This window comes from Gopherus flavomarginatus, chromosome 14 (genome assembly GCF_025201925.1).
Source record: "Gopherus flavomarginatus isolate rGopFla2 chromosome 14, rGopFla2.mat.asm, whole genome shotgun sequence".
Taxonomy (NCBI): Eukaryota; Metazoa; Chordata; order Testudines; family Testudinidae; genus Gopherus; species Gopherus flavomarginatus.
This window is the reverse complement of record NC_066630.1, coordinates 3,438,789-3,692,500: the sequence shown is the minus strand read 5'-3', so window position 1 is coordinate 3,692,500 and position 253,712 is coordinate 3,438,789. Positions and strand designations below refer to the sequence as shown.

The window sequence follows — 253,712 nt, the reverse complement described above, 5'->3', positions numbered from 1 at the left end:
CCTCTGAGGCCGGTCCACGCCAGAGTCGCTTGCGACTCCAGAGAGAGGCCTAACCTCTCTTCTCTCTGCCTTGAGGCAGACCTCCTCTGCCCCTCCATGCGCTTCCCACAGCGAGCCCGCCCAGGCAGGGTCCTGGGGAAGCCAGAGGGTCCTGCACCCCCACTTCGCAGTCAGACGTGACTCTCAGCCAGCCAGTAGAACAGAGGTTTATTAGATGACAGGAACACGGTCTAAAACAGAGCTTGTAGATACAGCGAACCGGACCCCTCAGCTGGGGCCATTTTGGGGGGCAGTGAACCAGACACCCACGTCTGCCCTCATTCCACGTTCCCAGCCAGCCCCAAACTGACTCACCCTCCAGCTCCTCCTCCTCTGGGCTTTGTCTCTTTCCTGGGCCAGGAGGTCACCTTAGTCCTTTGTTCTCCAACACCTTTAGCATCTCCTTGCAGTGGGGAAGGGCCCAGGCCATTAGTTGCCAGGAGACAGAGTGTCGGCCACCTATGCACACCAGCCCTCCACTCTGCAACAATTACACCCCCTTATTCCACCACCTAGAGACTTAAGAACTGCATAGGGGAAACTGAGGCACCCCCATAGTATTCAGAGGAAACATTAAGAACAGTCCCACGCATATTTTTTGACTGGTCTGAGTACAGCCGGTAAGGTTAGCCTCTCTCCATCGTGTCCAGTCTGGGAGCGGTGTGCTTCCAGGCTTGTCAGCAGTGGTGTACACAACAGACAGGAAATCCCTTGGATAGCAGTTTCCATAAGAAGAGCACCACAGTCTCCACCAGAATTCATTGGTTACACAGCAGATCCTCTGGCGGAAGTTTCTCCGAGCTAGGAAAGGCAGGCTCCCAGGTCCCATCCCTGGGCTCACAGTCAATCTATGCTCTTGCAAAAGCACAGAATCCTGGCCAGCTGGGTGGTACAACCAGGCATCCTGCCTCCTCCACCTAGGGCGAGGCTGTGGCAGCACTCGGTCTGGTAACATAGGAGCAGAGCAGGAGCCCTGCACCAGCAGCACAGCCCCAGGGCTGGATCTTGGCCACATACACATGGGCCAGCTGCACGACTGGCATGAGCCAGTGCCGCCCTTGGCAGTCAATGGAGTTGTGCCCAGTGATGCCAGTGATCGAGTTAGCCCATTGGGGGAGCCACGTGGGCAGGGAGGGCCCAGGGGCATGGCTCAGTGTAACTGATGGGTAAGCGGCTCCGACTGGGCTGAAGCAGGAAGCAGAAGGCCAGGAAGGGGAAGCCTGCCCTGCCCGCTGAGGAGAGATCACTGGGCTGGGCAGAAGCAGGAAGCGTGAGTGTGAGTGTGAAGGGCACACATTGATCCCAGAGCTCGGCATGGCCTGATGCACTAATCGCAGTGCACCGCGCGGGACGGGTGGCACCGTGCTCTGCCCAGCCTCCCACGTTGGCCGTTCCCAGCAACGTTGGCCGGACAAACACCCAGCCTTGCTGGCTGCCCCATGGTCCAGCCAGGCACCCTACCGTGGCTGCACCTTGCCAGGAGCCCAAGGCGATGGGGCGTTTGCATTACATAGCAGAAACTGGAGCCAGCCTCATCCTTCATGTGACAGAGACTCCAGCTTCTAAGGTGCCACTCCCTCCAGCATCCTCCAGAGCCTGGCTGGGCAGCCAGTGCATAGTGACTTCTCCAGTTCCCCGAGCTCCCTGCCCACTCCCCGTGGCCCCGGGGGACCCACTGCACCATCCCTGGGGATAGAGGGACAAGTACCAGCCAGAAGCCCCGGCCCTGAGCACTGCAGCGCCATGGAAGCCCCTGGGGGACAGCTACGCAGGAGTCTTGGCTAAAGGAGAGAACAAGTGGGAGCAGGAAGAGACAATTCCCGTTGCCTTCTCGGGGTCCCAGCAGCTGCACACTCCCCAACCCACTGCGATGCCGGCACCCGGGGCAGACACAGCCCTGGATGGGCAGGCGAACGGACACCCACCTTCTGCTCAGCCAGTGTCCACATTAATGAGAGGCAGCACTAATGGGAGGACCATGAACAAGAGCAGCACACCTCAGGTGGGTTCTCAGCAGCAGGGGATGGTGTGGAGAGACCTTGGGGAACGAGCCCACTGATCTCCAGCATACCCAGGACAGGGGCTGCAGACAGGGGCTCTATGGCTCCAGGACTCCAGCTCTGGGCTCCAGCCCCTGGGATTCTAGGCTTAGCAGCCTATGGCAACAGCACTTTGCCCTTCTATGGCTCTCGCCATGCAGGGATCTCAAAGCACTCGCCAGCACCAATGAACTTGGCCTCGCCACCCCTTGCGAAGCAGGGGGCTTGTTGTAAATGGGGCCCGGAGGCCCAAAGATGGGTTAAGTGACTGAGCTAAGGTCTCGCAGAGACCACGGGCTTGGCTGTGCTTAACGGCTACAGGGGCATGGCTGCACAGCTGCACGCTTCAGTGGGGGCACTACCGATGCCGATGAGCAAGTGTAGCGAGGTCAATGGGCGAAATCGTCTGTCAACCCAGAGCTGCTCACAATGACTTAACTGCTCTGCTCTGGGTGGGGAGGGGGTGATTGTTCACAGCCCTGAGAGACATCGGTAAACCGACCTAATTGTCTAGTGTAGACCAGGCCTGAGTAGGAAAAAGAACCCAGGAGTCCTGAATTCCAGCGGCAGCTACTAGATCATATTTAAAACTTGGACCAGCTGAGCTCTGTTGGGCAAAGGGTGAACAAACCACACCCTTGCCTGATGTAGCTATGCCGACATAACTCTGGTGTCTACACAGCTATGCTGACAGAAGCTTCTGCTGGCCTAGCTACTGTCATCTGGGGAGCTGGTGTTCCTACACCGGCAGATCAACGTGTTCTGTAGGTTGTGCCAGGTCTGCACCACGGATGTGATGAACTAGGAATGTTCTTAATGTTTTCTCTGAATACTGTGTTTGTGCCTCAGTGTCCCCATGGCAGTTCTTAAGTATCTGGCAGAGCAAAGGGCCAGTGCACCTAAATGCCTGACACTCTGTCTCTTAGCAACTGATGGCCTGGGCCCCTCCTCGCAAAGGTGCCAGCTGAAGGTGTTGGAGACAAAGAGATCAGGTGACCTCCTGGCCGGGAAAGGAACTGAGCAGAGGAGGAGGGGCTGGGGGGGTTGTTAGTCTGGAGCTGGCTGGGGTCGAGGAGTGAAGTGCAGACGTGGGGGTCTGGCTCACTGACCCCCAGAATGGACCCGGCTGAGGGGTCCAGTTCGCTGTATCTACAAGCTCTGTTTTAGACCCTGTTCCTGTCATCAAATAAACCTCTGTTTTACTGGCTGGCTGAGAGTCACATCTGACTGCAAAGTGGGGGTGCAGGACCCTGTGGCTTCCCCAGGACCCCACTGAGGCGAGCTCGCTGTGGGAAGCGCACGGAGGGACAGAGGATGCTGATGCTCCAAGGAGAGACCCAGGAGGTGAAGACGTGTGAGCTTCTTGCCCTGAACAAGTCTGCTCCAAGGGAGAGGAGGCTCCCCAAAGTCCTGACTGGCTTGGTGGGGAGCAGTTCCAGAGCATCGCCCGGGGACTCCATGATAACTGGTGGCAGAGGCAGGATGTATTGCACCCTGTGAATGGCACGTCTTGCAGTAAGTGACTGGGGAGCAGTAAAACAAAGGAGGGATAATGAGGACCAGGCGTGCTGAAGGCTCAGAGAGGGATGGTTTCAGGGGGCAGTTAACCTCTGGGAGTGTGTGACCAGCGAGAAGGACTGTTGGAGTAACAGGGTCCCCCTGAGGACGGCAGCGAGCAGTCTCAGGGGCGGAGGAGCTTGCCGCTCGACCCTGGGAGAGAGAAGGATTTTTGCAGTAGCAGGGTTCCCCTGGGGATTGCAGGAGCAGTCCCAGGGGTGGAGGAGTCTACAGCTCGACCCTGGCAAAGAGGTGGTGATCACGAGAAGGGCTGGCACACCAGGGGTTCTTCCTGGAAACCATGGGGGAGCCAAGAGCACACAGGCCTGTGAGTCCAGAGCCACTTGGGAACGGTGAAGTGATGGCCTATCACCATCCCCTTAAGAAGGACATTGTGATCCTGTGCACAAAGAGCGGGTTACGCATGGGGACATTCACCAAGGCACAGTTAATCGTGCAGTTGGAGGAGGAGAACCGCTCTGAGGAGCAGATTCCTGACCCAGATGGGGCTACAAGAGGATCTGAGAGCAGCTGGAGCATCAGCCAGGCATCCCTGAGAGTCTGGTCCCCAACCAAATGAGGGTCTTCACGATTGGGTTCCCCATCAGGAGATTGGAGACGGATGGGATGGGAGCAGAGCCCGAGAGAGCGAGAGAACCGTGAGACAGAGCAAGAGGCTGAGGAAAAGCTGCAGGAGAAGCAGCAGCAGCATGGACTGGTGATGGTGGAGTGGAGAGGCATCGGGGGCTGCCCAGGGGTCAGTGGGGAAACATGGCTGCGAGGGCAAGACCCTGGGACAGAGAGAACTGTGGTGGTGCAGCCGCAGATGCTGAGGGACTATGGGACCTGGGTGAAGGTCCCTGGGGTGAAGCCCCTCGCCCTGCCTATGGCCCGGATCCCTGTGCAGATCCAGGAGGGGTCAGACTGGCTGGTCATTGGGGTTCTCCAGGATATCGGCTGGGAGGCCCTGTTGGGTGGTGACTGTCTCCCCTTGGGACAGGATCCAGGCCCTGCTCCTGTAACGGCCGAGGGTTTGAATTCAAATCCAGGGAACCAATTGGCTAGGATGGAAATGGTCAGTGAAAATGCAAATGACCTGGTTGGCAGTGGGGAGGGGCTGCTGGGCTCAGGATACCTGCCTACCTGTAACCAGCCCCCTGGGGCTGAGGGGGAGGGAGAGATGCTCCCCGCCCCCCTGCACACCGGAAAGGGGGCTCACGCTGGTTCTGATGCTGTGACCAGAGCAAAGAGCTCGCTGCCTGGCCCCACTGGGACAGCAAGGGCAGTGCTGAGCATGGGGGGAGCTGAGATCCCATCTGAGTGGGGGGACACCCGGGCAGGGCAGGTCAGCTGCCAACCAGGTTTGCCTGGCCCGAACATGCTGCTGGGAAGTGATTACACAGCAGGGAGGGAGCTACCAAGGACAGGGCTCAGAGGGGCTGTGACCCCAGGCCCAGCCAGCGAGAGGGAGCAGGTCCCACTCCCTGCCCCAGCAGCTGAATCCCAGACCGAGCTGCAGAGGGATCCCTCCTTGGAGAAGCTGAGGGATCTTGCTGGCCACAGCACTGCAAACCCCCTTGGGGAAGGCTGCAGGGACAGAGTCCTGCAGGAGGAGGGATTCCTGTACCGGGAATGGGCTCCCCAAGGGGAAGTAGAACTGGGGGGAATCGGGAGGCAGCTGGTGGTGCCCCAGGAATCCACAGGGTTCTTCCCGTTCGAGCTGCTGGATGGGAGGAGAGTGAGGGGACCCCTGGACCCGGAAAGGAAGGCTTGGGAGGAGAAGGGGGAAGACATCCTGGGGGATCTCTTCCCTGAGGTGGGAGCCAATCTCCCCATCAGGTGTTCCCCGTTCAGAGTCACTGAGAAAGCAGTCCAGAACCTGGAGAGAGAGGTCAAGGACATGCTGGCTTTAGATGTGATCCAGCCGTTTTACAGCCCATGGGCCTCACCCGTGGGGCTGATCCCCAAGCGAGACAGGATGATCTGGTTTTATGGGGGCTATCAAAAGCTTAAAGCCATCACAGTGTCCGATGCCGACCCCATGCCTAGGTCTGGGGAGATTCTAGACAAGCAGAGGGTGATGGAGAACGTGGCCCTGGCAGACACTGATAACATGTGCATCTTTAGCCAGACCTGGGAGGAACAGGTGTCCCAGGTGAAGAGGGGGCTGGGCTGCCTCAGGGAGGTGGGACTGACGGTAAAAGCTGGAAAGTGTAAGGGGGGACAGCAGAGGTGTTGTATCTGGGCCACAAGGTGAGGAGCGGCTGCCCAAGCCCAGAGCTGGCCAAGGCCAAGATGGGGGCTCTTAACCAAGGGAGCCCAAATTGCAGACCAGGGTGCTGGGAGAAGACTCCGTCCCAGTTTGAACCCCAAGGGTATTGGGGTAGCAAAAGGGTTCAAGCCATGTAAACCTTCCCACATGCGGCCTGCAGGTGCCGTCAAGCACACCCGACCTAAGGGAGGGCGTGAGACTGGACTGTCCTGGTGTAACTCACACCGAGGAATGGGAGAGATGCTGGGGCATCCATGGGAACCTTGGTGGGTTCAAACTTCCCCAGGTCACTGGCTGAAGTGACCTCGCTCAGTTCGGTCTCAAAGGGGGGAGAGATGTGACGAACTGGGAATGTTCTTAATGTTTTCTCTGAATACTGTGTTGGTGCCTCAGTGTCCCCCTAGGCAGTTCTTAAGTATCTAGGTGGTGGAATAAGGGTGTGTGATTGCTGCAGAGCAAAGGGCCAGTGCACCTAAATGCCTGGCACTCTGTCTCCTAGCAACTGATGGCCTGGGCCCCTTCTCTGCAAAGGTGCCAGCTGAAGGTGTTGGAGACAAAGGGATCAGGTGACCTCGTGTCCCGGGAAAGGAGCTGAGCAGAGAGGAGGGGCTGGGGGGATTGTTAGTCTGGAGCTGGCTGGGGTCGAGGAGTGAAGTGCAGACGTGGGGGTCTGGCTCACTGCCCCCCAGAATAGACCCGGCCGAGGGGTCCGGTTCGTTGTATCTACAAGCTCTGTTTTAGACCCTGTTCCTGTCATCGAATAAACCTCTGTGTTAATGGCTGGCTGAGTCACGTCTGACTGCAAAGTGGGGGTGCAGGACCCTGTGGCTCCCCCAGGACCCCGCTGGGGCAGGCTCGCTGTGGGAAGTGCATGGAGGGGCAGAGGATGCTGAATGCTCCAAGGAGAGACCCAGGAGGTGAAGACGTGTGAGCTTCTTGTCCTGAACAAGTCTGCTCCAAGGGAGAGGAGGCTCCCCAAAGTCCTGACTGGCTTTGTGGGGAGCAGTTCCAGAGCATCGCCCGGTGACTCTGTGACAGCCAGGTCTGCACCGCGGGGCTGCGCCAGCCGAGCTGTCATGTCAGCGTAGCCTTAGTGAATCCTGGCCTTCTATGCAGCCAGAACTGAGCTGCAGCAGTGTCTCTCTCACACCCCCTCTGCCAGGTATACAGCCCGTGCTGCTGGCAGAGTGAGGTGCCGCCAGAGTCTTTGTGGCGTTTGATGTAGGGTCCTTGCCAGCTGGAGGCAGCAGTGGGGAAAACCCTGAGCACAGCTAGGACAGCCCAGGAGCCCAACTCCAAGCCCTGGTCTATGGTGTCTTGCTCTGGGAGCCCTAGGCTGCAGTTCTCCCATGAGTGCCTCTCACAGGGCTTGGTGCCTGGCTCCATTAGCCCTAATGATCTTTCCCAAGTCACCGGTTCTGCAGGGGGTTAACAGGAATCTCACGGCTAATTAGAGCTAGCGTTGTGCCGGTGTCTCCCAGTTAGCAGGGAGTGGAGCTGTAAGCAAGTGGGAGGGGCTGCCGGATGGACAGCCCTGGCTCGCCTTTCTGGGTGTGTTTCCCAAGCTGGTTATTAAGGAGGAGTCCACGTGCCACTGCACACGCCCTGCTCTGGCCCGCGGGATTAGGCAGCTCCTGCTGGCTGGACCCGGAGAGGGGGACAGCAGCCTTCGTCCTGCCTCCTGGGATCCTAGGGGTTGAAGGTTATGAGCCGGATCCACTCCTGGTGTCAGGTATAATAAATGGTGCCATTGTCATCACCAGCCGGCCAGCTCCCTCCAGCCGTGCCCCACTCAGCCTCCTGCTGTAGGTACTGCTGGGGACTAGACAAGAGAGCCATCAAGGCAAGCGGGGGTTGCTGCCCAGCGACATGCTCAGCTCCAGCCAGCAAGGAGCAGCCACTCGCCATTCTGAGTCACCCACGGGGCTGACACCCCTCCGCGCCCCCCAGCAGTGTGCAGAAGGAAACCAGAGCTGCAGGGATGAGGAATACCCAGGGGATCAGCCGTTGGCATAACAGCTTTCCAGGGATTCTCCCCAGGCAGGCCCAGCTGTCGAGCGTCCGTGTGAGCCGGAGGAAGACAAAGCACCTGCTAGCGGCTCCAGGATGCAGCAAGATGCTGTCTAAATCCTCAGATTAGTCATTGCTACAGTCACATTTCTCACCCCCTTCCCACCCCACGCAGTGCCCCCGGGCGGACACGGATCTGCACGTGGTGCCCCCGGGCAGACACGGATCTGCACACGATGCCCCTGGGCAGACATGGAGCTGCACCTGCTGCCCCTGGGCAGACACGGATCTGCACATGGTGCCCCTGGGCAGACACGGATCTGCACGCGATGCCTCTGGGCAGACACAGATCTGCACGTGGTGCCTCTGGGCAGACACGGATCTGCACGCGATGCCTCTGGGCAGACACGGATCTGCACGTGGTGCCCCTGGGCAGACACGGATCTGCACGCGATGCCTCTGGGCAGACACGGATCTGCATGCGGTGCCACACGGATCTGCACGTGGTGCCCCCAGGCAGACACGGATCTGCACACGATGCCCCTGGGCAGACATGGAGCTGCACCTTCTGCCCCCAGGCAGACACGGATCTGCACGTGGTGCCCCCGGGCAGACACGGATCTGCATGCGGTGCCCCTGGGCAGACACGGTTCTGCACGCAATGCCTCTGGGCAGACACGGATCTGCATGCGGTGCCCCTGGGCATACATGGATCTGCACGCGATGCCCCTGGGCAGACATGGAGCTGCAGCCGGTGGCCCCGAGCAGACACGGATCTGCACGCAGTGCCCCTCTACATAGGAATACTCCAAGCTGGGGACCCTGCTGGCGCTGAGATGCCCAGCCCCTCACTTTGGGAGCTAGTACCCAGCTGCTTCTGCCCTGGCCTCTTTCAGTCCAGAGCCTGGCTGGCCGGGAAGTGCATCTCGTCTCCCTGGAAGTGGTTCAGGGAGCTGGGCTGCCCATGGCTCTTGAGTCTGTGACGGCTACGGCAGAGTTGCCTCTGTTTCCCTCCTCGGCTTGTGCTCAATCTGCCTCCCTGCGTGGCACCGCCAGGGAACGAGCCCCCAGGCCGCAGCTGAGGGACAGAGGGGCAGCTGGAACCCACCTAGGATAATTACTGGCAGAAGTGAGGGGCTGATGGTGTAGGGGGGCAGTGGCTGTGCAAGCTTCTCCTCCCCCCCAGCTCTGCCAGTATCCCTGAGACCTGCCCCCCAGCCCCTCCTGCTAGCCTGGCCTTGGACTCCCCAACCACCATCTCTGCTGATGCTCCTCAACCCCGACCTGCAGCTCCCCTGCTAGGCCGGCCCTGCGCTCCCATGTGCTGATGCCCTCGGTCTGCCCTGGGCTGCTGGGAGTCAGAGATTGCCGGGCGGGCGGGCAAGGTGTCTGTGTGACGGAGCAGGGAGCAAGGAGGATTTGACCTGGGAATGTTGCAGGGGGGTTACATTGGGGATGAGAAGGAAGCTACCTGATCTGTGATCTGTAACCTGAGCCAGGAGTGGGATGGGGAGAAGTGACACCTTCTGCCCCAGAGACTGAACAAAGGAGAGGAGGAGCAGAGGGGAAGGGGGAGAAACACGCTGGAGGAATTTTTAGTTTCAGGTTGGGCTGGGGGGTGCAACGCAGGGATCTCCAAGCTGGGGTCTAAGCTCCCTGAACCCCCCAGAAAGACTTGATTGAGGGGCTCTGCTTGGACTGTGTTCCTGTCGTCTAATAAACCTTCTGTTTTACTGGCTGGCTGAGAGTCACAGTGAATCTCAGGAAGAGGGGTGCAGGGCCCTGACTCCCCCACAATCCATGACAGTCTGGCACAGGCAGCGCCTTAGACACAGCTCCTGGCCTCAGAGTCACTGCAGAGACCAGGCCCAGCCAGCCAGCTGCAGCCCTCAGGCCCCAGCCTGGGGAGGGCCCAGAGACAGGGCCCAGCTCCACAGCCCGGGTAGCTGAGGGCCCCTAATTTACCCCCCAAACAGCTGCAGCCCAGGCACTGGCAGGGCGAGCTGCCCATGCCCACACTGCCCTGGAGACGCTAGGCCGGGACAGGGCAGTCCGGGCTCTGGGGCTGAGCTGACAGCTATCGCCCCATGGCACAGAGCTCATGGGGAGCAGGGGCTGCCAGGGGCCGGGTTCCAGCATGGCCAGCCGTGCACTCATACCTGCAGTACCAGCGGCCCCTGGGGGCGGCTCTCAGGCTGTCGCCAGCTCATGCCAAGATCTGATCAGGGGCAAGTGGAAAATCAATGCTAAATGGATCCAGCTCAGGCCACGGAGCAGCTTCCTGCTAATAACCTTCACGCCGTCACCAGGGGAGCGCATGGCACCAGCCCAGACTGCGGCGCTCCCAGCATGGAGCACCAAAAGCTCCAGGTGCAGAGGGGAGCGTGTGGAGCAGCAGTGAGTGAGGGGCTCCAGCAGGGACAAACTGGGGAGCTAGTCTGGGGGGCCAGCCCTGTGCCTGCAGGGCCGAGCGATTCCATCCCCAGTGCTGGGATCCCTGGGGGAGGGCAATGGGGCTGCCTGCTAAAACTGGCCCCCCGTGTCGGTGCATGGTTGGTAGAGCAGCTGCCCCAGCCAGGGCATCACCCTCCAACCGTCCCATGGAGGCAGAAAGCTGTGGGGAGCGCGAGCCAAGTCAGGGTTCTCTGTGCAGCAGCCTGCGAGGGCCAGCAGCCGTGCCAGACAGCTGGGTTTGCAGAGACTGAGCGTCGCTAATCACAGCATCGTGCCGAGAGTCGTTAGAGCCGTGCAGGCGAGAGTGAAGCAGGAACAACTCTCCCGCCCGCTCGCTGGGGCTCAGCCTCCTTCCCCGCACCAGCCTCCTCTCCCCCAGCGAGCACACCTCCCAATGGACCTTCTGCTGCCCCTTCCTCTCTGGCCACCCCGATGCCACCCGATGCCTCCACCCTCCAGTGGCCCTCTGCTGCCTCCTCCACAGCCAGCCAGCCAGTCCCGTCAGACTGTCACGGCTACTGTGCACCAGCCGCGGCAGAGCCCTGGGCCCCCAGGGACGTCCCCTCCGGGATTCCCCAGCCAGCCCCTCTGCAGCCTGTTCGCCAGAGCACGAGCAGCCCTGCCTGACATGAGCCCAGTGCGACACTCCCAGTCTGGCCCATATCGCTGCCACTATTGGCAGTCTGGCCCCTTTGTTCAGGGTCCCAAGCCGTCCCTTGGCTTCCTCGTCCCACATGGCCCAAACTAGGGCCCTGCCCCAGAGACCATGCCCCCCTCCCCCCAATCCATCCCCACTGTCCCTGCCCTGGCCTTAACATGCCCGTCCTTCCCCCTCCTGGGCCCTTTTTACGCTGGCCCCTCTGCGTGGACCCTGCCAAATGGGGGTAGTGTCACCCGGCCCCGCCGCCTGTCCCAGGGTGGGCGTCAGCTCACAGGGCCTGGGAGCGGCTGTGATCTGGGCACTGAGGCCCCAGGGAAGACGTGCTCACCAGCAGGCCAACCCCTCCCGTGGCCCTGGTGCTTGGCCAGTCCCAATGGGCTCACAGGGAGAGGGGCTAGCCAGCCCCAGCGCTGCACAGGCTGGGCTGAAGGAGGCAGCACTGGCCTTTGGAAGAGGCCTGTGTGGCTTGGCAGTGCCAGGTCAGCAAGAGCCTGGTAAGGAGAGCTACGTCTGCTACACCTCGTTCTGTCCCTGGGAGCTGTGCCTGGCCTCGAACGCACAATGCATGAGCCCACAGCCAGTGGCCTCCAGCTAGGGCTGAAGCATAAGAGCGGCCACACTGGGTCAGCCCAAAGGTCCATCCAGCCCAGTGTCCTGTCTGCCGACAGTGGCCAGTGCCAGGTGCCCCAGAGAGAATGAACAGACCAGGGAATCACTGAGTGATCCAGCCCGTCGCCCATTCCCAGCTGCTGGCAAACAGAGGCTCGGGATACCTCTGTTTGCAGTACAGTGCAGGGCCCTAGGCAGCACTAGTCTTTTCTGAGGCTACCCTGCCTGCCCCCACACGCCCTGCATGCAGCTGGCAGGTCTGACCCCTCACCAGCAATAGTGCCAGCAGGCATGCCAGCCACGGGGGGAGGAGGTGGGACTGGGTGAGCTGCTGTGGGGAGACACGAGGCAGAGCCACAGGCTAGGGAGGTGCAGCTGTACCATCTTGGGGCCCGGCTGCCACTTCCCAGCCGGAGGGCGGTGCAGAGAGATGGCCTTGCCTGCCACTTGGGCCAGCTCCCTGGGCGCAGCCCAAGCACTTTGCAGGCTGCAGCCTCAGTAAATAACCAGGATGTTTAATTCACTTTCCAGGTTAATTTTTCACTTCGCCTGCATTTAACAGCCATCTTTTTTTAATGGGCTGGTTTCTTGTGACTGCAGAGCGACTGGAGGGAAACGAGGGCATGTGTGTCAGGATGGACATGGGAGTGGGTGGCTGCCGGGGGGACAGGCCTGTGACAGTACAAAGCATGTCTGTGTTCACACCGGCCTCAGATGCTCATATGCACGTGTGTGTATGTTCCAAGTGTGCCAGTAGCTGGGTTGAGCCATAGGCTGCACATATTTGCACACACACTCCCGGTAATGTTGGGTCCCTGACCTACCCCTCTGCGCACAGCTTTCCCTGGACTGTGCATGCAGCAGCTGTGCCTTGCACCCCCAGACAGCCCGGGAGCAGGGCCTGACCGTTCTCTTGTATTGAGCGAGCAGCCAGCAGGCCCCCGAGAGCTTTACAAACTGGAATCCAAGCAGCTTGCCTCCTCCCATCCTGGGCTCGAATGCAGCCCCCATGGGGTAGAGACCCTGAGCTGGCACCGTGACAAGACCCACATTCAGCGGACACTGCCAGTGAGCGGAGGGTGGCGGAGTGACCTGGGGGCAGCACTAACACAGCTGCAGGAAGTGCCACAGGTCCTCTGGGTACTGCCTGGGCTGGCATCTCTGGCAGCACAGTCCTTCTGGGTCTGCCTTCAGCGGGGACTCAGACTGCAGTGCTCCTCTGGGATCTTGCCTCTAAGGAGCAGCCCCGCTCGCCCGCTGAGCTTGGGTCAGAGCCCTGGGGGAAGGTAAGTGTTTGCCCTGGGCCTGTAGCCCCCCATGTAGCCCCTGTGTATTTCAGAACCAGCCAGGAGAGCGAAGGCCCAGCTGGGAGCTGGCTGAGCGGAGGCAGGGCAATGCCCCCCCCCCACTCCCTCGCCGCTGAGCAGGATGTCAGTGCGCTCAGCAATCAGTGCACCAGCGGGAGGCAGGGGGCGGTAAATGCTCTGTCTGAGCCTCGCTGAGACTCATGCAATATTTGGTTGAACAAATGTGCCGGCGTTTAGGATGCCCTGCCGGAGGGCAAACGCCGCAGGGAAGCCAGGAATAAAAGATGACGGAAAGCACCCAGCAGAGCCACAAAACTGTCTATGAAATATCCATGCCAGGGCCGAGCCAGCTCCTGGGAACAGAGCCAGCACCCACGGGCTCAGAGCTCCCCAGTGGGCAGCACTTGTGCCTGCGCTGAGCCGGCCCTGCACGGGGCCCCCACCCCGCCGCCCCATCTCCACGGCCAGCACACACACCACCAGAGAGTGTCCCAAGCAGGAAGAGGTGCACCCAGGCCACCGCTAAGCTCCTGGAGGGAAGGAGGCAATCAGGGCTGCTCTAGAGGGGGTGCAACCGAGACCCCAGGAGATAAGGAACCTATCCCAATGTGGCAGGAAGGCACTGAGCTCCCTGGCAGCCCAAGCGACAGGGCCTCTCACCCAGGGCCCCTGCAGGGCAGAGCACTGGCCACTAGGCACCCAGGGCCCACCGCCCTGAAAGCTGGCAGGGTGCAGCTCCCATCACCCACCTCCTCACCCAGCAGTGTGACACTCACTGCCCCAGGGGCCCCTAGCTGGACACTCAGCTGCGGGGGAGTGCAGCTGTTCTCAGCCTGGGAAGCCTTATGAGATGTTCAGCAATTTCCTCCAAGCTGGGAGTCTCTTCTCCCTTCCAGTCACTCCGCTCAACCCTTGCAAGCCCCTGGGGTCAGGCACGAGTGCGGGGGGTGATTCAGCAGGACAGGGGCATGGGCCAGCAGGGTCGAGAGAGTGGCAGGCACTGCATGGGCTCTCACGTTCACACCATGCTCAGGGTGCCCAGGGCTCCACACTCAGACCATCTTCCAAGCAGCTCTGCCATCCCCAGCGGCTGGGGGCTGGGAGGTCTGGCAGAGTGGAAGCAGGCGCCCCGGTGCCTGGCAGGGTAGGAGGACGGTGCCAAGCGCTGGCTGCTGGCTAGCGTGGGAGGGAAGCGCAGGCTCAGGCCAGCCCACTCACTGGTGCCCCGCGGGGCAGGCTGCGTTCGCTGCACAGCTGACTGGCAGGCCCGTAATTAAGGAGCTCACCAGAAAGCGATTGCAGCAAGTAATCAGCCCCACGTCTGGGGGCTGAGCCGTTCCGAACAAACAGGAATGATTTCTGTCAAATTGCTGCAATTGCAGGGTTTGCAAAACGAAATGAAAAGGCAGGAAGTGTCTGGCCACGATCTGGAGGGGGAGGGCCAGATGTGTGCAGTTGGGTGGGTGTTAGCATCTGGCCTGTCCCCAGTGGCAGACTCCCTCACCCCCTGCAAACCACAGGCTGCAGGCAGGAGGGAGCACAAGGGAAGGAACCCGGGCCAGGTCACCGGTTCTGGGCCCAGCTCTGGCCCTTACTCCCTGGGCTGGAAGCAGTGCGGTAAGCAGCTCCCAGCCCTCCACTGGGACTCAGCCCCATCCCCCTCCATGGGGAACCAACCCCACCTCCCACTGAAGAACCAGCACCATCCCCCAAGGGGGAGCCATCTCAGCCCTGCCCCCAATGGGGCTCCAGCCCAGCACACACCCAGTGGGAGGCAGTGAATGTCACAGACAGATGGGGCCAGCCAGGGGCACCCTACTGCACTGGGAACTGCTTGGCTTCCCTTGTATCCTGTGCCTCCCCATGCCATTTCCCTCTGGTTCCCCCCTGAAATCCCAGCCCCCTGCAGGGCAGCAGGTACTTCCCAGGGACCCCAGAACTTGGGGGTCACTGTGGTTCTCGCTGGGGTGTGATTGGATCACCGCCCCATTTAACAGCTGGTGCTCCACCTGCCAGGAGGGTTCCCCAGACAGAGACAGGGCAGTTTCCAGCCTTGCCCTCAGCCACAGGAACAGAGGCGAGGGCAGGGCAGAAAGCAGCACAGCGATGAGGTGGGGGAGAGAGCGCAAGAAACATGGATTGCAAGGGCTGCAGCCAAGGAATGAAGGAGGGGCAGGAAGCCAGGCTAGCAGAAAGGGTCAGGGAGACAGTGGAGAGCAGATGGGCCCCAGCCCTGGGCCACACAGGGCCGGAAGAGCCGACGTTAATGCAGGTGGGTCTGCGACATTTGGAAGCCGATGGCTTGGCAGCATCGAGCCTGGGAGAGAATTACGTGCCACCAGCTTCAGGCAGGGAGTGGCTGGACTGGCCCGGGCCTCATGGGCAAGATGGGAATCACACTCAGGAGCAGGTGTGAGGATGAGGGCCACTGGAGCGTTATGCTGCCGGCCTGGCACCCCACTGACGGGGAGCAGTCAGGAGTCCCTGCCAGCCCCAGGAGAGGCCCTGAGCTTTCTAGGTATTCCCAGCTGCTGGAGGTGGGAATGGCAGGTCCACATGGCAGGGCTCTCCTGGGTAGGCCTTCCTGCAGGGCACAGGGCTCAGGCTGCTCCCATGTGCCCAGCTTGGCCATGCCTGTCCTGCCGGACTCCATCGCTCTCCACTCACCAGCCAGCTCGAAAGCCGGCCCTGTTGTTCGGCTGCCACCTGCTGCTTCCAAGCAGCAACATCACGCTGCTACGACCCCCCCATCCACTCGTGTGAGCTTCAGGGCTGCATTCTTTTAGCTGGGGGAGCAGGGGGCTGTCCTCTAGGTCCCCTCATTTGCCCACGCTGGCCTCCTGCTCCATTCTCAGCCCCCAGAGGGTACCTGCTTTTGTCTGCATTCGGGACACACATAGGAAAGTCCTTTTCCCTTCTGCGTGTACACATGGACTCACTTTGAAGCAACTGAGCAAACAGCTCCCAGTTTAAATGGGAGGAGGTTGGAGGCAGGCTATTTCAAGGGACGGGTATTTAGCGCTGGATCTCATACCCCAGTTGATCTGGGAAATGCTCCAGTGACAGAGCCCCTCTTTCTTCGGAGTAGGGGGGGCCCCGTGAGCTGTGCTGGAGAAGGCCTCATTTCCTGGGTGTGGGGTGGATCTCAAATATCAGACACTAACCCTGCACCTGTTCTATTGTGCAGCTTTTTTGCACACGCCTCCTGAGCATCCACATGGTCCATTTTGAAGTAAACCCAGGCTATCACCATTCAGGCAGGGAGGAACCCTGACCATTAAAAAGCAATTGATTCAACCTTTTACCAAATCTGGATTTATTAATTTTCATGTATAAACTGCTGGGGCTAGACCTCCCAGTTAAGGGAAGATCTTGTACATAACAGAGGTGAAGATAAAACTCTCAGGTGCAAATACACGCAAGCATGTGCTTTGGTGGGCTGAGAAGGGAAACACTAATGAACAATTTCCAGCTTTGATACAGCTGAGTGGTCTGGTGCTGAAAGCAGCGTATTAAGGATGTATCCCTGGCTTTGCAGGATCTCCATGAGAACTCTTCACCCTGGTGCTTATTAATCATCAATAACTCTCAGCAAGGCAGAGTTTCAAAAGATACACGTGGTCAACCTTGAAATGTGACTGGTGGATTTCACCTCAAGGGCAGCATTCAGATGCTAGACCAGCTAACTCTCTTGTGGTGGAACCTGCTCCAAGTTCTCATTCAGCGTAGTGCTCTGACTGTGCACATACGGGAGTGTGAGGAGGGACTGCCTCTAATTATTAGACATTGTGAGAGACGTCTCATCAAACAGCAATGAGAAAACACCATGCCTGACCCCAAACAAAAGGCAAAAGACACAGTGACAGCATCACATGATGGAGCTACCTGCCCCGGGATCAGTAATGGACATGGGACCAAACCCCAACACAATCTATAGCTCTGTCCTGGGTGGATCGTGCCTCTCTGCCAGAGACATGAGGGGACCAACTCTTTTTACATTTTGGCAACGCTTTCCCTGCTTGTTGTGCCAATAAAGTCTCATTCAGTTGAGCTGAGCTTGCAGTTCCAGAGTCACAGCCCTCCCTTGGTTTCTCCATCTGTCTCGTGCCTCGTCACCAGAAATGCTTTGCTTCCACGGGTGCTCCACAGTTGAGTGGGGCCAGCATCGCAGCCTCACCTCCTCTCAAGGAAGTTTTTAAGTGGAGGCAGAGTCCCCTGAGGTCAGCCCAACAGTAGCAAAGGGACATTCTGGACCCTCTTCCATACAGTTCTTACTTGTGGTTGCGTTAAAGGGCAATGATGTTAAGAAAAGTGTCCATGTAAAAGCCGCCTCTTCTTGCTCACTGGTTAACTCCCTGCATGCCTGCTCATCTGCCAACTCCACTGACTATGGACTCTATTGCCAGTGACAGGCCTAAGTTAGAAGGAACCCAGATTCATTTGGGGATCCCGTGGCAAGTTTGCTCTGTAACGTGAGCAGATCTGTCCTGGCTGCTATTAAGGCAGTCTCAGCATGGAATTCTTTAATGTCATTTTTACAGTTACTTTCCAGCTGATAACCACAGCATAAGGATCTAGCTGCACAACTAATAAGGATTATTCCTACAATTTAAGTCTCCTGTGACCCAATTTGCCCCCAAGGAGGATTCAACATCAGAAACGGAGATATTTGCAAACTAGAACTAGAGAGCCCATTTTGTAGGTGCTAACTTGACTCATTATAGACAACTTAACATTTGACTGCTGCCGTGTAAACCAAAAGGCGAGCAAATTAGATAGCAGGATAAAAGGGACCAGCTGTGCTGATGCATGTTCAAAAACCAGACAAATCATCCAGCTAGACTTTAAAAGAAACATTTCTCCCATTAGATCAGAGGCCCAGTTCAGACAGACCCAGAAAACTTCAAGCACACATCACACAGGGGACTCTAGCTCTACAGAACAAGGACAGATGGCTTTTTTTTCATCCTGAGGTGAGTGGAAATCCACACTTGCTATGGAGATTTTTGGAGCTGGCCTGAAAGAAATCTTTGGGGCACTTCAACAGGGTATTGGGAGCAGCAGGGACTCCCTCAGAGACACAGCCCGCATCCTTTCTGGTATAATCACCATCAACAAACCAGGCAGAGTGAGTGACAAGGGCTGAGGACCGGCCTCATTACCCTGAATTCCTTTGCTGAAGAAACCATGACAAACTTTTACCTCAAATCAGAACAGAGAAGGTCCTCCAGGGGAGTTTCTTCTTGTTATTGAGCAGAGGAGTGAGCCCTCCTGGAAGCTGGTGGTGGGGACAGGAGGAGCTTTTTACTACAGGCCACGTACATTCCTATTTAAGTACCCACCTGCTGAACTGCATTGGGTCCTGAGCACCTTTCTCCCCCACTGCAATTGCACCTCCCAAGTGCCAGCCCCGTGAACCAAGAAATTTTCTCAGTTGAGACTTGCCTACAGCCATTTTTTCCATTGCAGGTGTTTGAAGGAGCTTAAACAATAGGACTCTTTGCAGAGACATAGCTAAGGAAGTGGATGTGGAATTGGAAGCTGATGATATCCGAACAGCAAGGCTCTCAGGCTGTGTTCAAGTGTGCTTCAATAGGAAAGACCTTTGATTCAAAGACATCTCTTATGTTATAGGGAACGAGCTTTAAAAAGACTTTAATGAAAGCACCGTTTCAAAATAATGAGTCTAATCTCTCTGCCTAGAGAAGCCAGAGAGAAAAGCAAACAGCCAGGGAATTGTAGCCTATCGTAATCACTGCATGGATCACACTCCACAAATCCCTGATAAATTGGGGCTGTCAGACATGTTCCTTTTAATAGGCAATTTCTGCCCCCACACTACTTACTCAGTTAATATTGCACAAGGAATGACAATGCTCACTAAGAATACATGCTTCTCAGACAGTTGTACAGATGATCTGGTTCCAAAGCTCCACTGTCCCAGGTTCTCCTGCACCCCAAACAAAGGAGTTGAGATAAGAAGACTGCATGGGACATGTTTGGCCACATACTCGGCCCCATCTCTAGCATCTCTAGTTGCCGTCAACGACAACTTCTCAGACTCATTTCTAGAGAGCACTTCCATTTCTTCTGTTCTTGTTTACTCCACGGCTACCCTCACCCATCCATGATAGAGCTCTCCATAGGTCCTAGTGGGACCCTGCTGGCTGGTAATTCACAGGACGACCCAAATGCTCCTTCCAGTAGCAGGATTGAAGAGGGACACAACATGCAGCTCACTATTCAGTTGCTTTTGGAACACCTCAGATGGAAAGGCTGACAATGCTCCAAACCCACACTGCTGCTAACAGGGAATACCCCCTCTGCCCCATCGTATCAACCACCCCTTCCCATGATGGGCAACCTCCAGGCAAAGAAATCAACCAGGCCATGATGTCTGAATTTGGTAATGGGGGGGAGGGGACACTCCCCAGGATGAACTAAACATTTAAGGCTTTAATATAATACATTGCCCTTCCCTAGCACCTCTAATATGGGAATCTGAAAGAGCTTCACAGACACTGGCTGAGCTCCACATCTTCCCAGTGGGGTGGATTACTCTCCCTTTGTAGCTGGGGAATCAGAAGCAAGAAAGATTAAGTGACCTACCCTCATCACACGAGAAGTCTGCAACAATGCAGGGAACCAAATCCAAGTCTCTTGACAGCAGGTTTCCTGCCTTACGCACAAGATCTTCCTTCCTCCTATACATGTCCTTACACCTGTCCCTGTGCCCGCTATCCTCTGGCCAGGACAATTCATATTCAGAACTTCTGACCACTCAGCAGCCCTGTTTGGCTAACCAGGCTCAATGTTTGCCACTTGCGGCATGACACCTCTGCAGCACTAGCAGCCTGGCAGTCATCTTTAGGAACCCTAGCCTTGCTCTCAATATCATTTAATGCATCTTCAATTCTGCAGTCACAACACTGGGAATGAAACCTGCCCAGTGTTGTGCTCTCTTGGCTGCATCTGGTCGAGTTTAATTTCCACTGAATCCTAAATGCAAATTCACACAGAGGTGAAAATTGACAGACTCCTTGTGCCAACATAACTAACCACTTTCGGCATCCAAACATTAACCATGCAGGGACTCTTTCCAAGCTTTGTTTGTTACAAAACATGACTGGCATTTTATGGGCACTGGCACATCTGTCTGGAAAATCAGAACACATCTAGTCAGGCAAAGGTTAGAAAACAAACTGATATAGGAGCAAGCTGACAACACACTTCAGCTTGACTTAAAAAAGTAGTTCTCTTCCACCCAGTGCCAAGGACCCTCAGGGCAAAAATCCATGCCCTCTCTCAGTGCAGTCACCCAGGTTGTGTCACATACCCGGGAGATACAGCCCAAGTGGCAGTACTTCCTGTGAGCAGTTTGAAGAGGAGAGGAGGGAAAACCTTTGATGGGGCGTTAGAGTACCTTTCCTGGGAAAAGCTCCTTTGAAAACTGTCAATCAGGGGAGAGTGTGTAAAATTCTGGGCTGCAGTGCCATCCATCTATCATCTAGGTTCTCACGTTCCCCTTTGCATTGTAGTGTCTTTATACAGGAGCAGAGGGTTGATTTGCATTAGAGTGCCTAGAGGCCCCAGTCAAGACCAGAACTCTGCTGTTCTGGGCACAGCACATAGCAAGAGATAGTTCCTGGCTCAAAGAGCTTACAAACTAATTAGACAAAGAGTGGGAAGAGAAACAGGGTAAGTTATTTGCCCAAGATCATACAAAATAGGTCTGCTGCAGCCATTGAAATAGAACCCAGGCCTCCTGACTCCCCATCCAAAGTCCTAGCCACTAGACTGTACTGCCTCTCAGCTCTACATCTTCTTTCATGGATGCAGACAATGCATTTTCTCTGCTTCCTAGTCCCTTACCAGGATAGGGACTTGTATGACAGGAAACTGTCTCCAGTCTCGTTCTTTCTAATACCTGGGACCAATACAACTACAACATTGCACACAACAAATGGTCTGAAATTCAGCCTGAAAAGGCAGAGATGACAGGGGAAAGCAGTACGTGAATCTGAGAGGGTGCAATCTGCCCTCTCTCGAGCAAGAGTGCCTCTTTTTAACAGTGGGTTGTATAGTCTCCTGGTTCTTTTGGACTCCCAACAGCCTATGGAAGCTGAGGTAGTGGTGATAGACACAAGCATTTTGCACTGGGTTAGGAGGTTATGATTTTTCTTCTTTAATATAGACCCCACGACAATGATCCATGCCTTTGTCTCTGCCATGTGAGATTGCTCCAAAGTGCTCTCCACCAGGGGTTACTGAAGTTTCAGCTGGTGCAGAACGCATAACATATTTGCTTGCTGTTAGTCATATGACCATAATCATCCTGGGCTGGCAGGGAGAATTGGCCTCCTATCTGCTTCAAGATCCAATTCAGAGCGTTGATTCTGTTCCAGATCCTGGCTGTAAGACAACAGCTCTCTATGAACCATGCCTGTAATTGAGATCAGCTGAAGGACTTCTTACTGATACAGAGCCAGTAATATTGCATGATGGGACCTTTAGTCTCTAAACTCTGTATCCTAAAAGGCAAGAGTGGTTACAATCTGCTCTGTTTTAGATAAGAGACATAGCCCTTGGGCTTCGAGCACATTGCCAGCATGGCTCTTGGTTGAGCAGACTGGTCAACCCAACGAACACGAATAGGGGTTTTCTGCATAGACATCCATCCCTACAGGGGATACGTTGGGGCATGATGATGATGAACCAGCTCAGTGAGTACTGGACCTTACTAGCCCAGGGTGGCATCTCTTCAGAGCAGTTGGAGCTGCCTTCAATGCTCCAGTCAAGAGTGGTGGCAAATCTTCAGTGGAAGCTTTTCTCCAATCAATTCCTTCCTTCGGCTGCTACTGATACTTAAGTTTTTGTCTCAAATACCAAAGGGAAGGATCTTGTGCAGAAAGAAGCAGTTACTCCACCCTCACAATTACTTCCTAGCTAAATCAATTTAGATAAAGACCCAAAAGAGAGGAAACTAGAAATTTTTGATTTCATGCCTATTGTTATCCCACATGTGAGAAATCAGCAGTCCATCTCCTGATGCCTCTTCTGTTCCTAAATATCTTCACTTATAAGAAAGCAACACTGCCTTCAGTTTAATTCACCTGCCATCTTGGTAGCAGCTGGTCAAATTCCTGGAAACTCTGACTGCTTTATCAGATAGTCTAACTGAAGAAAAGCATCAAAGAATGCAAAAAGTTTGACAGGCATCACACTTTCATTTCATCACCCCAAAGTTAGCGTACACGGCCAGCGAGGATGCACGGTAGCCAGGCTTTGGGTTCACGTCCCAGCTACGCCACTTAAATGTGTGACCAGTAGAAGATGAGAGAGAGAGGAATTTTCAAAAGTGCCTGATTGGCTTAGTCCTGCTGACTTTCAGTGAGACTTGTGCTGATAAACTACGTCAGCACTTTTGACAATCACATTCTTTAAATGTACGTGCCTCAGTTTCCCCATCTGTACAAAAATGGATGACGCTGAGAAATCTGCAGAAAGGCAAACTGTTTACACTTAAGAGTCCACACAAGTTTCAGCTATGTGCTTTATTCATGGACAATGGCACAACAGGCAGTGACTCTGTCACAGACAGCCTTGACTCCAAGGGCTCATGCTCAGTGTTGAACAGGGCTGGTTGAATTCCTTGCTTAGTATTTAATCTAAAGATGTGAATTTATGTACTACGCTCCCTTCCTTGCGGTGTTTCCCTGTAAATCTCCCAGTCAAAGCTGACAGCTGGAGAAGATGTTTGGGGGCTGGGCCCTGGTGCACTGGACTAAGCTTGTCCGAAGTTGCATGGGACTTAGTTTTGCTCCTAGGATGCCCTATAGCCCCTCTCTGATCCCACCGGGATACTCCTGGATCCCATTTCTACCCACGCTCCCCTCCAGGCAGCGCCCACCTGTCCCTGGGTGCCCAGCTCCCCCGCCCCCCACCCGGCCAGCTATATAATGCCTGGCCCCGGGCCAGGGGCCCCTGGGCGGGCAGGGAGCATGCTCAGGATGGGAACCCGCTTCCCCCTCCCCCTCCTGCTGCTGCTCGCCAGCCTGCCCGCCTCCGGCTGCTGCGGGGGGCCGCGGCCCGCGGGCGAAGCGCGGGAGCCGGGCCCGGCCGGGGGCTGCTGCGGCGGCCGGCGGCTGAAGATCGGCATCATCTGCGCGCTGGGGGCGCTGGTGATGGTGAGCAACGGGGCGGTGGTGGCGGTGATCGCCTCGGCCGTGGCGGGCTGGAGCCGCAGCAGCCGCCTCACGCTGCTCTCGCTGGCGGCCGCCGACGCGGCGCTGGCGCTGCTGGTGGTGCCGCTCAACCTGTACGGCGGCCTGGCCCCGGCGCCGGCCCCGCCCGAGCCCTACTGCCGGGCCGCGGCCTTCGTCAACTGCAGCGTCTTCGGCGCCGCGCTCTACTCGCTGGCCGGCGTCTCGCTCGAGCGCTACGTCGCCGTCTTCTTCCCGCTCCGCCACGCGCGCCTGCTGGGCCGGCGCCGCCTCGCGCTGCTGCTGGCGGCCGCCTGGCTGGGCCCCGCCCTGCTGCTGCTGCCCGTCGCCCTGCCCGGCCGCGCCGCCGTCCTGCGCGTGCGCTTCTCGGCCGCCGCGCTGCTCTGCGAGCCGGACTACGCCTCCAACGCCGCCTACGCCGGCCTGCTGGCCGCCGCCATCTTCTGTCCCGCCGCGGCCACCGTCACCTTCGCCAACCTGCGCCTCTGGCAGGCGGCGCGCGCCCAGCGCCGGCGCGCCGACGGGGCGGGGCCGCCCGGCAAAGGGGCGGGGCTGAGGCGGCTCCGCCTGCTGCAGCTGGACGCCGCCTCCCGGGTCCTAGTGCCCGTCGTCGTCGCCTTCTACGTGTGCTGGGCGCCCTGCATAGCCACTATCCTGTACAACGGTGGGTCCGCGGGGGGCGGGGAATATGGGAAAGGGGGGCAGTAGGGTGGGGCGGGGGATGGGGAAGAGGGAGGGAGGAAGGGGTTGGGGGCTGGAGGGGAGGGGAGAGGAAGGGGCAGTGGGGAGGGAGGAAGGGGCAGTGGGGCTGGGGCGTTGGGGGCTGGAGGGGATGGGGCAGGGGGGCTGGGGGGTTGGGGGCAGTGGGGCTGGGGGCTGGAGGGGAGGGGGTGGGGCTGAGGGCAGTGGGGCTGGGGGCTGGAGGGGAGGAGGTGGGGCTGGGGGCAGTGGGGAGGGGAAGGGAGATGGTGGGTGGGGGAGACGTGGGGGATAGCTAATGGAAACGGATGAGCTGCGGTGGGTACCACCCTCTCACAAGCCTGTGCCCAGGGTTGGTGCTGAGCTCCGTTGGCGAGCAGGGAATGGGACCCTTACACAATGAGGATGGAAGCAGTTAAGTGGAGCCCCCTCGGGTGTGTAGGGGTGTGTGTGTCACGCCCAGGTTGGCTATCAGGGGAGCGCAAACAAACTGCCCGTGCTTTTATGATCTCTGAGCTTTGTAAGCCAACCTCATGTCTTTGGGGGGTCTAGCTTGTGTGTGTAACTTGTGGGGCTGGCAACACTAGAATCAGCCCCTGCTGGGGAGGGGCACCTCAACACCATGTACTGATATCATTATTAGGTGCACTTGCCCTGTCCTGGGGGAGAGGAGAGACCCCAAACCAAGGAGTGGTTGGGAGCCCCGCTTGAAGTGGCCTGGCTTTGAGTGCTTGCCTGGGAGAGGTGAGGGGTGGGGGATTCTTTACATTGCTTTTGGGGACGGGGACGCTGCAGCAAAAGGGGGCCAGTAAATACCTAGCTATTGCCCCCTAGTACTAGAGCCAGGGATTCCTTCTCTTGACCATTTCCTCCGTCCTGTAGTAGCTCGGTGCAGCAATTGGGAGACTTGGTTTCCCTTTACCTCTGCCCTCTGCCCACCATGGGTGGGGAAGGATCACAGGGTCTCACCCCTGGGCATGAAGAGCCCTGTAATGTGGGGAACGCTTACCTGGTGCTCTCCTTCTTGCAGCAATCACGAAGGACAGAGTCCACGAGTGGCTGGAGTTCGTGGCCCTGTGGCTGCCTAGCGGCAGTGGCTTCCTCAACTGCTTTGTCTACTTCTGGACCAACAGGAACTTCAGAGACAAGTTCCGGAAGATCGGGCACAAGCTCTGTGGGCCCTGCAGCCGAGCCAAGTGGGAGCAGGACGTGGCCACCATCAGTGCAGCGGTGGAGAGGCGCAGCAGCCAGCCTGCTCTCCTCCTGGACCGCTTCTGCAGTGGGTCTTCCACCAGCACCTTACTGCCCAGAGTAGCACAAACTAGTCTATAAGCTACTTTGACACCTTCTGCGTCAGCTGCAGTGTCTATGAAAGGCCGTTGCTGTGCTGGGTTCTGTACAGTGCATCAGTCTCTTTGTGGCCTGCAAGACGTGCGAATGCCTGGCTTTGTCGAGAGCCTGGATGCTTGTGCGGCAGAAGGAGCTGCTGCCTCCTCCTGGGGCAAGGGCTGCTCTGGCTGTGGGGAAGGAAATTGTCAAGTCACCAGAGGAAGCCAAGCGTCTTTCCATGAGCTTCACCAAATGGTGTCAGTGGAGAAATATACAAAGAGTGTTTGCGTTAAGGAGCCCTTCCTGGGAAGGGGTTTTGTGTGGGGAACTGGTCACAGCGTGGTCATGAGCTTCTGCTGTGAATGAAACAGGACATCCACTCGGAGTGAAGTGCCCTGGCCCATCCCAGCCAGGTGCAGAGAAGGTATAAAGTCCCTGCTGCCCTACAGCCCCACTCTGGGATTCTGTAGATCAGACAACTGCCTCTCGATCAGTGCAGTGTGACAAGTCTCCCTCTAAGCCAAAGGGGACGTGGTTCTCTCCCCAACAAGCCAGGTCACTCCAGAGTACCTGATGGATTGGCACTAATGGCTAGTGCCAGGTGTGCAGAAGGCTGGGTGAAGCTTAAGGGCTGAGGGGAAGGTGTGAGATTGACTGCAAAAGGGACTGTCGAGCAGGCATTGCGGTTCCTGCCCCGTGGCTATTGCACCCACCATGTGATCACTTCTGAAACCTGCCCAAGGGCCTGCTGCACTGCTGCTCTGGCTGCAGACTTGCCTACCTCCATTCCCCAGGCTCAGATTGTGCCTCCTGCTCCATTTGCCATCCCAGCTGGGTGATCCTCCTTCCCTTCCCCTCCCCTCTCACTTCACGGGGACCTTGGACATAGAAGGACACAAACTCACTTTGGGGGGATACTTTTAAAAGAGAAAACTGCAGCTTCTGGCATGAGTCTGTCTGGTTTTAACACCTTTTTACCTCTGCCATCTGTATGTTGGGGGGTTTTAGAGTAGGTTTTAGTTAAATTGGATAAATTCTTATCCTCCGTGTGTTTGACCAATCTGGACAAAAGACTTCAGGTCACAGGGGTGGAACTTTAGGGAACCCCTTGCTGACAGCATTGACTTTGGGTGCTCTCCTAAACTGTGTCCTGGTGCAAAGGAAGGAGCTGCAGGCTGATGGCTAGCCTCACTCCTGCACTGTATGGCTGGGGGGTTTGCTAGCTGAATGTCCCATCCTAATTGAAGTATCCCCTCCTGAAGCTCCCACCTTTGCACTTTGCTGGCCCACTCCCCAGAAACCAGTGAGGAAATTGACATTTTGTAATTGGTTAACCAGACTTTTAGTGACTTGGGATGATAATGGAGAAAGTCAGGAGATGGAGCTCTTCCTCCATTCTCCTCTCTCACTTCTAGCCAGACCAGAGGATTAAATGAACAAACCCAGAAAGATGAAGTGAGCAAACAGAGTGTGTAGCAATCTGGGAAGTGCAGCTGCGGTTAAGGCCCTGGGCAGTTTCTCTGCTCTTTTCCAAGGTGAATTTTTCCAGCCCCTGAAGCCTCCCCATTCAGGGAAAGCCTGGGCTTTCCCATTGTCAACAAATATTAAGTCTTAAAGCGAATGTGTGATGTCACAAGGAAAGCAGTAGTGCAGTAATGCTGGGTTAGAGCAAAATGACCTCTGCTCTCCATTGTGACTTGAATTAGAGAATTTTTCTCTTAATGTTGGATTGTAAATAACCATTTTATCTGTTCTCCCTCCTCAGTGTTCCTGCCGCTTGTTTCAGGCAGGTTCTGACATTCTCTTCCCCCCTGCAGTGATTTATACATCATGAACCTGTGGAAACTGCATCAAATTGAAATAGTATTTGTAAATGACTTGGTCAAGTGTATATTGTAGGAGATTTGGAAAAAGCTGTACTGTGGAGTCTCTTCTGTCCTGTTTGCACCAAATGCTCTTTACATGCACACTATTTTTTTATTACTGTCCAAGGTATATTTTTATCTCTTGGATTTGGAGCTGTATGTAAGTAGATTCCTTCCCCCCCCCCCTTTAAATGTTATATATTTCTGGGGAAAAAAAAGATGTAATTAAAAGGACTGTAAATAAAAAATATTTAGTTATTTAACCTCTGGCTGAGTGTTTCCTTGGCTGGCTGTAGACTGCAAAAGCAGCGAATCTGACAAGCCAAGGGGGTCTGGAATAGGGGAGGCATGTTCTGGCGAACACCAGTTTTTGGCTGGGGTTGTGGAGGTCTCAGGACTCTGATGAAGTAGGACTGGAGAGAAAAGCACCAGAGGAGCTTGCAGTGTTATGTAAAGGACAATAGCACAGCTGGATCTAGAGTACACTTGGCTGGAATTACAATAAATGAAGTTATTTGGGGCGGGGGGGAGGACCTCCATGGTCTGGAATAGGATGGAGACAGTTCTGCTCCTGCTTTCAAGCTTGCATGAGCAAAAACGAGTATTTACTTACACAAATTAGGTGCACAAAAGGCATGTGCAGTTGGGTACCTGTCTTGCTCTTAAAAATCTGGTCCCTAAAACATTCTTGACACTTTAAGTTCCTGGGCAGGTAAAACAGCCCTGATGCTCCTGGAACTGAGTGAGTTCCAAACTCTCTCTGGGATGAGAGCTGAAGTTCTAGTAACGTCAACCTGGCCACCCTGTGCACATGCCTCAAGGCCTCATTCTTATTTTTAAACGACCAGCTGTCTTCACAGAGAAGGCAAGGCAGCAGCCAAGTTCTGTGCAGCTTCATGTGACGTTTTATGTAGAGCATTTAATCAGCTAGTTTATATAACCATCAACTTCAGCTTCCTGTACCTTGTGGCTATAGGGTTAATAGGGCAGCTTGGCTGCACTGAGGTCTCTGTTACTCCTGAGGGCATTCTGCACTTAGAAAAATATTGTGTGCAGAATTTTTAAAATTCTGCAAAGTTTATTTGTTAAATGTGGAGGCTCCAGCATGGCAGTGGGGAGCACAGGGCACTGGCTGCACAGAAGTGGGAGATCACTGTGCAGCTCCCCCACCATGAGACACAGACTGAGGGATGAGGCTGCACCCAACCCTGACACAGCACAAGAACTGGGCCTGCCCCCCTTGCCAGGTGCACTAGGTATGGACAGGCAGGCTCAGCAAGGCAGGATCCAAGTGTGGGGGGATCCAGGTATGGGTTGAGAGGGTTCTGTGTGGGGCAATCTGGACTGGGAAGGTGGCTCAGTGGGGGATCTGGATGCAGGGGGGATTTGGATGCACAGGGGCTTGGGGGGGCACTCTCTTGTGCAATGGTAATGGGTCTCTGCAGGGGGTCCAGATGAAGGTGGTTCAGGCTCAGTGGTGGGGGTTTGGGTGTGGGGGGGAGATAGTGTGGGGGTCCAGATGCTGTAGGAGAGGGGCTCAGTGAGGTGGGACTCCAGGTGCAGCTGGTTGGGGCTAGGTAGGGTGGGGATCCAGGTGCGGGTGGCTCATTGGGGTGATCCAGGTGCAGGGGGAGTTGGGCTTGTCAGGGGGGTTCTGGGTATTGGGGGTGTAAGGCTGTGCGTGCTGGGCAGTGCCTGCTGGCCCATGCGAACACTGTGTCAGTCCCTCCCAACCATGACCCCATAGGAGACGCCGGCATACCTGCTTGGATTGTTTGATGGTTCTCCAAAGAATTCACAAGATACTTCCCATAAACAAAACCTTCAATAATTATACTTAACTCTCCAATACAAAGGCCAGCCCCAGCCCTGATAGCGCGAGTGACACCCCTCACCTCCTGGGTGTGCTCAGCACTGTCACCATAATATACAACTGTGTCAGTTAGACAAGTCTTAACCCTAGGGTGACCCGACAGCAAGTGTGAAAAATTGGGATGGGGGTGGGGGGTAATAGGAGCCTATATAAGGAAAAGACCTAAAAATCAGGACTGTCCCTATAAAATTGGGACATCTGGTCACCCTACTTAAACCCCCTGGCTATGCAGGGCCTGCAGGCTGGTTTGCACTGGTCCAAGGGCTGCCACTTGGGCCAATGGGCCAGCCAGCCTGAGGGGAAATCTGCTGCCTTCTTATATATAAATACAGCTTATCCTCTGGCAAGAGTCACCTATTATTCTGAAGCTTATCTTGGCTTGAAGACGAGAACCTTGTGATTGATTCACAGGAATTGTGGCCTGGCTGCGAAAGCTGTGTCCCTCCCCATACCCTGGGGCCGGTGCTTCCGTTTTTGGTCACAGTGGGTGTTTTGCAAAGTCTGAGGAGGGAGGGAGTGACTGGGCCGAGTCAACATCCCCCATCAGGGGGATGTGGCACAGCCTAGGTTGGGGCAGAGATGGGCAGCCTGGCGGGCGCTCACTTTTGAGAAGGATTGGGGAATGGTGCTTGTAGCTGTGTGTGGGGTAACATTCAGCAGGGCGCGGGCTTGTGACCCAGGCTGTGACCAGTGCATCCCCCCCCACGATGTTCCAGCCAATCTTTTGTGTGCCCCCCCCGCCGCCTCCAGGAGAAGCCAGGGGCCTTGATCACCTCCCTAGGGCTGTGACTGGCACAGCCTTCTCCACTGGCTGGGGCTGGCTGGTGGGGGGCCCAGCACACATTGCCCAACAAAATATGTAGCTTAGAATTTTGTTCCCCGAGTCCCAACCGTGGACAAAGCCCCTGCCCTGCCTGTTAGCCACGCCCCTCGCCAGTGCAGCCCCCACATCAGTCCATGAGCCAGCGGAAGCGCAGACTGGAATCCTGCATCTCCTCCTGGTAGATCTTGTGGAAGTGCATGTTTTGCACCGGGGTGAAGTGGTCTCTCCAGTCTCCCACTATCCCTGAAACAGAGGAGAAGATGCAAAGTGAACCTGATACTGGGCCAGAGCCAGGCTTGCCAGCCTTTCCCTATCAGGGCCCAGATACCACGGTGATGGGCGCAAAAAGCCTGTTTAGAGGACACGCAGCTCTGGGATTCACTCTGCTCCTCAGCACCCCACTGGGGATCAGCTTGGAGTGCAGGACACCTGTCTCCAGGAGCACGGCATCCTGTCCCTCCCCACCCCAGCCGGGCTGCTGCTGGCAGCGCTTGGGCGGTTTGCTAGCAGTCCCCGGCGGGAGGAGTTACCAGGCGTTCCTGCAGCCAAGCCTAGGTTACATCAGCCCCTGCCCGTTGCCGTGGCAGCAAGGGTTGTGGGCACACAAGCGAGCAGGGCTTGTCTGGCACCTTCTGACTCAGCCCGTCTGCCCGTGGGGGCATCTCACTCCCGTCTTTGGCTCCCATCCGGGGCAGCCCCAGGGCAGCGAGCTGGTTCCATCCTCCACAGGGGTCGGAGGCTCCAACGGTCAGCAGAGCACCTGGGGGCGGAGGCAGAGAGGCCAGGGGATGAGCCAAGGCCCTTTGCTGCCATCACTCCCCCATGGGAGAGTGCGCACCCCCACCCCTCCATACCTTTCCGCATGAACCTGCCCCGGCTGTGGTCCATGATCTCGCAGGGGATGAGCGTGTAGTTCACCATCGTATTCTCGCGCATGGAGGAGAAGCTGCAGTGCTGCTGGATTGCTCTGCTCTCCTCCGGCTGCAGCGGGCAGCCCAGCCAATCAGCGAGCCGCTCGACCGAGCGCCCCAGCTCCTGCGAAGCCGCAGCGACCAGCAGTTAGTGAGGGGCACCCCCAGGGCAGGTCGGGTGAGCAGCCAGCGACTGGGCGGGCTGGACCCCTGCTCTGGGGGCTCCGGCTCAGCCAGGAGGTGTTGTGTGAGTGGGTCCAGGTCACAGGCGGGGGGACATTCATGTGCCATTGCCTTTGCCCCACAGGTGCCCCATCTGCCCAGTGCTGTGCTGGGCACCAGCCCATTGCCGGGAGAGGGGGCAGCACCCCTGACCAGCCTGGGATTCCTGTCAGTTGCTGCCACCCAGACAGCTGGGATGCCACAGGCCATGTCAGGGCGAAGCAGAGGCTGCTGGGCCTTGTGGGGCCTGCAGCAGATGTGGTGCCATGTGAGGGAGTTGGCAGTTGTTGCTGTCCCACATGCCAAGGCCACCCGTGGCCTCCCGGAGCCCAGACAGAGCTCAGCTCCCCCAGATCCCAAAGCTCACACCAAGGAAGCCGCTCATTCCGCTGGGCCTTTCGGCTGCCACCCAGCAGATGCCAGTGGTTGTGACCCAGCAGGCCCGTGGCTAACTCACCTGGTGCAGGTCCTCGTAGGTGATGTAGAAGAGATCCAGCTCGGCCCGCTGGCTGAGCCAGCCCTTGACATGGTCGAACCAGGAGCCGTACTGCACTGTGGGGAGGAGAGAGGGTCAGGATTCAGAGGCGACTCTGGCCGTGATGCAAATGGCCCTGGGAAAGCTCCTGCTCATGCACCCCAGAGCCAGCATTGGGCCCCATGGGGCCCTCTTCCAATCCCATGCTGAGAGTACCCTTGGTTCTGACGGCAGGGCCCTGACAGTCTGGATCTGGCCCTCACCCCCTCTGGCTCAGCTGCGCCATAGCCCCTCCCCAGAGCACTTCCTGGGGTGCTGCTAGGCTCAGGCAAAGGCCCAGGAGTGTGCCCGGGGGACAGCCACATCCCTGGCTGAACATAGGGGACGGCACTAAACGCAAGCCTGCCTTTGGGGCAGCAGAAAGCTGGCTGCCCTGGGCTCTCCACTGCCTGTTACTGGGCTGCAGCTAATTCTCAGGCTCCTGCGGATTGCCTGAGCCTCTGAGCCAACCCCCCAAATCTCCCTTTGTGTGATCTGGGCAGGACTGAGCGCAGGGGCCACAGAGCCAGGCCTCCTAGGCTCTGAGCCCAGCCAGAGCCCCCACCCATTAGTGCTTGGGTGAGTCACGCTCTTCCCCTGACTCGGTTTCCCCGGCTGTAAATGGGGGAGGTGGCACTGGCAAGAGGCGGCAAAGCCTAGAGTGTGTTTGCAAAGTGCCCAGAGCTCTCTGGGGTTGGTGATGGAGAAGGGCAGGGGATGCCCGCTCACCTGTGCCTTCCAGGAAGCGGACGAGGAAGTCCTCAAAGGAGCCAGGGTCTGGTAGGAACTTGGCTATCTTGTGGAAGTGATAAAAGGAAACTGCAACGTCCTTGGGGTTCCGGGCCATGTAGATCACCTGGGATCGGGAGCAGACAAAGGACATCGGTGTCAGACAGACACGCAGACAGGAGCAATGGCCACATGCCCTGCCCTGCCCCTAGCGGCGTGGTTCCTTCCAGCTGCTCTGAGCCATCAGGATTCACTCCCTGTTCCATGCTCCATTCCCAAGACACTTCAAGACTGTGTCCTGAACAAGGTGGTGGGACCCAACAGCAAAGCCTTCGGAGCAGGGAGACTCCTTACACCACCCCAGGGGCTCAGCATGCAGCCCCCCCTGCCCCCAGGTCCACCACCCCATGGGCCCTACGCATGGCAGTAGGGTGCTTCCTCATTTGTAAATTACCTGAGTGCACAGAAAGCCCCAGGGCAAGCCCGCTGGCTTGGGGGAAGCCCCTTTCAGTGACACAGCTCACTCAGCCAGGGCAGGCCAAGCTAATCTAGTGCAATCCCCTTGGGGCTCAGACCAAACTGAGGGAAAGCAGCCATGGGGGGTCCCGGCAAGCTCTGGCAGCCATTCGAGTCATCTCCGTCTAGCCCCACTCCTAGGCAGGTGCTGGGTGCATGGGCAGAGCACTCAGCCCCGTCCTCGCCCCACCCTGGAGATACAAGCCACAATAGAGCTGACCCCAGCAATGCAGGGTGAAGAGCTTGTATCCCGAACACTCACTTTGGCCTTGGATTTCCTCAGCGTTGGGGCCAGGACCTGGCAGGGGAGGTGTGTGGTGATGAGGCGGGGCCCGCTGGTCTCTTGCAGCATGTCCTTGAAGTACGTATGCTCCAGCCAGGGGGCTCTGGCCCAGTTCGGGATGGTCTTGGCTGGCTCCAGGTCCCCCTTGCTGTGGATCAGGGTCAGGATCTCCTGCATCCAGGTGGTGCCTAGAGAAGAAAGGCAGGGGGCTGTGAGCTTCCCCGGGGCTCCTCCCCTGCCCCAGAGACAGAGCAGGAGTGATAACCTCTAGCAGTGGGCCTGCCTGGAGCCCGCCTGCCCCGCAGCACCGACATTCCCAGCATATTCCTCTTAGCAGCCCCCAGTCCCTGCTGCATTCCCCCTCCAGAGCAGGGGAGGACGAGGAGGGGCTGCTTGCTCCAAGAGCCTCTTACACAACAGAGAATTCCAAAGAAGTGGAGCACGCCCAGGGTCAGGCATAACACAGCTGGGTTTATTGACATCTGCCAGGCCTCCGCCCAGAGCCCTGAGTGTTTAGTCAGAAGTTGCGGGCTGGCATCAGCGTAGTGCTGGTGAGGACCTTTGCTGGAGCGGGACGTCTGCACTTGGCTCTGACTGGGGAGTCATTGCAACAGTCTGGAGCCCACCCCACTGCCAGTGCTTGCTGGGAGCCCCCCTGCACAGAGTCGAGGAGGCCCAAGCTCCTCATTGCTCTGGACCTCCCAGCCTTGCAGGGGGGTGGTAGACACCCTTCCCCTGCAATGGGCCCCTCGGCCTGAGGCGTTTGCACTGGGCTGGACACTGCTGGCACTGGGGGCTGTTAGGGTGGGAATGCAGCTGAGCTGGGGCTGGGGGGGCCTCCCTGGGGCCAGGCGGGGTGAGGGGAATTTTGCCAGCCCTGCTGCTCGCATGCAGGAGTCGGCAGTGCAGCCAGTAGCAGGGGTCCTGTTCCCTGGGTGCTCCCTGACAGCTCCTGGCTCTGCCAGATGCTGAGAAACCTGTGGGGAGCAGAGGCTGCAGCCCGTCCAGCTGACCGCAGAGAGCTCTTTTCCAAGCCAGCGTCGCTGGGCTAGGGGCCAGAAGGAACATGCAGCTGCAGTCAGAGCCCTCTTCCCGGAGGCTCTGCCACGTTGACCAGCGGTGCCAGGGGCCGGATTGGGGGCCAGCCTGAGCAAACCCTCTCCGCAGCCCCCCAGTACTGTGCTGTCTGGGGGACAGTTCAATGCTAACAACAAGGTGAGACACGGACGGCGATCCAGTCCCTACCCTGCCCGTCTGGGGGCCAAGTGCCGCTCAGCCAGCCTCCTAGCGACGGCCCCTGCTGGATCGGGGAGCAGGGGGCCCTGCTCCTCGCCGCAGGCACCGGGTCAGCGAGACTCCAGCTCTTACCAGACTTGGGGTAGGTGACAATGACGACATCTGTGTCTCGGAACTGGAAGCTGCTGGCAAAGCGCAGGGACTCCTCTGTGTGCAAGTGGCCAGGCAAGGAGATGCCAGCGAAGGTCTCCGTCACCTCCATCCTGTCCATGGTGATTGTGGGCGGACGAGTCTGAGTGCTCCCAGATGCTAGCAGCTTAAATAGCTGCTAGAGAAAGAGGAACCTTCCCTTTCTGGCTTCCCCCTCCTCTTATGGGGTGTGTGTGTGGGGGAGGAGCAGGAGCAGAGTGTCTCTGGCTGTTCTGCTTTGACTCAGGGCTTGTCCACACTAGAAACTTGCACCGTGCCGCTTCAGCGCTGCTAGTGAAGCTGCTTTGAGCCGATGGAAGACGCTCTCCCATCCTCAATAACCCCAGCTAGGCGAGAGGCAGGAGCTGTGTCAGTGAGAGACGCTCTCCCGTCCTCAATAACCCCAGCTAGGCGAGAGGCAGGAGCTGTGTCAGTGAGAGACGCTCTCCCGTCCTCAATAACCCCAGCTAGGCGAGAGGCAGGAGCTGTGTCAGTGAGAGACGCTCTCCCATCCTCAATAACCCCAGCTAGGCGAGAGGCAGGAGCTGTGTCAGTGAGAGACTCTCTCTTGTCCTCAATAACCCCAGCTAGGCGAGAGGCAGGAGCTGTGTCAGTGAGAGACGCTCTCCCGTCCTCAATAACCCCAGCTAGGCGAGAGACAGGAGCTATGTTGGTCGGAGATGCTCTCCCGTCCTCAATAACCCCAGCTCGGCAAGAGGCAGGAGCTCTGTCGGTCGGAGACACTCTCCTACCGACATAGCACTGTCCACACCAGCGCTCAGGTCAATGTAACTCACCCGGGAGGTGGATTACCTCGGAGCGACAGCGTTATACCAAAGGAATTCTGCAGTGTAGACCAGGGTTTGGGGTGTTACTACTGACCTCAGGGCAGACTGCTGGACCCTAAATTGCCTGTGAGCTCGACACAGTACTTCAATTTCACCAACCAGTTCTCAAGTGTAAACCCCTCAGGCACTAGAACACCTTAACAAGGAGTCAGAAAGTCCCCTTGGGTGCCCCACTCTGTCTTGCCACCCAGGTGAGCCTGCCTTTGTGACAGATGGGCCTTTACACCAAGAATCAGCAATATTCAGGTCAAGGTGAGTCACCCCCCCCCAATTGCACGGCAGATCTCACCCCAAAGACAACGCTTGTAGCCATTCCTATAATAATCCATCTCAAGATTTATTATGTAGGACAAGGAAACAAGACAGGTATTTACAAGGCCAAAGCAGCTAAACACACACACAAATGAGTTCCAGTTGTAAATTTCAAAAGGTAACAGACGCTTGTATGCTCAGCAAGCTCTGTATGTTCTCTAGGGCTAACCCAGGCCAACCACTGGGCAGCTTTCCTTACGCTTGGTGATCTTTGCCTCTGACAATCCAGGCAGCATAAAGACACAGATCCTTCTTCCTATCCCTTCTCACCCCCTGCTTGGAGCCGCAAACTCAGCTGTTGGGAGGAATTCACTTGCAAGATAGCTTCATGGGGGGTGTGGGGGAAGAGCAATCAGCAAAGTGTTTTGTCCTCTTTGATGTTCCACAATAGTTCGTCTGGAGTCCATGGCCTCCCTTGCGAGGCAGGACATAACACCGTCTGCTGGAGGTCAGCACCTTACACTGATGTCTCTCTCCTGGCTGGTGATTTGCACACAGAGGCTTATAGTGCCGGATCCCACTCCCCAGAGCAGCGGGGGGAGTCCCAGAGGCCTGGAGCCCACCCCCATGGCGCTGGCTGAGGGATCACATTCACCACCGTTAGCATTCAAGGTACGTGTCTGGTTTAATTTCACAAACTGCCAGCAGACCAGGCACCATCCACACCCAAAGCCAAGGGTGCTTCCAGGTCTCAGCAGACCCATTGCGCCTGCTCCGGAGGCCTGAGCCCAGCCTTGGCAGGGCGAGGGCTGGGTGCGCTCGTCTCCTAGGGCCAGGCTGACATTCAGCGCCCATCCCCAGGGAAGGGAACGTGGAGCAGTGCGGGAAACATGCTGCCCACTGCACAGCCTGGGAAGCACTCAGGGCCTTCAGCCCAGCCCAGCCCAGCCCAGCCCAGGGTGAGGAACAAAGTGATGAGTCAGCCTCGGCTTCCCCCAGCCATCATCCCTGCCATGGCCTGGCTTGGCAAGCCACACGGGCCAGGCCCAATACTGCTGCATCATGTTCCCCCAGCAGCCAACCACTGCCCAGGAACTGCACCTCTGCCCCAAACCGCAACCCCCACAACAGCCCCCTCACCGGCCCATTAGTCGGGCCCCAGCCAGCCAGAGGCAGCTAGTCCCCTTTGCAAGGCAGGCTGCCATTTGTGCCATAGACCCTGTCAAAGGTGGCTCCCTCACCCGCCCACCGCTGGGAACACTGTTTACCATTTGCAGCAGCGATAATGATTTATGACGGCCCCGAGGTCACAGCCTGCGTGCTTGAGATGCTGTAGGGGCACCAGGCCAGGAGACAGTGGCATCACCTCAAAGATCTGAGAACTGCTGACACCACCGAAAGCAATGGGACCTTTGGCTCCCTCCTGAAAGGGGGAACTAGCGACTTCCCTGCTGCCCTCAGCAACCTCCCGCCCCTGCGCTGCTCTGCTCATTGGCCAGTGGTGCCATGGGGCGAGGGCCAGGACTCTCTCAAACAGCCCGATGGGTCTGCCAGCCTGGAGGGTGCTGAGGAGTGGCAGCTGCAGCAACCACTGGCCACGCTGAGACTGGGTGCTGGGAGCAAGAGCTTATGGCTAGAGACAGAGCCAGGCAGGATGGAAAGGGTCTAGAATCAAGCCAGTGGGATGGCAGCACCTGTCTGGGACCAGCACGGGAAAGAGCTGGCTGAGCACTGAGAGCCTGGCAGGAGCACAAAGCTGCCTACGGCTTTGCAGCCTGCCCAGCGCCCAGGGGACCCAGAAGGGAGCCAAGTATCTAAAGACGCTCCTGTGCGGAGGGTGGTAAATTGACATCCTGCGTGCTGGTGGCATCTCCACACACCATAGCAGGCCCCATCGCGTCTGCCCTGGCCTCGCTCACAGAGCACCAGGCACCAGCGAGAAGTATCAGAGGGGTAGCCGTGTTAGTCTGGATCTGTAAAAGCAGCAAAGAATCCTGTGCCACCTTATAGACTAACAGATCTTATAGACTAACAGACAGTCTGTTAGTCTATAAGGTGCCACAGGATTCTTTGCTGCAGCCCGGAGAAATGGATTTCCATAGAGCACGGTGCTGGGGCCCTTCGTGGGAACACACAAGTAGCTGCACCGTGTGTGGCACAGACCAAAGCGTCGCCATCCAACTGCCCTCTGCCCCAGCCAGCTGGCAAGTCCTGCACTGACTTTAACCCAGCGAATCTCCGCACCTGCCCTGCAGCTCCAGAACGGCCGTTGGCCAGACCACTTGGCAACCCCCTCGCCCCCACACACACACAGACCCAGCCCTGGAGTCCCTGCTGGTTGGATTCAATCAGTGCTGGGAGCCCCACTGGAATCAATCAGTGCTTGGAGCCTACCGCTCCCGGCTCTAGCTGCTAGCTGGGGCTCCCGTTAGTGGGGGCAAATGGTGACAGACCTGAACAAAGCCTAATGGGATTAAGAACAATGTTACTGGATTAAGTTAAACCTTCTTGAATTGGGGTTAAGGCCTTTGGGGTCCATTGGATTAGCCATGTAGTTGTGTGTGCCATTGCAGCACTGCACGTACCTGCTCTAGTAGGAGTCGGGGCTAACTTAATGCCTCCTTTAGCAGCCCTTTGAAGCTGCCCCCGGGAAGATGTGCATGTGCTGCTCAGACTGAATCCTCCAGGGACCAACACACAAAGGAAGGGTTTGGGGATAAATAGCCTAGTTTTAAACAGGCTTGGGGCTTTCAGTTCTAACCTAGCAAACAGCCAGGACCCCATGTCCAGCGAGGGTCCCAATCCTTAGGGTAGGGTTGGCAGGATTGGGCCGATGGCGCCCCATACAACTGGGTGCTAGTTCTCAGCCGATGCTGTGATGAACTTGTAACCACAAGGAAAGTCTGGGGGAGGCACGTCAAGGACGGTTCCTGGCAGATGAGCCCATGGCAGAGTCAGGGTGATCCCTGGGAGGGTTATTAGCATGGTGTGACGAAGTGGGAATGTTCTTTGAATGCTGAGTGGGGAGTGTTGGCCTGGGAAGGTTGCAGGGGAGTTTGTCTGCATTGGGGATGGGAGACTTTCCTTGAGGGAGGATATGTGAGCATGTAACATTAGAACCAGGACGGGGTTGGAGGCCGGGTAACACCTCTGCGTGCGAAACTGGACAAAGGTTGGAGGAGGAGCCAGAGGAAAGGCTGAGTGAGCCGGCTGGAGGGAGTTTCAGTTTGGAGCTGGCTGGGAAAATGGATGGGAGCCCAGATGGGCTCTGGCCTCCCAAAAGGGCTCTGGCCTCCCTGCCCCGACTCCCCCCAAGATGGACCTAACTGAGGGGGTCCTGTTGTCTGTACCAGCAAGATCTGTTTTGGACTGTGTTCCTGTCGTCTAAATAAACCTCTGTTTTACTGGCTGGCTGAGAGTCACGGTGAATCACAGGAAACCGGGGGTGCAGGGCCCTGACTCCCCCACACTCCATGACACATGGGTCTCTTGCTGGTTTGAATATGTTTTCTCTGTAACGTTTTTTACCTGAAGAACAAAGCCAGCTTGCCTAGGAGGTGCTGGGCAGTACCATGTACCTGTAGCAATGCGAGGCGGCTCTGAAGAGAAAGCTAGCAGGTGTCCTAGGACAGCCAGTCTGTGCTGGGAAGAGCACAGAAAAGGCAGGGAGCTGGCGGCCTGGAAATATCCAACTCCCAAGGGAGGCACAGCTCTCCATCCCAGAGAGGTGTCGGCCAGAACTGGGACAAGTGCCTGGAACAGCTTCTCTGTATCAGACACTTCCCAGTGCCAGGCTAGAAAGCAGAAGTGACTGGTAACAAATGAGTGCCAGTGTGCCCCCTAACACATCCCGCGCAGCACTGGCCCTGCCCAAAGAGCAAATGGAAGGAGCCAGGGGTGGCTCCAGGCCCAGCATGCCAAGCACGTGCTTGGGGTGTCAGAGCCGGGGGACCACGGCTTCGGCGGACCTCCCGCAGGTGTGCCTGCGGAGGGTCTGCTGGTCCCGCAGCTTCGACAGACCTCCCGCAGGTGTGCCTGCGGAGGGTCTGCTGGTCCCGCGGCTTCGGTGGACCTGCAGGAGGTGTGCCTGCGGAGGGTCTGCTGGTCCCGCGGCTTCGGCGGACCTGCAGGAGGTCCACCGAAGCTGCGGGACCAGCAGACCGTCCGCAGGCAAGCTGCGGAAGGCAGCCTGCCTGCCGTGCTTGGGGGGACAAAATTCCTAGAGCCGCCCCTGGATGGAGCGTCGGCCACAGATCTAGGACCACACAGCGAGCACTACCTGTTTAAAACATTGATTGACTCTGGGATTCAAACCATTGGGCCCCACATTCCTGGGCCCAGTGGTGTGGCAGGCAGGGCCTTGCAGGGCATGCCAGGCCGAGCAGCGCCCAAGGCAGCAAAGTCAGAGCTTTGTGCAAAGCCACGCCAGAGTCTCCCCTCTCAGGCCCCAGCCACAGATACTTTTCTCCCTGGTGCTCCTTCACTTCCCTGCTATTGTCTGTGGCTAACCCCTTCTCTGCCACACTATTTTAATTCGGATTCAGCGGGTTGCTGTTGTGACCACGTGGCAAGTTCTCCAGCTGGGAATGGCCCCCGCGGAGGAGAAAATCCAGAACGGAGAGGGTGGCTTTCGTTTTCTCGCTGAGCATTTCGCTGTATGGTTATTTGCGCTGTGCTCATCACCTTGGCATCTCCTTTAGAAACACGCTGCACTTTAGACCTGTGTCTTCCACAGCCTCCCCACCAGCTGCCACAACCGACAATCAGGAAAGGTGCCATCAGCTGAGGATGGGCGTATGCACCCCACTAGATATCCCAGCAGGGGTACGACCCGAATGGAACGTGGCACCAGGCCCAGAAGGGAATGCTCTCTGTGTAAACCTGAAAGCAAACGAACCTGCCAAGTCTGGGCAAACCCCGGGGGGCTTTCGATCATTAGCAAGGGAGTCCAGACAGTGCAGCCATTAGTACATGGGCTCTGCTGGTTTGCAATCCCTGCCTACACCCCGGGAAGGTCTGGAATACCGACTCTGTCTCACACTTACTCTAAGGGGAAGCCCTCCAACTTCCCCTCTCCCTAGCCAAAGTCCCCTAGACACAGGGGTCATGGAGGGAACTTGAGGGCCATGGTCTCTGCTGGAAGGAGACTGACCAGGTTGGGCTGAAGAGGAGCTCTGTGAAGCTCAGAAGCTGGTCTCTCTCACCAACAGAAGTTGGTCCAATAAAAGTGATTCCCTTGTCTCACTAATGTCCTGGGACCGACACGGCAAACGGCAGCTGGGCCTGAAATGTGTGGAATTAAAGAGACCCTTGAAAGCAGTGGCAGGCCCTGCTCCAGCTGATTTTTCATGGTTTCACCACAACAATCTTCCCTCCTCAGCTGCTGCTGCAGGAAGGAGAGTGTCTCTGACAAGTGACAGCCGCCTGGCCGCACACAGTGAGGGCTGCAGCCCGGCTGCACTCAGCTCTTCTAGATGCCTTGTAAATGAGGGATTGTGGCGGCATCTCTCACTTCCAGTCTCCTGCCCAGCCCCTTGTGTCCTCAGACTTGCCTCTCTTGGACCGAGCTAATCAGGCCTAGCAGATGGAATGCGGCTCGCTCTCCGCCCCGCACCCAAGCAGCTACACGCCTACCACCACCATCGATGGTGACATTCTAAAAAAACAGCAGCTGTGGCAGCACAGCACGGGCTAGCTACCAAGAGCACCAACCCACCTGGACCCCGTAGGCATGGACTCGGGGCAGCTGGCCCGTGCTAACACTCGACACCGCCTGTGCTGCTTCTGGTGCCTACTGCACCGAGAGCTAGCACACGTGTCGCCTCCCCAGCTCCAAGTGTAGACGTGGTCTTTGCAGGACGGTGCCTGAAGCTGCTGCTTGCGCATGACATTTCTGAGTGGGATGGGCTCCGAGCTTCAAGACCATGTGTGGGGGTTGCCCCATGTGTGCCCTGAACACTTTGTACAGGGTGCTTTTGTGAAGAGATCATGTATGGCAAGGCTAAGGTGCAGCCGGCTAGAGATGGCTCCGGATTGCTTTATGGTCCAGCATGGTTACTTATTGACTAAGCCAGGTTCCAAGGAACGTGACCTCCCAAGCAGAGGAACATCTCTGAGATCTTGGTCTTGGACTAGACAGTCTCATTTACGCAGAGAAGTCTCTGTGCCCAGCCGGAGGGACCAGTCTGGCGAAAGGTTGGAGGTGCAGGAATCAGAAGCCAAGGCTGGGCTGTCTGGCCACCATGAAGCCAATGCTGTGCAGCTACTTGCTTGTATCCATTTTCCCATTCTGCTCAGCGGAGCTTTACAGAAGGGCGGCAGAGAGAATCATGACTGAGACTCCTCTAATAGACAGGTAAGTACCAGCCCCTGCTGCTCCCTGCCTCCTCTCAGCAAGTTGGGAAATGTCCCCTGGCGGGAACAAGCCTGAGCTCTGCAGGAGAGGGTGGGGGGTGACAGGTTTTACCCTAGGGCTGGGCAGGGGATATATTCTCAGCACTGCGTGGCGCGAGGCCAGGCCAGTCTGAGCACACAGCAGCTCCCGAACTCAGGCAGTGGAAATGCAGGCTCAGGAGTGAGTCCTCATTGGGCGCAAGAGGCTCTCCATGGCAGGAGTAGCTTGCCTGCCACCCTGGCACCACGCGGCTCCTGAGGGAGCGGTCAGCCTTTCCAGGAGCTTTTCCTTGCCAAGGGGTAGAGTCATCCCCTCTGCGCAGCTCCTGGCTCAGGGGAAGCCAGGGTGCACCAGCTTTATCCAGCAGGAAAGTTTCTTACCCGCTCAAGGATTCTCAGTTCCCTGAGAAACCCCCAGTGCTGAAAGTCCTGCGCGGCTCCATTCCCAGCATGCCCCAGCCCTGGGGAAGCCCCCGGCTCAGAACTCCACAGGGACCTGCTCAGTGTGCCCCACAGGAAACGCTGGGGTTTCTGGCATGCCCCAGGGGAATGGGAGGGCGGGGTGGATTTGCATGTGGTGGGTTATCAGGACCAGGCCATGTTACCTTACACCATCAGTTCACTGCAAAACACAAAGGGGAAACCCAGCCCTGCTGGCACATCGCTGGGGGGAGAACGCTGTGAGGTCAGGCAGGGAGCACCTCAGAGTGACCCCGAGGCAGGTGGGAGCGTCGGTCCAAGGACCACATCCGTTCCGTTGTGTGACAGGCACAAAGCTGGGGGGCTGTATCAGACCAGGAGGAGAAACCCCAGCACTGAGTCATTTTTCTAGCAGGCGGGGTTTGGCTGCAGGGACCCACCGGGGCTTCCCACTCTCGGCTGGGCTTGCCCCAGAGGAGCTGCTGTCCCCAGTGCACGTCAGGAGGTCACCGCTAGCCAGCAGTATTTCTGTATTTCCTTCGGCCTCGTTGGCACTAAGGAAAGCCCGGGTCCCTGGAGCTGCTGCAGACAGCAAGCCAGAGCCCAGAGGCGGACGAAGTGCAGGGTCTGGCCTGGTCAGGCAGGCGGGTGTGTGGCCTGGGGGGGAGGGGGCTGCTGCAGTTACTGGCTTTGGGGGTTGGAGGGGTAAGCGTGATGCTGATCTGCGAGCGGTGCTAGAGGCAAAGGCCAGAGCTGCCACAGGGCGCCGGGACTGGGACTGTTACTGGTACAGACTTGGGCTCTGGGCTTGCCAGAGATTCAGAGCAGGCAACAGACCTGCACACCCAGGGAGAGTCACGGAGGCAGGGGGCTCTTCCACCCATGTCACTCTGCCAGTGACCGGTGCCGCCCCTCCCCCTACTGCTCTGTTAGTGGGCTCCTGTCCCCAGCTTGGTCACTTCCCCCCAGGCCTGCCTTGGGCCCCTCCAGCATAGCCACCAGCAGGTGCACCAAACCGTGCGTGTGTCGGTCCAGTGGAGCTGGTCCTGCTTGCAGAGCTGGCATTGCCCCATATCCATGGAAGACTGACCCGAGCCTGCAGTGGTGAGGAGCCAGGCATGGTCCTGGCGGGCCCTGGGGGGCTGAACTGCAGGGTGAGCCCTTCCTCAGCCCTTTCTATTGGGCTCTTCACCCCATTCAGAGTGGCTGAGGGCTGCAAATTGGGCAGCGGCGCCCTGGGCCCCCCCACTCCCTGAGGAGCCTGAGCAGGGGCCCTCAGCCCTTCCACACCCTGTCCCCAGGTTACACCAGAAAGAAGGGGTAGGACCCCTCTGGCTATACAGAAAGGGAGGAGGGTCCCCCCAGCTGAGACCTGCAGGCTGGTGCTTGACAGAGCCAGAGGAACCCCTCCTCTTTCCTGGGCCCCAGCCCCACTGGCACAGCACAGAGGGAGACATCATCCCGGGTGAGCTCTCAGGCCAAGGTGCAGTGACCAGGGACAGAAATAACCCCCAAGGGCCCTCTAGTGCTGAGTGACATGGGAGGGGAGCCGTCTGCAGACTGAAAGGGGAAGAAGCCCCCGCCATCGCGGCACATACCTTGCTTCCCCTGGCTGTGTGACACTTCCTTAAATGACGGCAGTGGCAGACACATACATCCGCAAGCTGACGTCGTGCAGCCAGGGCGGTTCTCAGGGGCCTGACAGGAGCCAGTTCGAGGTGAAGAGAGACCACCTCTGAAACCCCACCATGGGCGCAATCCTGCACTGGCCTGGGGAGCGGATGAGCTGTGTCTGAGCCCACCTACCAAGCTGGCCTCAAATGCAGCTAGTCGGGGTGCCGGGGCAGGGCCAGAGGAGAGGAAACTCACAGGCAGCCAGTTCAGTAGCTAACCCCAACCCCACCCCCACCCCCAGGAAAGCACCATGGCAAATGGCAGCTGCCTCCCTCCGAGCAGGAGCCTGCTGCCAACCACCCCGCTGTGCTGGGCGGCTCCCGGGCACCTGCCCATGGCTCCCCAAGCCTCAGAGCAGGTTGGTGCTGCCAGGAGCAGTGCTGGAGCCATGGCCTGCGGAGTTCCCTGCGGGGTTTTCCATCGGCTCTCGGAACCCCTCTGCCTTCCTTCTTGTGATTAGTTTCTTACCCAGGAAAGAGAAACACTCAAAACTCCTGGAAATAAAAACTCCTCCAGCCTCTCAGCTCATCGTGGGCTCGCTGGGCAATTCCCCTCTGGCTCCAGCGGGGCGCAGGGAGACTGGATTGGGTGGATTTTCGGGCGGTAACACAGGAACATCTGGGCACCTCTGGCTGCTGTCAGGGCCGAATGGTGGCTTGACTGGGTGCTGGCATTCGCCTGGGCTCTTTCGCATGCTAAACAGGGGCAGGGGTAGGGGTCTCTGCATACACATCTGAGACCATCACAGCTACCTCCTGGCTGCTGTACAACACCCCTGTGCCAGGGCCACATGCGCTCCCAGGCCAGGCACTGCCCTCCCTCCACGGAGCAATACACAGCCCTGCCTGTATCCGCCTGTGCTCCGGCAGTGAGAGAGTTAATTCAGCGCCCTTGAGCACAGAGCGAGGAGGTCCCCATCCATTTCCCTGGGGTCAGCTGCTCCCAGGAGACCCTGCAGCAAAGCCAGCGGAGGGGCTCTCCTGGGGCTTCGTTTCCTGCTCTGGCTCACACAGCCCAGTGACCCATTGCAGAGCAGTCCGGGGCCAGGCCTCTGTCGCTAGCACACAGCCCCCGCTACTACCCTGGCAGCCCTGGAACGCAGGCTGGGTAACAGCCAGTGTCATCCCTGCCACCTTCGGCTGGGGATTAGGCAGCAGCCAAAGGAACATCAGGTCGCCAACACTCCAGGATATCCTGGCATCTCCAGGAATTAATGGTTAATCTTTTATTAAAGCTTATGTCATGTGATGAAACCTCCAGGCGTACGCCCAGCCGAAACTGGCAGCCCTAAGGAAGTGCATGGTGGGAAAGCTTGAGAGGCTGAAGGGGGTGCCAGGGGCCCCTGGGGAGCACTAGCCTAGCTCCTGGCAGCTGAGATGCGGGCACATGCTGCGGGGCCAGGCAGAGCCGTCATCCCAGTTTACAAATGCAGCCCCAACCAACTGCCACGCAACAGCAGCAAACTCTCCTAGCACCCGCGTCACACGGCAGCCAGCCAGTCACACGACATCCTCCAGGAAGGCAAAGTGGTTCCCTGCCAGGAAATGCTTCACCCCGCAGAGAGAAACAGCCAGCAGGGGAGGATGTGAGCCGGCTACGTCACCTTCCCAACGCTTTTTGTTCAGCGGGGAAGCTTAAATTGCCGCAGAAATGGAACTGGAGGGAACACATGTGACCTCGGTAAATCCACGTGCCGAGCCGTCCAGTGCGAGAGGAAAAACAACCAGCAGGCAAGGAGGCCTCCAAGCGCAGGCCTGTGCCTCATCTAGAAACCTCCTGCCAGGGAGGGAAAGACAGCCAGAGAAAGCCCCCAAACAGCCCAATGAGAGTCAAATGTTACTACAGAGATCGAACAGGCCGTGAGTTAGTCAGTCAGCCTCAGCCACAGACCTTCAGGGAGTTTCAGCCTTGTGCACAAACTCTCTAGGGGCCTTGTGCACAAACACCCTTGCCCCGCCCCTTCCTGAGCCCCCCCTCGCCCCACCCCTTCTCAGAGGCCCTGCGCCTGCTCACTCCATCCCTCTCCCTCCATCGCTCGCTCTCCCCAACCCTCACTCACTTTCGCCAGGATGGGGCAGGGGGTTGGGGTGCGGGAGGGTTGTGAGGGCTCTGACTTGGGGTGCAGGCTCTGGGATGGGGCTGGGGATGAGGGGTTTGGGCTGAAGGAAGGGGCTCTGGGCTGGGATCAAGGGGTTGCGGTGCAGGGGGGAGTTTGGGTGCAGGAGGGGGCTCAAGGCTGGGGCAGGGGTTGGGGCATGGGAGGGGGTGAAGGCTGGGGGGCACTTACCTCAGGCAGCTCCCCGGAAGCGACCAGCACGTCCGGCTCTCAGGTGGAGGCACAGCCAGGTGGCTCTGCATGCTGCTCATGCCCGCAGGTACCACCCTGCAGCTCCCATTGGCCATGGTTCCCAGCCAATGGGAGCTGAGGAGTCGGCACTTGGGGTGGGGGCAGTGTGTGGAGATCCCCTGGCCACACCTCCGCCTGGGAGCTGGACATGCCAGTCCCTTCTGGGAACCACACTGAGCCAAGGCAGGCACCTGCCTGCCTTAGCCCCCCGTGCCACCAACCAGACTTTTAGCGGCCTATTAAAATCTCCCGGATTGCTTTCTGTAGTCACCAGAAGATCAATGCCAATTCCAGTAGACTCCCAGTCAATCTGGGAGGGTTGGCAACCCTATGCACAGGAGGCACCACTACCTGGACACAACACCCAGGAGAACTCCTGAAGGAGGACAGCATCCAACCCTCTGTACTGCATGGGGAGGAATTCAGGCCCACCTGCACTAACTGGATAAAACCCTATGGATGCTCCATTGATATCACCAGCAAAACTCCCCTGGACTTCACTGGGGCAGGATTTCACCTCTCATCTGCAGTTCTGCAAACAACCAGCAACAAAGGCTGCAGGGCAGACCTGGGCTGATCCCCACCCGCTCCTAAGCGGCACCCAGACAGGAGCATTCACCGTCTGGGACTGCCTGCTCCACCAGCAAACACGCTCAGGCCCTTGTGCAGCAAAGCACCAGAGCAAACACGGTGCACTCCTCCGTCATGGCTCCCAAGGACCGGCAGGGGCAGGGCACAACCAAAGGGGAAAGCACCTGAGCCGCCGGTATGAGAGTCACAGACAGAACAAATCCCACCCAGCAATGGCCAGACTGCTGAGACCCATCACTGCAGGGACTTGCCCAGAACTACCTCCAGCTCTCACCCAATGGCGCCTCCTGGCCACAAGCAACGCTGACGAGTGGGCGGCAGAGAGCCCAGTCCATGCCCGGGGACGTGACTGTGCAGCCAGCGGGCCAAGGAGAGAAGGAGACATAATTTCTGTTCCAGTGCCCCAAGCCAAGAGAAGAGACTTCCCCAGCCCCCCAGGAGCCAGAACAGGCATCTCATCAAAGAGCAAGGGCAGCAATCTGCTGCCCTGGGGGACGGAGCAGTGAGATGGCACCGGCCACCGGCTCAGGCTGGGAATGACAAAGGCCCAGCATGGGACCCATCCTCAAGGCATCTTCCCACCTCCAACCCACCAGGGATCTAACTCTTCCTGTCTAGCTGGTCTGCAGCGGTGCCTCCCTGGAGTGATCGTGATCATCCGGCACCTCCTGACTCCAGCCACCGCCGCATCCTCCCTGGTGCAGCCCCTGCCTCACTGAGCTCCATGGGCACCAGGCAGCTGGGCACCAGGCAGCTGCTTGCTGTGTATCATGCTCCCTAATCTGCCTGCAGCCCAGCCCTGCTCCCTCCTGGCTGCCTCCAAGCCACCAGCAACCTTAACAGCTCTTTGTCCACGGCCCCCTGCCATCTCCCGCCCTCCTCGCTCCAGACACCACCACAAACAGGGCTGGGAGCCTGCAGAAAAAGCCATTTAATCTTAGGCTAAAGATTCCTTGCTCCAGACGCTGGGAAGAGACGCAAGTCTAATGAGGCTGGAGACGGCACTGCGAGGGTTAATCAGCCTCAGCTGGGCTGCTGGGACCTCCTGCCCGGCCTCTGCCCAGGCTGGGTTAGTGTAAGGAGAGAAGAGAAGCCCCAGGGAGGAGGCAGAGGTCGTTGGCTCCTGTGTCTCCGCTCACATGCGGAGAGCAGGGCAGGGCTCCCAGAGGTGTGGGAGGCAGATGTTGCCATGCTCGGGACTGGAGCCATGGCCGGAGGGGTTCTACTAAGGGCAGGCAGGTTCCAGACACCTGCCAGCTGCGAACTGAGGCAGGGGCAGGTCAGTAGGCAAACGGCACAAACCGGGGAGCCAGTGCCAGCCCTGGGCACTCAGCACCTGAAGGACTAAGGTGTGTCGGCTGCATGGGCTACAGCTCAGGTCTCACTGGCCGCAGAGGGGCCAGCCAGCTCCAGGCACGGGGCCCAGTGATCTCCAGGTGCTTTGCTGAGCAGGCTCGGAGGAGCTGGGATGGGAACAGTGTGGGTGGCCGTTCCCCTCGGGCTGTGCAGAAGCCAGCTGACACCCGGGCATCGCTAGTGCCACAGTGCAGAGAGGGGCCCGTCTCTGCCATGCAGAGATCGGAGGAGAGCGCGCAGGCGGGTGGGCATGTGCCAAGCCGTCTCTTGCTTCGAAACTCATGTAACAGCAACAAAACTGGGCGTCGGGTGGGCAGCAGCAATGGCGCTAGCCCAGAGGAGTTGGTTATGGTTGTGGCCCCTGTTCCAAATGCTGGCTGCAGCCGGCTGTGGGGCTGCGGTGGGGGTGGCTGAAAACACAGAGCTGGGGCGATGCTCAGCAGAGAAGGGGGCCAAGGTGCAGGGGAAGGGGTGGGTATCAGGTGCCCCCCAGGCCGATACAGCTCTCCAGCCTGCGTGTGTAGGAACTAAATCTCACCAGGCCTCATCTACAAACGCAGCTTGTGCTGCTTCAACTGTCTGGGCACAATGGAAAAGGTAAAAGCCCAGAGCGTGTGTAAACCACACACCTCCTAGGTGTGGTGTCCTGTCCCATCCAGTGGCACGAGACCACTGAGAGAGCAATTAATGAGTCTGCCCTACAGCCTGAGCTACCCGCCAGGTGGCTTTTAGCTCCTGCAATAGAGGCTCATGCGCTAAGCTGCAGAGGTCCCGGTTCCATCGTGTACGCCAAGGCCGGGCTCTGTTGGTGTTACCCGCGGATGCAGCTACTCTGGGATAAATGTGCTTAGAGGAGTGTGGTTAGTCCTGTCCCAGCAGCAGAATAAAGCTCCGTTACCCTGCGTCCATGCCAGGGGGTGACCCAGTGTAACTGTTGGGACCTGGCCCCCCTGCAAACATGGGGCACAGCCCAGCCCTAGTATCTGTCCTGCAAGGAGCTGCCCCTCGCACCAGTGCACCTTTTGGGTAGTGCTACGCTCCAGCCTTGCCTGGTGACAGTCCATGCCCAGGCTTCCCTGGGCTGAGGGCTCATGCCAGCCACTCAGATCCCCTGCCCCAAGGGGTCAGGCAGGGTGGGTAGGGCTCCCCCCCCCACGTGGGGGTGCCGGAGCATGGCTCCCAGGCTCCCTCACTTTCATCTCTTTCTTTCCAGACACAACGACCTCCCCTGGCAGCTGCTGAACTTGTTTAACAACAGGCTAAGCATGGCAGACGCAAACCTCACCCTGCTGAACGACACCCACACCAACATCCCCAAGCTGCAGAGTGGGCACGTGGGGGGGCAGGTAGGCTGCACATCCCACGGACACGGCCCACAGAGCCACAGCCACGCTCGTAGCAAGGCTCCTCCCCACAACCGGCAGCGCTCATACCCCCGTGGAGGCAGCCGAGCAGGGAACACAACCCTGACTCCAGGAGCATGGACTAGGCAGGGCTTTCCGGCGCAATCCAGCCGAGGAGCCTCTATGAGTCTACTCAGCCCGGTGCAGCAGGAGAGCTCCCTGGAAAGCCCCAGTGGCAGGGCAGCCAGCCCTCTCTCGGCTGAGCAATCGCTGGAGTTTTCCTGGGGCCAGAGGAAGCCAGCCCCTGTCACCCACCTACTGCCTGCACTTCCCCAGCAGCGCTGCTTTCACTTCCACTGTGCTCAGGCTCCTGCTCCCTGATGCCCAGGGATCCAGCCCAGCCCCCAGGCAAAGCAGGGCCTCCCTCGCCACCTTCACAGCAGTTCCCAGAGGCTCTGAGCCCAGGGATGGAGCCAGGAGCTACCGACGCTCCATAGCCGTCAGCAGCTGCCTGACCTCTCTGGGTCTGTGCCCACCCAGGGTGAGACCCCTGCAGCAACAGCTGGCGGCTTGTGCATGTCGCCCACCCACCCAGTCCCAGATACTGAGCGAGCCCCACAGCTGGCTCTGGGGTGGGTGTGGGTTCAAGGGGGCAATGAATGAGGCTAAGCAGCCGCCTGAGCAGCTGAAGCTGCCCTGCCCCATGGCACTGCCCTGCACGGAGGACTGGGCTCCTTAACGCCCCCTTTGTCTCCCTGCTCAGTTCTGGGCGGCTTACGTGCCCTGCGATACCCAGAACAAAGACGCGGTGAAGCGAACGCTGGAGCAGATCGACGTCATTCACCGCATGTGCAACAAGTACCCCGAGGCCTTTGTGTGTGTCACCGACAGCACAGGTGAGCGATGGGGAGCAGCCCCTGCCCGGCTCCTGGGAGGATGGGGAGTGCAGGACTGGAGCAAGGACAGCCAGTGCTGCGTCCCAGCCCTGAATGAGCTGGGTGAGGGGGACCTCCCTGCCTAGCAGCCGCTGCCATTCTGCACCCAGCACCCTGTCAGGGCATGGTCCTTGCCAGCCCCTTGTACAGGGGAGTGTAGGGGGTTCGGCCAGGGCTCGTGCCCCCTCCGAGGTGGCGGGAACCAGACCACCTCACTCCTTCGGTCAGGTGTGTCCGGGAACTAGCCTGGCTGAGTGGCAAACAGCCAATATTAGCCGGTCCCACCCTGGGTCAGGGCGGCAACTTGCAGTCAGTAGCACAGGCCCTCGGGCAGGGCTGAGCAAACAGCTGAACAGGAAACCCCAGCGACCTGGGAGGGAGGGTGACTGGCACCCGCTAGGTGGGTGGCAGGGGGGACGCAAGCCCACCCACTCATAGACTCATAGGTCAGAAGGGACCAATATGATCATCTAGTCTGACCTCCTGCACAAAGCAGGCCACAGAACCCCACCCATCCACTTTTATAACAACCCCTAACCCAGGACCGAGTTATTGAAATCCTCAAAATTGGTTTGAAGACCTCAAGCTGCAGAGAATCCACCAGCAAGCGACCCGTGCCCCACGCTGCAGGGGAAGGCGAAAAACCTCCAGGGCACCTGCCAATCCGCCCTGGAGGAAAATTCCTTCCCGACCCCAAATATGGCGATCAGCTAAACCCTGAGCATGTGGGCAAGACTCACCAGCCAGCACCCAAGAAGGAATTCTCTGCAGTAACTCAGTTCCCATCCCATCCAACATCTCCCCGCAGACCATTGAGCAGACCTATCTGGTGGTAATCCAAGATCAATTGTCCAAATTAACGATCCTATCATAACATCCCCTCCATATACTTATCAAGCTTTGTCTTAAAGCCAGAAAAGTCTTTTGCCCCCACTACTTCCCTCGGAAGGCTATTCCAGAACTTCACTCCCCTAATGGTTAGAAACCTTCATCTAATTTCAAGTCTAAACTTCCTAATATCCAGTTTATACCCATTCGTCCTCGTGCCTACATTAGTACTAAACTTAAATAATTCCTCTCCCTCCCTAACGTTAACCCCCCTGATATATTTATATAGAGCAAGCTTATCCCCCCGCAGCCTTCTTTTGGTCAGGCTAAACAAGCCAAGCTCTTTGAGTCTCCTTTCATAAGGCAGTTCTTCCATTCCTCGGATCATCCTAGTAGCCCGTCCCTGAACCTGTTCCAGTTTGAATTCATCCTTCTTGAACATGGGACACCAGAACTGCACACAGTATTCCAGATGGGGTCTCGCCAGCGCCTTATATAACGGTACTAACACCTCCTTATCCTTGCTGGAAATACCCCGCCTGATGCATCCCAAAATCGCATTTGCTTTTTTAACAGCCGTATCACATTGGCGACTCATAGTCATCCTGCTATCAACCAATACCCCAAGGTCCTTCTCTTCCTCCGTCGCTTCCAACTGATGCGCCCCCAACGGATATCTAAAATTCTTATTATTAATTCCTAAGTGCATGACTTTGCACTTTTCACTATTGTATTTCATCCTATTTCTATTACTCCAGTTTACAAGGTGGTCCAGATCTTCCTGAATAGTATCCCTGTCCTTCTCCGTGTTAGCAATACCCCCCAGCTTTGTGTCATCCGCAAACTTTATTAGCACATTCCCACTCTTTGTGCCAAGGTCAGTAATAAAAAGGTTAAATAAGATCGGTCCCAAAACCAATCCTTGAGGGACTCCACTAGTGACCTCCTTCCAGCCTGACAGTTCACCCTTCAATACGACCCGCTGGAGTCTCCCCTTTAACCAGTTCCTTATCCACCTTACAACTTTCATATTCATCCCCATCTTTTCCAATTTAACTAACAGTTCCCCATGCGGAACCATGTCAAACGCCTTACTGAAATCTAGGTAAATTATATCTACCGCTCCACTCCACTGTGTCCCAGCCCTGGGCCCTAGCAGGGGCAGAGGACCCGCTGCTGCGTCAGTGGGATCCTGACCGCAACACGCTGACATTGGCTCTGGCAGTGCTGCAGCCAGACTAGGGTCGGCTGCCCTCAGGCTACTTCCTACCTCCCCCTCTAGAAGTACCTGGGTCTGGATGGCATCCTCCACGGGGTCACACACCATGGCTTCCTTGGGGTAACTGGTCCACGGTTGGCTCAGCAGCTCCTCGGGGTAACTGGTGAGCGGCAGGCTTGGCAGCATCTCTGGGCTCAGGCTAGCATCAGGCATTGGCTGGTCTGGCCAGTCCTCGGGTCGGCTGCTAATTGCTGTAGTCTCCCAACTGGGAGCTACGCCACAGGCGTCTGGCCTCTCCGGTGGCTGTGTTCCAAGTGAGCTCTGGAGTCGGGCTTTTATACTTCTGTGACGAAGTGGGAATGTTCATAATGTTTTCTCTGAATACTGTGTGGGTGCCTCAGTTTCCCCATGCCATTCTTATGTATCTAGGTGATGGGAGAAGGGAGTGTGATTGTTGCAGATCCCTAGTGAGCAGATGTGATGCTGTCTGGGCAGAAAATGGCCCACACTCTGTCTCCTGGCAACTAATGACCTGGGTCCCTCCTCTACAAAAGGTGCCAACTGAAGGTGTTGGAGAACAAAGAGATCAGGCAACCTCCTGGCCTGGGAAAGGGAGACAGCCCAGAGGAGGAGGGGCTGGAGCGGGAGTCAGTTTGGAGCTGGCTGGGGACGAGGAGTGAAGTGCAGACGTGGGTGTCTGGCTCACTACCCCCCAGGATGGACCCGGCTGAGGGGTCCCATTTTCTGTACCTACAAGCTCTGTTTTAAATCGTATTCCTGTCATCTAATAAACCTCTGTTTTACTGGCTGGCTGAGAGTCACATCTGACTGCAAAGTGGGGGTGCAGGACCCTCTGGCTTCCCCAGGACGCCGCCTGGGCAGATTCGCTGTGGGAAGCGCATGGAGGGGCAGAGGATGCTGAATGCTCCAAGGTCAGACCCAGATAGGTGGAAGCCATGTGATCTTCTCACCCTGGAGACAGTCTGCTCACAGAAAGAGACTTCCCCAGAGTCCTGCCTGGCTTCGTAGGGAGCAGCTCCCGACCATCACGCAGGGACTCTGTGACAATTTCCTGTCCTGCGCCTTGACCTGAGGGGCGGGCACAGGGTTCGCTGGCTCGGCCCACTTTGGTGTCCAGAGAGGCTCATCCCTCTCCGTGGCGGCAGGGAACCAGACCGCCTCGCTACAGGGAGGTAGTTCCCTGGCACCCTGCCATGTGTGTGTCTGGGAGGACCGTCTCTCTTGGTAGACGTGCCTGCCCCGTGCAAAGCCCACTGAGGTTTTCAGCAGTCGGTAGCAGGGAGCTCAGGTTGTCAGGAGCCCGCCCCTCCGAGGTCTCCTACAAGGGTTGTCACGGAGTCACCAGGCGATGCTCTGGAATTGCTCCCCACAAAGCCAGTCAAGACTTCGGGGAGCCTCCTCTCCCTTGGAGCAGACTGTCTTCAGGGCAAGAAGCTTACACGGCTTCACCTCCTGGGTCTGACCTTGGAGCATTCAGCATATGCCCCTCCATGCGCTTCCCACAGTGAGTCCGCCCAGGCGGGGTCCTGGGGAAGCCAGAGGGTCCTGCACGTACCCGCACTTCGCTTCGCAGTCAGACATGACTCTTAGCCAGCCAGTAAAACAGACGTTTATTAGATGACAAGAACACGGTCTAAAACAGAGCTTGTAGGTACAGAGAATCAGAGCCCTCAGCTGGATCCATTCTGGGGCCCAGCAAGTCAGACAACCCCATCTGCCCTCACTCCTCGTCCTCAGACAGCTCCCAAATGACCCCTCCAGCCCCTCCTTTCTGGCCTATGTCTCTACCCCGGGCCAGGAGGTCACCTGATCTCTTTGTTCTCCCACACCTTTAGCATGCCCTTGCAGGGGGGAAGGGCCCAGGCCATTAGTTGCCAGGAGACGGAGTGTCGGCCAGAACTGAGGCCCCCACACAGCATTCAGAGGAAACATTAAGAACAGCCCCACTTTGTCACAAGGGTAGCTAGGGCCTGCCAGGCAGAAGGGAGCTCAGCAGGTCTGGGGCAACCCCCTTAGTGGGTGACCTGGCACTCATTAGCCGGCATGGCTGGATGGGATTCCCCCTGCCCCTGACCCAAGACTGGGAAATGCTGCTCTTGCAGGCATAGAAGATGCCTTCCAAGCAAAGAAGGTTGCCAGCTTAATTGGCGTAGAGGGCGGCCATTCCATGGACAGCAGCCTGGGCACCCTGCGGATGTTCTACCGGCTGGGGGTGCGCTACATGACCCTCGCCCACAGCTGCAACACCCCCTGGTAAGGACCCCAGCGCTGGGGCACAGGGCAGCTTGCTGGGCCCAGTGGGGTCGGCATGCAGGGGGCAGAAGAATGGGGGCTGGTGGGTTTGGAACGACCTACAGGGACCCAGGGATTCCCCAGGTGAGTGAGTCCCAGTGCAGGTCCCAGTGCCCAGAGGGGGGCCAATGCCTCTTCCTGCCCCAGTGCTGGCACTCGGGGGTGGGCAGCAGCCTAGGGCCAATAAGTAGCTCAGGCTGCGTGGGCTCACCAGGCGCTGGCCTGATGTGTGCACTCCGGCTCGCAGGGTGGACAACTGGCTGGTGGACACAGACCAGGAGCAGCCCGTCCACAACGGCCTGTCGCAATTCGGGAAGGTGAGTGGGAACGGCCCCTACCTGAGGGGCTGGAGGCCGACCTCCCCATGCCCACACATGGGGCAGGGAGCTCTCAGCTGGAGGCCCTTGTGGGGATGGGGAGGGAATAGAGGCCCCCCACTTCTCCAGCCAGGGACCGGCCATTCTGGAAGGGGAGCTGCTGGCACCTCAGGGGCTGCTCCTGCCACATACCAGAGCACAGCCTGCCAGACATGCTGCTGCAGGGGCTGTTCCAGCCCAGCTCCCACCACGGCAGCTGCCAATTGCTGGCCACGTTCCCAAAGCCACTGCAGTGTTTTCAGGCTAGTAGCAGCCTGGCAGTGCAAACTCCTGACCCCGCTGCACGGCCTCTCTGGGATGCCTGGTGCCCCATTGTCATCCCCCTGCCCCAGGACCCCGCTTAGCCAACGCTCAGCTGCGGCCTCTGTGATTTGCCAAGGGCAGAGAAACCTGGCTGCTGCTCACCTCCAGTGCCTGACGGTTTCTGTGCCCCTGCCCAGCTCTCGGCTGGCACTGGGGGGTGAAGTTCAGATCCTGTGGGCTGACTCCCCCCACGTTACCCCAGGGGCCCCGGAGCCCTGCCGTCTGCCCCACTGCACTGTCCCATTCCTAGAGCACCATACGGCTCTGCCCATGGAGTCCTCAGCCCAGGCCACGTCTGTCTCCCCCAACCCTGCTCACCCCGATTTACCCACATGCATGTGTCATGGAGTACCTGGGCGATGCTCTGGAACTGCTCCCCACAAAGACAGGCAGGACTTTGGGGAGCCTCCTCTCCCTTGGAGCAGACTTGTTCAGGGCAAGAAGCTCACACGGCTTCACCTCCTGCGTCTCTCCTTGGAGCATTCAGCATCCTCTGCCCCTCCGTGCACTTCCCACAGAGAGCCCGCCCCAGCGGGGTCCTGGGGAAGCCACCGGGTCCTGCATCCCCACTTTGCAGTCAGACATGACTCTCAGTCAGCCAGTAAAACAGAGGTTTATTCGATGACAGGAACAGGGTCTAAAACAGAGCTTGTCGGTACCGCAAGCCGGACCCCTCAGCCGGGTCCATTCTGCGGGGCAGTGAGCCAGACCCCCACGTCTGCACTTCACTCCTCGTCCCCAGCCAGCTCCAGATTTCAAAACCCCTCCAGCCCCTCCTCTCTGCTCAGCCCCTTTCCCGGGCCAGGAGGTCACCTGACCTCTTTGTCTCCAACACCTTCAGCTGGCACCTTTGCTGAGGAGGGGCCCAGGCCATCAGTTGCTAGGAGACAGAGTGCCAGGCATTTAGGTGCACTGGCCCCTTCCTCTGCAGCAATCACACACCCTTATTCCACCACCTAGATACTTAAGAACTGCATAGGGGACACTGAGGCACCTGCACGGTATTCAGAGAAAACATTAAGAACATTCCCAGTTCGTCATAGCAGGGCACCACCAGCCGGGGCAGCTCAAGCATGAGCTGGTGGAAGTGGACTTGTAGGTGGGCGCTCCTGTCCTTGCCCTGTCTTACCCCCGTCCCCGTTCGATGCTCTGCCTCCCCGGCCTCTCAGTGGGCAGGTCCCCTGGCTCAGACCCCCCGCGCTGTGCCCAGGGGGAGGGGGCGAGGTCCCATTCACTCGGGCAGGTGGGTTGAGGCTAAGTGGGTGAAGAGGGGTGCCCAGGAGAACATGCAGGCCCCACTGCTCAGACTGAAGGGCCCTGGGGCCAGCTTGTCACTGATGTGGCCTGTGCCTAGCAGGAGGGGCTCACACACTCAGTACCTGTCTCTCATCCGCGCTCCTAGCGCGTGGTCCAGGAAATGAACCGCCTGGGCATGCTGGTCGACCTGGCCCACGTGTCTGTGCAGACAATGGAGGATGCCCTGGAGGTTTCCAAAGCTCCTGTTATATTCAGCCACTCGTCAGCCTATGAGCTCTGCAGAAACAGGCGCAACGTGCCCGATGACATCCTCCGCAGGGTGGTAAGATGGTCTGGACATGCAGAGTGATGAGCGTTTCCTCCAGCACACGAGACCTGGGCAGACAGCTCCGACTCAGGCAGAGAGGAACCAGCTCTTGGGCAGGAGCAGCTCCTGCAGAGACAGCCGCTAGGCAAAACCGGCATAAGCCACTGGTCCTCTCCCCCAAGCAAGGGTCAGGAAGGATGTGGTATAGCAGGCCCTGCTGGGAGCCCAGGCGTGAGGGACTGGGGGCAGGAACCCAGGCGCTAGAGGCCAGGGGCGAGATCCCAGGCTTGAGGGGCCAGGGGCAGGATCACATGGTGGGATCCTGGGCATAAGGGGGCGGGATCCTGGGTGCAAGGGGGGATCCCTGGCCTCAAGGGGATGGGGGCAGGATCCCAGGCACGAGGGGCCACGGGTGGGAACCCGGCCAGTGGTAACATCAGGCTGGGAGTGAGAACCTAAGTGTCTGAGCTGGAGGCGCTGACGGTGCCTTATGCAGCCTGCCGGCTGGATCACTTCAGGAAGGGTCCAGGGCTCTGAATGGGAAGTAGCATCCTGGAGAGCACAGCGAGCAGCACCACCGCCGGCTCCTCCTGCACTGGGGCAGGCATGGGATCCCTGCCCCGGCAGCCGCAGCCGAGACACTGGGCTGCCCGGCCCAGAGAGCCCTCGCCTGCTGCAGCCTTTAGGAACCCGTGTGCACGGGCGGTGGGTACCGTGGGCCAGGGGCAGCTAAGGCTCCCCTAACCCAGGCCAGGGCCCCGCCCTCGCTCCCTTTCTCCATAGGCCGGTCCGGGGGTCAAGGCAACTGCTTGGGCTGGCTGGTGGCCCAGTGCTTGGGGGTTAGGCCAGTGCAGCCAGGGGCAGGCCAGTGGGCAGCTCGAGGCTCCTCCGGTCATGGGCGGTCTCAGGGCTCCAGCAGGTGGGGGGCAGGGCTGGCTGTCTAGCCTCCCCAAAAGGGGGGTTCACCCGCTGCCCATGCCTGCATGTCTCTGCCTGCAGAACCAGACGGGCGGCCTGGTGATGGTGAACTTCTACAACTTGTACGTGTCCTGCAACATGGAGGCTGCCAACCTGTCCCAGGTCGCAGGTGAGTCTGGCGCCAGCCCTGAGGGACGTGGGGGGGACCCGCACACTGGGTCTTGCCCGCTCACCTCTGGCACGTCCCCCCGCAGATCACCTGGATCATGTCAAGAAGGTGGCTGGCTCCGCGGCGGTTGGCTTTGGTGGGGACTACGATGGCGTGCCCACGTAAGGAATGACCCATGGAGGGGAGATGGGGAGAGCTTCCTAACCCCACAGAACAGCCAGCCCCCCGCAGCACTGGCAGGGCCATCTCTGAGCCACCCCTAGCCATGCAGGCTGGGGCCCATGGCACCCCAGAGCAGGCTGATCTGGGGCTTGCCCTCCTGCAGGTCCCTCCCCTGAGCTTGCCCCAGAGCCTCAGCGTCTCACTCCACCCACTGGTCTCCAGGGAGATGCTGGCGAGGCCTTGAGGGGCTGCAGGTTGCTTTGCTGCCCAGAAATGGGTCATGGCTGGTCGCTGAGCCTAGGAGAGAAATGTTCCCCCTGCACCAGGCCCCTGCCAGGCCCCCCAGCTCTGGAACCAAGGCCTGGGGCAGCTCCTGATACCAAGGCTCTATAGGAGACAACAGGCTGCAGCTCCCCCGGCCACCTTAACCCCTCGGCTCAGGGGCCCTGCGCAAAGGCATCCTGAGTGAGTCTCTCCCTCGAGGGGCAGCGCACACAGATGGGAGGCCCTGTGTGAGCCAGCTCCCAAGGACACTTATCTGGGCAGCACCTCCTGGATGGCACTGTGCCCTGGGCTGGGTGCCTGTTCGCAGGCCTCGCCGCCTCTTCCAGCTGTGGGGCCTATCTGCTTGGAAGCCGGGTGAGGGGGCTCCCCAAGGCACAATCCCTTAGTAAGAGTCCCATGCCTGGCCTAGCAATAAGGCACATTGCCAGTGAGGGGCTCTGGGGGCCACACACTTCATAGCTCCTGTGGGCTGAGCTTGTGGTACATCCCAGGGGCTCCTGGCATCCCCCCACCAGCTCCCTGTGGGCCCCATCCCTCTATAGTGCCCAGGCTCCTCTAGGGCATGGATTCCCTGCAGCATTCCCCCAGACCAGGGTTCTGTGCAACCCACCTTCCCTTCCCTCCCCATACCGGGGCCCCCCATGCCAGGGGCTGGGTGCACCCCCAGTTTCCTCTCCCCCACATTCTTTTTTCTCTGGGGAAATAAGTTATCCAGGCTGATACCAGTGACTTCCTCTTGGCGGGACATGCAGAGCTGAGCTGGGAGAAGCGTTAGCTGGGAAAGCACTGGGGGCCATGAACCAGGCAGGGCTGTGCTACAGCATTGGCAGGCCTTCCTGTGTCCCCATTGCCCCTTTTGGCTTTCTGATGTCCCCCAGAATCAACAGGGATCCGCCACCTGTTGCCTGGGCCCTTGCCTGGAATGCTGGAAGCCGTCCCCTGAGGCAGCCTGGCTCGCATGCTAACCGCTGACCCCCTGGACCCCTGAGTGCAAAACCTTTGCAAGTTGGGCCAGCTGAGCGTGGGAACCATGTTGGCAGGGGAGTCCCGTGGCCTGAGCTCCGCAAGGGTCAGGCTGGTCACCGAGCTTTCGGCCGGCCTGGTAAACTCCAGACCAAGCCGTGAGCTCAGTGCTTTCCGGCATCCTGCAGGGTTCCCCAGGGGCTCGAGGATGTTTCCAAATACCCAGACTTAATAGCTGAGTTACTGAGGAGGAACTGGACAGACACCGAAGTGAAAGATGCCCTTGCCATGAACCTGCTGAGAGTCTTTAAGAAGGTGGAGGAGGTGAGTGAGAAGAGATGGGAGAATCGTTGCACGGGGCGCTGGGCCCCCCACACCCCACCTTACTGCAGGGCCAGATGCCTGCCTGGGCCATTGTGTGACGGGGCACATCTCCATAAACCACGCTGCAGGCTGGCCCTAACCCAGCAGTGCCGCCATGGGGCTCTGTGCCCCCAACCTGCACCTGCCATCCTGATCCTGCCCCGCAGCTCTGTCCCCATCCCACGGCCCCAGACCCCGGCTCCAAGCCCCACTCCGTGGCACAGACCCGGCCCCAGCCCCTGGCTCCGAACCCCGCTCTGTGGCACAGACCCAGCCCCGGCCCCCGGCTCCACAGCACAGACCTGGCCCCAGCCCCCGGCTCCAAGCCCCGAGCCCCACTCCGCGGCACAGACCCAGACCCAGACCCAGACCCAGCTCCGAGCCCCACTCCGTGGCACAGACCCAGACCCAGACCCAGCCCCGGCTCCGAGCCCCACTCCGTGGCACAGACCCGGACCCAGCCCCGGCTCCGAGCCCCACTCCGTGGCACAGACCCGGACCCAGCCCCGGCTCCGAGCCCCACTCCGTGGCACAGACCCGGACCCAGCCCCGGCTCCGAGCCCCACTCTGTGGCACAGACCCGGACCCAGCCCCGGCTCTGAGCCCCACTCTGTGGCACAGACCCAGACCCAGCCCCGGCTCTGAGCCCCACTCTGTGGCACAGACCCAGACCCAGCCCCGGCTCTGAGCCCCACTCCGCAGCACAGACACAGACCCAGACCCAGCCCCAGCTCCGAGCCCCACTCCGCGGCACAGCCCCAGCCCCGGTCCCCGGCTCCACAGCACAGACCTGGCCCCAGCTCCACGGCACAGACCCAGCTCCGAGGCACAGACCCAGCCCTGGTCCCCGACTCCACGGCACAGACCCAGCTCCGAGCCCCGCTCCGCGGCACAGACCCAGCCCCAGCCCCAGCCCCTGGCTCCGAGCCCCACTCCACGGCACAGCCCCAGCCCCTGCCCCAGCCCCAGCCCCTGGCTCCGAGCCCCACTCAACGGCACAGACCCAGACCCAGACCCAGCCCCGGCTCCGGCTCCGAGCCCCACTCCGCAGCACAGACCTGGCCCCAGCCCCCGGCTCCGAGCCCCACTCTACAGCACAGACTCGGCCCTGGTCCCCGGCTCCACAGCACAGACCCGGCCCCAGTCCCCGGCTCCAAGCCCCGCTCCGCGGCACAGCCCCTGCCCCAGCCCCTGGCTCCGAGCCCCACTCTGCGGCACAGACCCGGCCCCAATCCCCGGCTCCACAGCACAGCCCCAGCCCCAGCCCCTGGCTCAGAGCACCGCTCCGCAGCATAGCCCCAACCCCCAGCTCCGAGCCCCACTCCACGGCACTGACCCGGCCCCAGTCCCCGGCTCCACAGCACAGCACCAGCACCAGCACCAGCCCCTGACTCCGAGCACCGCTCCGCTGCACAGACTTGGCCCTGGTCCCTGGCTCAGGCCCGGCCCCAGACCCCGGCTCCGAGCCCCGCTCCACGGCACAGACCCGGCCCCAGTCCCCGGCTCCACAGCACAGACCCGGTCCCAGCCCCCAGCTCCGAGCCCCACTCCACGGCACAGCCCCAGCCCCAGCCCCCGGCTCCGAGCCCTGCTCTGTGGCACAGACCTAATGCTGGCCCCTGGCCTCCCTCTGCAGCACAGAGCCGGCTGTGGCTCCCCTCTGCAGCACACTGTGAAAGGCTGACTTTCCTTTCCCCGTTAGGTGAGGGACAGTCTGTCCCAGGAGCCACCTGATGATGAGCCGATTGCGTACGAGGAACTGGAAGGGCAGTGCAGAACCAGCTATGGGTACCCCGCCCGTGACAGCGCCAGCCCCCCCAGCATGCTGCCAGCCGCTCTCATCATCCCCCTCCTTTACTCCCTCCTCCTGTAGAGCTCTGGAAGCAGAGCCCCCCGCTTGCCCAGACCCCACCTTCTCACTTCTGAGCCAGCCTGGGGGCGGGGGGACAGGGGGAGTGCCGGGGACTCCCCACCGCTCTGGGGCTGGCCCTGAAGGGGAGCCCAGCAGAGCACTGCTGCCCCGCTGCCTCCCAGTCTCACTGGGCCCACAGGGGGTGAGGTTCAGTTGTCCTGCCATGATCAAAGCTGGGTTAAGTGGCCATGCGCCAGCCTAGGCCCCACGATTCACCTCTGGCCAGTGGGCAACCTGGGCCTCCATGCGGCTTTTCCTGGGGGTTGAACCCACTCAGCTGAGCTAACACAACTTAACCCTGTCCCACCCCCATCTGCCTGCACCCAGCTGGCGCCTGCAATCCTGAATTAAAGCTGAGGCTCCGCTCTGCTCCCTGCTGTCTGTCTAGTCTATGACCTAGGACCAGCCACACCTCCCCAAAGCCAGCCCCCAGCTTTCCACCATGCTGAAGGCAGGAGCAGGACACGGCTCCTGGATAAAAGCCCCTTTGGAAGAGCCTTTTATCCTGGTCCTTCCCAAGACAAAGCTCAGTGGCCTGGAGCAGAGCCCGCCTGTGGCACCAAAGGTGTAGCTGAGAAGCCCTTGGGGCTACAAGGCTGGGGTGGGAGAAGAGCCCAGCTGCAAGTGCAGAGCAGTAAGGATCTGTGGCAGCCTTTACATGGTGAAGGCACTGTGCAGCCGTTAATCATTAGCTAATTAGCTGGCCAATCAATCATCCTGTTAGCAATTTCCTCTAACATTTAAAGAGCAGCCTGTCTTTCCAGCGGAGGCGGCAATGGACACCTGGTAAACAGCCCCCAAAGCAAGCTATCTTCCCGTGGCATTTGCAAGTTGGCTGCAGTACAGAGCCCCCACCTGCCAGCGAAACTGGCAAGAATACATAGTGATCCTAGGCCTCTGCCTACCCCTCACCAGGTCCCTCCAGAGAGGCAGGCACTGGAGCCTTCTACCCCTGCTGCAAGATGGAGGAGTGGGGTGCTCAGACAGAGGCCCTTTCATCCCCTATTCAACCCCAGCCTGGCTCAGGGGCCTGTGGGTGGGGGACCCATCACTGCTCAGCCCAGAGTGCGGGGCTAAATGGGTTGAGTCAGGCTCAAAGCCTCATCCTGATTGAACGGATCTCATTATCTCTAGCTTGCTTGTTAGCATATATATACCTGCCCCTAGAAATTTCCATTACATGCATCTGAGGAAGTGGGTATTCACCCATGAAAGCTCATGCTCCAAAACATCTGTTAGTCTATAAGGTGCCACAGGATTCTTTGCTGCTTTTACAGATCCAGACTAACACGGCTACCCCTCTGATACTCAAAGTTCCCCCACCGCCCCTGGAAGCTATGCTGGTGCTGGTGCTTTCACCTTGGGACAAGCCAGCAGGGCACACGCTACCTCTGGGAAGAGAGGGCTAGGGCTGGAAACCCCACACAACACAGGGTTAGTATTCCCCTGGGAGGGGCCAGAATGCCAGAGCTGAGGTCTGGAGCCCTCCAGTATCTACAGAGCAGGGCCCCGCCTGAGCCTGGCAGTGCCAGCGTGCCCAGGCCCTCCTCCCGCGAAGGGATGCCCTCAGCTGGGCCATGCTGCATGTACTTGGAGCTGAAGGCCCCTACTGATGTGGGATTCGGCCCTTCAGTTTGATGGCCCATGCTGACTCGAGCAGCCCCTGCTGCCGCCCCCTCATGCCTCCTGCAGAAGTGGCAGTGCTGGCTCCCCCGCCTTCCCACCAGGGGAAGGGAGCCTTGTTCCCTGCACTGGTTGACACTAGACCTTGCTGGGTTGTTGAGGAGCTTTGCTGTCCTCGAGCATTCTCTGCATTGCAAACCCCCGTATGCAGGGCTGGGGAATTGGCGGTGGGCACCAGTCAGAACGGAGGGGAACAAGGAACAGAGAGCTACCCCAAAAGCTGCTTCAAGGAACCAAAGCAGCTGAAGGATCAGTGGGAAAAGCCTGCAGCACCTACTCTTGGTGACAAGCCAGCTAAGGAACCGTCTCCACACACCATTTCCAGGAGGAGCCAAGAAAAAGTTCTCTCAGAACTGGCTAGTGTGTGGAAGTTCCTCCTCCCCCCCTCAACATTTGCTGACACCACAGCAGCCCCGGCCACTCAGCCCACAGGGTACGTTTCATACTGGAGAGCTGCCTGCGAGACCACGATCTTGATAGACGTCCTGCAAGGCACAAGCGCCTGCTGCAGCAGAGTGGATGCAGCCGGTTGAGCGCTCAGTTCTGCTGTGCGAGAGGAAGACGTGAAGAGTCTGCAGCATGCAACCTCCTGGATCTGGAGCCAGCAGGGGAGAGGCTGCTCTGCGAGGCGGCAGGAGAGAAGCACATCGCTTAGCAGACGGCTCCCCTGGGCGGTACAGCGAATTACAGCACCGACGACGCTGCCTCTGAGGTGCAAGGCACGGTGGGGAGCGTTCACTCCCCATTCATGGCAGCATGGGGCTGCCTGGATCCTTCGGAAAGGTGCAACGGTCCCAGAAATCAGAGCTGGAGAAGATAGGTTAGGGCTCCCCACGTCCAGCCCCTGGGGCCAGGGCATGACTCTTCCTTATATGTTTGCTAGTGCTTGGCTGAGCCAGGTAAATCTAGCATCAAAAGGGGTTGGGGGGGGACTGGAAAGCTCCATGTCACACAAGGAGCAGGACCAGCCTGACAGGAGCCCTTTGAGAGGCAGGGCTGGTGGATTCCCTCCCTGAGCCGGGGTCAGACTCAGACAGGCCAGTGTCGGTCCCTCCAGAACCCAGCAGCAGTGCCATGAGACCCGAGACCAGCAAACTGCATTTGCTTCTCCTACCCAGGCCGCTTCCCGCCTCTGCCGTGACGGCTCCACATCTCAGCGGGGCCCTGGCAGAAGCTGGTGCTCCATGGAACGCCGACAGGCTGATTTTCAGGGACAGTCCCTTTATTTAAAACACAGAGTGGACTTTACAGTGTTCATTTCAAAACCAGCAACGGAAAGCAGCATTGTAAAAACACAGACAGCACCTCACGGAAAAAACAGGCTCATTTACAGAGGGCAGGATCTCCTCCCCAGGGCAAAGGCAGGGCCAGCCCCTTCTCCTGATTTCACACAGCTGCCAAGAGAGGAGCTGGGCAGGGGTAGGCCATTTCCACAAGGTAGGAGCAGGGGGGCTAGTGCTCACTGTGCCTCCTGAAAACACCCCAGCTGGGTGGAACAAGATGTTCACAGTTGCCCCAGGCCAGCCTGCCCTTCAACCCCTGTTAAAAGCCTCTCCCTGGGGTTGCCCTGGAAAGCTCTGCTCAGATTTTCAGGGGGGCTCCTGCGTTTCACCCACCTGGCTCTGATTGAAGCACAGAGACCAAACACATGGTCACAAGTGAGTCCAGGACCCTGCCAGGATTAGGAACAAAGCCCCTGAGCTCACCAGGGCCGGCTCCAGGCCACAGCGCGCCAAGCACGTGCTTGGGGCGGCATGCCGCGGGGGGGCTCTGCCAGTTGCTGGGAGGGCGGCAGGCATCTCCAGTGGACCTCCTGCAGGCGTTTCTGCGGACAGTCCGCTGGTCCGAGGCTTCGGTAGACCTGCCGCAGGCATTCCTGCAGACGGTCCACTAGTCCAGCAGCTCCAGTGGACCTCCCGCACACACACCTGCGGCAGCTCCACCAGAGCCGCAGGACCAGCTGACCCTCCGCAGAAATGCCTGCGGGAGGTCCACCAGAGCCGCGCGATCGGTGAGTGGCAGCACACCCCCCGTGGTGTGTCGCCGTGCTCGGGGCGGCAAAATTGCTAGAGCCGGCCCTGGAGCTCACCTACAGCCCCAGCTTCCTCCTCAGTCCTGTGTCTCCTCTGTCACCGTGGGGGGGGAGCCGCAGCTGGACTCAAACAGCCCAGCTCAGGGTAATCGCAAAAAGGAGGCGAACGTGCATCTTCCAAGGCCACAAGACGCAGAGGGAAAATATCAGAGATGTCAAACTGTGTCTGCACGTAAGTGCTCCAGAACCCCCAGCCTGCTGACTCTGTACCCCAGCGACATGCCTTCCGACTGAGAGTGGCAAGGCCAGCCACCGTCAGACACCAGGCTGCACCGGATGCTCTCAGGGATGACGGTGATGGGGAGTGTGTCTGATGCCATCTGCCTCCCCTGCTCCCCAAAGCAGTGAATTCTTGCTCCCTAACCAAAGAGAAGCAGGTCCCTTAGCACATCTGTGAGAAGCTACTGGACACTTAACACTTAGAGACAGTTAATGAATTATGAGCCAGCTCTCCCTGTGAAACCAGCACTCCAGTCCCAGGGCCGTTCATCACAGTAACCACTCTCTACTTTAGCTGCTGCCAAACACATGCGCCATGTTGCTGGGTATGCCAGAAGTGCTCTGCACTGACTCCAGCACAGTGGTACCAGACTCCCAGCACATGGCAGCTAGTGTAGAGCCAGCAGGGATGGGGGTTAAAACTCCTCTGAATGGGAACCTGGCTCAGATCTCCCCTCGCTACCTCCCCACTTCCCCGGCGCTGTCTCCCACCATTACACGGAGCTGGGCTGAAGAGGAGGCTGAGTGTGAGAAGTGACACCGTACGCCTCTCAAAGCTCTCACGCCTGGGGCTGAGGAAAGTGTGCGGGCCAATCCTTCCTTCTCAGCCTGGCTCCCGGGCCTGCAGTGTCGACTGGGTTAAAGGAAGTGACGAGCTTACACTCAGTCACCAGTGGAGCTGCGGCATCTTGTCAGTGTCAGCCCTGAGGAAGGGAGCGGAGGCGGGGGAAAGAGACCCAAGAGGTAAAGGCAACAGAGGTATTTAGGAGGGAAGTACAACATCTGCTGGGACAGTGGAGACATCCTCACCATTCACAGGAGGGGCTGGACATTTGCTCCGCTGTCATGCTGCCAGTGACAGAGCTGGGAGACAGACCATGCCCCGGCATTCCCAGCAGACAGCGCTGCACCTTGAAAGCTGCCAGGCTGGAGCAGCTCAGGACAGCTTCGTTCCCTGGGTGGCATGCATGAAGAATCCCAGATCTCAGTGGTCACAGCGTGTGGTTGTGGAGGCAAACTTCTCAAAGGTCACTTAACGGTGAGAAAATCCAGGGCAGGCAACGTGACAAGCAGTGCCAGGGCTAAGAGTGGGCAAAGCGAGATCCCTGCACGCTGGGATCCCTATCGTCTCAATGCTACAGGTGCTGCACCAGGGACTAGCAGATAACTGGGAATATGGATGTACTAGACACCACTACAGAGATTTGTGCCCTTCAGCCAAGGCAGCTGCCTCACCCATGAAACACTACCAATGTGCACGTACACCCCAGGCGGGCACTCCTTCCCCTCAGCTACAATAAGCAGTGGGGAAGGAAGGGGCTTAGATGGAAACAGGAAGGATCCATGGCACTACCTGCTGCATGCTGTTAGTAGGAGGGTCACCCACAGCAAAGCACACTGTGGCTAAGAGAGCCAATGTACAGGATGTGGAGAGAAAGATGCACTACACATTTGCTAGAGATACAGCCATCCAGAGATGGGCAGGCACCCAGTGTCTCATCAGAACATGCACTTCCCCTTCCAACAAGATCTCCTTGTAGTGTTAGAATCAAAGCAGCATCTTCACTCCCCCTAGAGGCCCAGAATGCAGAGAGGCAGTGGTAGCGCTGCTTTAAAGACAAGAGCCCTGAACACTCTGCCACCCAGAGCAAGGCCACGCTCACTTGGCAAACCTCCCTCCAACACCTCTTCTTGCTGCCTCTTCAGGGAGTAGTCATCGTCGGAAAAGACCAGAGTCCACCGCAGAAGAACAGGCTCTGAAGGAGTGGCTTGCTGGTTCTGGTTTTGCTAGCAGAAGGCCACAGCAGGGATAGAGTGGGAGCTTTGGGGGGTGGCTCTCCCACATGTCCCCACTCCACACACGATCAGTAGGGGAACAGTGATCATCCAGAACAACGGGAGACTTTAATTCCGCAAGGCAGCCAGTCTGGAAGAAACAGCACAAGAGTCAAAGGGGAGCACGGAACACGGGAGCTGCTTCCAAGCGAACCCAGAGAGCACGGGGGGAGCTTGCTCACTGGAGAACTGGGCACTACGCCCAGTGATGGAATGAGTCTGAATCGGCGAGGAGGCGGTTTGCAGGGACAGAAGTCTCCCTCTGGAGCACGGATAACAATGTACGGTCTAGCGGGGGAGTTACCAGCACTTTCCAACACAGCCAATGCATTTCCTGCACTCAGGCCAGAGCGGCCCCAGCAGCGAAACACGGGCGTGTTTAACGGCACGGCAATGTGACGCCACCGGCCAGGAAGGGAAGAGTGTGATGCTGCTGGAGCCCAAAGAGACCCGGGGCTCAGCACATGCACCTACACTCCCTGCAACTCCAGGGAGCGGGGGGCCCAATGCGAACTCTGACCTCAGCAGAGAGCAGCAGGTGCACTGCAAGCATGTGGGAGGATGGGGAGAAAGCCTCCATGCTGGAAACACCTTTGAGCTCAGATGGGACCCAGGACAAGCCCCTTCCAGCCGCCAGGGGGGAGTATCAGGCAGGGCTCTGTGCGGAAGCAGTTGGGCTGCTTCCTGGGGGTGGTCTGGAATAGTGCTTAGAGCGCAAAGGGAGTTTAAGGAAAGGCTGGATGCTCTGTTTGTCATCTCATAACCTATCTGATGGCCCCACGAGTGAGGAGAAAGAACAGCATCTCCCTCCATCGCAGAGCCCTGGAGCCAGGACCACGCCATCTCGGGTGTGTGCGGCGTGACAGACACTCAGTCATCTTCAGCAAGAGGCACCATCCAGTCACACCACACGATGCAGCCAGGTGAGGGTCTCCATTTCTCAGAGCCTCCCACCCTGAGGACACTCACACCAGACCCACCTCTCCTCTCTGTGCTTCAGACAGCCCAAAGCGAGAGAACCTGGAGAGAGTCTGGCAGCTGTGCAGTGACTTCTGGGAAAGGGAGCTCTGTACAGCCAGGAACTGCAGGGCTCCCTTCTCTGAGGGGCCCTCTCACGGGAGCTGCATGCAGAGCTGCGGGGATGGGGAGGAGGAAGAGGAGCTCACCAGCAATAAGAGATGGCCTCAAGCCTCTTCCGGGGAGGTTCCAGAGAGACAGCCTGTTTGAAGGTCTGTGCCAAGCACGCCCAGAGCAGTATCAACTGTGCAAGGCAAGCACGGGCCTGGACCACTCCCACCATCTACTGAGCTGAGCAAGCAAACCTTCTACCACCTCCACTCCCCGGTGCTCCCACAGCCCCACTGCTAGTAGAATCAGGAAGCCCCTCTCCTCTGTGGACCACGACACGGTGCGCTGCCTATACATGGCGTCTCTAGAGCTTTGCTAGGCTCCACCATGCATGGGGATGCGAAAGCCCAGCGGTTGCTCCAACAGCTGGCTTCCCTCCCAGCCATCCCTTCTGCCTGAACTACCCCCTATGAGCTGTGAAAGAGATGCCCGGGGGCAGTTCAAGCTGCCAGGAACAGGAAGCCCAGGGACACAATCACACCAAGGGACGTGGGGGAGAGAAAGAACCTTCGGGACAGCTGGTCTTCCTGGGTGCGGACAGAACTCTCCCCCACTGCTGAAGCCCCCTCGGGGAGCTGGTTGAGTTGGTCCATGATCTCCAAGCCATTCTCCTCGGCAATCTGCACAATGAGGCTGTCCACCTGCTCCTGCGGCGTGGTCAGGGTGGTAGCAGAGCTCATGGAGTCCTCCATCACCTACAATGGGCAGAGTCAGTATCTGAAGCAGAGCCACCATCTGGCTCCATTGAAGAACCCACTCAGCCCACGTTCCTGCCTGTAGGAGCCAGTTACAGATCTTGAGTTTGACCCATTGCTCTCTTCCCCAGAGGGTTCTCCACATCCTTGTCAGCCTGACAGCTAGGCCTTAGGACAGGAGGATGGGTTGGAGCCAGAGAGATCTTGAGGCCCCTAGACAGAGTACCACCCAGCACCTGATAGCACACAGCTGTATGAAGCATTATGGACCCCATCTGTCCATGTTAGCCTCCAAGCTGCCTCAGGTTCTCAATGAAGCTTTCAGATACTGTAGATATGGTCAGACACTTGCACAGGGGCTTTTCCTTGCCGTCAGGGGCAGCTCTCGTCTCCTGGTCAGAGACACTGCCCATCCAGGGTCAAAGCAATATTCAAGAATGAGCTCAAGGCCAGCTCTACTTGGGAGGATGGAACGTTCTAGACTGCTCCCAGATTGATCAGGTCAAAGGCTGATCGAAACAGAACATGAGCTACAATCACTCCTGTGGCCCAGCCCCTTGAGCATGCTGGAGAGAGCAGGGAAATCAAACAAGCCAGAGACCATCATGATGAGAAGGATGGACTGGCCTGTGACTCAAGAGGTCTGGGTTCAGTTCCTAGCTCTGACAGACTCCCCATGTGATCTGGGGCAAGGCACCTAGTTCCTTGTCTGTACCATTACTCCTGGGGGAATTCTGCCCCACTGCTCACATGCAGAATTCATATCCCCCACAGATTTTTTTTTTTCTCTGCAGAAAATGGATTGTATCAGAGAGGCACTGCAGTTACCCCTTTCACTCACCAGGGGCTGCTGTGGCACCAGAAAAGAGGGAGGCCGGCTCATGGCTAGAGCAGCCAGCCATGGAGAGGGTGGAGAAAAGGCTGCTTTTCTCACAGTGCCCTGCCCACAGGGTCAGGTGAGGAGGCATGGGGCACACAGGGCTGCTGTGGGGTGGGGTTGGGGGGGTCACAGACTGGGGCTCAGAAGGGCTAGTGGAGGTGGCACAGGGACTTGTGGGGTGACAGCACTGAGCTGGGGCTGAATGGGAGTGGGGTTGCAGGACCACATGAGGAAAGGAGCAGACGTTCCTGACTGAACGAGGCTAGGGGTCTACATAGGGGAGGCTCCCCAACTCCCTAACAATCCCTCTCCCCCCCCGCACAAAAAACCCGTTCCATATTTCTCCCACCCACACTGAACAATCGTTCCAGTTCGCTACCAGGTTTCATTCCAGCAATTACTCCCTTCTCCCACATCTCCTCCATTACTCCAACTCCTCAAACCCTTTGCACTGCTTCTGAGGGGTGCAGGAAATACGTTTCTGTAGTGTGGTTTAAATGAATTACTGAATGTTCTGTATTAATATGCCTAGGGAGGAATCTAACTGTCAAAAAACATTTCCTGAATCTTTTTTGTTATCTGCATTGTTACAGACACACTTGCTGATGGGTATTTTGAAATAAATTATCAAAATAATTGAAAGTAGCATGATTATATTGTATTATTTTGACAAATAAAATAAGCAGAATTTTGCTAAATTTTAAAATATTGTGTGCAGAATTTTTAATTTTTTGGCACAGAATTTCCCCAGGAATATACCATGGGGACAAGACTTTCCGCACCCTTCGTCTGTGTGTCTGCCTGCTTTGATCATAAGCTCTTTGGGACAGAGATTCTCTGTGTGCAGCTCCTAACCCAAGAGAACCCTGATCTTCCTTGATAAGCTACTATAGACCAGAGCTTTGAAAACAACCGAGCCATTAATCCAAAGACCACATCTGGGAGCCTGGGAAGGGCCTTGTGCCTGAGCCCATGATGGTAGGGCGACACAGTTCTCTCTGCTGCATCCCCCCAGCCTCCAACGAGTAAATTCTTCCTGCCACCCAGCAGTCTACCCCCAGGTGAGCAAGTACAGAGCACTTACCGAGGTGTGAACATCCAAGTTCTGAACCTGATGCTCAAATTTATCCATCACCGCTGAGACCTTCTGTAGGTCCATGGAGCTCAGAGCTTTGTCCAAGGCCTTGGTCACCTGAGCCATATTTTTAGTCACCTGTAACAGGAGGTTGGAAAATATATACACCAAACAAAGTTGACACAAATGTCCCAGTTCAGAGTGGGAGCCAAGCCTGGCCAAAAGCAAATTCGGTGTTACTGGCATTTCCACCACAGGTCAGCGATGTCCTGCCGTGAATAGCGGGGACTCTCAGCTCAGACTGGCCACAGAGTTTTGGAATTGTGCACATGCAGCCAAATGCATGATTACTGAAAATGCACATGCAAGTGATCCACTAGCCTTCTAGCTGTCACGGTGCACGTCGGAATTGCACCTGGCATCTACTGCACATACAAATGACACACATCGTTTTCATACACAGCCCTGGAAATCTGCCCTTTAACAGTACAGAGACAACTTCACCATGACAGTCACGTGAAAATAGTAGCCATGTCCGTGAGCTTTTCTAGGCAAGGGCTTCATGCATTTTTAGCACAGCCTCCTGCTATTTCTCCAGTGCACACTTCAGTGTTCATACCGGAAATGTTACTCCAAACATTAGCACAAACACCGTGAAGACAGAAGCTCCACCCACCAGGCGCAATGTGCTTCACGGGCTGTTCTTGCTGCCCGCCCTCTCTCTAAGCTGGGCTACATAACTCCAGGAAGTCCAGGTGGGACTCCAGTGTTGGTCCTGTGGCTCACAGTGAAGAGAGATTTCAGACAGAATCCAAAGAGGGAACAAGAATCCTCAGCTCCCAGCAAAATCCAAAGGACTTGAGGGTGCTCAGTACCTTGCAGAAGAGAACTCACCCCCAATTCCCTGCACACAAGCATGCATGGACACACGACTAAGGCAGCGGAGTGATTCCAGGGACACACCTTCCAAGCCTGCAGACTCAAATATGGATGAAGCCACAAATGAAGCAAATTTGAGGGTCTCATTTCTGGTCCCCCAGTGAAATGTATTGGTCACATCACAAGGCAAGCACCTGTTGCAGTCTCTGACAATGCCCAGTCTAGCCCCGGGCCCTGACCAAATTCCAGTTTGAGGGTGGAAGGCGTTATAGCACTGGCCAACCACTAAAGCTCAGTTCTAACCAAGTTACAAAAGAAGAGAGGAACGTCGACAGGAGAGGGAAGGGATGGGCCAATAGTCTCTATCTGTACAAGGACAGGAAACAGCCTCTGTCCTCCTGTCTCTGAGACGACAAAGCCTCTTACCCCCTTCATGGTCACTGCTGTCTGCACCTTGGAGACCACTGCATCCACTCGGGAAGCCATCCGAAGCCAGTTTAAACCTTCGTTCTTCTTCCGGATTGCATTCTCTGCATAGACGCGAGCACATTCTACGTTCTTCTGCTGAAGGGCCTGGAACATGGAAGGGAAAAGATTTGCAGGAGGAATCCATTTTGCTTCACGTCAGAAACAAATGTCTCCCATTTCCACCCAAGGGATGTCGTGCAGAAATCTCTATTGTCTGTGTTCTTTACAAAGGGACTTTGGTGTTTGCTTGGATCAGGATTAGTGGAGCCTAGGACGGACGGGATTAGGGTTGAGGTTAGGAGATTTGGGGATATCAGGATGGCCTATTACGCCTGGCACATCAGTCAATGACATTAATATTAAAGTCAATGGGGCAGGGATGGATCAGAAAGTAAAGGCTGTGATGGCTAGGTGTTAATATCCAGGGTGCTATTACATGGAATCTACTACAATCCCTTGTGGTAATCCCTCTGATCCAGAGCCATGGACTGACAGCACAGGCTCAAGGGTGCGATGGCTGAAATGACACCTAGCCATCACAGCCTTTACTTTCATCTCCACTAGGGAGTTCCACCACCTCCACAGAGTTCAGCCGCACCAGCTACCTTCTTGACTTTGGCTTGCTCAGTCTTCGAGTCCTTCTCGGCCTTCTTGGCTAGCTTCTCTAGCTGCTTTGCTGTGAACTAAGAGAAACAGACTTCAGTGCTCGGCCATGAAAGGGTCAAACATTAACACAACCAGAGGCTCCCACAACTCTCACAAAAGCCCACAGGCTGTCCTAGCAAAGTGTGTGCACGGTGCCCGCAGCGTCTGCTGGCACTGCCTCAGCTGCCTTTGCAGGCTGCCTTGTCCTTTATAGAACCCTAAACGCAGTGAGATTGGCTGGGCAGGTGCCATGGACGTGTGTGGGCACACAGCAGAGGCAGCAAGAGCAAAGGGACTCGGTGAGCTGCAGTAACCCCTCTGGCTGACCGATGGAGCAGAGCTGGAGTGCTATGAAGGAAGGCCTGGCTTCCTTGGCCAGACAAGTAGGACCTGTGGCATGGTACTGGCTAAAGCACGTTGTCCTCTCTCTCCTGCTGTGAAACACACAGAAGTAGCGAGCAGTGGAGGCACTTGAGATTTCAGCCCCCTGGTGTAAGAGGCAGGGACCTGGGGGCTCTCAGTGAGGTGTCTGGAACATACCCCTTAGCTTGGGTTCGGGGACCTTCAGGGCATGCTCACAGGCTCACTTCTCAAGGCGTTTTCAGAGGTGAGTGAAAGGGACTGATTGGTGCTTGAGGGGAGTGATGGGAAGGGGTTTGCTCTGGACTTGGCATAGTCTTTCCTTCATATCCCCTGCCATGTATGACAATTCCGGGTTGGGTTTACATTGCCTATGCCCTCCAGAACAGGCGATGCGAGTTCTCTAGATAAATAGCTCCCCTTTCCTGTTGTGGCTGGGAACTGCAGAGGCAGAACTGCAGCTGTTATTTTAAACAGATTTTCATAGAGGCACAGCTCTGGGGGAGGGATTTCTGTCTCCCCTCTAGGAAAGGAGGTGGCTTTTGGCACCATATATATTCTGCCTCTCTTCATTAGCACAGAGCACAGGAGAACACCGGCTATAGGTTCCTGTTACATTTAATCCAATTACCAGGTGAAGGGCCCGTCCAGCCTAATGCATGTAACTGATTTGCGGCTCACACCAATGGAGGTTAAGCACCTTATGCAATCGCAAGCTGCAATGCCACTTCCTTTACATCAGGAGAGACAAGGGCTTGCAACATAATCGATGATGTCTTCAGGGTCTAAATCACAGCAGCGCTAGGGAGCTCTGCACTGCTCCCTCCCCCAGAATAAGAGGCACAGGGTCCCTGTTCTTTCACCACCACAGCCTGGTGGTGGTGAAATATTGGGATCTTTATGTAGCTGTTGACCTCTCCCCAGCCCCTGTGGACAGAAAGCCCAGTGATCCCCTCACCCTGGGAGACTATCACACCCCTGCTGGAGGGAGAGCACTGGAAGGAGGAGATAAAGCCTTGGGAAGACAGAACAATGAAAGCAATAGGAGTTGACGGTAGGAAGGAAGGTTCTGGGAGAGGTTTCTCCAAGTCAGTGAACTCTCCATCAAGTGAGTGAGAGAAGGTCGGAGCAGAAGGCATTTGAGAAGCCAAATTTAAAAACAAGGAATAAACCTAGACCGATAGTAGCTGCCTCTTAAAGATGATCAACCCTAGCCTCCGGCTGTTGGAGGAGCCCACAAAACACCTCACTAGTACAGGGTCTGGTAGTCAGCTAGGCTTGTAAGCAGCCTGTACCAGGAAGAAAGTTCGGTTGTGTACAAACCTACCAGCCATACCACAATACACCATAAGAGGGCCTTAGAGCAACAGTTTAGCTGGGCTTGTCGACTTTCAATTGACCAAGGCCACACAGGGCAACCCATGCTGGGAGGTGTATAATAATGAATCCCCATGCAGGGGCAGAAAGCAAAATCCTGTAATGGACACACTCACCTTCAGCTGGAAGAGTGTATCTGAAACGAGAGAGGAGGTGACTAAGATCACAGTGGGTTTTTAGAGTCGCTGTCAGTCAGTAACAAAGGTCACACAATCTTTCACCCAAGGAACTGTGCTTTGGGAGGTACCTTCTATGATGACTCTCCCAAGTTCACACACCACCCCCTTTCCCTTAAAAGCATCACACCAATGTTCCTGGACAGCTGAGGTTGTGCTGCTTGCATATCCCAATACCACCACCATGATTGTTCAGAAGAGTCTCTTCTGGGCAAGCAGAGGCTTCCACTGTACTCTCAGCCTTTGCCTGTGCACTGGGGACTTCTCAGGCTACCTAGCTAAGGTACTCCATGTGGCCTCCATCACCCTAGTATGTAGGCACCTCCCAATCTTTATCCAAGGCCATTATCCCCCTGTACAAATGGGGAACAGAGGCACAGGGAAATTAAGTGACATGCCCAAGGGCAAACAGAAAGCTGGTAGCAGAGCAAGGACTTGAACCTAGGTCTCCCAAGTCACAGCTAGTGCCTAACCACTAAGCCAATCCTTCCTCTCCTGTCACTCTATAGCACAGAAGCAGAAACTCCTGTGTTAAAGGCCTGTCTACACACAGCTGACCAACCCCTGCTGGAGTCTCATTTGGCTACAACTGAGCTCAAACGACACACTGATTTTTAAATGGTTCTAAGGCCAGTGATGATTGGACCATTGTACACAGGAAGGGACTGAAAAAACTACCTAGAATGGAATATGAGACATTTCAGAGAGCATGTTAAAAGAGCTGTTGGAGGGTTTTACTGGAGACACTCCCACAGGATTGGCTCCTGCTTTCAATGTCATGACTAATCAATGAGGGTCAGGCATATGCACGGCTAACGAAGACCCTGAGCACCCAGGGTAATTAATAGGAGTGCTATCTGAACTGCTCGGATGTGGACTGGCTCAGAATACTGCCGTACAAGCTAGTGAATTATCCCCTGGATACGGCTCTTTGAAATAAATGGACTCACTGAACATTAGATACTGAAATGTTCTCTGGAAAAAATTATCTACCATAAGTTAATGCATATCTGGCAAGTATCACAGCATCCACGGTACAGGCCAGTGGCTTCACTATGCAGTTCTCTCTCAATTTGACATACTTCATGCATCGGACCTTAATCCTGGAGTGCAGCTAATAGAAACCACATTCTGTCTTGCAACTAACAAGTGACTCATCAGAAGGCAGCTTCATGGCTTGTATTGAAAGAGCTGTGTTACTTGTCACTGTGGTTTCTCTGATTACAATTACACGGTGACCTTTGACCCAGAACTTGGCACACCCCAGATATCCCTGTAAATAACTCTCAGCCAGCTTCACTCGGCCAGTTTCATGCAAGAGGAAGTGGATCAGTTCAGCAATTCTAAATACATTTTAGTTTTCTTAAATACCTGGACCTATTTCAATTCATCAGAAAAGCCAGGGACAAACAAGCTGCCCTTGAGTTTTCTCTCTCCCTGACCAATGTAGCTCCTGTAACAGTGCACCTGCACTTACCCACCCCAGCTTTACCCAGTGCCACACACCTGACAGGGTCTCCACCATCCTCCTCAGGAGCCTACTGGCCAGGACGACTGAGCAGAGCCCTGCAGATAACCCCCAGGACTCCCCTACGACCACAGGGCAGGCCCCACTCTGGGGTCACAGGGAACTCCCTCTCCCATGTCACCAACTGATTTCCCTCTCCCCTCCCCAATGGCCACCACCACACCCACAACTCCACCTTTGACCCGGCCCTGACCTCCTCCCCCCAAGTCCTGGTCCCAGGCCCAGCCCTCTGATCCGGCTCTGACCTGCCCCTGCCCCATCCCACCACCCTAACCCAGGCCTGCCCTCCCCCACCCTGCTGGTCCTGGTCCCCTGACCTCCTTCCCCTCCCCCCACACCCCAGGCCCAGCCCCCTGATCCGGCTCTGACCTGCCCCTGCCCCATCCCACCACCCTAACCCAGGCCTGCCCTCCCCCACCCTGCTGGTCCTGGTCCTGATCCCCTGACCTCCTTCTCCCCCACAGCCCCAGGCCCAGCCCCCTGATCCAGCTCTGACCTGCCCCAGCCCCCTGACCTCCTTCCCATCCCCCCCGGCCCCAGGCCCAGCCCCGACCCTGCCCGTACCCCACCCCACCAGTCCCAGCCCCCTAACCCAGACCTACCCTCCCCCCCCGGCCCCAGCCCCCTGACCTCCTTCCCCTCCCCCCACGCCCAGCCCCAGCCCCGGCCGTACCCCGCCCCACCCCACCAGTCCCAGCCCCCTAACCCAGACCTATCCTTCCCCCCCCCCGCCCCAGCCCCGGCCCCCTGACCTCCTTCCCCTCCCCCCACGCCCCAGCCCCAGCCCCGACCCTGCCCGTACCCCACCCCACCAGTCCTGGCCCCCTAACCCAGACCTACCCTTCACCCCCCCGGCCCCCTGACCTCCTTCTTCTCCCCCACAGCCCCAGGCCCAGCCCCAGCCCCCTGATCCGGCTCTGACCTGCCCCAGCCCCCTGACCTCCTTCCCCTCCCCCCAGGCCCAGGCCCAGGCCCAGCCCCGACCCTGCCCGTACCCCACCCCACCAGTCCCGGCCCCCTAACCCAGACCTACCCTCCCCCCCCGGCCCCCTGACCGGGACCTGCCCCCCGCTCCCCATCCCCTCCGCTGCCTCGGGAACCGGCTCGGGCCAGATGGGGGCGTCTCTCTCTTACCGTCCATCTCGGCAGCCGCCGCTTCCCGGTTCTCCAGACACTTCCGGATTGTTGCGTCATCCCACCGCTTGTTCTCGCGAGGTTTCCCCTCAGCCCCGGTCCGTTCAACGCATGCGTAGATGGCGGAGGGTTTTCCACAGCGAAGCCAGGCTGGGGGCGGAGTCACGCGACCAGAGCGAGGCTCTCGCGCCGCTGCCTCCCACGCCCTTCTTCCGCTGCAGCAGCCCACGTGGCTCCGGGGAAGGGGGGCAGTGGGGTTCGCAGCCCTGCTTCCTGGGTGGTCTTGCCCAGTCGCCCCTGCTCTGTGCCTCAGTTTCCCCATCTGTAGAGTGGGATTGGTGAGGGCTCCTTGGTAGCAGCAAGGGAGGGAGGGAGCCCCTGGAATGTAGGTGGGCAGGAGCAAGGGGCGGTGGGACTCGCAGGGGGTGCGAGAAGGGCAAAGCAGAGCAAAGGGGAATGGGTTACAGCCAGTGGTGGAAGTGGAACTCATTTCTTGTGTAGTGCACTCATGGGAGGGACACAACCAGGAGCAGTGGGGAACCTCCCCATGTGACTCCTCCCAGGCTGGAGCCCCCATGCTTTGTTCATCCCCTCTGACACCCCCCCTTGTATATACAAACACCATGCTTAAGTAAAAGCAGCAAAGAATCCTGTGGCACTTTATAGACTAACAGACGTTTTGGAGCATGAGCTTTCGTGGGTGAATACCCACTTCCTCAGATGCATGTAATGGAAATATCCAGGGGCAGGTATATATATATGTGTGCTAGCAAGCAAGCTAGAGATAACGAGGTCAGTTCAATCAGGGAGGATGAGGCCCTGTTCTAGCAGTTGAGGTGTGAAAACCAAGAGAGGAGAAACTGGTTCTGTAATTGGCAAGCCATTCACAGTCTTTGTTCAATCCTGAGCTGATGGTGTCAAATTTGCGGATGAACTGAAGCTCAGCAGTTTCTCTTTGAAGTCTGGTCCTGAAGTTTTTTTGCTGCAGGATGGCCACCTTAAGGTCTGCTATAGTGTGGCCAGGGAGGTTGAAGTGCTCTCCTACAGGTTTTTGTATATTGCCATTCCTAATGTCTGATTTGTGTCCATTTATCCTTTTCCATAGAGACTGTCCAGTTTGGCCGATGTACATAGCAGAGGGGCATTGCTGGCATATGATGGCGTATATTACATTGGTGGATGTGCAGGTGAATGAACCGGTGATGGTGTGGCTGATCTGGTTAGGTCCTGTGATGGTGTCGCTGGTGTAGATATGTGGGCAGAGTTGGCATCGAGGTTTGTTGCATGGATTGGTTCCTGAGCTAGAGTTATTATGGTGTGGTGTGCAGTTACTGGTGAGAATATGTTTCAGGTTGGCAGGTTGTCTGTGGGCAAGGATTGGCCTGCCACCCAAGGCCTGTGAAAGTGTGGGATCATTATCCAGGATGGGTTGTAGACAAACTGCAAGACAAACCCAAGAGAGAAACCAACAGGACTCCACTGGCCATCACATACAGCCCCCAGCTAAAACCCCTCCAACGCATCATCAAGGATCTACAACCCATCCTGGATAATGATCCCACACTTTCACAGGCCTTGGGTGGCAGGCCAGTCCTCACCCACAGACAACCTGCCAACCTGAAACATATTCTCACCAGTAACTGCACACCACACCATAATAACTCTAGCTCAGGAACCAATCCATGCAACAAACCTCGATGCCAACTCTGCCCACATATCTACACCAGCGACACCATCACAGGACCTAACCAGATCAGCCACACCATCACCGGTTCATTCACCTGCACATCCACCAATGTAATATACGCCATCATATGCCAGCAATGCCCCTCTGCTATGTACATCGGCCAAACTGGACAGTCTCTACGGAAAAGGATAAATGGACACAAATCAGACATTAGGAATGGCAATATACAAAAACCTGTAGGAGAGCACTTCAACCTCCCTGGCCACACTATAGCAGACCTTAAGGTGGCCATCCTGCAGCAAAAAAACTTCAGGACCAGACTTCAAAGAGAAACTGCTGAGCTTCAGTTCATCCGCAAATTTGACACCATCAGCTCAGGATTGAACAAAGACTGTGAATGGCTTGCCAATTACAGAACCAGTTTCTCCTCTCTTGGTTTTCACACCTCAACTGCTAGAACAGGGCCTCATCCTCCCTGATTGAACTGACCTCGTTATCTCTAGCTTGCTTGCTAGCACACATATATATATACCTGCCCCTGGATATTTCCATTACATGCATCTGAGGAAGTGGGTATTCACCCACGAAAGCTCATGCTCCAAAACGTCTGTTAGTCTATAAGGTGCCACAGGATTCTTTGCTGCTTTTACAGATCCAGACTAACACGGCTACCCTCTGATACTTGACACCATGCTTAAGTACTCACTTCCCCCAAATACGTAGTATTTCAGTCTGTTTAGATGGCATATGGGAGTTGGCTGAGGAGCCATTTCAGCATACGTATGACTTATTAAAAGACAAATTTCAAGTACAACTGTATCCTAAACTGCTTTATGGTATTGTACCCAAATTTTGCATTTCAATAGGAACAGGTTTCAGAGTATCAGCCGTGTTAGTCTGTATCCGCAAAATGAACAGGAGTCCTTGTGGCACCTTAGAGACTAACAAATTTATTTGAACATGAGCTTTTGTGGGCTACAGCCCACTGCCGGGCCACAGAAGCAGTCCATAGTCATGCAAATAGTCCCATTGTCTTCAATGGGATTGATCAAATGATTAAAGGTTTACAGGATTAGGTTCCAAGTTTATACATTGTTCTGGATGAAACTGACAATGCCTGAGCTGTCAGATCAGAAGGAGCTTCATTCGAATAAAGGTGGGCAGATGTGTGATGTTTTAGCTCTGTTGCTAAGATGAGGAACGTATTTTCAGCAAAGTTCTTGGCAGATTTCTGAAGCAGCTGGCTGGTTTAAGGCTGTCACTGTCCAGCATTATAATCTTCACTTAAATATCTCTCACCCACAAAGCTGGAAAATGAGGCATTTGTTTTCTTTGTTTTGCTCCTCCAGTTAACAAAATGCATGTTAGACTAGTTTGGCTGCAAAGAAAAATTCTAGGTACACTAGGGACAACACCTAATTCCCATCAGGCTGCAAAACTGGCCTGACATCAGTATCCAAACATCCTATGGTCATTGCAAGCAGAGGCATTCCTCTAATGATTCGGACTTGATGTGACGCAGTATGGATATCATGGATAATTCAGAGCAATGGGGAGAAACAGAATCAAAAACACTGTTGAAACACTTTCCGTCACCTCCACCCCTCCCCTCTTGAGGACTCCTGCCCAATGTAACAGAACAATACATATGCTAACAAACTTAAACAAAGTTTGTTTAAGTTTCTTAGCATATGTATTGTGCTGTTAAAGTCATACAAAGAATGAATATCCTCCCTAGCCCCATTCTGCTCCTTTAAGGGGCAGAGTACAGCCCCCTCCGGGGGGGGGCGCTTGCCCCAAATCTTTCTGGTACCCTGTACCCACTAAAAATCTCTTGCCGGTACTGCATAGTGGAGGGTACTGTCCTACTTGCACTCTTGGTGACAGCACAGATTGAGTGCGGGGCTGGGGTGAACAGTGTGGAAGACTCAGAGGAAAGGGACAGGAGTGCTGCTTTGGAAAGACTGAGGACAGAAAACAGGAGGGAGGGAGGGAGGGACGGAAAAGACTGACTGTGGAGAGAGGTAGAGTGGAAAGAGAAAAGGGAATAAGCAAGGTGTCACGGAGTGTGGGGGAGTCCAGCCCTGCACCCCTCTTCCTGGGACCCACAATGACTCTTAGCCAGCCAGTAAAACAGAAGGTTTATTGGACAACAGGAACACAGGTTACAGCAGAGCTTCCAGGCACAGTCAGGACCCCTCCATCGAGTCCTTCTGGGCTTTCAGGGTGCTTGGATCCTAGCTAGGATACCCTGAATTCCGCCCACACAGCCCCAAGCCCAAACTCAAACTGCTTCCCTCCTGCCACTCCCTTCCTTTGCTCCCCTTCCCGGGCAAAGGTGTTGACCTTTCCCCTCCCTTACCTAGCTCAGATTACAGGCTCTGGTATCATCCATCCCCTAAAGTCCTCCCCTGCTCTCCCATTCCCCACACAGACAGACCCTACTCCATCACATCTCTCCCCCCTTCGAGACTGAACTGAGCGGGGTCACTCTGCCCAGTGACCTGGGGAAGTTCAGGGCCCCCTCTCCGGGACAACGCGTCCGCAATCAGGTTGGCACTTCCCTTCACATGGACCACGTCCATGTCATAGTCCTGCAGGAGCAGGCTCCATCTCAGGAGCTTGGCGTTGGCTCCTTTCATCTGGTGCAGCCAGGTCAGGGGAGAGTGGGCGGTGTACACGGTGAAGTGTCGCCCAAAGAGATATGGCTCTAGCTTCTTAAGGGCCCACACCATGGCCAGGCATTCCTTCTCGATGGCCGCGTAGCTTTGTTCCCGGTGTAGCAGCTTCTTACTCAGGTACACGATGGGGTGTCTCTCCCCCTTTTCATCCTCCTGCATTAACACCGCCCCCAGTCCCGTGTCTGAGGCGTCGGTGAACACCATAAAGAGTTTGTCAAAATCTGGGTTTGCCAGAACTGGGCCACTAACCAGAGCCTCCTTCAGCGCCCGGAAAGCCTCCTGGCACTGCTCAGTCCAGATCACCTGGTCTGGCTTCCCCTTCTTGCACAGTTCGGTGATGGGGCCGGCTATGGCACTAAAGTGGGGCACGAACCTTCGATAGTACCCCGCCATCCCAATAAAGGCCTGGACCTGCTTTTTGGTTTGGGGAGCAGGCCAGTTTCTGATCACCTCCACCTTGGCTGGTTCCGGCTTCAGGCAGCCGCTCCCCACCCGATGGCCCAGGTAAGATACTTCAGCCATGCCCACCTTGCACTTCTTAGCCTTTACTGTTAACCCAGCCTTTCGGAGTCGGTCCAGGACTTGTTTAACCTGGGACATGTGGTCCTCCCAGGTCTGGCTGAAGACGCAGATGTCGTCAATATACGCCACGGCAAAACTCTCCATCCCCCTCAGTAGCTGATCCACCAGGCGCTGGAAAGTGGCCGGCGCTCCCTTGAGGCCGAAGGGCAGGGTCAGAAACTCGTAGAGCCCCAGAGGGGTGATAAAGGCCGATTTCAGCCTGGCATCTGCGTCCAGCGGCACTTGCCAGTAGCCCTTTGTAAGATCCATAGTGGTGAGGTACCGAACACCTCCCAGCTTGTCTAGGAGCTCGTCAGGCCTAGGCATGGGGTAGGCATCAGATACGATAATGGCATTGAGCTTTCGATAGTCCACACAGAACCGGATTGACCCATCCTTCTTGGGGACCAGCACCACTGGCAAGGCCCAAGGGCTGGAAGACAGCTGGATCACCCCCAAAGCCAGCATGTCCCTGACCTCTCTTTCAAGATCCTGGGCAGTTTTACCAGTGACCCGAAAAGGGGAGCATCTTATAGGGGGATGTGACCCGGTCTCCACCCGGTGGACAGTCAAATTAGTGCGTCCAGGCTGGTTGGAAAACAGCTGTCGGTATAGATGCAGCACCCCTCTGATCTCAGCTTGCTGGCCCGGGGTCAGCTGATCAGAGAGGGGAATCGCCTCCAGGGGGGAACCAGCTTTTGTCCCAGGGAATAGATCCACTAAGGGGTCATCTCCCTGCCGCTCCCAATGTCCACACACGGCCAACACCACATTCCCCCTGTCATAGTATGGTTTCACCATGTTCACATGGTACACCCGATGGTGATGTGCCCGGTTTGACAGCTCCACCACATAGTTTACCTCATTCAGTTGCTTGATAACCTTGAAGGGCCCTTCCCAGGCGGCCTGGAGTTTGTTTCTCCTCACGGGGATGAGAACCATCACCTGATCCCCGGTGGCGAAGGCACAGGCCCGTGCCGTGCGGTCATACTAAACCTTCTGCCTCCTCTGGGCTCGGGCCAGATTCTCCCTGGCCAGGCCCATGAGCTCGGCCAGTCTTTCCCAGAAGGTCAGGACATACTCCACCACTGACTCTCCCTCGGGAGCGGCCTTCCCCTCCCATTCGTCCCTCATCAGGTCTAGGGGCCCCCTTACCCGCCTTCCATACAACAGTTCGAAAGGTGAAAACCCGGTAGATTCCTGGGGTACCTCCCTGTACGCAAACAGCAGGTGAGGTAAGTACTTGTCCCAATCTTGCGGATGCTGGTTCATAAATGTTTTTAGCATCATCTTCAGCATCCCGTTGAACCTTTCCACCAGCCCGTTGGACTGGGGGTGATACGCTGAGGCCCAGTTGTGCTGGACCCCACATTTCTGCCATAAGGACCGGAGCAGGGCCGACATGAAGTTGGACCCCTGATCCGTTAAGACTTCCTTGGGGAACCCCACCCGGCTGAAAATTGTTAGCAGCGCATCTGCCACTGTGTCGGCTTCGATAGAGGACAAGGCCACCACCTCGGGGTAGCGAGTGGCACAATCCACCACCACCAGGATGTATTTCTTCCCTGACCGGGTCGTCTTGCTGAGGGGTCCCACTATGTCCATGGCCACCTTCTGGACAGGTTCTTCTATGATAGGTAAAGGCCTCAAAGCTGCTTTCCCCTTGTCCCGGGCCTTTCCCACCCTCTGGCAGGGGTCACAGGATTGGCAGTACTGTCGGACATGGGTAAAGACCCCAGGCCAGTAAAAGTTCTGTAGCAGCCTCTGCCTGGTGCGCCGGATTCCCTGGTGCCCTGCAAGAGGGATGTCATGGGCCAGGTACAGCAGCTTGTGGCGAAACTTCTGGGGAACCACCAGCTGCCTCCTGATCCCCCATGACTCTACTTCCCCTGGGGGTGCCCATTCTTGGTACAGAAACCCCTTCTCCCACAGGAACCTCTCCTTGCAACCTCTCCTCATGGTCTGTACCGCACTAAGGTCAGCCCGGTCCCTGTGCTTCCGCAAGGAGGGATCTTTCTGCAACTCGGCCTGGAACTCAGCAGCTGGGACAGGAATGGGACCGGCTCTCTCTTGCTGGCTGGGTCTGAGGCCGCAGCCTCTCTGAACCGTGCCCCTGGGCGTTCCCCGCTCCCTGGGTTAGGGTCCTGCACCTCAGGTCGAGTACCTTCCCCGTTGTCGGGGTGCAGTGCCCTTTGCCGACTCTGACTACGAGTCATGACCAGGGCACTCTGGGTGTTACTAGGCCAGTCCTTGAGGTCCCCTCCCATTAACACGTCCGTGGGCAAATATCGGTGTACCCCACATCCTTGGGGACCTCCTTGGCCCCCCACTTCAGGTGTACTCTTGCCACGGGCACCTTGAATGGGGTCCCGCCCACGCCCATCAGGGTCAGGTAGGTGTCAGGCACCATCTGATCTGAGGCCACCACCTCGGGCCGGGCCAGCGTCACCTCTGCGCCCATGTCCCAGTACCCAGTGACCTTCCTCCCATCTACCTCCAGGGAAACAATGCACTCTTTCCTGAGGGGCAGCCCCGCGCCCACCCGGTAAACCAAAAACCCAGAGCCTGGAGCATCCACAGGTGGTATGTTGCCAGCCCCCCTTTCCTGGGAATGTAGCCCCTCCTCCGATTGGGTTTTTACCCAGTCCACCCTCTGCGGGTTGAGTCTGCTTGGTCTGTCCCTGAGCTTGGGGCACTGGGCCCGTATGTGGCCTCGTTGGCCGCAGCCCATGTCTCGTGGGTCCCCTTGAGTGGGTCGGAGGGACCTGAAGCTGGATGTTCCCCTTTTGGGGGGGTTCTCCATAGGCCCCCTTTGGGAGGTCCCATGATGACTCTCTGTCTGTGTTGAGGCAGGCCTGCTCCTTGGAGACTCCTCCCTGCCATCCCCTGCCCGACTGTCCACAAACTGGTCAGCCAGCTGGCCTGCGTGCTGTGGGTTCTCCGGCTTCTGGTCCATCAACCACAGCCTCAAGTCGGACGGGCACTGCTCGTACAGGTGCTCCAGTATGAATAGGTCAAGCAGGTCCTCTTTAGTTTGGGCGCCAGCTGTCCACTTGCGGGCATACCCCTGCTCCCGGTTGACCAGTTGTAGGTATGTGACCTCACGAGTTTTACGCTGGCTCCGGAACTTTTTCCAGTACATCTCAGGAGTCAGCCCAAACTCGCGGAGCAGGGCCTGTTTGAACAGTTCGTAGTCCCCTGCCTCCGCCCCTTTCAGTCGGCTGTACACCTCCACGGCTGTGGAGTCCAGTAAGGGGGTGAGAACTGCGATCCTGTCTGCAGGGTCAACCCTGTGCAGCTCGCAGGCATTCTCAAAGGCCGTCAGGAAGGTATCTATGTCCTCCCCCTCCTTACGCCGGGGCAGCAAGTGCTTATCAAAGCTCTTTGTAGGCTTGGGTCCCCCCTCACTCACCGCAGCCGGGGCCCCACTGCTTCTCAGCCGGGCCAGGTCCAGCTCATGTTTATGCTGTTTCTCCTTCTCCTCCCGCTCATGTTTACGCTGGTTCTCCTCATGTTTACGCTGTTTCACCTTCTCCTCCAGCTCTTGCCTCTTTAACTTGAGTTCCTCCCGTCTCAGCTCCCTTTCATATTCCAGCCGCATCCGCTCCATGGATGCCGAGCGTCGCCGGGAGGATCCCCTGCTGGCCAGGGGGGTCACGGTGCCCTTGGTATTCACTGGGCTCCTCCTCGCCCTTCCCCTAGGCCTAGGAAGGGGGGGTCTCGGGAAGCCCTCGTCAGCCGGCTGACCACTCCCAGCGGGAACAGACACTGGTGCCTGCGCTGCATCTGCCCGGCTGCTTCCCTCAGAGACAGGGCTCCGTTCATTCAGGCGGTCTCCCTCCTCCAGCTGGGCAATCAGCTGGTCCTTGCTGAGCCTCCCCGGGCGCAACCCCCTCTGCTTGCACAGCTCCAGCAGGTCGCACTTGCGCTGCTTGGCATACATCTTCCTGCTGGCCACTCACAGGCCGGGGTGCTCGCCGCTCCCCACGGTTTCCAGGGGGACCCCTAGTGCACCAGCCCTTCTTGAGGTCACCCCCTCTCTGCCAGGGTCGAGCTGTAGACTCCTCCGCCCCTGGGACCGCTTGCTGCAATCCCCTGGGGGACCCTGTTACTGCAAAGTCCTTCTCACTGGGCACACACTCCCAGGGGTTAATCACCCCTTCGTTTTACTGCTCCCCAGTCACTTACTGCAGGAAGCGTCATCCTTGGGGTGCAGTATATCCCACCGCTACCACCACTTGTCACGGAGTGTGGGGAGTCCGGCCCTGCACCCCTCTTCCTGGGACCCACAGTGACTCTTAGCCAGCCAGTAAAACAGAAGGTTTATTGGACAACAGGAACACAGGTTACAGCAGAGCTTCCAGGCACAGTCAGGACCCCTCCATCGAGTCCTTCTGGGCTTTCAGGGTGCTTGGATCCTAGCTAGGATACCCTGAATTCTGCCCACACAGCCCCAAGCCCAAACTCAAACTGCTTCCCTCCTGCCACTCCCTTCCTTTGTCCCCCTTTCCGGGCAGAGGTGTTGACCTTTCCCCTCCCTTACCTAGCTCAGGTTACAGGCTCCGGTATCGTCCATCCCCTGAAGTCCTCCCCTGCTCTCCCATTCCCCACACAGACAGCCCTACTCCATCACACAAGGCAATGCTTAATTTTTAATGAGAGAGGTGCTGGGGCTCAAGCAATTATTTTTACTTTCATAACTAATGCAGCAGGCCTAGAGGTGCCATGGCTCAGCCCCGACAACAGATTAAGCACTGAAGCAGGGGCCCACCATGTTCAGATTAGTGAATTTAATCTTTGCTCTTTTAAATTCATATTGCTGGCAACTCTGACTTCTGCAGTTAAACAGCTGGAGAAAAAATGTAGGGAAAACACACTCAATTAATCAGAATGCGCAGTCCTCACCCCAGTAGCCCCACAAGCCTCCAGCTTGTTCCTTGGAAGTTGTTTAAATGTTAGAACATAAGGCTGGCCAGACTGGGTCAGACCAAAGGTCCATTTAGCCAGTATCCTGTCTTCCAACAGTGGCTCAATGCCAGGTGCCCCAGAGGGAATGAACAGAACAGGGGATCATCAAGTCATCCATCCCCTGTTGCTCATTCCCAGCTCTAGCAAACAGAGGCTAGGGACACCATCTCTGTCCATCCTGGCTAATAGCCATTGATGGACCTATCCTCCATGAACTTATTTAGTTCTCTTTTGAACCCTGTTATAGTCTTGACCTTCACAATATCCTCTGGCAAGGAGTTCCACAGGTTGACTGTGCGTTGTATGAAAAAATACTTCCTTCTGTTTGTTTTAAACCTGCTGCCTATTAATTTCATTTGGTGACCCCCTAGTCCTTGTGTTATGAGGAGTAAATAATTTCTCCACACCAGTCATGATTTTATAGACCTCTATCATATCCCCCCTTAGTTGTCTCTTTTCCAAGCTGAAAAGTTCCACTCTTATTAATCTTTCCTGATATGGAAGTCGTTTCATACCTCTAATCATTTTTGTTGCCCTTTTCTGAACCTTTACCAATTCCAATATATCTTTTTGAGATGAGGCGACCTCATCTGCACACAGTATTCAAGATGTGGGCGTACCATGAATTTATGTAAAGGCAATGTGGTGTTTTCTGTCTTATCTATCGCTTTCTTAATGATTCTCAACATTTTGTTCACTTTTTTGACTGCCGCTGCACATTGAGCGGATGTTTTCAAAAAACTATCCACAGTGACTCCAAGATCTCTTTCTTGGGTGGTAACAGCTATTTTAGACCCCATCATTGTACATGTATAGTTAGGATTATGTTTTCCAATGTGCATTACTTTGCATTTATCAACATTCAATTTCATCTGCCATTTTGTTGCCCAGTCACCCAGTTTTGTGAGATCCTTTTGTAACTCTTCACAGTCTGTCTGGGACTTAACTATCTTGAGCAATTTTGTATCATCTGTAAATTTTGCCACCTCACAGTTTACCCCTTTTTCCAAATCATCTATGAATATGTTGAATAGGACTGGGCCCAGTACAGACCCCTGGGGGACACCACTATTTGCCTCTCTCCATTCTGAAAACTGACCATTTATTCCTACCCTTTGTTTCCTATCTTTTAACCAGCTACCAATCCATGAGAGAACCTTCCCTCTTATCCCATGACTGCTTACTTTGCTTAAGAGCCTTTGGTGCGGGACCTTGTCAAAGGCTTTCTGAAAATCTAAATACACTGTATCCACTGGATCCCCATTGTCCTCATGCTTGTTGACTCCCTCAAAGAATTCTAGTAATTTGGTGAGGCCTGATTTCCCTTTACAAAACCATGTTGACTTTTCCCCAACAAATTATGTTCATCTATGTGTCTGACAATTTTGTTCTTTACTATAGTTTTGACCAGTTTGCCTGCTACTGAAGTCAGGTTTACTGGCCTGTAATTGCTGGGATCACCTCTGGGGCCCTTTCTAAAAAATTGACTTCACATTATCTATACTTCAGTCATCTGGTACAGAAACTGATTGAAATGATAGGTTACAGACTACAGTTGGTAGTTCTGCAATTTCACATTTTAGTTCCTTCAGAACTCTTGGGTGAATCCCATCTTGTCCTGGTGACTTATTACTGTTTAGTTGATCAATTTGTTCCAAAACCTCCTCTGATGACATCTCAGTCTGGGACAGTTCCTCAGATTTGTCACTTAAAAATAATGGCTCAGGTTTGGGAATCTCCCTCACATCCTCAGCCCTGAAGACGGATAGAATTAATTTAGTTTCTATGCAATGGCCTTATCATCCTTGAGTGCTCCTTTAGCATCTTGATTGTCCAGTGGCCCCACTGGTTGTTTAACAGGCTTCCTGCTTCTAATGTACTTAATTATTTTGCTATTTCTTTTTGAATCTTTGGCTAGTTGTCCTTTAAATTATTTATTGACCTTCCTAATTATATTTTTACATTGCATTTGCCAGAGTTTATTGCTCCTTTCTCTTGTCCTCACTAGGATTTAAGTTCCACTTTTTAAAGGATGCCTTTTTGCCTCTCACTGCTTCTTTTACTTTGTTGATTAGCCACAGTGGCTCTTTTTTGGTTCTCTTACTATGTTTTTTAATGTGGGGTATACATTTAAGTTGAGCCACTGTTATGGCGTCTTTAAAAAGTTTCCATGCAGCATATTGACAATGAAGCAACAAACCCATGAGCTTCCAGGCTCTGCTTTCTTTGCAGCAGGTGGTGGATCAAAAATCCCCTCACCCTTTTAAATGAAATGAGTTTAAGTATGTGAGAGCCCAAGTACTCTGCCGGCTGATCCTCCACCAACCCCAAGGCTGAATAGGAGTCAGTTTAGTCTGGGGGTAAAGAGAGCCAAAAATGTGTTTCACAATCTCATCTCATAGTGCTAAGGTCCCTCTGGCAGCAGCATCAGTTTACTGTGCCTGTGATGATGATGCTTATTGATGAGTCACAAAAGGGCCTTGGTGGTGTAAGCAAGAGAGCTGCAGAGCCCAGCACATGTGACCTGGACTGGGGGCTCATCTATGGGGCAATTCCAGAGCAAACAAGGAGATGTGAAAGGTAAAGTATTCTCCTTCCCCAGTGTAGTTTCTGTGCTAACAGAGATTGGCATCCCAATAGGGTAAGAAGGGTTAATGTTATGTGCCCATTGACATAGTTAGATCCATGCCAATGCAATAAAGAGGTTATTGAGTATGATTTTTGTGGTTAAAGCAGTACAGAACAGGAGTCAGGACTCCTGTAGTCAATTCCCAGCTCTGTGAGGGAATGTGGTCTGCTGGGAGAAAAAGGAACTGCAAGGCAGACTCCTTCCAGCTCTGTTACTGATTTGCTGTATCTGTGTCTGTATTTGTGTCTGAGGTTCCCCACAGAGGGGCTGTGATTAATTAGGGAAGGCTGGAAAAGTGGTGTTGAGAGCCTCAAGTGAAAGCCACTACAGAAGCAAAAAAAGGTAATTTTTCCTAGAAGAAAAGAGGACAGGCTGTTGGCCTTTTTGATCGTCTGGAAGTTCTCTTAGATGAGTCTCCAAAATGGAAGGTCCAGGAAGCTCTGGTATCTATGTTTCTACCAATGGGAATCTAAGACCCAACAAAGGTGTCTCACTCCTTCCTCCAGAATAAGTTTTCCTATATCCCTGGATGAAACATGCCAAAAACATTACCTCGTACTGCACTGGAGTTCTAAACCAAGAGACACCACTGGATCTCACCTATCTGAGGAATTAGCAGGCCGGCGCAACCCATTAGGCAACCCAGGTGGTCACCTAGGGCACTAGCATTTGGGGGGCAGCGACCGCAGCGGCTAGACCTTCCGCCGCCTCTGTCAGGGGTGGCATTTCGGGGGCGGGACCTTTTGCCGACTTGGGTGGCAAAAAAAGGCTGGCGGCGCTCCTGGGAATTAGAGAGCTGAAGTGGAGTGAGCAGTGGCTTTCAGCCTTTCCAGATGACTGCACACCTTTCAGCAGTCTGATCTGTCTTGTGTACCCCCAAGTTTCACCTCACTTAAAAACTACTTGTATTTTTATGTCTGATTTTGTAAGCAAGTGTCGCAGCCACACTCTTACTGAAAATGTGCTGACTTTCTCATTTTTACCATATCATTATAAAATAAACAAATTGGAATATAAATATTGTGCTTACATTTCAGTGTATAGTATGCAGAGCAGTACTGACTTCGCCAGTGCCTTTTATGTTGCCTGTTGTAAAACTCAGCAAATATCTACATGAGTTGATGTATCTGCTGGAAGACCTGGGTACCCCCAGTGGGCACATGTACCCCTGGCTGAGAACCACTGTGCTACACAATGCAAAAGGAGGGCAGTGCCCACTACTTGAGTCTCTCTGCACCCTCAATGGGGTCATTCTCAGCGGAGATTGCTTTGCCGCACTCGGGGGGTAGAAGGCATTTAGGCATCAAGTACAAATTCAGCATAGCTGCTCTGTCCCAGCAATAAAAGATATAGGACATGTGTTGGATGCTTATTCGCCAAATCTGGGCTGTACCTCAGCGTGGAGGAGTGGCCCAAGTCCTTTATTAATCTGTGTTATCCCCCCCTCCTTAATTTTTGTGTGCACTGATTTGTTGTTATAGGGTTGCTTGCAAAGGTTATGCTGTGCACCCTGGTTTGCAATTGTGGGTTGCTCAGAAGGGCTGGACTCTTGACATAGATTTTGATTTTTTTAAGGATTTGTTCAGAAAACAACCCATATAAAGAATCACACTGAGAGCCCAGGCACAAGAGATGATAGACTTGGGGTGCCTACTGTGATGGATGTGGAATCGCTATGTAATCTAACAATACTGAGGTGTAGTAACTGTGTGAACCCTTTATAGAACCTGGTCAGTAAGGTAAAGTTACTGCATAGCTATGGTTGGTTATTAGACTTTCCTGTATTACTACTGATCTCACAACAGGGGACTGTGGGAGGCGCAAACAGGAAAGCTGTTAACGCTAAGGATCCTGTCTTCAAGAAGATGGTCAGCTTGTTTTACCAGGATGGGAACTTGAAGATCAAAAGCATAATAAAGAGTTAAAAAGGATTTCCCAGAGGGAGAAGGGGAGTCATTTGTCAAAGCTGTCTAGGGAGACAGGCTGAGAGACAGAAACACTGTGGGGGAGTCTAAAGAAATGAGCCTGTCCAGAGCCTGGGAATGGTAAGCCTAGAATAAAGCTAGACATGTGAACAATCTAGTTTAGTGTTTTCCAGATGTGTTTTCTCTGAAATACTTTTGTTCCAAACAAATGATCCTGTGCTTTAAGTAGGCTGGCTAGTATTCACCACTGTCATTGCTCTCTGAAGGAGCAAAATTGCAAGGTCTGAGCCATTCAGACCCACTGAGGCAATCACATAAGTAGCAGGGGACTGCAACTCAGGGCCCGATCTGAGAGTGGGAGAATCATGACACTCCACCCAGAGTCAGGTGAAGGCTTGGGGCCAGAGACCTTGGAGGGGATGCATTCTACAAAATAAGGAGAGGTCAGTTGTGCAGTTTGCCCGGTAACTGCAACCTGCAATTTCCCCAGCTCTGCGCCTGTTTGCCTCATTCCATAGCTCCAATAAATTCCCCAAACTCATATGCATTGAGGAGAGCAGGTATTTTCTGCACTGACAGGGCTCCAGTTTTCCCAAAAAAAGGATGAGAAGAGAAAAACCCGCCATTTCCAAGAATTCCGGTTGGACTCTGTTTTCTCTAAGAGCTGAAGCAGCCAAATAATGAGTGACTTTATCAATAACACTCTCCAATCACTAACAGCTGCATTGTAAATAGCCCTGTATAAAAACCAGTGGGAGCAGACTGTGGCGAAGGGCTACTAATGTTCTGTGTCCTGCACTAAACCACTGACATGGGTGATCAATGTTTGCCTTTTCTTTGCATCCCAAATTCTTGCAGCTGAAGTCCGGCATAGTGTGGCTGGTCACCAGAGCAGGAAGTCCCGACAGCCAAATACTCAGGAGCAATCTCAGCAACAGCAAAGTTCTTCACCTTCACGGGAGCACAACAGACCTGGTGAAGCCTCTGTTTCTAAATCAACAAAGAAACTGCAGCAAAGTCAGATGTCTACTGACCGTTCTTCCGGACAAGGTAGGGGACAAACAGCAGGGCTTTCAAACCACAAAACAAAACTATCCTCAGGGAGTCACACCCGGGATGTGCTTGGCCCATTAATGCCCCAGGGATGATCCTCAGTAATCGCACCAGTTTTAAACCAGGTCATTTCTTAGGCCTAAGCTATTCAACAGCAATGTTCCCTTTCAATATGCGATTTTTAATGGGCCATAACAGGCCACAAATGGTGGGAAGTAGACCCAGATCCCAACATTTTGTACCCTTAGAAGTTAGCTGGGTAAAACAGGTCTCAGGCAAGATGTTCTAAATCCACTGAGAAGACACACCGAGTAGAAGGAATGCTGGACCTCCAGGAACCCTGGGGAAGCTAGTGACTTTTTAGACACCAAGCAGGAGGAGGTGATGGTATCATCCAATATTGTTCAGTGGTTAATTGAACCATGTCTTCCTCCCTTTCCCAGAACTTCCTCCTTCAAGAGCCTGCCCTTTTCCAGTCAAAGGCTTTGTCACACTGGCTTTTTTTCCACAGCTGTGTAGGCTACTGGCCATTTCTAAGCATCTTTTCCTAGGGCTTCCCAATCTTTGTCCTCCCCTAGAACATGGTGTGTTTTGGCTGCAGTTGTTTTCTTACTTGCTATCGCAAATGTGGCTTGTAGGAAAGTTCAAGATTGGGAGGGCAAGTACTAGGCCAGCCCAGCTGGCAGTTGTGGCCCCTGGAAGAAGATGGCTTATTGGCAGCATTACTGATCTACCTAAGCCACATCTTTGGGCACTTCCTGTCACCCCTAGACTCACTGCAACTCTCCTCCCCATAGAAAGGATTTCTCATTTGCTGGATAGTAATAATCATTGAATTACATGCTTTTTCAGCTGAACAATCCCCAGTTTGATACATATAGTTTCTGGTCTTATCAAAGTGCAAAGATACTGGATCAGCAGATTCTAGAATAGTAATGCTAAGCTCTCACATAATGCTTTTCACTCAGAGATCTCAGAGCACTTTCCAAGGGCGCCCGTTGTTGATACTAGTTCCGCATTCCCAGTCTGTCCAAGCAATAAAAGATGTAGAACCTTGGTTGGACTTTTATCCTCCAAACCAGGGCTGCATCTTAGATCGGGAGGGGGGGTCCCCATACCTTTGATCAATCAGTGTCACATCCTGCCTTTTTGTGTACCTTTGTTTGTTGTTATAGGGTTGCTTGCAAAGGTTGTGCTCTGCACTGTGGTTTGCAATTGTGGGTTGCTCATGAGGGCTGGGCTGTTGACACAGATTTTGCTTTTCTGAAACAATTTGTTTGGAAAATATTGCATCCAACATGAGAAAAATGTCATCTTGACAAATAAATAGGAACTGACCATAGAACTAAACATTAGTGGTTCTTTATATTTGTTTTATGAAAACAGAATAATCACCTAAAGTCCAAACCAATAAAAATGTGTGTATCTATCTACATTATATATATATATACACACACACACACACACACACAATTTCATGAAGCTGAAAAGAATTATGAGCCAAATCAGCTGGGAGAAAGAATTTAAACAGAGAAATGGGAATGATAATTGGGAACTATTTAAGAATATATTACTAGATGTGCCAAAAGCCACAATCGACACAGAAGGTTACATTGATTAAAAAGCCAACCTAGCTTAGAGGGTAAGTGAAAGCAGCTATAAAAATTATATATATAACAAATGGAAAGAGAGGAAGTTGATAGAAATAAATATAGATTAGAAGGTTGATAAGGGAAGCAAAAGGACACAAGAGAAGTCTATAACCAGCAGAGTTAAGTGTATTAGGAACAAAAGGAATCCTAACAATGGTACTCATCCATTTCTAGATGGAGATGGTAGAACTGTCAATAATAATGCAAAAAAGAAAAAAGCAGAAGAGCTCAATAAATATTTCTGTTCTGTATTTGTGAAAAAGCCCAGGTGAAGTAGTCATATCATGATGATGATGATGAAATACTTTTCATTCCAACAGTAACTCAGGAGGATGCTAAACAGCAGCTACCAAAGTCATTCATTTTTAAATTAGCAGGTCCAGAGTTTTAAAAAAGTTGGATGAGGAGTAGTCTGGATAGGTAGTATTGTTTTTCAGTAAGTCTTGGAACACAGGAAGTTCCAGAGGACTGGAAGAAAGCTGAGGTTGTGCCAATATTTATAAAGAATAAACAAGATGACCTGGGTAATTATAGACATGTTGGCCTGATATTGATCCCAGGCAAAATAATGGAATGATCTGAGACTTGATTAATAAAGAATTAAAGAAGGGTAATACAATTAATGTCAATCAATATGGATTTATTGAAAATACATCTTGTCAAATGAACTTGATAGTGATTTTTGATGAGATTACAAGTTTGGTTGATAAAGGTAATCGTTTGATGTAATATATGTAGGCTTCTGAAAGGCATTTTATGTGATATCACATGATATTTTGATTAAGAAATTAGAATGATACAACATTAACATGGTGCACATTCCCTGGATTAAAAATTGGCAGGTAGTTCTCAAAATATACATGTAAACAGGGAATCATCATGGAATGGGTGAGTTCCTAGTGAGGTCTTATAAGGATCAGTTCTTGGACCTGTGCTATTTAACATTTTTTTCATGACTGGGAAAAAAACATAAAATTGTCCCTGAAAAAGATTGAGGGAATAGTAAATACAAAAGAGTATGGGTCACTGATATAGCGTGATCTAGATGTCTTAGAAAACTGGGCTCAAGCAAACAACGGGTTTCCGTACAAACAAAATGCCATTCAACTAGGAATACACAATGTAGGCCATACTTACGGGATGAGGGACTCTGTCCTGGTGAGCACTGCAGTGACTCTGAAAAAGACTTGGGGGCCAGATGAATGGGCAGTGTATGAACTGCCGGCTAAGGGGAGGCTAGCCCCCAACCCCACTCCTTCTGCCCAAGGCCCCGCCTCTTCTGCCCCCCTTCATTGGAGCCCAGACCCCCCACCATGGCCATCGGCCCATTCCCACCCCAGGCTAGCATCCCAGCCCCAAAAGCGCCCCCATCCCCAGAGAGCCATGAAGGTGGGCAGTGCGCAGCCCCAGCCGTGGAGCGTGGGAGGGCAGACGGCTGCAGCACCCCCAACCCTAGAGTGCTGGGAGGGTGGGCGGCGCGCAGCCTCAGCCGTCCCAGGTCCAGAGCCTGGGAGGGTGGGTGGCTGCCACCGTCCCAGTCCCAGAGCACCAAGAGGGCAAGTGGCCACATCCCCCCCCCCCGAACTTTGGAGCGTGGGAGAGTGGACAGCCACAGCCCCTGGAGCACTGGGAGGCTGCAGCTCCCCACCCTCTAGCCCCAGAAAGGCAAGTGGCACGTGTCCTCAGCCTCCAGCCCCAGCCTGAGCACTGGGGACTGGAGGACTGGAGCCACACACAGGGAGGGGTGGTAAGCAGTGGGTGGGGCCATGCCTGGCTGTTTGGGGAGGCCCAGCCTATGCAGCGTGCCGCCCATGGTCAGGTGGGAAATCAGCTGAACATGAGTTCCAACGTGGCGCTGTGGCCAAAAGGGCTAATATAGGGGTAGGCAACCTATGGCACAGGTGCCGAAGGTGGCGCACAAGCTGATTTTCAGTGGCACTCGCATTGCCCAGGTCCTGTGCACTGGCCCGGGGGGGGGGGGGGGGGGGGGGCTCTGCATTTTAATTTAATTTTAAATGAAGCTTCTTAAATATTTTAAAAACCTTATTTACTTTTTCATACAATAGTTTAGTTACATATTATAGACTTATAGAAAGAGACCTTCTAAAAACATTGAAATGTATTACTAGCACGCAAAACCTTAAATTAGAGTGAATAAATGAAGACTCAGCCCAGCACTTCTGAAAGGTTGCTGACCCCTGGGCTAATGCAATCCTTGGAGGAATACCAAGTAGGAGTAGGGAAAGTATCTTATCTGTCTTTGGCAAAGTGCGACCACAGCTGGAATCCTGTGTCTGGTTCTGGTGTCCGCAATTGAGGAATGAGGTTGATACATTGGAGAAGGTTCACAGATGAGCCATGGGAATGATTAAAGTATTGGAAAACCTGCCTTAGAGTGATAGACTCAAGGAGCTCTTTCTATTTAGCTTAACAAAGAGAAGTTTAGGGGTGACTTGATCAGAGTCTATAAATACCTATCTGGGGAACAAAAAATTGACAATAGAAGGCTCTTCAATCTAACAGACAAGCTGTAACAAGCTCCAGTGGCTGGAAGTTGAAGCTAGACAAATTCAGACTGGAAATAAGGTGCAAATTTTTAACAGTGAGGGTAATTAACCATTGAAACAACGTACCAAGGGTTGTCATGGGTTCATCATCGCTGGATATTTTAAAATCAAGATTGGATGTTTTTCTAAAAGATCTGTTCTGGTTCAACTGATGCAACTGCTGGCCTTGAAGCAGGAATTAATTCAGGGCAGTCCTATGGCCTGTGTTATGCAGGACATCAGACTAGATGATAGTAACAGTCCCCTCAGCCTGCCTTATAATTCATGAATCTATGAAAAGCAATTAGTATCAAGAATCACACTGATTGCCTGGGGACAAGAAATACATGTGGGGTGCCCACCATTTCCACAGCTCCGTGCCTGTCTGCCTCATATCCATAGCCCCAGTATATCCCAAAAGTGTGTATGCAATGAGAAGAGCAAGCATTTTCCTCATGCAGTGTCAAGGCTTCAGTTTTCCTCCAAAAGAAAAGAGGCACGAAGAGAGAGAGACCAGACACTTCCAGGAACTCATGCTGGGCCCTGTTCTCTCTAGCCGATCAAACAGGCAAGTAATGATGAGTGACCTTATAAACAGTATTGGAGGGGTAGCCGTGTTAGTCTGGATCTTTAAAAAGCAACAAAGAGTCCTGTGGCACCTTATAGACTAACAGATGTATTGGAGCATGAACTTTCGTTGGTGAATAGCCACTTTGTCTGACGCGTGTAATGGAAATTTCCAGAGGCAGGTATAAATATGCAGGCCAGAATCAGTCTGGAGATAACGAGGTTAGTTCAATCAGAGAGGGTGAGGCCCTCTTGTGAACACCAAGGGAGGAGAAACTTTGTTGCTTATAAACAGTGAACTTTCTCAGATCTCCAACAGCTGCATTTTAAAAGACCATGAATCAAAACAAGTAGGAGCAGACTGTGGCTAAGAGCACTAGCATACTGTGCCACAGCATTAAACGACTGAAGAGGGTTCTCTTTCTCTTTTCTTTGCATCTCAAATTCTTCTTGCAGCTGAAGTCCAGCAGAGCATAGTTGGTAACAAGTACAGGGAGTCCAAACAGCCAAAAAACCAGGAGCAATCTGAGAAACAGCAAAGTTCTTCACGGGACCACAGCAATCTCTCTAAAGCCTCTGTTTCTAAATCGACAAAGAAACTGCAGCGAAGTCATCTGTCCACTGACAGTTCTTACGAACAAGGTAGGGGACAAACAGCAGGGCCTTCAAACCACAAAACAAAACTGACCTCAGGGAGTCACACTAGGGATGTTCTTGGCTCATGGATGCTCCTCACTGGATGATGACAGTTTTAAGCCAGGTCAAGTTTTTTAGAGCTAAGCTACTCAACAGCGATGTTCCCTTTTAATATATGTTTTTAATAGGCCATAACAGGCCACAAATGGTGTAAAATGGGCCCAGATCCCAGATAACACCATACTGTCCCTATTGTAAATTTGCTGGGTAAAACAGGTCTCAGGCCAGATGTTCTAAAGCCACTCAGAAGACACACTGAGTAGGAAAATGAATGCTGGACATCCAGGAGCTCTGGGAAGCTACTGCCTTTATAGGCACCAACCAGGTGGAGGGATGGTAGTATCCAGTATCGTCCAGTGGTTAATTTAACCATGTCCTCTTCCCCTTCCCAAGACCTGTTCGTTCAAGAGGGTGCCTTTTCCAGTCAAAGGTTTAGTCACGCTGGCTTTTTATCCACGTTTGCATGGGCTACTGGCATCTTTCCCTTGGGCTTCCTGATCTCTGTCTTCCCCACAGAACATTGGGTGTTTGGGCTGCAGCTGTTTTCTTACTTGCTATCACAAATGTGGGTCACAGGAAAATTCAGAGGAGGGAGGGTGAGCAGCAGTGACTGGGCCGCTCTGGCTGGCAGTTGTGGCCATTAGGAGAAGGCGGCTTACAAGCAACATGGCACTCACCTAAGCCACCTCTCTGGGCATTTCCTGTCATCGAGGTCATCTAGTCCAACCCCCTGCTCAAAGCAGGACCAACCCCAGCTAAATCATCCCAGCCAAGGCTGTCATCCCGACTCACTGCAGCTCTCCTCTGCATAGAAAGGACTTCTCAATACTGGATAGTAACTATCTTTGAATTACATGATTTTTCAGCACCCAGCTCTCCCCAGTTGATACATACAGTTTATAGTCTTATCAAAATAGGCTGATGCTGGATTAGTGGATTATAGAACAAGAATACAGAGCCCTCATATGCTTTTCACTTGTAAAGCGCAGTGAGATCTATAAGGGAGGGTATTACTACTTCCTTTTTACAGACGGGGAAACGTAGACACAGTGAGGGGCAGGGCCTTGCCCAAAGTCAGACATCAGGTCAGTGGCAAAGCTAGGACTGGAATCCAGCTGTCCTATCTCCTAGTCCACTGCCCTGGATTATACAGCATAATCCATTATTCCTAGAGATGGGTTCAAATCATGGACTGAGTCGCAAGGAAACCTGTTTGGTAGGTCCCACCCTCAGTCCTCTTAAAACGACCATACGGTTTGTACTAGTGACCTGCACTCACCAGAGGCTCAGAGTAATCATGTGTGCCACAGGTCAGACTTGGGATGCTTGGGTGGAGGGAGAGGGGAAAGGGGACCCCAGGTTAGAATGGCACCTGTGCTCACTTTGCCTGAACCCACCTGTACCACCATCCTTGGAAGTGTTTCCTGTGTACCTGTACCTGACTTTCCCAGTGTCCTCTCGTCACTAGTACAAGGTTTTCTGAACTCTTTGTTCAGTAAAAGCCATTAGCGGAGATGCCATCTCCCGGACCCATATGCCTTTCAGTCTATATTGGATGAACATCTGCTGAAGCCTGGGTGTTTGTCTGGATAAATAATTTACCTGGTTGCTAGCTGTGTGCCTCTATAAAGTACCATCACGTCACCTCAAAGTGGGCATATGGGTTTCCCCCTGTGTTTATTCTCCAGTGTAAATATGCAGCATGCAGGAGAGAATTCAGTCCTTCATACAAGGCTTGGTTTTCTTTCTCTATCCCTTTCCTGTAGAGACATTGGATAAACCAATGAAGAAAAGGATTATCCCCAAAATTGTTGTCACTGGGCCCTTCGATGATGAAATGTCGAGTACTTCAGTGGATGATCTCCCTGAGTCCAAAACCATCAGGGATATAGCTGACAGTGGTTTGTACAATATGCACACAAAACCCAGCACCATAGAGGCTTACCAAGTCAGAAAAGAAGCAGCATGATCTCTGGCTCTGGCGAGTAGCTATTGCTCATAGTGACAACACAAAGACACCAGGATGTGATGAATGCCACCAAATAGGGCCTTGGACTCCACAATCATTAAACAGGAATCCGACCCAACAAGCTCTTCCATGGTCTCACTTTCCTCAGCTCTACACACCATCTGGAGAAGGACAGGAGACAGCTAACATTTAAAGGTGAACCGAAAAGCTTGCTTCAGAATAAATATATGTAATGAATGGCTTAAGCATGCAAGTCAGTAACAGAATACGTGTGTGGGCAGACGTATGACAGATAATCATCATGGCATTCTTCACCCCAAATGATCCCAGTGTGTACGTGCAGCACCCTGGAAATGCAGCCACCTTTGGAGTGGAGGGCAGCAGCCCACTGCAGAGCACCGAGGGAGGGGAATTTTGGGTCAGACACCAAGGCAAGGCCACATCTTTATGTGAAGTGGCTCAAGCAGTCTTTAATGTCTCCCCGGAGAAGACAGGACCTTGGTTTTGAGGGTCCTGCACACACCAACCTGCACTGAACTCTTTTCATTTACCAGACCTCAGAAGGAGAAGGGCTGAGATGAGCCTGCTGCTGGGGTCTGAACCTTGTCATTCCAGGGAGCCTAAAGATTTCAGACCCAGTTGGTATATGACAAACAGACCATTACAAAATCCTTTTCTCCTTCATTTAGATTCCAAGATTCAAGCTTAGGGTTCTGAGCTACCCCAGCAATACCTGATGACATTTTAAGCACATAAAATGAAAATACTCCCTACTCTTTGGATATTAGTGATGCTACCAGCTGTAGCCAAGGAAACACAGAAGAACCCTAAGCTCAGGATTTGGCAAGTAAAAAGCCTTTCAGTTCACCTTTTATGTAAAAGCTGTAATCTGCTAATTTGGCACCAGAACCACTGAGAGTGAGATTTTTATGAGAATCCTCATTTATAAAATATTTATTTGTAAGAAGCAGGTGAAATGTGTGTTTTAAGGCACATACCTAACCCCCTCATTATGGATACATTTTAGGTAAAAGCAAATATTTGCCAAGAAGTGCTGCTTGGTACTGAAAGCTGATTTTCCAACAAATATTGTTTTATAAACTCTCCCTTTCCCATCAGGATACCCTATGTAGTAGGAAGAGAGCCTGAGACATAAGCCCTTGTATCAGAGGCTTGGTATGAGGCAGGACCTGCTTACAGAATCTGACAAGAACAGGGCTGATATTGCAGAAATACACATTCATAAGACGTGCTAGTCACGGAGGACTCACGCAAACATATCCCGATAACTATGTCAGAGAGGCAGTACTAACTCTTTTGTATTGGGATATAAAGATGTATCTAAGAGGGAGTATCTTTGTATAGCCTAGGGAGGAACAGAAAGGCCCGCCGTTCACTGAGCTGGTCCATCATTACGGACATAATGGTTCGGTAGAGTCTGCAGTGTACTAATACCATGCTTTGTCGACAATAATGGCTGGGTGCCTTCATCCCTTAACAGATCGTGTGGTCATTGGGCGGTTCTCTAGAGGTCTGCCGTGCCAGCTATCTGCGCAGGGCTGGGGTGGCACACGCAGGGAACACACACACACAGCCAAACATCTATCAACATCTAATCACACTCTAGTGTTCAGAATACTCTGCATCTCTGGTCATCACAAAATCTATTCGCTCACCTGTATCAAGAGGATGGTAATGACCCAAAAAAAGGACATTTTAATTGCCTGTTAAAAAAAATAATTTGCCTCACCTGAGTAGAATTTTGCAAGGTTATCCTACTCAGTTTTAAAAATGTATTAATATTAATTCAGTACTGCTGGTGAGTATGGTCAGCCATCTAATAATGAGTGTACTTTGCACAACTATAGCAACTTCCATTCAAGGATATCAATGTGCTTTACAAATATAAATTAATTTAAGACATACAGTACTCTTGGGAGGTAGGTTGGTATCATTATCCCCATTTTACAATTGAGGCAGGTTACTCAGGAATTCGACAGCAGAGCCAGGAATGGAGCCCATGTCTCCCAACTCCAGACAGATTTAAATTTGATATGCTCTGTATTTAAAAGCTTTGCCCAAATCCACAAAGGTATTTAATCTTTGTCCATTCCACAATGGTGGAGATTTTTTGGCTGTGGAAAGTGTTTTCATTTTCCAAATATCTAAATTGCTTTTGACAAAATGGTCCAGCTTCTGCCTCATGACACATAGGCGTTCTTATTAAATAATGCAGGTGAACATGATGCTGACAGCAACTTTTACCAGGCCTTGGAGATTTCTTACCTACCAACTAGGGTGACCAGACAGCAAGTGTGAAAAATCGGGACGGGGACGGGTAATAGGGACCCATATAAAAAAAAGCCCCAAATATCGGGATTGTCCCTATAAAATCGGAACATCTGGTCACCCTACTACCAACTGTCCCTACCAGAGAGATAATCATATCAGATTTCCATTTCCTCCAATGAAATGCCAATGGTGTTAAAATGTCTGCCCCTATTCCTCTCTCCAACAGACAGCTTTCAAACATTTTCAGCTGTAATAAGTCCAGCCACTAGACAGAGTCATCATGATTAGCAGATAGAGCAGGTTTCACTGCACCATATATTATCTGCATTGCCTTACAACAAATTGTTACTGAACAAAATGAAACCCTCCCCACAAAGTAGCATCTGGTTAATTGTGTGTTAGTGCTGATGTGGCCATTTCTGGGGTGGGGGTTGTCTGTAGTACATGCACTGCTAGGCAAGCTGGCCATCTCCTTTCCCTCTCTATTACTCACAGTTCCCAAGCAACCACCTTGAATATGTGAACCCTCCAAATCTGGAAATTCTGAAAAGAGCGAGAGCATCATTGTTTTTTCTTCTCAGCAAAACGAGTTGTGGCTGGTTTTCTGCCCATTGCCTGAGGCCAGATCCTCTCTAGGTATTTCTACCATGCTCATCATCACCATGCTCTCTGAGTGCCATCCTAAACAGCATGACATGGAGCAGCTCTTAACTGTCCATCACGTTCAGCGAAGAGGTCTGGCCCATGTGAGATAGCAGCTCCAGCAAGCTGCACTTCTTCCTGGCCCAAGCCCCCAGCCCCCAGGGACTGCAGCACGCCCAGAGGGAACTGAAACCAGAGAGATCAAGATGGAACATGCCCTCCTGGGCCCCGCCATCTCCATGGGCAGCACTGCATGGTGGGCCCTGCCGGGACACTGGGGGTGCCACCTCTGAGGTGTAAAAAAGTCACATCGGAACCACTTCATCCAGGACAGAGGCTTCAAACAAGGGGCAATCCTGGGAAAACCTGGGCAGGTGGCAACTCCCTCCCCAGGACCCCCTCCCCACCGCACTCATCACCCAGGGCCTCCTCCCCATTACACGCTTGGGCACTCCCCACCCAGGGCCCCCTCCCCACCGGATCCTGCTTGGGCACTCCCCACCCAGGGCCCCCTCCCCACCGGATCCTGCTTGGGCACTCCCCACCCAGGGCCCCCTCTCCACCGGGCCCTGCCGGGGCGCTCATCCCCCAGGGCCCCCTCCCCACCGATCACCGCCCCCCTCCCCACTGCACACTGGGGCACTCCCCACCCAGGGCCCCCTCCCCACCGCACTCATCACCCAGGGCCTCCTCCCCATTACACGCTTGGGCACTCCCCACCCAGGGCCCCCTCCCCACCGGATCCTGCTTGGGCACTCCCCACCCAGGGCCCCCTCTCCACCGGGCCCTGCCGGGGCGCTCATCCCCCAGGGCCCCCTCCCCACCGATCACCGCCCCCCTCCCCACTGCACACTGGGGCACTCCCCACCCAGGGCCCCCTCCCCACCGCACTCCCCACCCAGGGCCCCCTCCCCACCGCACTCCCCACCCAGGGCCCCCTCCCCACCGCACTCCCCACCCAGGGCCTCCTCCCCATTACACGCTTGGGCACTCCCCACCGAGGGCCCCCTCTCCACCGGGCCCTGCCGGGGCGCTCATCACCCAGGGCCCCCTCCCCACCGATCACCGCCCCCCTCCCCATTGCTCACTGGGGCGCTCATCACCCAGGACCCCCTCCCCACCGCACTCCCCACCCAGGGCCCCCTCCCCACCGCACTCATCACCCAGGGCCCCCTCCCCAACTTTGAGCGCTTCCCCCGGCACAGCTGCCCCTCCCCAGCAGCCCCCGCTCGGCCCTTAGCCAGCAGGCCCTGCATAGCAACCGTTGCTAGAGACTCTGAGGGGCGGGTACTGCGCCTGCGCGGTGAAGAGCCACGGGGTGCTGCACACGCGCAGTGGTGAAGCGCGCGGCTCCACCCCTCCGGGTGCGGGAATCATGGCGGAGGCCGCTTGCCCCGAGCAGGAGCCGGAAGTGCTGCGACTCAAGCGCCTGCGCGGCGGGGGCTTCTTCCCGGTGCCCGCCGGGGACAGAGTGAGCGGGCGTGGGCCCAGCGCCAAAGGGCTAAGGCAGCGCCCCCCTGTGGCGCCTGGGGGGAGTGGGGAAGGAGGGGTAGGGAGGGGTGAATGGGGGAGGAGTAGGGAGGGGGAGGGGGAGTGCGGGGGGAAGAGTAGGGAGGGGTGAATAGGGGGGAAGGAGGGGTAGGGAGAGGTGAATGGGGAGGAGAGTGGGGATGGAAGAGTAGGGAGGGGTGAATGGGGAAGGGGGAGTGGAGGAAAGAGGGGTAGAGAGGAGTGAATGGGGAAGGTTGGGGCAGGGAGAACTGGGGAAAGGAGGGGCGGGGTAGGGTGAATGGGGAGAGGTGAAGGAGGGAAGGCTGGGGCAGGGTGTGGTGGGGGGAAGGAGGGAGATGCCCAGGCTGTGGAAATCATGGCAGTGACAGGCCGACATTTGGTCACAATTCAGTTCCCACGTTTCCATGCGCAGTGGCGGTAACGGTGCATGGAAATGACACGTGTGTTTGCAAACACAGAGTTGGGAACACGTGACCAGATGCTGGGCACAGCCCAGCGACAGCTGGCATGGGACGCCATTGCTCTCACGCCATTGCACAAAGCAGATCAACGGCAGGTTGCCCTGCGAAGCATTGGCTAGAATAGTGTCCAAACAGTAATATTCCTATGAGCCTTACGCTAACTCTTTGCCTCTAGCATGATGCCCTTGGCCTTTCTGAAGCTCTTACATTCGCTGTCTAGAGGCTGTAACGCTGTCAGATAGCTCCTCTACCTATCATGCAGGGGTTCTCAAACGCCATAGCACCATGCCCCCTTCTGACAACAATTACTACACCACCCTGGGGCTGGGGGACTGAAGCCAGAGCCCGTCCAAGCCCCAGGCAGGGGGAGCCTGTAACCTGAGCCCAGGCTGAAGCCCAAGCCTGAGCCCTGCCACCAAGGGCCTGGACTTCGGGCCCAGGTCCCAGCAAGTTTAACATCAGCCCCGGTGGTTTCATGCTGGTGGGATACAGCTGTGTCTGGCTAGCAGCAATGACATATTCCAGCTTCCGGAGGGCTCCAGATAAATCTAACTTCACATAGAAAATCGTAAGCCCTAATAATTGAACACTGCCCCCAAGACAGCTCTGGGGAGGGGGCTGGCTGCTCTGTGATATGGCTCTCTGCTTTCAGCTGGGAAAGTGCCGGAGCGTGAAGGAGTTTGAGAAGCTGAATCGAATTGGGGAAGGGACCTATGGCATCGTGTGTAAGTGTTGTATCTGCTGCAGGCTTCAGCAGCGGGAGCTGGTTTGCTTCTTGCTGTGTGGGGTGCTGACAGCAATACCTCATGCACCAGGCCACTGGAAAATACTCAGTGGCACAGGTCCCTCGGTGTAAGGGCAGTCCCAGCACAGGCTGAAGCCCATCTTCCAGGATCTTGTCTCTTCCCCAGTGATGAGCACATCAGTTGGAGGGGGTTTCACTGTTACCCCTCCCTCCTCCCCCAGTGTTGGGAGGTGATGGTTAATGGTTCACTTGGTGACCGGTGTCAGTGGTGGATCAGGCATTCACTTTGCTGTGAGGCTTGTCTTCCAGGTACTGACCACATGGTGTGTTATTGTTTCAGACCGTGCTCGAGATACTCAGAAGGATGAGATTGTGGCACTAAAGAAGGTGCGGATGGACAAGGAGAAAGATGGTAAGGGGAGAGCTGAAGGGGAGTTGCTCTTCCTAGGAAGCTCTGGGGTTTTAGGGCTGGGGAGGGATCTCTTAAATCACTTCTTCAGAAATGTGGTTAGCCCTGCACAGCCACATCAGAGCCTTGGGTCAGGCCAGTGGACTGGAGGGGGAGTTCTAATGCGTGACTCAAGTACCACTCTGCAGGAATCCCCATCAGCAGCCTGCGGGAGATAACCCTGCTTCTGAAGCTTCGGCACCCCAATATCGTGGAGTTGAAGGAGGTTGTCGTGGGGAACCATCTGGAGAGGTAACAGTCCCATAGTACTGGCTCTGCACTGCTCTCCCTTCAGGAGGAATGTCACAGTGCTCTCCCTGCCCTTGCCCTTGGCAGGAATGGTAGTTGGATGACGTGTGGTGGGGGTGGTCAGCACAGTGGAACTGCAGGGAGGTGACTGACTGTGGTGTGTGTCTCCTGCAGTATTTTCCTGGTGATGGGTTACTGCGAACAGGATCTCGCCAGCCTTCTTGAGAACATGCAGACGCCCTTTTCTGAGGCTCAGGTACAGGGGATTGTGCCGGGGCATTACCGCTCCCAGCTATAAGCGGCTGCTGTGGCTCTAGCCAACGGGAGCAGGCTACCAGCACTTACTGCTCAACCTACAGCCAAGGATGCAGATTCCAGCCCAGGCCATTGAGGCAGTTGGCAGTGGTCATGTTGGTGGAGCTGGTGATGGGCACTGGGAGACCGATGCCAGTCTGTAAATTGGCTGCCAGTCATCAGGTCACATGACCTGATTTAATCATAACTTAACGACCTGTCCTGTCTAGCATAGGGTCGAATAATCTAACCCCGTTGACCCTTTGTGATATGAGGCATTGCCGGCTGCCTGCATTAAACCCTGTCTGCATCACTGCAGTTAGAAAACCCCTTTGTTACAGTGTTTTGCGTCTTGGGCTCCAAACGAGGGCACATGGCTTTGCATTGACCTTGAGCTTCTGCATAAAATGAACCAGGGCATAAGCTGTCAGCAGCTCATAGTCAGATTGCTTAATGCTCGACTGGAAGGCACTGAGATACTGGAGTTATGAGGGCAGGATAGGAACCTATGCAGATACATGTTAAGTACTAATGTGATACTGTCTTGCTAATCTCGTCTCCCACCGCTCGCAGGTGAAGTGTATCATCCTACAAGTACTCAAGGGCCTTCAGTATCTTCATGAGAACTTCATCATCCATAGGTAAGGGGCAGAGTGAAAGGCACTGTGGGTAAAGGGATTGTATGGGAGGAGCACTGGGTAATGCACTGGACATTGGGAGCCAGCTGTGCCACTTGGGCTGTTTCCTTGGCTCTCAGTGGGGCAGAGGGAGGCCCTCTTGGAGCAGCAGTACTTTGGGCAGCATGGAATGGCCCCACGTGAAGCATTGCCTCTAACACAACCATCATGGCTTCTTTCTGATGGCAGGGATCTGAAGGTGTCTAATCTGCTCATGACTGATAAAGGCTGCGTGAAGATAGGTGAGCTCCCCTGTCACCTTTGCTAATGCAGCTCCAGAGATGCTTCCAGCTTTCTCATTTTGTAATGCAGAGGCAAGGGCAGTAGCTGGCCTGCGTTTTGACATTGAAACTGCCCTCTCTTTGCAGCGGATTTTGGGCTGGCTCGTGCTCACGGAGTGCCACTAAAACCAATGACCCCTAAAGTCGTCACCCTCTGGTGAGTAGGCTCTGCTTACTCCTGAAGGAGTCACCCAGCATGGACCCCCTTGGAGGCTGAGGGTCAGCCCTGCAGTCAATCTGGGTGAATGAGACAATGGGAAGCATCTTGGACAAGTTTTGGGAGCTCCACTGATTCGTAATTCCTGCATTCATTACGTTGCACAGGTACCGGGCCCCAGAGCTGCTGCTGGGAACGACGACCCAGACCACGGGCATAGATATGTGGTAAGGGGATCTTGTATTGGAGAGTAACGCTCTGGGCAGGAATTTGCAGTTATGAATTTGCAGAACTAGCTGGGGCCAGCCAGGGGACTGACTGGGGTCAGGCAACAGCTTGGTACTTCAGGAAGCAATGTTCACATCTGTATAAAGATCTCGTACTGAGCTATGGCCAAGGTGAGTCTACAGCAACAGGAGGGAGCTGCTGCTGGGCGCAAAGGAGAAGTCTGCTGCAAGGGATTTGTGCATCTGATTCCCACTAACCCAGGAGACCTATTCCCTCCCCAGGGCAGTGGGATGTATCCTCGCGGAATTGCTGGCCCACAAGCCATTACTCCCAGGCAGTTCAGAGATCCACCAGATTGACCTGATAGTGCAGCTGCTGGGGACACCCAATGAAAACATCTGGCCAGTAAGTGCTCGCTCTGAATCCCCCACCCTGCCATACTCTCCCTGATCCTCACGTCTCCCTTTCCTCCCAGGGCTTTTCCAAGCTGCCTCTAGTGAGCCAGTACACTCTGCGGAAGCAGCCCTACAACAACCTCAAGCACAAGTTCCCATGGCTGTCGGAGGCTGGGCTTCGCCTGCTCAACTTCCTCTTCATGTATGACCCCAAGAAGAGGTAAAGAGCCATCTGCAGCCCAGCGCAGGCCTTGGAACTGCCGGTGTGATGTGGGACCCGGGCTCCTCAGTGTATGGAGTGGGTGTGGCTCCTGCCACCCTCCCGCCAGGCAGGGCTGTTCCCCTGGGGGGTAAACAGCTGCAGTGCATGGGGGAGCTGTCAGCTGCCAGGAAGCACTGGGCAACCCCTGTAATCAGCTTCTCCCCTGAGGACTGAGCAGATCAAGGCGAACCAGCAGGGCCAGCTCCTGCAGCTGCAGTGCTGCCTTGCTCCCGGGGCTGATCCCCCAGGCATTGCTGCCCCCTTTACTGCAAGACCATGGGAGTGTCTGACCATTATGGGACCAGGTTGTACTGCTCCCCGGCCAGATGCCGTTGGGCACGCAGGGCCTCTGGGATTATGCAGAGGAGCCCAGCGTGGGATGTACTGCGCATTGCCCTCTGGACAGGAAGTGAAAGCAGTGGCTTGGTCACAGCTTTGCTGAGCTGCTTGGGCACAAGGAAGGTCTCACGTGTACAGAGGTTTCCTGAAGAAGCAGAGGGAAAGTTTGTGGGGGGATGATGGACTTTTCCTGTAACCTGCGTTTGCCTCCCAAGGGCGACAGCGGGAGACTGCCTGGAGAGCTCCTACTTCAAAGAAAAGCCCTTGCGTAAGTGACTCCTCTGCGCCATTGGGGCCTATGGGACTCTGAGCCCTTCCTGAGACTCATTTCCTCTCCTCTTCTCCCCAGCCTGTGAACCGGAGCTCATGCCCACCTTCCCCCACCACCGCAACAAGCGAGCTGCTCCCGCCAGCACCGGGGCGGAGAGCCAGGGCAAGCGCAGCAAGCCCTGAGGCTGCATGTTCTGCCAGGTAAGAACGATCTTCTCTCGTCCCTGTTGGGCCTCTCGTGGCTTGAGACTTTCACACCTGGCAGGGGGTTGTGATGAGGACTAGACAGAACCACAGGTGACTGGAGGCCACAGCATTACCAGGCTGCCCCACTTCACTTTCTGCCCCAGGATTCTCAAGTTAAACTGCTTGCAAAAGACTGGAGCCTAGCTCCTGTTGGGAGTGCAGACTGGGAGCCAGTTTTCCCAGTTACTTGCCAACTGAGGAGCCTTGGTGTACTAGCCTGTTTCGGAGAGAGACAGCCCCATCTGTGAGTGGGGAAACAGACCTCCCAGTCAATGTACTGCTCTCGCCCTGGAAGGTGCCCGCTCCCTCCTATTGGCCTCTTCAGTCCCAGGAGTTGGTCCCTGGGAAGTATGGTTTGTTTTTATGTGCAGATTCTCATGTCCAAAGGCTGCACGTGTCGCCATGGGTTGGGGGTGCTCTTCCCTGCCTGTGTGAGCATGCGGTCTGCAGCACTCCCAGCCCAGGGCCTAGCTCTGCTGCCTCTAAGGCAGCATGTGGTTCGCTCAGGCCGTGCTTCGGAGGACTCTACGTTCCTGCCCTACTCCCCAGAAGCTGGTGTTCTCCACAGTGGCAACAGCCTCAGCCAGTCTGTGTGATTACTCACTCCCACTCAACAACATGCATTCTTCTGTTTAAGGTTTGGACAAAGATGTGGATAAAGGGAACATCCAAAACAGAGGCTGGAAAGGCGCCGAGAGCTGAAGGAGGATTTGTAACCAGCTGCTATAGGACCCAAGGCAGACGCAGTACAGGCTCCTCTTGACCTGTCGATATTTTCAGGGTGCCTCCTGCTGGGTGGTCCGGTGCTGCCTAGGAGGACGGTACCCCAAACTTCCACTCAAATGCAGCTGCTGTAGACACGCTCGAGGGCTGTGGATTGTTCTATCATCTTTGCAGCAAGAGAGCAGTCAGGGCAAACTTCGTATATATCCTGCGCCCCTCTCCACCCAGTGCCAGTCGCATCCTTCATGGTGGCTGGTCCATCACCAGCCCCTGGCAGAAGCTCCAAGGGCAGTGTGTGAACACATTCCTATGGGCTGAAAGGCACCTTGAGCTAGGTAGGCAGCCGGGGCAAGAGGTTCTGGCTGACCCTGAATGGCTGCTGGGTTTGTTACAAGCTGGAAGCTGCACTTAGAAAAGTCCCTTGGTTCTTTGTTCCCCATTGTGATCCTGCCCTCAATAAAATGTCGTGTGAGTGTCAGCTGTAATGGATAGTCCTGCAGAGCTGCTCTCCTGTTTACCCGAGGCAGCCGGCCCAGCACAAGGGAGGAACGGCTGCTGCGTGTAGTGTGTCATAGCTCTCCCGTCACCTAACGCTGCACAGGATGGGGAGCGCAGAGTCCTGGAAGCACAATGTAGTGACCTAGCTCAGAGCTCTCCCCCCTCCAAGCACCCTGGGGCCGCAGTGACAAATGTTCCCAGCCCAGCTGCAGGTGCTCTCCCCTCAGCCAGTGTACTGCAGCAGTGCCATCACTTCCTCCAGGAGCTGTGCCACCCCCACAGGGGCCCAAGCCAATCCTGCTGGTCTTGGGCTGAGATCTCAAGGCTTCTGACTCATTCTGATGTGACACACGGCACCCTCAGCAGCTTGGGTAGCCACAGTTTCCCCTCTACACATCATCGCCTGGAGCTTCTTAACAAGATCACCCTCTGTTAATGAGCCACTGCCATCAGTGAGTTAAGGACATGAAAGGCTGAAGCAAGAGCCCCTGGTAATGGGCAGGTGGAATTTGTGTGGCATAGGATGAACTCCCACACCCTGCCCGGGAGCCAGAATACCAGGCTAGAAAGAAAAACACTTTATTAGGTAACTGTGGAGGTGATAGACAACATTCTTTCTTTGTTCTGAGTCCAGCAGAGATGAGGTGAGGGTTACCAGCAAGAGCTGAGCTGGGAAGGGGACCTTACCCAGCCAGAGGGGTGGGGTACTTGGCCAGTGGGCCAGCTGAAAGGCAGGGGTGCCCTGTAAGGTACAGCACTCATCACCACTGGATTTGACCTGGGTAAGTTTTCAGGTGGCTCTGTTTAGTGCCTGGCTGCTGGCACTGATTTCAGCCACTTCACACCGAAAGGGGGGCCGTCCCCAGTGTTCTCAGCTTCCCCTCCCTGAGTTTGAGCCAGAAGCCCTGGCAGTGCTGCTCTAAACAGTGTAGCAAGAGGGAGACATGGCCCCCTTCCCCCTAGGCAACAGCAGCAGGCAGCTCCCTTTTTGGCTTTCCTGGGTCCAGCATTCTGCTGCCTTTGAGTTTCCAGCTGGGTTGTGGGCATGTGCACATGGGGAGGGGATTGGCTGTCATTTCCAGGAGCCAGTGCCCACTCCACTTAACCCTTGATACAGGAAGGAGAAGCTTTGCTTTTGGGCACCAAAAGCACCCAGGAAAGGTGCAAGCAGGGACCTAGGCAGAGGAATAGGGCCTAAGACATCAGAGCTGAGCCCTGGGGAGATGAGAACTGAATCCCTAAGGCTCTGCTGACCAAGGAGCTAGAGCATCAGCCATTGGACAAGGGAACTCCTACTGCACTGCATCCCATGGGACTAACAGTATAACCCTCCTTCCAAAGCTCCAGCAACCATTGATTCTGGAGAACCTCAAGTGCCATGGCGCTCATGAGGACAAGAATTTGGTACCAGGGGATACTGCAGGGCAAGAGCCTAGCTTGCTAACTCCCTGAAGGCTGTCAACTTGCCCAGGGCAGCTGAGGCAGGCAGGGTGCAGGAGACACATCACCCAATGATGGGCAGATGCACACAGCTCAAAGCATTTGTCATTTCCATATGACCCATCAATCTGGGGCAAAAGCTGCTCTAGCTCAAACACCCACTGCCAGGAGGAGCCAGGGCCCAGCCTAAACCCAGACATTTCTTCCCCTGGGCACCTTCTGTCCCATGCAGAACCTTAAGGCCAGTCAGCCTCTCAGTCACTCTCTTCAGTGATTTGCTCGGAATGGCCCCTGCACACTGTTTCAGCAGCTCCCTGTCTCTATCCAGCATGCCCAAGAGAGACAGCAGTGCAGCCAGGAGGTGCCATGACCACACACCAATGCTCACCTTGATTGTGCTGAATTCCTTGCGCCAAGGGAGGAGGTGCAGATTGACAGCTGCCAGCTCAAGGACCTCAAAGGCCCTGGCCAGCCCCCTGAGTGCCAAGGGCAGGGCGTCCCATCCCTGAAGGCTGCTGGTGAGCATGGCAAAGACGTCATTCCGCAGGGCGTAGTGCAGCTCTGGATCTGCCAGCAGGCGCTGCTGCAGCCACTCCCTCAGGGCCAGGTCAGTGCAGACCCCCGACTGGCCCCTTCGGAAATCCCTCTCCAGACATTTCCGGTACTTCTGCTGCACCAGGGAGCTAGAGCCCATCCTAGAGCCGCGGAGAGGGCAGGGGTGAGCGGCTAAGAGCCCACGAAAGGCAGCACCGACCCAGGGCCCCAGGAAGTCCTGTGCAACCTAAACTGGGGTTGCCCTGCCTCGCCCGGCTCCAACTCCACCATTGAGAGTCAGGGCAGCTTCCTCCCCCCTTAGCGGTTCACTCAGGCATTGCCAGCCACTCCCGGGTCTGGGGGGGTTGTTCTGCTCCTCTTCTCAGCGGCCAGTGCCCTGCCTGGGGAAGGGGTGGGGCCAACCCTTGGCCTCTCCCTCCAGGCCTGTCCTGTCACCCCCAAGACACCTTTGATACACAGACATACCCAGCCCCTCCCCCGGGTATAGGGGGCGAAGGGGGGAGGGGCAGAGATGGAGACCCCTCTCAAAGCCTATGGGGTGAAGGGGGAGGAGACACAGACCCCTCCCCGATCCTGGGGGTAAGGGGGAGGGGCTGAGACACAGAGATCCCTCCCCCTCTGTGGGGTAAAGGGGCTGAGGCGCGGAGGCCACGCCCCCTCTGTGGGGTAAGGGGCTGAGGCGCGGAGGCCACGCCCCCTCTGTGGGGTAAAGGGGGGGCTGAGGCGGAGGCCACGCCCCCTCTGTGGGGTAAAGGGGCTGAGGCGGAGGCCACGCCCCCTCTGTGGGGTAAAGGGGGGGGCTGAGGCGGAGGCCCACCCGCACCACTCACCTGCCGGCCCCTGGTCTCTCCGCTCTTCCTCCGGGTAACAACTTCCGGTTTCCTCTCGTGCCGCCCCCTGGCCAGCGGAGGTCACGTGATGAGAGGCGGGGCTTCCCATCGCCCCGCCCACCGTTGGGTTAACCCCTTCCCTGCCTGCCCAGGTGGCCTGTATGGCCGGCGGCCCGTGGGCTAGGCAGTGGCCGGGGCGGGACCTGCATGGAGGCCTGGTTCCCATTATGACCCCTGCGGAGCCCAGAGAGGGGGGCCAGGCTGGGCTTCTTCCCACAGCCCTGTCCCGCCCATGCCCCGTCCTGCAAGTGAATTCCTCCCAACAGCGGAGTTTGCGGCTCCAAGCAGGGGGTGAGAAGGGATAGGAAGAAGGATCTGTGTCTTTATGCTGCCTGGACTGTCAGAGGCAAAGATCACCAAGCGTAAGGAAAGCTGCCCAGTGGTTGGCCGGGGTTAGCCCTAGAGAACATACAGAGCTTGCTGAGCATACAAGCGTCTGTTACCTTTTGAAATTTACAACTGGAACTCATTTGTGTGTGTGTTTAGCTGCTTTGGCCTTGTAAATACCTGTCTTGTTTCCTTGTCCTACATAATAAATCTTGAGATGGATTATTATAGGACTGGCTACAAGCGTTGTCTTTGGGGTGAGATCTGCCCTGCAGTGGGGGTGGGGTGGTGGTAAGTGACTCGCCCTGGGGCTGGGGGACTGAAGCCAGAGCCCGTCCAAGCCCCAGGCAGGGGGAGCCTGTAACCTGAGCCCAGGCTGAAGCCCAAGCCTGAGCCCTGCCACCAAGGGCCTGGACTTCGGGCCCAGGTCCCAGCAAGGGGTGAGATTGGGCACTAAAGAAGGTGCGGATGGACAAGGAGAAAGATGGTAAGGGGAGAGCTGAAGGGGAGTTGCTCTTCCTAGGAAGCTCTGGGGTTTTAGGGCTGGGGAGGGATCTCTTAAATCACTTCTTCAGAAATGTGGTTAGCCCTGCACAGCCACATCAGAGCCTTGGGTCAGGCCAGTGGACTGGAGGGGGAGTTCTAATGCGTGACTCAAGTACCACTCTGCAGGAATCCCCATCAGCAGCCTGCGGGAGATAACCCTGCTTCTGAAGCTTCGGCACCCCAATATCGTGGAGTTGAAGGAGGTTGTCGTGGGGAACCATCTGGAGAGGTAACAGTCCCATAGTACTGGCTCTGCACTGCTCTCCCTTCAGGAGGAATGTCACAGTGCTCTCCCTGCCCTTGCCCTTGGCAGGAATGGTAGTTGGATGACGTGTGGTGGGGGTGGTCAGCACAGTGGAACTGCAGGGAGGTGACTGACTGTGGTGTGTGTCTCCTGCAGTATTTTCCTGGTGATGGGTTACTGCGAACAGGATCTCGCCAGCCTTCTTGAGAACATGCAGACGCCCTTTTCTGAGGCTCAGGTACAGGGGATTGTGCCGGGGCATTACCGCTCCCAGCTATAAGCGGCTGCTGTGGCTCTAGCCAACGGGAGCAGGCTACCAGCACTTACTGCTCAACCTACAGCCAAGGATGCAGATTCCAGCCCAGGCCATTGAGGCAGTTGGCAGTGGTCATGTTGGTGGAGCTGGTGATGGGCACTGGGAGACCGATGCCAGTCTGTAAATTGGCTGCCAGTCATCAGGTCACATGACCTGATTTAATCATAACTTAACGACCTGTCCTGTCTAGCATAGGGTCGAATAATCTAACCCCGTTGACCCTTTGTGATATGAGGCATTGCCGGCTGCCTGCATTAAACCCTGTCTGCATCACTGCAGTTAGAAAACCCCTTTGTTACAGTGTTTTGCGTCTTGGGCTCCAAACGAGGGCACATGGCTTTGCATTGACCTTGAGCTTCTGCATAAAATGAACCAGGGCATAAGCTGTCAGCAGCTCATAGTCAGATTGCTTAATGCTCGACTGGAAGGCACTGAGATACTGGAGTTATGAGGGCAGGATAGGAACCTATGCAGATACATGTTAAGTACTAATGTGATACTGTCTTGCTAATCTCGTCTCCCACCGCTCGCAGGTGAAGTGTATCATCCTACAAGTACTCAAGGGCCTTCAGTATCTTCATGAGAACTTCATCATCCATAGGTAAGGGGCAGAGTGAAAGGCACTGTGGGTAAAGGGATTGTATGGGAGGAGCACTGGGTAATGCACTGGACATTGGGAGCCAGCTGTGCCACTTGGGCTGTTTCCTTGGCTCTCAGTGGGGCAGAGGGAGGCCCTCTTGGAGCAGCAGTACTTTGGGCAGCATGGAATGGCCCCACGTGAAGCATTGCCTCTAACACAACCATCATGGCTTCTTTCTGATGGCAGGGATCTGAAGGTGTCTAATCTGCTCATGACTGATAAAGGCTGCGTGAAGATAGGTGAGCTCCCCTGTCACCTTTGCTAATGCAGCTCCAGAGATGCTTCCAGCTTTCTCATTTTGTAATGCAGAGGCAAGGGCAGTAGCTGGCCTGCGTTTTGACATTGAAACTGCCCTCTCTTTGCAGCGGATTTTGGGCTGGCTCGTGCTCACGGAGTGCCACTAAAACCAATGACCCCTAAAGTCGTCACCCTCTGGTGAGTAGGCTCTGCTTACTCCTGAAGGAGTCACCCAGCATGGACCCCCTTGGAGGCTGAGGGTCAGCCCTGCAGTCAATCTGGGTGAATGAGACAATGGGAAGCATCTTGGACAAGTTTTGGGAGCTCCACTGATTCGTAATTCCTGCATTCATTACGTTGCACAGGTACCGGGCCCCAGAGCTGCTGCTGGGAACGACGACCCAGACCACGGGCATAGATATGTGGTAAGGGGATCTTGTATTGGAGAGTAACGCTCTGGGCAGGAATTTGCAGTTATGAATTTGCAGAACTAGCTGGGGCCAGCCAGGGGACTGACTGGGGTCAGGCAACAGCTTGGTACTTCAGGAAGCAATGTTCACATCTGTATAAAGATCTCGTACTGAGCTATGGCCAAGGTGAGTCTACAGCAACAGGAGGGAGCTGCTGCTGGGCGCAAAGGAGAAGTCTGCTGCAAGGGATTTGTGCATCTGATTCCCACTAACCCAGGAGACCTATTCCCTCCCCAGGGCAGTGGGATGTATCCTCGCGGAATTGCTGGCCCACAAGCCATTACTCCCAGGCAGTTCAGAGATCCACCAGATTGACCTGATAGTGCAGCTGCTGGGGACACCCAATGAAAACATCTGGCCAGTAAGTGCTCGCTCTGAATCCCCCACCCTGCCATACTCTCCCTGATCCTCACGTCTCCCTTTCCTCCCAGGGCTTTTCCAAGCTGCCTCTAGTGAGCCAGTACACTCTGCGGAAGCAGCCCTACAACAACCTCAAGCACAAGTTCCCATGGCTGTCGGAGGCTGGGCTTCGCCTGCTCAACTTCCTCTTCATGTATGACCCCAAGAAGAGGTAAAGAGCCATCTGCAGCCCAGCGCAGGCCTTGGAACTGCCGGTGTGATGTGGGACCCGGGCTCCTCAGTGTATGGAGTGGGTGTGGCTCCTGCCACCCTCCCGCCAGGCAGGGCTGTTCCCCTGGGGGGTAAACAACTGCAGTGCATGGGGGAGCTGTCAGCTGCCAGGAAGCACTGGGCAACCCCTGTAATCAGCTTCTCCCCTGAGGACTGAGCAGATCAAGGCGAACCAGCAGGGCCAGCTCCTGCAGCTGCAGTGCTGCCTTGCTCCCGGGGCTGATCCCCCAGGCATTGCTGCCCCCTTTACTGCAAGACCATGGGAGTGTCTGACCATTATGGGACCAGGTTGTACTGCTCCCCGGCCAGATGCCGTTGGGCACGCAGGGCCTCTGGGATTATGCAGAGGAGCCCAGCGTGGGATGTACTGCGCATTGCCCTCTGGACAGGAAGTGAAAGCAGTGGCTTGGTCACAGCTTTGCTGAGCTGCTTGGGCACAAGGAAGGTCTCACGTGTACAGAGGTTTCCTGAAGAAGCAGAGGGAAAGTTTGTGGGGGGATGATGGACTTTTCCTGTAACCTGCGTTTGCCTCCCAAGGGCGACAGCGGGAGACTGCCTGGAGAGCTCCTACTTCAAAGAAAAGCCCTTGCGTAAGTGACTCCTCTGCGCCATTGGGGCCTATGGGACTCTGAGCCCTTCCTGAGACTCATTTCCTCTCCTCTTCTCCCCAGCCTGTGAACCGGAGCTCATGCCCACCTTCCCCCACCACCGCAACAAGCGAGCTGCTCCCGCCAGCACCGGGGCGGAGAGCCAGGGCAAGCGCAGCAAGCCCTGAGGCTGCATGTTCTGCCAGGTAAGAACGATCTTCTCTCGTCCCTGTTGGGCCTCTCGTGGCTTGAGACTTTCACACCTGGCAGGGGGTTGTGATGAGGACTAGACAGAACCACAGGTGACTGGAGGCCACAGCATTACCAGGCTGCCCCACTTCACTTTCTGCCCCAGGATTCTCAAGTTAAACTGCTTGCAAAAGACTGGAGCCTAGCTCCTGTTGGGAGTGCAGACTGGGAGCCAGTTTTCCCAGTTACTTGCCAACTGAGGAGCCTTGGTGTACTAGCCTGTTTCGGAGAGAGACAGCCCCATCTGTGAGTGGGGAAACAGACCTCCCAGTCAATGTACTGCTCTCGCCCTGGAAGGTGCCCGCTCCCTCCTATTGGCCTCTTCAGTCCCAGGAGTTGGTCCCTGGGAAGTATGGTTTGTTTTTATGTGCAGATTCTCATGTCCAAAGGCTGCACGTGTCGCCATGGGTTGGGGGTGCTCTTCCCTGCCTGTGTGAGCATGCGGTCTGCAGCACTCCCAGCCCAGGGCCTAGCTCTGCTTCCTCTAAGGCAGCATGTGGCTCGCTCAGGCCGTGCTTCGGAGGACTCTACGTTCCTGCCCTACTCCCCAGAAGCTGGTGTTCTCCACAGTGGCAACAGCCTCAGCCAGTCTGTGTGATTACTCACTCCCACTCAACAACATGCATTCTTCTGTTTAAGGTTTGGACAAAGATGTGGATAAAGGGAACATCCAAAACAGAGGCTGGAAAGGCGCCGAGAGCTGAAGGAGGATTTGTAACCAGCTGCTATAGGACCCAAGGCAGACGCAGTACAGGCTCCTCTTGACCTGTCGATATTTTCAGGGTGCCTCCTGCTGGGTGGTCCGGTGCTGCCTAGGAGGACGGTACCCCAAACTTCCACTCAAATGCAGCTGCTGTAGACACGCTCGAGGGCTGTGGATTGTTCTATCATCTTTGCAGCAAGAGAGCAGTCAGGGCAAACTTCGTATATATCCTGCGCCCCTCTCCACCCAGTGCCAGTCGCATCCTTCATGGTGGCTGGTCCATCACCAGCCCCTGGCAGAAGCTCCAAGGGCAGTGTGTGAACACATTCCTATGGGCTGAAAGGCACCTTGAGCTAGGTAGGCAGCCGGGGCAAGAGGTTCTGGCTGACCCTGAATGGCTGCTGGGTTTGTTACAAGCTGGAAGCTGCACTTAGAAAAGTCCCTTGGTTCTTTGTTCCCCATTGTGATCCTGCCCTCAATAAAATGTCGTGTGAGTGTCAGCTGTAATGGATAGTCCTGCAGAGCTGCTCTCCTGTTTACCCGAGGCAGCCGGCCCAGCACAAGGGAGGAACGGCTGCTGCGTGTAGTGTGTCATAGCTCTCCCGTCACCTAACGCTGCACAGGATGGGGAGCGCAGAGTCCTGGAAGCACAATGTAGTGACCTAGCTCAGAGCTCTCCCCCCTCCAAGCACCCTGGGGCCGCAGTGACAAATGTTCCCAGCCCAGCTGCAGGTGCTCTCCCCTCAGCCAGTGTACTGCAGCAGTGCCATCACTTCCTCCAGGAGCTGTGCCACCCCCACAGGGGCCCAAGCCAATCCTGCTGGTCTTGGGCTGAGATCTCAAGGCTTCTGACTCATTCTGATGTGACACACGGCACCCTCAGCAGCTTGGGTAGCCACAGTTTCCCCTCTACCCATCATCGCCTGGAGCTTCTTAACAAGATCACCCTCTGTTAATGAGCCACTGCCATCAGTGAGTTAAGGACATGAAAGGCTGAAGCAAGAGCCCCTGGTAATGGGCAGGTGGAATTTGTGTGGCATAGGATGAACTCCCACACCCTGCCCGGGAGCCAGAATACCAGGCTAGAAAGAAAAACACTTTATTAGGTAACTGTGGAGGTGATAGACAACATTCTTTCTTTGTTCTGAGTCCAGCAGAGATGAGGTGAGGGTTACCAGCAAGAGCTGAGCTGGGAAGGGGACCTTACCCAGCCAGAGGGGTGGGGTACTTGGCCAGTGGGCCAGCTGAAAGGCAGGGGTGCCCTGTAAGGTACAGCACTCATCACCACTGGATTTGACCTGGGTAAGTTTTCAGGTGGCTCTGTTTAGTGCCTGGCTGCTGGCACTGATTTCAGCCACTTCACACCGAAAGGGGGGCCGTCCCCAGTGTTCTCAGCTTCCCCTCCCTGAGTTTGAGCCAGAAGCCCTGGCAGTGCTGCTCTAAACAGTGTAGCAAGAGGGAGACATGGCCCCCTTCCCCCTAGGCAACAGCAGCAGGCAGCTCCCTTTTTGGCTTTCCTGGGTCCAGCATTCTGCTGCCTTTGAGTTTCCAGCTGGGTTGTGGGCATGTGCACATGGGGAGGGGATTGGCTGTCATTTCCAGGAGCCAGTGCCCACTCCACTTAACCCTTGATACAGGAAGGAGAAGCTTTGCTTTTGGGCACCAAAAGCACCCAGGAAAGGTGCAAGCAGGGACCTAGGCAGAGGAATAGGGCCTAAGACATCAGAGCTGAGCCCTGGGGAGATGAGAACTGAATCCCTAAGGCTCTGCTGACCAAGGAGCTAGAGCATCAGCCATTGGACAAGGGAACTCCTACTGCACTGCATCCCATGGGACTAACAGTATAACCCTCCTTCCAAAGCTCCAGCAACCATTGATTCTGGAGAACCTCAAGTGCCATGGCGCTCATGAGGACAAGAATTTGGTACCAGGGGATACTGCAGGGCAAGAGCCTAGCTTGCTAACTCCCTGAAGGCTGTCAACTTGCCCAGGGCAGCTGAGGCAGGCAGGGTGCAGGAGACACATCACCCAATGATGGGCAGATGCACACAGCTCAAAGCATTTGTCATTTCCATATGACCCATCAATCTGGGGCAAAAGCTGCTCTAGCTCAAACACCCACTGCCAGGAGGAGCCAGGGCCCAGCCTAAACCCAGACATTTCTTCCCCTGGGCACCTTCTGTCCCATGCAGAACCTTAAGGCCAGTCAGCCTGAGCAGCAATGGGTAGAACCAGCACAAGATCTTCCCCCAAGCCATCTTCTCGCCTCTCATGGCTGGCCTTTGGTGGACAGTTCATCTGTGCTTCTCTCCTGGGGCAGGGGCAGTGCTGTCCACATGGGCCATGCCACAGAGCAGCATCCTTCCACCAACTCAAGGGAATCGCTTGAAAAAGAGCAAGTCTCTCATTTCTCCTTGTCCGTACCTAGGTCCAGTATTTCAGGCTGTCCTGAGAAGCCTGTGAGCTAAGAGGCCCCTGCTCCTCGGGCAGAGGGAAGCTAGAGCTGTGACTAAGCAGGGCCAGGAGATCAGGCCAGAGACCCAGCGGAGGCCAATCCCTGGAATTGGCTTATGGGAGTTGGGAGGGAAGAGTAGTAGTGTTGAATGTAGGGCAGGGTTATTGTAGGCAGCTACAGCAGGGGAGGATCTGGGGCGAGTCTACAGAGCACTGCTGTAGCGGGGTGAGGGGAGGAAATCAACTCTGCCACTAGAGGCTTCCCCTAGAACAGAACCAGGTGTCATCAGGCAAGTCCTGATGCTTCCCCTCGAGGTAGGGTTTGGTTGACACATCCCACAGCATTTGCAGGCACTAGGGAGGCAGCTCATCCTGTAGCTAGGGCCGAGCCCCAGAGCCTTTGTTCAGCAGCATGTCCACCTGGGTCCTCCGTAACCACAGGAGCTTCTGCTGCTCACTCTGTAGCTCCTGCATGCAGTGGCTACTCCTGCAGGTCTGCATGGCATCACAGCCGCTGGCGTGGAGCAGGCAGCATGTGGCACAGCAGTAGGAGGGGAGACCACCTCGGATCAGGCATGAATGTAGCTTGTAGCTGGGTGACTCCAGCACTTCCCTTTCGCTGCTCTCTAGCTGTGGGGCAGCAGGCAGCAGCTCCCATGGTGTCTCTGTAGCCATAGGCAAGAATCTGGCAGTTCTGCACTCTGAGGGCATAACCTTGCCAGCAGAGTGCGGCATTAGGCAGCTTGCTGCCCCGTGTGGCTCGAGCACTGCAGTGTCAGAAGGGGAGCTCAGAAAAGGGTTTGTGCTCCCCATGGTCTCAGGAGAGACTGAGTCACTGATCTTGCTAAGCTCCCCTCTTAAGGAGATAAAAGAGAAGGCAGCAGCCTCTGAGTTGGGCCAATTTCTATAAAGCTGCTCCTGGCCAGATTCGCTAGCCCCCCGGTTCTTCCAGATCCTTCCCTCGTTTCCCCCAAGATCCTCAGGACCAGGTACTCCAACAGCCTCACCCCACAGGCTGGGGCTCTGTCCCCAGATGGGAGACCTGTGTAGCTCCTGGAAGGACAAAGCCCATGGGGGTGATTGCAGCCTGGCTTCCATGGGGTCACTGTACAGGGTCGCAGCCTCTGGGCTTTGCAGCTCATCCCCATAGAGATCAATGCTTTCAGCACAGCCAGGAGCTGCCTTGGCTCTGGGCTCTCTGCCTTTCGGCCATCTAGCAAGTCTCTGCAGCTTCTCCACACAGTCATGCAGGTCCCTGGTGCCCCGCCGCACCTGCAGCAGGTCTTCAGCAGACACTTGGCATGGCTCTAGCTGCCACAGGATCTCCCCCAGGATCTCACACTCCACCCTTGCTGCAAAGAAGCCGCAGGCAGCCTGGACGAGCTCAGCTCCCGGGGGTGGCTGGGACACCACGAGGTGGTGGTCATCTCTCTTCACATATCCCATCCTGTGGAAGCTCTTTGCGATGTCACTGTCTGACAGTGCCGCCTGCAGGGAGTGCACGTACACCCCCGAGAACATCTGCAACAGCAGCACCGTGTTATTTGCTGAGCACGCAGCTGGCCATCTCCAAGCCATTCTAACCCGGTGAGCTCACCACCCCAACTCCGCGCCACAAACACTGACACAACGAGCAATTAGCCAGCCTGTTCGCAATCAGCACCACCAAGCCCATGGCAGTCTGAGAGCACCTTGAATTCTCAGCTGCCGCCCAACAGCCCAAAGCACAGTCACCGCAGGCCACCACTAGCCTCCAGCCTGCCCAGTAGGGAGGGCGCTCCAGGCAGCACAGCCACCAGAGGATGCCACAGCTCCCGGGCCTGCCAGGCAGGGCAGGAAATTCAACTCCCAGGAAGGCAGTGGAGTCAGACCGGGGCGGTGCCGCTCCTCACCTTCCTGTCTAACATCTGCTGCGGGTGCCTCAGGAATCTGCCCCTGCTGCACTGGGGTTCCTTTAGAGACACGACCCACTGCATCAAGGAACTAGCTAGTCCTAGGTCCTACACAGCCCGGAGCCCCCGGCCCATTTCTGTGGCTGTCCCAATCACGTTGCTAAGATCCTTGAACCCGAGACTGTGTGACGGCCACACAAACAGTGACGCCGCCCAGAGACGAAGTACCTCTGCCCCTTCGTGTTCCAGCCCCTCGGGGCCATACATGCACAGGCGGGCTTTCCATCGTGGTGGAATCCCTTTGTCTAAAGGCCCAACACACACTTATGCTGCTGTAGGAGGGATCATTCCTGACTCCCCGTCCTGGGGTTAGACCGTGCTGCTCCCATTGAGGGGGTGGGTCTCTTTAACAAATCCCAGGTCTGTCTGGGCACGAGTGTAATCATCAGCTACACGAGGGACTGGCCTGAATATTCTATTCCCCTGGGAATTTGCACCCCAGGGAATCTGTGCTGAAGTCCCTGGAGTGACCCTCTCTCTCTTCAGTGATTTGCTCGGAATGGCCCCTGCACACTGTTTCAGCAGCTCCCTGTCTCTATCCAGCATGCCCAAGAGAGACAGCAGTGCAGCCAGGAGGTGCCATGACCACACACCAATGCTCACCTTGATTGTGCTGAATTCCTTGCGCCAAGGGAGGAGGTGCAGATTGACAGCTGCCAGCTCAAGGACCTCAAAGGCCCTGGCCAGCCCCCTGAGTGCCAAGGGCAGGGCGTCCCATCCCTGAAGGCTGCTGGTGAGCATGGCAAAGACGTCATTCCGCAGGGCGTAGTGCAGCTCTGGATCTGCCAGCAGGCGCTGCTGCAGCCACTCCCTCAGGGCCAGGTCAGTGCAGACCCCCGACTGGCCCCTTCGGAAATCCCTCTCCAGACATTTCCGGTACTTCTGCTGCACCAGGGAGCTAGAGCCCATCCTAGAGCCGCGGAGAGGGCAGGGGTGAGCGGCTAAGAGCCCACGAAAGGCAGCACCGACCCAGGGCCCCAGGAAGTTCTGTGCAACCTAAACTGGGGTTGCCCTGCCTCGCCCGGCTCCAACTCCACCATTGAGAGTCAGGGCAGCTTCCTCCCCCCTTAGCGGTTCACTCAGGCATTGCCAGCCACTCCCGGGTCTGGGGGGGTTGTTCTGCTCCTCTTCTCAGCGGCCAGTGCCCTGCCTGGGGAAGGGGTGGGGCCAACCCTTGGCCTCTCCCTCCAGGCCTGTCCTGTCACCCCCAAGACACCTTTGATACACAGACATACCCAGCCCCTCCCCCGGGTATAGGGGGCGAAGGGGGGAGGGGCAGAGATGGAGACCCCTCTCAAAGCCTATGGGGTGAAGGGGGAGGAGACACAGACCCCTCCCCGATCCTGGGGGTAAGGGGGAGGGGCTGAGACACAGAGATCCCTCCCCCTCTGTGGGGTAAAGGGGCTGAGGCGCGGAGGCCACGCCCCCTCTGTGGGGTAAAGGGGGGGCTGAGGCGGAGGCCACGCCCCCTCTGTGGGGTAAAGGGGGGGGCTGAGGCGGAGGCCACGCCCCCTCTGTGGGGTAAAGGGGCTGAGGCGGAGGCCACGCCCCCTCTGTGGGGTAAAGGGGGTGAGGCGCGGAGGCCACGCCCCCTCTGTGGGGTAAAGGGGGGGGCTGAGGCGGAGGCCCACCCGCACCACTCACCTGCCGGCCCCTGGTCTCTCCGCTCTTCCTCCGGGTAACAACTTCCGGTTTCCTCTCGTGCCGCCCCCTGGCCAGCGGAGGTCACGTGATGAGAGGCGGGGCTTCCCATCGCCCCGCCCACCGTTGGGTTAACCCCTTCCCTGCCTGCCCAGGTGGCCTGTATGGCCGGCGGCCCGTGGGCTAGGCAGTGGCCGGGGCGGGACCTGCATGGAGGCCTGGTTCCCATTATGACCCCTGCGGAGCCCAGAGAGGGGGGCCAGGCTGGGCTTCTTCCCACAGCCCTGTCCCGCCCATGCCCCGTCCTGCAAGTGAATTCCTCCCAACAGCGGAGTTTGCGGCTCCAAGCAGGGGGTGAGAAGGGATAGGAAGAAGGATCTGTGTCTTTATGCTGCCTGGACTGTCAGAGGCAAAGATCACCAAGCGTAAGGAAAGCTGCCCAGTGGTTGGCCGGGGTTAGCCCTAGAGAACATACAGAGCTTGCTGAGCATACAAGCGTCTGTTACCTTTTGAAATTTACAACTGGAACTCATTTGTGTGTGTGTTTAGCTGCTTTGGCCTTGTAAATACCTGTCTTGTTTCCTTGTCCTACATAATAAATCTTGAGATGGATTATTATAGGACTGGCTACAAGCGTTGTCTTTGGGGTGAGATCTGCCCTGCAGTGGGGGTGGGGTGGTGGTAAGTGACTCGCCTTGACCTGAATATTGCTGATTCTTGGTGAGCGAGGAGGGAGCAGTGGGCCTGCTGGGTAGCTGTCTGTGCAGAGCATGGCCCAGAAGAGGAGGTGTCAGACATGCAGGAGGAGTCTGAGATCAGAGGTAGCGGCTCCCTGGGGCATTCCCAGAGGGGGTGCTGGAGACAGAGCCCAGGCAGGGGAGAGAGGGGGTGGGCAGTGAGGCGATGCAGAGAGCAGGAGATGGCATGTGGACAGGGCGCTGGGTACCTGCAGCCACATGCTGCACTTGCTCTGGGCACCTCTGCGCTGGTGAGGACCCCACCAAGGTGGGCAGAGTGAGCTGACCTCACTAGCCACGGCTCTCAGCTAAATGACTGCCAGGAGGGGACAGTGACCCAGGAGAGGGCTGGCGTGGACCCAGGAGACTGGCAGGATGGCAGAGTCTCCCAGAGGCAGGGTGGGAGCCCCATCACTGAGACACTTATGGCTGGACTGGTGGAGGTACTCAGCCCTGTGCTGGCATCCAGGGTGGCCTGACGGCGTTTGTCTCAGGCCCACTGAGTCCGAACTGACCCAGTGAGCAACAGTGAGACAGGAGGCAAAGGACCAGTGGGGGCAGAAGCAGGGGGCGGGGCTAAGTGGACAGTGGGTGTGGCCGTGGGAGTTGGAGGTGGAGCTATTTATGCACCTTCCCTACTTATTTCCCTGCCTGGACGCAGCCACAGCCTGGTTGGTGGCTGGCCCTGGTGTGTCTCTGCTGTTAGCCTTGTCTCCACCTGGCCGCCGGGATGTCTGCCTTGGACAGAGTGGTCGTGGTGCTTGGAGGGGCTGGCACAGTGGGATCTGGGATAGTGAAGTCACTGCTGGAGAGAGGTAAGGGCAGCCAGCTGAGTGGGGCGTTTGGCAGAGGTGATGATGGGGAGGTGGTTGATTTTGTTTTCTAACCACAGCCACATATGGGCTGGCAGGGGCAGCGCGGGCTTCGCCCTGGCTGCAATGCTGGGCTCTCCCCCTGGCGTGAGCGAAGACTCACACTAGACCCAAGGTGCTGGGGACCTGACCCACAGCTAGTGGGTGATGCCAGGTCCCTTCCTGCTGACACCAGCCCCTGCCAGCTCCTGGATGATTGCAGACACTTAGATCTGGGGCTGCAACAGGGCCAAAAAGCTGCTGTGTCCTGGCCAGGCAGCCAGCTGACTCTGGGGTGGAGCTGAGCTGAGAGCACCCTGGTGGGGAGCAGGGAAGAGGACCTTGCCTGTGAGTGAGGGGAAACCTGCTGTGGGTGTCTGCTGCCCCAATGTGTTGCTCAGCCCAGTCTCTCTCTTCTGCCCCACCCTAGTGAGCAAAGGGCAGGGGCCGGCTAGGACACGCACTGCTCCCAGCTCAGCCACGGCCGTGCAGGAGGGGCGAGTGCCCTGGTGGAGCTGCCTGTGCAAATTCTGCCATCGATGGCACAATGGTGGGTGACTTTCCTGCCCTCGGCGCTCTGGTGCTTCCTGCACCTGTGTGCTGCGCCTCCTCTCTGCCTGGCTGGAGCCTGGCATCCATGTTCCTGAGCCAGCAGCAGAGTCCTAGATAGCAGAGCTGGAGGTACCATCTTGTCCGCCCCCTGGTGCCAGTGGCTTGTTCCTCGCCATCTGTTTCTGCTGTTGCATAGGGTACGTGCCCTGGGAAGCCAGATTAGGGCAGAAATCAGGACCACTCCCTTTCAGAGGTACCAGCCTGACCTGCTGCTTAGGTAAACCCTGCTGTCCCCCGGCGGTACCAATCCCCAATGCTCACCCCACTCCAAATATCTCTAGGACACCAGCACCCTCCAGCCAAGGGGCAGTTTTATGTGTAGAAGGCTCCACCCAGAGCCACGGGCAGAAGGTGGCTGGGTCCCAGCGTGGGCAGAGCTGTTGCTCTGTGTCGGCGTGATGCCCTGATGAACGGCCCTGCTTTCAGCCCTGCGTTTGAAGGGAGAGCCATGTGCTGAGGCAAGCATAAATAGGGGAGAGAGAGATGACTCTGGTATTTTCTCCTGACAGCGCCACGCCCAGCCGAGCACCCAGAAGCCTGCGGTGGGGGTTGGTGGGAGCAGTGTGGCGCTGGCACAGCCATGTTTGCACATGTTGCACAGAGCTGTGGCGAAGCAGGCCACTGAGGCAGTTCCCCCTCCCCAGCAAGTGATCTGCCCTGAGCGCAGGCCCCATGACATGGCATTGTGTGCGCAAGGCTGTGGCTCACCCTGGGCCTGGGTGCTGGGCGGGTCACACAAGACAGGGAGAGCAGCTCCCTTGCAAGAGGGAAGGCGAAGGGTCTGGCTTTACAAAGGCTCCTTCCATCACCCCGGCTCACAGGGCCTCCCTGCACCCCTGTGCTAGCCCGGAGCACGGCTCTCCTGATGTACTGCTACAGGGAAGAGTGTCAGTATCACCCCTTCCTCAGCTGGGAGATGGAGATTCAAAGGGGCCAGGAGCCAGTGGCAGAGCAGGGAGTGGAGGCCTGGAGCGCCTCCCTCCTTAGCCCAAGGTACTGTCCCTGCTTCCGGAGACCCCCTCACTCACCAGCACAAGCTGCGCTGCCACCTCAGGCCTGGTCCCTGGGACGGCCAGTGGGACAAGCCGCGACCCCTCCCTGCTAACAGAACAATGCTGGTGTGCGAGGCCCCAGGAAGTGCTGGGCAGAGGCTCTGTGTGCTGGGGACCAAGGGGCTGTGCTCGTGAGCTCCCTTCCAGCTGGCTGCAGGACGCTTCGGGCCGCGTCTCCCCGACACCCTCTCGCCCACAGGTTTCCGAGTCGCTGTTGTCTCCCGCGATGGAAGCAGGCTGGAGAAACTGAAAAGCTTTGTGCCAGCGCCAAGCCGTGACCGTCTGCACACGCTCATCGGGGCCGTGGGTAAGGCATGTGGCCGGGACCAGCCTGCAGCTCTGCCAGCAGGATTCCCAGGGACACTGGCCGAGGAGCGGTGGGGCTGATAGCAGTGCCCAGGGGAGACACTTGGCGTCAGGCTGTCCCTCCAGGGAACCCCTTATTCCAGGGATTTCCCGCTGGAGGAGAGGGCAAGAGCCTGAGAGGAGTGTTCAAGCCAGCTGGCCTCTGCTGCATGTTGGGAGCTCCGTGCTAGAGGAGCATGTTGCTACAGCCAGCTCCACTCAGCTAGGTATGCCCGAGCAAGGCCCAGCAGGCAAGGCACCTTGCCCAGAGAGAGAGCCATGTAATCAGCCAGGGTCCTCCTGCGTGGACCCCTCTGCAGCAAGGGCAGGGCTGGGTTCTGCCAGCAGGACCTTCTCTTTGCCCCTTGCGGTCGCAGGGCTGGGCCCAGTGCCGGCACACTCACTCGCTGCTGAAATCCTTCCAGGGTCCGAGGAGGGAGCGGAAGCCGCCAAGGAAGCCCTGCTGAAGAGTGTTGGGAAGGTCACGGACGTGGTGTCATCACTGGGCTTCAGCTGGTGGCAGGGAGGGCCCCCTCACACTCAGACGCTGCAGGAGCTTCACCGGGTGGGTGTGGGCAGGTGATGCAGCTGGCTCTGGGGAGGAGGCGGCAGTGAGCCTGTAGGGAGGGCCAGTGGGGATGCTGGGATCTAGACTCCACTGTGCTCTTGTAAAGCCGCAGCCAGGTAGTGCCAGCCTGTGCAAGGCCTCAGGACAGTAGCCACTGGGAGTGCCATGGAGACAACAGGTTCGGCCCCTGGGGAAGGGAACAGCTGCGACCCCAGGCCCTGTCCCAGGACAGGGCTGAGGACTGGCTTACCCAGAGCTGGGTTAGCGGGGTCACCGTGTTGGAGTGCTGTGCTGTCTCCAAAGGGCAGCTGTCCCCGGGGCGGCAGCCAGTCCCTGTTGGCCCTGGGCCTTGTCTCGGGATGCACAGATCAGCAGCCTGCAGTGGAGGGGTGATGGGGGTAGGAGGGTGGGATGCGGCTGCAGGAAAGAAAACAGTCGGTCTGACCTGTGGTTCCCCCCACCCCCCAGGTCCTGGAAACGCTGCTGCTGAGCACCTTTACGTCCTGGAAAGCATTCTTCCCTCTGGTCCAGGAGAACCCCAGCGGCTCCTACACCTTCATCACTGGTGAGAGGAGGCCCAGCCCCTGGCGACAGGAGAGCCCCTCGCCGCAGACTGGGCCAGCAGGGGCTGCCATGCATGCGGCTGTGGGTTCTGGTGAGCTGGGGCTGCAAGGAGGCCTTGCGTGCATCCCCCGCCCTATCGCGGCCAACGGACGCTCTCTGTTTCAGGAGGGGCTGGTGAGCGTCTGCTCATGCCAGGCACAGGGTTCCTGACGCTGGGGGCTGCGGGCGCACTGGCCTTCTGCCAGGTGGTCCGGGAGGAGTATCCAGACGTGCCCTGCAAGCTGAATGAGGTCAGTGCCCCCTGGCTGGGGTGGGTGGGGTGGAGGGGCACTCACAGCTCTCCCTGCACCCTCCAGGAGCCTGCTCGCTGGGGCCTGGAGGGGAATGGAGCAGAGCCCAGTGAGGCCTGGCCCCCTTGCTGACCTGGTGCTAGCCCTGACTGGCTGGCGTCTCATGTAGGTCAGCAAAAGCGCCCAGAGCTACTGCTCGACAGCCCCTTTGGGCAGCCCAGGCCCCTCCGTGTGTCTGGCCAGCGCTTGGCTCAGTGGGGGTCCGGCTCCAGGAGGATGCAAGTAACACGGGGCCCCTTGCAGCTGGGGCAGGTTTGTGGGTATTAACGCGGGTGGGGGACTCTGCTCCACTCTACCTAGGGAGTGGTGGACGGCCTGGAAGTAACTGGCTCCGCTTTCCCCTGCAGGTGAAGATTGACATGGGGGTGGCGACCCCGGAGCGTTTGCGCCCCGGCTACGTGAGTCACCTGGAGGTGGGCGAGGCAGTGGCCTCCCTGGTCGAGAAGGGGAGCGTCTCCCACGCCGTGCTGTGCGCCCGCTCGCCAGCAGACCTGAAGACCCTGACCCTAGAAGGGAAGATCTGAGGCCTTTGCTAAGCCCTCTCAAGCTGTGTCCACTTCTAGTCGTCCCCCCCCGCTCCCTTGTACAGGGCTTCTGGGTACATCTGCCCCATGCTCCGGTCCCTGGCCAGGATGGGTGAGCTCAGCTGGGACTTGACTCTGAGCGGCAGCTGCCTTGCCAGCCCTGGAGCCACCAGCACAGACAGCACCGCGTCATTCTGTGCTCTTACTCACCACCTAGCGAGAGCAGCTGATGCCTCCTTTCCCTGCTGGGGACCTAGGATCCTCTCCTCTCTAAGCTCCATTCTCTCCTCCCTGGCCCATCAGCGGAGGGGAGGAATGGGCAGTTGCTCTGGCTGGCACCTCTGCTCCTAAGCCCTGGCCAGAATTCAGGCTGGGGCAGCAGGCAGTTCTGTGAGGAGCAGCCACGGCCCCAGAGGAGAGGGAAGCCAGCCCCAAGCACCCTGCTTGCCCTGAGGTCCCTAGCAGCCATAGGGCAAGCCCCACATTTCAGCTCCTTCTCCAGCCAGTTGCCTGGTGAGTCGTGCCGAGCTGGGCAGGTCCATCCTTCCAGCCATCGAGCGGCCTGCCCTCCACAGCCTGCCCTCCATTCCCTCCACCTCTCAGAGGCTGCGATTTTATCAGGCCCCTTCCACGCTGCTCTCTCCTCCGCATGCCCATCCCAGCTGTTGCAAATGAGCAGCTGGGCCCCTTGCTCAGTGTCCCATCCCTAGAGCAGGGGAGCTCAGGGTGCTCGCGAACCGTGCAGCCTTGGGCCCCGGACCCTGTTGTTGGTTTCTCCATCACAGTGAAGCTCTGAAAAGTCATGTGCTCCTGTTGGCACCAGGCCTCCTGCCCAGCCTCAAGGCTGGGCACCTTGTCTGCCTACCTCTGCCTGGCGCTTTGCTCCCAGTAGATGTCTCATGGTTTTGCATGTTTGAATAAACATTATTTGTACCAACGCCGTCCCGTGTCACTGCGCCATCAGGAGTCTGCTCCTGCTTGAGAAGCCCCTACCAGGCCTAGCAAAAGGATGCAGCTCAGGCATGGGGGCGAGGGGCACCACAGCGCAGGCCTATCAGATCAGGGGCTGCTCCAGGCCAGAATGAGGCAGGGCCCTGGCTGTGGTGAGGCCTGGGGGGCTCTGTGGCTATTGAAGTGCTCTGGAAGAATGGCAGGAGAAGGTAGCAAGGCACTCCCCAGCCTTAAGGAGGGCTTGTTCCGAATCCTCATCACCTGCACCAGTGCCTGGCTGCTCTGCCAGCTCACTCTACCCACTGCCCCTCTGCGCTGAGCCCTCCCCGCTACACCGAGCATGGGGCGGGGCAGGGCTGGTGGGTAGGGGGAGCACCCCACTCCCTGCAGCCTGGAGAAATGCACCGGCACCTCAGCCCAGAGAAACACTCCCCAGCCCCCGGCAGCTCTGTCGTGAGGACACGAGCAGCCCCCGCGGGTGGCTGCAGAGGATCTGGTCGGGCTGATGCAATGGAGGCAGAGGGTGGCCACCTGGGGGTCACCTGCTGTCCAAATGGCTGTCAACACCCCACCCTGCGCCAGCTCCTCAGGCCCCAAGGCAGAGCACAGCTCTGATATCTGCTGCCTGCCGAGGCCCAGCATCCCTCCCCTAGCAGTGACCCACCCTCGCAGCTGCGGGCCTGGCCTTGGCTCTGAGCTGGGCCCCTCTGCCCAAGGTGCAATGCAGGGCCCAGGGGAGCAGGCGCCAGGCCAGCCAACATTGCTCACACACTCGTTTACTTCCTGCCTTGGGGCCTTGGCCTCCTGGGCCCTGAGAGTGCCAGTTCTTGCTGCCCTCTTCCCCTGGCCAGGCCCCAGGTGGGCGACTGCTAGAAGAAACCGCCATGAGGTGTGGCACGGTCCCCTGCCCCAGGATGGGGCACCTGCAAGGGTGTCCATGGGGCCCTGCCATGTGCTCTGCCCCCACAGCAGCTGGCCAGGGAAATGGGCACACACGAGCTCTGACCTGGGCACCAGGCCGTCACTAGCCCGAGCCTGCTCCTCACCCCCACATTCCTCCCAGTCCTCGCGCCTCTGGGCGTGGGGCTCCCAGCTGAGGGGGGCAGAGTGGACAAGAAAGCAGCTGCATTGGCACCCAGCTTGGCCTGGGCCCTGCACCTCCAGTCAGATGAGCGGTAACGGGCCGGCCCGAGTCCCTCTTCCTCTGATGCTACAAGCCTGGCTGGCTCCCTCCCTGCCTCACCCAGCACCTCTCTCTTCATTAGCCCCAGGGGCTGGGCCTGCTCTGATGAGCTTGGGAGGGGGCACCACCCACTGACTCACACCACTTTGGCCTGCAGGGTTCAGGGGGTTTCTGATCCATGCCCTGGGCCAGCCCAGCACTGCTGAGCTGATGCAGGGCCAGGCAGCCCCACGCCTTGCCCACTGCCGTCCCGTGATGGTGAATGGCTACTCCCCAGCCCCTGCCAGAGAGGGTGTTCCCACAGCCCCTGGGCACCAAGCCAGCTGCCCTCACACAGGGCTGCTGCAGAAGGGCACCATGCCCGTCACTTGGCTCTGTCCCTGCCTGCCAGCACCACAAGGCAATGTCTCCTCAGCACAAAGGCCAGGCCTGGGGAGGTGCCCGGGGTGAGAATAGAGACCCCAGGGGTTCCAGGCTACCCCCTTCTTTCCAGCCTGGCTTCAGCCAAGGCTCCTGCTCTGGCCGCCTGTGTCCCGTAGCTCCACAGGGTGCTCTTGGCGCCCCAAGGCTCAGCACAGCAGATCCTCCCAGGGTGGCTCCATAGGTGGAGAAGGGCTGCTGCTCGGATGGGTGGGTGGCTCGTGTGGGAGCCAGTGCTGCCCCTTGGGGTGGCTCTCCCCCACCCCCCAGACTCAGTCCCCTGCCAGCCTGAACATCAGAATGGCCATACTGGGTCAGACCAAAGGTCCATCCAGCCCAGCGTCCTGTCTTCCAACGGTGGCCAGTGCCAGAGCCCCAGAGGGAATGAACAGAGCAGGAAATCAGCAAGTGAGCCACCCTGTCACTCAATCCCCTTCTGGCCTGGGGTACCAGGAGGTTGGTTTGCTCAGTGTCTCCTCGCAGTACAGCTCAAGCAGCCGCTTGGGAAACCTGCGTGAGTGCACAGAGCATGAAGTGAAGGGCCGGATGGCCCCCTGCTGCTGCAGGGCCCACGGGCAAGATGCAGGGAGCGACGGGGCCATGGTCCCACACCTCCATGGCCATGTGCCTGATGCAGGCTGGCATGTTTACCCTGGCGCTGAGTGCTCCTTCGCAGCCCGCCCCACTCCAGGAGTGGTGAGCATTGTCAGTAGCACTTTCACACCTGCCAGGTCACATCAGCATCAGGCTCCAGCCCTGAGCTCAGCTCCCCCTTCACACTGGCACAGCGCTGGCCCAGTCAGCCTGCAGCCCGTCTCCAAGCCCAGCCAATGCTGGATGCTCCGGGGGAAGCGCAGTCCCTAGAACACCCCCCCTGCCAGCAGCCCTATCCCCCAATGGCAGGACGTTTCCTTCCTGAGTCCACCTGGCCGCCAGCTTCTTCCACGAGCAGGAGCAAGGCTCCGGCTCACCCTAGCCTCGCTGACCTCACCCTGGTGCTCCTGGAAATGTCTAAGCCCGCCTTTGACTCTTGCTAAGCTACTTGCCTCTAACATCCTGTAGTGAGTTCCATGGGTCATGTGCAAAAATATTTCCTTGTATCCTGCGCTCCCTATTCACATCCCTGAGTTACAGCACAGGGCAACTGAGCGCGTGGCTGGCTCCCTGCCGGACAGACCCCAGGCCTACTGCCTTCTCTCCCCCTCGGCTCTTTGCAGAAAAGGCACCAAAGCCAGGCAGAGGACTCCAGCTGAGGCTATAGAAAACTTCATGGTAGCACTGTAGTCGCCTCCACGTTAGGCTCTAGCTTTTTCCTAGCACAGATCGGTCTGCCTGCCCCAAGGCTTTGCTGCTCACCACCAGGGACAGGCCACAGCTTCACCTCCGCACACCCAGCCCCGCCCTGCTTTGAGCTCAGTCCTCCCACCGCTGCCAAGACAGGGAGGCTCTTGTCCCATCTCTCCCCCACTGGAGCCACTCAGCGATCCCCAGGAATCTCCTCGCTGCCAGGCAAGGAGCTTCCCAGCAGGGAGTTCTCAACACACCTCTGGCTGCACCTGGCAAGCGAGCACCCTCTGCTCCGTGCAGCGGCATCTCCTCTGCCGCCACCCAGGTGGCTACTAAAGGGAACTCAGGGCCAGCCTGCCACCTCCTCTAGCTACAGGACCAGCACAGCCATGAGCTAAAGGGGGATGGGGGCTTTGCCTCCCAGGCCCACTCCATCCTTTGCTTCTCCAGGGCAGCTCCCCAGGGTCAGTCAGGATGGAGCTGGGGCTGCAGCTCCTTCCTTGCTTCTGAAGTCACGCCTGGAACTCAGGCAAGGAACCAGCACAGACACACCAGGGGGGTGGGGAGCAGCATTTATTACGGTACAATCCCTCCACCGTTAAAACAAAGCAGCCTTGAAAGAGAGAGAGCGGAGTGGTGAAGGCAGGGGCAGAAAACACCCGGCTGCACACACAGCCGCCGGCCGGCTCAGCCTTCAACAGCTAGAGCAGGTGGCTTTGAAACAGAAGAAATCTCCTTTTTGGGAGCCCAAAGAGCATGCTGGGTGGAGGTTCCCAATGCGGGGAAGAGAGTGATGGGCAGGTCCCATTGCTCCCTGCCCTCCTGTGTAGGGCAGCTGCCAGATGAGCAAAAATCAGCCATTGCTACGGCTGAGCACGGTGCAAAGGCCCCAACCAACTGGAGCGTGGCCCAGCTCTCCCCACACCCAAACCCAGGGCTCTATGGAGGGAAACAGCTGCCCCAGTCCTACCATCCAGCCCCAAGACACACGTGGCTCTGCTGCTCTCACGAGCACTCAGGAATCCAGGCCCCGGGAGCTGCCATGGGGGTTCCTGGACGGAGTGAAGCAGATTGGCCCCATTGGGATAACTGGGCCCACAAATGTTCCCGAATGGTGAGCTCAGCTGTGCCAAGTGCACGAGTTCTAAGCTCTCACAATCACCTAGAACAGGCGGTGGTGGGAAAGGTGCAATGGGTGACAGAAAGGCCAAGTTAGTTTAACCAAGAGGCCTATTGCTGTAACTCAAGGATTGTGTTAAGATCCTGCCGGGTGAACAAGAGACGTGTGCACCCAGCAATCAGAGAACCAAAACTGGTGTGTAGGAAACTAGGCCTAATTGGCAGACAAAATAACAAGGGGATGAGTTATTCTGCCCACCACTCCCTTGGGGCGGTCCTTAAAGAGACAGTGGGGAGAAAAATTAGCTACTGGAGAAAGCTTCACCATCCTGGCTGCCACCCTGTCTCCTGGGACCCCGGGCATTTGTCACCCTAATCCTGAGAGAGGTCCTGACCAGGCCAGAAAGAAGGACCCAGATGACGTCAACACCTCTGCCAGCGCCAGGGTAACCCCCACCTGGGATGTGAGAATTCATCTCCTCCCTCCCCCCAGGTCCTTTTGCTTCCCCACCTTAGTTCTTCTTTCCTCACCCCACCCCCCGGCTTAGCTGGTTGAGACTGTATATTCTGCACATGGCTGGGAGCAGAGAGGCAGCTAAAAGCAACGCCCCGCCCAGCCCAAAGCTGGAATGAGTTTGCTGGGGCTCACCGGAGCTGGGCAGCCTGTGTGCCGTGCCAGTGTTTTTCCACCAGCGAGGTTATCAGAAGTCAGCATCGGAGACAGAGGTTGCATTGTCTCTTTGCTGTTCCTTTCCCTCCCCTTTTGTGTGTGTTCGTCTTGTCTTGTCTCCTTAGGAAACAGAACAGGAATAACAACAATGACAGCTGCACCCAGCTCAGCTCACTCCTCCTTTCCCCAGCAGGACAGTTCTCACTGGCTGCGAGACTGGCAGAGGGGGGTTCCAGCTAAAATCTCTCCAGCTACAGGGACAGCAAACAGGGTGTTGTTAACATGAAAATCCTATTTAATACTTCCCAGGGCAAGGCTTTATCTGTTTTTCCTTGTCTCGTCTCTTTAACACAAGGTCCGAAGGATTTTCAGGGTTGTTTGCCATGGTGCGAAGCAGGCCGAGGTCTCCGTATACCAAACCCAGACCTCGTTTGACACTGCTTAGAGTTTGACAGCAACAGGGTCTTGTTAACACCCGTGACTCTTTGGGTCCTTCTATTCCATCTAAATTAATACAAGCCCCTTCTACTCTGCACAGCTTGCACCCCCACAGCCCCGGAAGATCATGGCTCTCCCAGCCATGCCCAGGGCAGTGCCACCACCCTGCCATCAATCTCCCTGAGCCCGAAGGGGGCAGGGATGGCCAGGACATTGCTCCAGGGGGACACACCTGACACACCCATTGACAGCCACCGCGGTCGGCTCGGACACCCTCTCCAGAGAGGATTTCAAGTAACTTCAGCAGATCCAGTAGTCTTTCACCGCCAGGGATTTTGCCCCGTGGTCAGTAGCATTTAAAGCTCCAGCTGAAATGAGCCCAGTAGCTGAGGCAGTGGAAATCGCTGCCCTGCAGCCCTAGCTCCCATGGGCACAGCACTCCCCAGCCTGGGGGGTAGCGGTGCCACATCCCTGCCCCACCAGCCGCTGTCTGGTCAGAATTGAGCATCCGTGCAGAGTCACGGAGAACAAACACACAGGTTCTGCCCAACTCTCCTCTGGGACTGGAACATGCTGCCCCCCACCCCAGACACACACTAGCCTCTGGCTCCACCGCCAAGCGCTGTGCACAGACGCTAGCGCGGCATTAGCTGGCAGAATCAGACTCCAGCACCCGCCCAGAACAGGCCCCAGAGGCAGCCTACAGGGTTCCTTGGGCAGCAGCTGAAATGAGGTGGATGCTGAGACACGGTATCACAGCCGCTCTCTCTCTCACACGCTTTAAATACACAGTTCAAATGCTGGCGCAGCCCGTGGGGTGGGCGAGTAGGCGCTACAGCCGCAGGGAGCATGGTGCTGACACCCAACAGCAGCTCCTGGTAGCACACGGTCAATGTCCCTTAGAAGATAAAACCGTCCATGCCGGAAGCTGCAGCGCCCAGGGACCCTGCAGTGGCCACATAGGCAACATTCGAGACAAGGAGTCACAAAGCTGGGGCCTGTTTCAGGCTTCCCTCACCAACAGCCAACACTCGCCCTGGCCAGGCCTGGTGGCCCCCAAGGAGACCCTGTGCTCAGCTCAAAGTCCTCCCTAGATAAAGCAAGGGCAGCTGTCTGGGCCAAGAGCCCTCCAGGCCGTCCCTCCCAGTTGGGGGAAGGACAGCAGGACAGTAACCGCCTGCTGCAGCCCCCCCTCCCTGAGCCTGTGCTCCAGGGGGAGGCTGCAGGAAGCCCCACACAAAAGCAGCAAAGACAGGCTCCTAAAAAGCATCAAGACAGGCCCTAACAGCAGCAGTCACTGGTCGAACCCCACCAGCAGCCTGTTCTCCCCTCGCCGCGCAGTAGTTACAGTTAGCATGACAGGCGCAGAGCAACCCAAGCAGCAACCCCGGGTCACTGCCACCCCAAAACATTGCACAAAACATGCCCTGCCCTTCACAGCAGGCAGGACAAAGGGGTAAGGAAGGTGGGAACGTCTGGGCCTCTCTCTTCAAGTCGGGCCCCAGGTAGTGTCTCCGGAAGACGTGCGTTAGCTGCATCTCCCAGCCGAGGGGGGTTTGAGTGATCAGGGCGGGGCCCATCTGCTCAGCAGGCAGACGTGAAGCCCCATTACTTCACCATGGCTTCTCCGTGCAAGGACTCCACATAGGACAGTGCGCTCTGCAGGGAGGTCAGGCAGTAACCCTCCTCTCCGATCAGGTACCTGGCACAGAAACAAGAGAGATCAGGGCATCCCGAAAGCCCCAGGGAGGGATTTCAATCAGTAGCATGGCCTACCTTGGAGAGAGCCCCAGCCCATCTCCTAGTGGGGCATGCACCACCCGCCGGGTCCTGCAGACAGCTCTATCCCCTTTCCACTGCGAGTTCTGAGCCTCCCCAGCATGCACTAACCGCCTCGCCACGCCTGTCCCACCCGTGGGTACAGAGGCAGCAACCTGTCAAGGGCAGTGATAGTGTAAGCTCAGCCTTCCCCTCTCTTTCCCAGACCGCTGGCCTCCCCACTACCCCGGCGGCGAGTGCTCTGGGTTAACCGCCAAGCAGGGGATACAGCAGTTACAGGGCTCTGCTTGAAAAATAAACTCATTTAAAATTAAATCTGAAATTGACAACCTAGGGTAAGGCCTCAATGTATCATCATCTGTTACAATCATTTACGTTAAGTGCAGTATGAAGCAATACGTGTCTGCTGCCAAGCTTTAAAGACAGTCAAAGCCCTGAACTGGAGGAAGTCCCTGGAGCCTGAATTTGTGGAAGGGCTAAACCAGCTTTTGACAGCAGTGGCCTCTTCTGCAGGTGCAGAGAGAATATTGTCTTCATGTCAGTTTATTCAACTCATTCAGTTCACTGACTAGCTCATTCAAAGTTAAGAAACCAGCCAGGACTGAAAAAGCAGGAAAGCTTGTTTTCCTCTTCTGCTCTCTGAAAAAAACTAGGTGTGAGAGGATGCGATCTACTAGTTCTATCATCCTAGAAGACACAACAACCAGAAACAATCTCTTCAGTTTACTAGCTACAGACAATACTTCCTTTGTGTAACAAATCTGTTAGTTTAAAAAGTTGATCAAAACACGTTTTGCATTTCAAATAACTTTTCTTCTGTCTCCCAAACTGTTACGGAAGTTCTACTAAATTAAAAAAAAAATTTAAATGCTGGTTTTGTGCATTTTTAATTGAAATTGAATTTCTATCCAAACAGAACTTGACACAAATCACAAGTAAAATATTAATCATCCAGTAAAGCAGAAATGTATCACTCACCATTTTCTAGCAATGAAAAATTAAGAATCTCAATGAATGCAAGTTAAGCTACATAAGTGCTTAAATAAATGTTTCTAAATACAGTGCATCCTCCTGATTAGCAAAAAGCAGCACCAAATGTAGTGTAAAGGCTATATTTAACTGCAAATCAGCGAGTTTTAACTGTTACCAACCAGTGAGAATCAACCTTTAGGAAAATAACTAAAAGTACAGATAAAAACATGATTAAAATCTGTGATTTAAATCAATTCTCCCTGAGAGCAGGGCCTCTTCCCACCAACAGGGAATCCTGCAAAGTCAGAGGGTTTTGGAAGGATGGGAACCCTGAATCCCAAATGCCTCAGTGGGGGCACGTCACTGGAACACTCCCAAGAAGGCATCATCAGCCACCTTCGGATGCAGCCCTGTCAGTGCCCCAGATCCTTTCGAGTTGTGTTCTCTGAGCCCACCAATTCCCCCCTTCCACTGCCAGGGCCTGTTCTCCCAACCCCCTTCTGCACACGCAGACACACGCACACACAGCTGCTGCCAAAGGCCTGGGGGGACCAGTGAGAGCATGAGGGGGATTAAAGCCCCCTCCATTCTGCAGCCCCTGTCATTGCAAGGACCCCATCCCGAGGAGCCGGTTTGAGTCTCTTCACGTTTGATTGGAGCTAACAGGATCACAAGGACAGCTCGGTAGGAACAGGCCAGAGCTTCTGCTGCAGCTTGGCGGCCTGCCTGGAACCTTGACCGCACAGAGCCAGAGCCTGCTGGGTTAGCGCTCAGTGCTGGGCAGCAGGACATGAGAAGGAGCGAGGATGCCATGCTGCTCACAGAAATCCACTGCTCTGCTTTCCCAGGGCCACCAGCAGCTTCGTCCCCTCCCTCCCCTGCCCGCCACGCCGAGAAAGCACCGTTAACTCCTTGGGACCTGGGGTCTCCCTGCCACTCCCCACCAAGTACATGGCCCAATTGGGTACAGGGCACCTGGCCGGGCAGCTACCTCAGCCCAGGGCTTCCAGCCTCTCAGAAAACTGCCAGCCCCTCTCACGTGAAGTCCCGGCCCAGCACAGGACATACCACCCTTGCCAAGGGGCACGTGTCCCCTGGCAATGGGGCAAGCAAACCCCTGGGCATGCCAAGGGGGCCAGGGCCCCATGGGGGGCGCTACTTCCCTCCCAGCATAACCCCTGGTGTGGAGCTCTCGGCTGGCTGCTGAGGAAGGGGGCAGCAGCCGTACTGGGCCAGGTCAGCCCAGCTCCCCCCAGCCGCCCACTCTAGGGGGCCCATGAAGCTCGTTCGGTTTCGAACTCGCTGTGACAGCTCCCTGGCCAAGCTGAGGGGCCTGGCCTTGGACAGCGGCTCTGCCTGGCCCTGGGGCTGCAGCAGGGCCAGGGGGATGGGGTGGCCCAGTGGCTCGCTCTGGCTTCGTCAGACACTTGATGCCAATACTAAAAGGGGCGGCCGGACTCGGGCTCTTAACGTTAGCTCTGCACTGACTCGCTGGGTCTGCAGGAGAGGCCCTGCCCCTCGGTCCCCACCCATGTCCTGGGGACAGGGACATCAGGCTCCACCGGTGTCTGAAGTGCTCTGGGAGCCACGGCTAGTGACTGTACCCAGCAGGGCCGGCAGCAAGAGCCCAGCCAGTGGCTCCCCACTGGCGGTGGGGGCGGAGACCAGGCCTGGGGGTCAGAGCAGGGTTTGCATGCTAGGTCCCCCCACCCCAGGACAGCCAGCCTGGCTCCCACCACTCTACCCCGCAGCACTGGCCAGGGCTGCGGAGGGAAACTTACTGATCAAACCACAGGACCCTGAGGGCAGGGCCGGCTCTAGGGTTTTTGCCGCCCCAAGCATGTGCTTCATTTGCTGGTGCCCAGAGCTGGCCCTGCTGAAGGGTCCAGCTGGCTCCCGGGCACCCCTGGGGCCACACCGTGTGAATTCAGCCAAACCAGATGCCCCATGCAGAAACCCCTCCTCGCCCCTGGCTCTAGGTGGGCAAAGGTCTGCAGGCACCGAGGCTGCCTGAGGAGGGCGCTCTTTTGGATCTCAGCATGCAGGGAGCAGCCACCATGCAGATATGGCCACACTGAGGGGGGTATTGAAAATCTGATCTGCAGATAGGAGGGGGAGGGGCCTTCGCAGGGGCGGCAGATGGCTGGTCTCAGCCCTGTGAAAGCAGCAGTGCAGGGGGCTGAGGGGCCAATGAGCCAGAAGGGCCCCTCCAGCAGCAGCTCTTGGGCTCACACTGCTGAGCTCCCTCTCAAACACATCCCAGGCTGCCCCGTGCTCGTCTCAGCCGCCTGTTGTACCATCAGGGCTCAGCCAGGCCCTGCCAGCTGCAGCCGGGCCGCCCACCTTGCCCAGACACTCCCGCCTTGCTCAGACGTGTTACAGGTCAGGGTGTGGCAGCAGACTGCTGGCTCAGCTGGGCTGTGGAAAGCAGGGCATGAGCGGAGAGGCAGCGGGCTGGTTTGCACAGGGCTTGTCATATTTCTAAGGCCTCTGGCGCGTGCTGCCTTTGTCAACACAATGTGCCACTGGCACTGACAGGGTCAATGCTCCTCTCTCCTCACCATGGGATTCCTGAGGGGAACGGGCAGTTGGAGGGAGCCTCACCCGCACAAGCAGCTGCAAGGTGGCAAGGCAGGCCCAGCCTCTCGCCGGACTTCAGAGACTCCCCTCCTCGGTGCTCGGGGAGTGCAGGGAGTGGGACCAATGGGCTTAGGGTGCTACTTTGGGGAACGGAGGCACTAACCTGAGGGTTAGAGCACTTACCTGGGGTCACCTAAGAGCCTGTGGCAGGGATCAGAACTGAACCCACATCTGCTGAGTCCCAGCCCAGTGCCCTACCCACAAGGACACCCCAGCTGTGCCCTGGGGCAGGCTCAGTCTAGGGAGCCGGGCAGCAGAGATGCGGTCACCTCTCAGGGCGAGAGGCAGCAGCTCTGCAGTCTAAGCACCTTGAGGTGCCAACCACACAAATCTCAGGCTACGCAGGGGAGCCCAGGGCACTGCGGGGCCAAGGAACCTGAGCGTTGCAGGAGGGGATGCTGTCAAGTACCCAGCACTGACCTGGTGGCCCAGCCTGCAGCTAGAGGATGCTGTGTGAAAAGAGCCAGAGCCCAAACGGAGCTGTTTACTAAAGAGCCCCTGGCTAGAGCTGGTGCAAAGTTACCCGCTGGAAAGTGCTGATTTCATGGAATTGAAACATTCTGCAGGAAAGTGTCCATTCCAACAGCCAGCTTTCCACGGATGCCACGACAGCAGCCCACCTGCCCAGCTCCCTGCCAACCAGGCTCCCTCCGTCCCCATGCTCCTGGGTCTGCAGCAGCTCCAGAGGGAGCATGGCATACGGGACGACCACGGAGCCAGGCACAGAAGTCCTTGAAAAAACTCCAGTTTGGTGCTTCCAAACCAGACTCAATTTGGACGGGTCCGTCCCACAGAGGATCTTGCAGCCAGCACCTTGGTCCAATTTGGAACCAACACTTGCTTTGAAATGTGAAATATTCACAGAATGGAAGCTGCGGTTCCAGGACAGCTCTGCCCACAGCACTTTTCGGTGGCGTAGCCCCAGCGCCCAGCCCAGTCCCTCTGCCTCAGTTCTCCCTGCAGCTTCATGGAGAAGGGCAGGCGAGAGCTAGATCCAGTCCTGTATTGTGGTGGGTTCTGCTAAAACCCCTTAAACTGCTGCCCCCTGCTGGAGGGAAGCAATTGCTACGTAGCTGGGTGCTCGAAGGGGGTGACAAGCATCATCACAGCTGCAGGAGAAGAGGCCACTGGCTCCAGACACACCAGGCACTGACTGCTGCTGTGGATGGGGGGAATCCAGTGCGTGATGAAGCCATCGGCAAATCTCCAGGGGTCTCGCTGGGAATCAGTACCAGGGGAACGGCAAAGCAGCGCAGGAGAGGGGAACTGTGGGTGGCGCCCCACTCTGGTCAGCATCCCGGCTGAACGAGTGGAGTTGGGGAAGGGCAGGAAGTATCTGCTGCCAGGTTTCCAAAGGCCATAACCTTCCCATATTGGCACTTCCCACCCTCCCCGGCCCTGCTCCAGTGCCAGCCCCTTCCTAGCTGCCACAGGAGGCGGGCCGGCTCACCCACTCACTGGCCTATCACCTACTGGGATGGGGCCCAGAGAAGCCACCTCCAGCATCTGGCACAGAGCAGCCAGGCGTTAACTGCCCAGAAATGCAGAGTTGGCTTTATTTAGTCCGGAATGGGTGGTGCACAGAGCCACCTGCGCCAAAGGAACTGAGGCAGCAGGAGGAATCCTCATCCCGTCCCCCCGCCATTCCTACCCTTCGTGGATAAACTCCTCCAGCGCTGCGCATTCCGCCACCAGCTGGGGGAGGCTACTCTTCAGCACCACGTAGGCCAGGATGGGCAAGAGGTCGTCGGCACCACTGCAGGGGGCACAGGTCACAATCAGGTTACTCTCCCGAAGGAGCTAAGACATCCCCCTCCACCTGGCAGGTCCTTCTCCGGCTGGCAGAGGGTTTGCTGCAGTGCCCATTGCCATCGACTCTAGGACTGTTAGTGCATAAATCAATTCCAGGTGGAAGCAGGAGGCCTACCGGGAGCCTGTCTGCTACAGCTGGTCACCGGCAGCAGAGGGGGCCTGGCCAAGGGGCAGCAGGACAGGGAAGGTAACTTACCAGCCCTAAGGGTAACGGGATTCTCCCCACAGGAGATCCAGACCCAGAGCCCTGACTTTACAAGACAAGGACAGGAGCAGCATGGCCCAGCAGAGGCCTGGGTTCTGTGCCTGCCTCTGCCAACAGCTCCCTGCGTGACTGCAGGAAGTCACCTCCCTTCCCCTGCCTCAGTTTCCCTGTCTGGGGAGACTATTTACCTTCCTCCCAGAGGCGCTGCGAGATGTGCTGGCTTGCCAGTGCTTTGTGATCCCCAGGAGGATGGGACCAGAGAAGGATAACACAAGATTCAGCCTCCCCAAGCACCAACGCTGACAGCTCAGTCTGGAAGCCCAGCCACCTGGGGTTTCTGTTCCCTGCGCCATCGCCAGCAGAGACTCAGAACGCAGGGGCAGAACGGAGCCCAGCAGAAACCTGAGCAGGCAGGATAGAGGCAGAGGTGCTGGACCGAGGGGTGCAGCTACACCCCTGGCTTGAAGTGGTTTCCATCATATCCAGGGTTTAGTTTGATTCAATGGCTCTCAGGCCCTGCACTGCACACACTGTTCCAGCCCCATGGAACAGAGGGAAGGCTTGGAGAGTAGAGATCAGCTGGGCCAATGGGCCCTTTCCCAGCGCAGCCCATGCCTGTCACTTCAAAGCAGCAGTCAGTACCCAGGCTAGCGAGGGCACAAGGGGTGTCCCTGTCGATACCGGGCAGCTCCAAGTAAGCTGAACCATCGGTTCCCGTCAGGCTGGACAGCGGCTGGATACCTCAGGAGCAGCTGGCGTCCAGTTTCAATATCTCTAGTTTGGCATCTGTGTCCCTACACTCGGTGTGAAGGCCCTGGACAGGCGAATCACCAGGGCTTGGCAGGCAGCAGTGACACATTCCCTGGGTAACTGCCAGTGGGCTCCATTCCATCCCAGCACTCACTGCTCTGCTGTCCTCCGCCCCGAGACAGTGAGTCAGGGTTACACGGGAACAGATTCCACTTCAAAACTCCCTTTCCATTGGGCTGGAATGGCACCAAGCGGGTGCCCACGGGGTAGTGGGGCACGACAGAGGGGCGCTGGCCGAGAGGAGAGGGGGCCCAGGGCTGGAATGGTGCCAAGCAGGTAACCATGGGGCAGAACTGAGGGGCGCTGGCCAAGAGGAGAGGGGGCCCAGGGCTGGAACGATGCCAAGCAGGTGCCCACGGGGCAGCAGGGCAGGACTGAGGGGCGCTGGCCAAGCGGAGAGGGGGCCCAGGGCTGGAATTGTGCCAAGCGGGTGCCCACGGGGCAGTGGGGCAGGACTGAGGAGTGCTGGCAGAGAGGAGAGGGGGCACAGGGCTGGAATGGCACCAAGCAGGTGCCCACGGGGCAGGACTGAGGGGCACTGGCCGAGCGGAGAGGGGGCCCAGGGCTGGAATGGTGCCAAGCGGGTGCCCACGGGACAGTGGGACAGGACTGACGGATGCTGGCCGAGAGGAGAGGGGCCCAGGGCTGGAATGGCGCCAAGCGGGTACCCACGGGGCAAGACTGAGGGGCGCTGTTCGAGAGGAGAGGGGGCCCAGGGCTGGAATGGTGCCAAGCGGGTGCCCACGAGGCAGCGGGGCAGGACTGAGGGGCGCTGGCCGGGAGGAGAGGGGGCCCCGGGCTGGAACGGCAGAAGTGCTGTGGGCTGGACAAGGGGCTGGGCAGAGCACGCCTAGGAAGCGTATGCTGACACCTATGGCTCTCCCGCTAGCAGACTCTCTGAGGAGCACGGACACCTGCTCTCAGATGCAGACGCCAGCACTGGGCAGCCTTCACTGTCCCCGCCCCAGACAGTGAGCTGGAAGAAAGCTGAGCCCAGGCCCTACCCACAGCCCTGAGTCTCACGGAGAGCAGGGGGGTTTGGAAGTCCCCCAGCGAGTCTCTCAGCTCCTAGGGGCTGCAGTGCAGGGCCCTGAGCTAACCGGCCCTTAGCCAGGGGGAGGGGCAGGAGCTACCCACCGGGCAGTGCTGGGTGGGTAGGCGTCAGACATCTCCAAGTAACAAGGGATTAATGAACAGCAAAAGCTGAGCACGCTGGCTGGGGCCCTGGGGCATGCCAAGCATGGGCAGTAATAATCAGGATCAGTCACTGACAAGCCATCCCGGGAAGGAGCCCCCGCCGGCTTCCATCAGCTGCACTGCTTCAGTTCTCAGCAGGAGGCACAGAACAGCCTCCAGGGTCAGAGACAACACCAGGTCCCTGAAGAACAGAGACCCCCGGAAGGAGGCCAGCCTCACGGCAGCAGACAGGCCTGCCCGACAGGGTGCGTGGAGCCAGAAGAAAGGCACAGACAGGGCAAACATACTCCCTGCCCCACAGCATCGGGCCAGCTCAGTGCAGCACGATGACGCACACAGGCCCCGGAAGCTGCTTCGGGATCATTCATCTCCCAAGAGCTGGGCTGCCCCAGACAACGCAGGAGGATCCCCCAAGAAGCCAGGATGGACGACAACCATAGGCATCGAGTGGAACATGGGGACCAAGAGGAGCAAGGCAGCTGCCCGGGGCTCCAGTAACCACAGCCCAGCAGAAAGGGCGTCCTGCTGCATCAGCTGCGAGTCTTGTACCATGCGAAGGGGGGGCGAGGTGGGGGGCGGGGGAGACACAGAAGCTGCAACATGAAGCAGGAGGGTGCCACCTACAGGCTGCCCTGGGAAAGGACACAATGGCGTGGACGGGAGCCTCGGGCTGGCTGGGCTCAGGGCGCTCGCACCCGGCTGGTTGGCAGAGCTCCCCACTGCCTCACCCAGCTGTACGGTCCCCAGCCCAGTGCGGCCGAGAACCAGGCCTGGCCCGGCTCTCGCTTCTGCTGCTTCCAGAAGAGCAGTGAGGACTGGGGGGAGGCCACGGCCCCTTCCAGTTCCAACGGGTCTCTGCCGTTCGGCCCAGCCTCGGGGGCTCCCAAGGGAGGGGGGGGCAGGGCTGTGGCTGACCATCCGTTCTGCTCAGTTTCCTGGTCCCCGAGGCCCGGACCCCAAGGGTTCTATCCAGTCGTCTCCGGGGCAGAGATTTAAATGCATTCCGGGATACCCCCTGGCACGAGACTGTCCCTCATCAATCGGCACCGCCAGAACCCCGCTCTGCTCCATGGACTCTGCCATGGGGTGCCTTGCCCCAGAGGGCCCTGGGCTGTGTGTAGCACGGGGGCTGGAAAGCTGGCTTCTCCTCTCCCCACTGGAACTGGAGGGCCGGGTTTTGAAGCATAGGATGGACAAGGTCTGGGGACACGTAGCCCTGCCTCAGAGTGGTGGGCTGGCCTGGATAACCTCTCCAGCTGCCTTCCAGCCCGATGCGGGGAGCAGAAGGGGACAGAGCCCTCGCTGGGCAGGGGTCTGTGCCACACACCATCAGGTTGCCAGCTTTCCAAGGTGGGCAGCCTGGGAAGAGGAGCTGAGCAGGAACAGCGAGCTGGGGATGGCCAGAGGAAGCTGGGGATGGAGGCAAGGGCAGCGCTAAGCAGGACCAGCTGGGCCGAGCTGCAGCAGGGCAGCTGCCGAGAGTGACCCATTTTACACGACCAGCAAGCTAAGGAGGGAAAACAGCCCGGCAGTGAGTGTCAAGGAGTCTCCTCCCCACCGCCGGGGGCTGCAGCCCCTCATAGCCGGGCACCTTGGCCTGGTGTTCCTCGCTGCCCCCTCACTTTATGGGGAGTTTGCACCTTTGTTTGAAATGTCCCAGTCCAAACTCTGGGCAGAAGCTGCTGCTGTCACTGCCTCTCCCCGCCCCTGCCCCTCTCGAACAAGGCAGCTGAGTGACTGGCCTGTCTCCCTCCTTCCGCTTTAATGCCTTTGACAGGCCTGGTGCCCTCTCCCTCCCCACACAGCTGCTGCTGGAGCGAGCCTGCAGGACGTCTGCGGCTTGCTGGGACTCAGATCCCTGCTCTCACTCCCATCTCCCGCTGGCTGGCTAAGTCCAACGGACAGAGTCGAAGCTCGCTAATTGCCAGCCCTGGCCCAGCGATTCCCTGCCGCAGCCCAGGCTCAGCAGAAGTCACATGGGGGGAGGCGCTGTCTCAAGCTATCCGTCAAGGCCCAGTTCCAGCTTCACCACGGCCGCCTGGCTGACGGGCAGGATCTGGCTTCCCACAGAGCTGTCCCAGTGCAGCCCAGAGAACAGGATGAGCCACAGGGAACCCGCCACAGAATCAGGTTGCCTGGCAGCAAGGGGGCAGCCCAGAAGAGAGTAACACCCCCAAGCAGCTCTCCAGGAGCAATCTCCTGCAGGCAGGGACCTGGGCTCCTCACTTGCTGGGGGAGTGTCTGGTGTGAACCCACCATGTTCCTCCAGCCCTGGGGGTGCACAGAGCTCTGGGGCCCCAGATGCCCCTCAACTCCTCTCCACTGATGCTAGTTTCTACTGCCCCTCCCCCCTCAGTCTTCTCCTCCAGCTGGGCTCAATGTCCTGCCACCATCCATCCATCTCCGGTGCATATCCCCAGGTGAGTCAAGCTGCACTCACATGGCCGCAGACGCGGGCTGGGGCCGGCTCTCCCGGGCAGCGCAGTACTCCTCGGCGCACTCGCAGATCACACGAAGGGCTCGCACTGCAAGTCACAAACCACAGAGCGTTAGTGACAACGTGCACGGGGGGCTCGTACTGCAGTGGGAGGTGCAGGTGGCTCTCTCAGGCCATGCTGGGGCCCAAAGCAGACCCTCTGTGTTTGCACCAGGGATCGATGATTAGCAGCCCACATCTCTTCCCACCCCTGGCTAAGAGGGGATGGCTACTGCATGGGGCCTCGAGCACCCAGGTCTTCAAACAGATTGTCTCACGGTCACCTCCTCTCCTGCTCCCCACCACACAGGCTGGCCCGTTCGCTATCACAGCTTGCTCCCTGATTCTCCGAAGTACTTCGATGGCCCCAGCATCCGAGCACCTGGCAACCTCAAACGGATTTATCCTCCCTGCCTCGTGCCATTATCCCCATGGCACAGATGTGGAGCTGAGCTAAGTGACATGCCCAAGGTCCCTCAGGGAATCTGTGGCAGAGCAAGAAACTGAACCCGGGTCTCCCAAGTGCCCGAACCACAGGGCTACCTGTCCCTCCTCTCTACCATCCCTGTGGCAACTCCAGCCATTGCTGCCACAGGGGACATCACTAGGGAGGAGTCCATGTGTTTCTGGTTTCTTTAAGGGTGGTTTTGCAGACAGAAATGAGGAGCAGCCGATACCATGTAACCAAACAGCTCTCTGCTCCTCCCAGCAAGCAGCGTGGGACCTCTAGACAGCCGGTTAGAGAAGGGGACCAGGGTATAGGGCTCCCAGGTTCTATTCCCAACTGCCCTGAGCAAGTCAGTCTCACTCTGTGCCTCCTGCTGGCTCCCTGCGAACTGGTGCTAGTGCCAATCAAACACACTGCGGTCTCCAGATGGAGAGAAGGCCTGGGAAGGGTTAAAGCTGCTGGCTGCCCAACGCAAAGCCAGGCCAGCCAGACTCCTCACTGGTCGATTCCTGGCTGGCAGGGTTTTGTATCGTGATCCTGGCTTGGAGCGCAGACTCCCGGCGAAGGGAGCATCAGGGACAGGCCCAAAGAGGAATGGAGCAGAGCTTTGCTGCCTAGAGCCGCAATCACAGCCTACGGCTGCCTTGGGTATAGAGGCTCAAACTGCTGGACGGTAACAGTGCAACAAGAGAATACAGATGCACAAAGTAAAGACAGACGGTTGAGATGAGCCAACTGAGGGATGGGGTGAGGACAGGAGATCTCTGCTCTTGAGAGGGGCAGCGTGGGACCCTACCAAGCCTCTGACTAAGATCCCAAGGCACAGGGCTGAAAGTAGTTCTCATACAGCGGCCCCCCCCTTCACCAGGGAGAAGAGCAGAAACAAGTAAATCACAGTGGCTCTTTCCTTCTCTAGTGCGTCCTTCCACTGAAGGGTCTTGTGGGGGAAACCAAGGCATGTACTCGGGACATGATTTTGCCCAAGGTCACAGAGGAAATCAGTGGCAGAGCAGAGAATAGACCCTGGGTGTTCGGGGCTCTCCTGCCCTAAACAGACCCACTCCTGAAAAATCAACTGACAAGTTTATAAAAAACAAACCAAACGAGTTCCTGAGGTGCCCCTGCCTGCACCCCTGAGTAAGAGTGAGCCTCACCAATGCACTCCAGCTTCCTCTGTGGGCAGCTCTCCAGAAGGATCAGCCCCAGCTCCTGCACCGCCATGCTGTAAGGGTAGGAACCTGCTGCGTGGCCATTGCTGGCCTGGGGGAAGAGGTTAGCAGAGACTCCTATTTCCGAAGGGGGCACGTTCCTGTGGCGCTCCATGCTCCTGGACAGGGCCACCTCCCGGGCCTGGTAGACCCTCCTGCGGGGTGCAGAGCAGAAAGGAGGTGGAATGCACGGCAGGGCACTGTCTTCCCAGGGTCCTGCCAAATCCTGCCCACAAGCACTTCCCGGCCATGGGGCTGGGGAGCCTACGGGCTGGGTTCTTCCTGCCCTACACTAGCCTGGTGCCACACACACACCAACTGCTCCACTCACACGGGAGCCAGGCATGGGCTAGAACACCAGGTGCATCTGACCTCTGATAGCCAAGGGCTGCCCTGGTATCCGCTAGGAGCCTGCGGGCTGCTCCGAATTCACACAGGGAGGGGAGAGGCTGCAGCCACCCTGACCTTTAATACAAGAGCAACGCCTGCCAGGAGCACTGGGCCCCGCCCACCGTGCTCCACGCCAATGCACAGACACACGTGGACGGGTTCAAACCCCACGGCCCAGTTGCCTGTTCCCCGCAGCAAATGACGCTGTCTGTGGGAAAGGGATCAGCAGCCCCACTGGAGCCACCACTGGCCTTTCCACGGCTCCGCACGCAGAGCGACACACTAGCACCGAGAATTCAGTCTGGAGAACTGGGCTCTCTCCAGTAGAATCTGACAGGTGGGTAAAGCCTTGGGCCTCGGCTCCCACATGCAGCATCCCTTCCCATGCCCCGCGCTCTGCCATCCCACACACGCGGAGCCCGGGGCAAGGCCGGATGGTCAGCAGAGCTGAGGTACCTGTAGAGAGCCAGCAGGGGAGCCCAGAGGGGCGAGAAGAAGGCTTCCTCAATGCGCGCCAGGCACTGGTCCTTGGAGGAGGCGGTGTTCAGGCCCTCAAAAGCCAGCAGGGTCAGGGATAGCAGCCTGTCTGGGGAGGAAGTGTTACGGGCAGCAGGCTGGGTCAGGCTCTCTAAGCACTGCCGGCCCATAGAGCAAGCTTCTCCTGAAGGCACTGATAGTGAGAGCAGGGCGGGGCACGGCAATGAACGCTGCCTCTGCATGTGCTCGTTACGGAGGAGCAACACTCTGCCACTTGCCTGCCCGGGATAGACCCAGGAGCCTGCAGCAATCCGACCTGGGAGGGCAGGGGCAGGTGAGCAGGAAGCAGATGTGTCACAGCGGAGCCAGGAGGTGGCTTGCTGGCCCCCAGTCCTACCAGCATGACAGCAGCAGCTCCCAGGAGCCCACCACCGCAGGTGCCAGAAACACTAGGAGGACCTGGCACAACTGCCTCACTCGCTGGGCCTCCTCCGACCCCCACATGGAGAAGCGCAGGGTGCTTCACCCCGTGGCTGAAGGGCCAGGCAGCCCACGCTGCCTTCTGTGGAGCTTCCAAAGGGGACTCTGCCCAGCTGAGAACCAAGGAGGAGCCCCACAGCAGGGGCACCCAGCACCGGCAGGCCACGTTCTCACCCTCCCGACAGGCTCCAGCTCCAAGAGCGTGGAGCAGGACAGAGCGGTGCATGCTGGGACACGGCATGGGCCGTTAGGTCTATGGGTGGTGGGTATGCACTGATCGGGAGGACACGCTGGGTAACTGAGGGGTGAACGGGCCCAGCACTTTGGGTTATCTTCATGGCTGTGGCATTACTCCCCCTCCCACAGGACAAAGCCCTGGAGGGAACAATCCACGGGACCCTGTCTCTCTCACTAGGATACCCAGTCCCCATGTGAGTATCACGTGGGCCCATCACTCACACCTCTCCCCACACGCCCCTCACCCACTGAGTTGTGAATGTCCTTCACAATGGCTTTCAGCTGCTCCTGCAGAGAGGCCTCCTTCTCAGCTGGGGCCTGGGGCTCCGCTGGGGGGCCAGTGGGCCAGGTCTCGGGCGCTGCCAGGAACCGTTCCAGGTCCTCAAAGGAGCCCTCTCGGTTGGCCAGGTGGGCAGGTGCCTCTTCCTGTGGGCTGCTCTCTGTCCCCAGGCCGTCGCTCAGGGGCGGCGTGGACAGGCTGTGTCCCAAGTTCACCTTGTTCTCCTGGACGGAGGCCATGCAGTACAAGCTCTGGGAGGACCTCAGTCTCCGGCCCCCAGGCACTGGGGTCAACAGTCCCTCAGCATCCAGCGAGAGGGAGGAGAAGCCCCTGGAGGTCCTGGAAGCAGTGCTGAGGTCACCGAGGTTCTGGCTCACGATGGGGTACAGTCTGCTGTAGATCACATGCTGGAGCTTCTTCAACAGCTGGGAAATGGGGTGCTCAGGGAAGCTAGAAGCAAAGGGCAGATGCTCACTACAGGGAGGGGAGAGGAGCCAGGCCTCACCTGGGGTGCACTGCTAGGACAACGGGAGCTGCAGACCATGTGGCGGGGAGCACAGCACCACACCAGGGCTAGGAGCCTCAGCAGGATCCCCCCGCACCTCCCTCCAGGGGCAGGGCAGAGTTTGGTGGTCGAATGCACGGCACTCCCAGGCAAGCCCCTCCTGTCACTGTCTGGCAGCCACCCACCCTGCCTAGGGCCAGGAGAGCCAAGGAGCAATTCAGCAGGACACGGCACCCAGCCACATGGTACCCCCCAGCGCAGAGCCTTGGCCAGGGGAGGGGAGAGGAGGGGCCCTTCAGCCCGCGTCAGCTCTCCTGCTAGCTGCTACCTGAGGAGGTGGGAGATGAGACCGGACACCAGAGACAGATCTGTCGGGTTCTTCTTCAGCTTGGCTTTCCAGAGCTTCGGCCACTCCTGGGGGGACAGCAGCAGAGAACAGTTGAGGCTGCGGCTCCCACCAGGGGAGCCCTGGACAAGGCCACCCCAAAAGATAACTGACCCCTCCCACCCAGCAAAGCTCCCAGCGCTCCCAACCACCCAGCAAGGCCATGGCCCCCGCAGCACGCAGAACCTCCTGGTTCCGGAGCCACAGCCTGGCCAGATGGGCACTGCTGCCCAGACGCAGTCAAACAGCAGGGGGGGCCTGTGCTCTCTCAAGTGCTAGAGCCAAGCAGCAGCACCATTTCCTCTCCTGCCACCATTGCCAGAGACCAGAACGCCTGGATCAGGGCTGGGCACTTTCTGTCACTCCCACCATGGCCTGGCCTCGCTGGGGCTAGCTCCCAGCTCCGTCCCCTTCCGACCGACCAGGGCAGATGGCTTGTGGGGCAGCAGGCAGGCATCGAGGGCCGCGTGCCGGGGAACAGGGTCCAGCCGGCTCCTGAATGCCCCAGGGGAGGGACAGCGACCAGCCAGTCACTTCCCAGGGTGCTGCCGCACTGGTACTCACGTGGTCCTGCTCGTACTCCAGGATGGCAGCATAGAGCGCCCTCTGCTCCTGCTCCTCAGGGGTGAGGGCGATGCTGCTGGAGAACCTCCTGCCCAAGAGAGACCACAGGGCAGGGTGAGAGACCCGCTGCTGCCCTTCTGTCTGGAGCCAGGGCTGGGTGCCACCCAGATGGGCGGGAGGGCAGACTGCAGGACACCAGCTCTAGCAATACCCAGAGCAGACGCCTCGAGAGCCCAGCCAGCTCCGGCCACGATGCAATGATCCAGCCAAATGGGAACAGGTGTCTGGAAACGGGGCTGCTCACCTGCAGAACAGCACTGCAACACCCTGCACCTGAAGGCTGGACCCCGAGCAGGGCTCAGAGGGGAAGGGAAAGGAGCACCAGGAGGTCACAGGCGGGATGTTGCACACAGGCCATAAGTTTCGGATCCAACCCGGGCGCCCGGGGCTGAGCGCCAGCATACGCTGCCATGCCAGATCACTTTAGCTGTATGGGTGCCTCCACTGGAGATGGGATGGGGCAGGCACAAGTGTGTTGGGGGTGAGCGGGCACACGAGGGCACACCCAGTAGCGTCTCTGACTCAGCTCTGCTTGTGGTAGGGAACAGAGGCAGTTCGCACCAGTTGGGAACCCAAACGAGACAGACCTGGAGAAGCTGCTGGATGCTGGTTCGGAAGGATGCTGACGACAGTCCTGTGGACTCACACCCCTCTCCCAGCGCTCCCAGAACCCTGCTCCACTGGAGGGAGCGACAGGATGGGCGAGCATGTGGGGTAATGACATGCAAACGAGCACACCCATAATCGCTCTCTGCCCTGCCACAAACAAGCAGCCTTTCCTCCCCGGCTGAGGGGAGCCAGGAAGTGGGAGTTCTCCCCATCAGGGGGTCATTTAACCAACAGAAGCTTTGCTGTTTCCTTTCCTCACCCACCACAGCTGGGTCTCCCGCCCCAGAAAAGCCTCCGGACAAGGGGCCCTTCCCTGAGCCCTGGTCTTGCTCACCTGTTGGCAGCTTCCTGCAGCCGCAGTCTGCGCTCCTCCATCTTCCTCTGAAGCTGGGGCAAGCTGAGTCAAGGCTCCACAGCTGTGTCTCTACCCAGCCAGCCATGGCCATGCACAGGGGCAGGGCTTGTCCTGCAACTACCGCCGCAGCTCAGCACAGACAGCTTCAGAGGCACACGCCTCTGGCCAGAGGCTCAACACAGTGTGCACAGAGGCAATCACAGCAAATGTCACTCAGCACCTGGCAGAACCCAGAGCCCCATGACCCACCGACACCCCAGTGCAGCCCTGCATGGAGAGGGGGCAGACATGACTGCTTCTCAGTGACAGGGCCGAGAGGCGCCCTGGGGGAATTGAGCAGCTCCCCATCCCTTTAGAGCTAGCCCTGGCTGGGACACGCTGCAGACACCCCCGTCCTGCGTTCCACTTGGCCAGGAGGGTATTTGAACCAGGCGCCTGGTGCAGGGGCTGAGGGGCCTGTGCTTCTCGGTACGCGCTGGGGCAGGGGAGCAGCAGCCCCCTGCTCTGGGGAGGCTGGGCAGGAGACACAAGCAGTCCATGCACTGGTGGCAGGAGCTGTCTCTTTGGCATTAGTGCTGCTGTTACATCTAAGAGGTGCCATCTCCCTGGCCTTTCCCCTGGGATTCAGACTAGGTGGTGACCCTCTGTGCCAGGAACTGAATTTCTCCTCCGCTGTGCTTGGGGAGCCGTGACTGCTGCCGGGGCAGGATGGGAAGGATACCGTCTCCTCCCGGGCTTTGGCAATCACCAGGTTCTCCATCATCTGCCGCTGGAGGGACAGTGTCTGCAAAGCAGAGACAGGCCTCGTTGGCATTCCCACAAGCTCGCTGCGACCTCTACCTCATCAGAACATCAGCCCTGTGCACTGCAGAGTGCTGGGGCAGAGCACGGGCCGGGCCAGGCCATCCCTCGTGTCCAGCATGCTCGGAAAGGAACCGGCTGCACCTCAGAAACGCCCAAACTTCTCCACATGCTCCCAGAACCCGACGCCGTTCGGGGATGGCCGGGAGTGCAGGGCACTCTGGGTAAGGACATGCAAATGAGAGCACCCAGTCCTGGCACTCCCAAAACACAGGGCCCAGGGCCACGCAGCTGGTGGGGCAGGCCCCTCTTCAGCTCCACGGGGCTGTGGCAGCGACTTGGAAACCACGCTTATTTACATGCCACTACCCAGAATGCTCTGAGGCAGGAGCAACTGCAGGCTATTCCAAAGTTGGGGGGAAGGAATGGTCCTCTGGTTTTACCCCCCATTATGTCTGGGTTCCGCTGGTCCATGATCCCCTTCCAGCCCCCCACACCCCGACAGCAGGGTGCTGTAGGTGCCAGGGGAAACCCCCGGGCCATCCCCGCACTGGGGAGCCCAGTTTCTCTGAGGAGCAGGAGTGGCCATCCCAGCTGTGCTATCCAGCAGCTGACGCTCACCCTCTTGCAGCTAAGACCAACCCAGCAGCACCTGTTAAACATGGCTCTCCCGATGCCCCAGCCAGAGGAGCCTGGCTCCCAGGCAGCAGGGACCGGTGCACCAGAGACCTGGACCCCAGCACTCCGCTCTCACAGAGCCTCCGGCTGGCGTTTGTACCCATTCCACGCAGGGGAAGCCCCTGGGGAAAGCACAGAGGATGTGCTATGAAGGGACTGCCCGTCCCATGCTTCATGCTGGATGGCTTCCTGTGCAGCCTGGCTGGGCTACAGCCTCCGCCCAGATCCTTGCCCACGCCGGGGGGTCTCCACTTGCCAGGGAAGTCTTCTGCACAGCCTGGCTGGGGTTCAGCCGTGCCATCCGGGCCTCGTAAGCAGCTCTCAGCTTCTGGTTCTGCAGTGAAGCCTCCTCCAGAGGGGTGAGCTCCCTGAGACGACACAAGAGCTGCAAAGTTACCCTGGGAGAGGAAGGACGTCCCGGCAAGGGCTGGCCCCACACTGAGTGTGAGACCTGGATCAGCCCGGCCTAGATCAAGAAGCTGCAGCAAGAGACAATCCCGGGTCTCTCTTCACCCATGTTCTGGCCCAACCTGGACAGGCTCGAAGGCCACACAATTCTTCCCTTCCTTGCCTGGCACAGCAGCACCCTGCACCGGGAACCTCCATGTTCTCTTCCACCAGGGAGGAAACTACTCTCGACAGGAGGGGCTCACGGAGCGACACCCCATCTCCCGACCCCGTGCCTGAGGTCCTGCCCCTCAGCGTCACTGCTGGGCTCCACGCAGGCAGTTGGAATCAGGTGGCTCAGCGTGGGCAGAATGGCCTGGACCAAAGGGCTCCCCCCGCCAAGCTGCCTCAGGCCTGAACGTATGGGCACCTTGGCCAAAGGGCTGACATCTGAGGAGGCTGCTAGAAACCCAGCACCCAGATCCTCCTGGGAGGCAAGACACAAAACCAGGGGAGCCCAGAGCTCTGCAGGGAAGTCCTGGGCATGGTCCAGAGCTTCCAGAGGTTTCGGTGGGCAGCATCCAACCCCTTGGCCAACTGCCATCTGCCGGCCTGAAACAGGAGCACAGCTAGTGGAGAGGAGGGAACCTCCCTACCTGGGTCAAGCTGGCACTATGGCACATGGTTGCATTTGGAGGGGATGGCTCTTCACTCCACATGCAGCCCCCCCAGCCTGCAGCCCCCGGAGGGCTGGGGAGACTCCACGCCACATGGCCCAGCTCCACCTCACTTACTTCTTAGTGCCCTGAGCTTTGGTGATCTGCAGCTTCTGGAAGATCTCCGGGGGGAGGAAGGGAGACAGCTTTCCCCCTTCATCCGAGAAGACCCTGCGGTGCCTGGAGATGGGAGCAGGGCTGGGGCCCCTCTCGTGGGCCGCTGGCTTCACCTTCCCTGGGGTTGGGGGAAGACATGGGTCAAAGCAAGTGTTTTGTTTAGAAGTTACTACAAGCAGTGAAGGCTGGCAGGGAAACCTGGGGCTCCTGAGTGCCTCGGAGCAGCAGGGCCAGGCAACCCAGCCCCAGCCCCTTTGTGCACCCAGAGGCCTCCGCAATGAGCACCTGAACCAGACACTGGCAGGGATCTGCTGCCTTGATGCCTCCTGGGTCTCAGCATCAGAGGCGAGGGAAGCAGGCAATGCTGCAGTCCTGCTAGGGAAGCCAGCAGGAGTCTCCTCTCCCTGGGGGCTCTACCTCCAAAGGCTCCAAGGTCCTGTTGCGTGAGGAGGTGGAGAATCAATGAAACCCACCCCCTCCCTCCCACCCCTACAGATACAGGTCAGCCTCCTCCTGCTGCCACTCCCCTGACCTCAGCCGAGCCTCCCACTCTCCCCGGGATGGGGGGCAGCTGGCCAGCCTGGGCCGTAACATTCATGCTCCGTCAATAACCTACGTGGTGGCTCTGCAACAAGGTGTGTGTCTGCCGGAGAGAGGCCCCAGCTCCCAGAGGCAAGAAGCAGGTGCTTTGTGCCTCAAGAATCCTCCTTCCCCAGAGCTCAGCCCAGCAGGCCGCGTCTCGCCTGGCCCTGCGGCCGGGGGCAACTCACCGAGCACTGCGGCACTGGACTTGGCTCGCTCCAAGCACTGCTCGGCGAGCTTCAGCATCTTTGGGGTGTCGGGCAGCACGGCGTCGCTCCCACCTGGCACAGGCAAGAGGCGGCGTCACTGGGTGTCCTTTCCCAGACAGGAAGGTGCTGGGGGGAGTTTGACCCACCCAGGCCTCCAGCTGGCACCACTTTCCCACCGGGCTGCTTTGTGTTATAACCAACGGGCAGGGACAGCTTGTTCTCTACCCCACCCTCCTCCTTGGCCAGCCGGGACACAGGGCCCTGCCTCAAGGGAAGGGTTCCCTGAGCACTGCAGGCTGCCTTTCTCCAGGGCCTTCTGAGACAAGAGACTTTCCAAGCTGGGCCCTCCGCCGGACGCAGTGCAGCCTCCAGCAGCCCTCACCAACGCCACCTAACAGGGCCCCAGAGCATTCTGGGTCCAACACACTGCAGGAGGCAGCCAGGGAGGCCGCACCCTTTCCTTCCTGGCTGCAGAGTGTCCCAGGTGCTCTGCTGACAGACTCAGAGGGTACAACAGAACCTCAGAGTTATGAAGTGACCAGTCAACCGCACCCTGCGCTCGGAACGGAAGTATGCAGTCAGCCAGCAGAGGCAAATAAACGCAAACACTGCACAGAACAGGAGTACCTGCGGCACCTCAGAGACTCCTGTTCTTTCTGCGGATACAGACTAATGCGGCTGCTACTCTGAAACCTGTACAGAACAGTCCGGTGTTCAACAGAAACTACTAAAAATAAAAAGAAAGTTTAAAAAAAAGATTTTGACAGGGTAAGGAAACTGTTTCTGTGCTTGTTTCACTTAAATGCAGCCTTTTTCTTCTGCCTAGTAAAGTTTCAAAGCTGTATTAAGTCAAAGTTCAGAGTTACAAACATCTCAGAGTTACGGCCAGCATCCATCCCTCTGGGGTTCTACTGGATTTGCTGATCCAATCACTCAGATTGCGGCTACGTGAAGGACGAATATGGTTATCCGTGCTTCCGGCACAGAGGCAGCCAACAATGTGAAGTAGTTCCTTGTCCCTTTAGTCCTTGGCACATGCATGCAGTCAGATGGTGCATAGACCGGCTGCACTACACAGGGCCTGTCTGAAAGCCCTCAGCTGTGCAGCGGCCCCCAGGCCATGAAGGAAAACAAATGTTTCGGGGCTGTGAAGCCTCCGGAGAGTGAGGGAAAAGCAGTCCAGCACCTGCTTTTCACCATGGAAGTGGCAAGTCTGGTGGTTACTGTTGGAAATTTTTGCTGGACACTGCCTACTAGTGGGAATTTTCAGAGTCAGCAGTTCCCTTCTACCAAGGGCTCTCCTGCGTGCACGTGGGTAGAGAGCAACACCGCCAGGTACGTGACTGTACATCGTCCGCTGCCCACCCCCACACAATCCCTGCCACCTTCTAGGGGGCTGGAGGAACGAAGGCAGCTGGGACTGGAGCACGGAGATAGCTACTGGGTGCCAGAGAGCTGTCCCAGTGTGGCTGTATTTCATTAGTGAGTTGTGCGGCACTCCTCACACAGCTCACTTTTACAGTAATTAATCAATCAAAATAACCCCTAAGGCCCAAAGATCTGAACTGCGGGTTAAGCCACAGAGCCCCACCCCTGCTGAGGCAGAATCCCCGGCTGGGAGTTCTCACGGCATTTCAGCTTTTAATCTCTGGAGACTCCCCACAACTATCCGGGGGTGCGTCCAGGGAGATAACTAGGCAGTGACCCACCCTTCGGGGGATGGGAGAAAATAACACAAAGCTGTTTTGTACCTTTCGCTGCTGCTGCTTCCTCCAGCAGGGCCTGGGAAATGTAGCTGATGCTCTTCAGGTACTCCATGTAGGCCTCCTATCCAGCAGAAGGGACAGAGAATGGGGGGCTCAGGAGCAGCTGGTTCACCAAGTTCACCTTTACCAAGCACCATCCGCCCACCCATTCACCCAGAAATCAGAGCAACGGAACCTGCAGCCTTGACCCACTCAGCAGCTGAACTCTCAGCTGAAGCACATCAGAGGAACCCAGAGAGCACTCTGGGGGGCTTCCTTTGGGAGAGAGGCTGGGGGAGGTGGCAAGTCACCTCACCTCGGTCTTGCAGGGTTCTGTACAGCACCACCACTGTGGAATCTAAGGATTCACCTCCCCTCCCCCCGGCTCCTAGAGACCCTCGCATGGTCACTTCTTGCACCAGGAGCACACCGCATCCTGCAGCGGGCACCAGAGAGACACTGAGCTGCAGATGCTGCAGCGGGTTCACATGGGGGCCCTGGATGAGTGCTGAAAAGGCCTTCCAATTCCTCCTGGAGAAACTGACCCCCAGTGTGGGGTGCTCCCAGCTCCCCCAGCATCTGGAAGGCTCTGTGTGGTGTGGAACCTGGGGGTCACGTGAGTCCAGCATCCTATCCCGTCATCTATCCGCACGCCCTGTACAGACTAACACAGAGACCGGACAGCGAGGGCCCAGGGCTCTGTGCAGGGCTGCAGCTGGGCGTGGGGAGAGGATGGCAGGCCCCAGATCATGACTCCCCCGTGATTACCTTGATGTGGGGCTGGAGGGAAGGCGTGCCCTAGTTGCTCTGCCTTACAGGGAAGTCACTGTGGAACATCTGTACTGGGGTAACACCTAGGAGCCCAAGACTCTGGTAAGGCAGTGCACTGGGGAGCCCTGGATACTGGGCTGGATGCACCCCCCCAGGGAGGGGTCACCAGCTAGGGGCTGTTGTAGGAGCCTGTGGCCCTGCCCCACTCGGCGCCGCCAACACAACCAGAACCAGGCCCAGGCGCCCTCCCCCTGCCCGGAAGGGAAAGCCCAGCCCAGCGCCCCCGCGCAATCCCGCCCTGTGTCGTGGGCCCCGTCCCAGGCTCCAGCGGCTGCTGTCCCCGACCCCCAGCAGCGGGCCCCGGCCCGACACATCCCCGCCTCCATCCTGGACACTGGGGGGCGTGGACCAGCGCCCCCCCGAGCACGCGAGGCTGCCCCCAGCTGCGTGCCAGCGCTGAGCGCAAGGCCCCTCCCACGCGGGGCACCTCGCGGCCCACGCACGGGACACGGGACGCGCTGCCCGGCCCTGCTCTCACCCGCGGCCGGTTCCCGGTGTCCAGCTCGATCGCCCCGGCCGCCAGCTTCATGGCGGTTTGCAGCGGCTTCGCCGCCCCGTCCCCGCCGGCGGCCATAGCGGGCCGGGGCCGGGCCGGGCCCCTCCGCGCTCGAAGCCCACCGGGCCGTGACAGGGGGTGAGCCGCAGCGGCGAGCAGGGACCATGCTGCTACTGCGCATGCTCTGTGACGTCTCCACCCGGCCGGGAGGGGGGCTCGCGGCGGCCGGGCTGATTCGTGCAGCGCCGGGCACATCTGCGGGCAGCTAGCGCGGAGCGGCCGGGCTGGAGCCGAGCCGTGCTGGTCCGAGCTGGCCCCTCGGGGACGCCTCCCCGCCAGCTTTCCCTGGTTGCTCTGGCTCCCCCCGGGGAGCCGTCTTCGCCGTGCCCGAGCACCTCACAGACACCAGTGGGCGTGTCCGTGCAGCCCTCCTCCGCCCCATAGGGGAGTGACCTATCCTGAGCCCCGTTCTGCAAGAGGGGAAACTGAGGCACGGATCCGTGGAAGGACTCGCGCAATATCACGAGTCTGCAGCAGAGCCAGGACAAGAACCCGGATCTCCCCAGCAGCCCCAGTGCCTACACACCAGCCCATAATGCCTTTTGTTAATTCAAAGACCATTCGAAAAAATAGTGTTAAATCCACCCCCCTCCTTTGGTTCTTTGCAAGAGTGCGTTGGGCACCTCAGGCAAACGAGTGGGGCTGGCCCTGCCTCAGGGCGCGGACAGAGCCCGCGGTGGCCCGGTCAGGGGTCTGGCCACTGGCCTGTGCTGGAGATAGGTGGGTAAAGCTGGCCACCTTTCCAGCCTGAAGGGAGGCCGGGGGCCCGGCGCTGCAGCTAATACCCCGGCAGGAAGGGGCTGTACAGGGGAGAAGGCGGGCTCAGGGGAACGCCCCTCCACGCAGGACAGGACAGCCGGCTGGGGGAAGGAATGTGAGCGGAAGGGTCTGATTAGGTTTGGGAGTGAAAGAAAGGCCAGACCGAGCCCAGCATGCCGTGGGCGCTCCCCCGCTATAGCACAAGCCAGTTCAAACCCCTGGCCCACGGGTGGCATCAGCCTGCGTGGGGCTAGCGTGGCACACTCCAATTCCGCAGAATCCACGTTCTCATTGGCAGAAATCTCTGGCCCTCGGGGCTGCAGAAATACGCTCCCAAATGCTCCCCCCCGCCCGGCTGGCGGCACGCGGATAGGTGGGGGCGCGCGGCCGTGACACGCGTGGGTGGCTGAGGCGGAGCCCGGGCTGGGAGCGATGTGGGGGTTCGGCTGCGCTCGGCTCCTCCGGGCCGCCAGGGGGCGCTGTGCCCCGCCGCGGCCCCCGCCAGCCCCAGCGCCGAGGCGGGAGGCGCCCGCAGCGGGCCCTGGGCGGCGGCGATGAAGCGGGATCGGCGCGGCCGGTTCCTGTCCCCCGCCGGCGGGCGCAGGCCGGAGCCCCGCGCGGGGAGCGGGCGGCGGGGCCGCGCGGCGCGGGAGGAGGCGCGCGGGGCCGCGGCGCAGCACGAGCCGGAGGACGGCGCCGAGGAGGCAGGTGGGTGTCGGGGGGGGGCAGGGACCGGCCCCTCCCCCCTGAACCCGGCCCGGCCCGGCCCTGGGGCGCCCCCCCCCGCGGCAGTGGTCTCTGAGCCCCCCGGCGGAGCCCAGACGAGCCGCCCCGCACAGGTTCTGCCCTTGGCCCGGGGGCGAGGGGAGCCGTGGGGCAGGAGCGGCTTCTCGTGGCCCGGGCCGGAGTCCCCCGCACACCCCCACCAACAGGGCGGGGGTCCCGGGCCGCCAGAGCTAGGGCCAGCTGGCCTCTGCCCGGGAGTAGGTGGGCATCCCCCGGGAAGGAGCTCTCTGGCTGGGGGAGCAGCAAACCCGCTCCTGGGGCCTTGCCAGAGTCCGGGGCAGCTGGGCCAACCTGTAGCGCAGGAAATGCGGTTTCTGGGAGCAGGGGAGAAGCTGTGAGTGACTAGAAATCCAGCCCAAAGTAGTGCAGAGAGTGGCAGGAAGCCCGTCATCTGTCACTTCTCCTCCCAAGAGAGGGGCTTGGATTTAACTGTCCCCAGAGCCTGTTTTCTGGAATAGAAGGTCATCTTACTGTCTGGGGCACTAGTGGGAGCAGCTCTGTGTCTGACACAAGCACCCAGTGTACCCCTCTGAGAAGATGTTTGGAGGTGTTTATCCGCTGGCAGGGTGACACGCCGTAGTGAAAGAAGAGAGAAAAATGGGGAAATCATCTATGAATGTTCCAGATTGTGGGATTCAAAATCCGCTGAAAAATTAGGAAGTTGTCTGTTCAAATGAAATGGTGTAGCCTTAACTTCCTGTAGGCTCGCTATTTGTGTGACAGAATAAAATGAGCATGTTGGGGCACAGATGGTCTAAACCTTTCAGCATTTAAAGATGCCCCCCACCCATTATACGATAGCCATGAAAGCTTTCTGCTGGCAGCTACCTGAGTGAGGATACACCTTACAAGCGTTACCATTGCCATGCTTCCAGGCAGGAGCTGGTCATTGCTACAGTCAGGAAGTACAATCTCTCCTTGACAGTGCACTGTGCTAAGTGTGTGGAAGAGAGGGAGGGTTGTTCTGAAGTACCGAAGTACTAGACGCCAGACCATTGGCCTTTGAGAATGCACGGATTCTGTATTAACTTGTGTATATTTTTGCGTATTGAGAGTTGTACTTGAAACAGCTACATTGTTTGTTTGAAGGGGAAACATTTTTTTCAAAGCTAAGACAGTTACACATGAATTCAAGTTGCAACATTTGTAACATAACTAGTGATAAAACCCTATCAAAGCCCAAAAGCCATCAGTAGTGTCTGAGCTTTCTCGTGCCTGTAAAGAAACTGTGAATTGAGCAGGGCGGGCTTTTACTACCATGTGCCACTCCTCATCTGCAGAGAATCGTGCAGGTCCAGGCAGTCAGCTCTTCAGTGGGGGCATGGGTGAGGGGAATGGCCTAGGTTCCTGCTTGGGTTCCCTGGTATTGACATGAACCCAGTTTTCCACAAATGCCGTTAATACTGTTCTGGACACTGACGTTGTTGACATGTCACAGGGGCTAAGCACAACTATTAATTTTAACCCAGGGTGGCTAAGTCCTGACTGAGTGCTTGGTTTCTCTGCACGCTGGGTGCTGCACATGGTGAAGCTGTATGATTTGAAATGGTGCACTGGCTTCTCAGGGGCCAGTGCTTTAGGGTCAGTGGACAGAAATCTCTTCAGTGTTCCCTCACTTGGACAGGGGGCAGCCTGTGGTCTGTATTCAGCTGGGGTAAAAGTGCACACAGGGGTGCTGCAGTCACCCAGCCCCTAGAGGGGTCAGTTTTTGGGAGAGACGTGTCACTGCAGCTGCCAGGTAGTGACTGTCACTTTGTGTAAGGGCAGAACTGAAATCCTCTGTACAGGGCAGTTCAGCAGGAGTGCAGTGGGCTGCCATGGGAGGGTCAAAGAGCCACACTCCAGCCTGATGCTGGGCTGGCAGGCTGCTCAGTCCTTGGGTGGGCGGGGTGTGTTACTTTGAAGTAGTCCCTTGTGGGGAGAGGTTTGTGTCCCCTCATGCTGCTTAGTCCCATTTCACTGGTGCCCTTTCTTGTCCTGAGCACAGGTTTACACAGCAACAGTTGCTGGCTTCTCAAAGGCAGCTGTTTCTTTAACTCCTCAAGCATGCCTCCCACATGATCACCTTGATCTTGGGCTGGAGTGAAGGAGTGCCCTGGTTGCTCTGCACCCAAGACTCTTTTAAGGCAATGCACTACCTTAGAGTGAAGTCATTGTGTAAAATTTGTACTGTGGTAACTCGTAAGGGCCACAACCATGTCTGGCCCGTTGTGTTAGGTGCTGTACAAACACACGACAGTCCCTGTATATTTGTTAGAACTGACTTATTTTCGTCCTTCCTTAGGAATTGGTAGAGCCCTGAGCACAGGATATTGCCGACTCTGCCATGGCAAGTTTTCCTCCCGGAGCTTGCGGAATGCTTTTGGGAAGGTTCCTGTAACGGGAGAGAACTCAGAGAAGCAACGACGTGTGGATCAAGTGTTCTTCACCGATTTCCAGCGACTGGTCAGAGTAGCAGTCCGGCAGGATCCTGCTCTCCCGCAATATGTCTGCAAGAAATGCCATGCCCAGTTTTACAAATGTCGCAGCATCCTCAAGACGTTTATTCAGAGGGTGAATGCATCTCCCACTGGCCATATAAAGTCAAAAGGAAAGTATGTGTTGAGTTTTATTTATTCTTGTTCATTTTTCAAGTCATAAATTTCTGTATATTTGTACTTGTTAGTTTACTTGTGGAATTTCCGGGCACTGAACTCCCAGGACAGGATGTATTTTTAGCAGCTGTAAACAGCTAATGGCTGAATCTGTTTTCTTTGTAGACAGCATGTGCTCTTATCTGCTACTGCCACATTTAGATGCATTAGTTTTGTTACTGCCCTGTCTCTAGCTGCTACTGTGTTCCTGGTTTTCTGTCTTCCTGGAAGAGATTCTTCACGCGCTGCTTTGTTTTGTGTGTAGGAACAGTGATGTGCAGCCACAGCCAGATGCAGAAGCCCCCTGTTTGGGTAAGTGCAGTACAGAGTTATTTGGAACTATTTTTTGTTTATTCTGTGATACTGTTAGAGTTTGAGGTTTTCGACTGAACAGTCAGATGGGACGCCCCTAACTTGAAATCTGGTCATTTAAAAGAAGTTTCTTTCAGTTTGTTCCTTTAGTGCATTTGACAGTTCTGTGTCACTGCTTTATGGTCCTGTGTCATTCACTAGACGAGGACATCAGACTTCTGCCCTGCTCTGGGATCTCACCTGTTTGCTCTCCTCGCAGGTTCCACACAAGGGGGTTTAGTAGTGGCATCAGCTGAAGAGGCAGCAGGGCACACGGAGAGGAAGAGGGCTGGGACTGAGTATATCTGGTCACATTCTTGGGCCTGCTCAAAAGTCCCTCAAACCCAGCGGAGTGGCAGAAAACAGCTTTGTAGTAGTCCCAATTTATCAGGTTACTTTTTAAAACCAGTCTGTTAAATTCCAGTAGATGCGTTCTTTTAAAATGTACTTTTGGGTCCTCTGCCAGCCTGAGCTCCTCCATCAACTCTGCATGTTTTACAGCCACACGTTTCGGGTGTTTTTAAATGGTTCAGCTTAGCCGTTGGGCATGGTATACAGAGCCAGATAGATAGCAAAACAACTTATCACCATGCTACGTAAGTGGAGATAAGCACCGTTCAACAGCCTGGTACTGCTGAAGTAACTAACTACTTGCATGCTCTTCTCTCCCCTTTGAACAGTAGATCTGATCACATCCAGCCCCCAGTGCCTGAATAATTTGGTTATGTGGACCCACAACCATGCAGGGAACTGCCAGTCTGTGCCAAGCCTGCAGAGTGTGTTATCTTCCGAGTACTGTGGGATAATTCGAGCCGTGTGGGGCTGTGGAAACGGGCATGACTATGTTATGGATACAGATTCTGATTGCAGCACGGTGCTAGTCGATAATGCCTTGTCCGTTACATGGGAATGGAACAAGAGCGCAGCACAGCGTTTGACTGACAATGGGGCAAGTGCAGACAATGCGGGGGCTGCCTCTGCTCCCAGGCCCCAGCTTACTGCAGCAAGGACAGGCACTTGCGAGCAGCCAGTAAACAAAGGGACCACATCGGAGCCGCTAGGCGCTGAGAATCAGTTGCCACAGATCAGGAATTCATCTCATTCACAAGAGGACAGTCCAGTCTCTTTACAGGAGAAAAGTCTGCCCCAGTCAGCCTCTCCACTGAGCAGTGCCCCAGGTAAGAGTTTTGCCTAAAAAGTGACCTCCAACTATATGGGGACAGGTGAAGGCCCTTTTCCCCAGACTCCAAGTCTGGGTCCATGCAGAACTTTCTGACTGTGCTGTCACCTCCGGGATGAGTGGTCCTTCAGGATGGCATAAACCGCAATCAAAAGCACCTAAAACTCAGTCCAGGTTGATGTTAGAAACCGAGCTTTGCAGAAAGGAAGCATATTTAAAAATTAACCACGGAAGCTGGGCTCTGAGCACAGGGCTGGGGCCCAGAAGCATGTGGATTCAAATCGTGGCTTGGCCATGGACTTGCTCTGTGACCTTGAGCAAGTCACTTTGCCTCTTTGTGCCCAAGTTTCCCCGTCTGTTGATGGGGATGAGACCTGCTTCCGCCCCAGTGGAGATTCATGATGAAAAGTACCAAGTGAGCGAAATGGGCCATGGCTGGGGGGGAGGGACTGGACTGCTCCTCTTCGCTCTGGGAGCTCTCTGGATGTGTTTCCCAGGCTGTTCCATGTGGCGTGTGCTGACATTTCAGAGAGAAACATTTGTGCAGGGGGCTGGACAATGCAGTGCAGTTGTTAGCTCTTCGCTCCTATGCTGCGCTACCAGAGTTTCCCTAATTGTTAATAAATACAAGGTGTGTCTCTGAGCTGCTGGGTGGATGGCCTTGCCTCCTCCCTCTCCAGCACCACAGCAGGTGTGTGAGGAACCAGGGAGAGCCTGGTCACTGCCCTCAGTCATTCACGGGAAACTTTCCAGCATTATCCCAGCAGTGGACCAGTAAGTACTTAGAGAGCTGCCTCCATTCACCCTGCAGGCCTGATTTGGCACCTTCATCTCTTGTCCCTTCTCAAGGTGATGTGTGACACCACTGGGGATTATCTCCTGACTTTAAATAGGTGGGCTTGGGTGACTCCACCTTGTTTTCTGGATCATGCATCTGAAAAAGGCGCGAGTGAGACTTCCTGGGGCTAACGACAGGAAACGTAATTGAAAGCTGCTTAGTCTCAGATATATTACAACCACAAATCAGAAACTGGTATGGGTCAGAATCAAGAGTGTTTACATGAGCATTGGGGCAACAGTTCCTGGAGTATAGGAGATGAAGGCCCCAGGTCTCATGAAGTCCTAGGGTCAGACATGTGGTTAACCCATCCTCAGAGAGCGTATGCAGCCAGCCGCTGAGAGTGAATTCTCCAACGTTTGCTGGCTTCTTATAGCTGCTTTTTGTTTGTTATACACAGTGTTCTCCTTTATTTTCTAGGACAGTTGAGTGGGAAGCAGGTTCTGTCTTCAACGTCGGATGAGCGGGTAAAAGACGAGTTCAGTGACCTTTCTGAGGGGTGAGAGAAGAGTGGGTTTAAAATAGCCTAAATGTACTTTGCAAGCATGAAAATGATCAGCCGAGGGGAATCTCATTCTCCAGTGTGACCTGGTCATGTGAAACCCCTTCCTCCCTTGGACCCAGCATCTGACAGGGACTGGTTTCTTTGTACTGAGCTTGATAAAAGTTCACTGAGCTGACACCCCGGATTCCTTTTTCCTAATTGTGTCCCGTTTTTGTTTAAATGGCATTTGGAATCCCTGATAGATGTTTTAGCAGCTTCTGAAAAAGTTTCCCAGCAGAGCTGCCCTGTGTCTTTCAAGCACCCGGTTTGGTATTGCCCAGCCCTGTGCTAGGTCTGGTGAGATGGTTGCCAGCCCTGCAGGCCCATATAGCTTCTATTCTGTCTCATAATTCATTCTCATTTCCAGCTGCTGAGAGTCTGGATTCCAGAATAGCCACTGGTGTGGATATCTAAAGGAGAATCCATCTTGGTTGTCAGATATCAGACTGCACTTAGCAAAATCTTGTCTTTGCTTACAAAAGGAGCGTGTTTGATGGGAACTTGCTGAGTGGCAGTAAATGACACTTAAGGCCTGTCAGTTTTTGAGATCATCATAACCCCTCATAACAGTGGAAGAAAATTAGGCCAAGATTCCCAAGAGGGTGTCTAAAGTGAAACTCCTAAATGAGCGACCATATACCATAGTAGTTCTGGGTCAAAGTGTAATTCAAAAGGGTCGCTGAGCGCCTGAAAAATGTTACCTAGAAGATACCAGAATGTTGTGGTGTCTCCTTCTTGACCCCAGAATTGTTTGTTTCTATAGCTAGGATAAAAAGCCCAAGCCTGTTGGCTGCTGTTAGGAGAATGTGGAATGAGCTGCAGAGTAACTGTCAGAACAACTGTATTACGTTCTTGCTCTGCAGAATTGCCTGTTCTATTGCAGAGGTTGGTTGTGACAAGTCCACTCTAACAACTTCCAGTACATCTCTTTAACTGCATGGCCAGACTTTTTTCTCATTACAATACTCAATTTATTCTTGCTGTAATCTCCAAAGAAGTAGATTTTGCAGTTTCAAGTGTTCCTTGGGGTGTTTTTTTTTTTCTTGCTTTAAGAGATGATGTGGGAAGAGACTTTGTGCAGGAGATTAAAAAACAAATATTGACGACTGCTAAAGTAATCTGCAAATTGGAGTGTTAGTGCTGAGGGTTTCATCCAAACCATGTATTATAAAGTTTCTTCTCTTTCTCAGAGACTTCCTGAGTGAAGATGAGAATGATAAGAGAACCGTGCAATCTTCAGATGACTCCTTTGAGCCTTATCCAGAAAAGAAGTAAGGGGCTTTTTTTACTTTTCTTTTTTAACACAACTTGGTTCTTTATCCACAGAATAGGTATAGCCCAGACATTAGCATCAGTGTCCCCTGACCCACTTCTTTAGGTTTTTTTGGGATGGAGGAGGCCAACCCAGGGAAGGTGGTTTCTTTTTTTTTTTTTTGTTGTTGCTCTCACATGACCCAGAACTCAAGCTCTCCACATCTGCCTCACTCCCTTCCTAACCTGTTGGCACCTCGAGATGTGATTTACGGTGCCTCAGTAGAATGGCTCACTGAACAGGTGAATGTGATCTATCGGGCTGCATTCCTCCTCCACCTGTGTGTCTCCAGCCCTTTGCTGTGCTACTCTCTGGTTAAACAGCTGAGCTAGCTGGGCCATTTCAGGTGAAATTAGACTTGAATTAAATACAAATGAAATATCAAACACTCATTCATCTCTTTACATTGTTGTTCCTTGTCTTAGGGGGTCTAACAAAAAGAGTGAAAATAAAGAAGCGAAGAAGGCCGAAGAGCCCAAAATAAGAAAGAAGCCAGGACCCAAGCCAGGTTGGAAAAAAAAGATCAAATGTGAAAGGTAAGTGAACTGAGCAAGGAGGTGAGAGACCCTCTGAGATTAGCACAATCTCACTGGAGTAATTCTCTGCTTTTCAGGGAGGAGCTGCCTACCATCTACAAGTGTCCTTACCAGGGGTGCACAGCTGTGTACAGGGGGGCCGATGGCATGAAGGTAAATTAAGAATTAACATGTGACTTGTTATTTCCAGTGTAGGTGCTGTGAGCTATTAAAGGGGACAAGTCACCTTTCATGCAAGTAGACAATTAAGAATGGTATCTGGACATTCCTTTTCCTTCTCTTGAAGGATAGGGATGGGTCAAAGTGAACAGTTCAGCTGCGTGACCTGTGTAGTCTGAGGTCTTTGTTCCATTCCAAGTGGAAAGAGGAACTGGTCTCTTTCCAACTCATGCTGTGCTTCACCTTCTCCTGAGATTCGGCCATTGCCTTGGTGGGGAGCCCTTCTGGAAGCGCTGCAGGCTAATGGGCTGCTTGGTGCCTAATGTTGGAGAGAAAGTTTAACAATGTTCTATTAAAGTCCTACAGAAGGCTGGACTTGCAGGCTTGGATGCAAGCTTGAGTCATTTCACACAGTGAACTAGATGTGCTGTGTACTGCTGGCTTGTGCTACGTAAGCTATTGATTAGGAGTGTGAACTAACTTCTGACCCCTAGTAGGGTAAAGAGGCTCCTGTCTCCAATCCTTATTTTTAGAAACACATAAAGGAGCATCATGAAGAAGTGCGGGAGAGGCCTTGTCCCCACCCTGGCTGCAACAAGGTGTTCATGATTGATCGGTACCTACAGCGCCATGTGAAACTCATTCATACAGGTACTTCCTGCTGACAGTGGCTGCTCACAACCGAAGGGAGGGTGTTATGCAAGAACAAGATGATGACTTCACTGTGCCAAGACCTTGTGTTGGGTATGAAACTGCCCTATCACTGTGGTATTTGCTTAAGACCCCCTTCCCCTCCTTTCTACTGTTTCTTTGGTACTGATAGGGCTCCAGACTATGCTCTCTTTTGGGAGGATTTGAGCTACTTCCCACATCAGGTGCTAGTGAAGGAACTTCATGGTTTAGCTTAAATTGATTCTGGTAAGCATGGGCTTGTGTGTATCAATGTTTGAGGTGCTAAGGTGTCAACAGTGCCAATGACTCCTTCACCAGCTCTGTTCTCCCTGCAGAGGTACGGAATTATATCTGTGATGAATGTGGGCAGACCTTCAAACAACGCAAACACCTCTCAGTCCATCAGATGCGCCATTCAGGAGCAAAGCCTCTCCAGTAAGTGCACTTTGGCCTTATGCACATCCTAGTGGTGTAATAAAGTAAATGAATAGACAGGGTCACCAGGTAGACCCCCTTTAAAATATGAAGCCCTATTGGCTTCTTAAAGTGTGTGTGACCTATTTGTTCAGTCTTCCTAAACCCTACAGCACTTTGATTAAAGAATACTGAAAACTGCTCTGGGGAATCTGTATGATTTCCTTCCCCTAGTCAGAGTAGCGAAGTCTTGGTGTGTATAGTTAAATGTTGTTTAGAAAAAGGCCCCATCTAAGTCTCACTGTAAGATGTTGGCATTTTCATCAGAAAATTCAGATTGGAAGCTGAGGAGGATTAGGTAGCAGTCATGTTTCTGAAAGCCAGGATAAGGCATTCGTTTAAAGACACATTTTTCTGAAGTCAGGTTCAGAAAAGTTCAAATAAGCTGGGGCCTGGTGTGCTGGATGAAGTCCTGTAGTGTCTGGAAAACAGGGTCCTGGTGGACCTGCTGCCTATGCTAGGAAGTGTAGGGATTTCTCTGCCCTCTCAGTGTAACAGCAGGGAGGTGATGTAACTAAGGGAGACATTTCCTAGTTGTACATTGGGTTTGTAACTAATCATGATCCTGACCAACTGTGAGTCTCCCTTTACTGGTCAAACTAGCTCGACTTATCTGCTTCCAGGACTCCTTTTAGCTCCACCCCAGTGCACTCCCTTTGCAGGCTTACTCTCAAGCTTTTTAATTTGCATTGCCTCAGCTCCCAGTAGATGCAAAAACTGGGGAATTAGTAAAAAATGAGGAGGTCACTGATTCAGAGCAATCTGGATTGTTTGGTAAAATGGGTGTAAACAATATGCATTTTAAAATAGATATAAACATATACATCTGGGAACAAATGTAGGCCATTCTTACAGGCTAGGGGACTCTGTCCTGGGAAGCAGGGACTCTGAAAAAGATCGGTGGGGTGTAGTGGATAATCAGCTGAACATGAGTGCTCACTGTGACCAAAAGAGCTAAATGTGATCCTGGAATGTATAAACAGGGAAATAAATGGAAGTAGAGAGGTTATTTTACCTCTAGTTGGCACTGGTGCAAGTGCTGCTGGAATCCTGTGCCCAGTTCTGCTGTCCACAGTTCAAAAAGCATGTTGATAAATTGGAGACCCCTGCAAATGAGTAATGGATTAGAAGTGATTGGGTTCTGAGTCAGTCTGTTTAGTTTAACAAAGAGAAGGTTAAGGATGACTTGATTATAATCTACATGGGGAACAAATATTTAGTAATGGCCTCTTCAATCTCCAATCTCACAGAGCAAGGTACAACCTCAAGGCATTGTCATATTTCCAGTCTGGAAATAAGGTGTATGTTCCTCACAGTGAGGGTATTTCGCCATGGAAGTTTACCCAGGGTTGGGGTGGATTCTCCATTACCGCTACTTTCTAAATCAAGGGTGGATGTTTTTCTAAAAGATATTGTAGGAGTTATGGGGAAGTTCTATGTCCTGTGTTATATCACTGTGGTCCCTTCTGGCCTTGGAATCTATGAATGAGAGGCCTTCAGTAGCTTAGCATTTCTTGTACTGCGCTGCTCCAGTAGCTTCCCTGCCCTATGCACAAGAGATGTTCCATTGAAGTGCTGAAATAGTATTAGCTGTCACCAATCTTATTCATATTCCTAACCCCATTTACCCAGATAATTGCTGTGCAGGAACAGGAGAGTGTATTAAAAACAATCTCCAGTCGAAGCCTTGTTGTTCAGTGAGGTGTTACCCTAGTTTCTTACTAGTGATGAATTACTGACATCCTTACCTGTAGCTGGGGCCACTGTAGCCTTGCTCTAATTGTGTTTTGCTTTCCAGATGTGAAATCTGTGGTTTCCAGTGCAGGCAGCGAGCGTCTCTCAAATATCACATGACCAAACACAAAGCTGAGACCGAGCTGGAGTTTGCCTGTGACCAGTGTGGAAAGCGTTTTGAGAAGGCCCATAACCTTAATGTTCACATGTCCATGGTGCACCCTCTGACCCAGACTCAGGACAAAGCCAAGCCACTGGAGCCTGAGCAGATTCTCATGTTGAATCCTTCAGGGACTGTGGAAAGCCAGGCTGTAAAACCAGAACAGACTGCACAACAGGAGCCTACTTGAAGGGCTGCTGGAGGTGTGTACTGATCCCGCCTTGTATAAACCATTCAGCAGTGGGGATTTTTAATATACATTTTAATAGATTCTCAAGAAAAAACCCACCTCAGTGGAAATAGCTTCAGCTTGCTCAAAAGAAAAAAAAAAAAAAAAAAGCTTTTACTGTGCTGTGATTCTCCATGCTTAGATCAAATTCAGCAGTGTTGTACTAAACAGTCTCCATCAAATGTAAAGGAACTGGATGTTCTACAATCCCCCATGTGGTGATAGAAACCAAGTTGTACCACATCAGTTAAGCAGTTGCATAAACTGCAGGTATGTATGTAGTTCCTATTCAGATGGGTCTACAGTTATATGGCACAGTGGAGTGACTTAAAACTAGGCTTTTTGTAAAATTACAATTCCCCAAGCAAGTCTAAAGTAAAAAATTTAACCTACTTTATTATTAACAAGAGCTTCAAGGTTTTGCTTGTAATAAATTATTTACAAAGTAATTTGAATCAAGTAGTCCTGGTTACAAAGATGGAGAACAGCTGATAACTTTTGTGGAATCCAAAGAAATGGATTGACAGGAAAAACTTAGTAAACACTGTCTGCAGCTGCAGAGTTAGACACATCTCTCTCTGCTGCCCTTGCTGGGCTACCAATATCACTCAGAAGAGGACAGGTTCATCACAGAAATCCTCAGCTACAGTGGGCTTCGAGGAATGGAAGAGGGCAGCTTTCACCTCTGGGTCAAACTCTTCACAGGGATTCTGTAACTGGGAGGAAAAAGAAAGCAACTGGTATTAGAGGCCCATTACTGCTTCTTCAAAGCAAGCTAAGATCAGCACCAACTCAGCCTGCCTGTTTACAGTAAACTTCCCAAAATGCCTCAGCTAGAGAAGAGACAGCATGGTTTGGGGTCATGCAACAGCCGACTCCACACAAACAGTGGATCTGTACTACACCTCTACCCCGCTATAACGCTGTCCTCAGGAGCCAAAAAATCTTACTGTGTTATATCGAACTTGCTTTGATCCTCAGGAGCGTGCAGCCCTCCCCCCCCCAGAGCGCTGCTTTACTGCATTATATCCCAATTTGCATTATATTGGGGTAGAGGTGTACAGAAAAGTACTATGAAAGGGGCATTTAAATGCTGTATGGTTTGTGGACAGCACTAGTTCATGATTAGTCTTGCAAAAAAGACTGAGGGCTGCATGCATGCTGACACCAAATGGAGGCTAGGCAGGAGCTTACAGTGGCTTGATAAAAGCGAAAAGGAGGTAGACTTAGCATACCTGTTGTATATGTATAAAGCTCTTTTTAGGGCACCGTGCAATTGAATGTAGCAGAAATTGACGAGCCTTAGTTATCACCTCTAAAGAATCCACCTAGTGAAAAGACATCAGGTTCAGGACAAAAAGCAAAGTCACTTGAAATCCTCACTTTCATCTCTAGTAAAAGAATGTTGACTTTTACAAGTGGCTTAGGTACTTTAGTTTATCTTAGTTACAGATTAGGTACATAACTTCACCATGTGTAAAATTAAAGTGCACTCAAGTCCTAATAGCAAGGTTAATGGGCATGTCTATTTTATGATGGCACTCCAACTTGATCACTCTTTTATGCCACACTGACAATTATTTGTGTGACTTTGGCACCTCCAGGCCTTAAGCAATATCAGAGCCACACTGGGTTAGGTACTGTACAAGTAGCAACGGTATGTCAGCCATTTCAAAAAGTAAATATACTTTGTACAGGCAAGAGAATAAATGGTATTGTGGCTAGGAGGCTTTCAAAGTAAATTTCAGTTAGGTAAGAGAAGAGAATGACCACCACTCACATGCTTCACGCTGTGTAGGCTTTGTCCCCCATGATCTGATCTCTGAGGATTCTCCCCTTCTATGTAGAGTCGAAGCAGCTGGGTATACATGTCAACAGCAACGTAAAGGAAGGTTTGCTCTCGGTTAAGTAGGTTTTGGTGAAAGCAGGGGGTAAGGCTAGAGGGAATCACACAAAATATAGAATGAGTACAGTGCAAGAAGCAGTCCCTCAACAGCATCTCACCATACATCTTTAAACACGTTAGGGACAAAGGTGCAACCAGCATTTTCACCACCTCACGTGGAATTTCACTATCAGACTTGCTGTATTCAGCACTGGACACTACTCCCACCCTTGGAACACAGGGAAGTGTGAATGGACACTTCTAGCAAGAGAAGATGGAATCACACCGTCTGGAAATCATAGTTCTGCTGAGTTGATGAAAACAGTATGATTGCAAGAAGGTCCTGGGGAGCAGGGAAAGCTTTCATGGACTATCAAACAGAAGTAGCATTGGCTTTCAGAGGGTTACAAGTGTTCTTAGCTTTGCAAGTTACCAGTTTGTTTCACCCATAAGACACTGGCTACACCTGAAGTGGCCATCCCAGCCATGTTGGGTGGGGTATCTTTGCTCTGGAGTAATACAGCCATCCCAAACTCACGGCAATCAAACTTTTCTATCACACTATCCCCATTAGGAATTCTCTCCCTGCATCCACATTTGTCTAAGCTCGACTCAATCACAGAACATGTATAGAATTGCTTAGAAATGGGCATCTGAGCAGCCAACCACTTTCTTCTCCCATAAACAATTCCCTTCACATTTTTTGTTGTTACCTGTAGAATGCAATAGGTAACAGGCTGACGTATTGGTCTGAGGCCGCACTATGTAGAATTTGATAAGGTCCACGGCCTGCAATATCCAAAGACAGGAGAAGGGTAAAATATCTTAGATCATCATTGGGTCTCTCCAGGTACTTCTACGGCAGTGCAGATGCTGGGCATAGTTCCTTCCAGGCAACTGCTGGGGACAGTGCATAATCTGAAGTTTGGATCAAGTCACTCCTGCGGAGGAGTGCTTGATGGTTTTCAAGCCTGTCTCTAGCAGGTGGCACAGTAAATTTGTGTAACATTCATACTGATTGTCAGCTACTGTAAGGTTTAAACTGTTTGGGTCTAAACAGCAATTTGTTACATTCGGTGAATAGCAACCCTTCACTGGGCTCCCCTCGACACAGCAGCTGGTAGAAGTCAAAGTGCTACCACGTCAAAACCTAGAGTCAGAAACGTTTCTTTATGCCCCAAAGGGGGCTTTTTTCTCTGTACTGCTTACAGGGTGGAGAGGCTCCTTCAGACAGATATATTCACCAAACCCAAAAGGTGAACCCTTAAAGCACCTGGTACCAAATTTTGCATTCCCACAAGTTCGGGAGGAGAGCTCTACTCACCTTTCTCTGCTGAGTGAAAGAGAGCTAGCCAGGATATGCCTTGCTCTTCCAAGCATCCGAGGATCTCCAGGCCCCATTCCAAAGATTTTTGAACCTCTGGCTCTTGCTGTATATTTCAGAAAAGAACATGCACACCCCTTACTGAATTGTGGTTACATTTCAATCGGAGAACTGCCCTAGTAATAGTGAATGTTTATTAAGTGCAGTGTCAGTGCCAGGATTAGTAATACTAAAGGCACGGATAGAGCGCTCCTCCACCTCTACAGTCAAATGCCGGAGGTGCAAGATCCCCCTGGCCCAGGGCAGAAAGCATGCTGTAACCAGCAGTTTATCAAAAGCTGTAGAAAAAGTAACAGTAAGGACCAGCCTATGACCAAAGCATTTCCAAACAGTTCTCAGCACGGAGCCTTGGGCAAGTCACTTCCCCTCAGCATCTTTCAAAGGGAGAACGTCACCACTTATTTCACAGAGCATTAGTTAGCATTCAGACAGCATTCTCCAGCTCTACCCCATCTTCTCCCACCGTTCATGCTTCTCTCCTGACCAGTTTGTCTCCAAGACTCCTTTCACATCACCCCTCTGCTTGGAACAGCCTCTCAGATCAACCTTTGCCAAACACCTTCCCTTAAAAAGAAATCCCCAAAACCTTGTTGCACAAAGTAATTCAGCTGCTATGATCCCTAACCTCTCTGTTTGGTCTCAGTTGTTAGATTGTCAGGACAGGGATTCTGCTCCCTCTTTGGGACATTATCTCCTGTAAAGTGCCGTGTCTATTTCATGCCCTATGGAAAGTGACCAATAATAAATGCAAAATGCTATACAAAGGCTAAGCAGCATTATTTGTATTAGTTCAAGCAGTAGGTAGGTGAGTGAGGCATAAAGTCCACTGAATGGGAAGGTCTGAAAACTGTGAATCAGCCAGGAAGACACATTAATGGTGGGGAAGGTGGTGTCATAATTAAAGGAGGGCTGCTGTGTTCGGCTTATGAACAAGATAGGGGAGAGCAAGGACTTGCATCAGGCTCTGCCTGGGACATTCCTTACTCCCTCCTCTAGCAGCAGGAACCCATCAAGCTTAATAGTGTTGGCCTAAGGGATTTTGAGGTGGCAGACCAGCCTTTTAAACCCATACAGTGTAATGAGACAGAGATTTGGATTTACCTTTGGTGCTAATCTGGTCAAGATCAGATCCATGAGTGAAAAGAACAGCAGGCACACTAGGAGCTACAAGTGAAAAAGGCTGTATATTATTGATGCTATCTGTATTGACTTGAAATGTGTACATTCCATTCATGAAGCCAGCCCCTCAAACATGTCCCAAGGCTGTTCTGGGTTTGTTACAAGCAGTGGGATTCTTTCCAGGAAGACTGTGGCTCAAGAGGACCCCAAGCCTGCACAGCACTCTGGGAGTGGATACAGCAGGTGAAATGGGGGTAGCAGTGACTGGAAGTCTTGAAGCCAGAGTCCATTTCTTAAGGCAAAACTCCATATTAATCACATAAAATTCTTAACAGCAGGAATGAGGCTCACTGAAAGTCAGTGATCAAAAAGAACTGACAGCCTTCCCCAAATCCACAGATATAAGTGATCTTCAACACTCAGGAAGCTGTGGAAGGCACAGTACTGCCCAAGCAAAAGCATATTGCAAGCACATGCTAAGCACCCCTCCCAACTCTGGCAGTACTCAGTCCTACCATACAACAAGCCTATTATTCCTGTTCTGGGGCTCTGCCATTCAGGTAAAACGGGGGTGGGGGGTGGTTTTGTGATCAGGGTAAGACCAACCCTGATTTTCAGTTGTGCCATTATTCAAATAGGAACCCAGGCCTCCTTCCTTCCAAGAAATCTTTGGCTGGTTCATCTGTCAAGGATTTACGTACACTATAGAGTAGGGTATTGGAGGGGAAAAAGCAGGGTGCACTTTTTAACTCCACTGAAATCCAACAGACGCAGAGAGACAGAATGAGGAAAAATATAAATAATTTGCTAACAAGCCAGGACTAAATAGGAATGAGGTATATGGAACTCCCCTCACTGTTCCATTCCTAGACAGGGCTAATTGATCCAAACAACACACTCCAGGCTTCACATGACAGTACGGTTCTCTAGCTGCACAACACAATGCCAACCCTGTACACAGTGGAAAAAATTCTTCTCACAATTACACCTGAGCAACTCCACTGAAGTCAGGGCAGTTATCCTGCTGTAAGAGAGGAGAATTTGACCCTAGATCAGTGGCTAGACAGTTTTGTTTTGACTGCTATTCATTTAACCACTCACTCACTGCACTGTTACCCTGTCCTTCCTCCTGTTTGTCTTCACCATATGTTTAAATGTGAACTCTGAGAAAGGAGGTGTCTTTTCATTTTATGTGTGGTCAGTACCCAGCGTAACAGGGCTCTCATCCCTGACTAGGGCCTCTGAGAGCTACCACAGCGTACATAAATAGCAATAGTAGTAATCATTGACCCAATGGCAGGAAAAGGCAGACTGCTTATTTCCCACTCATGTAAGTTACTACCTGTACAGGGATAATTTTGTTATATATTTTGAAATGCAAGTTGTCAATATAAAAAGATTTCTCCAAGAACTTCACTGCATTGAGAGAACACACTGTAATTTAAAAAAAAAAACAAGTTGGGGCAACAGCAACTCTTTTCCCCTGAAAAAATACTAAACTGCTCTGATTGTCCAGCTATTTCTTTTTTCCTCTCCACATGGAAAGTGAATCCTTGTGCACTAAGGACACCAAGTAAATCGGGCAAAATGGCAGCCACCCATGGGAAAATTCCTCCTCTCGGCGTTGCTGAGTGCCCTTATTCATGTCCTGTATACGCTTCTCAACCATCAACCTCCGAGCTGAGCAGGCCAAGCTGGAATTCCTTTCAGAATTCACCCATGCTGCCTTACACAGGCAGGAAACTTGCAGCCCCACTGGTCCCAGCTGTCATCTCAGCACTCTCCCCTGACTTTTGGTTTTGGAGTGTGTGGGCAAGAGTTTTCTTTCTTCTTTTCACTTATCAGAAAACTCCAACATATTAATTTATACAAAGCGGACCCAACTTTACCCATGGGAGTGGTGGGAGAAGAGGAAGGAACTTAGTGCCACATCCCTCCCAGAAACCAGATTTAACAACAAGGTTTACAGGGGACAAGACAATAGCACTGGGCAGTTATTTCTCTTAGTGTTACAAAAAATAAAATAGATACAAATAAATAAAATCAAGTTTATATTTACTAATGGTTTAAGAAGAATTGCAAATAGAGAACTGCAAAGAGTTAAAGACGTCTAGTCTTGCCTGCTCTGTGTCAGACCCCACTCTCTTCAGCACGTCTCTCATTCTTCCATGTGCTGCTTGCTGTTGACAAGTGAAGTGTAGAAAGGCCGCAGAAATCCAGGGTATATCAGAGAGAGAAAATTCTGCTTCTAAAGAGAGGAAGCTGGGGATGAAAACAATGTAATCATTCAGGAGAGGGATACCCATGGGTGAGAGTGAGGAGAGAAATCATGGCCTCGACTCAAGGCCACAATAGAGTAAGGGATCAAGAGAGAAAGTCTTTCTGCCTGGGAGACCTCTTTTCCCCCCCAACTTTTGTTCTTACATATAGGCAGTTCTCCAAAACATTTGCCCAAGGTTTTGGTATGGCCACAATCCCATCTGACCAAAGGTCACATCTGGGGATGGTTCAGTCACAAGCTTCCTAGCTCAAAAAATCTATTATTTTAGCTTTTAAGACTAGAACGATTATCAGAATGGGAACATCCAGTTATTGCCTACAAGGGCCGTCAGCTAGAAGTGTCAAACATATGAGTCTCCACTTCTCCCCATCTGCTGCTGTAAGTCAGGAAAGCTGCAGTACCCTGAAGAGGAGGGAGTAGTGGTGTTTGGGAGAGAGAGTCAGATGTGCAGCACAGCACCAATATGAGGATTCATGAAAACTGGGAGTATCAGAGAGGCTGCACCACATCAAGGGTAAAGAATTTGACTCCCCGCCACTGCACAAGGCTATTTTCCTGTCTCTGTTGTCTAACAATAACTCTGGTCTTCTATTCTATTCCACAAAGGACCTATATTTTCCTGTACTGCTTGGCACTCTCCCAAGATGAAATGGTGAAATTCTCTAGCGTGTGTTATGCAAGAGGCCAGACTAAGAGATTATAATGGTTCCTTCTGGCCTTAAACTCCACAAATGAATCTATGTATAAAGCTGTCCTGCAAATCTCCTGTCCCCCTTAGCATGTCATACTGCCAGTGGAAAGTCCAGCAATCTCTTTCAGAGAGTTGGCTCGCACATTTCATTTTTCCACAGAAAGATAAATTGCCTTGAGTGCATTCTCATTTCTGCCTACAATCTGATTGATATTCAGGCTCCTCAGACTTACCTAGTAGCAGAATGCTGGCATTTCCTCAGTCTCTGCAATTCCTGTGCAAGTGGAGCCCCAAACAGCCTTTTCCACTGGGAGCAAAGCACTGGCTCCAACCTCGGCCACCACAGCTAGAAGAACATTGGAAACCAAGAGAGTTAGCAATCGCAGCACAGGGAGTGAGACCAGGGTAGCTACGTTTGGTAGGTAGGCCAGGACGGACAGCATCTAGAACACCCCAAAGATACTTTTTTTTTGCAATTTTGCGGTCTTGTGTTTGTTAATCAGCAAGATACTAGCTGCCCATTCCTGCTTCTTACAACAGGAGTCACTCTGAGGAGGGATTTTTTTTTTCTCAGCCTCCCTTCAGCCATACAGAAGATGATGCAGTCCCACCTGGGTTACATATTTCTGATTGCTTACTCCATCATTCCCACAAGGCACATGGGACAGTGTCTCTGGCTGATGCCTGTAGCTATTTTCATGGTATATCTGTGTTCTGAAGGCTGTGACACTTAAAGTGTGTGGGATTTTAGATAACTGACTAATTTGTATGTAATATTTTGGGTGCTTTTATAGTGTTAAAAAGCAGGGTTTGTATTTTTTACATTTTTAATGATCTCTGGTGAAGTCTGAGAGCCATGCTGGCCAGATGGCTATCAGAATGTTGGGGTTCTTTTTTGTTTGTTTTTATTTATTTTATTTTCTTATTTTAAGAATAGTTCTGGGCTGACTGAACTGTGTGTAGATAAAGAAGCAGGTGGTGTCTCACAAAGATGAAGCAGTGCAAGGTCATTAAATCTTTATCAATAAAAAGGTATTTTGTGGCAGTGCCTCTCCATCAGTACACTCACATTCCCTTAGCAGGAAGTGTGCTAAGCAGCTCAGGGCCTAGCTGTCCTGGAGAGATAATCAGCACACAAACTACATGAAACTGCTACAGACATGGACATCAGCACCAGAGCAGCAAATAGAAACTTGACTGAAGAATTAGGCACAGGGGAAAAAATAATTTATTTGTGCTTATGGGTTTCTGGACTACTGGCCAGAAGACAAGTTTGCACCGTATATTAGAAATACAGACGCTTCTCCCACCTTCCCTGTCCTGCACAACCATAGGCTATCGTCCCACAATTCTGTTCCAGTCTTTTAACAACATTTCCACAAACAAAACAAGATTCCCCTACCAGCTCACTCTTCCTGAATCATATAAGCAAAGCTGGAATCATCTGTGGAATATTAGATAGTGACATGCTACAAAAGCCTCCAAGGGGTTCTGATTTACTACTTAAACACAACATGTTCCCACATAAATTCACAAAAAAAAGTGGATAAAAGCAATAGCGTACCTTTCAGAGGAAAACAATACAGGAGAAATGTTGCAATCACTGAGATACTTGGATATGGACACGGAAATCCTATACTTGTAGGATAGTGAAGAAGGATACACAGAGAATAACTGAATTACACTCACCCACCCAGCTTTCTTTCTATTGTCCTGAGAGTCTTCTCCCTACCCCAAAGAAGTTAATCTGAATGGTTGTATATATTCCCATCTGAGATCACAGAACCATATTCCTCTTTACCATGGGTTACAGTTTTAACAGCCTTAGCCAAAGTCCAGCATTTCCATTGGAATAGACAATCCAACATCCTAACTTTTAGGATACTCTCTAAACCTTCCCACTCCAAATGTATCTTAGTGACAGGTCTAGGAATTTTTTTATCTTCCCAATGCCATGTCATTCTCTTTTGACCATGCTTTCCCTGACCAGAGAAATCTGGGCACCAGTCTCTCCCCACACTAGGTATTCTTTGCCATTTACATCTTGCAACTTTATTAAATTCCATGTCCACCTCCAACTTAATGAGGTGCCCTGGAGGCACCTTCTAGGTTAAAGATAGCTTAATTAATCTGGATTGGATGGATGTGGGTTTAGTTTCTTTTAATTTAGGGCAGTGGTCCTCAAACTGTGGGCATACTCCCCCTAGCGGTGCACAGAAAAACATTCAAGGGAGCACACAGCAAGCCTGGGCCAGCTTCCTGGGGGTGCAGAGGGAGTGCCACTCAGCCCCGCTTTGCCCCAGCTGCCAGGATACAAAGTACAGTTACCTGCAGTAACCAGCCTCTGCACCAGGGAAGGGGGCAGGAGGAAGAACAGCAACTGCTGCTGGAGCCTGGAAGAGCACTCAGGGACCACTCTGGAGAAAGTACCAGCAGTCCCCCTCTCCCAGTCACTCCTCACTCCCGCCCCCACCGTGGCTCGGGGGTGGGGGCAATTGAAAAAGTTTGGGGCCCACTGGTTTAGGGCCATTATTTGTCACGTGCTCAGGGCAGTCACATAGGTAACACCTTCTTGGACCATTCTCCTCTATAGAGGGTCTGAGTGATTTCTAGGGAGGAATCAATTCTGGGGACGTGTATGCCTGGGCTCCAAGCAACCCTCCTTCCCAGGGATAAAATGGGGTCCCCCCCTTTATACCAGGCTTCTGCCCTTTCCTCTGGGTTTGTGCTCACTGGATACCCTAGTTTGCACATAAGCATCAGCAAGGTCTGCTGCTTTTTGGACAGAATCCAGGGAGTTATCCCATATAACAGTGGTTCTCAACCCGCAGCCAGATTGCGGCCCAATCAGCACAGAGCTGCAGCCCATGTGACATCCTCAGGGCCATAGGAGGTAGTATCAGATGCGACCCACAATGGTAAATAGGATCAGAAACACTGCCATATGGCATCTGATCTCTTCAAAACACATGCTCAAGAACTGTTTCTGGGCAAAGAGCTCAAACTGGCCATAGCTAGGGAAGGGGCTATGGCCATGAGGCATGAGTGCCATGCCTCTGAGTACTGGGAGGCAAAATTCTCCTGCACTGGTGCATTGGGAGTGCACACACCTAAGTGGAATACACGGCTGGATCTACTTGAAGAACTTACAACAGCTGACAATCACTCTTATCAGTCTCTGAAGAGAAAGCAAACAGATGTGCTTGGGCAGCTTGTCTCTGCTGGGAATAACAGTGAAAGCAGAGAACTCTGGAGCCTGGAAATATCCTGGTCAGAAGGGAATGAGACGGAAAAAAAGGCAACAGCTGGGAAGCCAGATGCCTCAGAGTGGATGCTCAGGGGGAAAATGCAGGTGCAGTTGCCCTGAATTGTGACAACATACCCCCCCGCCCCATGTTAAGGTTGTGTCTAAATAATTCTAGGGAAAAAAGGAAATGATATAACAATATATGGTCAAAATGCAATACCTTGCTGAATCTTGTTAATTTTGTATTAAGATATGTACCTATATATGTCAAGACAATGTAACTAATGTCTTACTGTAAATTAACCAAAATAGCAATACATAAAATATTCCCTCCTGTCTCCCATTAACCCCGCCGCCCCTTAACATTCTAAGCTAATTTACAGTTTGCATTGTATTTTGGAGCCAGTACTTAAAATAGGAAACATAATTAAGAACATTTACCGCTGCAGAAGAAATGATAATGGGACACTCGGTTCGACATGTTTTCAAAACATCATTAACCGCTTGTGCTGGTTCCTCATAATCCAAACTGGCATTCAGCAGGCCCTGGAGAAGTGGAAGTACAATATAATAATAATATATCTTTCCTATACATTTCAAACCTATATGTTGTCAACTAATAAAAACCAGCTGTAGGAGTCAGCATTGTTCAGAAGGGAAATCATACCCACAAACCTACCCTGAACCTAGTTTTCTCCTACTGTGAAAATTAGCTAAAACTGATAATATGTCAATAAAACTTCCACACCTGTAGACTAATCCCTCACACGTTTCACCAATTCCTATACAATATTTACATCCATCGCTCCTCTTCCACAGCCACAGTTCAGAATATGTAAATACAAAGTCCACAAACACAAAGTTGCTATTTTGGGTTCTCAAAACCACTGCATAAATAAATGCACATTCCAGTTCTATTAACAGTGGCAGATCAGAGTCCTAGTGTGAAAGTCAGCAAATTGTTTCCTTGCAAACAATTTCAGTCTTTGCATTGTGTGAGAAATGGAGGAGAAAGATTAAACTACCAGTTACCCTTAAGAAGTGAGCCGTGATGTCATAGGAGAGTGCACATCCTCTGTAACAAACGTTCCTCTGTGACAGAATAAGACGGACAAGAAATTTACTCAGTAGGTAGCACATTTTTTTTTCTTTTTAAACATTTTGCAATCCTTTGGCAATACTTCCCAGTAGGGGTAGGTCTGACAGTACAGAATAAACCTTTCTGAAAGCCCAGTTACTTGTTCCCATTAGAGCCCCACTCAGGACTTCATTTCTCCTGTGAAGCAACGTCAGTCACTAAACAGTGCTTTGCAATTTGCTATCGCCAGACAGTAACACAGATAATGCTGCTTATTGCATACTGTAGATAACAGAACTTCTTTCAGGCAGAGTGACACTGTTTGGATGAGTGGATTTCCCTTGTTCCAGGTACACATGGAGAGATACAGGTGGTTTGCATTTACATTAGCCAAGTAAAGTAAATAAAGCTGATGAACACCAAAAGAATATAAAAGGAAGAGACCCCCCAGAAGCTGATGGCACAACCATTATGACGCTATTGTTTTATGTCAAATACTAAGATGTTTCAAAATATCTCACGGTTTTAAAGATGGAAAATTAGCTTATGATAGGGTCTGAATTTCCATATATATGGCAGGGACCTGGTACAGTGCCCTGAGGTGTCAGAGAAATCAGAGACTTTGGGCTTGTCTTCACTATGGGGATAAGCTGATCTAAGTTATGCTACTCCAGCCACGTGATTAACATAGCCGGAGTCGACATAGCTTAGGTTGACTTATCCCACTGTTTTCACTGCGCTATGTCGACGGGAGATGCTCTCTGGCTGACTTCCCTTACTCTTCTCAGAAAGCTGGAGTACTGGGGTCAACCGGAGAGCACTCTGCCGTTGATTTAGCGGGTCTTCGCTAGACCCACTAAAAATCGATCCCTGCTGCATCAGTTGCAACAGCACTGATCTCCTCGTAGTGAAGACCAGCCCTAGGATTATAAACTCAGTCTCTCACTTCCAGGCCACCAGGGAATGCTGCAGATTTCTCTACTTCAAATGCTCTTAATGACTTTAATGGCAACAAGAAATATTGTTGACAAGCTCCAGGAGCCATGACAAGTGACCTATAATTGAGGCATGGAATAAAAAGAATAAAATGGGTATAGCCTGAAGGACTCCCCCTTCTAAAATTCTTTGTACACTTTACTCTACTCAACCTGACTTAAACAAGGTCACAAAACTGAAAATAGCTGTCCTATTGTTCACAAACTGGTTAAAACACCACCCTGCAGGTCAAAAGTCTAAACGGCTGATCAGTGATTTTACTCCGATATGCATCCATTTGTGGGATATTCACTACATCCAGCAAAGTGGCAGATGACTTCATCAGACCAAATCTTTATATAGTATTTCCAAAGAGTCCTCTCTCATCAGCACAATATACTCATTGTGAATCCAGACAAACTTACTCTGAGTGCATTCTGCCACAGAGAAAAAGCACACAGAGGAATACTATAGTATCAATCATTAGTAAAGTTCACAACACCACAAAACTTTTCCAGGTATCTGGACATCTATAGTGCCACCAGGGCCGGCTCCAGGCACCAGCGCAGCAAGCAGGTGCTTGGGGCGGCTAACAGAGAGGGGTGGCATGTCCAGGTCTTCGGCAGCAATTTAGTGGCGGGGCCCTCAGTGCCTCTTGGAGGGAAGGACCTGCCACCGAATTGCTGCCGAAGAGTGAAGCGGTGGCAGTGGAGCTGCAGCCAATCGCGGCCTTTTTTTTTTTTTTTTGGGGGGGGGGGGCACTTGGGGAGGCAAAAACACTGGAGCCAGCCCTGAGTGCCACAAGCATCAGAAGCATAAGTTGTCTGAGGTTCCCACACAACCTGCTTTCAAGTATGATTGTGTTTGATCTCTTCTCCAAATTCCCTACTCTCAAGTTTAAGATCCCTATGCAGAGCAAATACCAAACTTGCTACTGTTTGAGAAAACTGTACACACCAGCTCAGTGTTTACAAAATGAAAGAAATCTTCACAATCCAAGGTCATTTTCTTTCCTCTTCGACACATCATGATGAGAAATGATGGAGGGAGACTCAACAGAATCCTAAAGTAAAATTTAAAAACATGCAGTCAAGAAGAGGACAGAATAGCGCTCAGGTCATATAAAGCCTGACTCTGATTTTCAGTACAATTTAGAGAATTTTCCAAGACTCAATTCCTTAAACATCTGCTACCAGGAAATGTAAAGATTACTCACTGGGGATTTTTCCACATGTCCAGAAATGGATTTAGTGTTTCAATAAAATATTCAGAGCATTTTCAAGACACACTAACAATGACTTTAGAAATGGTGGAGTTCCCATCTCATCCCTAGTGGGAAGTAAAGCCTGTTATTGTGACCAAAACAAGCAGTGATGGTTGTAAATAACTGGTTCAGGAGGTTGAATTCCTAGAACTATCAGGATCCGCCTTTAGCTAAGTGTGGTGTGTTGAGTGAGAGCTCAAATACCTGAGGGTGTTAGGGAATAAACACCTCACCCCACAAGATTATCACACTAAACCAGTAAACATACATAATATGTTCCCTCCTTAATGATCACCCCTTAGGAAAATGGATGTACAATTATTTCATCACTGTTGTGCAGTGTAGTTGAGTTTCTGAAGGTAGCTTTATCAGATATGTTTTTCTCATTCTGGCATCCTGTTGGTATTTTACCTTTTTTGCAGTAGCATTTCCTGCTGCCTCAGTAGCCGTTCACCTACAGCAGAGCCATTTCCTATAGTTTTTAACCTTTCCTGGAAAATCCTAAATAGGAAGTGTCCCTTGTCATTCCAGCAGCCAGTGGGTGAAGTCTTCCTACACCCCAGCTCAAGTACCACTTCCTGATGGGAGAAAGAAATTCATAATTTTACATCAGTCTGCATTTCAAATCCTCTTTCACCCCACGGTATCAGTGACACAGGCGATTTCAGATTTACAGCAACTGCACAAGTGCCCAGAAATCCCAGAAGCTGGATAAATACACAATGAAGTGACAGAACTCTCTCAACAACCCCTGAAATGAGAGAGTTCACCCTTCTGAACGCTACATCGATCCAGCGTGCAGTTTCCAATTTATTCTTCTGAACTTTGTTTCTTTAGCTTTTGGCTTTGTAGAGCACATTGGTGCTTGCCAAACATACTCTACTAAATTTGCATTACTCAGCAGTTCGATTCCCCTGTTTCAGAGGAAAACAGTTTTACTGATTATTCAGTGCCTGAAGTGATTAGGTGGCTACATGGATTACATTTCACTTTCCAAAATCCAGATTCCAAGAGTGCTTTGCGCGTTCTGTCTTGTTTATATTGATCTGTGGGATCAGGAAGGACCAGATTAAAAGTTACTTTCTTTGATGTCTTCAGTGGAAAGATAGGTTTGTACCTTTGAATAACAGTCAGATGCAGGCAGATATGTAACTTGACTTGCTTGACAGCTAATTAGAAACAATTACAAATAGAAGAGCTGCCATGGTACTAAAATGCCTAGTAGAACTCACTTTATCTTTGCAAGATGGAGACCTTGCTTCTCTGTAAGACTAATTTGGGAAACTCTACTTCAAGAACCTGCATGTAAGTATATTAATACGGGGCAGAAGAGGGGGGAGCGAACGGCCAAAAATCAATTCTTATAACAGAATTCCACTTTTGTAAATGTAATTCAGCATGTAATGCAAACTGTCATAATCTAGACTTCAAGACTGGCTGCTTGCACATTTTCAAAAGATGTGTTTTTCTCACAGCTTGTAAGAAGGTAGGTTGGACTGTTCTAGCACCTTAAGGACATGTGAATTAACACACTAAAGCAGTGGAGAAAATATTCTGACTGATTTTCTTTGGGTATCCAGAGCACCAATCCTAATATCTAAACACTGAGGACTGTCTTCCATACACTGAAATTTTAGAAAAGATTTCATCATGCCAAATTCATGGATCTGGCATATGGATTTGTATCATGATCTAAAATCACCTGTAATCTGCAGAGAATATCAGGATTGACTGTCCTGTTCTGAACGGAAAACTCTGACTTCTCCAATTGGCCACAGTTGTCCAACTCTGACCTGGAATTAAGAGAGACTACTGATGACTATCCCTGTTAGTTAGTTAGTTATATTATATATATATATATAAAAAAATAAAAAATCAGTGATCCTACCTGTAACAAACTAGGAAAATGTCTGCGTTATTTCTCATTAGCATTATGTAAACTTGATTTCCCTGTTCAATTTTATATTCATGCCTAACTGAATGCATATAGTAAAATGAAAGGAGGCTATAAGCAGGAGTTAAGGAATCCAGGAAGAGTTAAACAATGACACAGATAAGATAGTCTCTCTGGTACCCACTTCAAACAACAGTGGCTGAGCCATCAATGGAGGGAAGGAGGCTACCTGGCTGGCACCATCCAAATCAGGGGCGGCTCTAGGCAACAGCAAAGCAAGCAGGTGCTTGGAGCAGCCCATTTGCAGGGGCGGCAGCTCACAGGGATCCAGCCTGGGAGCTGTAAGTTCCTTGGTTAGCTCCCTGCCTATAGAGCCAGCCCTGGAGCAAGGAAAGAACTACATTTCCCAGCATCCTCTTGGCCACTATCAACAGGAAAGGGAGGGGGAGGGAGTATGGTAGCTGAAACCTTATGCTGCAGCTTGCTGCGAATGGAGAGGTCACTGGTAGAGCGGGGTGGCACTGTGAATGGGGAACAAGTGAGCCCAAGGAGTAGAAGGCTTTGGCCCAGATATCCCCTTGAGAAGACATCCCTAGACTGGATTAGAGATACTGGTGTGACCTCACCTTGCAGCCACCAAAGAAGGAATTGGGTGGACTAAATGGACAGTGTTCCTCTCTATCTGAAGTCTAGCAAGGGAGGTATGTAGATCCCACTCGAATTTAAAATGAAAAGGGAGGGGAGGCTCTGCTAGGGGACTTGGGCAGCTTTAGATACAGTACCAGGCACGTAGGAGGATTTCCAGTTCTGAGCCATGGAAGCAGAAATTGACTTTTCCTTTCCAGATTTAGTTAATATTCAGAAAGGGAATCTACCACCTGCCTTCCAGATTTGAACAGCTCAAAATTCAGGAGTGCTCAAGCTTAATTTGGACAGCTGTTACTTCATTTCTCCCAAAATAAATATACTGACCCACTGTAATTTGCTGTAGAAAAAGTAGGATAAAATTGAGCAAGAAATGCTTCCCAGTGGTTTTTAGATCTGGAATTGCCTTTTTTTTTTTTTTGGTTTTATTTATTTAAAAGGAAGACAGTGATATTGCATTGGCAAATTCCCCATAGAAACAAAGAGTGAAACAAAAGAATAATAAAGGCACCTCAACTTTTCCTCATTATGGAGGACAGTCTTATAATATGCATCCAGATATCCTCCAATCACACAAGCTGAAAATTGTTCCACATTACTGCAGTTCTGTAACCATATGGGAACCAATCCTGTCTGTGTTCTGTGCACATCCGAAATTCCTGCTGAATGACCTGCCCTGGGAGCAAGTTACCAGTGAACCAGGACTGGGGCGGAAAGGGTGCAGTTGGGGAGGGGGAAGCCCAGGGCTTGGGTGGCAGGGGGGTGCAGGTGGGGGGAGGGGGAAGAACCCAGGGCTGGGGTGGGGACAGCCAAAATTTGTTTTGCTTGGGGAGGCAAAAACAACCTAGAGCCATCCCTGATCCAAATTAGGATGTTTTTCTCTTCCCAAGGCTAGGGCTGAGATCAAAAGATGCTGAGGAGATTTAAAAAAAAAAAAAAAAAAAGGCTTCTGGCAGAAAGAGAGGGAAGAAATGGTCAGCTCAGCTGAAGCTGACAGAGGGACAGACAGAGCCAGGAAGCAGCGAGGCTGACACAGATTTATCTGAGAGCCATGGTTTGCAGCAAGCTAGCTGTAACTTAGTGCCCAGAGAGAATGACTCACCCCAAGACTAAAGTTATGTCTACCTAGGGGCTTGAGTGGAATGCCAAACATATGTAAGACAATATGCTTTATGATATTTAAATCTACTTTTCTCAGTTCTGTGTACTGTCGGAGAAAAACTTAGTTCTCACTTTTTGGTTGGGTGCAGCAGAGTGAGATACTTTATTCTGTTTAGCAGCTACAGCAGGGAGAGTGCGCACTAGGACATAGGGTCTCCCCTTCCTAGACAGGTCTCTCAACAGGTAAACAATTACAGCAGCATTTATACTTTTGTTACAGACAATAATAAATAACAGCTGCATTTTGTTTATACATAGGTCATCCTGATATCTTGTTTTTCTCACTTAAGAGACTCCAGGTCTACATTTCATATTATCTACACAAGGTCAAAACAACTTCTCACACAGTTCTTTTCCACTCACCTCACACAATCCTCACTTCTACAAATCTCGATTAGGGTTACAGTTAGCTTAACTCTTGCTAACAGAGACTGTCATGCATTAAGATCCCCTACAAATCCCTGTCAGTTCTTTCTCTACTTCCACCGTACCATTTGGGCAAAATAAATCATACTTGGTTTTGGAGAAACTGCTTGAGTGTCACTGCATATTGTTACTGACCACTGGCTACATGGTTGGCAGCCAGAGAGGTGTAACCTGGAGACACAGTGGGACAGTGGTTGGAGTGCAGGATCCCACGCCGAAGAGAAGTGGAAGTGTGGGTCACTTGAAAGGGTGCACTTGGGGGACTGGAAGAGCATCCTGGAAAGAGCAGCCTACCCAGGGATATGACTCTATCATGTGCTGAAGAGACTAAACAAGGTGAATGGCAAGATCCACAGTACTGAGTGGTGTTCAGTGGGGAATAGCGAGGGGAGAGGCCCATCTCTTGTACTAAAACTTTAAAAGGTTTTCTGCAGCAGCCTTTGGGATTTCCATCTCAGCCATAGTCACAGAAGGGGATTATGCTGGCTGCCACAGAAGTGTCCTCTACAGCTGGGTTACCAAATGTGACTTCTACAGCTGGGTTACCAAAAAGGAGCCCAGCCCCACACTCCCCCCAGCCCCGCCAACACACACACCAATTGGAATTATCAGTTCCCATTTAGTCTCAAGAACATTTCTGTTCCTGGAGCATTCTCTTAGCAAACCAAGCCACCACTACTTTACTTTAGTACTAAGAAACGAGGTACCTCTTACTCAAAAGCAGGGGGGTCAAAGTGCTAATCACCCAAACAACTTTAAAATGTTTAATTATGAAATGAAGTATTAACATTCATAAGGTTTTATAAAATTTATAATTTTTTTTAAAGAAGTCTTAATGATAGTGCAAACGCATTGTGGTGTACAGGAATGTATGCTCTATTCATACAGATGTACAGAATCACATAATTTCATGGTTGACTTAGGAAGTTAGAATTTCGTTTCTGAGGAAATCAAACTCTGGGTAAACATGCACATCTATAGCAATATGAAATGTTTAAACACTTGTGTATACACAACCCCCTCCCCCAAACACGCATTATGAAGAAGTGAGTGAGGGGCAATATTCTATGACATTGCTCGGGCTTGAGTCAATGAGACTCAGCAACAATTAGGTGACTGTGTGCATTAAAATCCAACATATGAACCTTTCCTATGGTGTGGGTACAGAGTGAAATGCTGCTCTACCATTAGTTTCCATATTCACAGTAAGCCTGTCACTGCTGTACAAGTGTATTCATGTGAGATAAAGTACCTTTGGGAGAAATCCAGAATTGTACCAATAAGAATGCCACATGCCTTTTCCAGGTTTCCATCACAGCCTCCAGAAGCAGAGGATGCTGGAAGATACCACTGGTACAACGCCCAGTAATGGAAGTCCTGCCTGCAATATTGAACAATGGAAGATTGGATTCATATCAAATAATTTTAGTGCTTCCTGTCCATTGTTTTAAAGAGAACACAGTACACCAAGTCAAATGGAATGGCAGAAAGAAGGTTGCCACACAGACCTGCATATATGATAAATCTATATGAAACTAGAAAGTGATTGCTCCTAAAGGAACACAGATTAAAAACTAACAGCTCCCTTGAGGGACTTTTAACAATCCAGAGACGTAACGAGGCTGGCCATATAGCGTTTGCAGGCTGTCCTGTAACAACCATCTCTTGCTTCTGGGCATGGCAAAGTCCTGAGATAGAAAGATGTTCTAGTCAATTCTGTTGAGGTCAACGGTTACCTTGTATAACTTCTTCAAGGGAAGCCAAACCCATCATTTCTAACATACCTTGAGCTCTTGTTTGAGATGTGGGGGCATTAGAAATTCACGCCCCAACCCAGACAAATTTATTTACATTGTCATCAAACTCGAGGCTTAGGACCTTCTCTATTATTTCTGACTTAACTGGAAATGCATTTCAAACTACTTCCATTTTTACAGGACCACTCTGCACTTACCTTTCAGAAACAGAAAGGATATCCTTCTCAGGCTGGACTTCTAGCTCAAACAGCAGCCACTCTCGGAAAGATAACTGGGAAAGACGCAGAGATTCAGCACCAAAAAGCAAAAATCAGCAAGGAAACATTACTTCTACAACTGGGTTACCAAAAGGAGCTCAGCCCCACACTCCCCCCAGCCCACACACCAATTGGAATTATCAGTTCCCATTTAGTCTCAAGAACATTTCTGTTCCTGGAGCATTCTCTTAGCAAACCAAGCCACCACTAGTTTCAAAGACTACTAAAAGCACACATATCTCTAATACTTCTAATGTGCCCATGTTCTCAATATCTAGACACCAGTGTGGAACATATGACAATATAAATCAAAGGAGAAAACAATAATTAAAAAACACATACCCTGGAACTAAGGCAGCCTAATCAAACACATTCCATTCAAAGAAAAAGTCAAAATATTATACCTGGAAATGTACTTTACTGTATTGACCATTTTAACTAATAGAATATGTGAAATAAACCTAACAATACTCTATTCATGGTCTCCCGTGATTTCTCTACACAAAGACATCTTTTTAATGAAAAAATCAGATAAAAGAATAACTGTCACATCAGATAAATCCCCAAGATGAGGTGAAGGGAATAAATCTATGAAATGTGTTACCCTGTTTTTTATTGATACAGGGACAAATGTGTGCTGGTGTGCACAAATAATCCAATGTTCATGTGCACTTCAAGGGATTGCATGATTTAAATTGGGTGCCAGGAAAAGTCCATGAGCATTTTTAAAAATTTGGCCCTCTCATAGATCTGTTTCTATAATAGATTAAATTGTTAGGCATACATCTGAGATAGAAATATATTTATTGTACAGTTATAATTAAAAAGCCTCCACAGTACTATTTCTGCATTACCACATTATATCCTACTCTATTTTTTATCAATTTCTCTAAAAAGCCAAAAGGCCTCATGTCTTTTCTCCTATCTGCACCTTATCTGTAGGTTACAGGGATGATAATGATAATTTTTAATGCTTAGTTCTGGTTGTACACATCTTCAAAGTGTTGTACAAGCACTGACTAAATAATACACTTACAGGGAGCAGTTACTGCTGCTAATGAGTAATAATATTGCATCTATGCTGGGAAATCCCAAAGCACAGATCTGAAGACTTAGCATTATGCTATGATGATAGGACTATTACCTGGAATGGTTTCTGCTTCAAGAGTTCTTGAAAGCGTGTTTGCTTCCATAAACAGAGGCTGGTTTTCATGTAGTTTACAGAGGGACAGGAGAGGGACCTCCAGGACAATTCAGGTGCTTCCTCCTCATGGCCAATTCCTCGTGCCTCTAAGCTCAGCCGTGGCACAACATACTGTAACTAAAATAAAGACAGTAGAAATTTACATATTGCCATGAATTTAAAAAAGGCTCCTGTGCAGTACCAATTACGTGAAGTAGTGAGTGTGGAAAGAGACAAGGATACTTTACCAAAAATGTATTTTTATTCAATTATTTGGCAAAAATGTGTTTGCTCAAGTGGAAACAAAGTGGAGGTGTCACTAAAAATCAGGCCCTAAAACACAGAGTTCATGAGTCCAGTCCTTAGAATTGGAGCAGCGTGATTGTTACTCTTCTCTCTAATAAATCCTGGTCTGTTTTGGAGGTTAACTCGGTAGAACTAAAATGTCTCAGTTACATTGGTTTAGCTGTTCCTCATGCTACCCAGCTACTTGACACAAAAATCCCAAACTGTAAAAAAATATAGGTTGGGTGTGTGTGTGGGGGGGAGATTAGATCAAGAAAATCATGGAATCTGGGACAAAAATGATAGGATGTAATATTAGACTTTTAAACCTTCCAATGCTCTGTAAGGAAACAAGAAAGCAAACAGAGTTGGCTACATACTATTGTATGCCCTATGAAATGAATAAGCAGAGAGCTAAGGCAGCTCCCATAACGGATTCAGGATAAATACTGTAATTAGTACTAATATATTACAGTACAGATACCGGCAACAGAAAAGTTCCAGTGGCACTGCCTTTTTAATAAGTGATGGCAATGGATTTTTTTTATTATTAAAATGCTTACCTTTTTTATAAGCCCTGAGGGAAGCAGCTTGCATAAATCATTATGAGAGAGGGAAGGAAACTTGCACAAAAAGTAAGCAACAGCTGCAGTACAAAACCTGAGAGGAGAGAGAAAGAGAAAGCAGTTATTTGGTTTGGTTCATCTGTCATATCTGCCCCATCTTCAACTGCTGTTGCTTTCCATCCAGGAGAGCCCAGGGCCAAGTAAAAATCAAGGATATCATGCTTCAGAATGGTCTAAATACAAACTGCAGTGATATCCACTCCAACAGTGTAATCATATTGGAACATTGTGCGAGCTCTGACAATGGATTTTAAAGAGCAAGGTGATAAAAGTAACTACTAAATCATTTCAAAAGTTGGCACAGGAAGTCTAGAAAAAGATGAGAATAAAATCACAACATACCTGGGAGAGAGACTGCAGTCCTATTTTGTGTAATTCAGAGCTGACCCAGAGCCACCCTAATTTTTAATATGGGGGTGTAGACTGCAAAGACCACAAGTGCCAAAAAAAGCTTCATCTTGATTTAAGACCAGGTAGGATTTGGAATTTCCATGGATCACACCTCCATACGGAAAGATGAGGGTGGCTTCAATCTGTTCTGAATCATGCCAAATTAGATGCAATCCCTGGGCTCCTCCCAAATTTCTTATGCAGCCTACTGGTGGGCAAACTTGGGGCACATCTGGTCTAAAGTTTCTACTTTTAAGTTTCATTTTCAAATAAAAACGTTCTAAATCTAAACACTAACACGTCCAGTAACATGCATCTGATGAAGTGGGTATTCACCCATGAAAGCTCATGCTCCAATACGTTTGTTAGTCAATAAGGTGCCACAGAACTCTTTTACAGATCCAGACTAACACGGCTACACCTCTGATGTCCCATAGTGTGAGTGCCACACATTCATAAGAGGGGAATCACCTGCATGATAGGATGTAATGTTCCATATCCCTGTCTGTGCCAAATGCAAGTCATCCCTAGAAACAGGGAAACTTAGTATACGATGAAGGAAGAAACTCACCTCATGCAGAAGGCTAAGGACTCCCCTGTCCTGCACACTAGTAAATGGTTCCAGTACTCAGCAACAGAAAGGCCTTTTGCAGCAGCAACCTTGGAGCCAATGTTCACTTCAGGAATCAAAAATTTGGATTCATTTAAATGAATCATAAAGGCAGCTAGTCCTAAAACATGAGCATCATTTAGGGAAGGACCCTGCAGCCAAACAAATAAATAGCTAGATGAAAAGATACATAGCATTTGTAACAAAGCAGCAAGTCTCAACTAAACCTCAAACTAATCAAGGGGCAGAATACTGCTGCTATCCAGTGACTAATTCAGCGTAAAGAGCAATTTAGCAGATAGAAGGCACCAATTAAATTGGACAACTTCCTCCTTGTCTGGAATTCTGAAGTAGTTTCTGGTTAGCTTCTACAGCAGAAATAAAGATAATTCTACAACTGTAACCTGGCGTAACTAACTTTAATTATACCCTTGCAGAATTTTAAAGGCCAATGGCTTTTCAGATCCGTGGCATTTAGATTCATTTATCAGTCTCATAACTTAATCCTTTCAGTACAACAGAGTGAAGAGCACAAAACCAAGGAAACACTAAAAAAAAGAAAAATAAAAACAATGAACACAAAAGGCATAGCTCTGGATCTTGCACCTAGGTATTTAGAACGACTCAGAGTCTCAACTGTCTCTTAAAAGCTGACTAAGGCTGGTAACAGTGGTGGATGTCCAGTTCCGCACCAGGTGCTACATCACAACCCCTTTACATCACTCCAGCAAAGGGGCTTTAACAGCTCCTAGGGAAAAACAGCCATTCTAAAGCATAGAACATATGGAAACATAAAAGCATCTATACACAGTTCTGTGCTGCCTCCCCCATGCAGCTTGTAGCACAGGGGATTGCCAGCACAGGCAGGAATGCTTTAACATACAAAATGGCCTGCACTGATCCAGAATCCAGGACACACAAATATAGTATAAAGTCATCTTCTGTGCTGTGCCTCCTCACACATGCAACACAGAATCTAGCTGCAGAACTGAGAGCTGTGGTCTGAAAAATTACTAGGCATGTAATACTGCCTGGATCAGTTCAGAATGAAAATTAGAGGGGGCAAAAATGGTCTTGAAGCTGATACAGCATTTACTCAGTATATCTAATGCACAAGAGCTCCTTTTAATTTAACGTCAGTGCCTCCCCCTATACATTAAATGCATAAGTCTCTGCTAATAATAAGGCTGTATAGTTAAAAATTAAGAAGTCTGAAAATACAAGAGTTAATCTGACCATATTACACCTTTTCTGCTTATATACATTAAGAGTTTGTGTATTTCAGTTCATGTTGTTAAATGTGCATCATAAAGGAGCAACATGGCCAAGTTAACATTGCTGCAGGATCACTATTGTTTGCATTTTCTGAGACCAAGTTTGAAAAGTTTGTTAAAAATGAGAACTCTTGGAAAAGTACAAGCTAGTGAAATCCCTCCATCGTAGAGCACAGTACAGACAGGTACTCAATGTACATGTGGAGATATGAGGCCAAAGGAGCCCTTATCTCATAGTTACCATCAATTTCTTTATGCTTGGAAACTAACCTGATGATAAATAAGCTGACAGAGCCTAGTCAACAGGGCAGGTAAGAGATGCCTGTGTCCACAAATCATCTTCACAAACAGACACAAACAGGGCCCCTGCCTACAGAAGACACAAGCCATGTGATCAAGTTACTGCCAAAGATCACTGTTATCCTTAATATAGAAGAGGATTTTAATAATGGTTAAACAGAATTCATCTAAAGCACCTTTAAGTGTAAATGCATCACACAACTATCACTCCAGCAATATAATCAATTCAGCACCATAATAATTGCTATTTATATATCACCATATGTGCGTGGCACTATATGACGTGTAAAATTAGAAGGTCTCAGCCTCAAGCAGCTTACAATCTAGTCAAAGAAGAGTTTTCGAGAGAGATCTGGAGAAGAGGAAGGTTGCTGAGGGGCATAGAAAGGAGTCTTCTTTCAGGGTAGTTATTTAAACGGTGGTGAGAAAACTGTTCAGTGCTGCCGTGCTGCCATGCTGCTAAAAGCACATCCCATTTAGGTTACAGGGCTGTAGACAGCTTGGAAGTTGCCAGTGAAGTTACTTTTTAGGGAACTACTTTGACGATAACATTTACAAAATATTTGCTAACACACACACACAAAACACCACATTCTTAGTCCCAGATTTGGACCTTAGCGTCCAAAATATGGGGGTTAGCATGAAAACCTCCAAGCTTAGTTACTAGCTTGGACCTGGTACCTGCTGCCACCACCCAAAAAATTAGAGTGTTTTGGGGCACTCTGGTCCCTCTGAAAAACCTTCCCTGGGGACCCCAAGACCCAAATCCCTTGAGTCTCACAACCAAGGGAAATAATCCTTTTTCCCTTCCCCCCTCCAGGTGCTCCTGGAGAGATACACAGACACCAGCTCTGTGAATCCAAACAGAGTGAATCTCCCTCTCTGTTCCCAATCCTGGAAACAAAAAGTACTTTCCTATTCCCCCAGAGGGAATGCAACATCAGGCTAGCAATCCAACACACAGATCTCCCCGATTCCTTCCTCCCACCAATTCCCTGGTGAGTACAGACTCAATTTCCCTGAAGTAAAGAAAAACTCCAACAGGTCTTAAAAGAAAGCTTTATATAAAAAGAAAGAAAAATAAGTACAAATGTTCTCTCTGTATTAAGATGATACAACACAGGGTCAATTGCTTAAAAGAATATTGAATAAACAGCCTTATTCCAAAAGAATACAAATCAAAGCACTCCAGCACTTATATTCATGCAAATACCAAAGAAAAGAAACCATATAACTTACTATCTGATCTCTTTGTCCTTACACTTAGAAACAGAAGACTAGAAAGTAGAACTACTTCTCCAAAGCTCAGAGAAAGCAGGCAGCCAGAAAATAAAGACACAGACACTCAATTCCCTCCACCCAAAGTTGAAAAAATCCGGTTTCCTGATTGGTCCTCTGGTCAGGTGCTTCAGGTGAAAGAGACATTAACCCTTAGCTATCTGTTTATGACACACCACATTCTTCTTCCAAAGAGGAACTTCTAGTAAAGCCCAGTGAAAGTCTAGTCATACTCTCACTGTTTCCATTTGTCAGTACAAATGTATTTAATTTCTGAAATAAAGTGAGGCATGCACAGGTTTAAGATCAAAGTGAAAAGATAAAAGCTTCATTCTTCTCTGGATCTTGTGTCTTCAGCAGTAAGCTTTGTGCTTCATCCATTTAATGTTGGAGATGGCCCTAAGGCTAATGGCAGGAGCGCCTAGACCCAGAACAGCACTGGATGTACCCAAAATAACCCAGAAGACACTTTGCCTTTGTACATAAAACACTAAAGAAAAATATTCTTGTGGTCTACTTTGTTTCTGATTATTTTTAGCGCTTTTTTTTGTTGAAACTTTGCTCCAGTGTCCCCTCTTAATAATCCCATCCTTAGAAACAACATGGTGTTAGTATTACAAAAAGGCAGTATTAGACAGAGGGATATTTTAAAAGGTCGGTCACATAGTGGGCAGCTTATTTCAAGAAAACTCAATGATAGTGGGAGAGCACATGGTATTTCTATTCTCATCTATTAGTTTCTGCATCACAGCGGCTCAGGATAAAAGTGCCTGAAAATGTCAGTATGCTATATCCCGTATCATCAACAAGGGGGGTCTTCACAGACCCTTGCACAGTGCAGGTATTATGGGGCACTAAGCAGTTTTGACCTGCCTGCATGTATAGTATGCACCTTACCTGTCAGGAGGGTTAAAATAGGAAGCAGCTATTAGATTCTGGCAAAAGGATGTCAGTAAAAGATCAATGACCTGGAACAAAAGACATAATTCATTTCTACTTTGTGGAGTTTGTGTCTAGATTTAGTTTTAGAATATGTATATACATACAATTACCCAACACAATCTTAAAGAAAATATGTTAATGTTTATAATGGGTGCACCAGCTCACTGGTGCCAAGAAACTGAAATTAAAGTCCTGTGTTATAAAGCCAGGAATGTTTTATATCCCCCAATTAACATCCAGACATATTTTGATGTTATTAACATGAACTGTGATTGTATAGATCATTGTTGCAACCAAGGTCCTATATAGTTGCACCAAATCTTCTACAAAGGGGGTCAAGTGAGGTGTCTATGAAAAGGTTGTGATTTGATGGTTACAATTATGCTCTCTGTATGTGTGTATCATTTTTGTATTTTAAGTTATGAATATTGCCTATGTACTTGTAACTCAATGTGTTTGATTCTAAGTAGCATCAGTGAAGCATTTGGTCAGCTTCTTGAGAATGGGCACTTACTCAGAATAGTCCTATCAAGAAACGAACACTCAACTGACAATGGACCCTGGGAGACTCCAATCAACATCTAAGGAGCCTTCCTGGGAACATTCAAAGTATCACATGAGCAATGGCTGCCACCTGCAGACTGAGTCATGCATGAACATGTGACTTGCCCATGGACTCCAAACTCCATCATGCTGCTGTGATTTTCCACAGTAAGAACAAAAGGGGTCCTTCCACATGGCAGAGGATATAAAAGGCCCTGGAAACCCCTCCATTTTGTCTTCAATCCTGCTTCTGACCTCTGCAGGAACTGTGCTTGAAACTGAAGCTCTAAACAAAAGGACTGAGCGACCCATCCAAGCTGTGATGTTTGTACTCCAGAGACTTGATTGGTTTAAATCAGCAGTAATCCTCTCAAGCCTGAACTAAGAACTTTGCAATTGTTGTACGTATTTGATTCCATTTTAACCAATTTTAACTCTCATCTATATTTTTTTCTTTTTATGAATAAACCTTTAGATTTTAAAGGATTGGCAACAGTGTAATTTGTGGGTAAGATCTAACTGGTATATTGACCTGGGTCTGGGACTTGGTCCTTTGGGATCGGGAGAACCTTTTTTCTTTTACTGGGATATTGGTTTTCATAACCATTCATCCCCATAAGGGCTAGTGCTAGTGGTGATATGTATTGGGAAACTGGAGCGTCTGAGGAAATTGCTTGTATGACTTCTGGTTAGGCAGTGGGGTAAAACCAAAGTCCTCTCTGGCTGGCTGGTTCGCTTGGTGTGCCTTAGTAGTGAAGGACCCCCAGCCTTGGGCTGTGACTGCCCTGCTCTAAGTAATTTGTCCTGAATTGATACTCTCAGTAGTGTCCCACCAAAGGCCACTTTGTTACATATATGTCAAGTAAAGAAAGCTTATCCCATCTGAAAGATTTACATAGCATACAGTACACCTGTAGGTCTCTTCACCAGACATCCAAAGATTTCTGAAAGGCTAAATATAAGTTTATATTCTCTGTAGAGCAATGCAAGAGGCACAGATTGGAAATAAATTTACTGCTCTTCATAGACAAGGAAGCTTTTGACAAGCACTGTACACGTATTTACATTTATTCAATCAATCCCATTCGCTTATTGTTTCAGGCTCTACAATACTCACACACTGATCCTGCTGTTCAAGTTTTGGGGCACAAATGTTAAGTTGAATCTGAGAAATGAAGGATGCAGCTTCATTTTCATTATGGCTGTGTCGCAGGACAGTCATCAGTCTCTCAGAGATCAGTGCAATCTGAGCTGGTACAGCTGCAGAAAAGAGCAATGTGAGAAGAAGAGAACAAGAAAGGGAAAGTGTGAAGGTAGGAAAGGAGCTGGAGTTAAGAGAACACCAATTAAGAGACATCCAAGCTGATGGATGTCAATTTTTAATGTAAGAGGGAGAGGAGGGAGTGTATGCCCCATTCACTGCCTTTAAAATTCACACCAGACACTCTAAAATCCTGAAAAGCAGCAAAAGAGATTTCCCCTCCTGATGTGCTCAAAATGCAGAATAAATTACATCTTTTGGCTTGGAAACATGCAAAATGGCTGCCTAGAATGAAGGAGTGGATGAAACTCCTGCATTTCCAGCTCAGACCAACATGTTACGTGTTACTGCCTTGCAGAGCATCTCCTTGGTATCACTCCAGGAGTTTCAAGTCTCAAGTATATGGAAATGATTAAGCCCCAGAATATTCCCTGCTGAGGGATAGGGAAAGATAAGTCACTTTGTCATTATCTAAAGGCCTCTGTCACAAAAGTAGAGAGCTTCCCATCCTCTTCAAAACAAACTCAAATGTTCCTGCCAACCTACTTGTAGAGTACTGGGCATATTTACATCTTTAAGAATAAATTACTATGATGTTTAGGGTGTTAAATACTGAATCCCAAATTTTTAAACAAATCAGAAAACTTATGTACTGTTCTCCCAATCACTATGTTTTATTTTATATATTATGTTTCTGCAAGTGCATCTTCTTTCATTTGCTAGGATGATAGATTTCACCAGACATAAAAACTTGACCAATGCATCCATCCTGACTGTCCATTTAGAATTGTTTTCATAAAATGTATTTCATAGTTTAAGGTATCTCAAAGCACTTTAGATAGCAGCACAAGGGTAGTAACTGTGCAGGCAATGGAGCATCCACTAGGCATTCCGTAATAGTTCACACAGTGCTAAGCACATTATAAAACTTACCGTATATACTCATTCATAAGCTGAATTTTTTTTAGTAAAAAAGGGAAGCTCCAGAGACAGGGGTCGGCTTATGAACGGGTATAGAAATGGAGAGGTGGGACACAGCTCATCTGCCCCAACAGAGGGAGCAAGGAGAGGCAGGGCCAGAGTCTCTCCACTTCCGCCCCCGGCCCGCCGGAGCAGGCTGTGGCCGCGCTGCCCCCGGCCCGCAGGAGCAGGCTGCGGCCAGGTCAGAAACATCCTCCCTTGCCCCTCCCCAGATAAGCTGGGAAGGGATGGGATGGGGAGAGTGTGGGGGTGCTAGGCTAGGGGTGGGGTCATGTAGGAGGTGGTCACAGGGGTTACTCCCCTGACTCCCAGCTTCTCCCCACCAAAAAAGTTCCCCCCCATTTGCTGTCCCAGCCCATCAGGGTAAGCAGCTGGCATGCCAGGACACTTTGTTTACTTAGGTTTACCTCCGTGCCTGCGAACGCTAAAGGTAAACAAACCATCTTGGATCACCAGCGGCTTATCCTGATGGCCCAGGAGCCAAAGTTTGCTGACCCCTGAATCATAGGGTCAGCTTATGAATGGGTTATGAAAATTTTCCATTTTTACTTATCCATCGGGGGGTGGGGGGGACTGGCTTACAAGCGAACCGGCTTATTAGCGAGTACATACAGTACTTTATTGATCAGAAGAACATTAGTCAGAACACAATTATCAGGGTTTTTTGTTTTTTTGTTAAATTAATGGGATCTTTACTCCCATCAGAGACTTATGACAAGAACCATATTTCATCTTCCATGAGAGGAAGAGTATCCCAATGGCAGCTCCCTTGTCTCCAACAACGGAACTGCCTAACAACTTTCATGAGCACAAGTGCAGGAGTGGGGGTGGCCCCCCCCAACCTTTTGACAGGGATGAGTGAGTTGTCTAGGAATCTTTACTGACTTATTCTTTTAACTGTCAGAAACTAATTAGGCACTCAAAAAACAAAAATATCAGACCTTAAGAAATTATATGAATTAGAGGTTACAGTCCTCAACCACCTTTGGCATGAAGCATACCACTGCTGTTTCTGCTAGCATTAGCCACTTTAAAACAAAGTTCATACAAGGCCACTATATGAAAGTAATTGCTACATGCCTCCCTACATACCATCATGTTTGCTTTGATCTGTGATCAGCATTATCAGTTCATCCAGTTCAGCCTTCAGCTGTTCAACAGGCTCTTTGAGATGGTCAGTCTCTAATTCTATTGATCCATCTATATAAATAGAAGAGAGAGATGCTCTATATTATTTATGTTTGTATTAGAATACTAGAAATATAGGTCTGAAAGAGACCTCAAGAGGTTATCTAATCCATCGCCCAACACTGAGGCAGAGTCAAGTATACCTAGACCATCCCTGATAGATGTTTGTTCAATCTGTTCTTAAAAACCTCCAATGACAGGGAATCCCCAGCCTCACTCAGTAACCTATATTCCAGTTCTCAGTTTTCCTAAATCTAACCAAAATTTCCCTTGCAGCAGATTAAGCCCATTGCTTCTTGTCCTACTTTTAGTGGGCATGGAGAACAGTTGATCACAGTCCTCTTTATAACAGTCCTTAACATATCTGAAGACTCATCAGGACCTTTCAATCTTCTCTTCTTGAAACTAAACATACCCAGGTTTTTTAATCTTTCCTCATAGGTCAGGTTTTCTAAACCTTTTATCATTGTGTTGCTCTCCTCCACACTCCCTCCAATTTATCCACATCTCTGAAAGCATGGCACCCAAAACTGGACACAGTACTCCCGCTGAGGCCTCACCAGAGTTGAGAGAGTGGAACAACCACTTTAAACACACAAAACAAAGCAGTGATTCACTGATCTCTACTTTGGGTTAATGTGAAAGCAGAATTCACTTTGGGATATAAAATAGTATACAAAGAACATAGATATGCCACAATGCACAGAATCATTTTTATCCTCAAAATCATTTACTCGTGGGGGAATTCTGCACTACTGAACGCACATAATCTATCAGCCGCACACATTTTTATTTTTTTTGTGCAGAAAAAAGCTTCTGCTGAAAAGTTGCTGCAGTTCTGCCTTTTGCCCAACAGAGGGTGCTGTGGCAACAGAGCACAGCCGCCACTCCCAGCCAGCTAGAGAAGAGAAAGAGCCTGTCATGCAGAAGACCAGGACTTAGGTTCTCATTCTGCAGGCTAGTGGGGACTATGTTACTCAGGGCTGAGAGCACTTAGTCTCTGAAGAAGAGATGAAGACACTATGGTAACGGCTGTTTACAGAAGCTCATACATGGCTTTGTAGAAGACGCTCTCAAATCACAGTAAGTGTTCATAGAGTTGGCAAGGAATTAAAAATGGTGGCAAGAGTAAGGAGGTAAAGAAATCCAATAAAGTATTTCTACCTCCGCTCCTTCACCTTAATTCCTGCTCCTGTACAGAACATGGGTCTTGCCTCCCCACCTCCAATCCCCAAAGGGTAGCAGAAATCCAACTGCCTGCTTGCTAAATATGACCTAGCACTTAGATGTAGTTTTGGAATTTCCATTTTAGCAACTGACTCCCTGTCTGCCACAAGTGTGCTTCATTCACTGCAGACGGTTCTATGCTCTCACATTCCAAGAGCCAATACCTGACTGAGTTTGGATCAATCCTATAGCAATAAAATTACCAGGCTCAGCCAAAAAGGCACTTAATATATTTGCTTTCTTGAGGCTTCACAACATGGAACTCCAGTCTATCACCACAAAGACAGCTGATAAAGTTTAATTTAGATGGGAAAAAAAATTCTCTTGATGACAGAAAATGATTTGCAGTAGAAACTGTAACAATACACATCTCTCTGCAAACTCTTCCATTTGCAAAGTGACAGCCACCAAATTTTTAAATGTGATATCTAAAGAGTAATACACCTCTACCCCGATATAACGCAACTCGATAACACGAATTCGGATATAACGCGGTAAAGTAGCGCTCCAGAGGGGAGGGCAGCAGGGCTGCACGCTCCAGCAGATCAAAGCAAGTTCAATATAATGTGGTTTCACCTATAATGCAGTAAGATTTTTTGGCTTCCGAGGACAGCGTTATATCAGGATAGAGGCATATATACAATTGTGTTCTTGTTGTTCGTCAGAGTTCAAAGAGGACCACGACATCACTGATTGGTTTGGTTTCTGTGAACATGTGAGTAGCTGATCAGGCCAATTTGAGCTTTGAACTGTCTGTGGCCCACTGAGCAAGAGACGCCATTATGGGTTACTTGATTAACAGCGGACATGCTGCTGTTGTGAGATTTACACTGCTGGCGTGTCTGCTCTGCCTTAATGGTTCTCTTCTGCTCACAGACTGTAGCTCCAGTATGGATGAGACTTCGCCAGGTAGAATGATCATGAGCGAGATCTTCTCAAATATCTGGGTCAATGTCTAAATGTCGAGTCTGAAATATTTCTGTTGGCTTCCCTGAGCATGCTTTCCCTCCCTTAACTCACCCTAAAAGATCTTTTCTGGCAGTTGTAAAAGCAGCAAAGAGTCCTGTGGCACCTTATAGACTGACAGACGTACTGGAGCATGAGCTTTCGTGGGTGAATACCCACTTCCTCCGACGAAATGGGTATTCACCCACGAAAGCTCATGCTCCAATACGTCTGTCAGTCTATAAGGTGCCACAGGACTCTTTGCTGCTTTTACAGATCCAGACTAACATGGCTACCCCTCTGATCTTTGGCAGTTGTTCATCTGACATTCTGGTGACATAGCTTGCCCCTCTCATCTGTGATTTCATCAAGAGAATGGATGCTTGGAATATCTGCCCATATGAGAACCTCAATATCTGGAACCTTGTCTTGCCATCTTATCCTTATCAATATCCTCAGACAGCCCATGTGAAAGTGAGTCAGTTTCATAACATGGCATTTGTACACTGTCCGCATTTTGCATGCATACATCATAGCTGGCAAAATGATGGCTTTGTAGACTTCAGTTTTGTTTGTTGACTAACGCCTCTGCGCTCCCACATATTTGCATATAGCTTGCCAAAGGCCAACACTTGCTTTAGCAATTCTGGCATTGGTTTCATCATCAATGTGAATTGCACATGACAGTGTACTGCTAAGATAGGTGAACTTGTCCACTGCCTGGAGGGTTTGGCCATTCACTGTGATAGTAGCTCTATGTAAGGTTTTCCTGGCACAGGCTGGTACATCATTTCTGAGAGACCAAAATTATCACAAGGTGAAGAGAGAAAGTTTATACTCTGCTGCATGTGAGACTCAGATTTGGCAATCAGGGAACAGTCATCAGCCAACAGAAGATCACAAATTATCACTTCCTATATCTTTGTCTTTATCTGTAGTCTCCTCAAATTGAAAATTTGTCATCAGTCCGATATCTGATGCCAATAGCAGTGTCACAGTCACAAAAGGCATCTGTAAGCACGGCAGAAAACCTCATACTGAAGAGGACTGGGGTCAACACACAGCCCTACTTGACTCCATTGATAACCGGGAATGGTTCAGATGACTCATCATCATCCATAACGCAAGGGACCATGCCATCATGGAATTCCCAAACCACCGTGATGAATTTCTCTGAGCAAATGAATTTTGCCATGATCTTCCAAAGGCCCTCCCAACTGATTATAGCAAATGCTTTTTTCGGGTCAATGAAAGTCATATACAGGTTGGAGTTCTGTTTGTGCCATTTCTCCTGAAGTTGATGACCTGCAAACACCATATCTATGATCTTGCATCCTTTCCTGAAGCCAAACGGTCTCTCAGGGAGAAGTCCTTATCCAATATGTTGCACAAGGCAATTCAGCAGGTGCCCTAATCATTGTCTGCTTCACCTTAACCCTGGTCAGAATACTACGGCTGATGAGGATCCTGCTACAGCAGTCGAAAAATCACACACAAAAAACAAATACAAATACAAATAAGACAAAGGTGACACCACTCACCATCAGTGTTTGGAATGCAAACACATTAATGAACTGCACAACAGCAGATAGACCAGAGAGAAGAACAGCTCTAGTTGGTAGAGAACTGGCCAGATGTAACATCCAGATAGCGTCCCTGAGTGAAACCCGCCTAGCTAAAGAACAACTTACTGAAAAAGGAGCCAGTTACACCTTCTTCTGGAGTGGCCGTAGCAAAGAAGATGAACATGAAACTGGGGTTGGTTTGCCATCAAATACAGCTAGTAAGCAAGTTTACGAATTTCCCAAAGGGTGTGAATGCTAGATTCATGCTAATGAGACTCCCACTGTTTGGGAAAAGATGTGCAACTATCATCAGCGCTAATGCACCCACCATGACTGACCCAGATTCGATCAAGGATAAATTTTACGAAGACCTGGGGTTGCTCATTGAAGAAGTGCCCAAGGCAGACAAGCTCATCATTCTTGGTGACTTCAGTGCTAGAGTTGGTGCAGATTATCAGGTATGGCCAGATATCACTGGGGGAAAAAAAATGGTCTTGGGAAATGCAACAGCAACGGGCTCCTCTTACTGAGGAAAATGCGCTGAACCTGACTTCATCACCAACAGAGTCTTCTACCTGTCAAACTGTGACAAGATGTCTTGGATTCATCTGCACTTCAAGCACGAGTATCATATTAACTAGGTCTAGGTTGGATATTGGGAAACACTATTTCACTAGGAGGGTGGTGAAGCACTGGAATGGGTTGCCTAGAGAGGTGGTGGAATCTCCATCCTTAGAGGCTTTTAAGGCCTGCCTTGACAAAGCCCTGGCTGGGATGATTAGTTGGGGATTGGTCCTGCTTTGAGCAGGGGTTTGGACTAGCTGACCTCCCGAGGTCTCTTCCAACCCTAATATTCATGATTCTATGTCATCATCAGGAGAAAAGACTGACAGGGTGTTAGAGTGAGAAGTGCAGAACGCTGGACTGATCAAAGGCTTATAGTCTCCAAGCTGAATATCCAGATACATCCTAGTGCAGAGGTAGGCAACCTATGGCACAGGTGCTGAAGGCAGCACAGAAGCTGATTTTCAGTGGCACTCACACTGCCAGGATCCTGGCCACCAGTCTGCATTTTAATTTAATTTTAAATGAGGCTTCTTAAACATTTTAAAAGCCTTATTTATTTTACATACAACAATAGTTTAGTTATGTATTATAAACTTATAAAAAGAGACCTTCTAAAAAGGTTAAAATGTATTACTGGCATGCAAAACCTTAAATTAGAGTGAATAAAAGAAGATTCGGCACACCACTTCTGAAAGGTTGCCAATCCCTGTCCTAGTGGAAGACCACAAAGTAAAAAAAAGCACCCGAAAAGCTTAATGTCTCCAAATTAAAACAGGAGAATGTGAAACAGGCTTTTGCTGAAGAACTGTGCAACTTGTAACAATTGATGCAAACTAACAACAACAAGGAAAATTTGGCATCGTGTACTCAGCTGCATCAAATACCCATGCTTCCATCACATGTAAACATCAAGACTAGTTTGATGAAAACAATACTGACAAAGGGAGACTACTGAATGAGAAATATCAGCTCCATAAGGCCTGTTTAGGAGACAGCACTTCAACATCTAAGGCAGTCTTCAATAACATCAAGAGGATTGTCCAGTGCAAACTTAGAGAGATGCAAAACTGATGGCTGAGCAGCTAGGCAGATGAGAGTCAGTCTTATGCAGACAGTAATGGTATGAAGAATTTCTGTGATGCTCTAAGGACAATCTATGGGCCATGGTCATCAGGAACGTTTCCAATACTGAGTGCCGATGGCACCACACTGCTCATTGACAAAGAAAACAAACAAACAAAAAAAAGATACAGCAAAGATGGGCAGAACAGTTTAACAACATATCAAACATCTATTGGCAAGGAGGCAATTGATCAACTGCCCCAGATTGATATTAACATCTCTCGCTGATCCAACACTCACTGAAACTGCAAAAATGATGGACCTGCTGTCAAAGGGTAAAGCACCTGAAGCAGATGCTATACCAGGGGTCAGCAACCTTTCAGAAGTGCTGTGCCAAGTCTTCATTTATTCACTCTAAGTTAAGGTTTTGCGTGCCAGTCATACATTTTAACGTTTTTAGAAGGTCTCTTTCTATAAGTCTAATATATAACTAAACTATTGTTGTATGTAAAGTAAATAATGTTTTTAAAATGTTTTAAGATGCTTCATTTAAAATTAAATTAAAATGCAGAGCCCCCCCCCCCCCCCCCGACCAGTGGCCAGGACCCGGGCAGTGTGAGTGCCACTGAAAATCAGCTTGCATGCCGTCTTCGGCACACGTGCCATAGGTTGCCTACCCCTGTGCTATACCATAAGAGTATAAAGCCAGAGGCTTGCACATGGCTCTGAAACTGACTGAATTTTTCCAGTCAATGCAGACTCAAGGAACTATGCTCAAGGAGTAAAAGGTTGCATCCATCATCCACTTGTCCAAACAGAAAAGTAACAGACAATCCTGCAACAGCTATCAGGACATCTCTTTGATGTCAATAGCCAGCAAAATTCTCACCAGAATTATATGTACACACCTGACTACTACAGAAGCTGAGGAGGAGGAGGAAATCCAGAGGCCAATAAAGTCTTAAAGAAAAGCAAAGATCACTCATTTTTCTACACATTTTTATTACACCCATCACCCTGGATGGTAGGTATCCAAGCAAATATAGTTAATACAAACACCACCCTAATAAAATTCAGAATCAAACTACAATATATTTTGTTTTATGTACTAATAAAACACCAATCACTGTTGTCTATATATAGGGGAAGAATCTGGTGATTTGTAATGCTTGGAAAAATTCCCATCTAAAAGGGCGTAAGCGAAAACAGATGTTGAATCTTGGTTCATTTCTCTAACAAACTAATGCTTAAGTAAATACAGATATTTCTCACCTTGTAACAGTTTCTCTTTCAAAGAATGACAGGCTTGGATATATCTGGAGTACAAGTTTGGTGGAATTTTGTCAGCTCTGCAGTAAGAGAAAAAAATTTTCCATTTACATCATTTAACCTCAGAGTTCAGACTCATTAAAATAAGGGTATAACTATATTTCATACAATAATTTTTTTCCCTATAGACTAGTAGCACTAAAGCAGACACTACACTTGAGAATGTTTTTATGATATCACCTGGCATAAAGCAAAGATGGTTGCACACTAGAGATCAGCAGTATTATACAATCTGTGGGGGTAAGATGCACAGAAGGGAGTGCAGTTATGGGACAGAGTAAGCACTCATCTCAAGTGCAGGGTGAGACTGAGATCAAAGGCTTTATGATCTCCAAACACCTGATATGCAGGTATACAATACTAAAATGTTCATTACAGTGTTAACAGAAGGATTAGATCAATTAAATCAGTTTAAGTTGTAACATGCAGCTAGGAGCTTGTCTGCACAGTGGGGTAACACGCTCTATGGGGGTGTGATTTCTAAAGTATACTAATGTGCTTTAATTGGTCCGCGTAGGCCCTGCTGGTGCACACTAAGTGTTTCCTAGTGTACTTCAACGTAGTACTGTTTCAGACAGCACTACATTAAAGAATACCAGCAGGGTCTATAAGGACCAATCAATGCTCAATATCCTAGTAAACTTTAGAAATCATACCCTCATACAGTGCACTATTTCACCATACAGACAAGCCTTAAGTCTTAGATATAGTTTGGAATTAAGAGACACGATCGAATGCCTCATTTGTAGGCATTCATACAGAAATGTTTGTTTTAAAGTCAGCTACAGAAAAGTTACTAGTTTTGAAACAGGTTTATTCCCACTGGGCAAGAAAATGTCAAACAGTCAATATTCAGGAACAACTGCATTCTTTACATGGGATATGTCCTCCTTAGACACTATCCTGACAAACCATAAAAGCAGATCTTGAAGTATTGCCATTGCAGCAACCCACCCCCAGCAGCAAGGCACTGTACCTACCAGATGAAACCAGGTGTCTCAGAGGGTGAGAAATCCTACCCATGAGGTTAGCTAGTAGGTACCATTTTGCAAACAAGGTATCACAGCGCATGAACCTCAGATAACCTGATTCTTTAGTCAAACACTCCCAACACATAGTCCAGAAAATCAGAAACTCCCTTTGCCTCATGTGCTTTATTTTCATACCTCTTTAAGGAGTCTATAAAAATGATGCGCAAGTCAGGAATTTCAGGGAGCTGTAACAAAAAGCAGCCAAGTCAGAAATGCATTTACTACCCACAAACATGTTTCCAAATGAAAGGATAAGAAAAATACTAACCACACGTGGCATGAGTAAAGCAGGAATAAAGTGGGAAGTATAATAGGGTCTTCTGAAAATACTAAAACAAAAGGTGAAAAGATTAGCAACTAAATATGGAGAGCAATTTCATTAATATCTTAGGAATGATTTCTGCTTGCTACACAAATAAGAATATTTGAGTATAGTTGCTTCAAACTTTATTAACCATAAAAACTCAGCAATTTAAAATGGAGAAATACCATACCCGTGTTAACTATTCTTAGTGTGGTATTTCCTTATTACTAGCTTCTCAGAGGATAAAGCAGGGGTCGGCAACCTACGGCACACGTGCCAAAGGTGGCACGCGAGCCAATTTTTGATGGCATGCAGGGCAGGCTGAGCTGCTCAGCCTGCCATCGCTCTGGGGTTCCCGCTGCTGACCCCTTGCCAGCTGGGGTCCCGCCATCAGTCCCACTGAGCGCCCGCTGCTGGCCTGCATGAAGGAACCCCAGACAGGCAGCAGGCTGAGACCCTGGCTGGCAGGAGCCAGTGGCCGAAACCCCAGAGCATGGCGGGCCAAGCTGCTCAGCCCACCACCACTCTGGGGTTCCCGCTGCTGGCCCCTTGCCAGCTGGGGTCCCGCCGCCAGTCCCACTCAGCGCCCGCTGCTAGCCTGGGTGAAGGAACCCCAGGCTGGCAGTGGGCTGAGACCCTGGCTGGCAGGAGCCGGTGGCTGAAACCCCAGAGCGGGAGCAGGCGGAGACGCTTAGCCCACCGCTGAAACCCCAGAACTGGGCGGGCTGACCCACTCAGCCTGCTGCCCCTCTGGGGTTCTGGCTCCTGGCCCCTTGCCAGCCAGGGTCCCCATTGCAGCCCCACTCACCTTGCTTCCAGTTGGAGTTCCAGCGCAGGACCCCTGCCAGACAGGGTCCAGGCCTCTGGCCCTACTCAGCCCTACCAGCCACCAGCTCCACTCACCTCAGCTGCCGATCTGGGGTTCCAGCTGGAAAACAACTGATCACTCAGAAGCCTGTGTGCAGCTTAAAGTATCCAAATACATGCCACCAGACATTGGAAAACTCAGCAAGGAAGAACAAGAGCAAGGATCACACTAAACTAGTAAGATCTGCATTTTAATTTAATTTTAAATAAAGCTTCTGAAAACCTTGTTTACTTTACATATAACAGTAGTTTGGTTATCTATTATAGACTTATAGAGAGACCTTCTAAAAAATGTTAAAATATATTAACGGCACTGTAAGGAGGCGCCCTGGCTCCCCGCCGCGCCTGAGAGGGACGAGCCAGAGCAGGTGCCTCAGTGGGCGGAGTCAGCACTGCCTGTCCCCGCCCCCCGGAAGTCAAGGGGCGGGACAGGAAGTTTAAAAGCCCGGCCCCAGCGCTCAGTTGGGCACAGGGTGCTGGAGAGGACAGACGCTGGTGCCTGGGCTCCCGCCGGGCCCAGCCTGCCCCGCGCCCACTACCCAGAGGAGCGCTGGCCGGACCTGCCCCGCGCCCACTACCCAGAGGAGCGCTGGCCGGACCTGCCCCGCGCCCACTACCCAGAGGAATGTCGGCCTGACCTGCCATGTGCCCGATACCCCGAGGAGTGGCCTGAGCTTCCCCACGACCGGAACCCGGAGGAGCCCATGGTCTGGGACCCCCCAGATGACGCTGGCAAGGACCAGGTACCCAGAGAGGGGGAGGTTGGAAGTGGCCCGGGGATAGCCGACCCTGGTTTGGCTCCTGAAGAGCCCGAACCCATGTCAGTGTGTTGCGGCCAGGATCCCCACTGACCGCAGCGGGTCTTGACCGCTGCTAGGGCCCCGGGCTGGAACGCAGTGGAGTGGGAGGGCCTGCGTTCCCCCTGCCACCCGTAACCGGGTGGCAGACTCCCCCTCTTCCCGCCTATTGCCGCTGCTCTGCCCTGATCCAAAGGGCCAGAGCGAACTAGACTTGTGTTTGGTGCCCCGCCTGAACCAAGGCCTGGGCCCCTTTGACTTTGCCACTGTGCTGCCCTGATGCAAAGGGCCAGGGCTAACTAGACTTGTGTTTGGTGCCCCGCCTGAACCAAGGCCTGGGCCCCTTTGACTTTGCCACTGTGCTGCCCTGATGCAAAGGGCCAGGGCTAACTAGACTTGTGTTTGGTGCCCCGCCTGAACCAAGGCCTGGGCCCCTTTGACTTTGCCACTGTGCTGCCCTGATGCAAAGGGCCAGGGCTAACTAGAACTCTTACTACCCCGCCCTGCCCAAGGGCTGGGGCTTATTTACTTTGAGAGCCCCGACCCCGGCTAGGGGGCCGAGGCTCTACCCTGTTTGCAGACCCTGTACCCCCCTCAGCACCTGCAGAGGGGCTAAGCCTACCCGGACTGCGGCGTGCTAGGAGGCACCCTGGCTCCCCGCCGCGCCTGAGAGGGACGAGCCCCGACACGACCGGCTTACAGGCACACAAAGCCTTAAATTAAAGTGCACACATGAAGACTCGGCACACCACTGCTGAAAGGTTGCCGACCCGCTGGGACAGAGTCCAAATTCCCAGTTAGTATTCATAGCATGAAACACTGGGTTTTCACACAGTGCATTCTTATAGACATTGTTTTTTGATTTTTAAAAATCCTCAAAAGATGGCTTTTTAACGGAAGCGGTGTCTTCCCTTCTGTGTACATATGGCCTTTTTATCCTCTGAGTATCATCGAAACAAATAGCCTGAGCTTAGAGGATTACTGCAGCACTGGATAAATTAAGATTTTCTTAAGTGCTTCTTTGCTTCCATCCTAAACTTTTCTCTTATTTTTTCTTTGATGTGCTCTTGAAACAGAATCTTTTGAGAAACTTCTAGAAAGATACCATACCTGGCCTCTATCACACTTGTTGGGATCTTCCCTGTATTTTCAAAGATCCGAATAGCCTTCTCAACATCTTCGAGTGCCTGGCTCTGGGGCTGGCTCATGCAGGTGACAAAGAGGGAATAATATAGTGAAGTTTTTAGCATAACGGAGTAAATTATTCTTGCTTAGTAACAGTGGTCTTATTTTTACAGCACAAAGGGTGCAACTACATCACTGAAACAGGCTGGTATGGAGAGGAACAGTGCAAGTATACTGGGAAGGCTGCTCTATCTTCATGTGCTTTGGATTTTGGGATGAGGTTAATTTAGTGCTCATAACCTTTCACTTAATTGCATTGGCTAGAACTAAACAGAATGTAGGGTATGGCCATCTAGGTGTCTCTCAAGCAGGCTGCTAATCACATGAAGTTGCAACAACTTGTGGCAATCTCCCAATGTGCAAACATACCTAATGCAGATGAGGAAGAGACTAGATGACCCTTTCACTAGGGACTTATATAGAATTTGATCCTCCTAAGACAAACCACCAATGTACTGAGCTGCTGCACCACTGACAATAGCCTTATTTCATGCACTTTAAAATGAATTCAGTTTCTTTACTTATTTCCACATTCCATCTGTATGTCCTATTGCATTAACAACTCAAAATACAGAAACTATAGAAGTAAGTGTAACTCAAAGAGATCAAGCTAAATATTCCCTTTTTGATTAGTATTATTCAAAATATACCATAAACAGGACAGGATAAAACTACAGTCTGTAGACAACTTCCCCGTCCTTCCCCCCCAATGGATTATTCCCCTTAAATGTGAGAGTCATGTAGATTCTACAGCAAACAGATACTATGCAAAATAATAATTATTTACTGAGCTGATATATTGCATAGTTTTTCATGTAGCCAAAAATGCAGTGTAATTTTATACTGAGAAGTGTTACCACAGTAACAAAGTATAATTTACTGGAAGTCCTCCTAGAAAATCCTCCAGTACCTGCACAGCTTCCTTTGTTGAAGATAAATCCTCATAGAGCCCCATGTCTTCTATAGCAACCTGTAAGAGTCACAAGAAAAAGGAAAATGTCACAGAGCAGTTGATATTCTGATGGAAAAGGATTTTTCAGTTGGAGGAGAATGCTTTTCACCAACCTTGAGATCAGCCAATCGGGTTTTGGCCAGAGTGATATATTCCAAGAGAAAGGGACGGTATTTTGTTGGCACAAAAGGCGGATGCATTATATGGACCTAAAGAATAAAATTCAAAGCAAGGTTTACTATTTTGACAGCATACAGAAGCCAGCTTCTGGTTCATCTCCTTACAGATTCCTGGGAGCTTTGAAGCTAGGCAACGACAAGGCACTGTTGCCTGCTTAAGAGCTCACAGAAAAGCCAGTTATATGGCAAAGGAAATCTTTCCACATACAAAATTGCTATGAATTTTAATTTAGTCTCCTGAGGTACTCTTTCTTCATTGTGTCAAAGCATTAAAATAACTCTCTGCTAGTTTATTTTAGAGAGAAAACTTGGTCCTGCTTCTGAGGTTCATATTGAAAGTTATAATAATAATCTGGTCCAGTCAAAGGCCATGTGACCTTAGTTTGATAAACTGAAGCAGTTTGAAGTAGGCCCCTAACAACCCCACAAGAAAATGATCCCCATAAGATGCATCTCACCTTCAGATACTGGGGTGCTTCAAAGGGGACCAATTCTGACAGGAACTCAAAGAGAAAGACCAAAGCCTTCTTACTGCTACCATGGTAACCACTGGCATTTCCAAAGGAAACCTGAAAGGGGAAAAATCTGAATATTGTCTTTCTGCCTTGAGAAAATTACTACCACTGCACCCTGCTACACTTAGTGTAGAAATCCCATGTACCCTGTAAATCTGTTATCAGCCCAGATAGTGTTTCTGCAAAAAGATATTCAAAAGGATATTATTTCTAAAAATCAATCTCTGCCAGAAAATCTACCATGGTAACTATCAAAGTTTGGTTTAATGCTGTCTTGTGAGGACATCTGTAGGTAGTTAAATGAGGTAGTATACTGAAGGATTTTCAACAGCAAATGCACAGGTTTCTACACAGGGTAAATATAGCTTTGCTCTGATATACTTAAGCATTACAGAGATAATAAACTCATCTATTGAGATCACACAATAGAATCAGTTCACTTTTCAGTAAATCCTAAATATTTCACCATCAAAAGCTTTAGGACATATTTTCAGACCTTTCAAGCCAATATGCATGTACAAAAATGCATGCAAATTTGTTTGCGTAAATTGCATACACATTTACCACAACTGTAAAAGCAAATGATCCATTATCCTAATGGATCAACACATGCAATTACAAAAACTGCATACACATTTCTGGTAAACAGGAGTACCTTACACATGCATTTCTCTAGCCGACCACTTGTATTAATGATGATTTCAGTTGTCATGACTGTAACAAATGTCGTGCAAGGAGAGAGATTTCTGACCAATAAATGGAGAAGCCAACTTGTAGTTAGGGAGGAAGGAAGGAAAGATCAGAGAAAGCTAGAATGACTAAAGAATAAATTATTTATTTGTAAATACAAAAGGCAATATTTAAGACTAATAATGTACAGTATCACCAATATCAGGATCATCAATTGTTGCTCTATTTCTACACCAGGCTGACTGACTGAAATGAAGATCTTCTTGTACAGGTTTATATCAACCCATTCCTTCCAGCTGTCTCCCTTGTACACACTTCCTCTTCAGTTAAGGAATAAGATTCCCAGTCATAAGAAGTCCCTTTTTATTCTTACCTTAAACCATTCAGCATAAGGCATGAACACAGCAGGACCCTCAAGGGCAGCCTGACGAGCTATCAAGAATGCAGTGATCATGTTTTCCATATCGTAATTCTCAAATGCTTTTATCAGCAGACTGCTCAGTAGGTCTAGAAAAGGTATAACAATAGCCCAAACACACTAAATATCTGTGGTAAAAACTTAATGGAATCTTGGCAACTGTGTTGGATTACTACTACAATAAATGCAGCCAATTATCTGTGATAAAAGAGGTCTGGGAAACAGTGACAAGTGGCAGCACATAATACTACACCACCGATTCAAATTTGGGAGAGGCTTTGGGACTTGATCTTTTCATATATAATAAAAAGGCACTTTTGCTATTCTACATACCTTTTAGGCTCTACAGGGCTCCAAGCACTGCACAGAATACAGCACCTGAATGCACAATAGGAAACTCAGAAAAATGGAGTCTAACTACTAGTATCACGTTGCAAGTGCACATGTGAAGGCAGAAGTCAGACTCTACAACACCCTATCAACCATCTTAATTGCTAATGTGGTTATCACAACCACTGCTAGCTGAATTTAAAATTTGAGAAATGGCAAAGTCATAGGATGTGGCATGTGCATCAAGGTGCAACTTGGAGTATTTGACTGGAAAAGCAGAGCTCCTGAATTGTTCATTATCTTATTTATGACAGCAGACAATTATACAGTGTCTGAAGCCATCTAAAATCAGTGATTATAAATTTAATATTATAATGGTAATTATTGTTGACTGTTCAGCATTTGGAAAGCAAGAGACAGCAGTGCACACGAGTTCCCTTCCAAGTTTCATAGCCCTCTGTACCTTTAACCAGCTGCTCTGCTTCAGTCTGGCAGACTACCAATGTAGAAAAGCAGGACAGCACGTGCTGCCAGTTCACCTCATGAGTCTCCAGAATCTGCTGCAAATGACACATCAACTTCTCTGCACTGAATGCCACAAACAGCTGGAATACAGGAACAGTGAATCACTTTAGCTATGAATTCTAACATTCACTAGAGTGAAATCCACCCCAGCCTTGCTTCTCACAGGACACTCCAGACTTCTGCCTGATTTTCTGATAAAGCTACATGTTCAACACACTTCCCAGCTTCCCAGAGCCCTAGTCTTTTTTGACCCTATTACTGCTACAATAAACAGCAATACTCCCATTTTCTTCAGTGGGAGCAAAGTCAAGTCCGTTAACAAAAACCAAACCACCCAAGTGCCCTGCGCTCACCACTTTATTTTTTTAGTTACTGTTATTGTTACATGCTGGAAAAATTAGTGCTTTTACTTCCATTACTCCCTCCTTTATCCACACACAGTTGTGCAAAATTAATCAAAACAAAATCTTATGACACTCCCTTTCCACCACACTGTTGCCTGCCACTATTAGATGATCCAGATTTTGAGACTGAAATACACTGTTCTTGAGAAGTCCCATCTCAATCTAGAGCAGTGGTTCTCAAATTTGGGCCACCACTTGTTCAGGGAAAGCCCCTGGCAGGCCAGGCCAGTTTACCTGCCACGTCTGCAGGTTCGGCCGATCGCAGCTCCCACTGGCCACGGTTCACCGCTCCAGGCCAATGGGGGCTGCAGGAAGGGCAGCCAGCACATCTCTCAGCCACACCGCTTCCTGCGGCCCCCATTGGCGTGAAGAGACAAACCACGGCCAGTGGGAGCCGCGATTGGCCTAACCTGTGGACGCGGCAGGTAAACACACTGGCCCAGCCCACCAGGGGCTTTCCCTGAACAAGTGGCACCCCAAGTTTGAGAACCACTGATCTAGAGTACATTAGCATTTCAACAAGAAAAATCAGTACATAAACTGGAGTAAATATATTCTTAAACCAATTTTAATACATCGAGCAGTGAAAGTTTTCAGAAATTGAAGATGTGCAAAAATATAAACAATATTCTCTTAGCAAATCTTGGGAGACAGACGTACTTTGCGATACAAGGTAGTAAGCAGTGGGCAGGTTCTTGCAAAGCTCCACTCTCTCTGCATATGAATGGCATCAGATGCTGCATCCACAGGAAACAAAACAAGTTTTTTTTTACCACAAATAGTTAAATAAAAACATGAAACCTCCCTGAAATCTGGCATCCAGATATATTTCAGACAGTAATTCACAACCCTTCCTCACACTTTAACTGACAGCCTGCAATTAGCACTATGTGTAAACGTCTCCCAATTCGCAGGCAAGCAGTGCCATACCACAGTTCAATGGGGCTATTTTCCACATGCTTTGCAGTCCAAATGTATTTCTTCCTGGACAAGTCATACTTTAGAGTAGGCACCAAAGACCAGCAGCCCTCCTGCTTTAAAATTTGATGTAAGCCAACAGAAAATAACCCACACAAATAAAAAAAGTGACATCAAGCATTGGGGAGAACTGTATTGTACACTTAGAAACCAAATCTTTCCTGTAACTGTATCATATTACAGCAGAGGATTGATGCACTAGCTACAACATGAAAAGCTAGCCTTTCCTTCCTTGATTCCTACCTTTCAACAAAGGATTGTAGGTAAGAATCTTAGTCAGAGTGTGAATGAAGAACTGTTGCAGAGACTCTGGAAAGCTGGTGCTTTTGTACATTGTCACAGTGAATATGTTCAGCCTACAAATGAAAACAACAAAAGAACTGTTCAGGAACAATAAATGGGAGCCATGATCCACGATGAATGGAGTACAGTTGATGACTCTTTCCCTTTAAATTTGTTTTCACCAGTCTTATAATACATACAAAAAGAGGTTACTGTGTATTTTGCTCAAACTATCAGCTCACACAATAACTAAGGACAGGACTGAAGACTGAAAGATGCATATGTAAGCAGGGGAATGGTCCTGCTATTCTGAGGAACTTTCCTGGCTTCTGCACTACCCTGGTAAAGTGGGCTAGTGAAAGGATCTGAGTCCTTGCTCCCACTTCTTTTACCCAGAGGCCTCCCTGCCCTCGAGGACTCCCCTTCCACTCTCCTGTCTGGCAGAGTCCTCATAACCCCAAGAAGGCGGGGCCCAGGATTCTTGGGGGGCTCAACCCCCAACCCTGCTGTGGTCACCTGGGACAGGGGGTAGGGTGTCCCCACTCCAGGGTAGTGTCTCTGCACTGCGCACCTCCCTGACCCACTGATCATTTCATACAATTTAAAGCAAATACAAGTTGTTTAACAATTAATTTTAAAAAAAAAGAGTAAGGAAAAATGGGAAAGGTTAAAGGAAAACACATCACCCTGCTCCACGGCAGGGAACATCACAAACAGTGTCTCTGGACATCAGGGCACTTCACAGTCTGTTCTTTGTGGGTCCCAGGTCTCCTCAGGCCCTGGCAGTGCTGCAGGGATGCTGCGAGTTGGACACTTCCAATGGTGGTGGCCACACCCCTCTGGGCTTTGGGTGGTGGGACCCTTCTTCCCAGTGTCAGCCCCCCATCAGGTTAAGATCCCCCTCTCAGTCTGGCCTGCAAGGACCCTTGGCTGGGGGCGTCTTTTTGCACTGGGCCCTTTGCCCAAGGTCCCCCTTTGGCTGGACCCAGTTGCTCACCACACCTGGCTCTGTGGCTGCAGCTCTGCCCCCAGCACAGGATCTGCTCTCCCTGGGCTGTCTGGCTCTGAAACTCTGCTCCCAACTCTGATCTGCTTCCTGGGCTGCTTTTCTGGCCCCTCTGGGCTCTGCTCCCCAACTCAGCTTGGGCCCCTACTTTCTCCTTAGGTCGGCCTCACTCTGTCTGACCCAGGCAATTCCAGCTCACACAGGGGACGGGACCTCCCTGGCCTCCTGACTCCCTGATTAGCCTACCTGCCCTATCAATCAGGCTCAGAGGCTGAGGCTGACCTGGAGCATTGGCCTCTCCCCATTCTTTTAGTGCTGGGAGCTAGCCAACCAAAACACCCCACTGAACGTTAGTAAGGGGGCAGCAGTCCCCTTACACAGCAGGAATGCTAATTGGGAATAGAACCAAAGCAAGACTAAGGGTGTCTGGAAGCTCAGGAGGAGAGCTGAACTGATGGAAGCTGCAGGCGACAGGAAGATGAGAACTAGGGTAGGAATAACTGCCAGGAAAGTCACAGAATGCCATGTGAGGATACCATACAATTCAGGACTGGCACCTATGTTGCCAAAGTATATTTTACTACACTTACATTTATTTTCTACAGATACCGTCTATGGTGTCTGCATAGGTATATTTGATGAGGGAAGGGAATGCCAAAAATAAGTAGCCATACTTTTAAATTATTTGTAAACAGGTTAAAATATGCTCATTTTATAATTTTTTATGTCTACAGAAAACAGACATGCAACAGTGGGAAAAACACAAACAAAACTCACAGGAGGAGATTTCTTACCAGCATTTCACAGCCTGTAATTTAGAAGAATCTTCCTGTTTTTCATTAGCAAGAGCATCAAGTACCCCTGATTCCCCAAAATAAAAAAAAACAAAAACAAAAAGACACAAATAGTCAAAGGAAGAGAAAGAAAGGTGTCATTAAACAACATGGAGGAACTAATTAGAACAAGCAACATATGCATCCTTTAAGGAGGTGACCCCTTTAGGGAAATGTGCAGCAGGAACCATTCGTCAGTGCTTGGATCTTATAAAAATTTCTCCAAGTAACACAAGGGCTTAAAAGCTACTAATACTAACCTTGAACCACTTTAAATGGCTCCCCAGCATGTGCTAGAAATTAAACCATTTAAAGATGCACATAAATTAAAATTTTAATTTCCAAACCCTAGGGCCCTAGGTTCTGAAGTTTGATGTGCTAGTGTAGATCCTTGCACCTGTTTGGCGTCCCACTAAAGACAATAGGATTCTGCATGGAGGAAGGTAGTTTGTGCTAGAAGATCATATATTCACTTATTCTTTAGTGGATGACTAATTCTCCTCACTATATTAAAGAGAAAGCAGAATGCAGCTTGTTAATTCACCACTGTCCGTCCCAACTCTGGGGTTTTCCCATGTTATATCTACTAAGTAACACTCAAGTGAAGACTAGGCCTACTGCATTAATTGCTGACAAAGACAACAAAGTGCACTGGCAACTCTCACACTGTACTCTCTTGGCCCATCAAGTTACAGTTCTCGTTGACCAGACAAAAGGCTGATCTTTTACTCCAGTGCAGTGGTTTTCAACCTGTGGTCCGCAGACCCCTGGAGGTCCACACCTCCATCTGACATTTTCTAAGGGGTCCACAAATGGAAAGAGATTGAAAACCACTGCTCTAGTGAATGTGGTAGAGAGAACAGCTTTTCTGTTTCTTGCTCCATCACATCTTTAAAAGCCTCAATGACAGAAGGGAAATCAATAAAGAACTCCTGAGCTTTAAGGAAAGAGCCCTTTGATTAAGAGTGGGGTTCTCCAGTGACTCACTTTTAGAAGGAAATGTACTGGGATTCAGGAGACATACAGATGCCCCAAACTTGTTCCTTATCTGCCAGACCCTGCTATTTTCTCCCTTCCTAAAGGGGAATAAATTAATGTGAAATAGAGGAGACTAGGGGAAGGGAGAGGAGAAAAACCACTGATCTACAGACACAGGAGCTCACTATCACTGTATACCTAATATAAAGCATAACGCTCCCACCGCGTGTCTCACGCAGACACTTCTCCCCCAGACCAAAGGTCTTTGTTAAATCATTAAGTTATTTTATATAAAATATCTAAATCTGCTTTAAGGCAGTTGATTAGTTACTGAAGTGTAAAGAGCCCAGTAGTGACACAGATGTAAATTAAGCAAGCTAAATTAAAAATTAGTATTAAGGCCCTTATTATTTTCCCTTTTGTGGAATACCCTGCAGTTTATATACAGTTCTGGGCTGTATTATACTGGCACTGAGAAACCAGACAAAAAACTGGTCAACAGCATGACAGCCACATGTGAGGATTAGGGCAATATGCTAGTCTACAAAGCATCAGTGGCAATAACTGGGTGCTCATCCTGCAGAGAGACAGCTGCATGGACAGCACAGAAACAGGTGAGGAAGATCATCTGCTGCTGATCGGAAAAGCTTTGACTTCTGTTTGGTCTTTTTTGCATTGTGATGAAAATCCAGTTATTACTATTCTTGCCCACTCAGCAATATCATCAGGACTGGCCAGCATAAGATGGATACATGATTCATGGGAAAATTCAGGGAGACTAGTAATTTGAAGATTACATGTGCAATTTAAATTACAAAGTCTCATTCCTGGCTCATTGTTATTAACACATCACTATATAAAGATATTTCAAATTTTACAAAAAGTTATTCTGCTAGTTAAAGTTGCAGCATTATGGTGTCACAATGACTTAGCACCAAGTCACTTGTATAAAACATGCAAATTCCAAGTTCTTAGTCAGAGAGCTAGTATAAAAGAACAAGGGGTTATCTGCAATGCAAGAGGAAGCTCATGGGGGAAGGTGCATCAGAGAAATCTTAAATGACAAGCGGTGTACATGATGCAACACAACAGAGGAAATCCATCACTAGTAAACAACTCCTTAATGCCCTTGGAAATCTCCCAGGAAAGAATGGAGGTATGGCTAGCAAAGTACAATCCTAGTAAACTGTTACAAAGCCCCAAATTATAAATAATCAATACTTACATGTCAACATTTGTTGCAGTACAGCATAACAGATCTATTTAAAATTAACAAATTAAGACCATTTAGCATTTAAGAAGGCTGTTAAGTATGTTCAGAGACAGTATATTGGCTCAAAAATTAAATTATCTTAAAATTCCTAATTTAAAGATTAACTGTTAACATACAACTATTTGTAGTATAAACACAGTATATAGGCTTTCCCAATTTTTTTTTCCCCCACTACTTCACAGTATTTTGCACAGCACACTGGAAAGGAAGCAGAGCAATCAAGCAAAATTTGTATGTAGAAAAGAAAATGGTGACCCTGAAAAGAGTTACTGTGACAATTCATCATCCCAAAAATAATCTTTACAAAGCACATCGGTTTTGAAAAAAAGCCAGTTTCATAAATTAGTTCAGGAAGGTCCATGATAAACTCTCAAATAATCACCTCTGCATTGGTCTCCTCACTGTTTACCTCTCTGATTGCTCTCCTGACTTATTGTCCTGTCTATGTTAAATTGTAAGCAATTTGCAGCACAGATTGTGTCTTATTCTGTGTGCTATAAAGCACCACATATATCAATGGTGCTTTAAATAAAAAGAAAAGAAAAGAAAAGAAAGAAAGAAAAAAGGTATAAATAGTAGCATTTTGCCCTTACATGGTGGATTTTCTGGAATTCCACCTTCTTTCCCAGATCTGAAGTTTGCTGAAATCCATTCTGAAGAAACATGATCACAAAGTCTGCAAATCAAGAACAAACAACTGTTTCAGCATTCCCTTCTACCTACAATGAAAGAACACATCCAGTCTCCCAGAAGGGCTACTACTGGTGAAGTTTCATTTGTTACACAAAGTTAGCCTAGTGTTGGGCAACCTCACTATCTCCTTAGAGGTAAAATTATTTCATATACGGAATGACCAGACACATCAGATATCACAGAGGTGCTCAGATACCTCAATCATAGCGGCCATATAAGAACTTAAATAGATCACACAGTTCATTGACTCACATATTCCAGTGTCATGCAATCAATACAACAGAATGCCAATACGTTGTTTGTTACACATCTTACGCAAAATAATTTTACAAAGTGATTTATCATCTCTTCCTCATGCTACAAATTCAAATGTATGAAGAGTTAATTGGCTCTTTGGAGTCTTACACTCCAGGTGAGCCTTTTCAGAAGAGAAATCCCACTGTGCCTGAGGAGATCTGTGGAAAAGGATTAACCCACACCACTATTAGAAGAGATTCACTCAGTGCAGACAAAAGCTCAGACTGAATGTTGAATTTTCAAGAATGCATGTATTTGAACAGTGAACATGCAGAAATTTCAATCAAATACCTCAGTTTGCCTGGCAGTACCTGACCAAGTGCACTGGTCAAAAGATCTGACTGGTACTCCTCAGTCAAATTACCAAGCTATTGGCTTTTTCTGAACCAGGAGAGAAGCAGAAAATTAGACAAAAAGGTGGGCAGAGAAGAAAACATAAAATGGAATCCTGGTTAGCATTAGGGGTTTTTTTCCCAATAGCCAAATGGATGATGGGTACTATACAGAGGTGGCATGATCAGGATGCAGGAAATGAGTACTAGTGACACACATCACCACCAGCGCCCCTTGCTGGTCAAAAAAACGAACTTCAGGCTACTAACCTAATGTAACAGAATATTAAACGTTTACTTGCAAAGCTACATGCTAGAAGCGATGAAAGACAAATGGAATAGTGGGGACAGGATAGAAGAAAGAGGAACAGGAGATTTTAGCCACCACAACTCTAATGATATCATGGTCAGTACTGGTATGGACAGTCTCTTAATTATTAAAACAAAGTTATGTGGGAAGAAAGAAACTTATGGTTTCAGATTAATAGTCAATTCACTGTCTTAAATTCCCTTAACAATATAGAAATGTAGCCCTCTTCGTCAAAAAAAATAAAAGAATACAAGCTGAAGACTGTTTACATGCACCTAAAGTTCTGAGTTGAATGTTGTCTGCTGTAGATTCTAAAGCTTAAGTACTTTAGAACACACTGTGTTAAATGCCTAAACTCAAAGTGCTACCTGAGAGTATGTGCCCAGAAAGCTCCACATCCAGGGAAGAATTGTCTGTCTGTTTACACAGCAGACAAAGGCTGCTGCATAACCACTCCACCACAGCAGAGGTGTCTGAATTGCTGAGAAGACAACAAAAGCAGGTTTGATTTGTTTCACTCTCTTGATTGTGATATTTGTTTTTCCTCCAACTAACATTCATTCACATTCAGGAGAGGACAGATGCCTCCACTTGACTCCATGTCTAGTACTGATTTCTTAAAAGCTGTGCCATCTGAAAGCTCTATTTCCTTTATAAAATATTTCAGAATGAATGTGCCCACAAAAAGAGAACTGATTTTGAAATCTCATGTTAAATTAATTCTTTATTTCCACCATAAAAATATATCCATAAAGAACTGTAAGAAAAAAAGCTCTCTTTAGTCTCGAAGGAACTACCTAACATCCTGTGGGTGGTTTCTTCAGGTCACATAGTTGTTTTTTCAAAGTTCAACTAATTAAAATAGGCAATGCATGCAATTATCCCACCCAGTATCAGTAACAGAAAAATAAAGCAATATCATTATCAGGGGAGTCAAGAAATCTCCAACCTGCTCACATACCATAAGAGAATCATCTGAAGGATTGTTTGATTTTACTTATTAGAACACTGTGGCACAATGCTGTGCAGGGTTTCAATCACATGACTGCTACCGGAACTGAATCTGTAAATTCTCAGGATGACAAAATTTTTGCCAAATGATTCCTAAAATGGGACCTATGGAAAGTTTATCAGAAAGCACAATCATTCCAGTATATCTTAACTCGTAACTTCAGTCTATCATCAAGGTTTCTGTCCTATATCAATTTATAGTGTAGAGGTAAATTTATTCTCTAAGGTAAAACTCTGTTGTAATACTCTGCCTTGAAAAGACAGAAGTGCGCAGCTTGTGCACAGTAAGATCCCTGTTCTAGACCAATTTTACTTTTTAGTGGCCAAATAAGAACTTCTGGAGCAAATTTTAAGACACAAACAACTAATCCCAGACAGGTTTCAGAGTAGCAGCCGTGTTAGTCTGTATCCGCAAAAAGAACAGGAGTACTTGTGGCATCTTAGAGGCTAGCACATTTATTTCAGCATAAGCTTTCATGGGCTACAGCTCACTTCTTGAGGCTTCTATATGTTTTGAGAGAATAAAGACATCTGCAAATGTATAAACCTCTGCTTACCTCTCCAGCAACTCTCCCAAGCTAACAATGTTGCCTCTGTGCAGGTGCCACACAACTTCCAACACGGGAGGATTCTGAGAGGAATAATGCTACAGTCAGATGACAGTGGGTAACATTTACAATAGCAAACTTTCCAGTGGCAAACAGTAAAAGAAAATTAAAAACTGGTTTGTCAAATTAAGGGTATGAAAACTCTGAGCTCATCATTACAACAGTAATATATAAAATACCAATTAAAAAAAAGTTACCATAGACCTATTCTCTCCTACCCACTTTTGACATGTTTTTTAATAAAGATAAATAATTCAGGTCACTTTACGTCCCTGGAATAATCCTGATTACGTGTCTTCTAAAGGGGTAATGGACACCTCAACAGATTTGAGAATAACTAGGGCTGTTGATCAATCACAAAACTCAAAAATTAATCGCGATTTGTCACACAGTTTTATTGAACTGTTAAATAGAATACCAATTGAAATTTATTAAATATTTTGGATGTTTTTCTACATTTTCATATATATTGTATTCTGTGTTATAAATGAAATCAGTGTGTATTATTTTTTATTATAAATATTTGCACTGTAAAAATTATAAACAAAAGAAATAGTATTTTTCAATTCACCTCATACAGGTACTATACTGCACTCTCTTTGTCCTGAAAGTGCAACTTACAAATGTAGAATTTTTGTTGTTCCATAACTACATTCAAAAACAAAACATAAAACTTTAGAGCCTACAAGTCCACACAGTCCTACTTCTTGTTCAGCCAAGCACTAAAAACAAAAAAACAGTTTGTTTACATTTACAGGAGATAATGCTGCCCTCTTCTTACTTTCTGGTAACATTGCAAATAAGAACAGGCATTTGCATGGCACTTTTGTAGCTGGCATTGCAAGGTATTTACGTGCCAGATATGCTAAACATTTGTATGCCCCTTCATGCTTCAGCCACCATTCCAGAGGACATGCTTCCATGCTGATGACATTCGTTAAAAAAAATGCCTTAATGCTCCTTGGGGGAGAACTGTATGTCCCCTGCTCTGTTTTATTTGCATTGTGCCATATATTTTATGCTATAGCAGTCTTGGATGATGACTCAATATCTTGCTCATTTTAAGAACACTTTTACTGCAGATTTGACAAAATGCAAAGAAGATACCAATGTGAGATTTCTAAAAACAGCTACAGCACTCGACCCAAGTTTTAAGAATCTGAAGTGCCTTCCAAAATCTGAGAGGCATGAGGTATGGAGCATGCTCTCAGAAGTCTTAAAAGAGCAACACTCTGATGCAGAAACTACAGAACCCAAACCACCAAAAAAGAAAGCTGTTTTGGATTGTTATTGAGCAGAACCCCTCATCATCATGGACACGTCCCCTGGAATGGTGGCTGAAGCATGAAAGGACATATCAATCTTTAGCACATTTGGCACGTAAATATCTCGTGACGCTGGCTACAACAGTGCCATGAGAACGCCTGTTCTTGCTTTCAGGTGACATTGTAAACAAGAAGCCGGCAGCATTATCTCCTGCAAATATAAACAAACTTGTCTGCCTGAGCGATCGGCTGAACAAGAAGTAGGACTGAGTGGACTTGCAGGCTCTAAAATTGTAAACTTTTATTTTTGAATACAGTTTTTCTGTACATAATTCTACATTTGTAAGTTCAACTTTCATGATAAAGAGATTGCACTACTGTACTTTGTATTAGGTGAACTGAAAAATACTGTTTCTTTTGTTTTTTACAGTGCAAATACTTGTAAACAAAAATAAATATAAAGTGAGCACTGTACACTTTGTATTCTGAAATCAATATTTGAAAATGTAGAAAACATCCAAAAATATTTAAATGGCATTCTATTATTGTTTAATCAAGCGATTAATGGCCATTCATTTTTTTAAATCGCTTGACAGCCCTAGTGACAATATAAAACCCAAAGTAGACAGACATTGAGAGTAAATTACCTTTCCCTACAGAGGAGGATTGAAACTTGCAGAGCTGCTGTCTGAGTTGCACATTTTTTGTGGAAAATAGATCTCACCCTCCAGTGCTATCAATATAGCATTTTTCACAAACACTAGCATTCACATAAAAAGCAGAATGACAGGTAGTAGCTTACAGTCACTACCACTCTTAGATTCCAAAAGCCAGTCAGCCAATGCTAAATGCTAATGCTCCTTTTTCTCATGGCAAGTGTTGAATGCAGAAGCCAGTCAGGTGGCTTAAAAAAATGGAAACTACATAACTATTTGCATTATAGCTAGTATGTTATTAAACAATCAATAGCATATGAAAAGGGGCATTTACTATTCCAGGTATCAGCATGCTTCAGAGGCACTGTGAAGCAGAATGAAAGGTAAAGAGCTTTCAAACACCCAGGAAGACTCATTATTAAGAATATAACATGCATGACCAAGAATTTTCTATTGCTTTTAGTTAAACTCTTTACCCAGAAGTTTACTAATGTTCATCCTCCCCCATCAGAAACGGTCATCGTTTTTTAAAATACTGTTCTACTTTGCAAGCCATCTCCTGTTCACCTGTTGCAGGCACTATCAAACAGCCATTAATATTTGAAGCCGGGGGGGGAAGGGTATCCTTACTGGCTTCCTTCCCCAGTATGTACAGCCCTTTTAAATTAATTCACATAGCTTTAATAGATTTTAGTTTTAAAATATTTTTAATGGAAAACATTTATGCTCTATCACATTAAGACAGAATTATGCTTTTAAAGCACCAAAATGGCCAGGGTGACTCCCAGGGAAACTCAAGATGGCCACCATCCTTCAAGAAGTAGGACCAATAAGCTCCTGAGCATGCTGCTATAGGCCATTAACAGTACTGGAAGGAGGAAATCAGATTACTAGATTTCTGCAGTCTATTTTAGAGTTACCCCTCACTTTCATGGGATACATAACAAGAGAATTTAATATGCACTACTGGGTTCCACCCAAATAATCAAGATGTTCTGTCCCTACAGTGTGCAGGACCAGCATTTCTCTTCAGAGGTCTTACCTGCATTTTCCAAAGTTCTTGACAGAAGAGCAAACGACAGAAGGCATTGGGCACCAACACATCCTTGACAGTTTGAAGCAAATAAGACAGTTTCTTCTGGAATGGAAAAAGTCCCCTCTGTAAATATTACATGTAATTATAAAAATATTTTCCTGTTTTTCCTTATTTGTTAAATTTTAGTGACTGAATGGCTCAGGGGATGGAGTAGTGAGGTTTTCACCTTTGGGTTATGAGTTCAAATGCACCACGTCAGTAGTGACCGAAATCCCTGTTTCATGACAGCTTTTCAACTATTTTTGTTCACCCAGTGATGGCAGCGCAGCGATGTGAATTCATGAATTCAAGCATCAGAAGCGAGTCACCCCTATACCACCAGGACCTGATGGCTGTTCAGTGTCCTTGGTGAAGTGAGTTGGTAGTCTCAGTACAGCTTCTGGTGTCCACACACACAAGTCAACACAATAATTAGCTACAACTGCAAGCAGGATGCTAAAAATTAAACAATGGACACAATAAAATTAACCCTCTTGGGAAGGACTGGGACATACTAAAGAAAAGTCATATACAAGAAGCTTGTTCAGCCACTACTCACACTGTACTATCTCTATAGATAAACAGAGGATATCATTTCCAGGCCTGTCAGTTCAGTAGCTTTCATACTTAGGAAAAGAATGCTCCATTTCTAAGGATGTTACAACATACAGATATGACCCATCAGCTACCTAGTTCCATTACTGGTTTTGTATTTTTTTTTTTAATCTTTTGGGGACTATATATACATTTATGGAGGCCAGACAGTGTGAGCTTAAAATGTAAAAACAAAAATAACCATTAACAATGCCTTTTCCCTCCCAGTGTTCATCTTTGTGGGCATAAGAGAAAAGATTTTCCTCTTACTCTCTGCTCCAAGTTCAACAATGCAGCTTGGTTGGACTCCCTGGAAATGTTGCAAATCTGGTCAATGTTGGTAGCCGTAGTTTTGGCTGACAAGATTCCTATTGGTACTCCCAGCCTCGAGGCCTGCTCCTGCAGAATGGAGACTAGAACACAAAGCGAAGTTAACAGTGAGAGAGGATTCCGGGCTGAGCACTAGATTGGGAACCAACAACTCCCGAGTTGTAATCCTGGCTAACTGTCTCCCAATCTATGGCTTTGGGTAAATTGCTTCATCTCCTTCCCTGTCTCATTTTCCCCAATCCACAAAATGGACAGAACACCACCTACCTCAAAAGGGTGTTGTGATGATCCCTTGTTTGTAAAGTGCTCGCTGACTAACAGTATTAGAGCTCTTGTTTGTCTCTTTGAGGCACAAACTTTGAAAATAAATCAAAATATTCAGAAGCCAGGGGACTTTACCTGTCAGTTTCTGACAGACTTAAGAAAGGCTACTGTCAGAGTTACAGGGCAAGCCATACTCTAGAACAGTTTTTGTCCTTTGACTGGACCCCTCCATTGACAGGCCTGGCTATCTTCATATCTTTCAAGGATGGAATCATATGATTCAACCCCTTTGAGACTGGACCTCCGGGGCGCTCCTTAAATCAGATTTTCAGAAGTGGTCACTATTTGTGTGTACCTCATTTCCTGGGTGCCCACTTTGAGATCTGGGACCTCATATTCAGAAGTGCCGAGCTCACTCAATTGGAAATGAAGGCAATGGGAGAAGTGCTTGAATACATAAAGTGCAAAATAATGCTAAGTACTCTGAAAAATCACTCTCTCTCAAATTTGGGCACCCAAAATTAGTTCATACTTTTTATCTTAATCTCCCTCCGTCTTAGCTTAGCATCTGTAAAATGGGATAATACTTATTTCACATGGGTTAATGTGAAAAATAACTAGTTGTTATTTGTGAAGCACTCAGATACTATAGTGATGAGTGCCAAATAAAAAGCCCATGAGGCTAGTAATTCTATCTTCACAGCAGGATTCGAATAGCATGCAGTAAATAAGGCCTACAACCGTACATTGAACAATGAGGGTAAAACAAAATATTTAATAGCTGCTCAGTAATTGCGCATCATCCATCCTGTGCCCTGAATAAGGCAGGGGTTCTGTAGAAAAAATAGTATGTGACAAATACGGCAGTTTTCTGCATTATCTTTGAGAGATCTTATTGAATTAAGTTTAAGTATCTTTTGGTTCCAGCATATTAAATGATTTTTTTATGTATTGTAGGACAGGATCGTGTAACCTCTTGAGGAGGGAAATGTGGCAGATGTGAGGCCTGGGGGTTCAAGGGACTAGATTGAACAATGTGTCAGACAAGAATAGACTCCTGGAACAAGAAGTGTTAAGAGGTTTTCCTTGGGACTATGTAGGGGGAGGTGAATGTAAATTCCCCAACTCTGGTTATGCAAAACCCAACTTTTTGAAACTATGCCCTGAGGCCTGGGTGCCTTTGGAAGACCAAGGAGGAGGAATATTGGTGCAGTTGCCCTTGAACTGTGACAGTGATCACATAATTCAAAATCTTATCATGATACGCATGTATCCCTCATTTGTTTCTCCGTTCCGACTGTCCCCTTTTCACCAAAATCAATAGGTTTCTACCCTTGACGCCTAGAACATTCCCTGAAATTTTGGAACCAATTAGATGTAGTATTCAAAAGTTATCCTGTAAGACTTTACAAGCTAGGCCAGCAATAGGAAATGTGGCTTGCTGCTGTCCTCGTTCTACACAAAAGAGAACAACTGTGCTCAGAATATACTTGCAACTATCTCTCTATATTTCAGAGAAGAACAAACTAGCAGACTGATAGAGAGAACAAGAAATTAAGGTCATATGACAAGTAGAAATTCAGTGTGTCAGGCAAACTTAATTTCCATCTCTCTCTTGGACAGGTACTTCCTCACTCACACCCACCTACAAATGATTCTGAAAAAGCATTTTGAGTCTCTGGATCACTCTGCTCAGTTGATTTACTGGAACTCTCCACCTAGAAACAAAATAAAGTACTTTAAATCTCTGTGTTTACATGTATATAAATATATTACCTTTATATGGCATGTTCCATCTGCAGCATTCTAGAAACCTGAAGCAACTGAAATAAAACTAATATTAAGTAATACAACCTAGCTCTTATATTAGTATTTTTCATCTGTAGATCTTAAAGCAGAGGTCAGTATCCCCATTTCACAGATGGTGAAACTGAGGCAGGAAAGTAACTTGCCCAAGGTCACCCAATAGGTACATGGCAGAGCAGGAACAGAACCCAAGTCTCCTGAGTCCTAGTCCTAGCTCCTTCCACTATGCCATATATATTTGGTAAAACATGACAAAGTGTTAGGAACTAGAAAAAGTCAGCTTCCTTTTAAAAGGTATTATTCTGTAACACTCCTAAGGAAAAAAAGATCCCAGAGAAAAAATTATAGGAAGTACCTTATCTGCCTATAAAAGTCCTCAAAAACAAATGCTTTCTCCAGCCTGAGAGTGCAAGATAATGCACAAGGAGTCAGAAACTTGGCACGATGTCCATGTATGTATTTCACACACGTGTATAAAGTCACATTATGGAATCATGGGTGGCTATTAAGAGAAATCTGATAATCTCCAATAACTTTTGACTCTGTTCACTATAGACCAGAGGCTTTCAAAGTGTGGGGCATGCCCCCTTGGGGGTGGGGAGGGAGTGATGAATTATCAGTAACAAGACACACTAAAAGACCAGGGTCAGGATGGGGCTTTGTCTGGTAGGGGAAGTAGATTGGGCTCTGTATAGGCAGTCTTGACTACTGGGACCAGACTCCCTACCTCTCTTGGTCCCTCACTGCCACAGCCGCCACCAATGGGCAGTTACCCCTCCTCTGCTGGATAGGCCAGCAGGGACTCTGCAAGGAGGGAGCCAAAGGCTGCCCCCTGGGATGACTGACCCCCTGCTGGACTGAGCCCCCTCCTGACCCTTCAGCACAGCCCCTGGGCACATCCACTTCCTCTCCCAGAGGGAGCCTGTGCAAAGGAAGTGGATAGTGCCATGCTGAAAGGCCAGGGTCAGAATGGGGCTGTGTCAGTGCATGGCCCAGCACTCAGAGTGCAGACTTTGGCTCCCCGGCTGACCCTGGCTCTTCAACATGGCCTTGTTTGTTTATTCTGAACAGGATGGGAGCCAGACAAGCAGGAAGCTGGGTCCCAGCAGCTGAGACTGCCCAACTGCTGCATGGTGAGAAGTCTTCTTCAACTGCAACTGGTGAGTAACCCTCCCTCCACATCCCCTATGAGTACAGGACACTCTTCCCCCACGGGTACCAAGCACCCCTCCTCCCACCACACTTCTAAGAGGTGGGCATACATGGGACATGAGTCTCCAAAGGAGGGGCTCAGGAAAAGTTTGGGAATCTCTACAATAGACAAAGCCAGTTCTGATCCCAACAAAGAAGATGGTAATTTACCACCATATTTCAAATCTGAATTTGCTCTATATAACCCTAACTCCATTTTCAGGCCACGGTAATAAAGAAATAATGAATATAAATCTCATTTCTAAAAGGAAAACCACTTGTCTTTGAGTTTTCTTTTACAGCTGTTTCCAACCTGTTCACTTACTGAAGATATTCTGCTTATAGGACATGCACCTTAGACCTATATCAGAAAGACTTGTCTGGAGACCATACTTCAGCAGGGTTCTAGGGAAACCCAAGATATGACTGGTAAGTTCAAAACTGTCAGCTGTCTTACCTCCAGCAAGAGGTCATTCAAGTTCTGATGGCAACTCAGAAGGTGAACAGCTGCTTTCTGAAGCTCCTGTCCACTTTCAAATGTGCATTTCTGTTTCTTGACTCTTCCTGCTAAGAAATTTAAAAAGAAAATTAAGTTAAAGGTTTACTCAATGGCCTGTTTTCTATTTTATTTCTAGACTGCATGAATTTTGTGCTCATGAAAAGGAATGCTTGACATTGGCAAGAGCCAGACATAGTGTGGGCTAATGCTACACACCCTCTACCAAAGTCTGCCTTCTGATCCCGAAGGCTTTTCCTTAATCCAGACCAGATCACTTTACACAGAAACTGCCAACTGTGCCAAAAAGAGAGACAAAGACAAGGAACACAAGATGATTGTTTTTTAAATGAGACTGGCTGTTCCACATGCTGCAAAAACACTATTTGCACTAACTGTATTAAGACTGAAACTGACAGTTTTAGGGTTACTTTGAATTGAATCTCAAAACGTATCAAGCACCAGGATAGATGTTTGAAATGGGGGGGGTGATGTGATTACACTGCTTGGTACGTGTGAAGAAGGGGGCAGCAGCATCCTGCAGCCTGGGGAGCTGGGGCTGGCAAAGCCACAGAAGAGGGCGGTGTGACAGTCAAGGCCAGGGGGGATGAAGAGCTCGCACAAGACGGATCTAAGTGACCAACATGCGAGAGGCACAGCGAGCCAGCCTTACAAACACAGGGGACGCGGAGGGAGGAACATCCCCCGCCTCGCTTCGGTTTCAAGCCGGTAAAGCCGCCATACCACACACACATCGGCTTCACGCCACCCAGCTGCTCTTGCAGCAAATCAAGCGCGCGGGGGCTTTGGGCCTGCCTCGGCCCGGGGCGGGAACGTGGTACCGCTCCCCGCTGTCGGGGAGAGGCGCAGCCCGCGGCGGGGCCGCCCCACGCCCACCGCTCGCCGGGACGGGGTGTGAGCGGAGCGATTCGCGCCCACATCCCGCGGGGCGGGTCACCTCGGCGCACGGCGCTTTGCAGAGCGGGGCTGCAGCTGCTGCCGCCGCGGGCCACCGGCTGGGGCGCCCGCTCCGCCAGGGAGAGGCGCTGCCAGAGCCGGCCGCCTCCGGGGCGGCCCGTGTGCGTTGACGGCCCCTGGAGGTCACCTACCCAGCAGCTCAGAGAGAGCCCGGCTCCCCCTCCGCCCGCCCGGGCCGGCGGCCATCCCTGCTAGGCCGAGCGCCGCACCCGCCTTCTCCTCAGCGACGGCGCCGGTCCGGCTACCGCCACTGTGGAACCGACCAGCCCGCCCTGCGCTCCCATTGGCTACGGCGCGCAGATGTCGTCACCAGACATGCGCTAAAGGACTGCGTCTGACCCCGCCTACTGACCTTTCGTGACCGCCATCTTGGTAGTGGCAGTAATTGACATGGAGTCCGCCATCTTGGTAGTGGCAACAGCCTAGGTATCCCTTCTCCAGCCATTTTTGAAGAGACTCCTCGTTTGTGGTGGGGTTGGAGTTTAGGAACCAGGCCCACAGGGCCCGGTGTAGCTTGGCGAGGTAGTATATTTTATTGGACCAACTTCTGTTGGTGAAAGAAACGAGCTTTGTCGCTACCCAGAGCTTTTCCCGCCACCTGTCTCTGCTCTGGAGCCTGCATCTTCTTGAAATAAAATCTTATATTCTAGGACTCAAACTCTTCAGTTCCCTAGTCAGGTGATAAGGTTGTCACTGCACAGTGCTTTGGTTTTCTGGGAATAGAAAGTTTTTATAGACATTTCATTTCAGGGGTCAGGAGAAATCCCATTTTAAAGTGGGTTTTTTTGTTTGTTTGTGTTAAGTGTCTGTTAGCAATGCAGTCCCACAGAGGGTGTAATAATTCATTACATGAGGTGTAATAATTCATTCAGCAGCACAAGTGCAGTAAATACCAAGTAAATTAACATTCATGGGATATTTAACATGATGCAACAACCTTTTTTCTTTTTCCAGAAATGGATTGCGAAAATGGCCTGTTGGATTTGATTGTGAGGCATTTATTCTTCTTGTTCACCTAGCATCTTACTCAGCAATCCTTAAGACTGCTGTGTGCAGGAGAAAACCCTTTATGATCCTACTCAATTTGAAGACAAGGCTCATGGTTTAATATCTGGAATGTAAGTAAACTCCTTAGAGGCTCTTACTTTACGTTTTCTACATCAGCGTGTATGCAGAAGATGCTTGATAAGTTATAACACTGTGCAGTTACTCTGTTGTCTATGGGCCTGGAAGGAAAGAACTAGATTATAATGTCCAGAATGCCTGTCTAAATGCTCATCATCCTTGTGAGTGCCATACTGGTCCATTTAGACTCTGAAGCTGGTTAGCTGCGAATTGAGTTGTTTAAAATAATAACCTCCCTGAGACTGTGGTGAGGTTCAGTCTGGAGTTGAAAGTGAAATGAGTTTGTTGGACTCAGCCAGGGCCAGCTCCAGATACCATCTTAGCAAGCAGGTGCTTGGGGCGGCCACTCCGGAGAGGAGCGGCACGTCCTGGTTTTCGGTGGCAATTCGACAGAGGGTCCTTTGCTCCCGCTCGGAGCGAAGGACCTCCCGCTGAATTGCCAAAGATCGCAATCGCGGCTTTTTTTTTTTTGCTGCTTAGAGCAGCAAAACCTCTGGAGCCAGCCCTGGACTCAGCTCACTTACAAAGGCCTCAAGTTGGTAGAATTCCATGTTTCCGTGTAACACAGTATACAAGGATGGAGAGTGTTCTTCAGCAGGAAAGTCCAAGAGTTCAGGACTGGGGGCATGTGCAGTGAGGCGTAGGAATAGCTGACTAGATTTTCAACTCAGGAAACCTGAGTTAAAAAGTGAAGATAAGTTTGGCCTCAGCATTTTGTACACAATCACAAAAACACCTTGGTCTGGGGCAACTGGTATTTTTTATTCAGAAATGACTCAAGATTGCAACAGCAGGGGGTGCCGCAGGCCAGGGTGGAAGTATCTTAGCAGGGCTGCGTGGGTAGCCAAGACTGGCATAGTGAGGAGTGCTAGTCCGAGGTGCATTGGCTGAGCTATGTTGACTAAGCTTTATATGTGTCTTGGCATAATCCTGTCAGGCCACCTAAATTCACATGCCTTTAAAGGAGTCAGTTCCAAACAGGGGTAGAATTGAGTGGGAATTTAAAGCATGAAATAATTGATGAGCTTTACTACTAATGCTGCCATTCTTGTTTCCTGAACATTGGATCAGAGACATGCAATAAGTATGTCTTGGGGCCTGCATGGAGCCCTGTTGACTTAACTGGGCTATGTTCAAGACACAGGTCCGCCTGCATGTAACTGTCTGTAAAATTGTGGCCTCCGGGTGACTGGTTAAAGTCATTTATTGAGTCAGGTTTGGGTTCTTGTTTTTTTTAAATCCAACACTCCATTACCAAGAAATATTTTTAAAAGCCACTATTTTGGGTGGGAGACATAAGAACACAGTGGGTGTGTGCACCTTCTGCTGATTCAGCAACGGCAGCTAACTAATCAGCACTGTTCTCAGTGCTGCACAGGTACTGGAAACTCTGATGATGGTGCATCTGCAGATAAGTAAATAAAAAATGTGCTAGAAAAAGAGCAAAATGCTGTGTTTGCTAAAGGCAGACTGAAGTCTTCAGAGAAAGATATTTCATCTTCATGTTCTAAAAATGTTTTACAAATAATGAAGAGGTTTTTTTAAGTAAACCAGGAAACGAGTAATCTCTGAGAGAGAGCTTGGGTTGCAGTGGGGAGCAAACTGGAGCTCAGTTTGCAGTCTGATATGGCAGCAAATAAGCCTGGTGCAATTTTGGACCACCTCTACAAAGACATTACAACATGGAACAGTCCATTTTTAATCCCTCTCTGTATGACTATGGTGAGATGGCAAGTGGAATATTGAGTCAAATTCAGGGGTCATTACAAGAAAAATGTAGAAAAAACTGGAGGAAAATTAGAGAGAACAAAAGAAATGATGGAGGGGTGGGCAGGACTGATTTATGCAGACAGAATCAAGTATCTTCATTTGCATAGACTGGCTAAGTAACAATAGCTAAGGTAGGATATAACTGCCTACAACTATCTGACAGATGTAAATATGAAGGGAGGGAAGGAATTCTTTAGCACAGTACAAAGAGACAAAGCAAGGTGTATGGGATTAAATTAAGGGAAGGATAATTTAGGCTGAATATCAGGGAAAATCATCCTGTCTGTGAGGTCATTAATGGCTACATTAATGCAAAACCTGAGTAGCTGCATTTGATACAGGGTCCCTCCGCAGAAGTCTGGGAGATAAGGAACCTTTCCCAGGCCACTGTTCTCTGTTCCTCGGTCCCAGTTCTGCTGGGGCAATTGCTAACCGCTCTGTGTACCTCTAACACATGGCTTGAACCGTGCTGCATGGGAACAGGCAGGGAGCTTGCACAGTGATTGCAGACCCCTTGTGGAACATCCCCGAATTCTGTCTCCACCTGCTGGCCGCAGAATTGTGCTGCATCTGGGACCATCTACAGCTATGTTGGAGGAGGCAGGATTTTCTCCTATGACTGTGGAATAGTTTCCGTAGAGAAGTGGCACAGACTTAAAACTAGACTGGAGAAATCACTAGAAAATATACTGTAGGGAACAGTTCTGCATTGGCCAGGACAGGAGGCTGGATTGCCTGGGACCCCAGGGCTAATTTCCATGTTTAAGGTTTATGATTTTGTGGCAGGTATCACTGCACCAATAGTCTACATTTAGCCGGTTGCCCGTGTAAGTGCCTGACATTTGTACTACTTTTATACTTCATAGGTTGAAGCCATTTCCCCTCATCCTGTCACTCTAAGAATAGATTTCTCTATTTTTAATATTACTGACAGGTTTCCACAGCCTCACTGGCTTACTAGGTTGCAGTTAGCACTGCTGGCTATATTTAATCTGGTGCACTATTTGCGAGGCACCCTGAGTTAATGCAATTTGTTCAGAGGATGAGTTTTAATTAAAATATTAATGAAAAGGAATCTAAAAAGGAAATGGGACTTCTTTTTTTATGTTCTGCAAATTAAATGTCTTGGCTTTTCACCCCCATATGAAATTTGCCTCAGACAGTGTGACTCTTAAATCATTTTATTGTAATTGGTGGAAATTTAGAAACCAGCCTTTCTACATGTGGGCAGCAAGGCCTGATTCCCCTTTCACTTAGACCAGTATAAATCAGAAGCACAGAAGTCCATGAGGGCAGGGGACTGGACTCAATGACCTCTCGAGGTCCCTTCCAGTCCTAGAGTCTATGAGTCTATGACTCTATAAGTCAATGGAGTCATCCCGATGTAATCAGGACCGGCGCTAGGGTTTCTCGTGCCCTAGGCGCACGGCCATTTCACCGCCCTCCGTGCTGATCCCGCGGCTCTGGTGGAGCTGCTGCCGGCGTTCCTGTGGAGGGTCCGTTGGTCCGTGGCTCTGGTGGAACTGCCGCAGGCATGCCTGCAGGAGGTCCACCGGAGCCGCGGACTAACAGACCCTCCACAGGCATGCCTGCGGCAGGTCAACCGGAGCCGCTTGGCACCCCCCCGGCAAAATGCCGCCCCCTCAATAATCCTGGCGCCCTAGGCAATTGCCTAGGTTGCCTAAATGATAGCGCCAGCCCTGGATGTAATGCTGGTGTGAGAGGAGACTCCAGCCCTAAGCCTGTACCATGTGTCCTGCCCCTATAAGAAGGAGGACAACAAAGCTCTAATGGTAACAATTCCTTGAGTCTATTGCAGAGTGATATTCTCTGGACCTGATTTTGCCCTGCCTTGTACCTTGTCTAGTCATTTACACCTCAGCCCTTATGAAACACTGCTGCACATTATGGGCTGCAGAACACACTGTGTGGCCCTCTGCTGTGATTAACCATTTTACATCCTACCTCACTTATATGAGAGACAATCATTCAGGAGCCTACTTGTCCTCCTCTATCAGGAGAGTGTGTACTGCAGGTGCAGCAAACATCTTAACTGACACATGTCAGTGGAAACAAATGTCCTAGTTGAAGGGACTTGGTCAGATTGGTTGATTAGGGCTCAATATTTGGGTTTGTAGAACTGCAGAGTCTGGCCATAGAGACATAGTTAGTACAGGACTGCTACTGTGAGCATGATCTCGTGTTGCTCTCTAGGGCCCATAGAAGCTGTTATTCTTATCCACTCAGGGAGATTTCACTTAACTCCAGTGCTGGGTCTGGCTCCCTGGGTGGGTATGTTTATATGGTACTGTAATGGCATCCATTGCTTTGCTACAGTGTTGTCATTGTTCTTCTTTTAACTGAAAATAGAAGTAGTTTGATTTTAAAGGAATAACTTGCCTTGCCGTGTCTGCAGGTGAACTCTAATGCAAGGGAACCAAGGTGAAACTGTCTCTAAATGAAAGAAAAATTGATTTCTGTAGTCTAGTTTCTTTGTCAAATTCAATTAAGTGCAAAACTAAACAAGCAGCAGAAATTAAAAGTAAACCAGATTTGTAAAATATTTTCAGTTTTAATGATCTCAGGTGTATTAGTAACACTGGTAAGGATATCTGAATATATGAATTTTAACCAGAAAGAGTCCCTTTGTGTGAGCATCTTGATTTAGTGTGGTTTTTAGGAATAACCTGTGCTTGAAGATATTCACTCTTATTTCATTAATTTATTTTAAAATAAAAAATATACAAAGCATTCAACTTCTTGCAAAACTACTTTTGTCTAATGGTGAGAGCAGGGACTGAATGGGAGTCAGGACTCCTGGGTTCTATTCATGGCTGCTACAGTCTTACTGTAATGGATACAACCTTTCAGTTCCATAGTTTCTCAATTTGTAAAACGACTAGAATACGATGTACCTACCTCACGAGGATGCTGTGAGCATAAATGTAATGTCTGTACATTGCTTTGAGATCCTGAGATGGAAGGCTTTGTGGCATGATAATACTTCACACCTACATAGCACTTTGACTTTTTCCTCATCTCTGCTTTTTCCTTTTATTTTTGCTTTAGAATCTGCCTACCCACATATACACACCTTGAATTATTTGTTAGGATATCAAGAGGGGAGATGTAATTATATCTTGATTGTGTTTTAATTATGGTATTACTCCATTGTAACTCAAGGTCTTGCTATTAATTCTGTGGGGTTTGGTGTGAGGTGAGAGTGTCTCCTTGTGGAGTCCCCATGCTTTTCCTGCCACATAGCTCTGATGGTGCCTTACGGCTATTTCTGGAGGGCACTGGCAGGCAAGTGTGAGAACAAAACTGAAAGCAGGAAATGCCTGCAGCCTTCAACTCTTCCCTCATTCACCTTCCCGTCTGTTCTGCAAAGGGCAACCTGCTCAGAGTTCACCTTCTCAGGTCATTTCTGAAACAACCCATCAAGAAGGTTATTTACAGCTTAAACATGACTCCAAACACGATTCATCTATGGAGCAGCCAGGACCCAGATCTGAGCTTCACAGGTGACCCCTGTCTATATTGGGATGAATAGGACTGAGGACAATACAAGAAGCAATGGGTTTAAATTGCAGCCAGGGTGGTTTAGGTTGGACATTAGGAAAAACTTCCTAACTGTCAGGGTTAAGCACTGGAATAAATTGCCAAGGGAGGTTGTGGAATCTCCATCATTGGGGACTTTTAAGAACAGATTAGACAAGCACCTGTCGGGGATGGTCTCATTATTACTTCTATGTGTGCTGAGCTGTCCTTGCTTCTGGTAGGGTTTTGTTGGTGCTTGCCTTGCCATGCTCCAGTACATCCATCAGCTTTCTCACCCACCATTTCAATTATGTTTGCTTCCCTCCTCCTTTTGAGTCGCTTTTCTGGCTCTTCATTATACTATGCATCAAATTCAAACTCTGTGCTTTCAAGTCCCTGCCCCATGCAGTCTCTGCCTGTGGTTCTGACCTGGTCTCCTTTCATGTCTCCCAGAGCACATGCCCCATTCCATTATGGATGTCAGACTCAATCCCCCTTTCATCTCCCTCCCTCAGAAATTTCTCTGTGCCATTTCCCACCCGGCCCCTTCTGCTTGGAACAACCCTCTCAAATCTGTTCACCACCTCTTCACCAGTGCATTGCTCTAGTAAATCCTAAAGCCCCCCGTCTGCAGCAGTGCCTACACAAGTGCATTTTTATGCTAAAAAGTGGAGCTACCAAGAGGCTTGACTCCCAAAAGTGAGTAATCAATTACTTATCTCTCCTTCATCCAGGCTCTCTTACACACCTTCCCCTTTCACCTAGGTGCATACTTTATTGTCTCTAATCACTCCAGTCCAGCAATAAGACTGCACGCTCTTCAGAGTAGGGACCTTTTTTTTAGAAGCAGCTAGCACATTTGTAGGTGCTATAAAGTAATTAACAATTATTATAGTAACCAAAATCACAGATCTAAACTCAGCTCCATCTCTAGAAAACAACAAAGAGAGGGAGGCAGGAAAAAGATGAACTCTATTTGGTACTGAAGGCACCAGCTCCGGTGGATGCTGGCCAATTAGAGCAAAATGGAAACTTCCTACAAAATGTTGCTTGTACAGATCCCTGTGCTGCCCTGTATCGTTTTGCAGTTTGGTCCTGAGGAGCCTCTGGCAGCCATCCTGCTGAGTGACCCGTGTGCCCAATTAATCCTCCATTCAGTGGGCCAAATCCAGTCCTGTTGTAAGCAGCTGCAGCTCTAGATGGAATTGCTCCCCACTATACCAAGGCTGAATTTGGCCCACTGAGTTTAACAGACTCATTGGAACCAAAGACCTGCAGAGCCATCCAAACATCTTTGGGCTGTCAGAGCAGTGCAGGAACGGGTAAGCAGGCGTTTAGGTTCACACTGGCTATCTCTGGTGCAGTAAATATGGAGTTCATTCTTGCATGTAGCAGGTAGCTGATCTAAAATGATTTGTTTTTCTTTAAATATCACCCCAGAGAGGTGATTGGAGCTTGGATGGTCCAGTGGAAGGGAACTTGCCTAAGACTTGGGAGACCAGTGTTCAACTGCCTGCTCTGCCATAGACTTCCTGTGTGACCTTGGACAGGCCACTAGCCTCTCTGAGTCTTGGTTTCCATCTGTAAAATGGAGGTAAATATCATCCCAATATCGCAGGGGTACTGTGAGACTAAAGATTGTGAGATGCTTGGATATCACAGTAATAGGGGCCATATAAGTACCTGAGAGAAAGCAGCTGTATGCTGGACAAAATCATGGTGGAGTCACAGTCTCCTTTTCTTCTTTGGTTCTCTTTTTAAACTCACTCCTTTAAGGTTATGAAACCTGAATTTTCACCTCAAGGTAAGAGAGGAAGGGGTGTGGGGGGGGGGAAGCCTATAACCCTCATCATATGTGCTTCACCAGCCTGATAATATGCATGGTTCTGTTGCTGTAGCCCTCACGTGCCCTTCTCCCTACCCCACTGCAGTGTTTGTCATGATCCCTTGTTACTTAACTTCGGATTGTAATTTAAGTTGTAAACTTTTGGGCAGAGACATTGGGCCACATTCTCTTTCCACTTACATTAGTGTCCAGATTAACTCCATTATACTCTGGATGCAAACTGGTGTAAATGAGAGCAGAATTTGACCCTGTTGTCTTTTGTCTGTAAAACCCCATGCCCATTTATGGCCCTGTGGAAAGAATAGACAATATTAATTTGCTCAGTGGCAAGGGGGTGGCTATTTTGTATGTAAACATGGTGACTAATTTTCTGTTCCCCACACCCACAAAGCCAAATTTGATTTAGCGACTGTGTTATGCATTTATTCATTCCTTAGACCAGTGTAATACATCAGGAGCATGTTGGAGAACCACAAAGGGATTCAGTTACCAGAAAAAAGACCAGAGGGGAAAAGCACTAACTGGGGCAGGGGAGAGGGAAATAAACTGATCTTGATCCAAGGCATTTTTGGGGGGCCAGCTAATAATCAGATGGGATTACTGGCTCTTGTTTCTCCCTGGGCTGCCTGCAATATGCCTCAGGCCCTGATTGCTAATGTTTAGATTTGAATAATCCCATGCATAAATTGAATCTACGGATAATCCCATATTCTTCTCATTTCTGAATTCCAGAATTACGAAGTAAGTTTGCGTGGACAGCAAGATTCCTCAAACAGGAGCCTCTCTCCTACCTTGCTCTATTCTCTTCCTTCTCCAAAACAAACATGATGTTTCAGTGCTATAAACACTATCCAAAAGTATTTGTTACTAATATCCCCAGACCATCTCTAGTCAATATTCAGGTCCCTTGTGTCAAAGTTAGAATCAGGACTCACAATTTGTCAGACCTCTCTGTTTTATTAGCACAGCGCTCCGCCAATAACACCCAGATAATGTGAGTGGCCATGCAAGACCCTAAGGGTATGGCTACGCTTGACATTTCAAAGCGCTGCTGTGGCAGCGCTTTGAAGTGTGAGTGTGGTCAGAGCGGCTGCACGTAAACCACATCCCTTACGGGTGTAGCTTGCAGCGCTGGGAGCACTGCGGCACTGATTACACTGAGGCTTTACAGCGCTGTATCTTGCAGCGTTCAGGGGAGTGTTTTTTCACACTCCTGAGCGCGAAAGTTGCAGTGCTGTAAAGCGCCAGTGTAGCCATGGCCAAACAGTCTTAGGGTATGTCTACATCTACAATTTTGCAGCGCTGGTTGTTACAGCTGTATTAGTACAGCTGGATAGGGCCAGCGCTGCAGAGTGGCCACACGTACAGCAACCAGCGCTGCAAGTGGTGTTAGATGTGGCCACGCTGCAGCGCTGTTGCACACCGCGGGGAAGGAGACCTGCTTGGAGGGGGGGTCGGGGAACGCCAGAGCAAACCGCGGGAAAGGAGACCTGCTTGGAGGGGGGGTTGGGGAACGCCAGAGCAAACCGCGGGGAAGGAGACCTGCTTGGAGGGGGGGTCGGGGAACGCCAGAGCAAACCGCGGGGCTGGATACCTGCTTGGAGGGGGGGTCGGGGAACGCCAGAGCACACCGCGGGGAAGAAGACCAGCTTGGAGGGGGGGTCGGGGAATGCCAGAGCAAACCGCGGGGAAGGAGACCTGCTTGGAGGGGGGGTCGGGGAACGCCAGAGCACACCGCGGGGAAGGAGACCTGCTTGGAGGGGGGGTCGGGGAACGCCAGAGCAAACCGCGGGGCTGGATACCTGCTTGGAGGGGGGGTCGGGGAACGCCAGAGCACACCGTGGGGAAGGAGACCAGCTTGGAGGGGGGGTCGGGAAATGCCAGAGCACACCGCGGGGAAGGAGACCAGCTTGGAGGGGGGGGGGTCGGGGAATGCCAGAGCAAACCGCGGGGAAGGAGACCTGCTTGGAGGGGGGGTCGGGGAACGCCAGAGCAAACCGCGGGGAAGGAGACCTGCTTGGAGGGGGGGTCAGGGAACGCCAGAGCAAACCGCAGGGCTGGATACCTGCTTGGAGTGGGGGTCGGGGAACGCCAGAGCACACCGCGGGGATACCTGCTTATTCCACGGAGGTCAACAAAAACGCTGGTGAGTGTCTACACCTGATGACCAGCGCTGGTGATCCAGCGCTGGATCCTCTACACCCGAGGCACGACCGGGTGTACGGCCAGCTTTGCAAACAGGGAGTTGCAGCGCTGGTAATGCCCTGCAGGTGTGTACACATGCTAAGTTGCAGCGCTGTAACCCCCTCACCAGCGCTGCAACTTTGTAGTGTAGACAAGGCCTTATTTATACAGATAAAGAGCAGGAATTAGACAAAGGGACAAAGAAAGCAAAACAGTAAAATTCACCTGGGGCACAGCATGCATATCCTACTTCCTTACTAACTCTTCTCAATCTAAGGCTAATACTTTACCAATTGCCCTTAAACGGTGCAATTGTTCTATGTTAATGTCTGTATTCCTGACACCTGGATTGCAGCATTCCAACAGTTTTGCTTAAAGGTACAGACAGCATTTCTTTAATCCTTTCTATTTTCACAATATAGTTCATTCTACTTTCACAATCCCTCCTTTTGGTCAAGCGCACGCCATGACCAACAATTACTGGGTTCCACAAATTAACCGTTCCTTATCTCTTTGTTCATCAGTGATATTCAAAATCATCTTTTGAGCACTCTGTTTTGGGGCAGTCATCTAGGTGACACAATTCTGGATACAACAGGAGATTAACTGAAAGCATACAAAAATCACTAAGATTCCAAACAGGATAGTTAGGGCTCCCTGAAACAACCAGTTTCCTATGCCAGAGAAATAGAACGGGTTACTTAGCCACTTCCATAAAGAACTCGGCTCTTCATGGGGAAGATATGCGATTTGTTCCAAGTGGCTAGCGCAATCTATTACCTCATTGGTATTGTCAGGTATAAACACACAACATTCTTTTCCAATGAGAGCACAGGTCCCTCCTTTGGCCGCCAGCACTATGTCTAATGCCTGATGGTTTTGGAGGGCCACCTGTTGGATCGCCCCTGTTTCTTTGGCCAGAGTTTTTAAACTTTCTCTGGTTTCATTTGCCATATTTCAACTACTGCTTGTAACCTCAGGAGCCTTTTTGCCTGGTGTGTTACTCCCCCAAGTGGGATAAAGGAACTGCCAATAGCCTCTTCCCAGGTGTCATTACTGTTCCATATTGTGTTAAACGGACAAGGTCCTCCAGTGAGGTCTGGGGAATTGAGTGGGATAGCCAGGACAGAAAAACCTGTTTGAGAGTGGGCTGGGATGTGGCTGCAGACCCAGCATTTAGAAATATTAAGGGTCTGAGCTATCCACACTTGCTGCTGGATAAAAGAATTGTCATTGTGGACTCCCCAGACCTTAAAGACACCAACAGCCGAGGAACAGGTACCATCAGAGGTGCATGTTGGAGGCAGGGCCCTTCTGGTTCTGACAACCTCAACTGAGGGTACTGCAGTCACAGTTTTATGTCCACCAGGCAGCAGGCGCTAGGCTCACTACTGCTGCCTCTTGGGCCTTGCTTTAGGTTGTCGTCTGCTTCTGACAACCCTTACGAGAGCGTAGATTGTAAGGTATTGCAGGCTGTTTCTCTACGTCTTCTTCTGGAGTCAAAATTGACTCTGAGTGGTCTTGAGGTGATGATTGGTTCACTGGGGGTGGTGCATTCTTACACTGCGAAGCATGTATCCACGCTGCGATGCCAGACAGTTTAACAGCCGTCGGGGTAGTAAGCAGTGCCTGGTGATTCTTTGATGTTCTTTAAGTCTCTTTACTTCTTCCTTGACTCTGGCTATAACAATGGCCTTCACACCTTATCTTTTCCTGATGCATACATTCCTCATTCACACAAATAGACTGAGAATACAAACAGTAGTATTTCATATTGAGCAAAAAAAAAGGCATTGCAAATTAAACCTTGGTAAGTTTTACAATTGATAACCAAGACAATTTACATTGAGACCCAGGCCTTTATGGTTTCTCTAATTTACTTAACATAGACACAATAGAGAATCCTGTCTCTTACTAACTAAATCTTAAAACAAAGAGTTAAGAGAGGGCCCAATATGTAATGCATATGGGAAAACAGAATCTTATAGTCCCAGGGGGTCATTTCTTTCTGTTATTTAAAAAAAGTGGCTAGCAGGATGAAATCAAATTATACTTTAATTCTTATGGGACATTATAAAATCCTGCTCCTACATATCCCCCTTTTGACACTAAGATTATTAATCACTAGTGTCATTTCTTATTTAGTCCACGTAATAGAAAATACTGGGAGGTGATTTGGGCCTGTGGCTTTAGCTTTGCACACATTTGTTTCATCCACCAGCACATTTTAAACATTTCAATTAAACACATACAATTTAAAACCAAAAACACAATTAGGGGTAGTAACATTAGTATGCCAGTAGTTGTGGGAGACCATCCAGAAAATATGCTATACCAATGGTAAGCTGTTATGTTTTTCTGTAGTGGCAATTTTTAATATATCCCCATTTGTGTGTATAATATGAATGGTCCAGTTTTCCACTTTTTTTTTTTTTTTTTTTTTTTAGGAACTATGTTACCTTTTTACCTTTTAACAGACGGTTGGTAACTGTTTGCCATTCAGTGCCAAGCTTGATAGAGAACTCAGCTAAATCAGTGCTTACAGTAAGATGAGACTCTTTTGTTGTTGTTGTTGTTGTTGTGGCAAATAGTAAATGTGATTATTGGTAAACACACTACTTACATTACATTTACATTTGTCTTCTGGTGGGTTGCTAACACTTTTTAAACACTTTTCCCCAAGAATTAACACATACATATAGCTCATTATGCAGTACATTGGATTATCTTTCTTTATCAGTTAGGTAATTTGCATCAACACAGGCTTGGCTTTTGGATTCAAAGCCATCAGCAGAGCTCAGAGACTCTGTCTTAACACACAGGGATCTGAAAAAGAAAACACAGCCTATTGCGGCTCTTTTTGGAGCCCTGGGTCTTGCAAAAAGGTCTGTTAGTTTTGCAACTTTGAATTAAAGAGTCAAATGAATTTTTAGTGGCATTAAAAAGAAAAACAAAACCAATTTATCTCACACCTAGAAAACAGGAGTTTTACAAACCAGATGTGTTGGTTTAGATTCTTAGAACGTTACATATTTTCATAGACAAATAGATACATACACATTTTCTTTTCCTTAACATTTCTTTACACTGCTTTGTTTTTACATAGCTGTATATATATATGGATTATTTACAGGCATTCTGCTGGAAAAAGGGCCCATTTTCCCTTCAGAATGGCTGCAAAGAAACCAATAATTCTTTCTCTTTAACATGGTCCTTTTTAACATTTTCCACAAAGTTTAACTGCTTAATTCTCTTCAGCCTCTGTAGAGTTAACTTTTCACTCTTTTCTTAAATCACTTGTTTATGTCCCAAAATGACACCTTTATCACCTCAGATTTCATCATTTTAAGTATTGTTCCAGGGGTTCATGCCTGCACTGACTGCTTTTCTTACTCCTGACACTATTCCCTTAAGGCTTTCAACCTGTTTTTCAGTTTATCTGTTGCTTGCCTGCTTGTCTGGGCCCGATCCTGCTTTTTTTTTTTCAATGAACCGTTTGTGAGTGATATTGTGGTCATTTCACAATTTTGAAAGAAATGTTCAAGGAAAGGGACCAGGAAGGGTGGGGGCTAGTTGAGGAGCCCACCCTCCTTGCTGAATTGGTAGTGGAACACTAGAGAATCAGTTTTTGAGGCAGACAACAAAGGGGAACAGAACAAAGGGCTTTTTGTCCTTTTCACAATAATGAGATGGGAGTATGAAGGGGGTTGGATCGATCCGGGGTTTGGAGAACGGGGTAAAGGGGAGCGCTCAGTCTGGTGGTGGGAGAGGAGGGTTTTAATAAAGCTTTTAACTTAGTATTTGAATATTTGAGAGAGATGAGTTTTGATTTTGTCCACCTATGATTTGCCTCTTGCCACCACTGCATGAAACAATTAACCTCTCCTTTAGCCAATTTAGTTTTAGGTTGGCCGAGTTTGTCCTTTAAGACGTCCACTCAGTCTTTGTTCCAAGATTTTAACAGTGGCCACTGAGTTTTGGGATCCCCCTGAGTTAGCCTAGACCATTTTCCCAGAAATTTACAGGAGTCTGGACCCTTTTTACAGGAGTCCGGACCCATCCTAAATACATAAAATGAGCCGGCGTTCATTTAGGGAACAGTCCCGACGTAGACGTCTGGTTACCCATACAAGAGGACTTCACACACCAATCACACAAGAAGGAAATTCGGGTTTGTCAGAGCGATGCCCAGTGCAACACACAAAAGGAGACCACAGGCTACTGCCTCAATCACCCTTGCTTTCACACCAGGGGTTTTACCCAAAGTGCAGTGCGGCTGCGATTGTGCAGATTCCACTCACTCAAACCGCGGCGACAGGAACCCCTTGGTCAGCCTATCCCTGGACGGAGACGGCACCCAGACTCAAACACTGCACAAGAGGACGGATAGACACAGAGACAGGACAGTCCTCAGTCCGGACAAAACACAGAAATAATTACCTGACCAGATTCCTGATGTCAGATCCCGGGATCCCTATCAGAACAGAGTGGGAACCAACAGGTTGGATGGCGTAGACCTCACTGTGGCTGTGCGCCTTTCCGCTGTAGTGGAGGACCGCTCGGGCCAAATGCCCAGGTGCCGGCTGCCACGGTCATCCTACAAAAATGGTCAGGAATCACACGGCCCCAGTGAAGACGGTTGCCATCTCGGTGGAACCTCCAAATTGTCAAAGTTAGAATCAGGACTCACAGTTTTTCAGACCACTCTGTTTTATTAGCGCAGCGCTCCGCCAATAACACCCAGATAATGTGAGTGGCCATGCAAGACCCAAACAGTCTTATTTATACAGATAAAAGAGCAGGAATTAGACAAAGGGACAAAGAAAGCAAAACAGTAAAATTCACCTGGGGCACAGCATGCATATCCTACTTCCTTACTAACTCTTCTCAATCTAAGGCTAATATTTCACCAATTGCCCTTAAACGGTGCAATTGTTCTGTTAATGTCTGTATTCCTGACACCTGGATTGCAGCATTCCAACGGTTTTGCTTAAAGGTACAGACAGCATTTCTTTAATCCTTTCTATTTTCACAATATAATTCATTCTACTTTCACACTTGCAATAGAGAGGACAAGTATTTGTGTACCTGCTCCCTCATCATTCATACATTAGAAATCTTGGTCTGCACGCAGGATCAGTAGCTAGTTTATCTACATGGGTTAGTTACTGTTAGTAGTTCTGACATGGGATTGAGTTCTCTTTCAGCTTTACAAATGAGCGTCTCATAGCTGTAAAATTTTTGTTGCACCCAGTCTACCTGACCCTTCTTTGAAGGTTCTTGCTGTTCTTCCTGGTCTTTCTGGACCAGTGTTTCCAGAAGCATCTCCTCTTCACTGAAGAAGGGATTTGCACAATCAACAATGCTGATTCAGTGCAGCAAGGGCAGGTGAGGTATAGACTATTCCCAGCAAAGATCACACACACCTCACAGGCACAGCCAGCATCAGTTTGCTAGTTCTTATTTCCTGTGCTAGGCCCTATGTCAAAGCAGTGTTCCTCTAGCTGAGGACAGGAACTAAGTCCCCTCAATAAAACTGGTACCCATGATGCAAAGTATTCAGTAGGCATCTCTATTACAAGACATTTAAAATAATAAATTATGGTAGAAGCCTAATCATTGCATGAATTTGGTATTCTGCAACCAAACCATCTTGGGCTGTGGCCACGTCAGATCTCCTAAGAGAAGCAGGGTTGGACCTTGGCATTACCTGGATGAGAGAACTCCAGGGTAAGTCCGGAGCTACAAGAAGTGTTGGTGCTATGCAAATCAAGGTGCTATCTTTTAGATGAAAAGCAAAACAGGCCTGACCTATGATCTCCGAAGAACCAATAGTGCTTTTATAAGTAAGTCCAAGCCTTCCCAAGCTCCCCCTGCAGTTCCAACTGCATATAGGGCTGGGCTTCTGCTGCATGTCCTCTCCCTAAATGCTACAGGCATGTAGTTCTGCGCTTTGGACAATTACTGCAGGCTGAAGATCCAAGGGATGCACCCCATCCATGTACTTATTCACTACACCAA

General features: G+C 52.2%; 12 protein-coding genes and 1 long non-coding RNA gene across 28 annotated transcripts; 7 read left to right on the top strand and 6 right to left on the bottom strand.

Moving 5' to 3' along the window:
• Positions 1-22,958: 22,958 nt before the first annotated feature.
• Positions 22,959-27,327, top strand: LOC127034473 (D(4) dopamine receptor-like). Its single transcript, XM_050923357.1, has 2 exons — positions 22,959-23,835; positions 24,901-27,327. The coding sequence occupies exons 1-2, from the start codon at positions 22,959-22,961 to the stop codon at positions 25,200-25,202; spliced, it is 1,179 nt and encodes a 392-aa protein (XP_050779314.1). The 3' UTR covers positions 25,203-27,327.
• A 1,549-nt stretch (positions 27,328-28,876) lies between these two features.
• On the bottom strand, positions 28,877-44,074 carry LOC127034137 (sulfotransferase 2B1-like). 2 transcript variants are annotated; one of them, XM_050922670.1, is made up of 6 exons: positions 43,872-44,074; positions 32,915-33,123; positions 32,137-32,263; positions 31,351-31,445; positions 30,615-30,795; positions 28,877-30,003 (listed from the first exon to the last, which is right to left on the bottom strand). In XM_050922670.1, exons 1-6 carry the CDS (start codon positions 43,924-43,926, stop codon positions 29,888-29,890), a joined length of 783 nt encoding a protein of 260 aa, XP_050778627.1. In that variant the 5' UTR covers positions 43,927-44,074; the 3' UTR covers positions 28,877-29,887. The 2 variants fall into 2 exon arrangements, with proteins under 2 accessions (XP_050778627.1, XP_050778626.1); XM_050922669.1 differs by lacking the exon at positions 43,872-44,074 and adding an exon at positions 34,304-34,581.
• Positions 41,059-62,262, top strand: DPEP1 (dipeptidase 1). Its single transcript, XM_050922663.1, has 10 exons — positions 41,059-41,815; positions 49,455-49,587; positions 50,348-50,480; positions 54,690-54,840; positions 55,127-55,196; positions 56,962-57,138; positions 58,123-58,210; positions 58,296-58,371; positions 59,809-59,944; positions 61,686-62,262. The coding sequence occupies exons 1-10, from the start codon at positions 41,703-41,705 to the stop codon at positions 61,854-61,856; spliced, it is 1,248 nt and encodes a 415-aa protein (XP_050778620.1). The 5' UTR covers positions 41,059-41,702; the 3' UTR covers positions 61,857-62,262.
• Positions 62,263-64,782: 2,520 nt separating this feature from the next.
• CHMP1A (charged multivesicular body protein 1A) lies at positions 64,783-78,173 on the bottom strand. 3 transcript variants are annotated; one of them, XM_050922677.1, is made up of 7 exons: positions 78,071-78,173; positions 75,349-75,368; positions 73,456-73,533; positions 72,809-72,955; positions 71,513-71,641; positions 69,361-69,548; positions 64,783-67,816 (listed from the first exon to the last, which is right to left on the bottom strand). In XM_050922677.1, exons 1-7 carry the CDS (start codon positions 78,075-78,077, stop codon positions 67,795-67,797), a joined length of 591 nt encoding a protein of 196 aa, XP_050778634.1. In that variant the 5' UTR covers positions 78,078-78,173; the 3' UTR covers positions 64,783-67,794. The 3 variants fall into 3 exon arrangements, with proteins under 3 accessions (XP_050778634.1, XP_050778633.1, XP_050778632.1); XM_050922676.1 differs by lacking the exon at positions 78,071-78,173 and adding an exon at positions 76,915-76,968; XM_050922675.1 differs by lacking the exons at positions 75,349-75,368; positions 78,071-78,173 and adding an exon at positions 75,183-75,336.
• A 22,695-nt stretch (positions 78,174-100,868) lies between these two features.
• Positions 100,869-114,056, bottom strand: LOC127034141 (spermatogenesis-associated protein 2-like protein). 2 transcript variants are annotated; one of them, XM_050922680.1, is made up of 2 exons: positions 113,552-114,056; positions 100,869-101,186 (listed from the first exon to the last, which is right to left on the bottom strand). In XM_050922680.1, exons 1-2 carry the CDS (start codon positions 113,855-113,857, stop codon positions 101,025-101,027), a joined length of 468 nt encoding a protein of 155 aa, XP_050778637.1. In that variant the 5' UTR covers positions 113,858-114,056; the 3' UTR covers positions 100,869-101,024. The 2 variants fall into 2 exon arrangements, with proteins under 2 accessions (XP_050778637.1, XP_050778638.1); XM_050922681.1 differs by lacking the exon at positions 100,869-101,186 and adding an exon at positions 103,201-104,124.
• On the top strand, positions 105,279-120,064 carry LOC127034134 (cyclin-dependent kinase 10-like). 4 transcript variants are annotated; one of them, XR_007769311.1, is made up of 14 exons: positions 105,279-105,409; positions 106,564-106,636; positions 106,997-107,068; positions 107,254-107,356; positions 107,528-107,609; positions 108,221-108,288; positions 108,514-108,566; positions 108,693-108,762; positions 109,272-109,395; positions 109,466-109,605; positions 110,202-110,254; positions 110,336-110,457; positions 111,140-111,516; positions 119,867-120,064. XR_007769311.1 is itself a non-coding variant. In XM_050922664.1 (14 exons), exons 1-13 carry the CDS (start codon positions 105,314-105,316, stop codon positions 110,437-110,439), a joined length of 1,098 nt encoding a protein of 365 aa, XP_050778621.1. In that variant the 5' UTR covers positions 105,279-105,313; the 3' UTR covers positions 110,440-110,457; positions 119,494-120,064. The 4 variants fall into 4 exon arrangements, 2 of the variants coding, with proteins under 2 accessions (XP_050778621.1, XP_050778622.1); XM_050922664.1 differs by lacking the exon at positions 111,140-111,516 and adding an exon at positions 108,930-108,989 and having other exon boundaries at positions 119,494-120,064; XM_050922665.1 differs by lacking the exon at positions 119,867-120,064 and adding an exon at positions 108,930-108,989 and having other exon boundaries at positions 111,140-111,710.
• Positions 114,603-132,144, top strand: LOC127034138 (uncharacterized). 4 transcript variants are annotated; one of them, XM_050922672.1, is made up of 7 exons: positions 114,609-114,970; positions 127,003-127,156; positions 129,056-129,163; positions 129,627-129,766; positions 130,238-130,334; positions 130,499-130,623; positions 131,031-132,144. In XM_050922672.1, the coding sequence occupies exons 2-7, from the start codon at positions 127,072-127,074 to the stop codon at positions 131,205-131,207; spliced, it is 732 nt and encodes a 243-aa protein (XP_050778629.1). In that variant the 5' UTR covers positions 114,609-114,970; positions 127,003-127,071; the 3' UTR covers positions 131,208-132,144. The 4 variants fall into 4 exon arrangements, with proteins under 4 accessions (XP_050778631.1, XP_050778629.1, XP_050778630.1 ...); XM_050922671.1 differs by lacking the exon at positions 114,609-114,970 and adding an exon at positions 125,644-126,029; XM_050922674.1 differs by lacking the exon at positions 127,003-127,156 and having other exon boundaries at positions 114,603-114,970.
• Positions 115,391-120,064, top strand: LOC127034136 (cyclin-dependent kinase 10). 2 transcript variants are annotated; one of them, XM_050922666.1, is made up of 12 exons: positions 115,391-115,422; positions 115,608-115,710; positions 115,882-115,963; positions 116,575-116,642; positions 116,868-116,920; positions 117,047-117,116; positions 117,284-117,343; positions 117,626-117,749; positions 117,820-117,959; positions 118,556-118,608; positions 118,690-118,811; positions 119,494-120,064. In XM_050922666.1, the coding sequence occupies exons 1-11, from the start codon at positions 115,404-115,406 to the stop codon at positions 118,791-118,793; spliced, it is 876 nt and encodes a 291-aa protein (XP_050778623.1). In that variant the 5' UTR covers positions 115,391-115,403; the 3' UTR covers positions 118,794-118,811; positions 119,494-120,064. The 2 variants fall into 2 exon arrangements, with proteins under 2 accessions (XP_050778623.1, XP_050778624.1); XM_050922667.1 differs by lacking the exon at positions 117,284-117,343.
• LOC127034132 (spermatogenesis-associated protein 2-like protein) lies at positions 120,641-124,931 on the bottom strand. The gene is made up of 2 exons (XM_050922662.1): positions 124,567-124,931; positions 120,641-123,532 (listed from the first exon to the last, which is right to left on the bottom strand). Exons 1-2 carry the CDS (start codon positions 124,870-124,872, stop codon positions 122,390-122,392), a joined length of 1,449 nt encoding a protein of 482 aa, XP_050778619.1. The 5' UTR covers positions 124,873-124,931; the 3' UTR covers positions 120,641-122,389.
• Positions 132,145-137,512: 5,368 nt separating the features above from the next.
• VPS9D1 (VPS9 domain containing 1) lies at positions 137,513-163,123 on the bottom strand. 5 transcript variants are annotated; one of them, XM_050923282.1, is made up of 15 exons: positions 163,115-163,123; positions 160,406-160,482; positions 158,634-158,726; positions 157,825-157,981; positions 156,900-157,011; positions 155,886-155,948; positions 155,144-155,196; positions 154,141-154,228; positions 153,520-153,605; positions 152,652-153,136; positions 151,669-151,798; positions 150,769-150,977; positions 149,131-149,215; positions 144,318-144,422; positions 137,513-138,977 (listed from the first exon to the last, which is right to left on the bottom strand). In XM_050923282.1, the coding sequence occupies exons 2-15, from the start codon at positions 160,470-160,472 to the stop codon at positions 138,884-138,886; spliced, it is 1,827 nt and encodes a 608-aa protein (XP_050779239.1). In that variant the 5' UTR covers positions 160,473-160,482; positions 163,115-163,123; the 3' UTR covers positions 137,513-138,883. The 5 variants fall into 5 exon arrangements, 3 of the variants coding, with proteins under 3 accessions (XP_050779239.1, XP_050779238.1, XP_050779240.1); XM_050923281.1 differs by lacking the exon at positions 163,115-163,123 and adding an exon at positions 161,709-161,870 and having other exon boundaries at positions 160,406-160,481; XM_050923283.1 differs by lacking the exons at positions 144,318-144,422; positions 163,115-163,123 and adding an exon at positions 161,709-161,872 and having other exon boundaries at positions 160,406-160,481.
• On the top strand, positions 163,100-174,602 carry ZNF276 (zinc finger protein 276). The gene is made up of 11 exons (XM_050923356.1): positions 163,100-163,253; positions 165,616-165,925; positions 166,230-166,276; positions 166,996-167,493; positions 168,754-168,832; positions 170,068-170,148; positions 170,615-170,725; positions 170,803-170,878; positions 171,418-171,535; positions 171,892-171,991; positions 173,829-174,602. The coding sequence occupies exons 1-11, from the start codon at positions 163,100-163,102 to the stop codon at positions 174,112-174,114; spliced, it is 1,860 nt and encodes a 619-aa protein (XP_050779313.1). The 3' UTR covers positions 174,115-174,602.
• FANCA (FA complementation group A) lies at positions 174,525-237,510 on the bottom strand. The gene is given in 44 exon segments (XM_050923279.1): positions 174,525-174,869; positions 175,389-175,481; positions 175,934-176,090; positions 176,752-176,827; positions 177,363-177,468; positions 178,524-178,586; positions 180,662-180,803; positions 181,747-181,859; positions 185,202-185,306; positions 185,793-185,852; positions 187,771-187,876; positions 188,489-188,655; positions 189,780-189,870; positions 193,456-193,584; positions 194,158-194,231; positions 195,362-195,538; positions 196,249-196,345; positions 197,273-197,463; positions 198,856-198,955; positions 201,061-201,131; positions 202,766-202,908; positions 204,983-205,090; positions 211,717-211,793; positions 212,940-212,989; positions 213,073-213,133; positions 215,883-215,971; positions 216,868-216,927; positions 217,023-217,118; positions 217,547-217,657; positions 218,667-218,800; positions 219,505-219,646; positions 220,631-220,707; positions 221,192-221,304; positions 223,031-223,097; positions 225,273-225,306; positions 225,914-225,996; positions 227,321-227,433; positions 228,521-228,594; positions 231,535-231,630; positions 232,432-232,574; positions 234,401-234,473; positions 236,210-236,319; positions 237,358-237,462; positions 237,465-237,510. Coding segments are annotated over 44 exon segments (4,431 nt in total). The 3' UTR covers positions 174,525-174,761.
• LOC127034435 (uncharacterized) lies at positions 190,432-194,692 on the top strand. Its single transcript, XR_007769392.1, has 2 exons — positions 190,432-190,672; positions 193,509-194,692. It is a non-coding gene; the product is annotated as an uncharacterized LOC127034435 (long non-coding RNA).
• Positions 237,511-253,712: the final 16,202 nt, after the last annotated feature.

Excerpts from the sequence above, each read along its gene's own strand:
- CHMP1A (XM_050922675.1), bottom strand. The coding sequence starts at position 75,308 with ATGGGGATTCATTATTATACACCTCCCAGCATGGGTTGCCCTGTGTGG. Across the intron at positions 71,642-72,808 it reads CAGCAGTGACCATGAAGGGG|GTGACTAAAAATATGGCTCA; the intron begins GTAAGAGGCTTT and ends CTCCTGTTACAG. Across the intron at positions 67,817-69,360 it reads GAAGACCAGCTGTCCCGAAG|ACTGGCTGCCTTGCGGAATT; the intron begins GTTCTTTCTCTC and ends TGTTTCTTCCAG.
- LOC127034137 (XM_050922669.1), bottom strand. The coding sequence starts at position 34,442 with ATGGACAGGATGGAGGTGACGGAGACCTTCGCTGGCATCTCCTTGCCT. Across the intron at positions 31,446-32,136 it reads CCGCTTCCTGGAAGGCACAG|TGCAGTACGGCTCCTGGTTC; the intron begins GTGAGCGGGCAT and ends TCCTCCCCACAG. Across the intron at positions 30,796-31,350 it reads CCTACGAGGACCTGCACCAG|GAGCTGGGGCGCTCGGTCGA; the intron begins GTGAGTTAGCCA and ends GCGGCTTCGCAG.
- LOC127034136 (XM_050922666.1), top strand. Across the intron at positions 117,750-117,819 it reads CCAATGAAAACATCTGGCCA|GGCTTTTCCAAGCTGCCTCT; the intron begins GTAAGTGCTCGC and ends CTTTCCTCCCAG. Across the intron at positions 118,609-118,689 it reads CTTCAAAGAAAAGCCCTTGC|CCTGTGAACCGGAGCTCATG; the intron begins GTAAGTGACTCC and ends TCTTCTCCCCAG.
- ZNF276 (XM_050923356.1), top strand. The coding sequence starts at position 163,100 with ATGAAGCGGGATCGGCGCGGCCGGTTCCTGTCCCCCGCCGGCGGGCGC. Across the intron at positions 170,149-170,614 it reads GAGCCTTATCCAGAAAAGAA|GGGGTCTAACAAAAAGAGTG; the intron begins GTAAGGGGCTTT and ends TCCTTGTCTTAG. Across the intron at positions 171,992-173,828 it reads TCAGGAGCAAAGCCTCTCCA|ATGTGAAATCTGTGGTTTCC; the intron begins GTAAGTGCACTT and ends TTTGCTTTCCAG.
- LOC127034132 (XM_050922662.1), bottom strand. The coding sequence starts at position 124,872 with ATGGGCTCTAGCTCCCTGGTGCAGCAGAAGTACCGGAAATGTCTGGAG. Across the intron at positions 123,533-124,566 it reads AGGAATTCAGCACAATCAAG|ATGTTCTCGGGGGTGTACGT; the intron begins GTGAGCATTGGT and ends CTGCTGTTGCAG.
- LOC127034141 (XM_050922680.1), bottom strand. The coding sequence starts at position 113,857 with ATGGGCTCTAGCTCCCTGGTGCAGCAGAAGTACCGGAAATGTCTGGAG. Across the intron at positions 101,187-113,551 it reads AGGAATTCAGCACAATCAAG|CTGTCTCCTGTCCTTCTCCA; the intron begins GTGAGCATTGGT and ends TTTAAATGTTAG.
- LOC127034473 (XM_050923357.1), top strand. The coding sequence starts at position 22,959 with ATGGGAACCCGCTTCCCCCTCCCCCTCCTGCTGCTGCTCGCCAGCCTG. Across the intron at positions 23,836-24,900 it reads AGCCACTATCCTGTACAACG|CAATCACGAAGGACAGAGTC; the intron begins GTGGGTCCGCGG and ends TCCTTCTTGCAG.
- LOC127034138 (XM_050922672.1), top strand. The coding sequence starts at position 127,072 with ATGTCTGCCTTGGACAGAGTGGTCGTGGTGCTTGGAGGGGCTGGCACA. Across the intron at positions 129,767-130,237 it reads CGCTGCAGGAGCTTCACCGG|GTCCTGGAAACGCTGCTGCT; the intron begins GTGGGTGTGGGC and ends CCCACCCCCCAG. Across the intron at positions 130,624-131,030 it reads TGCCCTGCAAGCTGAATGAG|GTGAAGATTGACATGGGGGT; the intron begins GTCAGTGCCCCC and ends TTTCCCCTGCAG.
- DPEP1 (XM_050922663.1), top strand. The coding sequence starts at position 41,703 with ATGAAGCCAATGCTGTGCAGCTACTTGCTTGTATCCATTTTCCCATTC. Across the intron at positions 41,816-49,454 it reads GAGACTCCTCTAATAGACAG|ACACAACGACCTCCCCTGGC; the intron begins GTAAGTACCAGC and ends CTTTCTTTCCAG. Across the intron at positions 55,197-56,961 it reads GCCTGTCGCAATTCGGGAAG|CGCGTGGTCCAGGAAATGAA; the intron begins GTGAGTGGGAAC and ends CCGCGCTCCTAG.
- VPS9D1 (XM_050923281.1), bottom strand. The coding sequence starts at position 161,804 with ATGGCCGCCGGCGGGGACGGGGCGGCGAAGCCGCTGCAAACCGCCATG. Across the intron at positions 154,229-155,143 it reads CTGCAGGAAGCTGCCAACAG|GAGGTTCTCCAGCAGCATCG; the intron begins GTGAGCAAGACC and ends TCTCTTGGGCAG. Across the intron at positions 153,606-154,140 it reads TGGAGTACGAGCAGGACCAC|GAGTGGCCGAAGCTCTGGAA; the intron begins GTGAGTACCAGT and ends CTGTCCCCCCAG.
- LOC127034134 (XM_050922664.1), top strand. The coding sequence starts at position 105,314 with ATGGCGGAGGCCGCTTGCCCCGAGCAGGAGCCGGAAGTGCTGCGACTC. Across the intron at positions 107,357-107,527 it reads GTGGGGAACCATCTGGAGAG|TATTTTCCTGGTGATGGGTT; the intron begins GTAACAGTCCCA and ends TGTCTCCTGCAG. Across the intron at positions 109,396-109,465 it reads CCAATGAAAACATCTGGCCA|GGCTTTTCCAAGCTGCCTCT; the intron begins GTAAGTGCTCGC and ends CTTTCCTCCCAG.